General features: G+C 39.1%; 1 protein-coding gene and 1 long non-coding RNA gene across 19 annotated transcripts; both read left to right on the top strand.

Annotated features, from left to right (window-relative positions):
• Window positions 1–15,162: 15,162 nt before the first annotated feature.
• On the top strand, window positions 15,163–31,633 carry Gm29822. Of its 2 annotated transcripts, XR_865497.2 has the most exons (4): window positions 15,163–15,289; window positions 15,799–16,021; window positions 19,031–19,120; window positions 19,725–21,045. It is a non-coding gene; the product is annotated as a predicted gene, 29822 (long non-coding RNA). The 2 variants fall into 2 exon arrangements; XR_373478.2 differs by lacking the exons at window positions 19,031–19,120; window positions 19,725–21,045 and adding an exon at window positions 31,009–31,633.
• An 83,767-nt stretch (window positions 31,634–115,400) lies between these two features.
• Ikzf2 (IKAROS family zinc finger 2) lies at window positions 115,401–271,545 on the top strand. 17 transcript variants are annotated; one of them, XM_017320399.1, is made up of 9 exons: window positions 115,402–115,711; window positions 116,955–117,058; window positions 118,580–118,628; window positions 119,438–119,542; window positions 224,705–224,971; window positions 232,092–232,259; window positions 254,016–254,153; window positions 260,382–260,525; window positions 263,260–271,427. In XM_017320399.1, the coding sequence occupies exons 3-9, from the start codon at window positions 118,595–118,597 to the stop codon at window positions 263,982–263,984; spliced, it is 1,581 nt and encodes a 526-aa protein (XP_017175888.1). In that variant the 5' UTR covers window positions 115,402–115,711; window positions 116,955–117,058; window positions 118,580–118,594; the 3' UTR covers window positions 263,985–271,427. The 17 variants fall into 17 exon arrangements, with proteins under 17 accessions (XP_006496028.1, XP_017175888.1, XP_030109722.1 ...); XM_030253862.1 differs by having other exon boundaries at window positions 116,955–117,952; XM_030253865.1 differs by lacking the exon at window positions 115,402–115,711 and adding an exon at window positions 116,601–116,620 and having other exon boundaries at window positions 116,955–117,952.
• Window positions 271,546–288,358: the final 16,813 nt, after the last annotated feature.

Genomic DNA, 288,358 nt, shown 5'->3' with positions numbered 1-288,358 from the left:
AAAAAGATATAATAGTGTTTTCAAAGGCAATATTATATAAAACTGAATGTAATGATAAATTATTCTTGATATAGTTTCAGTGTGTGTAATCCTAGCAAGAGATCAAAAACCAACAAAACACTGAGCTGTTTCAACAATCAGCATTTTCTTAAAACTGCAGAATCTTAGATTCATAGACTTTTAGACTTAGAAAGTTTAAAAGTGATCTATTTTGTCCCTTTTCTAGATAGACAGCAACCTGATGCACAGATCAATGTGTGAGTTCCTGCTTGAACAAAGAGAAGCAGCACTCAATATACTCTCATCTAACGTTTTCCATATTCTCATTAATATCTACATTCAGTGCTTAACAGAATGATTCTAATGTATGTCAACTATCAAGGATTGCACCAAGACTATACAACAACAACAACAACAACAAACAAATCCTGTTGGTCCAGCATTAAAGCTGAGTGAATTAAATTTACTTCAGCAGGAGAGAGTCTGAGGTTGGCAGTCCTGGTGATATATCATAGGTAGATGTTAGCAAAGAATATCTGGAGATATTTAGAATCTGTGCTCAAGACTTGTAGGCAAGTCTTTGAAGAGGGACTAGTTAGAACTGTCAATGTTAACATCCTAGTTGCTTAGGATTAGGGAGAAGAAAGTCTTAAAGAAAATTCTGGTAAACAAATTAAAGCTGTGCCTAGTAAGGTCTTTGTTTAGGTGAGTAAACTCGTATTCTGATATTCTGACAAGATAGTTATTTGCCCAGTTGAGCAAACTATTTACCCAGGAAAATTGCGTTACAAAATTTTGAAGCAAACAGCCAAGATGTTTGTGGGTTTGAAACCCGATATAAATGTTCTGGCCTCAGATAATGTTGACATAGACTGTCTCTGATTGTTTTCTGAGGTCTCCCGCATCCCTAAGAAAATCACTTAGTCAATTGATGTCTGACTGCTTTGTTTATTAGCAAAATGAAGTGAACATTCTCACTAAACAATCAGAGCATCTTGCATGGTTTATTAGTCAGGAGTTGCTGTAAGAAGGAAAAGGTAGTCTTATCGACTACCCCAAGCCGTGGGGCAGACAATAACCATTTATCTGTGCTGTTTGCATTTGTGAGTCAGCAGAAAGCAGCTGGTGGCTTGGCTCAGCTGGCCTTAATGCTAAAGTACCTGCCAAGAGGCCAGAGGAAGAGTAAAGAACTAGGCCAAGCAATTCAATCTACCAAATCCTTTGAAAGGAAAATGCTTTCCCATTTAGCTTTCAATCAGCCATAGAGATATGAGAAAAGTGTCTACGAGAGAGCAGTTTGAGAAATTAGAAGCCCTGTGGGCAGGCGTGGACAATTATTTAACTATGAATGACTAATAAGGAGAGTGAGGGTCTCCCCCCATCCGTGATTGTATCATTTCCACAAAGGACTTTATGGCCCGTTTGAATTAGGATTTAATAGAAACTTTGGCATAAGACCAATCAAGTAAAACAGAAAGTGTTAAGAGTTCAGTGTCTCATGAGATTTTTTTTTCTTTTGGTGTTAAATCAATGAAATTTACCCAATAAATCTATCAACTTTAAGTGAATCTTGAAGAATTTTACAACTCCCTTTCTGAAATAAAACAGCTCTAATGTCACTTGATTATTCTAGTCTTCCCCAAAGGACCATCACTAGTAGACTGTAACCTTCTTGCTTTATTTCCATGTTCTCGATTGTATTTCCAAAGCTAGAATGGCCTTTTGCTCCCAAGAGAATACACTATGATTTTATTTGATAGCTATGACAAAATCCACAAGTATACTGTTACATATAAACTTCAAAATAACTACTTAAAACTTGAAATAAGGCAATTAGTCATTTGAGTCTAATTTTCAGTGTACAGAATTTAATCATTGTGTTTAAAGGAGATGTTATTGAAACAAATTGCACCATAAAGTCAAAATGTCAGCTCCAAGAGACTGTGTGACAAAGGATCACAGACTTATCAGTGACAACCCAGACCTAAGGCCAGCCTAAGTCCTGAGCTATTATGACAGTTCTTCTAATTAATTAATTAACTAATTAATTAATTAAATGTATGTCTTGCCTGCATGCATAGCTCGTGTGCCCAGTGCCCCACATAAACAGAAGAGAGTATCTGATCCAGTGGGATTGGAGGTACAAGCAGCCATGTGCCACTATGTGGGTGATAGGAATTGAATCTGAGTCCTCTGAAAGAGCAGCCAGTGCTCCTAACTACACTACGGCACCATCTCTCCAGCCCCGGGACTACTTTTTATTTACTTTTACAATGCCAGTAATTTTTACCCTGTATCATGTAAAGGAACAGATAGGAAAACAAGCAATATAACCAAGATTCAAAATTGTATTGCCAGTTTTAACTAGAAATATTTTAAAGAGTCCTTAGTTCTAAAAACATAATAGCATATACTCATGCTATAGATTTCTTCTGTTCACATCTAAATATTGGCTATATTTAAATGTGGTAATTTAAATAGTGTTTCTGGCCATCTCTATATTAAGTATTATTTTTACATATTGTGAATAGCACTGTTAAAGTTCAATAATAATAAAATATGGACTCATAACTGTGAAGGTCAATATTACTGAAAATAAAATGTAGACATGGCTGTTGAGGATTTCAACCTCATACAGTAGTGTCAGGAATGTAAAATGGTACGTACAGCTTCAACCTGAAACAGTATGGCAGTTCCTTAGAAATAGAAACTAGAATAGCATTGATTCAGAAATCTCACTTCTAAGTATTTGTCAAAAAGAAGAAAAAAATTAAGTAACTCTGAGATAGAGCTAATTTCCAATATTCCTTGACATATAATTCATAATGGCTAAGTATGGTGTTAAAACTAAGTTCTAACCAGCGGATAAAAGGCTTGTGAATGTAATGTACATATATGTGTATGTGTGTGTGTAAATACGTATCCTTATGATGATACATAATTCAAGCTTTAAAAAATTCCTGACACTTGAGACAATATGTATATGTAAACTAAACATTAAGCTGCATATCAAAATAGATACAGCATTAATTTGTCAATTATTCTTTAACCTAGGGAAATAGATTTCTCCAAGATTATTGGAGTGTCATCAATAAGTTGCTTTCTAAACTATATCTATACAATTCTCTATGCATTTTATTCCACCTCTACACATTACGAACATAATGTATGTTAAATTTACCTCTATTTAAATAAATATCTGATTATGAGTATATGCTGTGGCAACATTGTCCCCAACATCTTCCTTTCCTACTTATGATTTTGAAAAAGAAGAGAAAAAATTACAGGCATTCTCAATCTCAAGCCAGGAATATTTTTGCTAACTTCCTGCATCCTAGCAACCTCTTGAGACTAGTTTATGCAATGTCTCTATTCTTGCTAAGAGAAATGATTTTCTACAGACTCTTATATAAGTGAGGTTCTTTCTTTCTGTATCATAGTAACTCCTTGGTCTCCCTGTCAATCCAATCCCTTTCAATACCATAACAACTTCCATTCATGCAGTGCCATTACCAGGTAAGGCAGACCTAGAGCTCTGGGCGTTTATAGTTCTTCAGCAATTCAGCCATCAAACCTCAAGGTGCATCCCAGCGCTTGCCCATTTCGTGTCTGAGAGCGCGGTTACACTTCCATTTCCTTGCCAGCTGCTGGAGCTGTGCAACAAAGTCCTAAACTACATAAATCTCTCCGAGCAGCTAAGAATAAAAACATCATCAGTTTATTCCCGTAAATACCAAGCAGGTTTTGGGAAAGGAATGATCTTGACAGAATGCTTAGACTGAGGAAACTTTTCTACTCTGTATAGAAAGTATACACCAACACATGCATGCACATCACACACACATACACAAAAAAGCACAAGAGGGAAAGGAAGGAGGGATGAAGGGAGGGAAAGAGGGAGAGAGAGGGAGAGGGAGGAAGAAAGAGGGGAGAGCATGTATTTCCTTTTCTTTTTTCTTTTCTTTTTTGTTGTTTGTTTGTTTGTTTGTTTGTTTATTTTTGGAGACAGGGTTTCTCTGTGTAGCCCTGGCTGTCCTGGCACTCACTCTGTAGACCAGGCTGGCCTTGAACTCAGAAATCCACCTGCCTCTGCCTCCCAAATGCTAGGATCAAAGGCGTGTGCCACCACTGCCCAACAAGCATGTATTTTCTACACACGTTACTACATGCAATTCACTCCGTCTTCATTCTGTTTTATTCAATGACCAAGCTTCAAATGTTTGAACAATATGCCTCACCAACAGAACATTTCCTTCAAAATACAAATATGGTAGGAATCATAATGATAAAATTACTCCTAACAAAATATATTGTAAAATGCTGCATTTTCTCCACCTCTACAGAAGAAATATATTACAACTTGACTATGATTTTCCCTAAGGATGCCAAGGATCTCACTGGTGATGCTGGATTTAAAGATCGGGTGCATTGGTGCAGCTGCTGTGACTGGAGACCTTGTTCAACTAGAAGCCCAAGAGTAGGATGGAGAAACAGAGAAACCTTTTGCATGTGTGAGGCAACCATAAATACCCGTGGACTGCTGTTCCTCATCTCTCCTAGAAAACGTCCTTAGACTATAACAGTCATTACTTCATAGACTGAATGTAGATTGTGTACCAGCATGGTGTTGTACATGTCACATGATTTTCTCATGGAGTCTCCATTCTACCAGCATGGAAATAGAGATAGAGAAACATTAATAATGTCCCTGTATTATTCATGTAAGCATGTTTGCACTGACTTCCGTTAAAGAGGGATTCTGATGAAATGGGAAGTTTTTTGCAACATAAGCACCTACTATGTGCATGGTGGGTTTAGTTCATAACACCCAAGAAGTGAGAATGACCTCCAGTGCTCAAGGAATGAACGAAGAGATTTTATTTCTGTATTCGATACCACGCTACTCTGCTATGGAAGAAAGTAATTATGTGTGTAACATAGAGAATTCTCAAAAACATTATGCTGTGGGGGAGGGAAAAGACAAAACTCTATATGCTGAAATTCCAAAAGAAGTAAATGGGATAAAAATTATCTTAATCCAGGACAATATATCCTAAGTGATTTAAAGCCTAGGAAATCACGTATTTTTTGTTTTACTTAGGCCTTATTAACTTTAAGGTGTAAATGCTGAATTTATGTAGTTGTGATAGAAATTTTCCAACCATTTTTTTTTTTAAGATGAACTTGCTTCCTTTGACTCAACAAACTCCACTACTTCAGTCTTCCACATCCCTCATCATCTTCTGTGGCAGCAGTTGCAATTTGTGTGCTTATTTTACATTAATAAAATTAATGTTTTAGGGTCCCTCATTTGCATTTCACCACCAGTGCACTGTGAGGATACGTAGGAATGCTTTTAGTGAATGTTGATTTATTTAAGTATTATTTGTGTGTACACGTGTAAGCATATGTACACCGTGAGCACGAGCAGTGCCTACATAGAACAGAAGGTGGTTCTGCATCTCCTGAGGCTGGAGGTACAAGTGACTGTGAACCCTGTGGGTACTGGGACACTGTGGTGGTTTGAATATGCTTGGCCCAGGGAGTGACACTATAAGAACTTGTGGCCTTGTTGGAGTAGGTGTGGCCTTATTGGAGGAAGTGTGTCACTGTGGGCATCAGCTTTTAGACTCTTGTCCTAGCTGCCTGGAAGCCAGTCTTGTCCTCGAAGCCTCCAGATGAAGATGTAGAACTCTCAGCTCCTCCTACACCATGCCTGCCTGGATGCTGCCATGTTCCTACCTTGATGATACTGGACTGAGCCTCTGAACCTGTAAGCCAGCCCCAATTAAATGTTGTCCTTACAAGAGTTGCCTTGGTCATGGCGTCTCTTCACAGCAGTAAAACCCTAACTAAGACCCAAACCTGGTCCTCTGGAAGCTAAGTGTGTATTCTTAACCACTCTCTCTAGATTATCCTCGGGCTGTATTTTTATCTACTGTTGAACTAAGTCATCTGTGTACTCATTCCAAAACGCTCGTTTTTGCTTTGTCAGCTTAGCATCAGTAGCTATGGTTTCCTACATACCTGCGTCCCCTTGCTGACTAAAGATTACACCATCATGTAAGATGGTTCAGGCTTTCCATAGGAAAAGGGAAGTAGAATTATATGTACTCCAAAACTACACTGTTGATAACTCTTGCACAAAAATATAGATCAAACCAATAAAATTGTGAGTGAATGATTTTATTCTTATGTCTGATAATTCAAAATGGTAGTGTGATCCAGACAGAAGCACATGAGACTTTTCTTATGAATGTTGCCTCCCTCTGTTTTATCACTTTTTATGGTAATCATAGGAAGTAGAGATCATTGGAGTATCAGGATGCCACATTACCTACAAACCACTATGGGATAGAAACGTATCTACATGTGAAGCCATGTCTTACTCACTGTAAAATATTAGATCTCTTCACAGCCAAATGATGTGGGTGTGGACTTGTCACAATTAATAGTAAATAAACACCAATTTAAACATGGTAAAGATAACCTAAAGTACTTATTCTGCATATAAAATGTAACTGTAAGAGGGGAGAGAAATTGACCCACAAGTTAAGAGTGCCTGCTGCTTTTACAGAGGACCTAAGTTTGATTCCCAGCACCCATGTTAGTAGGCTCAGAACTCCTGGTCCAGGGGATCCGACACCCTCTTCTCTCTGCCCTGGGCACCAGCACACTTCTCTCTCCAGCTCTAATAACACCTCTCTCTCTCTCTCTCTCTCTTTCTCTCTCTCTCTCTCTCTCTCTCTCTCTCTCTCTCTCTCTCTCAGAAGTAAAAGTAAGAATGAATCTTTTTACAATTAAAGCCAAATTTAATATTTTGAACTAGCAATGAAATGAAAACATCAAAGAATGTGTGGAATGTTAGCAAAACCAAGCACTATAAATAGCTGATTAATAAAAATATTTGTATTTATCAGCTTGTCAAAATTTTAATTCATTATCACATCTTTATCATTCAAAACAATTGTTTACTGCTATGCTTAATTCTATTTCCATAATTCTTCATGCTTTTTTCTTAAAGAAGCCTAAAATTCCTAGCACAATGGATTGTCAAGTAAATAGAAATAAGTCTGGAAAGAGAAGTGCCATATTAAAATGTTGATGTAGCAGGTGTCAGTGGAGGCTAGCAACTTTGCCATCCCAGAAATATTTGGCCATTTCTGGATACATGCGTAGTTGGCATGCTTGGAGAAATTGTCTCTGGCATTTTGGTGGCAGGTGTCAAGGATGCTGCTCCAATAACCAAGACAGCCCACAATGGCTGAGACAGATCCTGCCCAATGCTTCAATAGTGCCAAGGTTGGGAGGTCATGTCCTAGACTAAGAATGTCAGGCAGAAAATGGCATCAGTACTGTATCAGCATTGACAGAGGAAATACCTGTCCTGTCAGGAATAGTGTGAATCAAATTTAAATATGGATCATCCCAGGATTACAGAACTGGGGTGCTGATGAAAGACACCAAAGCAAAACTCAGCTCATCTATGTCCCAGTATTTAGGTCTAAAATGTTTCTCAATTGCTTGGTGAAAAACGACAGTCAGCACTGAGTTAGCTCTGCACTTGTACTACTCGGTGATTTGGAAGTGCTACAACTGTGTCTTTTATATCCCATGGCTCACCTGACTCATTAAAAGGAGGGAAATATTCTTTCTAACATTACTAGAAGGTTTTTAAAGAGAGCCTCCTGCTCCTTCCTTATAAACTCGATTGTATTTTGATAGAACTAGGGTGGTACCTGGGCACAGACCAAACTCCTTTGGATCTCATACTCTCAAATAAGACTTTGACCACTCAAGAATAACATTGCCAGAAAGACAGATATAAATGGAAAAGACAGAAATCCTGGTCAAGTGGTTAACTTTTTCATTTTTTTTAATTTGCTTTTCATCTTCTTTGTCGACTGGGAAAGAATTCTAAACAGGACTGGGATAAAAGGTCAACGGGTCAAAGTAAAAGAATGACGGACATCTTGCTGTAGGACATTCTGGTTCTTGTTCCTTTTCAGGTCAACTCAGTAATGATTGAATAAAGGTTTGTAGAGCAATAAAGACTTCTAAAAAAGGCTGTTGGTACAAATGGAGAAAATAATGGAATTGCAGAGAACAGCAACCACCCCTGGTGCCTTGATACCATGCAGTTAGATAGTAGAAATGGCTGCCTGAAGAATAGAATACAGTCAGATAAACTGAGGCAGGCCCAAAAATATCTCCACAGTCTAGTGATTTAATGTAAAAGTAAATTTTATGCACCAGATATAATTGCTGAATAAGCTCACCTTTTCTAATTTTTTTTTTCTAAACTCTGATTGGCTGGTTGAATTCAGCTGTTCTGGCTCAAAATTCCTTTCTAAGATGACTGACTCAAACTGGCTTCTCTCCTCAGCTCCTCACTGAATTGCTTTAATTAAAAAAAAAAAAAAAAAAAAACCTGCCTCTGAAATCCATGAACTGAACTGCACTGACTGTGCAACCTGAACAGAAATGAACTAAACTGAATTGCACAAATGCAACTGAACTCTGGGGCATTCAACTAAACTGCATCAAGCTACACTGAACTGAACTGCACATGCTGATTTGCCCTCCACTCCTGACTTATTCTATGCTGCTCTTAAGTAGCCTCTCTTCCCTGTCTGTTCTCTTGAGAGTTGGGCATATCCTATTTCTGACTCACTCTGTCAAATCTTTCCCTGATTTGTCACTTTATCTGCCCCTCAATTATACGTCACTTTCAAATACAGCTGCTTCCTTCTATAAACTTACTTTACCTTCATTTTCTGGGATTAAAAGTGTATCCTAAGGGCAAGTCTATATTCCAGACAGAGGGATTAAAAGTGTGTTATTCCAGCCAGACCACACAGACCTAAAAGGTGTTTGGATGTGATCCCTTGCCAGAACAGTGATGTTACTGGATTTTTAAACTTCCTCTACAATTTGAAATAAAGCACAGGAAGAAAATATGGAGAGATATAATCCTGAGATTAGGTTAATTTGTACTAGTTCATTTTAGTTCACTACAATGAAGTAACAGTGCCAGAAACCTTATGAGGAAAGAGATATCTTCAGCTCAGTTTTGGAGATAATACCATGGTTAGATATTCCTGGCAGTTCAGCCTCTGATGAAGACCACTGGACTAGGCCACATAGTAGTTGACACCATCATGGTAGTATTGTTATGTACAAGAAGAGATAACAGGAGATGAGTTTGTGGAAGGGATCATTTTCCTAATTACCTTACACTAGACCTTAACTTTTAAAGGTCCTAGCATCTCTTGTGTTCATACAACCACAAATAAATCTTCCAACAGACAAACCGTCAAAGTAAACACTTAAACTATAACACAATTTCAACCTCAAATGCCTGAAAGAAACCTCAGGAATGTCTGAAGTGGCCTGGAGGTAAAAAGGCCATACTTTCTGCATTTAATTATAGAGTTGACGTTTGACCGATATATTGTGTTATTTATACACTGCTAATACATTTGTCTGTGCTTCTCAACTAATTTTAGCATTGTGTTGGTGAAATTTTTAGTTATAAAACAAATACTACTTTGTAACAAATCTCTTTAGGTAGTAGGTATTGTTAAAAGAAAGGCATGTAAACCAAAAAAGCAACAACAACAAACGAAAAACACAGACTAATGTTTTTGGTGAACTCCTTGGTCCCCAAAGAAGGTAGACGAGAGGATCAATATTTTGCTTTAAAGATAGATTGAGTGGGAAGTCCCTGAAAGATTAAACTTTGAAGAGCCAATTTTCTGGCTTATGATATAGCCATCTGTCCTGTTTAAAACTTCAAAAAGTGATTTTTCTCAGCATCACACTGGCCTATGTAAGACACCATGGGGCAAAGAAAGGAATAAGTCCATCCCGAACTCCAAGAAACACTCGTGGACCATTCCTGCTTGACTTACAGAGCAACACCAACACAGCTACATATTCCAAGCACTGCTGTATACTAAAGACAGAAATCAAGCCGGTCTGTCTTAAACCAAATGGAATTAGGGGATAATTTTGTCTCGATAGCTCTGATTATCATTAAGGGTGACTCATTCAGCACCCAATATTTGGCCTCTAACAACGACTGTAAGTATGGAGAATAACAGCCATTTGCTCCCCATGTAGCAAAACCTACCAGATAGCACAGTGAACAGTGGTGGGCATTTAAACAAAACCATAGGGCCTCTTTGAGTCTCTCTACAAAGCATGTTGTGCCTTATTTTATACCAATTCTGTTTGGATATGCAATTGGGTATTTTAAACAGTTAGCTTCATTTTGAGTTTACCAGTGTATAGGATACAGTGAATAGAAGATGTATGGGGTCGGTCTACTCTTCGTCCTCACTTTAGAGACTAAGATGAAAGGAGTGTTCCACCATGTAAGAAGGACACATGCTCCACTATGTTCATAGCAGCCTTATTTATAATAGCCAGAAGCTGGAGCGAACCAAGATGTCCCTCAACAGATGAATGGATACAGAAAATGTGGTACATTTACACAATGTAGTACTACACAGCTATTAAAAACAATGAATTTATGAAATTCTTAGACAAATGGATGGATCTAGGATATCATCCTGAGTGAGGTAACTCAATCACAAAAGAACACACATGATATGCACTCTCTGATAAGTGGATATTAGCTCAGAAGCTCAGAATCCACTTTAGAAGACGTAGCAAAATACCTATGGAAGGAGTTACAGAGACAAAGTTTGGAGCAGAGCATGAAGGAATGACCATCCGGAGACTGCCCCACTTAGGGATCCATCCCATAAACAACCACCAAACCCAGATGCTATTGCAGATGCCAACAAGAGCCTGTTGACAGGAGCCTGATATAGCTGTCTCCTGAGAGGCTCTGCCAGTGCCTGAAAAATACAGAAGTGGATGCTCACATTCATCCATTGGATGAAGCACAGGGTCCCCAATGAAGGAGCTAGAGAAAGTACCCAGGGAGATGAGGGGGTTTGCAGCCCCATAGGAGGAACAACAATATGAACTAACAAGTACCCCCAGAGCTTGGAACTATACCACCAATCAAAGAAAACACATGGTGGAACTTGTGACTCTAGCTGTATATGTAGCAGAGGAGAGGCCCTAGGTCCTGTGAAGGCTCTATGACCCAGTACAGGGGAATGCCAGATCCAGGAATGGGAGTGGGTGGGTTGGGGATCAGGGATCAGGGGGAGGGGGGAGGGGATAGGGGATTTTCAGAGGGGAAACTAGGAAATGGGATAACATTTGAAATGTAAATAGAGAAAATATCTAATTAAAAAAAAAAAAAAAAGGAGTCCCAGATACCTGGAAGACCATCCCATTCATGTAAACAGGACAGAAATGAATGACAGCTGTCAATTTTCTAAGTTGAGAGAAAGCAAAAGTGCAAGTCTAGCAGATCCAGAGCACTTCCTGTGGGCTGTTCCCAAATTACCTTCTTATCCAGGCAGGGTTTCATCCTCTCCATCCTAGAAAGACAACATCCTAGATCCCCGCCACCGAAAAAGAATAAAAAGTTCTAGCACCACAAACTTCGATAGGACCAAAGCCAAAATCACAAGAAGGGATTTTGATACTTCATTGTTCCCGTGAGAGAACATTAGAGGAACGCCTAGAAATCCATTTGCGCCTGTCAGTATCATCTACCTTTTCAAGCTCCCAATCCATTAAGTCACTAATGGACGAGCCACATCAACACAGACAATAGAGACACTCAGCACGGCTCAAAGTGGCCAACTAAGTTTTTGTTGTTGTTGCTCTCATTGTTGTGTTGTGTGTTTTAGAATCCAACATAGCCGCAAATGGATTTGGGAATGACAAAAGAGCTGGCCCGGAGGTCATTTCAACAATTCGTAATAAAATGTAAACGCGGGTAATCATCCCAGTGAGATCGGAAAGTTGCCTGTGGCAGACGTGGCCACCGCCATGCTACCCACATAAGGCGACAGCAGACGTATAATACATATCAAAATCAAGTACAGAGGCTTATTATCCTAATCACGAAGAGATAGATTTTTCTCAACGTTGTCTATGAAAGACTTTGTTCTCTTACGCCAGCAAAAGCTCTGAAATCATTCAAAAGAAAGTCATTATACAGGAAAGAGCTTAGGCCGCAAGAAGGAGCATTTTATGGCAGAGGTGCGAAAGGAAAGAATGAAACCTAGACTTCATTTCGAATTCATAATGACTTTCAAGATTGATTCTCCGATGGCAGTCTTCTTGCTTTAATTGGGAAAAGAAAAAAGAAAAAGTCTGCATCCTGGAGCCGAGCCCATTCTGACTCAGCGTATTGTTGGAAAATGGCAACAGCGCCATCTACTGTCCAAATAGAGCAACGATCATTTCAAACTGTCTGCCATGAGCCACTACTGACAGAAATCTTAAAATTATTGGTAACCGGTATAGCACCTCTTAAAAATTTTTTAAATGCATACTTTCCACATAGATAAGGGCATCTTTTTCTTTTGCTACAAATTATGTTGTACATGCTATTACTTAAGACCATTCTGAAAATATTACATATATATATATATATATATATATATATATATATATATATATATATATTAAACACATATCATCCTATTCAATAGTAATAAAGATTTCAGGGGTGGTTTTGAACTAATTGCACCCTCCTCCTAAATTTATGTTTCTATTAGTTTCCAGACTGTTTTCTAAATCTAATTAGCAATGAAATTCTCCTTGTTAAATTTGGAGACAACAGCCCAGGAAAAGATAGTAAATGGCGAACATGAATGTGTTTATAATGTGCTTCCTACATTGCTTCCAACCAATGCCAATAACGAGTTTTAAATGATAATTGTTATTCCATTAATGTACTTTATATATCAGCTGTCCTATAGAAGAGATGATGCTCGAAGTCCCTGAATAAATAGACTACATGGCAGCACTCTAATTAAAAGGTACACTTACGATAAATTGCATTTGGTATATAAATCACAAAGCCCTCGTAGACATAACTTGGGCATAGCTACATAAAAATGGAAGGAAATGGACTTGAGGCAAAGACAACATTTTAAAAACATACACTATGCCACCAAGAGTTCTACACATGGTTATTAAGCTAGTGATACACACTCAAACACTGAAAGATTGATAACCATTTTAAAATATTGAGAGTTCATTATGCTCTGCATATTCCATCGTAAGTGCAGGACACTGTGAAGGGCCCAAAGCTCCTATGTGGTGGTTCCAGGAGGAAAAAGCCAGCCGCATGCTTCTGACAACGAGTTTTCCCTTTCTTGTGGATAAGATCGTCAACTACCCTGATGACTAGTGCCCCCCCACCCCACCCCCCCCACCCCACCCCCACACACACTCGTCCTGGGGATGTCTGTACTGGCTGCTTTTGTGTGTCAGTTTGACACAAGCTGGAGTTATCACAGAGAAAGGAGCCTCCCTTGAGGAAATGCCGACATGAGATCCAACTGTAAGGCATTTTCTCAATTAGTGATCAAGGGTGGGAGGGCCTATAGCGGGTGGTGCCATCCCTGGGCTGGGAGTCGGATTCTATAAGAAAGCAAGCTGAGCAAGCCAGGGGAAGCCACCCAGTAAACAGTATCCTTCTATGGTAACATCCTTAGGTAAATATTGCTCAGATCACCTTGCATACTAAATGCTTATCCTTACCGGACACACAGACCCTTCACTTGGACTAAACTCATCATGGTATCTGTATTAGGTGCCTAGGTCTCCATTTTACAGATTGGAAAATTGAGGAATAGGAAAACCGGGCAGCTTACCTAGGATATCCATTCAATATATGCTTGCTGTGTTACCCCATTTAGCTCCTGACCCCAGGGAAATGAACCACCCAACCCCCAGAGCAATGCTTAAGCATTGTTCTCCCGGTCCTCTTTGTCAGTCATGTGACAAGATTAACAGTTGAAGAACTCCTTAGAAGACAGGGTGAATTTATTCTAACTAGAAACGGAGCAACTACCCAGGTGTCACACATGAGAATATCCCTGGCATCCAGCGCCGCATCTCTTGCTTGCTGCCCGAGGAGGCATACATGTTTTCATCATTCCAGACCAGGTCTTTGTGCCTCAGGAATCTTCCCAAGTCAGCGATTTCTTTGATTTTCCCTAATGTTTCTAACCTCGGGCAAAAACATTACTCGGGAATGCAGGAATACTAATAATACAAATTTATTTTTTGTGCATCCTTGCAGGACCCTCCCCCAAGCCTGCAGGTCATAGAAGTTGACGTAAACAAGTGAGCTACCAGCTCCGTGTCTTTCTCATCTCGGTTCTGTTTATATCCTGGTCCCTAGCATCATCTCCCGTGGTGATACATCTGTTCTACGCTACAGTAGAAAGTCCAAGAGTGTCAAAGTTGTTGTTTCCTACCAATTATTTTTTTCCTACTACTAAGAGGATATTCTCAGTGAATGGCCTATGAGAATCCACTTAGATGTCAACTTCTCTAGAGGAAAACCAACACTCCCATTTCCGTAACACAAAAGGCAGACAGGAGACCTAATTCAGTTACTGATCTGTAACTGGCTCCCATCTTATCAGTAACTTGCACCCTGGATTAAAACTAGTTTAAGACATCAGAAAATAACCCAGGGAAGTAAGATCTGTCTTGAAACTAAGACAAAGCAGCCACCGAGATGAACAAAGATGCCCGAGTAGAGAAAGCCCTTGTTTACAGGTGATGACCCCAGAAAAAGTAAGAACAACACTTCTGAGTTTGGGTTTTGATGCTGGAGTAGAAAGAGGCGGTCAGTTCTGGAGCTAGGAGAGAATAGACCTACTACTATGGGCACAGGGCAGCCATGCAAGGAACTCCACCACGCAGAAAGATGGTGCTTAAACAGATAGGTAGCGAGGTGTGACAGCTGTGAAGAGTCACATAATTCATTTCAACAAGATTTGGAGATGAGTGATGGCCTTCAAGAACGGGTGGTCTGGGATTTGTCAGCCCCGGGAGTGACTGAAGTCAATGTTGAAACATTTAACTAAATCTCCAGGTTGCAATGACCAGACAGTGACCCAGGGAAGTCAGAACAACTCTCTGAAGAGCAAGCAGTAAGGTATGCAGGCAAGCAGTGTGTGACAGAGAAGGATTGTCTCGTGAGACCAGCCAGTTGGAACTCGTAGCCCAGGTTGAAAGTCGGGACAAAGTCCAGACACCTAAATCAGCGATGCTCACAGTGTTTGTGGAGTCCTAGCCCAGACGTCAGACTCGTAGCCTGAAGGCAACATCCAGATCCGCTCTCTGTGTGAGGTCCTCCCATCGTACCCACGGTCCCAGAGCTTGGAAGGTCAGTTTCTATTCGCACGATGAGATCGTTGCCACCAGCTGTCACAAAGAAGAAATCCTCACTTAAATCTTCCAATGTCAAAGGAAACTTGTATTACCATAGACTATTAGTCATGAGGACATTCTGATTAAACAGGGCTGATGGTGACAATTTTCCAGTCTCGACTTGAAGGCGCTTGGCTTCTTTAACCTCCCTGATGTACAGACCGGTTTCAGAGTGAACGCAATCCAGGGGCCCACAAATACACATTCCCTCGGGTTGTCTATGATCATAGAAAAAAACACTGTAGAAAGATAAACTCCAGTAAGAGCACAGGCTCAGGGAAGGGCAGCTTTTCATCTCAGGAAGTCGTTGAAGGGTCTCCACAGGGAAGCGTGTAAGGTACTCTCTGATGCGGGCACTCTTGGAGGGCAGGGGCGCAGTGGAGTTGTCCAAGGGCAACCATATTTGTTTGGGGAGTGTTAACACACCAGGTTTAGCTCAAAGGCTTCTCTCTGCTTTGCTCACAGGACCTTCTACAGATGAGTCAATATTGACAGAATACTTGCTCAGTTTATGGGGACCTGGAACCCTCCGGAATTCTCCTCTGCAAAGGGATGGTACTTTGACCCCTACTGTGTGGGAGCACTGGGGCAGAGGAAGAGGAAATAAGCAAGTTTTTCTGCATGTTAGTAACACCCTGGGATTCATTAAACTGCACAGTTTTAAGGCCAGGAGTGCCAGCCTTCCTCGGTAAGCTCTTTGCATTTTTAATCTGGAAGTAAAAAAAAAAGCACTCGTGGTATCTCTTGATGAAATTGCAGTAGTGATTTCTGCATTTGTATACAAAGTCAAAGGTTGAAAATAATTACCTGTTTTAAAATTCAAACCAAGTATAATCTTTAATCCCCTCAAATTCTGAAATTTTTACCATCTGGAAATCTTCTAATGGTTGTTATCTTTGAGCACACTCTCTCTGGGCTTTATATATTGAGGGATGCAATGGAGAATTGTATTAGGCACTGTGGCCCAGTTTGTGTGAGGCAAGACGTTTTGAGTCCCGATCAGCATGGACTTTGGGGTACATAATGGGGAACTCTGTCTCAACCAAAAGTTTAAAAGAGAGACAGAGACAGAGATAGAGACGGAGACGGAGACGGAGAGGGAGAGGGAGAGAGAGAGAGAGAGAGAGAGAGAGAGAGAGAAGGAGAAAAGGAGAAGGAGAAGGAGGAGGAGGAGGAGGAGGAGGAGGAGGAGGAGGAGGAGGAGGAGGAGAAGGAGAAGGAGAAGGAGAAGGAGAAGGAGAAGGAGAAGGAGAAGGAGAAGGAGAAGGAGAAGGAGAAGGAGAAGGAGAAGGAGAAGGAGAAGGAGAAGGAGAAGGAGAAGGAGAAGGAGAAGGAGAAGGAGAAGGAGAAGGAGAAGGAGAAGGAGAAGGAGAAGGAGAAGAAGAAGAAGAAGAAGAAGAAGAAGAAGAAGAAGAAGAAGAAGAAGAAGAAGAAGAAGAAGAAGAAGAAGAAGAAGAAAAAGAAAAGTTTATTCAAGGCCACTCATTGACATGAAAAGAATAACCACTACTTTTGTCTCTGATAAAAATGTCATATTTCATAGAAAATGAATTAGGCATTAGCAGTGGTTTTATTTATGTATTATTAGTGTGTGCGGTGTGATGTGATGTGATGTGTGTGTGTGTGTGTGTGTGTGTGTGTGTGTGTATGTGTGTGTGTGTGTGTGTGTGTTTAAGTTTGTCCAGTCAGGTCTCTCCTTCCATCTAGGGATTAAATACGTCTTCAGACATACATGACAAGTGTTGTACCTCCTTAGCTACTTTTACAGCTCCACTGCATTTCTTAAATTGGACTTCAGACAATTATTATTTACTTCTTTAAAAACATATGTATTGAGTGCTTAGAACAGTAGCAAGCATTTAAAGTGGAGACATTAAAGGATTTCTGTGTAGAAAAATATTTTTTTCTAAAGAAAGCACAATATTGTATTGTGGGCATTGAAAGAAATTTATTTTATTCTTATTGCAAAATTTGGTATTTATTGCCGAGAAATATGTTGATAGCAGCAGCAGAAGCAAATAATTCAACATGTACACATAATTGCCAAATTACTTTATAGCTGTAGTACATTACTGACATTCGCAGATCATTAGCGCCGCCTTGTGGCCATATATAAATATTTCTACCTTAAGGAATTAGTGAACATGAGAGGTTTGAAGTACGTTGTTTTCCTTTTTTGTTTGTTTGTTTATTTGGATTGGGTTTGTTTGTTTTGTTTTTGTTTTTTTTGTTTTTGTTTTTGTTTTTGTTTTTGTTTTTCGAGACAGGATTTCTCTGTGCAGTCCTGGGCTGTCCTGGAACTCACTCTGTAGACCAGGCTGGCCTCAAGTACTTTTTTAAAAAACAGATTATTTGAGATCTAATTCAATTAAAATATTTACTCCTACATAAATACGAGCTACTTCAGGCATGGGTATATGTTTACATATCTATGGATATGTAGAAGACCCTAATGTTTACTGATCTCAAAATGTCATGTACTTCATAGCAATGGTTCATAAAATCTAGAGTAGTCTTGAAAATGTCTGTCACGTGCACCCTCTCTTCTACTGTTTGCAAAATTATAGAGAGAATTTTTTAGCTCCCAATAACCAGGATCCATAAGGAGTAAACATAAGGACAGTTATGTTAAGAACAATAACAACAGTAATACTTTTCCAAGTATGCACAGGGATTTAACCACAGCCCCAGAGTCCGTGCTTGAGAGCTAACAAGCCTGTGGCTGGTGCTTCAGAACGCTGATCCGAAAGCCATATATAAGAATCCTTCCGTTGGAAAATAATGTCTATAATAGAAAGGAAGATGAATCCTCATTACAAGGGAGTGAGTGACAATATATAGACTCTTGTCATTCAGCGGGATTTAGTTCTGATGAGACAGTGACTTGACAGTTACAAGACTGCGGACAGGCAGTCCGCCTCCTGAAAGCTTCCAAAGTATTCTACAGACGCTCTGGACAGACTCATAAAAAATGCACGGAAAATAGAGGTATGTGTGGACTGGGTGTTCTTGGGGGAAACAAAGTCTTTCTTCACATTTGAACCGGTGAGTCAGCTCCTGAGCACATGGGCAGGTGCTGATTTTGAAGGTTCTAGGAAAATTACAGTTTTAAACATTTCAAAATTATCAGGATTTGTACCTTAGATGCTTAAATGCACTATACGAAAATTTTTCATGTGGGAAAGAGAAGCCTTGTGAAAGGAAAGGCTGGTTTTATGGTGAGCAGACACCTGAAAACATTCCACAGTTCTTATTAATAAGGCAGAATGTAATTGAATGTCAACAGATCCCATGATTTATAAAGTGCTTCATGCCCTGTGTATAATGAAAACCCTTGGCAATGGGTCCTGAGAGTTGATGAAACATGATAGTGACTTTGTTTCCAATAACCAACTTGACCTAGAACCTTCTATCATTTTTATAGTAATCAATTTAATCTTATTTTATCCTATGCCTCAAGGGTTCATCTTGAATTAAAAGAGAAAGGTGCACCATTTGAATTTGAGATTTTTCTACCTCCTTCAGTCATATGACATATTTTTGAGACAATAAAACAAGTATCTTGGCAAATATGTAAGAATTTCCTAAGCCTTAATGAATATGAAACCTTGATTATTTGTCTGGTTTTTATAGTTTTCTTTGTCTCCTTGATGTAGGATTTCACATAGCCCAGACTGACTTCACATTTCTTATTTAGTCAAAGGTGGCCTTGAACCATTGGTACTTTGCCAGCCCCTCTGAAGCACTGGGATACAGCATGGGTCACCAAACCTGGCAAATGGAAACTGTAAGAACAAATGTTTAAGGACAGCCTATATTCTTTAAAAAGATATATATCCTTTTTGTCCAAAATCATTTTGGAACTCACTTTGAAGACTACTTTCCAAGCTAATAGCTTGCTCTTTGAATGTCCATGGGCATGATGTCATCCGTGGCTATGACATCGTTTTGCTCCCAGTGGTGGACTTTGGTTCTCTGGATAGTACTGAAAAGTGTCTGCAGCAAAGACAACTGGGTAAACTGTGTTAAGCTGGATAATGAGAAAATTAAAATAAAACTAAATTAAATGGAAAGATCTTGGGGCTGTAATATACCATGCATGGTAGATGGGTGTGCCGAGATAAGTAAACCATAAAGACTATTTTATCCTCGTCTTAAGTCACATCAGAGACACTTTCCAAAACATTTCTTTGATTCTGGCCGTTTGAGATAAAGTCTCTGAGACCCTTGCCTGTAGTGGATACATTGTTAAATTGGCATCATTTTTATATAACAGAATTTCATATTAAAGTGTTATTAAGAACACATGTTTATTGGCTTGAGAAACTTTACTTGAAACTATTATCCTTACAAAATTGTTCACATGATCACGTGGTTCAATTCCTTTACAGAAACTGAACACATCTGTGGCACTAGTGCCTAGTTCGAGAAAGACTTCGAAGCTTGATTAACTTCTGAAGGATAATGCGCAGGACCACATTTAAAACCGAGGATGTGATTCTTAGAGCAACCTCCCCCAAAGCTATTCAATCCATTAAAAAATGTCTTGTACATTAATATTATAACGAACCACGTCTTAGGTAACTGGGTGCTTTAGTACTCTTTTATAAATAATTTGTTGATCATATATCTTGTGAAAGAAAAAGCAAGGAATGAAATAAATACACAATCAGACTCCAAACATGTGTCCATTTAAAATGTAGAGTTTAAGCAGGAGAGAAAATTTTCATAAGTAATTTTGAGACCATTTGAAGGTGTGCATTTTAATCTTGTTAATGTCAAAAGCAGGTTTCCCGAATTTTACTCTCACGTTAGCGTTCTTGCAATCCACCTAAAGAACGTTATTAAAATGCAGGGCCTGGTTCTTCCTAGGTTAGAGGCTTGACATCTGTATTTGCTTATTCTTAGTGCTGATGTTGCCAGTAGAGCTATTCTTTCAAAGAACACAGCATAAATGTTTTCTTGAATACAGGTGTCACCTCATATTTACCCTTCTCTTTTTACATCTTTAAATAATTTCCTGGACATGTTTCTTTACCTGTGAATTATCTGACTCCTCTGTCAGTCGTGTGTATTTCATCAAAATCATTTCCTGGCCCATTGTCTTCCCAGTAGTGGAAGCATTAAATTGGCATTGTTTTGTTATATAATAACTCCCAACACATGCCACTTCCTGTAGGCACTTCAGACGCCTTCTTAGAATGCCCACCCTACTTTTTCAGTTGAGGCAAGTGTACTAAAGTGTAGCACTGATGTCATGAGCCACTGAATGTCCAAAGGTTGCATGAGTGTGTGTGTGTGTGTGTGTGTGTGTGTGTGTGTGTATCTGTTATTTATATCAGCTTAAAAACAAATAAAGCCTAGAGCTACCTAGTGCAGGCACACTCTAACACTGGACATGATCAAATGGATTTTCTGATGAGTTTTGTGGAAACTTCAAATACACCCCATTGTTAAGCTTTCGTCAATTTGAAATCTGTTCATTTTGTGAAAGTTCTGCAAGACTGTGGTAAAATAATTCCAAGAATAAAAAGATTTCATGTGTGGAACAAGATGTCAATGCTCACATTAAAGGTTATAAAGCAATAATAGGACTATTACAGATGCAATTATTACCAGAGAGAAGATCAATACCTTTGAATTAATGGCCAGATTGTCTAATAAAATACAAATTTATTTTATGTAAACTATTGATTCAAAGAACTTCATAATTAGGACAATTAATAACAACATTTAAAAGATGACCAAAAATCTTTAGCATTTTTAATGTCAAATTTTGAAAAAGAAAAAAAGGAATTTTTATCTATGTGATTTATACATGAAAATATTTTGTATTAAATAATTTTCTTAAAATGGAATTTTCCTGCTCTGAATTTCCTGATCTATATAGTCAGAAGGACAGACATAGACAGCATTCAGAAAATCAGTTAATTATTAGTATTTCCAAAGACAAACACATGCATATTTTGCTACCCATGTGATTGAATTGTTTCACAATATCTCAATAATCTGACAGTAATTATTAGTTCTATTCATAGTTATGAAATGCTAGTAACAGTTGAATTTGTCAAAAATCAATATTAAACATGATAGTCTTCATTTTTGGTTCATTCTGAACATGGTATCAAAGGTCTTAGACTTCAAGTTGAAAACAGGTTCTAACTTTGTTCCTATCCCTAAATAGTTTGTGAGTCATTTTCAACAACCAACTAGGTTTTGACTTATAGAATTTGATTTGAGGACAAATCTTTGGTGACAGATAGAAAGCTATTAGTAATGCCTTCCTTAAGTTCAGAGCAAAGTCTTATCTTTGACCTCAAGCTGGATTACTTATCAGGAGTAGAGCCTGAGCCACAGTATTCAGCCAGGATGCTAGATATTCAAGAAATAAAGAGCTCATTTAGCCCTCCAACTCTCTGCTAACACTTGAAACTTTCTTCTAAACACCGTGGACCTAAAATGGCCTGCCTGATTGCCTAGAATCTCTGCTAGCTCTTCTCACCAGAACTCTCTTGAGTTTGAGATTGTTCGACCTGCATGGGCTCCATCTGCTACCTACCTTCTATTTAACTCTGCCTGTTTAACCAATGTTTTGCTGGCTCTTCAGTATCTACCCAACACATAGGATGTGAGAATAAGGAAATTTTCAAAAAAAAAAAAAAAAGGAGGAGGGGGCAGTTGGTTACTCTCATAGTGTTTGGGGCATTACTGCACCAGCATATCTTACAAGCAGATCATTATTGTGCTTTGCAGGATTTGTAGCTGGGTGATATTGATGATATCTACTCTGTTTCTAGGTTGGTAATGTTGAAAGTACCTGCCAGAGCCGTGAGTGCTAATCAGTATGGGTAAAGCCTAGCTGGTCACCAGCTTGACTTCTCTATGTTCAATAACACAAGCAAATGCTGTCCTCGGTTACAGGTTCTTACCTCAGGCTGCGGAGAGCAGCCAACAGCCTTGACAATATATTGCCTGCAATGTTTGGAGGGGCCATAAGACTTCTTTTGACCATGGACCCAGTAAGATGTACAATAAATCCTAATTACAGTGTCCCCTCCCTCTACTCCTCCCAGCTCCTCCCTACCTCCCCTCCCATCCAGTTCCATGGTCTTTCTGTCTCTCATTAGAAAATAAGGGGCTTCTAGAGAAAACAATTGAAGATTAACAAAACAAAATATAATAAGACAAAACAAATGCCGTCACGTCGAAGTTGAACAAGGAAATCCAACAAAAGAAAAAGAACCTCAAGAGACCTTATGAGACTCAGAGACCCACTCATTCACACATTCAGGAATCCCTTAAAAATACTAAACTGAAAGCCTTAATCTATAAGCAGAGGACCTGGTGCAGACGTGTGTAGGCTCTATGCTTGCTGCCTTAGTCTGTGAGTTCACACGAGCTTTGCTCAGTTGATTCACAGGGCCTTGTTCTCCTGGTTCTTCATCCTCTCTGGCTCTTACACTCTTTCCACCTCCTCTTCCACAAAGTTTTCTGAGCTCTGAGGGAAAGGATTTGATGGAAACATCCCAATTAGAGCTGTGTGTTCCAATCTCTCTCTCTCTCTCTCTCTCTCTCTCTCTCTCTCTCTCTCTCTCTCTCTGTCAGTAATTTCTAGCTATGGGTCTCTGTATTTGTCCTCACTGATGCAGAAGAAGCTTTCCTGGTGATGGCTGATTAAGGTATTGATCTATACATATAGCTGAATATCATTAGGAATAATGTATTGGTATGTTATTTTTCTAGACCAGGAGTATTTAGTTTTATCCCAGGTCTCCTGGCTATCTAGTTTCTGATTGTTTGTCACCCAAACTATATCAGGCCAGATATGGGTTCCACCTTGTAAAGTGGGCCTTAAGTCAAATTGGACATTGGTTGGTTACTCCACCTGCTTTGTGCCACCATTGCCCTAGCAGATTTTGAAGGCAGTACAGACCATAAACCAATAGTTGTATGTCTGGTTTGATGGTTGTTTCTCTTCTGGTACCCTGAAATGTACATTCCCATACTAAAGACACTGGAACACTTAGGTGGAGAATCTATGAGACACCAGCTCACCTTTTCCTTCTTCAATGAGGTAATGGAGCCTTGCTTTTAGTGTGTGATGAGCAATCTATTGCCTTGGCAGCGTCCTGTGTTGTTTAGAAGTTTGCATGGGACCACTTTGGCCAATAACTCATTTGGATGTAGCCCAGGCTAGGTACTAGAAGTTTTGCTTGGTAACAAGAGATGGCCAGTTGTGACTCCATCTCCCCCATTATTTGGAATTCCACTAGAATCACTTTATAACTGCTGGAGGGTTTCTTATCCCTTGGTAGATCCTCTTAGCCCCCTGTCCCATCCATGTGTCTAAGTTCTGTGGTCATCTGGATTGTCCATACATAATGGAAAATCTAAAAGTTAGTATCTGCATAGAGAAGAAAATATGCACCATTTGTCTTTTGGAGTCTGGGTTACGTGACTCAGGTTGACTGTTTCCAGCCCTATCCATTTACCTGTAAATTTTAATTTTTTAATAGCTGAATAATAGTTTATTGTATAAACAGACCTCATATTCGTTACCTGTTCATCAATTAATGGAATCAAAGCTGTTTTTATTTTCTGTCTATCATGAATACTACAACAAATGAACATGGATGAGCAAGTATCTTTGTGATAAGATGTAGTCATTTGGGTGTCTGTCCAGGATAAAAGGCCTACACTATGAGATGGACTCTGATAAAGTGGCCAAGAATCTGAGACTAGATGGATCTCAGGCGCAGGGGCAAATATGCAACTACTGTTCTGCTAAAGAAATATATCTACAAAATGACTCCTAATGACATATTTCTATATGCATAGGTCAGTACCTTGCCCAATTCCCATAAGAGAGATACTTTTTTGTGTGCAGTAGATAAGAACTAACATCAGAGCCACAATTGGACAATGTGCAGAGAGTGAGAGACGTAGGAGCACTCGATCCTAAATGAGATGTCTTCATCAGACTCCTGTTCTCAAAGCTCAGGAACCTACAGAGAAGTCTAAAAGATTTTAAGAGACATGTGGATGATTCTAACAGTGTCTTCTAGACACAAAAGGGCTGGGCACATATGACCTCACAGACACTGTGGCAGCATGCACAAGTCCCTCACAGGTTTCAGTCAGAGAAAATCCCAGCATTGAAAGGGGATGTACAGGCAGAGTTCCACCCCTAACCAAGAAGCCATCGATAGTTTCTTTGAAAGGAAAAACAGTTCTCTCCAATGGAGTGTCACTAGGTCCCTCAGTCACAGTCCAGGACAGACCCCATGCCTGGGAGTAGCTGACCACCACCACCATCATCATCACTACCCACATACATACACACACACATACACACATCACACACAAACACTACACATCACACACCACAATACACACACACTACACAACACACACCAAAACAGATACCACACACAACATATATACCACAACATACACAACACACACCAAAACAACATATCACACACACACACCACACATCACACATACACTTCACATACATACACCACAACACACACCACACACATATACATGCACCCACATACACGCCTGTCACACACACAAACACATACACACACACATACACATACATACACATACCCCACTGACACACACGCACACACAGAGACACACACACGCAAACCCTCCAAGTAGTTGGTTTTGCTTTTGTTTTGTTTCAGCATCTTTTGTATTACTGTTTTTTTTTTTTAATTTACTGTTGTTGTAAGACAGAAAACATACATGAAGTTGGGTGTGTAGGCAGGAAGAGCTGGAGGAGCAGCAAGACATGAACAAAACATACTATGTGAATAAAACTTTCATTTAAAAAATAGAAAATAATGAAGTATTTAAAACAGCAGTACCTGAAATGTCAAGGGCTGGGCATTGCAGTCTGAGGGGGACAAACAGTACACTGTGGCTAAGAAGGTCATGTGGGGAAAAACGCAAGATGAATATGGTCCATTTTTCAATACAAAGTTTTCTTATTGCTTCCCTCCCCCACTCTTCCTGCCACCTCCTGCTTTTGGATGGGATAGTACCACATAGCGCAGACTGGCCCCAAGCTCTCTATCTATCCCAGGCTAGCCTCAAATTTGTAAGCTTCCTGCTTCTGCCTCCCAAATGCTGAGCTTACCAGCACACACTTGAAGGTGGCAGCCACCATGCCTCAGGACTCACTTCAGTCTGGCCTCCCAAGGTTCACTGGAGCTTCCTGACATCCTCAAGTCATCCCCTGACCTCCATCTGTCCTGGACACTGTGTGTGCCTGAATTTTGTAGGGGTAAAAGCCATTGTGCAACTAATGTGTGGGGTGGTACACATTGGAACACATGACCTACCTCAGCTCAGCCAAACCCACGTACCTGAGTATGATCATTTCTGTTAACTGAATATTAAAATATTTACCTGAATTTGACCATTCACTTATTTTTAGCCAGCTCGATAGTGTGTCTTGCTAGATAGCTAGATATTGTACTTGCTTTAGTAGAGCTCAAGTTTCTAAGTAAGATCTACAATGGATCACATCTCTTGCAGCTACTTTTCTAAAGAGGCCATTGGAGAAAACCTGCCAGGGACTCCTTGCAAATTAGCCTTTCCGCTTAAGCTGTTAGGTGGCAGTGGCTGTGTTTGCTACCAGATGTGACTAGGCAGAGTCAGGTGACCTCAGTCCCTATGCTGTTTCAGAAGCTTTGTAAGTGTCTGGCCCCTAACACACTGAAATTTACTGTTCGCACCTAAGTTATCTGAGAAGATTAGCATTGCCACTTACAAAATGACATGGAACACATAAGGAAAATGAGGATGTAAGATGGTTTATGGCATTGACTTCAACTAAGCTTTCTTCATTCCTCCCTCCCCCACACTAGAAATAAATTTGGAAAGGCCAATAGATGTTACTTAAATCTAACAATAATGACGTTCTTTTCCTTTCTTTTCGTTTCTTTTCTTTTCTTAAAAAAAAAAAAAAAAGCAGTGTTATTATCTAGGTCAGAGGACAGCTCTGTGGAGTCCGTTTCCCCCCTCTCCTCTTTACATGAGTCCCAGAGATTGGATCCAGGATCAGGCTTCCAAGTCAAATGCTTTCACCTGCTGAGCCTCGTTTGGTCTAGGATTATCAGTTAAAACATTTCTTCACATTGTGGATAGACATGCTGAGTCCCATTAGCACAAAAATGTGATAATAGAAGTAACATGCCTTTAAAATTAATTACGTTACCTGAAAATAACTGGAAATGCTCTCAAACACTGAGCATTATTTTGAAGTGTGTATAACAACAAGCAATTTTGGTGAAACTTCAACGAGTAATTATTGAAAATCTACTATTTTTTTCCCTCATAGCCATTAGCTAATATAACAGTGGCAACAAATTAAAATGAAATACATAAGATTTACAAAACCCCTTTAGAGAGTGTACATAAATATGTTCTATGTTTGCATGTGCACATAAATAAATATTTATTAAAAAGTCAGACTCTCAGATTCATATTCAACATCCATGAACTACAAAAAAAAATTATACAAATAATTTGGTATTTTTGACTGCATAAACATCTGTCATGTCAGTGCCTTGTGCCTCTGCAGCCAGAAGAGGGCATCAGATCCCTTGGAACGGGAGTTACAGAGAGTTGGGAGCCACGTGATTGAGAATTGAACTCAGGTCCTCTCTAATCCAATGGTTCGCAACCTTCCTAATGCTGCATCTCTTTAATACAATTCCTCGTGTGTGGTGACCTCAGCCATAAAATTATTTTGTTGCTACTGCAACATTACTACTGTTATGAATTATGATATAAATATCTGTTTTTCCATGGCCTTAGGTGACCCCTGTGAAAGAGTCATTTGACCTCCCCTCCCTGCGAGAGGTTGAGACCAACAGGTTCATAGCCTCTTAACCCCTGAGCCACTCCCCAGCCACACATAGCCACATTTTCAAATGACCATGCTTTTCACATAACAAAATTTCTCTAATTATAAATATTTTATGGTTTCCTGACACTTACTATTTTATGCAGTATATATGAGCTAAAGGTTTATTATTATTATTATTATTTGTTAGGTTGGTTTTACTTTTTAATGTTTTATATTAGAAATGTTGGGCTGATGACATGATTCAGCTTGTGAAGATGCTAGATGCTTAGTCTGAGGACCTGAGTTTAATCCCTGAGACCAACAAGACACTGTTGCATAAATAATTGTCTCCATGGTGTCAGAAGGAAAAAAAGTCTACTTGTCCTCTGACCTCCAGATGTATGCACGTGTGTGAACACACATGCACAAGACAGAGACACTAAAAATTAAGTTGTAATGTCTATAACAAATTTAGGAATTTTAAACAATGCTCCCTTAAGAGCAGGTCCCAGTGCTGAATATTCACTTATTTTGCAGGATCATATTATTTAAGGCTACACAGTAACAGAGGACCCTACAAACACAAAACTGGGGCTGACGACAGAGCAATAGGCATCAGTCTTTCTTATTTTTCTCTGAAATATGTATTTATTTTAAAATCAAGGTGTCTATCATTAACACTGTTCTAACATAAGCCTTCAGTCAAGTCCCTGTCTGTACACCCATTGTAAGAACCCCACCCTGCATATGCAACTTTATGAGCAGTTGGTATTTATAACGTTCCATTTAATTTCTCAGCCTCGTTTATCTTAGAAGCAAAAGCTCGTCTTCTTCACTGGATAACCCCTTATAATCTGAGGAACAAAGTGAAGCGTTGTCTTCTGTCACGTGACATCTTGGTTTTAAGGAAACTGTACTGTACAGTTTAGAGTCGTCTTCAGAGAAAGAGTCATTTGTTTGACTTCTTGCAGCTCAAGGATGTTGAATGTGAATGAATCTGACAATCTAACTCTGTAATATTGTGTCACTCTTGAATGACCAAGATGGCTGTGCCAATACTCAAGCTGCAGTACCCAGAGTGTCACACTCATATCCTCTAAATCATAAATTGAGCAACAGAGCTGCTTTTGTTCAAAGAATAACTAGGAAAGGGGTAAAGAAGCTGCCTACCCAAAGCCAAATGACATTGTCAAGCAGACCTTTGGACTATACAAATTAATTTCATCACACCATTGTGTTAGAATTTACCTGCTCTAAAAGAAGTCAGAAAGTGACTTCTCTTTCATCTATACACACTGCATCAACATCTTCACCACCATCATCACCACCACCACCACCACCACCACCACCACCATCACTACCCACCACGCATTGCCACCATCACAACCCACCACCTTTGCTACCACCACCACCATCACCACTGTCACCATCACCACCATCATCACCATCACCACCATTAGCAGCACCTTTCTCTCCCCCTCCCCTTCAGTGAAAAATGTGATCAGCTACCCATCCTGTATTTTTAAGTGTTTGGGGTTCTTTTTCACAGAGGATCTCCTATAAGCTGAAATAAATAAGTGTTATCATTTTTTACTAACAGGAGACAGTTGGTGCTGTTTGAAAGTTTGAGGGCTTCTGCATATGAATTTCCTTCTGCTTTGTTTAATCTACCCTTTAAAATTTAAAAGCTCTATGCTTATTGAACTAAGGAACCAGAGTTAATGAAGAAGACAATTAAATTTACCCAAACTTAAATTCCTGTGACTGTACTCAGCTGTATAAATAATTGTCCCCATGGTATCAATCAAGTAGCTGAAATTCCACCCCAATGAGAAGTAAAGTTCATATTCATTGGATGCCGAGGATGCCTTTCTATCCATCTATCTCGCTCTCTATCTGCCAGTCTATCTTCTCCAGATTGATGCACTGTGTTGGGTGCGTTCCTCCTACTTCCACGGAGTCAGGTACTTATAGATAAAGGAATGAAGCTTTTAAAAAAAAATAAAACAAATAAAAATATACTCTTCTATTTCAAATGGAAATATTTACAATGCTAGAAAAGCTGGTTACAGACATATTTTTTATTAAATTTATGTACTGTTGCCTGGAGAATTAATAACGTCCCACCCACAAGACCACTCTCCTGCCTGGTCATTATGGATTTTTCAGAGTTGAATCACATCAGGGTTAACATCAATGAGAAGTAAAAAAGCAATCTTGTCTTAAATACAAAAATTGTTCCCACACAAGTACAAGGGAACAGGCATGAATAACATTTACAATAGTGAATCAATGTATGTGTAAGGACATAGGCTTTTCTTTAGTTTGTGATAACTACTGTACCATTAATCTAAAAGTGCTTCACTATTTCTTTGAACCGTTAGGTAATGACTACAGCTAAGAACAGGATATTGAGAATCCAATTATCTGACGTATTGTTATATGCTATATATGTTTATGTATATGTTATACATTATCTATGTTTATGTATATATTATATGTATGTTGCTTTGGCAGAAAACATAAACCTGAAGGCAACTATAACAGAAAGCCTTCTGTAACATTCCTTACGTTTTTGAGAATCGAACAGGGGTTTCTCATGCTGTCTCTCCTAAGTTTATTGAAATTCAAAGCAATAAATTAAAGTAAACCCTTGCATTTGTGTCTAACTTCTGAGTAATTAACTCAAGAAGAGACTGACACATGTGCTGCTAATCTTTCATGCTGTGATTAAGAGAGAAATAAAGACATCCATCAAACTGGATTACTTCTTCATTAAGGAGCCTCGGAAACTCGTTTTAACTGTATCAGAACCTCCCATTTTGTAGGTTTAAGTGAGACATTGCACCCTCCCTGTTAAAGAAGAGACTGCTAAAATATAATCAGCACTGGAAAGGGGCTACAATCCATTCAAAATTTCTTTACTAGTTAAATAAGATCGCTGAAAGAACGCAAAAGGACATTGTATGTTTGTTGGTGCCTTCTCACCGTACGCACATAAAAACAGAATTAGGAGGCCCAACTGGATCCTTGCTTCCATTATAAAATGTGCTTACATGATTGCATCTGGTCTCTGGAACTTCTTTATTTGAGAAAATAAAGTGGGAACACGGGTACCTTCTCCATGTGAAAATGAACTGTTCTGTCCCAGCCAAAACAAAACAAAAACAAAAACAAAACAAAACAGACAAACAAAAAAGATACTTCCTATCTTTCCCTTGTGTGTGCATTCCTCTTCCACATGGGAACAAGATCTCTACAGCACCTAATTATTTCAAACAGAAAAGATCAGACAGAAATGATTCATATACTCTATCATGTTTCCTCCTTAGTTCCTCGGATGACCCTCATAATACAAACTTGGAGTTGGGTGACTCAACAGGTCTAGGGGCTACCAGAATAACACAAATGATTTGAAACAAAACTGTTTTTAAAGCCAAAGTTATTATTATCGGAAATCCATTCTCTACTGGTTCCGTGATCTATGAGAGAAGTGAAGTGGAGAAATTAGGATAAATCGAGGTTGGACATTTTAAGGGTATAAAGACCTTTTGTTGGATATCTCAAAATGCTGCTGTAAGCCAACAATCCACATGGATCCACTGAGTTTCCGCTGAAGAAATGACTCACTGAAAAACTATCAACTTAATGATTTAAAACAGAAATACATGACCACAATCATAATAGATTCAACTAGCAAAAGTACCTTCCGGTTTAATTATAATTACTTTCATAATTAGCTGTGCAAAAGAAAAATTCAATTTCATTAACATTTATGTTTCTTTTTCTTCCACTCTGTTTTATAGGTAAGGATTCATGGGATTTTTATTCATCTTGATAAATCTTCAAGTTGGGCTCTGAACAAACAGGCTCAGATGCCAGGACTCTCGGTGACTCAGCTGAGAGTGCAGAGCTTTGGCGACAAATGGTTGAATGCCATGCTCTACATAAATTGGACAAGCAATTATTTACCACACAACACTGAGCAAAGTATCATGTCATTACACTGAAAGTGGCATGTGTGTATTGAACAGAATTTGGAAATTAATAAAGAATGTTTGCATTAACTACAGTTGCTGAATTAAATGTCAGCATTGATCAAAAATCTGAAACAATGGAAATTGTTCTATAACAGCTGAAAAGTCTTTGTTTGAAATGAATTTATAAAAGTAGATACTTCGGTCATGCTAAATATTAAGGCAAATTATAAATTCGTTGTTTTTGTATTCTCCTTCTCATAGTACCTAATATTTTATAAAACTGAAACATATGTAGTAAATAATAGTATCTATTATTCCACCAGAAACTTGTATTTTAAAACAATGTGCGAGAAGATTTTAATGACAGCCATATGGAATGGTGAGAATGTATTTTTAACATCTAAACATGCCTTCTAATTTTTTGACAATAAAGATACATTGGTTGTGTTAAGAAAGCCTGGTGTTATTTAATACTAAGCATTTCATTCTGACCTTTATTTAATCATATAAGTCTCAGTTTCTCCCATCTTTTGAATAATATATCTCCAATGAAATAGCCACATAAGTATCTAGGCATGGTGGTGCACACTTTTATTTCCATCAATTAGGAGGAAGAGTCAGTAGGATCTCTGTGAGTTCATGGCTAGCCTGGTTTACATATGGAGGTTGAGGATAGCTAAGAATATATGAACAGACCCTGTCAAAAAAAAAAAAAAAAAAAAACTTCATAGGAGAACAAAAAACAATATAATTTTCCACAAGCATGGAAAATAAAGACAATAAAGAAGCCATGTGAGCTCTTGAAGGAATCCCTTTGAAATGCATTATCAATAAAATCTATCGAGAAAGAGTGGTCGTTCGTATGGAGACTCTGTCCATACTCTGCTTCTCCCTGTTGTCAAAACTATTAACACAGAGATGAGTGACCCCGGGGCTATAAACCCTTGGTCATATACTGTTCGCTGATCTCCTGCGGAGAATGGCAAAATGCAACCGATTCCTGCATTGTCTCTTCCTGTTCGAAGACAACTTAGAAAATGTTCCCTGTTACCCAATAGTAGCTGTAGTGCACAAGGAAATATTGCAGGAAGTAGGGAAGGTTAGAAGAATCAGTTACCAACACTGACTCTGAAGGAGAGAAACTCGGGGCAAGCAGAACACACAAAGGCGCTCCAGGTCAAAAGCAGAAGTGGGGACCAGAGCTGCCTCTCCACGAAGAAAAGAAAAAACAGAACTTTCTTCTCTTGCCTGGAGCCTCGATTATTATTAAAACAAAGCTGAAGTAGGAATAACTGTATCTCTTTCAGGGCAACAGCAAAGTTCAGCAACATATTTAGCCTAAAATCCCACTTACACGAAGTCACAAAAATGGGAACCCTCATTGAGAATAATGAAATCTATAGTTCTACCGAAAAACTCCAAAGATAAAATTACTCAAATGGGAGCTTCGGTCAACAATATATTGAGAGAATGTGCTTCAATTTCACGTTTTCAAACTAATGATGGTTTGTGGATTTAGTGACTCTAGAGACAGAGTTCTCATTACCCTTTCAGTAGCTTTCCAAAGCTTATGATTTATAATATTATAGTTTGTTAATAAGAAGGCAAACAGTAGACAAGTAAAACCAACAACATATTAGAAGTACCCCAGTGAGATTTAACATTGCTTTCGCAGATATTGCTGGTAGATTTGATTTGTCTCATTATTAGCTACTTGATAAGATTAATACCTCTAACTACACTAATTTTTCAATATTGTATTTTGCCCATAATTTGAAATTTAAAGAGTATTTTAATGGGAAACGTGTCCCTATGTTGTTAAGAGTTTAGTGCTACTTTGTATTAGAAAGACTTTACTTGCTTTCCTCTTGAAGTTTCTACTTTTAGTGGAATTTCCACTTAAATTCTATTTGATAAAAGAAAAAAAAATCAATATTCTCAACCAAGAACAACATCCCTTACATTATTAGGAGTCAGAGTACTGCTATGTCCCCTGCCAGCTGCAAAGAAGGTAGGATCTACCAACTGAAGTCATTTATATTTGAAACAAGGTAATCTTTTGCTGATAACTGAACAATGCAAGCATAGTCTGTAATTTATGCAATTATGTCACTAATAAGTATTTTCTATCTTCTACAGAACACCGTGCTTGCCTCCTGTAGCAATCGGCAAGTTGTAAAGACTGAAAGGCCCTCTCCATACGACAAGTAGAAAAGACAACTAATCTGATTTCTGCCCCACCCAGCCTTTGATTTGATACTTGATATTAATTGTTTTTAACTGTGTGAATGTTATGTTATTTAGTGTGTCTAAACCACAAATGGCTCCTGGCAAGACCTCATACCATTAGAACAAGATTAACAGAAGAGAATTCAAAAACACTCATGGGGATTGTTTGTAGTGCTTTTTTTTTTTCTTTTTCCTCTTTCATTTTTGGAGGAGGGTGTGCTCTGTGGGACAGAAGACAGTTTAAAGCGACATTACAGCCCTGGATGAACAAAGAAGCCACTGACCGCAGCTGATGAGCGTGCTCTGGTGAGCAGAGGTTTGCAAGGCTCCTCAGCGGAGGGGAGGTTTCTAACGGTCTCCTGCTGACTTCAAATGTGTTCACAGCCTACACGCAGCAGCCACAGTGGAAACTTACCAGTGTGATAATAATCACTTTGACTGAGACTGTGGTGCGGACCCTCTTCCCCCAACCAGAAATCCCCCAACTAAAGGCGTCACCCCCTGAGGAGACACGAAGATGTAAAGACGCAAAAACAGGTGTGCTTTCCTCTGACATTCAGAAAAAGTGGGTATGTTAGGTCGTTTGCTCTCATATGCTCAAGAGTGCAAAAATTAGCAGGAATGAGCACAGAGCTCTGTGAGCTTTATGCATCCATGTGGAAGTATCTTAAAGCACGCATTGAGGTCATTTTGAAGTACAGTCTTGGAATAGGGCCCAAGTGGAAATTCATAGCCATTACCTCAGAAACAAGAAGTCTGGGATAGAGCTAGAACCCTTTTTTTGCTCGTGTTACCATCAGCGCACACACACACACACACACACACACACACACACACGCTTTGAAAACCTCTTCTTATAATTACTTTGGACAATTTCACCAGGTGAAGATGAACTGTGCTCTTGTGTTGTAGAAATGACGTACATGACAAAATGTCCTCTAGGATCAGCATCTCAAGCAAGGTCAGGTCACACAAGTAATCAAGTCGTTTTTAATTAAATTCAATGTTTTTATCTCTTTATAGAGCACAGAATACTCAGCCCTGTCTTGGCCATGTTTTCCACAACAGCCCGCTGAGGTCGGCATAACACTTAAAATGGTGTGGCGCTATAAGGTGTCCTTATATTACTTGAATTTACAAAGAATATGTAAGTAAATCAGAAAATATCCAAGTCATAGAAGATACTGAATATCACAAGTGTAGTTTTTCTGTATTTAACCAAGAGTCAAGTTCTTTGCAGTAAGGAAAACTCACAGGACATTCGGGAGGAAAGAACACAAGAGAAACTCTATTTCCCACACAGGCAGAGCGGGAGGTTCCCCCTATGGAGGTATATGCATTATTCATTCTTTTTCATGTCCTTATCTTGTGTACCAGTCAGAAGACTGGCAAACAAAAATCCTAAGAAATCAATAGCACGTTCTCTCTACAACTGGAACTGCTGCTGCCAGAAAAAGGTTAACCTTCCCTTCAGAATTAGAACCTCTGTGAATGCAAAGAAGGACAGCTTAATGAGAAACACATTTACATTGCCTGGAGATGGTTTTCAGTATGTTTTCCCCCAGAGCAGGTTATAGTTAACAGAGGACAGAGGATAAAGCCATGGCACATACAAGCATGATATGTGTTTAGATTTAATTTTCCACAAGTAACTAAAATATCCTGATTATGGCATATGGGAATCAAGTATAATAGTAATAATAATAAATAATAATAATGATGATAATAATAACAGATGGATAGATACTAGATAGTTAGATGATAGATACATAGATGATATATAAATAGATACATAAAGGAAGATCGATAGATAATAGATTAGATCCATCCATAGATAGATAGATAGATAGATAGATAGATAGACAGACAGACAGATAGTAGACAGACAAACAATAGATAAAACCTGGGAATGTCACTCAGCATGCTTACTTGGGATACCCAAGGCACTGGCTTACTCTCCAGATTAGAAAAAGTTACAAATAAAAGAGCTGGTAGCAGAATGACTTAAAAATCTCTACCATAATTCCAAAATTAAGAATTCAGACTACTTGCCTCAATTTAATTATCTTATGTGACAGTCAGTTTGTGCCCTTACATCATATTGATTGAATTTGTGGCAGTTCCAGCCTTGTGCTGCTAAGGCACAGCAAAGTGGCTGTTTTCTAGAGTGGATGTTTTACAATAATCTTTAATTTATATACATGACATTGTGATAAGGAACCAAAATTATCCATAGGAATGTACACTCTAACTAAGCAGTTGAATGTCATTTTTTGTTTATAATCACAAAGAAACCTGAAATTTTCCATCACTGAATGCTTTTCTTACTAAAACGGTATGATAACATGAACTCTACTGTACTTATTCCTATTATTTACTTCAATAGTACTCAGGAGTATACAGACGCCACACCCTCACCAAAATTCCTCCAAGCAGGAGGGGAAGAGTTAAATCTATATGTACATATGAAAACGGAGGCATGCACATATTAATAAGTTAACAGGAGTCTGCAGCTAGGCCAGGAATAGAATCCAGGTTACATATTTTTAGACAAGTGCTTCTTTAATTTTCACACACAATATGATACTTACCCATATGTTTTAAAAGGACACAGCTTTCAGCAACCGGAGTAGTAAGGAAGCAAATTTGAATAACCCTAGAACAGAATACAAATCTTCATGGCACCAGTGTAAGGGACTTGCAGTCTTCTCCTCACACTACTCTGGCATTCCTGAATTTCCTCTCCTCCCTAAGCTCCCTTCTCCACTTCCTCTTCTTCTAAGGAAACTTCTAGCTCTCCAGGACATAACAGCAATGATACCAGCTGCCATCACGGTCCAGATACCCTGGTAAGCACTTGACACAAACTGTGTGTCATGTGAGGTTTGCAACAATTCTATACAAGAAATGTTATGCCCAATGTATAGATAAAGAAACTGAGGCTTTTAGATTTAGCAAATGAAAACATGAGTTCTTTCAATGTTTCCCTGGGGGTATTGAACAAGCTTATATTGCAGCTTTTATTGTTTGTGTTAGGTTTTACTCCAAGTTCCTCAACAACAACAAAAAAGCAGGGGGAGAAGGTAACTAAGTGGTGACCATTGGTTTCCCTTCCGATGCACAAGCTAGGGGGTCTGAGAGTCAGTTGTATTTAAAAAGCCTTTACTTTGGGATTAAATACAACCTCAGTTATTTATTACTTATTTAAGTCTCTTGTTGCTATTCTCTCTTCTTTGAGGATGGTCTTAGTAATCACTCTCTCACAGGCATTTTGCAAGGATAAAAAGAGTAAACAATTCATGGAAATATTCAGTTTTCCACGTGGCACATTATAACTGTGTTAACAAATGCCACCCATGGACAATCTGAAAATCTGTTTGACATCCTGGACAGAACCAAGGGTCTAGGGAAAAAACTCAGAGAGCAACCCTTGCTCACTCAAATGTCCTAAAATAGCATAACAATACTTAACACAAAAGATTTGCTGCCCATATTATGGGGGGGGGGGCTAAATTGTCTCTACCTCTAATTCATCAGTATCTATTATTATATTTTCTGGATTTAAAAAAATGTATCAATATTTTTAATTTTGAAAACTACCCTGAAAAAAAAAAAAAAGATGCTAGCAGTACAGATAGGAAACAGTCACATGAATTTGTTAACCCCTCTGAGTAGATTACGATTCGAGGCGAGAGCATGAAGCCAGCGCTAGAGACCGGGACCCTGGCCACAGATTGCACACCTTCCCACCTTTATGACAATGTTTCTCACAGTGCTTTGTGCTTTATGATTTGACTCCCGTCATTCTACTACCCAGAGAGCATCTATAAAACATGCCTTACTGCTCCCCACTCCCAGTCTCTGAGCGCCTTGGAGGTCTTTGTAACATTAGATAGGCAGCATCTAGGCTGTGTCTTTCATGAGCGTAAAGGAGGCTCTGATGTCTTATTACCTGGCAGGACCTCTGCCTCGGAGTCAGAGCAGGACGAGCTCCACAGCTGATCACTCCATTTGCTACCCTGGGTTCCTTATGTCAAGTCAGCACATTACTGATGTCCTTTGAGTATTAAAACTTGAAAAACAGGGACCATAAAATTTGATATCACTCATTAAATTAAATGTAAAATGAAAATCTTACATAAATAAAATTTAGTGCTCACTCTTTGTAATGTGAAGGGTAATATATTCAAAAATAGCGTGTTTTTAATACTATGAAAAGATTTCAACATTAATAAGTCAGGCTTCTTGTATCTGCACCCTATGAACATCACTGTACAAATTCTTCAGGAACAAGCTCCGCGGATCTGTAAGTTAATCCAAGTTTTCAGGCTCTTATACTATTTCAAACAATGTGTGCAAGTATTTCAACTGTACCTTTGCTTTCTTATAAAGTCTCACACATGTGGAAACCTACAGAGAAAGAACCAGAAAACCTCTCTCTCTCTCTCTCTCTCTCTCTCTCTCTCTCTCTCTCTCTCTCTCTCTCTCTCTCTCTGTGTGTGTGTGTGTGTGTGTGTGTGTGTGTGTGTGTGTGTGTGTGTGTGTGTGTGTGTTGCTCATTCAAGTTTGGTTGGTTGGTTGATTTTGTTTTGTTTTTAGAAAGAGTCTTATTTTGTATCCCAAGCTGACTTCATATTCCTTATCCTTCCGCCTCGGCTTCCTGGGCGCTGGAGCGATGGCGATACACCTACACACTAGGCTGTACCATATTCTTATGAGACTCCCTGGGTTTAGGCACACTTTCCTCCTTAAGCTAAGAAGTATGTCTCCACCTTCAGTGGCCTCCATAATGTGTTTATTTTATGGTACTGGGTAAGTATCATCATATTCAATGTATAAAAGGTGTACCAAGAATGAAAAGTAACATTAAGATTCAATTCCATGCTAGGTTCAGTGGGTTTTTACCCTATATTGCAATCAACTGCACACACACACATTTTCAAGCATATTTTGTAATAGGAGCTTTGGATGTGAAATATATTTGGAGTGATTGCAATGTTTCGATTTCATTTTTCATAATTAATTAATTCATATTATCTTACAGAGTTATATGTCCATGATGGATCTGGGTTAAATGTTCCTTTAGGGAAAAGAAAAGGTACACTGTAGGCAGTATCATTGAGCATTCATCAATAGGGGAATTTGAGTTCCTTCAGTGATGGATTCTCAAACATACTTGCTCATATCTAGAGGGTCAGATTTCATTCCATAGTCTCAACACTCAAGCACAAACGTGTGACTGTCCCCTTAAGGTTGTAGTAATCATAATTGCTTCTTGATTTCAATTCACTGCACTAAAATCTGCCAGTATGATCCTAAGAGTCACTAAAATCAACTGCCTGATATTGTGTGTGAAACTAACCCAACACAGAGACACTTCCACTTGCTCTCACATGGCTGATGTCAAAACATTTTTCTCCGTCTGTTGCTACCCCACCGGGCTGCCTCTGACAAATTTTCAGTTCTGGGCATGCTTTTCCGAAGTTTTAATAGGCAAGACTCTGCCTACTATTATACGAAATGTCAATGCGTGCTTCACGTAGCTTGCCCTGAAGCATTAAGGGACAGCTTGTGTTCCTCTGGGATTCCAAAACCTCATGGATTCACTGTTCTTCATCTAGAACACAGATCAGGCATCTCTGCAGCCCTATTTCCTCCTACTGCTATCATGGTTTACCCTTAGACAGAAGCGACCTTCATTTACTGACATACCATGCTCAAGGCTATTCCAGGTTAACTCTCAAAATTCCAATAACTGAGCCCCCTGAGTCAGGAGTTCCAGTCCTTGGACCACTTCCTACTAAATAGCATCTTTCAGGAACAAGCTTCAAAAGTTCACTTATTAATAGCCTTGGCCAAAGAACGTGCATCTCAGAGATTAATTCTGCCTCTGTAGAAACTCTGTTCCTTATTTTAAATTTTGTGTTAATCTTAACATTTTTCTCTCATCACAGTTCATTTTCGATTTAGCAGCTCTGGCACTACCCTGACAAGCAAGATCATCATAATATTTAAGCAAGTGACCTTTCTTCTTATGTCTTACCAATTTAAAATCTAGTCTTGTCAATAATTTTTCTAGGAGGTTCCACCAACTTCTCACAGTAGTTTGTTCTTTTAGTACAGTTATTATCTCCTGACCAGTATGTAGACTGTAGGGACAGCCTGTAGGGACAGTTTACCTGGTAACTTTACTTTTTTACTGCCTGAGACCACCAGTGAGCAAAACCAGATTTGTAAAACTCTATGCTTTCTAGAGAGATTTTCAGATGAATATGTCCTGGTTCAGCTTCATCCTTTGCACCAGATGAATATATTCTATCCCTCTCTCTATGAACAAGGCTTCCCTAATACTTTCCTATGCTGAGTAGTATTGTCTTTGAGCACTCCATTTATGCCAGGAAACTATGTTTAAATGCACTCCATCACCACAGCCATCCCATGAGGTTAGGTATTATCGTCATCCACGCCCTCCAGATGAAATACTCCAAACACGAAGATAGCAAACCTCCCCTAGAGCCCAAGAAAGCCAACCTAGAGTTCAGCCAAGTGATTGCAGTCATGTCCTGCCTTGCCTGGTTTCTAATTCCCTTCAGTTTCATCAAAACAAAACAAAACAAAGAACAAACAAGCAAACAAAAACTCTGGACATTCTACAGATCTTTTGGGAGGAACTACATCTTCTCAGCACATAACATGGCCTCACCCTTCTTAGTAAAAGATTGGTTTATCTTAAACTGAGGATTCTCATACCTTTCCTGAGATACTCCATTAGTGACTTCCCTCATCCAGAGCATCCTGGGTCACACTTGCTCCTCATGTCTCACGTTCATTCCAGCTTGTTTATTAATCATTTTCCAATTACTCTGGCCACTAGGTAATGAGGGAGAGGGGACAGGAGGAGAAGAGGGGGAGAGAGAGAGATACAGAGAGAGAGAGATAGAAGCCAGATTAATTTAATGCATGCCCCTTGAAAGTATATTACATTTTGACAAATATCAAGAGGAGCGTGTCCCTTTATCCTTATTGCTTGTCTAACTGGAAACATTGAGAGAAGAAGCAGAGGAGCGTGTCCCTTTATCCTTATTGCTTGTCTAACTGGAAACATTGAGAGAAGGAGCGCTTCTAAGGTCAAGGTGGGAAATGACTTTGGAATTCATTGAATTCAGTGCCTCCTTTAATCTCTCATAGGAGAAATGTCCTACATACACCGAACGGCCAGCTAGTTAAGATTATTTTTAGTAATGCTTTTGTAGACGATCAGTGGTTTCGATCAAAACTCTTCAAGATTACTTACATTAACTTCAGCACTTTCTGACCATTATTTTCGTGAGTTTAATATTTAGTAAATTTAAATATACCTCTTTTAACAGTTTGTGCTTCTAGGATGTAGCTGTTTCAAGTACACACACATACACACACACTTGTGTCACATACACACATCTCATGAACACTCATATGTGCATCACACATGTACACAGATACATCACACAGGTGCAAACACACACAAACATATCACACACACACATGCACCAAAACCTGCATACACACATGTTCACATCACATACACACACAGCATACACCATCACACATATAACACATATACCCCAAATAATGTGTATGCGGGCACACACACACACACACACACACACACACACACACACACACACATGGATGCACACATTTAGGTACAGAATTGATAAAAGGCAAGACATGTGGCAGGAAAATATCTTTTAATTAGGCAACACATTCTGGCAAACACATGTGACAGTAGCATATACAAAACACAGAATTTCTGATGAATAAAACTTTCTTCTTTCTCTTTTTGGGCAGAAAGACAATAAGATCAACAGTGCACAGGTTCTAAAATTGTTCTCAACTGTAGATACGTGTCTGTGTAGAAGGAGAAGCACATGGCTCCTTTAGTTTTCCTTTCTCACTCCTTACAGTGATGATACATCCCTCTCATCCTGGTAACACTGTCTTTGATAAAGGCATACAGCAGCCTTCTGTGGTCCCTTATTTTGCTAATTTACCTCAATGCTATTTTGCTAATTACCCTGGATAAAACGTGCACTGTTTCAAGTCAAATCATGGGCTTAATGAAAGTCCCAAGTACTATAAAGAAAATGTTTTCAAAACCTAGAGTTTGTTGATAAAAATCAGCATGAGTAGGGTAAACTAGAAGTCCTGGAAGATAGAGAAATCTATTTTCCAGAATTTAAAATTCTGGAAAATCTACAGCATTTGAAATGTGTGATAGCTGTAATTATAACCAAACCCATATCCTCTCCTACATCTGTTATTCATATTAAAATCAGAACTCAAAGAGAACGTGGAAAGAAATTTCTATTGTGCATTATAAGCTTCAATTGTGAGATTATGTATTTGCGGACAGGAGCTGGTAGAATGGAGGGACACTCATATCATGAAAAACTGATGATCTCAGACAAAAGGGTCAGTTTCTTGTCTGTTCTTCGACCTTTTAAAAATAATAAACCACCTTCCTAACAAGAGTTTACTCCACAGAAGCATCTTAATATGCTGTGATGACAGATTGCTACTGCCTCAATGGGGGCTCACCCTCTTGAGGAAGAGGTGGGGGACATGAACCACGTACAGTTAACATGTCTGGCTTTAAATACAAGCACAGGTACATTTCAGAAAGTGAATATGTTAATTTTCAAATAAAATTACAAGGAGTGTCATTATAATTGGTGTGGCTGCACAGACATTGTCAGAAAGCAGGGAGGAGGAGCCGGGATCACAAATTGGAGTGTGTATGCTCTGTTAATGTGCATTTTAAATACCTGCCACAAACACAGACCTGTGAAACGGAGACGGTGTCCATTGTTTCTCATCTTTTATGATTTGTGTTCTATTTTCATATTCACTCATGCCTTACCTCCATTGCAAAAAAATAGAAATGAGACCAATTCTAGAATAAATAGAAGACTTTGGAGATGGATCAATGGGTCCTTGGCACACAAGAAAGGACTGGAGGTCAGTTCCCAACACACATGTACTAAAACATTAATAGAGGACGTGGAAAAAACGTGAACGTGCGCTTAACATGAATGCAGGGTAGAGGCCACCAGCTCGCAGGACATTCTATTTGTATTTTCAGCAGCTTGTGACTGTTGTCTTCCATGAGTTGTGCTCATGGCCTAAAGACAAGCCCTTAGTAATGGGAAACAGTAACAAAAGCATTTTTTAAAATGCCCAAATGTTTCAGGCACATAGGATAAGTCCCTGTCCTAGAATTATCTTGCAGTTTTGCCTCTGATGGCATAATTTCTAAAAGAAAGGATCAGATACCTCAGACAGAAGACTGGTCAGCATTGTTTAGAGCTGGAATGCCTCCAACTCATCATCTAAATTTGAAATTAAAAATCGCACCCTTCCAGAAGTTTTATCTTTTTACATCGGAAGCAATATTTCTTTTCTAGCGCCATCCTCATTAGCATGCGTAGGGTAGAGTCTTCACCAGTAACTGAGGCTTTGGGTATTTGGTTTCATTTTCTTGTCCGGTTCCAGACCACACAGGCAGTCTCCTGACATCTTTCAGACGCACTTCCTTCTAACCCAAAGTGAGCGAGCCTTGGTAAAGTCAGCCATAGGGAGGAGCTCCATAGCAACTGCAAAGGGGGCCTCTGCATAGACGCGCAGTTCTAGAGGAATTATGCTTGTTATTCACGGTAATGCAACGGACTCGCAGTAAAATTATCTTCTGCCGCCGGTAGGAGAAATGAGTAATTCAAAGAGCCTGAGGTTGTTTCTTAAGCTCCCCTTGTGCCAATTGAGTTGTATTATTTTGCAACCTTTGCTTCTGTCTTTTGAAAGCAAAGATTCAGAGCCTAAAGTGACACTAACCTTGGTTAGTAAAGTGATTTAAATGACTGTGGTCTTCAAACTGAAAAAATAAAAAGAAAGAGAGCTAGAATAATTTTGTCACTAAATTTTGTAATTTTCCTTTCCACACTTGAAGTAATTTTAGCCCTTTAAGAAAGCCCGCCGAGTTACTATAGAAGACATTGCCAGTACAGGCACTGCAATATCAGTCACCCTTACAGTTCATAGAAAGAAAATCAAATTCTATTTTAGTGAAGTTTTCATAACAGCCTTTTGGTAATAATGTTGAAGAATCATGATATATTTAAGAGATATTAATTCCAGTGATAGTCATTTATCTTTGATGTCAGAGACAGACAAAGGCTTGGGGAATAGAAGATTTACAATGACATATTATAGACTCACTTTCTAGATCTTAGAATTTTTTTTTTATTCTTCCTCTCAAACGACAGATAATGAAGCTTTATCAACTTCCTTTTATTAAAGCTAAAAATATACCCCTTAATAGGATCATAAACATTTAATGAAACTTACAGCTGTATTGAATCTTAAAATTAGGTGAGAATGGCCAGTAGTTCATAGAAAAGTAAATCAGCATAATTCATACAGTATAATTCATATAAGTTTACAACCCTGCTTATTTTAATTCAATACATCCCTGGGTCTGACCTCTCTCCTGACGTCCAGACTCACATTACAAACTTCCAAAATGAACCTGCTATCCAAAAGAGAGTCCATTTTCTTTCTAAGCACGTCTGAGACAGGTAGGTCAGCATAATAAGCTTAAATTTAAGAAGCTGGAAGAGGATGCTAGACACTTTCTCCATTTCTGCCTACTGTTTTCTGAGGATAATGTAAAAATTATTAATATCTCTCAGTCGTAAGTTGGAGTCCCCAGAAAGATGCGAACTCAAGTAAGTGTGGCTTACAGAAGTCCATTGCAGGACAGGGAAAGCAAGGGGACGGTGGCACAACCATCTATGAGCAACCGTAGTCGCTTTGAGGGTAACTTTGGCTCTATCCCAAAGAACAGAACTGACAGTAGGTCTATTCTGCTAGGCAATGTTGGGGACATATGTAAATCCTCTACTCTGTCAGTGGTTTGGTAGAAGTTGACCATGAAGGGTATTAGTCCTTGTGATCCTTCTTACAAAGTGGAACCAGGTGGGTTATAGACACTCCAGAACAATTTTCCAGTAAGGAGACAGAAATTGTAAGAAGGAAGCCTCTGGAAGGAGCCAAGGTGTGCAGAGATGAACACCTTGTGTAGGAGTGAACTGGGCTTCTGCCTAGTCTTCACTCAGGTCAGTTTTTAAAAGTAATGCTTAGACAGGTAACGATTCTTACTCTTTTTCTATTTAATTCCTCTTACACTATTCTTTGTTCCTTCTCCATGCATCTTGAAATTGGCAGAGATCAGTTGCTGGCAGTAAGGTACAACCAGATGTGTCACAGATGCAGTTCCTTATTGGACTATGCTTCACACCTTAATCAAATGTGGTGTACTCTTCTGGGCAGTTCAGAATTCTAATAGCTTACTGTAACATCTTCATATTTAGAATTTGATGTAGGCTTATATAACAAAGAATGCAAAATAACCGTGGTCCTCCAGACCAGCAGGGGCAGCAGAGAGCATAGCTGTTTTCAAGAACCTGGTCTCTCACCACTGTAAGAAGGCTGCTCCAGTGGCATCCATCACCCCTTCCTTCCAAGGAACAGGCATTCAAGGCACAAAGATGAAACAAGGGGCTTAAGCATGACATAGCTGCTCATCTTGTATTTATAGTAGAGGATCCAGCTACTCATATTTATGGTGGATCTGAAAATTCCCTCACAGAAACATTCAGAGTACTAGGTGATTCTAAATTCAGACAAGAGGATAAGATTAATCATTGTAAATCCATCCTTTGTCAACTTGACATCTATCCAAATACATCATGTTTTAAATGTCTTTTATTTTTTTAATTAAAATATAATTACATCTTTACCCTTTGCCTTTCCTTCCTCCAAACCTTCTTATACACCATCTCCTGCTCTCTCTCTCAAATTCATGGCATATATATATATATATACACACACACACACACACACACACACACACACACACACACATATATATGGAGGACACCAAGCAAACAACACCTTCCAGATACAAGACTGATAAGCATTTGAACTCAGAAACTGTGACAACCTGCACCCAGCCTGCAAGGTCTGTGCCCGATGGGGTCCCAGGGCTGAGAGCAAAATAGACACAAGCCCCTATCCTTAAGCCAGAAGTTATCTCCAATTGATAACAGCTTAAAATGGAAAATCAGTTTCCTCCAATAGAGTTTCACTGGGCATAGAAACCACATATAAGAGCAGTAGATGGCTAACACAAAGTTTACTCAGTGGTATTTTGGGAGGGATTTTTGGTTTGGTTTGGTTTGGTGTGGTTTGGTTTTGGTGTTTGGATTTTGTTTTGGGTCATTTGTCTCATAATGCTACTTCTGGGCATTTTCTTTTCTTTTGTTAATTATAAAAATGAAATAATGGACTGATTGATTAATTATAAAACAAAAGAAATAAAACCCATTCACTCTGTAGTAGAAGAGGGGTAGAAAGACTATAAAGCCATAGAAACTGAGTTTCTGTGCTTTTGTTTTATTTCCTAAAAACATGAAATAAAGCCACATCAACATGGTTGCTTAAATATAAATAGACATGCTAACATGAAAGAGGGGAAATCTCATAAGGGTCTCCACCCTAGGCAAAGAACTCTAGGCAACTGAGGAATGCTGAGAACAGGAAAAATACTCTTCCTTGGGGACAGCCCTAAACACAACACTCACACCTTGGTCTTCAAAGAATCAATACCATACCAACATGTGAATGCACTTAGCACATCTGTAAGGGTATCCAAAGTCTGTACAGTTCTGACATTGTTCAAAAGCTCATCGTTGGGCTAGAAATATCACTCCATGGTAGAGTGGTTGGCCAGCACATGCGGACCCCTATATTCCCCCAGTATTGACGAAACAAAAACAACACAAAGCAAAGCAAAACAAAACAAGTAAGCAGAAAGCCAGAAAATAAGCAACTTTTCAGACTGGACAGATGCCCCAACAGTTGAGAGAAAGTACTGTTCTTGCAGAAGACCAGAGTTCAGTTCCCAGCACCTTTTTGAGCAGCCTACTGCCACGTGCAACACCTGTCTCTGAATTCTGTAGGTACCAGCATTCACATAAATCACTCACACATAGACACACATATGTGCTCATTAAAGTCCAATGTCCAAAGTATCAATACAACATGTGTGTGTGTGTGTATGAGATTGGATGTGTGTAAGGGGGTAGTTTATATGTGTTTGTCTAGGGGTATAGGCCCATGTGTGCACATTTAGAGGTCAGAAGTCAACATTACATGTCTTCCTCAATCACTCTTCACATTATTTTTAAGACAGGCTTTGTTACTAACCTTGGAGTTTCACTGATTATTTTTTTTATACTGGCTGAGGAATCCTTTGGGATTTTCTCATCTCTGCCTCTTAGCTCTGAGATGACAAATATGTACCTCTGTACCAGCTGTTTATATAAATGATGGTGACTCAAACTCAGGGCCTCCTGCTTGTATCCACAGGCACTTCCGTCCCTGAACCATTTCCTCAGCCCTTAAGACAGACTCTTAATTGCGATCTTCTATAAAATCAAAATACAAATTACATACTTCAAAACATACCACGGCCCAAAATAAACATTTCCATTCCAAAGGAAAAGGTGGAGTTGGGGGATGGCAAAGCAGATGGGGCCAAAGAAAGGCCAAAGCCTAGCAGGGATAACTCTAGACCCTACTGCTCTGTGTCCACACAGAGGGGTTGTGGTAACATCACCTGAGCCCCATCCCTCTAGTTCTGGTACATGCAACACATGTGGCCAAGCTCTTCAAGTTCAACTTCCCTATGTGCCTGAAGTTTTCCTTCAGGTCTTCGTTATGGACTTTCACAGCACCGTGGAATAACTTTTCAGGGTCTTCTTGTAGGAATCTGACCCTGTCACACATAGCCTGGCACTGGCAGTTTTCTGGAACCTTAGTGCAAGCATCTTTGATAACATAGCTCTAAGATATTGTCTGATTTAGAAACCAGCACCCCATGGATTTTGTTGCCAAGTTCTGCAACCCACTTCTACCATATCTACTGAATCTCGAGACTTGGAAGCCAAGTATGGGCAATCACTTCCTTAGATGGCTGCTTTTGAGGCAGGAATTCCTTTTTTTTTTTTTTCTTTCTGAATTTAAAATTTTTTATTGTTGGAAAAGACACGTGATGAAGTTTGCCATTTTAACCATTTTTAGGTATGGTTTGAGTCTGAAATGTACCCACAAGCTCATGTGTTGAAGTTATTATTATTATTGTTATTATTATTACTATTATTATTTTAATCTTTTTTTCACAGTCCAGTCATTATCCTCCTCCTGGTCCACCCTCCGACAGTTCCTCATCCCATTCCTCCTTCCCTGTCTCTAAGAAAATGACCCTACCCCCACAACTCTCCCCCCTCCACACCCCACATCATCCCATCCCACCCTGCCAGGCGCCCCCACTCCCTAGGGCCTCAATTCCCTCGAGCATAAGGTGCATCTTCTCTCACTGAGACCATACCAGGCAGCCCTCTGCTCTATATATGTTGGGGCCTTATATCAGCTAGTGTATGCTGCCCAATGAGTGGTTCAGTGTCTGAGAGATCTCAGGGCTTCCAGTTAGTTGAGACTGCAGGTCTTCCTATGGGGTCACCCTCTTCCTCAACTTCTTCCAAACTTTCCCTAATTCAACCACAGGGTTCCCCGACTTCAGTCCATTGGTTGGGTGTAAGTATCTGCTTCTGTCTCAGTCAGCTGCTTGTTGGGTCTCTCAGAGGACAGACATGCTAGGCTCCTGTCTGTAAGCACACCATAGTATCAGTAATAGTGTCAGGCCTTGGAGCCTCCCCTTGAGATGGATCCCAAATTGGACTGGGACTCCTTTCCCTCAGTCTCTTCTCCAATTTTGTCCCTGCAGTTCTTTTAGACAGGAACAATTCTGGGTTAGTGTTTTTGATTGTGGAATGGCAACCCCATCCCTCCACTTGATGACCTATCTTTCTACTGGAGGTAGACTCTACAAATTCCCTTTCTCCACTATTGGGCATTTCATCTAAGGAATTCCTTTAAAGATAGTTTCATACTTTCTCCTTTTTAGTAAATAAGTTGTCTTCTTCAAGAGCTGGAGCCTTTGATGGGTGTGGCTCTGCCTTTGGGACACTTTTTCTATTGTCTTAGTGATGTGCACACAGTTTCTCTTGAGAAGCACTTATCTCTTTAATAAATCTAGCTGCTCTCTCTGCATCAATCTTGACTATCTTCTTAAACTTGCCACTCACAAATGTTTTCTCTCCAAAGTGCACATTTAGATCTTTCTTCCATCTCTAGCTATAAAGCTAAGAACAGTCTAGAGTTCCTGTCCATTAGAGGGTCCAAGCCAAATTCAGAGTAGGTCTTCTCTTACTTAACTTTCTGGAAACTTCCTCACAGAGCCCAAAGGTATGTCTCCTGAGTGGTTCTAAATCCAGTCAGATTAACAATGCAGATTAACCATTACAGTTTCTTTGGCTGATTTCAGAATACCAAGTCAATTCCCTACGCAAAGACACATGGTTTACCCAAGCTGACCAGTTCAAGCATATTCCTGTTTAAAGTGCTTCATCCAGTCATGTATCACTAAAATGGAAATTTCAATAAAGGTGTCATCTCATAGGATCATGAGCTCAGAGTAAACTTTAAGGCTATTGTGTTAATGATGGGTACTCTACAGGCTCCCTCTGAGTCCGCATCAATATCTTTTATCCAACACCATATATATACATATATATATATATATATATATATATATATATATATATATATATACATATATTCCACATATGTATGTCATATGTATGTCCTGTAATACCTATGCTGTACCTATATCTATGTCTATCTATGGGTAATTGAGAAATAATCTCACAGAAAGATTACACCATGTACTATAGGTGTCAAAAACTGCTCAAAATAGATTACATTGATAGTATATGAAGAAAAACATCTAATGATTAAACATCACTCTGTAACTTAAAAATAATCTTCTATACAGTGGAAACACTGCAGCATATTATTCTGTCCACATCCTGGTGTTGTGAGGAGCTATCCATTGCATTGGTGGATCTGCTTTCTCATGGCAACTCCTTCATGTAGCCTCTATAAAGGTTTCTACAAATTTTGGAGGACCATCTTTAAGTGTGTGTATGGGAGTTCTAATTTGAGTTCTTCAAGGGACTCAGTGCAGACTTGAACATTCTATTTTACTACACATATGAACTTAACATGTGCTCTGACTCTTCACACTCAGAGAATACAAAAATGACTGAATATGGAGTTGGCCTTCATGAAGAAACAGCTTTTTCAGGAGACACTAGAGTTTTCTTCCTGTGAAATGTAAATAGAAAGAAAAAAAACCTAACTTTGTAGGGCTCACTGCAAGACAGTTCAGTGGTTAAAGGCACTTCCTTCCACGTAGTGGAAAGAAAGAACTAACTCCCACAAACTGTCTCCAGACCACACAAACATATACACATAATAAATAAGTATAATTCTTTAACAGGAAATAACCTGACTGACCAGAAAGCTCCCTCCCCACTGGCTAGCTTTCATAGTACCACAAGGTGCCTTGCAGGCTACCAGGAGAAGAAAGTCATCAATAACAGTAAGCCCTAAGAACTCTAATAATGACCAGGGACAGTATGTTTTCTTGAGAGTTAATGGGAATATATGGGTATCCTAAACTGGATTCAGTGGAATGAATATATATATACACATATTCATTATATATATTCATTATATATATATATATATATATATATATATATATATATATGTTCATGGGGCAGAAGGTACAGAGGAAGGTACAGAGAGAATGGAAGGATGGATGGGTGAACCTGGAAGGAGTTAGAAGAAGGAGAAGAAACTGAATATGATCAATATCCATCAGAGTGTATATGTAATTTTCCAACAATTAATTTTAAAATGTTATAATTTTTTTAAAAAGAAAATAACTTTAGATCAAGATCCTGTTGGGAGGTAGCAATTAAAGTAATAGGTGCACCAATATTTTTTATGGGAAGATAACATGTTCTAGGAGAGGTAGTTCCATCTTGCTTCTTGGAATGTGGAAACTCTACTTGACCTCGGAACTAATCTTAGTGGGAAACAATCAGTTATTAAAAAAAAAAAAAAAAAAAAAAAGATTAGCACTGTAGTTTCTGGTGACTCACTTAGCAGTTGGACTTGCCTAAACTGGTTCTGGCTGTGCCCTTCCCTGCATCAGACAGCAAAATCAAAGCTGCTCTTGATTTTTAATATACGTTCTAAACCTGCTATTTGTTTCTAGTTACTGAGATAGATTTGTATTCTTTCGTTTCTAATTTTGTCCAAGAACATCATCTACATACTCATAATTCAGACACCCTCAGGTTAGGTATAAGCACTCTATTGGCACTTTATATAATTAATTATGTAAGATGAACCAAAAGAAACTCTTCACAAGGATCCTGAAAAAAAATCCATTAAAAACATTCCTTCTATTTCACTATATTTCCATAATTTTGTTAAAAGTCTCACTTATCTTGCTTAAATTATTTACTCCCTGTCCAATGCAAATAACCTTTAAAAGCCCATGTTAAGCTAGGACAAGTTGTGAACAACTGAGTTTATTGCGTCATTTTTCATTGTACAGCGCACTAAGATACATCTTAGGTCAGTAGAGAAAGAGATTAATAGGATAACAAACTGTCTGAGGATGAGTTGCATTCCACTGACCTTTTGCTACTGGAAGAATGGTGTCACGTAAACCTTCACAGACCCGAAATAGTAATGTAGAGTCTTACCTACAGAAGAACAAAAGGAAAAAGAAAAAAACCCTAACCAACTGCCATTTTAGTCTACCATACCAGTGATGGGGTGACTTGATGAGATTGTATTTCTCATAGTCTGGAGTCTGTAAGGTTCAAGATTACATGATCATAGACCCAACATCTGCTGAGGGCTCTTTCTAACCTTCAGCTGATGGTTTTCTCATTGCCCTACACATGGAGGGAGGGAGAGACAATATGTATTCTCCTGTTTCTTCCTAAATGACATTAGGGCTCGCTATCATGACCTACCTGCTTTCTGTCAAAGATCTAATGCTTATATCACACTGGAGTACACGATTGAGTATATGTGTTTAGTGTGGAGTGAGTAATCATTCTGGCCTTACTGGCTTTTGTCCCTGGGTCAACTAGAATCTCATCTAAGTCACATAAAAAAAAATCAGAATTATGTAAAGTACTTGAAAGTACATCAAAACTCTGCATTGATCTGCATGCTTAAAGCATCTGAGATAGTTTCTCAGAGTCACTTGAATAGAACTTTGACAGCGTTTCACAGCTTCAAAACACTCAGAGGCCTGTGTGAATAGTGGAGAACCTAGCCTAAAGCCTACAACTTTTTGTTTTGTGTATCATCGTGTAACAAACTTATACATCACTAACTCATTCTAGTTATGTTCTGCTTCTAACACTCATTATTTAATTCAGCCCACTTCTAGAGTTTTGTTGTTCTATTGTTGACCTTTTTATTAACAGATGGTTTATTTTATATCATTAATTTGTTTATTTGCTCATCACTTTCTATGTAAGCTCATTTTTTCCAACCTCTTCTTCTTGTCACTAGAATATATAGAATACTGAAGAGTTAAAGGTGCTTCATTAAGAACACAGCCTAGTAGTATGAAAAAGTTACTAATTTTTAAAGCTATATAGCCACTGAAATTCTGTTCTAATTATTACCATTTATGATATTCTTTCTCCTCTGAAAGATCATTTGGAATTCAGGATTTTAGTTAGCTAAGGCAGAAAACTCTCCTCCTTACTTATTTTGTAAGTTAATTACATTATTGCCAGGAAGTTCATTCAATATATCAATTTCTTATTATAAGTAAATATTTCTTCTCAACCTAGTAAATAGATTATTTCATACAAATATTCTATCTGCACTTGAAAGAGTGTGTATTTTTCTGTTTGTTTTGAGCGATTGCATTGACTAATAGATCAAAGTTTTAAGTGTTTTCTTCACATTCTCTTCACTATCTCTTTTTAATTTGTTTGACATTATTCCCTTTCAAGGGAAGTCTGTAGTTGTTGAATTCCGATATATTCTTGTAAATCTTCCTATTTTTATTAATTGATATCATATTGGTTCATGTCAACAGACTAAGATGTGTTTCAAGTGTTTGGTATGTTGCATTATGATTTTATATGCTACTAAACAATATTTTAATATGATCCCTGTGCCATGTTATGTTTGATAAATATCATGTGATATCTCATTTTCAATTCATCTTTTGTGAACACTCTGTTAAGTATCTGGGACTTAAAAAGTATGAAATCTGTGAATCTTTTCCCTTTATCTTTGAATCTTTTCAATTTTTTCCCTTTGAATCTTTTCAATTTCTGAAAAGGATACATGGTGGATTTAGTTTTTTTTGTCTGCATATTATTCAAATTTTGTTTGCCACACCCTGCCGTCACTTTTTTCCCCATGTTTTTGTCTTCTGAATATATGATTTCCCCCTTCTTTTTCCAGGTAAGTGGCTTAGAAGTTTATTTATATTTAAAATTTTTCATTTGGTTTGGTTGGTAATGAGTAAAGTATTATGTAAGTGCAGCTTAACTACATAGTTTATATTCTTCTAAATGATAGGCTATCAGGCAACTCTGTGTGTATTCAATGTCAGTTCTTCCATCTGTACTGACACAGAACAATCACTAGCTATACATTTAATAGGTAAATCCGAGGAGCATTTGTGAAAATGCCTAATACACTACTAACTTCATACACATACACAGATAGGTAAATGAAGAGATATGTACAAAATATTTCTCCAAATAAGTCTCTGAAACTGGTAACAGTGGTTGTCATTCAAGGAAAGAAATATGTAGAGAGAAATAGGTAGAAAATTCTTTTCTCTAAATACCTGAATACAATATGCACAGGTGCAATATGAACATGTAATGCCTTAAAATATCCACATATATGTGTAATATGAACATGTACACGTGATGCTTTATATTAATCAGCACCTCTTATGCGAAAATAACCAAGGAACTTAAAATGATTTAAGCCCATGACAAGAGTGGAGACAGAATGAATATTTACTAAACAATAATCAAATCTATTACACCTAAGGATTTTTTTATCTATCTGTTTCTTTGAAATGTTCCCTAAATGAGTCTCCGTTTAAGTGAGTATTTACTTTGATCTGCTAAGTCCTCCCTGATCTCTTTGCCAATCACAGCTCCTTACATTCCATTTGCTTTACTTAGTTCGCTCTTCCTCTTAATAAAATAAATATTTTAGTACATAATTCTTCCTGTGAGAGTCCTGGAGTAGCAAACTCTCACTGTCTGTACCTTGAAATGTGCTGAGAAGGACAACTTGGCTAGTTATACAGAAGAAGTGGCTGGAGATTAGATGTAATAATTGACTGAGTAGTTAACTATATCAAAATATGAAATCACATCCCTGCAAAGTATTTTACCCAACAGCTAGAATTGTGGAAGAAACCGACTCCATAAGAAAGAAAGAGCCAATTTGGCTACCCTCAGACAAATCTGAGAATTGAAATGGCAAAACCTGCTATCAGAATCACTTGTCAGCTTTCCAATCTAAGAAGACAGCCGTATACCTGCTTGATTAGCTCAAGGCATCATCATTGAGCCAGTTGTCTGGCAAAATAAATCCTATGTACCACAATTAACCTATAGTTAATGTTATTTACTCTACATTCAAAACAAGTATCAAATCGATTATGCATCAAGAGAAAGTATAAAATTCCCACACACCTAATATGCTTTCCTTATCTATAAAGACAACTTTCTGAAAAATGGGCATTCTAATGATGCAGAATAGTGGATTGGAAAGCTACAGTGAACCAGGCTAAAGACTAATACCATGTACCTGTCATAAAGTCTTAATTCACTGTATACTCTTAAATGAGTGAATTAAAAGCTTAGGGACTAGGGTCCACTGAAATATATCCTGATTGACAAAAAAAAAAAAAAAAAAAAAATGGTTGAGGGCAAAAATCCATGAATTCTCTTGGTAATATAAAAGAGATAAAAGTTTAGGGAGATAAGAATGTCAAAGTAAATATATGATATGTATGTTTTTCCATCTACCTTTGTATTGTGTCTCATTTGAGACCTTCAAGCACATTCCTTTAACACACTGAGGGGCCACTGGCATCTTTGAATGGCTAGCTCTGCAAAGTCTGACCTCCAAAAGCTGGGGAAAGGGATGAAAAATGCCATCATTGAAAGAGACTTGCAATGGCCCTTAAGTGGCAGTCTCCCTGTTAGTTACCCAGAACTGGTAACTAAGCCCAAACAGTCAGGGAAAAAGAGTCTGAAGTAATCTTACTCTCTAAATATAGTAGCAAGTAATTGAGTAAATCATAGAATCTCGAGATAAAAAGGCAGCTGGACTGGCAATCCTCTCCCACTAACTGCCATCAGCTGTACTTTCCTTCCCTGTCTCTATAAACAGAGAGCCAGGCAGAGTGAGGTAATTTTTAATCCACCCTCCTCTCCTTGCTGGAGCTAGGAGAAGGCAGTGAGGTGGGCTGGACTCTTCCCTTTCTAAAGACCAATAAGTAAAAGCGTGATCACTTATAAAAACATGGAAGCACCTGTCAGAGTGGAAAGTAACATATTCTCTACTTTAATCACTGGACTCTTTGGTTTTCCCTGAGCCAACTACACACAAGAAAAAAAAAATGTAGCTGAAAAAACTGATGAATGGACAAACACAAGAAGAAATGTCTTCATCAGCTCTGTCATCATTTGTCATTAGTGAGGTTTGTCTAGATATCCAGTGATTCAAGAACTACAAATAGAAGGTAGCCAGGGCTGGATGATCTTACTGGCCTTTACAAAATCACACTGAGGAAAAAAACAGTGAAGAGTAGCCCTGGAGGACAGTAGTGGCAGCTGAAGAGCACAGTCTTAGTACAAAGAGTGCCATAGAAACAAAATCTTTGCCCAATGCTGCTACAGCATGGCAAAGTGTTAGCTGTAAGCTGAAAAAACTTACTAAAAAAAAAAATGCATTTATTCATTATGTGTATGCATGTGTGTATGGCCTTGCATACTCACATAGGTAAGGGGGCATGTCTGTATGAGTATGCATCAACATAGGCATATGTGTGCATGTGGAGGCCTGAACCTGACATTAGGAACCTTCTTATATCAGCCTTCACTGTCTTTACTGAAGCAAGTTCTCTGAACTCAGAACATGTGGTTTAGACTGATCGTACTGGCCATCCTGTTCTGGAAAGTTCTTGTGTTTTAACTCCAGATCTCTGGGATGATAGCCACCCCAAACACCCACTTTTACAAGTGTGCTAGATATCCAAACTTAGGTCCTCATGCTGTGAGGCAAGGGCTTCACTGGCTGATCAACCTCCCGAAGCCCCAAGGAAAGCTTTTGAAACGGTTGTTTTATACTCAGCTCAAAACAGTGAATGAGTTAATTCAGTAAATAATTCATAAACACTGTAGCGCTGAAAGTGGGCGAGAGAAAGAAGAGGAGATAAGGAAGGCCACCAGCTGTCAGCTTCCCATAGCTTTGAGAACATTAGTCTGATCAAGGGGAAGGGAGTGTCCAAGAAGGAAGAAGCTGATAAGATGGTGGGTTGAAAAGACTTTAAACTTTTGAGGGAGACTGGAATTTCCAAGTGAGAATGTTCTGGAGGTCACTGGAAGTGCATGAAAGAAAGTAAGAAGGAGCCAAGGGTGATTGCTCTGGTAGGCTGGCTGTTAAAGCTACCATCATCACCATCAACTCTTCTACATAAACAACCATGCATTCTCATGGCACAGCACTCGCTCAGACGTCTCATTGATTCATAATAAAAGCTGCCTTTTGTCTTCTTTGAACACAACAGAAACTTTACATTCATGTATTTGCCTAAATTTATTTTTACTATTTCATTAATGAGACAAACTTACATTTAACGATCATTTCCACTTAAAAAATAAATAAATAAATAAATAAATAAATAAATAAATAAATAAATAAAGCAAGCATGCCTCTCTTTTCAGGAAAGCCAAAGTCTGTTGAAAGTTTTTTGTCACTTAGTAACTCTGGCTTTGCTATTCAACCAACCCGACTTGGTCCTTCCTGGCCAGATGAGTCTCTGTCACGATACCATGAGAGAAGTTAAACTTCTAAACTTAAGAGATGTGAGGAGGGCTTTACAAGACTGGGGGAGGAATGAACAAGAGCCTAATTTCCTAAGTACGCAATCTTTCTCAGCCACACACACTCACACAAAGTTACAAATTTGACTTCTCAGTTGAACAATTTGAGGCATATAAACCAAAATGATCAGGCTGTTCATCCAATGGGGTGAGTGTGTATATATGCCTGCTCATGGTGTTTAATAAAGCACAACTTGATATGAATAAAGAGTAAAATCTACCTTTAATCTGAGAGCAAGGGTGCCCCCGACCTCCTCCCCACAACACTATATGACATTTGGCAGCTCATTATCACACTTCACAGAATCTCATGTCAGCATGTCAGATTTCTCTAAATTTTGACAGAATTAAAGTAGTGCCATTTGATATAATTGATATTGTACAGTTAATCAGTTGGTGGCTCCATCACACACAGTCACATTCTCAAAAGGCTTAATTACTGAACTGTGAAGATTTTCTGCCATCTGGAAGTTCCTTCCCAAAGTTCTGTTCCTGAATTTTATGTAGGGTTCACAAAAATAACTTGGTCCATTTAGAAATCATGCCCTCGATTTGGAAATTAAAATTGTTATTTTTGGAGTCTCGCTTGGCCTAGAGATCACAGAAACCTTATGGAAAATAAATGTGCAATGGCAGAGGAGACAAGAAGGAAATAAATGAATCGATTTCAGACTTTAGTTCTGCCGCTTGCTCATCTTGTGACCTTGGTTAGGATGCTACGAAGCTCTGTGCCTCGGTTTCTTCTTCTATAAAATAAGGATATGAACATCACCAACACTCCTTGGGATGAGAATAATGATTAAATGTTTAAACTATTGAGAGGCCTTTAGACACATCACAGACCTAGTGCAAGTACTCATTATGATTACTGTAACGATTTGAAAGTTAGTTTAACCTCAGAACTAGTCTCATATAGAGAGAAATTTTCTCTTCAAAAGCTGATTTGGGGGAAGCAGCTCCCTAATATGATATGAAAATTGTATATGCATGCACTGAAGTTGAGTCTCTTAGAAAGCACTAAAGAGACATAAAATAGTGGGTAACTTAAAGGCCATCCAACTGAAAAATCATAAAGAAACCTGATACCAACAAACCTGATGGTTATCTACAGAATATTCAATCCAATGAACACAGAATATACACGCTTCTTAGCAGAGTGAAGTCCTTTGTCTGAAATAAATCCCAATGCATACCACAAAGCAAGTCTTAGCAAATACAATAAAAGAGAGCATTCATTGTGTATTATGAGTTAGTGCAAGAATAAAACTAGAAATGAATAGCAAAAAAAAATCCTCCAAAAAAGTACACAAATATTGAAAGATTTGAACAATACACTCATAAGTGAACGATAGGCTATTGAACTAAACAAGGAAAACACCAAGATTGCTCTAACTAAATGCAAATGATAGCACAATTTTTCAAAACTTTTGGAACATAAATAAGACAGCTAGAAAAGGATATTTTGTAACTACAAAGCCTTATACTTTTTCATAAAAAAAGCTCTTAATACTCACTTATTCCCAAAATTCAGGAGGCAGAGTCAGGTAGATTTCTGTGATTTTGAGGCCTGCCTGACCTATCAGAATTAAATGAAGATGATTTATTTCTTTTTTCCATAATAAACACTAAAGTTTAAGCAGTAACCAAAAGTCTACCCATAAAGAAAAGTCCAGGGTCAGATGGAATGACTGCTGGATTTTAACCAACCCTTTAAAAAATAACCTTCAGCAATACACCTAGAGCTATTCCACAAATATAAAGAGAAGACACACTATCAACTTTATTCTACAAATCAGTAGTACATTAATACCAAAACCATCTACAGAATGGGAGAAAAACTATAGTCCAATTTCCTTTTTGAACATAGATTTAAAAGTTTCAATAAAATGTTTAAGAAGTGAATTGGAGAGCACATTAAGATGCTATGAAATGTCTAATCGCTACCCCTGAGCTGCAAAATCAACTCAACATATGCAAATCAATAAAGATACATTAATGTCAAAATTCCTTAGGAAATTAGAAGTAGAAGAAATGTAATCTCAATGTCTAAGTAAGGACATAGAACATATAACAAGTGTACAGCTAACCTTACACTAAGTGATGAAAAGCTGAAGTATTTCCTCTACTGTACTGGCTAGTTGTGTGTCAATTTGACACAAGCTGGAGTTATCACAGACAAAGGAGCTTTCAGTTGGGGAAATGCCTCCATGATATCCAGCTGTAAGGCATTTTCTCAATTAGTGATCAAGGGGGAAAGGCCCCTTGTGGGTGGTACCATCTCTGGGCTGGTAGTCTTGGGTTCTATAAGAAAACAAACTGACTATTATAAATAAGACTGCTATGAACATAGTAGAGCATGTGTCCTTCTTACCGGTTGGAACATCTTCTGGATATATGCCCAGGAGGGATATTGCAGGATCCTCTGGTAGTACTATGTCCAATTTTATAAGGAACTGCCAGACTGATTTCCAGAGTGGTTGTACAAGCTTGCAATCCCACCAACAATGGAGGAGTGTTCCTCTTTCTCCACATCCTCACCAGCATCTGCTATCACCTGAATTTTTGATCTTAGCCATTCTGACTGGTGTGAGGTAGAATCTCAGGGTTGTTTTGATTTGCATTTCCCTGATGATTAAGGAGGCTGAACGTTTTTTCAGGTGCTTCTCAGCCATTCAGTATTCCTCAGGTGAGAATTCTTTGTTTAGCTCTGAGCCCCATTTTTAATGGGGTTATTTGATTTTCTGGAGTCCACCTTCTTGAGTTCTTTATATATATTGGATATAAGTCCCCTATCTGATTTAGGATAGGTAAAGATCCTTTCCCAATCTGTTGGTGGCCTTTTTGTCTTATTGATGGTGTCTTTTTGCCTTACAGAAGCTTTGCAATTTTATGAGGTGTAATTCTGATAGGCCTGCTTTTATATGTTACTTGACCTTTTTCCCTTACTGCTTTTAATATTCTATCTTTATTTAGTGCATTTGTTGTTCTGATTATTATGTGTCGGGAGGAATTTCTTTTCTGGTCCAGTCTCTTTGGAGTTCTGTAGGCTTCTTGTATGTTCATGGGCATCTCTTTCTTTAGGTTTGGGAAGTTTTCTTCTATAATTTTGTTGAAGATATTTGCTGGCCTTTTAAGTTGAAAATCTTCATTCCCATCTACTCCTATTACCCGTAGGTTTGATCTTCTCATTGTGTCCTGGATTTCCTGGATGTTTTGAGTTTGATTGTTTTGCGTTTTGCATTTCCTTTGATTGTTGTGACAATGTTCTCTATGGAATCTTCTGCACCTGAGATTCTCTCTTCCATCTCTTGTAATCTGTTGCTGATGCTGGCATCTATGGTTCCAGATTTCTTTCCTAGGGTTTCTATCTTCAGCGTTGCCTTACTTTGGGTTTTCTTTATTGTGTCTACTTCCCTTTTTAGGTCTAGTATGGTTTTGTTCATTTCTATCACCTGTTTGGATGTGTTTTCCTGTTTTTCTTTAAGGACTTCTACCTGTTTGGTTGTGTTTTCCTGTTTTTCTTTAAGGACTTGTAACTCTTTAGCAGTGTTCTCCTGTATTTCTTTAAGTGAGTTATTAAAATCCTTCTTGATGTCCACTACCATCATCATGAAATATGCTTTTAAATCTGGGTCTAGCTTTTTGGTTGTGTTGGGGTGCCCAGGACTGGCTGAGGTGAGAGTGCTGCGTCCTGATGATGGTGACTGGTCTTGTTTTCTGTTAGTAAGATTCCTACATTTGCCTTTTGCCATCTGGTAATCTCTGGAGTTCGTTGTTATAGTTGTCTCTGGTTAGAGCTTGTTCCTCAGGTGATTCTGTTAGCCTCTATCAGCAGACATGGGTGACTAGTTCTCTCCTGAGTTTCAGTGGTTAGAGCTTTCCTCTTGCAGGGAAGGTGCTCAGATATCTGGCCTTCGGACCTGCCTCCTGGCAGAAGATGAAGGCCCGAAACCGGGCCTGTTCCAGAAGCTGTTAGCTTTGGTAGTCCACACTCTCACCTGAGCAGACTAGTCTCGGTGGGATCCGTGAACCAAGATGGCTCCCCAAGGTGCTCAGGCGGGCAGATACCTCTCCTCTGTCAGGGAAGGTGCCCAGATGTCTGGAGCCCGAATGGGGGTCTGCCTCAGAAGCTCTGTGGTTTCTGCCTGTCCCAGAAGCTGTTAACTTCTGCAGTCCACACTCTCACCTGTGCAGACTAGTCTTGGCAGGATCCAGGAACCAAGATGGCTCCCCCAGGTGCTCAGGTGAGCAGACACCTCTCCTCTGGCAGGGAAGGTGCCCAGATGTCTGGAGCCTGAAACGGGGTCTGCCTCAGAAGCTGTCCTCTAGGGACCTTGGGGGTGTCTGGCGAATCTGCACCCAAGGTGACCCTGTGCTGGTGCTGATTGGAAGGGATTTGTGACCTTGGTCAGGCCAGATTTTCTGCTTCCCTAATGCTGTCTCAGGTTCTGCCCAATTGGATTGGAGCAGAAGTTGTGTTCTACTCACCAGAGGTCCTAAGATCATGTGGAGAGTCCTCTAGGAACCTTGGGGGTGTCTGCCAACTCTGCACATTCAGCACTCTATCTTTCTATCGCAACCTCCTAAGTGCTCATACTACAGTTATCCATCACGTTATTGGGCTTCTGTTTCTGGCTTTTCTTTTTAGAGATACATGACCTCTTATGTGGAGCCCCATCATTCATTTCCCAAATCCTGAATTATCATCCAACACTGTTATCCATATATGAGTGATAACATACTACACTATGTGCTTTCCTGAGCCTGGTGACCTCACTTAGAATAACATTTTTCAGTTCCATCCATTTTTCCTGCAAATTCCATGACTTTATTTTACTTTTTACAGGTGAGTAAGTACAATTCCTCTCTGCATATTCCTACATTTTCATTGTTCTTTCACTGGTTGATTAACATCTAGGGTAAGAGCACTTCTCTTTTTTAATTTTTAAAATAAATTTAGTAGTGTGTGTGTGTGTGTGTGTGTGTGTGTGTGTGTGTGTGTCTGTGTGTGTGTGTGTGTGTGCCTGTCCACACTTTGCCTTGCCTGTTCATCTATGCTCAACTTGTGTGCATGGTGCTCACTGAGACTAGAAGATGCATCAGATCCCCTAAAACTGAAGTTACAGATGGTTGTGAGCTGCCATGTGCCTATAGGGAATTGAACCCTGGTAGAACAGACAGTGCTCTTAACCACTGAGCCATCTCTCCAGTCCCCTGAGAGCACTTCTTTAAAACCACTTGATATCTCCGTTGGTATATTTTGTCTTTCAGATTTCTCTGTGGTAATCAATTTTGCACATGCTATGATCAGATCTTGGCTCACAAACCTATGATAAGCTTCTGTCTTCTGTTTCAGGAATTCTCTACTGAATTTAAGGCATTGTCAGGGAATTGCTTGGTGTTCACAAGAAGGTGAACTATTAACCAATGAGAATTAAATATCTCTCTCTCTCTCTCTCTCTCTCTCTCTCTCTCTTTCCCTCCTTCCCTCCCTCCCTCCCTCCCTCTCTCCCTCCCTCCCTCCATCTATCTGTCTCTCTCAGTTTTTCTTGAGTTTCTACTTCTTCAGACACAGGGCACACATGTGAGCCTTCATTTTAGTCTCTGCTTTCTGGGGAAACAGAGATGATAGATGATTCCAGGTACAACACAGGGGTGTCAGCTCTGCCAACATGAGACTAGAACTGGGCTATTGAGTAGTTAGACATTAATAAGGACCATGCCCAACCCCACACTAGTGGTAAACGTTCTTCTTAAATCATATCACAATTCTCAAAGCTTTCTCTTTGAGTTGATTTAAATGGGGTGAATGGAAAAAGTGAGACTTTGGAGTGTCATAGTAGTAACTTAGTTATTAGGATTGTATGGAGTTGGCTGTACACTTGCATGCTGCTAATGTCAGGGTGGGAATTTTGGATGAGAAAAATGATATCTCATCATAGCTAGGGCTCAGGACTGTAGTGTACATTATGAAGCTGCAGGTTCAATCACCAGCAGCATAAAAAGCCAGGTATGGCCTTGTGTGCAATCCAAGCATTCAGGGGGTCTGATCAGGAGGAATGGGATGTCAAAATCATGTTTGGCTAAGTATAAGTTCAAGGTCAGCTGTGGAGGCCTGGGTTTCCTGAGATCTTGCATTAACAATAAAATGTTAGGGAAAATAGTAATTAATTGTTAAGGCAGGAAAATAGGAAACTCTGACAGCCTTCTGGTGAAACAGAATCTGATCACAACCAACCAAAGGCACATTTAACCGAAAGTTAGTCTTAAAAGTGTATGTACACGCTGGGCAGTGGTGGTGCACGCCTTTAATCCCAGCACTTGGGAGGCAGAGGCAGGTGGATTTCTGAGTTCAAGGCCAGCCTGGTCTACAGAGTGAGTTCCAGAACAGCCAGGGCTACACAGAAAAACCCTGTCTACAAAAACAAAAACAAAAACAAAAACAAAAACAAACAAACAAACAAAAAGTGTATGTACAATTGTCAAATGGGAGAGCTTTTATGAGCCAATAAAGAATACTATTGCAGATCTTTTGGCTCAGACAAGACCTAAAGACCGAAATTTGTGCTTGATGGTTGAAATGAAGACATTTGGGTAGATAGACCCGAGCCCTCGCCTTCAGAGGCCTCTGTTTTGGGAAACTGGCTATTTTGGCAGAAAGGCACTCTCTTTCTCTGCGTGGAGGCCTTGCAAGGGTCTCCCCTGTGATTGGTATCTTGCAAAATGCACAAGAAGTCTTTGAAACAGCTCACTGCCTCTGGGCCAAGGATAGGTCCAGATCTTTGAAGAATTAAAATCTTTGAAAGAACTAAGCACAAAAGAGTTAACCTGGCTAAAAACTTACTCACAGTGCCCTGAAAAACTTGTAAAAATTGATCATACAGGTGGACATGAGCTGGTTGGTATAAATACCTCTTAGCGTGTAAAGTATTTGATGTAAGATTTCTTATCTGCAACTCAGGATACCATCTCCAGTCAAAAAGTATAGATAGTGTTTAGTACTCTACAGGGATGGCTCCTTCAGACTTGGCTTAGAACAAATAGGAAGACTTCAAAAACCAGAATATCCTTGGGACAATGTTGAGAAAATAGGCTGAAGAGTGATGTAGGTGGGAAAGGGATCTGTGAGTGTAGAGACAGTGCGGAGTGATTCTATTGTCTAGAAGTGACCACAGCATCATTTTCTTGCCATGAGCTATTCTAGACTTAGGATGCTCCTATCAAAAGGTAAAGTCTGGCTGTTCTTCTACTGAACCCAGGCTGTACCAGTAGGTGTTTGTATGAAAGGAATGCAGCTGAGCTGACTGTACAGGCATTGTGAGGTGAAGTTACCAGTTAATCTACTGAAGAAAAAAAAAAGGCATAGTATGCTAATTAGACCTAGTGAGTGGCAGTTGCTAAATACCCCGTATCTTTAGAAAAAAAAAATGACAGGAGTCAAAGGTTGGATAAAAATTCCACATAAATACATGGGCTGACTACATTCCATTCTCTAGACACAATAGGGAAACTTAAAAGTAATGCTAAGCCACATGACCCAGACACTTCATGTTACAGTGTTCCCTCTTTACATGGCACAGGCCCCTTAACGTTGGGGGGGGGGGGGGAGCAATGGCTTTTCTGTAGTTCCTCTCGTAAAGAGGGAAAGTGATGGAGCCTGCTCCAATTACCAGGACAAAAATGGACCCTGCAACACAACAGGGCTCAGAGGTGATGTAAATGATGGTGATGGAGGAAAATCCTTCCAGTAGGAAGACTGTTCGTTGGACATTTGGTGTTCAGTTCAACTAGATTGATCTAATCACTGCTACAACTGAGCTGCTAAGTAGCCGATAGTAAACAGCAGAGATCAGCACAGCACAGCACAGCACAGCACAGCACAGCCACGAGGGACAGGACAGTCAGTTTGGGGCTGGTTTACAGCACTAGATTCCTCTTTTTCTGGGGAGTGTGTGTTGGCTGTGAAGGAGGGGAGCATGAATTGCTAGCTGGTAGCAAAGGCAGAAGACATTAAGGTTTAATTTTACCCTAAGGATCTGTGTGCACGGATATTGCTGAGATTTTTCTTTGGTTTTATTTTGTTCCACACTGCTTTGTCTTGCACTCGTTTTGTCTGTCTTTGGAGAAGTTGTCCTTTACATTTTTCTCTTTCAAGGGAGAAAGGACCGCAACTTGTTCTGGGGTGGGAAAAACAACCTGCGGAGAGATGCACCTGAGAGAAGTCACCAGCAAATCTAAATGTTGCAAAAGGTGGGTGTTATTGAATGTTTTCCAGGCGGCTCTTCAGATCCTCTCAGCTTCGTATCCAGGCACTTGAAGGCCATCAATCAGCCATCAGACAAGTGCAAATAGACAACACTTTATGCCACATCCACACAGATGGCCCTTAAACATGTACTTGAGACACCGGGCAGGGGAATGGGGAGAGTTACAAGTACACTTGGAAATGGGTGTACTTTTGCCCGATGGACGACTAGCCCAGGTACATAAATGCTTCATATGGCTTCCCAGAAGGTTCTATAGTAACTAGGAACTATAATTTTCATCAAACTGATAATACATCCAGTTTTGACCTTCTTACCTTCCTCCCATCTCCCCAGCTCTCCATTCTTACTTCCTGGGATAAGACTCCAGTTGAGGGCTTATCCATAAACCTAGGTTTCAAGGTCTGTTAGAGGGTGATACCGGCTATTGCACTAGGCATATTCACAGATTTATAATTCCTTGGGAGAATAGATCAGGAAATGGTAAGTCAAAACAGATGGTCTCGTTGTGTAGCCCAGCCTCTTCTAGATCTTGGAACTCTCCTGCATCAGATATTAAGATTACAGTTCTATACCCTCTTTCTTGGATGACTGGAGGTACATTTTTAAACAAGGTATGTATTGTTGGAAGTATTTTCCAAGGCCAGGTGGTTATGGCACACACCTTCAATCCCAGCATTCAGGATCCGTGTGGGAGGGCAGAGGCTAAGACATTTGGGTCTCTGAGTTCAAGGTCAGCCTGGTCTACAAAGTGGTTTTCAGGGCTAGACACACACACACACACACACACACACACACACACACACACACTACACACATACACACTCACACACACACACAGTGTCTCAACAAACAAACAAAAAAAAAAGAGGAGGGAAGGAGGGGAAAAAGAAGGGAGGGAGGGAGGGGGGAGGAGGGAGGGAGAAAGAAGGAAAGGAAGAAGGAAGGAAGGAAGGAAGGAAGGAAGGAAGGAAGGAAGGAAGGAAGGCAAGAAGAAAAGAAGGAAAGGAAAGGAAAGGAAAGGAAAGGAAAGGAAAGGAAAGGAAAGGAAAGGAAAGGAAAGGAAAGGAATTATTTTTTCTAGGAAGATTTTCCAATTCATCATTATGGATTCACTCTCATTAGAAATATATAAATCATCTATTTTCCCTCATGCTTACTGCTGTTCAGCAGCATTTTCTTATTGATTTATACTTGGAAATGTACTTTTTTTCAAATTTTGGATTTTCCATATTCTAGGTTTCTACATAAAAATAAGCATGACAATTAAACATGAATGTTATTTAGTAAGTATATGCTAATTATTCATTTGTTTATATTTACAGAAATTTGTATATTTTGTCATCGTTATAATCATTTCATGTAATTTCATGTATAGTTATGAAAAACCTCATTCTCTCTTCCATAGTGAGTACCTCTTTCCAATATTCTATTTCCCTTTGAATTTTGCTCATATTTTTAACTTACTAAAGCTTTTTAATTTTAAAATTTTTTATGTGATGTGCTCTTTGAAACTTTCCTACATGTACACAATATATTTAGTTTGCATCCATGATCCTAATCTCTCGCCTCATTCTACAAATTCTTGTCATATTCCCTTCCTCCTACTAGATATGTTCAGTGTTATCTTTATGTATTTGCATGTGGCCATGAGTATCTTCTCAAAGCACTAAGGTCTTCACAATCTATACTACAGGGTCACTGTCAGCCAACTCTTAAGATAAGGAGAATGGTTGGGGAGTGGTGTTGCACACCTTTAATTTCAGCACTTGGAGGTAGAGGCAGGCAGATCTCTGTGAGTTGGAGGCCAGTCTGGTCTACAAGGCAAGTTCCAGGACAACCAGGGCCACACAAAGAAAACCCGTGTGTAAAAAAAAAAAAAACTTAATTAATTAATTAATTAATTAATGGATGATTCCCAGTTACCAGAATCTAGCCTGATAAAGGCCAATTAATATATGTTGGTAGCTAGAAGAAATAACTCTTAGTTTCCCACTTTAAAAACAGGAATACTTTTTCTATCAAATAATCTTCTATAATAATGAAAGCAGATAAATATCTGAGAGGGCTTGGAAAACTGTTTACACAGAACAGAAAGTTTTCTGTGAAGCAGTAATGATCTAAGCAGATATCCCCAAATAATCAACATAACCACCCAGTGAATTTGAATTAACCCTGTGATCCTTAAGAAGAATCCTGAGTTTTAAAATTTTTACAATTTTTTTCCACCAGCTCTTAGAAAAGTGCTTATGATAGATGATCATAGTGATTTTTCTTTAACCTTTATATTTGTGACTTTCTGGAGTTCAGAAAACTTTCCTTTGATAAAAGGTTGTACGTGCTCAAATTTTTACAAAGTAGTTTCATTCAATTATCTCAGCAGAAAAATCATGATTTTTGGAGTATACAAATTATGTGGGTATTAATATACACTTCAGAATCTTTTTAAAGGGCAAGCACAAGCTGGGAATAGTGGTTCAAGCCTTTAATTCTAATATTCAGGAGGTAGAGGCAGTCAGATCTCTTTGAGTTTGAAACTAGCCTAATCTATAGAAAGTTCTAGGCCAGACAGAAACATACAGTGAGAACCTGTCTAAAGAAGTTGGACAAAATGGTTCACACCTTTAATCCCAGCACTCAAGAGGGAGAGGCGGATAGGTCTCTGTTAGTTTGAGACCAGCTTGGTCTACATAGAAAGTTCCAGGACCACCAAGGTGACATAGAGAGAAACTGTCTCAAAAGCAAACAATAAAGAGCCCCAATAAAATATAGCTAAAGGGACAACTTTTTATCTTAAATGGCATATACATCAATTGAAGTTTCTGTTAGGTTTGGCTCACAGCACCATGAATTAAGACAACACCTTCCTCCCAGAGAAGTTCTGTTGGGTGTTTGGTAAAGGAAAGGCTAGTCAGAGGTTGCCTCAAAAAACTTCCAAGTACTAAATATTCTTGGCACTTACCAGTTCTCAGCCGAAACCCTTTCTCAATTGCTGTTTTCATCTCTCAGATTCTGACACTCAACTTTCCTAGTACCTGTATCCTTTCCCACAGTTACCTGCCCAGCCCTGTCTTGTTGCACTCTTACTGCCAGACTCTTCATCCAACAGATCCAACGTCAAACTTGAAGATGTGGATTCATCTTGGCATATCCCTATTGTGTAAAGAAAAACAAGCAAGGCAGGATCATAGGCATCTAATTCGTAGTTAAAACCCACTAATCCTTCCTGTCTTGTTGACAGACCTTTTCAACACCAAAAGAAGAAGTCATACGTGTTGATGTTTAAATAGACATGTGATCGATAAATAAAAATTATATTTATTTATACCAGTGGGTTTAGGTTGGGAGAATCAACAAAACAGTCTAACTACCGAATCCATAAAGGGTAACCTTTGAAATGTACTTTCACCTTGTTAGGAAGCAGGAAGGTAAAAAGTATGATGGACAAGAATGAAATCTAACATCAATTATTAGAGATTGTCAATGAGAAATTTCTTACACACAGATACACACATATACACACACACACACACACACACACACACACACACATTGCACATGTCAGGGACTTATTTCATCTTTTAAAACACATCCATAAAAACTGTATGTGTGTTTGTAAAGTACTAAAGAAAAAAATTAAGGTAGCATTTTATGCTGCAAGCAAACACTCCAGATATTGTGGGAAAAAATTACAACTTAAAAAACTCGTAACAGATATGCCATTGATATTGGAAATCTACTATACCTGGTTTTCACATTAGGAACACTCCTTTATTTTAAAGACATGCTTTATAAACAGTTTCTAGTTTGGTAGCAGGATGCCTCTGTTTGTCATGCAGCTATGCTTCTGAGAGATGCTCAGGGAATATCAAGGACCTTCTTAGATGAAAGACTTCATTTCATCAATCATTCTACAAGCAAACTTCTAAATCTGTCTCCCAAGTCTTTAAACTCATGGAATTTTTTTCTTTCTTTCTTTCTTTTTTTTTTTTTTTTTTCTGTTTTTCGGACCTCTTGATTAAGCAAAAAGATTTTATCTATTTACATTTCCTGGGTTTCTGCTGTTTTTAAATACAGTCTCCTGTATATATATTGTATTTTTGCATTCCTGTAAATGGCCATTTTTGAAACAAAACAGCTTGCTTTTTTAATTAGCAAAATATTGTACGTTCAGTATAAATAATGCAACCATATCTAACATATAACATATGTCCTTCTATTTTTGCTTTGTATAGAAGTGAGAACCTGTTTCGCTCACTTCATATTCATCTTAAAGATTCTATGTCATATCAAAAAAGCTTATCTGCTTACTGTATTTTCTTTAAAATAAAAAAAAAAATGTACTGCCATGTGTAACTGACCTCTTAATTGACTTCTTTCATTATCTAAATCTATCCTAGAAAAATAGTCAGAAAACAGAAAATAAGTTTGATATTAGTAAATAAGGGATTCAATAAGCCAATTAAGATACGATTCTTTAAAACCATAATGAAATTGCTTCTATGCTGAAACCTGGAATTTGAGGTATATTATATGTTTGTTTCCAGACCATGGCCATACAGATTTTTCTCCAAAATAAACTGGACCTTAATTAAAAAAAATAAAAATAACCCAAGATATAAGATACAATTTGATAAACGCATAAAACTCAAGAAGAACGAAGACCAAAGTGTGGACACTGTGCCCCTTCTTAGAATTGGGAGCAAATCACCCATGGAAAGAGTTACAGAGATAAAGTTTGGAGCTGTGACGAAAGCATGGACCATCTAAAGACTGCAATATCCAGGGATCCATCCCATAATCAGCTTCCAAACGCTGACACCATTGCACACACTAGCAAGATTTTGCTGAAAGGACCCAGATATAGCTGTCTCTTGTGAGACAATGCTGGGGCCTAGCAAACACAGAAGTGGATGCTCACAGTCAGCTATTAGATGGATCACAGGGCCCCCAATGGAGGAGCTAGAGAAAGTACCCAAGGAGCTAAAGGGATCTGCAACCCTATAGGTGGAACAACATTATGAACTAACCAGTACCCCAGAGCTCTTGACTCTAGCTGCATATGTATCAAAAGATGGCCCAGTAGGCCATCACTGGAAAGAGAGGCCCATTGGACTTGCAAACTTTATATGCCCCAGTACAGGGGAACGCCAGGGCCAAAAAGTGGGAGTGGGTGGGTACGGGAGTGGGGGGAGGTGTATTGGGGATTTTTGGATAGCATTGGAAATATAAATGAGGAAAATACCTAATAAAAAAATTAATTCTAAAAAAAATAAAAAAATAAAAAAATAAAGATACTATTCTTAAAAACAGAATGTTCTCTGTTCATTAAGAATTTGTTGAAAATGATTTCACATGCATTTTGCTCACTTGTTGCTGTCTCTGTCTCTCTCTGTCTCTCTGTGTCTCTCTCTGTCTCTGTCTCTCTGTCTCTGTCTCTCTCTCTGTCTCTCTGTCTCTCTGTCTCTCTCTCTCTCTCTCTCTGCCTCTCTCTCTCTGCCTCTCTCTCTCTCTCTCTCTCTCTCTCTCTCTCTCTCTCTCTCTTTCTGTGTGAGGAGGTAGGGGGTAGGGGTATGTGTGCTTGTGTGTGCTTGGGTATGGGAGCTTCTTGAGTGTTGTTCCTAGATCACTGTCTGTTAGGTTAAGGGGTGTCCCTAGACCTCTCTGTCCCAGGGCTCGGGCCACTGGTGGAGGTGGGACATGGGAGTTTTAAATGTGCTTAACCCGTGCCAGCACCGGGCGGGTGTCGGGCTATATGAAACTGTTGGGCACTACTCTGGGGGTTGGGGAGCACAGTCCCCTGGTACTGACAGAGTTGGCTCTGGGGTCCCCGGGACTTTGCGGAGGCCAGAACTGCCTGGTTCTCAGGCTCTTGGGCACCCAAGAGCCGATTGATGGCGCAGAAGAGCTGAGTGGGGGGCCTACGGGCTACCAGCTCCGGCAGAAGGGGAAAAGAGGGGAGCTCCAGCTGGCGCCTGCAAGGAGGAGAGTCCTTGACTTGCTAGGAGGCAGATGGCTTGGCTTGGTGGAAGCCATGGCTGAGAGGCCGCCTGCGGGCGATGAAGACCTGCTCTATTGCTCCCCATGGTGGATCTGTATGAAAAGAGACAGTCCATGGTTTTAAGGCATTTATTGTCGTGGTGGAGAGTGGCGATGAGTAAAGCCATACCCCCTTTCTCAGGTCAGCCTGAGGTTAAATACCTTTTGCAGGGAGGAGTGTCTGGGAAGAGGAATTTATTGGCTAAGCCTCCAGGCCTTTAGGGACCTCATTAAAATGGAGGTCTGTCTTGAGGCTACATGACCTGTGGTCACATGCTTTACCTGTGGAGGGGTTTGAGGCGTTGCCTTTATGTGACTGATGGCCACAAACCTATGGAGAGCTTTGGCCTTGAGCCAGGAGCCTGATGTCCAGGAGCATGGCAAAACACCTACCATCCCTTGCAAGGTTTTCCCCTGCAGGGTCTTCAGGGTTTCAAACCTTAGTTCAACCAGAAACCAGGATGCCTTTCACAGTCCTACAACTGTCTACTTTGATTTTCTAGACAGGGTTTTTCACTGGCCTAAAGATCACAAAGAAGTCTAGACGATCTGCCCATAAGCCCCAGATGCGCCTTTCTTGCCTCATTCTTACACCCAAAATACCCCACCAATTTTATATGTTCTAGGATGGCTGGCCCTTATGCTTGTAAAGCAAGCATTTCACCGACTCAATCAGCACCCAACCCTTGACTATTTCTTTATGACAAAAATATATTAATATGTTATGAACAACCTGGGTTTGTCTTGGTCGTTGTTCTTATATGTGAACTCTCTTATCACCCATGCTAAAATTTATAAAATTTTTTTAAAGAAATCAAGTAGAAGGTGCTATATTTACTGCTTTATTTGAATATACTTTGTTTCTAATGAAATTAATGACATTTCTATCTTTCAAATAATACATAAAAAGTAGTGCCTGCTATGGATTAAATTTATCCCCCACTATTACGTTGAATACCTGATCCTATTGTAGCTAAATTTGAAGACAAAACCTTCACAGGGAAACTTAAGGTTAAATGAGGCTATCTGGTTTAGGCCCTAATCAAATATGACTGATTTCTTTAGATGAAGCGAAGAATCATTAAGGATGCTCTCCTATGGGGAAATGGCTGCATGAAGATGTGGCACAAACCAGGGTCGTGCGATCTGCTGTAACTTCACCTACAATTTCTAGACCTAGGAAGTGAGAATAGATTCCTGCTCATTGAATATTCAATTTTTGTGGCGTTAGTTTTAACAGAATAATATACTTCTTCACCTCAGGATCATGATGCTAAATTATCAAGACCTAAATTGTCTTGCTACTTCATAATTTCATTATTTTCTACTCAAGTCTTTTATTTTAAGTTTCAAATTAGAATTCGATTTTCATTTATTTATTTATTTATTTATTTATTTATTTATTTATTTATTTATTTGCAAATTCTAGTGGACAAAAAATCCAATCCACCTACTTGAAAAATTCCCACGGATTTTACACTTGGGTTTATTTCTGGGGCTCTTCTATTGAAGGGCTCTTCTATTTTTTGCCTGTTTATTCTGAGATCAGAAGCACAGAGACCAGGACAATTTCTATAGTTACACCTTAATCAAACAATCTCTCACATCGTAGGCAAATTGAATTACCATTACTTGTTTCCCAGAAAGTTTCTGGAAATTTCTAAACATCTAGCCTTCCAAATAGAAAAAACAAAAACAAAACAAAACAAAACAAAACAAAACAAAAAAACCCAAACAACAACAACCAACTTAAGTTCTCATGACAAAGCCAGTGGAATTTGTGTACTATGCTTGCCAGTGGATTTGTAGAGAACTCAAAAGTCCTTATAGAATTCGTTGTCATAGCAAGAACATCCAGTCTCTCTCCACTCAGTCTCATACTCCTTCCTGTCCTTCATCAGTTGGCTTCCTGTTTTATCCTCACACAGATTCTATATATGTTTTTGTTAAATGTATTCTTAGCACCCTTTGTAGTGGGGCTGGGCTCCTCCTTGGAAGGGGGGAGGGGCAAGATGCCCTGCTGTGTTAGTTTGAGTCTGAAACTTAACCTCTCTCCTCAGATTGGTCTTGGGTTTTTTGTTTTGGTTTGGTTTTTATTTTTTTTATTTAATTATTTTTTTAAGTAAAAAACCTGTCATCCTTAAAGAACTTTGATGGGTTTCCTGGCTGTTTTGTTCCTGAGAATTCTATGGCTTAAATGCAGAACCAGAAATCTTGAAATGAGAGGTTTCTCCCTGCTTCCCAACATCCACCTTGTCACTGTTTCTCAATAGCAGCAAACGTGACCTGGGTAAGCTTTAGTCGCTTAGCAACAAATGGGACTAGCTCCTCCCCTCCCCATTCTTCTAGAAATAAAGCCTTAAGCCTCAGGGCCCTGGAGGGAAACATCATTTTGAACTCACAGTAAAGAACCCCTTTCCCTTAATCTGCCTTTGCTTATTTTTTCAACAGCCTCTTCCCCTGTACTGCATTCCAAAGGCAGGTAAAAGGGTGGATTTATAAAAGGATCTCTCATCACACATAGCGGGTGGGTGTGGAGAGACTTGTAATGGAAGGTGTCCCAGAGAAGACAGGGTACCAAGAATCCCCAGCTAATTCAGACTTCAGGATAACATCCCTAGAGAAGACTATTGCTGTCAGCCAGTGCTCTCAGAGGAGGGACCAGGAGCCAGGCGGTTTCCTGCATTAAAGACTCATTTCCCTATCTATTTCCCATCTGGCACTCTGTAGTGAGCATGGACCCCTGTGTCCCTTTTTTTGCTGTCCTCTATTAAGGTTACAAGAAGCTACCCGCTTACTCAAGTACCACTCTCCTCTTCAGGCTCCTGTTTCATTGTCCACATACAAAAATTGCATCTGACTCTCCTCCAAAGCCTTTTCACCCATGACACTGAGCAGAGGCCACCGTGTTGATTCTGGTCAGTGCTCCATGCTTGCAAAGGTTAGCTGAAGCCAAGGATGAGCTAGGCAGATGATGAAGTGATTTACACCTTTGTCTGGGACACTACCGCAAACAGCGATTGTGACTGGACAACAGCAATTAGTTTTTCTTGCACTGTTGTCCTCCGCTGTGAATTTTTCCTGTCGTTTATTTCTGAGTGTCTTTTACTTACCTTACAGACTGCCTTGTGACCCAATTTAAGGATTTGTCTGTAGATAAATGAGTTTAGTCCTGTTTTTATTTAGATTTAATAATAGACATGTTTGATTTAATAATTTAGGCTAAATACATTAAAGTACATTAATAAGTGCCATCAGCACTTACAGAATAAGGTCTGTTCGATGTTGTCATAAGTCTTTTGCACATAAACGACATGTTATCAATTGATGCTCCTGCATGGACTGTCATCCCTATTTTGGAGATAAGGAACCTGAGGCACGAATAGATTAAGAAATTTGCCCAGCATTACACATGTAGAGATCTGGGAAGTAGGTTAACTGACTTCAGAAGGCCAACATATCACTCTTCTTCTTACCTTCTGTTGTCTCCACTGTGTTGTTGTTGGCCATTTTTACTTACTCTTTGTCCTGTGACAAAAACTCTTTACTACCTTCTCTGGTCTACACACACTGCCAAAGTTAAGATCTCCCCTAGGAAGATTCCCTTCCTTCACCTGGCTCACAGAAAACAACAGAGAGCCTGGGCGCCACATTCCAGAGATGCCAGCAGGGCCTTGGAATGCAGCTGAACCGCTTGGAAAAGAGGCCTAAAGGCAAGGCCATTTCTCAGGGCCTATCTGCCTCACCCACTCTTCTTTCTCAGACAGCAACTGCCACTCATCCGACGTCTCCTATTTCCCAGAGACTAATATTTTCTCTAAAGATGACATCGTCTTTTATTTGGGTCCTAAGCACCACTACATTGGGGAGGAATCGCTATGACATTTGAGATTCGTGTTTAAAAACCAATCCCCAAAGACAGCATAACTTTTCCCTGTGTGCCACCTGACCCAGCCCCACACTTTGTCACACTTTTCTTGCCATAGTCAGTGCTTTAATATGATCTGAGCTCCTCTTTCATTTGAATGGAAGAGCAACTGTCCTGTACCGTCAAAATTCTGTAATTATTCCTCTTCATCATATTATGAAGGTTCTTTTATTTATCTCATTTACATGAGGAAAATAATTCATCTCTCCATTATCACCTTTAAACTATGAAGAATACGTAACCAGGGAAACTGTTATTTCAGGACATGGGCTCCACTTAACCAGGACGCCTAAAACGTAACTCTGAAGAGAAATAACGGTAATATTAATATTTTATACAATAAAATCATTGAGTATATTTATATATTGTAAATTAATATTTATTTAGCAGGAACCTAAATGTCTTTATAAATGGCATGTATTTATCAAAAAGTCCCGCTGAGACCAGGAAAAACATTAAAAGAACATTACCATGCTATATGGCACAAAGTTCTCCAGTTTCTCGTTTGTAGTTTGTATTCTGGGATGTAGCAATGAATTAGATTCTGGATGTCTGACAGAATTTCACTGACTCCAGTCAAAGTCAATGGAAGTTCTCCATGAGTCAGACTGTGTTCCTGAAGTTACTTAAACTTGAGTATGAATTTGGACTAATAGAAAGAAGAGAATTGACTAAACTCAGGTATTTTATAATTAATGTTTAAGCCAAAACATATTCCAGAAAGTTTAATTATAGAAGTTATGCCATGGGCTAGAGAGATGGCTCAGCGATTAAGAGCACTGACTGCTCTTCCAAAGGTCCAGAGTTCAATTCCCAGCAACCATATAGTGGCTCACAACCATCCGTAATGAGATCTGACTCCCTCTTCTGGAGTGTCTGAAGACAGCTACAGTGTACTTACATATAATAAATAAATAAATAAATAAATAAATAAATAAATAAATAAATAAATAAGAAGTTATGCCAAAGTAAGAAAAAATAAATTAAAAATTAACACACATATGATAAACTCACTTAAGGCATTGTATATTTTAAAGAAAATGGTATACATAAAATGGAATGTTGTTTTGTTATGGAGGTAATTTAAGTATGGGAGACACTTATTCTGCAGGTATTACCAATTACATCATTCTTGGAGTTCTACTGAGAAAAGTATAGTGTAATGGCTACTTTTCTGTTAATGTGGTAAAACACTGGTGATGAAGGAAACTTGTAGAAGAGGTTTATTTGGGCTTACAGCTTCAGCGAGTTAGAGTCCATTATGGTGGGACATAGGCACAGCAGCAATGGTGGTTGGAGCAGGAAGCTGAGAGTTTACTTCTTACACTTCAAGCCCAAGGCAAAGACAGTAAACAGTCAGCCTTTAAACTATCAAAGCCCACCCATAGTACCATACTCCCTCCAACAAAGCTATACTTCCTAAGCCTCCCAAAACATCAGTGTCAACTGGGCAAGAATGATTCAAATATACAAGACTACAGGGGATAGTTCTCATTCAAAGCACACATGTTTGTATGTGGGTGTATGTATGTATATATAAAAGAAAATAATATATGTGTGTGCCTGTACATGTGTGTGTTTCATTAATGTTTCCAAAGTAACACAAGGAAAATGTCTTCATTATGGAAATATAACAGCAAAGCACAACAAATGTCACATCCACGAAAGCTCCTAAAACAGACTCTTTTCTCATTACTAAAGGCCTCTTATGAGTTATACATCTGGTTTTGCAAAGATCAATTATGAAAACCATTAAGATTACTTTTTTTTTTTTTTTGCAGAAACTTCTCATCACACGTCTGGGAATTTGATAAGCTTTTCATGAGTGGGACACCTAATGCGGTTTTATTCTATGTACATTACCCCCAAATAGCACCATGTCTCTCCAGAAAGATCCTAGACTGTGGACACTGGACGATGCACAGGACAGGAGGCCTGCTCTCCACAGGTAGAGAGGAGGGTCACAAGGTTTGTCAGTCCATAAAAAAGAAAGGATTTGGGCCAGAAAGAACACAGAGAGCACAGAAAGACATCTTATTTTTAAAAGGGAGAAATTATGACTGACATAGTGCTAAAACGGAACGGTTCTGGTTTTAATGTAAAATAGATATTTCATTGCTTTTTAGTTATACTTCATACATCCTCCAGAGGGGAAAAAATACTTAAAGATGACAGCATATGGCTGAAAGCTGACCTTGGGCCCTCAGTAAGAGGGCAATTAACTCTGCTCAGTGTGGAGTTGTGATCCCAGGATTCTTACATTCACTGCCTCACTAATCTGATGTGGGGCTATTTAGGATATAATATTTCTACAGTGAATTATTTCTATAATAAATTATTTTTATGGTTCCTTTATTACAACTGAGATGACTTTAAGGTGGAGGTATAATTGGTAGTAGAATGAGCTTTTTTTTTTTTTTACCATATTTTGGAGAAGATTTTTAAAAATTTTTTGTTTTATTCGTCTCAACCATAAGGAGTCAATCTGTTGATTCTTCTTATTTAATTGTATTTCCAAGAAAAAAATTTAAAATGTGACTATTATTTTTTTTAGTGGAACCTAATAAATTCTCCTGAAAATCCAGCTGCTGGTACATTCTCATCCAGGCAGCTATATACAGTATGCCATCTTCCCAATTCAATCAAAAGAAATTTCAAGTTAATTGAGAATAATCTGTATTTACTCCAAGAAGCATAGGTAGGAGGAGACACTTTCTAACTTTCATGGCTGTGACTGATATTGGCCATGATCTAAGGAAGCAGGTACTAATGGCACACGATTTCACATTTGAGACAAAGACCATGAAAGACAGCGTGGAGTGGTTAAACTAAATGTAAATAACCCACCCAGGTTGGGGTTGAGGAGGAAAGCCACTTCTGGTTAATAAGCTGCAATGTCAAAGGGCCAACAGGTGGTACAGAAGAAAGAGTAGGGACTCTGTGGCACACTTGTGTTGCTGGCTGAGCAGAGGAAACTTTAACAAAGGAATAGATTCCGCACCCAAAGGGGGTCGGGGGGTGGCTAACAGCTCTTCTTCACACACACTCCTTTTTAGAAAGAGCCACATGTTAAAAATTTCTTAACACAGTCCCATCTATACTCACGCTGAAGTATCCTAATTGTTTCTCTAAATTTAAAACTATTTACACGAGTAATGGAAAATGCTATACAACACCCCCAAGCACTTGTTTGAATTCCACCCTATCACAGCTAGCTTCCTATTTTGTGACAGAGCAAGACAGTACAGAGGCTCCTCCATCTTGCATCCTTGCCCAGGCCATTTCGGTTTTAACTAAAATGTGATCTTCTTGATGGAGAATCCCATGGGGAATTACGAAACTCTATTCTAGGAACCCAAGGTCAAGATGTCCCAGTTAACTTATCTTAGCTCCTGTTAAGCTTCCTGCTTGTGCAAACCTCCCCTCCAGCTAACTGCTTATCTTAGCTTCTGTTTAACTACTTGTTTGTGTTAAGTCTAGCTCTGCAGCTGCCAAGCTAGAAGCCAGGAGACGATTTTGGTTTTCAAAATCTCTTGTGCTGGACACTCTGGGCTACACATAAGTCCAGAATAGCCGAATATAGTCCCAGCCAGGCTGGAGTAAGGACTTTCACTTGGCTATAAACTGTAGGTGTGGTCGCCTCTCATGGGCTTCCCATAACAATTAGACAGTTCCACGTGGGTATTTCCAAACAGTGGATTCTTGATGTTCCCACTTTGAAATTCAGTCTCATTGTTTTGTCACCCAGTTAATGACTCCATCCCTTGCAGTTCCTTAAGTGAAAACTATGATGTCATTCTTGAAACTTGATTTGCCTGCCCTTGATTCCAAGAGGAAGATCTGTGTGCCTTGTGTTCAGATCCACTCAGGTAACATGACTCCTCAGCTTACCCAGCTTTCTAATTCTAGTGCTTCCTCTGCTTCAGGTGAGTTCTTGTCGCTTTTAACTGTCTCCAGGCTTCTGTTCTGGTTTTTTTTTCTAGATTTTTTTTTCTGCATGGAAATGCGGCAATTGTTTTGGGTAATAACATTTGTAAGCACAGAATAACTGAGAAACTTTAATAAGCAAGATGATTATAGTAAAATAGAAAGACCTCTTCAACGTTCTTCTACTCTGGCTCTGCACTGTCCTCTTCTGTTTCTGTAATACAGAACACATCAACCTCATCACAGGCTCTAAACTCCTTTATTGTCATCTAATCCAACATGGTGACTTTGTTCTCTTGTTAATGGTTCATCTCATATCTCTACAACAAATGCCCAGTGGGTCAGCTGTGTTTTTTCATTGCTAACGTCTTGGGCATACCGTTGTTGTTAAAAGGGGGAAAAAGATGACTGAGAAAAATAGCCAGGCTCACCATTCTACCATCCATGTTCGTACATACGTACACACACACACACACACACACACACACACACACACACACAGAGAGAGAGAGAGAGAGAGAGAGAGAGAGAGAGAGGCAGAGACAGAGACAGAGACAGAGAGACAGAGAGAGACAGAGAGAGAACCACAGTTAAATAAAAGAGTGAGAGAGAGCATGAACTTAAAAGAAGTGAGGATTTGGAGGGAACAATAGGAAGAGCAAAATTATATAATTACAAATTGTTTTTTTAAAAAATATAAAATAAATAGAGGTTGAGGTTGAGGGGTATGGATATAGTGCAACCAATAGAGAATTGATAAGGTTTCCCATGAAAAACAAAAATAGGACTGCCATATGGTGCAGCTTTACTGCTTCTGAGCACACACCCATTGGACTCCACAGAGATACCCGCTCTTGTCACAGCAGCGTGGGAATGGTATGTCTAGATGCTGGTTAACTGATACTGAAAACGTGCTCCATATAAATGGTGGGACTTGATTCAAGCCTAAAATAATCCTTTTTTCAGGAAAATAGATGGAACTGGAAAACATATTAAATGTACTGTCTTGAAAAGGCAGATACCAGGGGGCTGGAGAGATGGCTCAGTGGTTAAGAGATGATGGCACAACTGGCTCTTCCAGAGGTCCTGAGTTCAATTCCCAGAAATCATATTGTGCCTCACAACTATCTGTAGTGGATCCAATGCCCTCTTCTGTGTCTGAAGATAGTTATAGTGTACTCATATACTAGAGAGATAGATCTAGATAGATCTACATAGATAGATAGATAGATAGATAGATAGATAGATAGATAGATAGGCAGGTGCCGCAAGTTCTCTCTCATGTGAAGATAGGTAAATCTGAAGTTGCAGGGGTAAATAATGGGTAAAGGCAAGGAAGTTAGAAAAATTCCATGGGAAGAGGAAAAAGAAGCTTCAGAAACTTCAGCATTAAGGTGGGAGGGGCATATCTGGGTGGGGATGGTGGGAGGGGCATATCTGGGTGGGGATGGTGGGAGGGGCATATCTGGGTGGGGATGGTGGGAGGTACAGCTGGAAAAGGGAAGGGACAAGAGTAGTATAGGGACTGAGAAGGACGTGTGATTAAAATGGAGTGTTAGGAAATGCCTTAAGGTTTTACCATCACTTTGTAAGCTGATTTTTTCAAACTTCGTATTTTAACAAGTGGATGAACAAGCAGACGGCTAAGGTTTAAATTTAATTATCCAGCCTCAGAACTCTGACTTTTGCCACTAAATTCGTTGACTCGTAGAATTCAGGCAGCTCATGAAATGGCTCGGGAGTCAGAACAAGGAGTTTCAGCTCTGCTGTCGGAGTGAGAAGTTGTTGAAATGTCTTATGTAGAAGAATGGTACAACTAGATTCATATTTAAGAAAGATGCTTTTGACAGCAAACTGAAGATTGCTTTTAAAGATGGGAAGCCTTAGTCCGATCTACAGTATCTCACTGATAGATGCTGATAGTTGAAACCAGACATGAATACAGGGTAGATTCTTTAGGACTCTTAACTTGAGTGGAGGGTAGGTGGAGTAAGATATTAAGGATGATTCACGAGTACCTATGTACAATGGGTACCAGCAGGTTTAGGGAAAGGAATACTTCAGTGAATTTAGATATCAATGTGATTTACCACAAAGCCAGTTGGATATCTTCAATGTAGGGATGTAGCCTTGGGGGTTATATGCTGGAGTTTCTTAGTAGCTAGATTAGCATTGGAGCTGTTGAAGAAAAGATTCTCCAAGCAGACCACAAAGATTAGTGATCAAACAGAATCCAGGATAGAATCATGAAGAAAAACATGCAAGAAGCAGCTTGTAAATGAAAGTATGAGAAAACCGTTAGTAGGTCTAAGGAGAATTTATTGTCAGTTGCCTAGAAAGAACTGAAACAGCCTACCAAAGTGCCTAATATATTCTCAAGAAGTAGTAGTCACCGAGAGATACTGAATCAAATTACATCATCATTCAAAAAAGCTAAAGTGTAAAGCCATCAGAGCAGTAGATAGACAAGCTGGAAAGACATAATGGGTTGATCAATACCATGTCATGCTTGGTATTAAATATGGTATATGATAAATTAGCAATAACGGATAGCAAGGTGCTGGGAAATGTCAAGGAGAGGAATGATGACAGATGAAATAAAGGGAAATGAAATATCTCGTGAGGCTAATAGCTTATACACCCATTTCCCCTCAACATCCCCAGGTTATTCAAAACATACCTCTACAGTTTTGCAACGCACCGACATCTCTAGATACTGTGTAGATGGGGTCAACATAGGTAAAAAGAGCTTCTTTGTAGCTAATCTGGTTTTCCATCACAATTCAGCCATGTTTTGGCTAGGTATTATGATATAAATAAGGAAAAAGTAATTTTAAGGTCAAAGTCCATTTTCTTTGGCTGGTTCTGAGAAGGTATGCAAGGTCTTTGAGATTGATGTTTGGTTCATTGCAAACAGTATTTGTTTTCAATATAATTTATACCATAGGGTACTTGGGACTAAAGCAGACATGAAAATATTTAGAAGTGCACACTTGTGGAAATCATGGCATACTTTTATGTGTGTCACATGTTACCAATAGCTTGACCCTATAATGTGTGTAGGAGTAGATTATCGCTCACTCTTGTTATAGTTTCATAAATGCAGAAGCTGAGACACAGAGTTTGCATGTTTTCCTGGTTCACTGGAAGATCCTGAAATTCTCTCTTCCTGATTCAAACCTAATTCACGTTCCTTTCAGCCGTTCCTCCTCCAATATTTCATTATGCTGGCCAATCACTTACTAATGTTCATTTTGTGGTTAAAAACTAAACCAAGAGGCTGCTCCATCGTTTTATGTGACACTATATTAATATTTTTATATTTACAGTTGGAGTGAATCTCCATTATCCTGTTTTCTGAACTGAACAATCACACAGAAACTAAACTCAATAATGAAGCACTTACGTATAGATTTTAATATGAAATAAATATAAAAATGTGATCAATATTTAATCTCTTACAAATAATGGGCTTATTTCCATTTCCTGGTGAGAAAAACCTCTGGAGACCCAATCAGCGGACATCGCTGATGACTGGGAAAGGAACACAGTTTGGTCAAGTGTCTCCAAAGCACGTCCTGAATGCCCCCCCCCCGAATGTTTTTACCAAGATTATTTAAAGCACATGCTGCCCACTTGTGTTCTCCTCTACAGTCTTCTGCAATTTCGTAGTCTTTGATGGGCATTTTTATTGACCAATAGACATTGAGGATAGGACTTTCTAAAATTTTTATTTATTTACTTTATTTTTAACACTTTATATTAAACATCGGCGTTAAGTATCGTTTACATTTTAATTTCAAATAAAGCACAATGTCTTTACATGTTAACAGTTCAGTGAACAGACAGTAATGTGACACACAGCTGATAAAATCAACTAATGCGCTGGATATAAAGAGTTAACTAGAGTCTCTCATGCCTAAGCCAAGTAACTGGGTTACAAATTTGACTTTTTTTTTTTTTTTAATGATTGAATCTCTGTAATTCAAATGAAGGATAACTGAGTGTAGAGTAAACAACCTTTAGGTCTTTTCTTCACAGAGCAAAGTGTGTGGAGATGGCAGAGTCTTGCATGCACATTCAGGAAACAGAGCAGGTTTGAGTGTTTCTCAGAAATTGACAACAGAAGTCTTTGACCAAATCCAACCTTTGTGTGCTAGTGGAAACAGGGCTTGCTTGATGCATGAAGTGGGTTTAGTGGCTTTTTAACTTTCTAAACTAAGGTTTGGTTCAACACTTAAGTACAGGGAGGTCTGGAAGGAGATGAACGTGATGTTGGAACTATCCCATATTCAGGACGTAACGAAAAACATGGGAACGAAAGCATGCTATAAATTCCAAGATGGTAGCACATGCTCGGATGCACGCTGTGCTTTCTTCCAAGTAAAAATAAAAGTGAAGGGTGTGAATAAAATCTGAAAATAATGCAAATAAGACTGAAGGCTCTGCTCACCAGACTACGATATTATATTCTAGTGTTGAAAAATGTTATTTGGAGAAATGAAACAAAGTACACCCCTGTGGATCTTTCTGTTACATCTGTCACAATAGTATGGGAGTATACAATTACTTGCAATAAAAATCTCAACTAAAATGTGTCATATACTTTAAAATTAATTTTGTTAAATGGTAAGTTAAAGTAAAAAATCATTAATTTTTTTAAAAAAACTATTTCTAAGGTGATCAGTCCATACTCATCCCTACCCTCCAACCATATGGCCACGCATCATTTTGTTTAAGCTATAATAGTTAGTGAGAGACAAATGGAAGCACTATGTTAAAAAAAAGACCTAGTTGATTTTACCAATATTTGTTAAGATTGTGTATTGTGGTCACACGATCAGGCTTTGAGATCAATAAAATATAACCTTAAACCCAATCTTACTAGACATACAAGGATGAGACATTTCTTAACATTTCTCTAAGGTTTGGCTTCTCATCTTTAAATGGAGATCGTAGCACTATAGGATAGGGGTTTGTGGTTATATGTCTCTGTTTTGTACATAGGCTCTCATGTGGCAACAATCTCCCTCTGTAGATAATGTTGAACTTGAACTCTCTATCTTCCTGCTTCTACCTCCCAAGTGATGACATTATAGGCATGGACATCACACTTGACCTTACTGTTGTTTGTCTGTTTCCCCATTTGAGTGAGGACTGAACCCAGGTTTCTAGGCAAATGCTCTACTACTGAACTAAATTTCAAACCCCTTTACTGTTTGTTTGTACTTTTGTTATTACTATGTTAGACTTCTCAAAAACATTTATTAATTACTCAACAGTTATTATATGTTAGTAATATGAAATTCACAATATAAAAGTCTGTTGCATAACATTGGAAATGTAAATGAGGAAAATACCTAATTAAAAAAAAAAGTCTGTTGCTTTAATGGAATGCTATAATAGGTACCTACCTAGAGACTGAAAAGGACTCTCTGGGGTGGTGCACAGTAACCCCCTTGTAGGTTAATCATTGTTATGTGAAATATCACCTTATAGAAATTGTAACAAGTAGCTTGCAAAGACCCAAGTCCTGTGATATTAATGCCTTCCAGCCGGGAGTGGTGGCACACGCCTTTAATCCCAGCACTTGGGAGGCAGAGCCAGGCAGATTTCTGAGTTCGAGGCCAGCCTAGTCTACAAAGTGAGTTCCAGGATAGCCAGGGCTATACAGAGAAACCCTGTCTTGAAAAACCAAAATAAAAAAAAAATTAATTAAAAAAAACCAAAACAATGCCTTCCAGTGAGAACAGATTTTTTTTCTTTTGTATATAGGGTGTGTGTGTGTGTGTGTGTGTGTGTGTGTGTGATGCACATATGTGCATGAGTTGACATTCATATGTGTTCATGTACATGTGGAGGACCAAAATTGACACCAGCTGTCTTCTTGGGTCTTTCTCCGCTTTTATTTTGTTGAAGTAGAGTCTTTCACTTGAAAGCCAAGCTTACCAATTGGCTCGTCTACCTAGTCGATTTGTTTGAGGATATCCTGCCTCTTGAGTAATTGGGATTGCAGGTGGCAGCTATACCTGCCAAGCTATTACATGAATTCTGGGAATCTAAACTCTGGCCCTCACAATTGAGGCGACCACATTTATACACTGAGCAATCCTTCAGTCTGAGAAGCATTTTTTAAGCCATTATAAATTGCTGCCAGAATATGCCAAGTAATGAAAATCCTTCATGGAGATAATTGCTCACCACTGTCCAAAAGAATGAGCATCACCATTACCTCTGCCAACAAGCTTTTTTACCTTGAATTTGTCCTTGGTCTTCAATCTCAATGCCACAGTATACATAGAGCATCATTTAGATGCTGTAGCATCCAATTAGAAATGCTTTCCCATGTGCTGTGGAAAAGCTCTTGTTCGCTTCTTCGATCATTGCGTAGGACACAGATGTTTAAAAATAGGGCACTTAGGGTGGTGAGTTTATGTGTCAGTCTGAGATGGGAGATGCCCATACCAGGAAAGTCGCTCCTGAGTTTATGTGAATAGGTGTTTCTCCAAGAGGTTAACAATTAAGTAAGGAAGCAAATTCACTCTCAGAGCACAAAGGACTGGATTTCCTCTTCTTGGCATGTGTGACGATTTGAATGAGACTGGTATCTAGGGGCCCATGTGTTTCAATACTTGGTTGACAGTTAGGGGAGATGACTGGGAAGAATTATTAGATATGGTCTTGTGGGAGAAGGTGTGGCCTTGCTGGATAAAGTGTATCGCTGCAGTGAGATTTAAGGTTTCAAATGTCCTTACCAGGCTCTATCCTCTTCTGCTACAGAATATCTGAGCTTAGGAACACCAGACCTCCTATGACTTGGCCCTCTGACTCTGTAGCTTAAATTATACCTCTTCGTACCCCAGTCCTCAGCCTTAAGAGATTGTTTTCCACTTTTTTGTGTTTTACTTTTCCACACAGACAGGTGAATGGAATATCTCCTCTGTTTTAGGGTTTGTGCAACCTAATGCTGCAACCCTTTAGTACAGCCCCTCATGGTGTGGTGACCCCCAGCAATAAAAGTATTATCACTGCTACTTTATAACTGTAATTTTGCTATTGTTATGAATCATAGTGTGAATATCTAATATACAGGATATCTGATGTGACCCTTGTGAAAGGGTCGTTTGACCCCAATGGGGCCTCTAACCATAGGTTGAGAACCACTACCTTGTAATGAGCTTATTTCTTTGATCTATTGAATTAAAACTAAATAAATGTTGTTTCAAGTACCAAAAGATAAAGAACTCAACTATTTTAAAATTTATTTCAAAGCTGTTTCAATTACACAAACTACATTTTAAAAATCATTTCAATTTTTTCCCTATAGATATAAAACTTTTATAAAATTAAAAGTTTATTTTTTAAAATCATATTGGGGCAATTTCTGGCAAGAAAGAACAAAAATAAATCACAGATATAATTTTCCTTGCATTTCAATTCTTCTCTTTCCTGTGAAGCTAGTGGCTAGGAAGATGAAATACTATATTACAGACAGAATTTAAGAGATGTCTTCTTTTCTTTTAAAGATCTCTTGCTTGATTTGTCAAGAATCAATCAGATTGAAAAGTAAAAATCATTCTAACCTCATCTCAGATAAAGGAAAGACTTAAGTGGACTGACATGATGCATTGTCTGTCATTTATACCCATCAGGCTGACATCCTGTCAATATCATTCAGCATGAAACTGAACTTTGACAGCAGTTTGATGATGAGCCATGTATACAGAGTGAGGGAACATCTGATGTGGGGGACGGATCTGAAGCAGAGCTCCAAGTAGGACTGGGACTAAGCTGATGTCGGTCCACAGGGTGAGAGTTAAAATCATATTGGGGCAAACTTTATGCTAGGTGTGAGGTTTCACCTGCCTGGTCTAGGATGCTTACTGGGAACTAGCATGGCCTCCTCACTATGCTGACCAAGAGTGGTACAAGGCTGTGAAGATGCTGTGTGTACACACAAAGGTCTGCAGAAAACACTCTTAGGCCTAATGGCAGAAATCATTAGAATCTGTATGCATACTTACGTTAATCTAAAAATAAATACATGTAAATCTCTCAATAGTGAACAGGAAGTGGATCCTGATACCCTCATTAGAACTGTTGTTACCATTGTGTGTGCTTTTCAGTAGAGACAAAAATAGTTTTCATATATTTAGTAGGCACCCTTTTGCCCCAAACAAGTGTTGTCAGTCTCTTTCCTTGGGAAGGGCTTCTCTCTCTCTCTCTCTCTCTCTCTCTCTCTCTCTCTCTCTCTCTCTCTCTCTCTCATCTATCTATCTATCTATCTATCTATCTATCTATCTATCTATCTATCTATCTTCTCTCATATACTACATCCTGACCACAGTTTTTCCCCACCCCCAATCTACTGCCTCCTCTGATATTTTTTTCCTGTAGCAACACTTAAAATAGATAAATCTGCTAATCCTGTGGTACTCTGCAATGCTAGGAGTAAGAGCCCCACCAAGTCCATGTGTTAAAGACTTTTGCTTTGAAGGTTGGTTCTATTGGGAGAAGGTTGAACCCATGAGAGATGCATCCCAGTAGATGGTCTTTAGGCCAATGAGGCATGCCCTCAGAGGGGTTTATGGGATCTTAATCCATTTCTCTTAATCAATTTTGCTTCCTGACCATGTGGTAAGCACCCTAATGGACTTGCTGCCTCAACACAGCTGAGAGCCCTGGGTGAACTGATATATAGGGATAACCTGGGCTACGGGTCAGAATAAAATGTTTATCATTCTAAACCAATTTCTCAACTACATTGTTATTGTGATGGAAAGATGATTATAACACAGGACTACCTAGCTCATTTCATAGTAAGCTTTATTTATTTATTTATTTATTTATTTATTTATAAGACTGAATTTTGCTATATAGGCCTCGCTGGCCTGGATCACACAATATAGACTTGCTGTATAATCTTCTGAATTTGTGTCAATTCTCCTGTTGAAAATGACCTTTTAAATAAAATAGATGTCTTAGTAATAAAATGATTTGATTTTTTTTTTACCCACATACGTTATGTTCCATTGCCAGTTTGTGCGGTGAGAAGGCACCATTAGAGACTCTGTGGATAGAAGGCACCATTAGAGACTCTTTGCTCTTACACAATAATAATCTGAGCTCTCTGTGAAAGGAAGGTCCCTAGCAGAGGCTTGGCAGGGTACCTTTCTTTGTTCCCATTTTTACTCCCTTAAAGCTCACATGGATGTGACTAAGTCATTCTACACACATGCCAGGTAACTTGTATTGGTCCCTCCATACCTACCCCTTGACCCTCCTGTTTCCTCCTCATCTGGGAGCGAGCTTGCCCTCAAGGGTTTCATTCGTGGGGTGGCTTGCTGTCAGCTGCTGTGGTATTTTGTGTTAATCCTGGTCACACAACCAAACAGATCTCTGCAGAGAAAGATAAATAATCCTTCCCTCCATGGTAGAGGTCAAGTTTTAACAAGGCGTGAAAGAGTAATTACCTTTCTAAAGAGTCACACCAAGGAGGGTGTCTCTTGAAAGGAGGATTTTGCAAAGGTATCTATTATCACACACTTTTTTGAAATAGTTGGAACAGTATAAATAAATTTTATCATTTTCTTTGTTTCTTTCCTTGTTTTGGGGCAGGGTTTTTTTTTTTTTTTTTTTTTTTATTGCTGGCCTCAAACTCTGGCTCTAAGTCCAGGGTGTCTAGGGTGTATTTGTTTTGGGTTTCTCTTATCTGCTGAATACTGTACTCCTGGGAATGTTTCATGGACATGTAACCTGCATCATGAAAAGTAACAACAACAACAACAACAACAAAAAGTATGTTCGAAGACAAGGAAACACACGTCTTAACTCTTTCAATCACACAAGTTCTCTGCTTTTTTATTAAACAAGGATTTTGCCTTTTATTTTGTCTTATAATCTGCAAATTACATAGATGGCCCTAGGCCTGATGGCCTATGTTGTCTACTATGTGTAATACAATAAAAACTTGTATTCAGAAAGGGGGGTATAGGGTATACATGTCAGAGAATGACCTAGAAAAATATTAAATCCTTTTGGTGGAAATTTTACTCCCAATTTGGCATACTGTCTTACCTATCTGATTTACTTAAAGAATCCCAGTGAACTTGTGATGCTTGGATGCTTTCACCAAGGTTTTTTTTTTTTTTTTTTCTTTCAATTTTTAAAATTACGTGTATTTATTTACTGGGGAAGGGCTTATGCCATGTTGTTTTTGTGTAGATCAGAGAACAATTTGAGGGAATTTATATTTTCTCTTCTACCACGTGGGTCATGGGATTGAACTCATATTCTCAGGCTTGGTAGCACCTTTAGCTCCTCAGCCACCCCTCTGGCTTGACAGTGTCGCTGCCTCCTCTTCTTCCTTCTCTTCTTCTTCCTCCTCCTCCTCTTCTTCTTCGTTATCATCTTTCTTCTCCTCCTCTTCCTGCTCCTCCTTTTTGCCCTGAGTCATAGTTTCTTTGACAGTGCAGTTTCTTAAGCGTTTCCACAGTAAGGACTGCATCTGTTTGCTTCTATATCCTTCTCAGAGGCAAGGTACTGGACAGTTACTGAATTTGCTTTACTCTCTGTTTCCAGTCCGCTTGCTTTTCCTTTGATTTAGTGGCAGACACCTCAAGGCTATCTGGAACAACATGCCAGGGTGGAAAACTATCCCCCTTATTTGGATATTCTGGTGTTTGCTGAGGAGTCAAAGGGTTGGAGAGATCTTACTAGTTCATGTCACTCAAAGCCTTTTTCTTTTTTCTTTTCTTTTTTTTTTTTAATTTTTATTCTGGATATGAAATCAACCAGCATTTCAACCATACAAGATCCTTAATACCTGAACTCTCTACCTCCATGCTCCTGGGGGTGCATCTCTTTCTTGCTCATACTGTGGTCAACCCCCTCCCTATTGTTCTGACCTTTCCCAACTACATCCCCCAGAATGACAAAGTCGGTAGCTGTGTGGCTTACCTTTCACATTGTCACACAGCAGCTCCACTGAAGTTGCAGAGGCACAGGACAACTTTACAGACCTCCAGCTTCCTAGGACTGGACCTCATGTCCTGCTGGCTGGGTGTTAAACCAATGCCATTTATTTGGTGTGTCTATGGGCTGTGTGTGTTATAATTATAGCGAATCTCAGAGTGCCAATGTATGTATTGATCAAGACAGAATAGCTGCTGTAACTAAACACTAAAATCACAGTGGCTCAATATATAAAAGTGTATTTTTACCCACGTAGCAAAATGCAGTGAGCTAATGATGCCCAGTCTACAGCTTTGTGATGGAAAGATGCAGGCTCCTTCTATCTTGAATTTTGTTTTTTGTTTGTTGGTTGGTTGATTTATTTTTTACACACACACACACACACACACACACACACACACACACACATCTTAATTTAAAACCTTCTCTACAAACAATGAAGAGGTCTGTTTGGAAGTTCAGTTTATTGTAATACTTTGGACTGACACGTGTCATTGTTAAAAACCCCAAACAACGAGAGACACAGCTGAATGAAAACGTGTTCATTTTTTCTGCACTGAAAGGCTTGTGATTTTCAATCACAAAGTTAGGCTCAGAGTTTGTTAACAAGTTACTTTTAAGCTTACATTTCCATCTTCCCCAATCTCAACTAGTAGCTCTCTCGGAGTAATATTGACCACTTTGATACTGATATGTAGCTTTTAATCCTACTGAAATATTTTAACCACGTTAGAAATTGTGTTATTAAATGATCTAACAACCAGGATATGAATCTTGGCTTTTTTAAAATGAGAAATTTAGCTAGGCAGTGGTGGTACACACCTTAAATCTCTGGACTTGGGATAGAGAGGCAGTTGAATCCTGTGGATGACTAAATTAATTAATTACTCTTGAATTAAAAGAGAGACTTTTCATTCACAGAAACAGTTTTTCAGGGCAGAGTCATACTCCGTATTCTGTAGCCACTCTTAGGGTTGGGTACAGACTATAGTTAGGTTCTCTACAATGGAACTGGACAAAATGCAGGCAGACTTTCCATGCCCGGTCAGCAGAAACCTCCTCTAGGATTTTAACTCCTTAGTTCTTTATTTGACAGGCATATATACAAGAATCAGGAAAGGATTCCCCTCCCCAAAGGAGTTATTGAACAACAATTTAAAAAATACCTGTGTATCAGGAAGTGCTTTCAACAATATATTAGCTACTGATATTTGGCAAGGGGGTGGGTGGTTGGCCAAATTCTAATTTCACACAAACAAAAGAAACTTCCCCACTCAATCAACTTTTAAGAACTTATCATGAGGTGGAGGTAGTGACACAAGGCAAGGCAAGTCAGAGATAATAACCTGACTTTGGAGACCCCATGGGCTTAAGGGATATATCAGGTTTGTGAAGATTTTCATGGTATGAATCATTGGCCATCACCAGTTGATTATGGAAGCCAAGTGTGAGGCATCTGCTGAGTGTGCAATTTAATAGCTGCACTTTTAGTATGTGGTAGCCCAGGCTAGCTGGAGGGAAGATTTTTCCTTGAGTCCTGTATGTCCTTGAAAAGCCTTTAGTAATAGCTCACAGGCCCCCTTCATCCCATAGCCTCACTTCTAAAAGAAAACATTGTTTATTCTCCCCAGCCCACAGTATGCATCATGGTTATACATTTATTTCCTAAGTTATTTCTTCAGTGTGTAGTGTTTTCCTAAGATTTTCTTTGTCAGTCTCACTGAGCTTGTCTCTCTGAGAATGCTTAGAACTGAACAGAAGAAAGGGATAGAAATGTAGGAAACACAGCCAGTCACCTATTATTCTGATCACTTGAGACTCTGTCCAGTTGGTTTCTGACCTACCTTCTGGTACCACCAGAAGAAAATACCCTATTTCTAGGCTGAGTCTTATGTGCATGTAGAGTTCTTTGGCGGATAACCTCTGACGTTTCCATCTATATTTTGAGACTACCTTTCACTGTCCTAAGCTCACCAAGTAAGTGAGGCTGCTTGGCCAGCAGATCCTTGGGATCTGCCTGTGTGTGGACTGAGCTCATGCCTTTGTGCTCCTGTGTCAAGCCCTTTACTGACTGAACCATCACCCAGCCCCTAAGTCTTTCTCCACTTTGTCTCTGCTCCAGACAGTGGGACCTTCGCAACACAACCATCCCCACTTCCCTCTTACTTTGTCTGACATTTTGGCATTTGCCACTGTGTTGGTTAGTTTCATTGTCAACTTGACAGATGCTAACATTCACACCAGTGTGACATGTAGCCAGTCTTGCGGGACTATTTTCTAGATTAGTGGTTGATGTGGAAGGATCAGTGCCATTCCTAGGAAGGTGGCCCTAGCTTATATAGTAAAGCAAACAGATCAAGCCCATAAGCAGTGTTCCTCAGTGGGTTTGGCGTCAGTTCCAGCCTCCATGTTTCTTTCTTGTCTTGCCTGTCCTTGCTCCCTGAGTTCAGATGGTAAATATAAGCTGAAATAGATCCTTTTCTTCTTAAATTGCTTTTTCCTTCCCATGTTGGTTTTTCATTCCCTTTAGAACAACAATGGAAACCAAACTAAGACATTCTCCCTCCCTTCCTAAATCCCCAACTTCTGTGTAGACACAGTTCCTTGACACTGACTCTTTGTCTTTGGTACTTGTACCCATCCTCTCATTCCTAACTTCTGACCTATATTATGACTGACAGTTCTATGTATTGACTGTGAACGTAGCTGACATAGGCTTTATACCTAGATCCAAAATCTTCGCCTAATGGCCAGCTACTGCTCTATATCCACCATCCCAGCGACCTGCCTCTGAGCCTTCTCTTTCCAGGTTTTCTTAATCCAAGACAGAATAGCTTGGCTTAGCTAACCAGCTTTCCTGAACTAACCATGTTTTATATCCAACACAGACACTGTTGAAAAGAAAATGAACAGCTTAAAAAAAAAAGATGAGGATTCAATGGACAGTTTTCTAGTAAGGCTAGTGTTTAAGAATTAAGCTCAAAGAAGGAGAGGCAAGGTCATGGATCTTGGGGTCATGTCATTATGACTTATTTCATTTGTTTGCCCCAATATAGTGCTGTGCACATGAGAAGCGCTCAGTAAGAGCTTGTTTATGGGTTGCTTCTTTATTATATCTAAAAATTCATATTTTTGAGCTGGAGAGATGGCTCTGTAGTTAAGAAAACTGGCTTCTCTCCCAGGGGATTTGGATTCAATTCCCAACACCCACAAGGTAGCTCTCACCATCATTTGTAACTCCAGTTCCAAAGGATCCAAGACTCCTCTCCTGGGCTCTGTAGGCATCAGGCATGCACATGATATAAAGGTAAAACATATATACATATAAAATTTAAATAATTAATAATTAAAATAAAAACTCATAATCTTAACAAATCTTAAGGTAGTCAGTCTTGCCACGCATTCTCCCTCACTCCCAGCTACCTTTTGCAGTTGTGGCTTGCTGTCCAAATGGTGATGTTTCAAGTCCCTCTCTGCCACGTTTCATCAAGGAGTGACAACTCTGAAGTGGCTGAGGGAATGTAGTGCCTATTCATAAAAATGTTTCAAGTAAAGGACTTCAAGTTCCTTCCAGCTCTTATTCAAACCCCTGCTGTTATCTCCAGCAGAACATAAAACATCACAGTCCCCTATTGAACCAGCACTGGCCAAGCCACACGACAGGACATTGAGGTGAAGTAAAGTTTGTCACCTCAGAACTTCTTTACTCAAGTATTCTGCTTGTTTTTCCCCCATTTCTCTCAAGACTTTGCATAATTAGAACTCACAGTTGCATGCATGTTAAGAGAATTAAATGCAATGGGCTAAAGCTTCCGTACCTTGAAGGTGTGGACCCCATGCGGTGGACACAGATCTCTGAGAAGTTGACACTTACAATTTAAAAATGGAACAGTTAGCTCCTGCAAGCATCTTAATAAATTTGATCATTTAAAAAAAAAAGTTAAGCTGGTTGCCATGGAAATGATTATGATGTCACAGAGCATGATGACTTCTCATAATCTATAAGCAGCAAGAGCAGATGTGCTTGTAAGAAACAAAGATCTTGTTTCCATACAAATGTTTCTCAAAATAAAACACAATGGAAGAAAAATACCCAGAGCACATAATGTGAAGAAAAAGAATTGCTTCTAAATAGAATGTTTTACAAAGTTTCCCATAAAGCCTCAGCTGTTCCTCCAAGCATAACCAGCTTGAACATGGATAGCAGACCTGAAATTACAGTATTCACAAAATTAGCATTCAGCCTGCATAATCTCTCCTTTCAAAGGCTTCATGCATACTTTATGTGTGCACAATCATAGAAGCAGGTAATGAGAGCGACTCTGATTCCCCCTTTGTTATTATTGTACTTAGCTGGATAAGACTTAATAAAAAATGCTTTGTTAAAAATAAGTCTAAGCAATAATTTATTAATTCTGTTGAAAAGATCTTTTGGCTCTGATATGGATCATGCCAAATGCTTTCTCTAAAACACATCTACCCATAGATACGGAACGCCATTTCTTTTAGTAGAGAATCAAAACTTAGGGACAAAATGTAATGGTTTGTTATTACACACAGCAGTTAATTCACTTTAATTACTAGAGTTTTCAAAAATGATAATCAAAGTCTATGAGCATCAGCTTCTGAAATACAATTGATGTGATTAAATATATCAAATGAATGTATTGTTTCAAAATATATTAAAGCATTTCCATTACATCTCTTTATATCTTGATGGTCATGGAAACTCTGTTAAATTAATTCACTCAAATCTCTCTTTTCTCTCTCAATATCTTCAAATGTTTCTTAGAAATAACCAAACTTTATATAATAAAATGAGTTAATTATAATAACATACTCCATCTTTGCAATAAAAACATCCAGTATGTCTAACTTGTGGCATGAGTGTGCCAATAAAATTTCAAGCTCTCCTATAACTAAATGAAAGCTATAAATAGTAGAAAAGAGATGAATCGGCTATATTGATAGTTTCCCTTAAAGGAAAACTCCCATAGAATACTTTTTTTATTTTTAAATGGCAACAAGTAAGATTAGAACCAAGACATATTACGTTTGAGTTCTGAATTGCTATTAGAAATCTATATGCTTTACTTTCAATTAAGCGTTTCGATTAATTTCATTCATTGAGAAGCACAAAGTACTGGAATAATTTACGTTGAAAGCAAAATGAAGAAAGGGTAAGAACTAGAAGCTTACTGTGTTTTCCAGGCTGTCTTAAAAGAAATTGAGACTAGTCAACAGGTGTGTCTGACCGCTTAACTTCAATCCTAGTTTTAGTTCAGTGACCATATCGAAGTCAGATACTATTTTAAGACATAACCTCACTTTTTAAAAAGCATACAACATGATTCCCATATCCTAAATGGACAGTAATATTTGAGTTATATACTGTGAATTAAAACATTCCAATTGGTCATAACTTCTGAAAAAGCGGACTCAGAAATGCAACAAATAGGATGTTTAAAAATACTAGAAAGATTAAGGAGAAACTAAACTCATGATTGTTAGGAGTGCAGAAGGCAGAATTGGCTGGGCTCTTATAAGCTAAGTGCAAAGGACCTCATAGGAAATAAAATAGGCTTCTGAATTTAGATAAAGAGAGGAGAAACTGCGTCAAATAAGTTGTGAACTTCACAGTATTGGAATATTGTGTTGTGTATACGAAGAGTACTGTGTCTATGAGAACTCTGATTAATAAAGGTAGTACAAAATCTGTATTAAGCACTCCATTCTAAGGAGGGGAAGGGAAGGGAAGGGAAGGGAAGGGAAGGGAAGGGAAGGGAAGGGAAGGGAAGGGAAGGGAAGGGAAGGGAAGGGAAGGGAAGGGAGGAAGGAAGGGAGAAAGGAAGCCACAATAAAGACAAACCATCTTTCTCTACAATGGCTCTTAGAGTACAAAAAGAACACTCTAAACATGAAAAGATATATTTTATTGTCAGATAAGGGGCAACACTCTTGATGTGGATAGCAAGTTAGTGAGCTAATTAAGTGCACATTTGTAATGTCCAATATCAGAGTAGTCCAGCTGCAGAAACAAAAATGAGTGGTTAGATGAGTTAGAGGAGGGGAAGCTGCCAGAGAGCGGAAAGCCAGGGTGAGCAGCTATGAGGCTGGTCTCTGGATACTGTCTGTTTCTTTTTTCCTTTATTTTTTCTTTTCTTATCTCTTTTCTTTTTTCTTTCCTCATTTTATTTTCCTTTCTTACTTTTGTCCCTTCCTTCCCTTCCTCCCTCATTTCTTCTCTCTCTCTCTCTCTCTCTCTCTCTCTCTCTCTCTCTCTCTTTCTTTCTTTCTTTCTCTCTTTGTCTCTCTTTCTCTGTCTCTCTCTGTCTCTCTCATATCTATGCTTTGACTTCATCTAAAACACCTTTGACAAACTTAGCTACTTTAAAGATTCCTAATAAGGACAAACAAAGAAAAAACAGTTTTTACTCTAGGGTAATGACAACTTATTTGATGAATTGTCCTAAACTGGATCCGTTCATTTTACCACATGAGGCTTTGCTAAGCCAGGACCTGACTGAAGTCCAAATTAAAACAAATCGAAAAACAAAGCAAAGCAAAACAAAACAAAACAAAACAAAACACAAAACACAAAAAACAACAACAAAAACCCTAAGAAAACAAAACCCCAAAACTACATGTGACATATTTTATCAGTAATGCTGCATTTTGAAGATGAACTGCCACAAAAAGAAGGGGTGGTGCCCTGCTCCATGGAGAAGAAAATGTGTTTTTCATCTTTCCAAGTTATCTTTTAAAAATTACCTTAGCTAATTTGAGAAAAAAGAAGACAAATATTGGTAAGAAAATCTATAGAAAAATAAGGTACAAAGCAAAGATCAGCTTTTATGTTACCACCATCACAAACTCTAATATTGGCCTGGAGAGATGGCTCAGTGGTTACGAACACTGTTTGTTCTTTCAGAGGTCCTGAGTTCAATTCCCATCAACCACATGGTGGCTCACAACCATCTATAATGGGATCTGATGCACTCTTTTGGTGTCTGAGGAGAGTGACAGTGTACTCACAGGCATCAAACAAACAAACAAACAAACAAATAAACCTAAAATACAAACAACCAAAAACCAAACCAAACCAAACAAAACAAAAACAAAAACCAAAGCTATAATATCTTCAAATTATACTGATTTAAGAAGGCCATTTGCCAAAGTTCTAATCAGGCTGCTTGCTGCTTACTTTAAGAAAACAACAACAAAACAACAATGATAAAAAACATAAAACTCACCAAGGCACAACATTACCTGGACCTTGAAAGATACAATGTCACCTCATGTCATACTTTCCCAAAACACGCGGTGAGGTAACTTCACTTACTTATATGTATTTGTAACGATGAAGAAGTAAGATTAAGAAACATGTTCCACTGTGAAATAACCCAGTAGATAACTGAGTTTGATCCTCTCCTTCCACCAGTGATATCATTGTCATTCTACCCTAAGTCAAATTGAATTTGGAGCGCTAAGATAAAGGGGAACACACACACACACACCACTCTCTCAAGTGTGTGAATTTATTATTACTGATGCTATAATTCTAAAAGCTTTCTAATTCACTTTTTAATAATAAGAATTTTTTGATAATTTACCTCTTTGATTCTTCATTCCTTTCATTTGTGTGTGTGTTTATATTCATTTTGGTATTATCTGAATTTACTATGATTTAATTTTTTTAGAGCATATTTGTGGGTGAATCAGTCAACAACTTCAAAGACTAGCCATAAATCAGTCTTGTACAATTCAATCAAAGAACCACTAACAGTCATTTAAAATGAGTTATGGCTAAAGTGTGTATCTTTTTTTTAATAAAATGCACATTCATTCATTCACTCACTCACTCACTTATTCATTCACTGCTCAGGGACAGTAGCCATGAGGCTCCTCTCACAGGATGTCAATGAGGTCTTTGGCATCTAGGACTTTTCTTTATAAAATTAGAACTTGCAGATACAACTCCTCTTCCTGTATCTTATATTGAAGTTACTGTTATGCTCAAAATGATGTCTTTTCTAATTTTGTACATTTGCCACATGTAAGCAAACGATAGGTATTATTTCCTATGTTTTAGATTAATTAAATTTTAATCTAAAAATCCTTTTAAAATTGGTTCAATTTACTCAACTCTATATACACATAAATATTTTAAAAATATGTACATAAATATATACAAACAAAATCACATGCTCCTCTGTCTCATGGAATGGCTTAGGTTTCCATATTTTACAGCAATCAGTTTTACATCTCAGTTATTATTTGCAGATTTAAGACCTCACAGATATTCTATGTAATGCTGTTTTACATATAATATATATCATATATTTGTTTTACATATATATGTATATGTATATATATACATAGGTATGTATATATATAGAGAGAGGTGCATAGTAGATATGTATGTATATATTGATATATGTTGTGTATATAGATCTGATATAGTATCAAATATATACAGTATGAACTACTAAATTACATCTGTGTACTGTGATACACAGTAATGGTACACCTAACTTTATTTATTTAGTCTCTTGGCTTTAAACTCTTATTTTTTACTCCCATATACTCCATGGAAAATAAAACTGTGTTTATAATTTTTATGAGAACCAGAAGATACATATATCTTCAAAATAAAAGTTTATTTCTAAATTATTTTTATTCTGTGTTGATATATTTTTTCTTTATTTTATTTAATTTAATTTCACATTGTGGCTATAAATCAATAAATATAGAACCCACTGATAGGTTTAGCTAGGCAACAGAAGAAAATGCTATTCTTTATGTATAATTTTCACACTGCTGTAACACTTCACTTTTTCTTTTGATATTTCAGTAGGAATGAGTGGGAACCTGGGACAGAAGGATAGAACAGTTTAGAAAGTTTTCAGACAATGAAAGATGCAACTATGTAGCTATCATGTTGTCAGGAATATATTAAACATGTGGTTGCTTAGTAACAGATAACATGCATATGAACTATGGTTTCTTGGCTGATGTCTTATTGTGAGATAATACTAAGAAGAAACAGGATATGGATTTTTAAGTAAGCAAGTCACAGTTTGAAGTGATGCTACAAGCTTATATGAAAGGATTCTTATGCCCAGCACTTTTGTAAACTGAATTTTTAAAAATAAACAGGTATTTTAATGTATGTGTGTATCTCTTAACTGGAATTTTAAATATAAGTACATATTTTTGTCTTATGTGCCATGGTTATGGAACAATGGCTGTGGTTCACACAGTGACTTTACTTTCATTTCCATATGTTACAGTATGGAAACATCTCAGTTACGTTAGAGAGTATTATTCTCATGACCTCATTGACTGGAAGATCTATGGTAATGCTGCCATGGGTTTCTCTATGTTTAACAGAAATGGATTATTTCTTTTAAAAGAAAACCATGAGTCTGATGTGGTGCCTCGCGCCTTTAATCCCAGTCAGTACTCAGAAAACAGAGGCAGGTGAATTTCTCTGAGTTCCTGGCCAACCTGGTCTACAGAGTGAGTTCCAGGACAGCCATGGGTGTTACCTGTTGGGAGCCGCGCCCACATTCGCCGTTACAAGATGGCGCTGACAGCTGTGTTCTAAGTGGTAAACAAATAATCTGCGCATGTGCCAAGGGTATCTTATGACTACTTGTGCTCTGCCTTCCCCGTGACGTCAACTCGGCCGATGGGCTGCAGCCAATCAGGGAGTGACACGTCCGAGGCGAAGGAGAATGCTCCTTAAGAGGGACGGGGTTTCGTTTTTCTCTCTCTCTTGCTTTTCTCTCTCTCTTGCTTTTCTCTCTCTCTTGCTCTTTCGCTCTCTTGCTTTTCTCTCTCTCTTGCTTCTTGCTCTCTTGCTTCTTGCACTCTGTTCCTGAAGATGTAAGAATAAAGCTTTGCCGCAGAAGATTCTGGTCTGTGGTGTTCTTCCTGGCCGGTCGTGAGAACGCGTCTAATAACAATTGGTGCCGAATTCCGGGACGAGAAAAAAACTCGGGACTGGCGCAAGGAGGATCCCTCATTCCGGAACCAGAACTGCGGATCACGTTTATAAAGGTTCCCGTAACACAGACTGTTGAGAAGGATTCAACTGCCGAATTCAGAACTCATCAGCTGGGGAACGACGGTGATAAAGTGTTCCCATAAAACAGACTGTTGAGAAGGATTCAACTGCCGAATTCAGAACTCATCAGCTGGGGAACGACGGTGATAAAGGTTCCCGTAAAGCAGACTGTTAAGAAGGATTCAACTGTATGAATTCAGAACTTTTCAGCTGGGGAACGAGAGTACCAGTGAGTACAGCTTCACGAGGTAAGCCTGGCCTTGAACTTTCTAACGAAATTCAAGACAGTCTATCAGAAGTAAAGTGGAAAATGTTTGGCCTTGAATTTTTTCTAATGTTAGGAGCCCTTTTGTTCCTTTTCACATGTTATCAAGTGATTAAGATAGGGCTGAAAATTCTAGAGGAAATTCAGGACAAGCTATCAGAAGTAAAGCGGGGAGAGAGAATAGGAACAAAGAGGAAATATGGTACACAAAATAAGTATACAGGCCTTTCCAAGGGTCTTGAACCCGAGGAAAAGTTTAGGTCAGGTAAGAATACCTGGAGAGAGATTAGAAGAAAAAGAGGAAAAAGGGAAAAGAAGAAAGATCAATTAGCGGAGGTCTCTAGGAGAAGGAGCCTGTGCTCTGAAGAAACAGACTGGGAGAAAAAAGCGGCTCATTATGAAAGAAAAGGATACCAGCCGCCAAGTAAAGTGCTAACTAGTCATTTAAGGAAAAAGCCAAAAGCGGCTGGCGAAGGCCAGTTTGCTAATTGGCCTCAGGGCAATCGGCTACCAGGTGCACTCCCGCCCTATGCGGAGTCCCCGCCCTGCGTAGTGCGTCAGCAATGCGCAGAGAGGCAGTGCGCAGAGAGGCAGTGCGCAGACTCATTCATTCCCCGAGAGGAACAAAGGAAAATAGAACAGGCATTTCCAGTCTTTGAAGGAGCCGAGGGTGGGCGTGTCCACGCTCCGGTAGAATATGTGCAGATTAAAGAAATTGCTGAGTCGGTTCGTAAATACGGAACCAATGCTAATTTTACCTTGGTGCAGTTAGACAGGCTCGCTGGCATGGCACTAACTCCTGCTGACTGGCAAACGGTTGTAAAAGCCGCTCTCCCTAGTATGGGCAAATACATGGAATGGAAAGCGCTTTGGCACGAAGCTGCACAAGCGCAGGACCGAGCAAACGCTGCTGCTTTAACTCCAGAGCAGAGAGATTGGACTTTTGACTTGTTAACGGGTCAGAGAGCTTATTCTGCTAAACCTGATAAGAGGTATCAATGGAAGGTCTTACCACAGGGGATGTCCAATAGTCCTACAATGTGCCAGCTTTATGTGCAAAAAGCTCTTTTGCCAGTGAGGGAACAATTCCCCTCTTTAATTTTGCTCCTTTACATGGATGACATCCTCCTGTGCCATAAAGACCTTACCATGCTACAAAAAGGCATATCCTTTTCTACTTAAAACTTTAAGTCAGTGGGGTTTACAGATAGCCACAGAAAAGGTCCAAATTTCTGATACAGGACAATTCTTGGGCTCTGTGGTGTCCCCAGATAAGATTGTGCCCCAAAAGGTAGAGATAAGAAGAGATCACCTCCATACCTTAAATGATTTTCAAAAGCTGTTGGGAGATATTAATTGGCTCAGACCTTTTTTAAAGATTCCTTCCGCTGAGTTAAGGCCTTTGTTTGGTATTTTAGAAGGAGATCCTCATATCTCCTCCCCTAGGACTCTTACTCTAGCTGCTAACCAGGCCTTACAAAAGGTGGAAAAGGCCTTACAGAATGCACAATTACAACGTATTGAGGATTCGCAACCTTTCAGTTTGTGTGTCTTTAAGACAGCACAATTGCCAACTGCAGTTTTGTGGCAGAATGGGCCATTGTTGTGGATCCATCCAAACGTATCCCCAGCTAAAATAATAGATTGGTATCCTGATGCAATTGCACAGCTTGCCCTTAAAGGCCTAAAAGCAGCAATCACCCACTTTGGGCAAAGTCCATATCTTTTAATTGTACCTTATACCGCTGCACAGGTTCAAACCTTGGCAGCCGCATCTAATGATTGGGCAGTTTTAGTTACCTCCTTTTCAGGAAAAATAGATAACCATTATCCAAAACATCCAATCTTACAGTTTGCCCAAAATCAATCTGTTGTGTTTCCACAAATAACAGTAAGAAACCCACTTAAAAATGGGATTGTGGTATATACTGATGGATCAAAAACTGGCATAGGTGCCTATGTGGCTAATGGTAAAGTGGTATCCAAACAATATAATGAAAATTCACCGCAAGTGGTAGAATGTTTAGTGGTCTTAGAAGTTTTAAAAACCTTTTTAGAACCCCTTAATATTGTGTCAGATTCCTGTTATGTGGTAAATGCAGTAAATCTTTTAGAAGTGGCTGGAGTGATTAAGCCTTCCAGTAGAGTTGCCAATATTTTTCAGCAGATACAATTAGTTTTGTTATCTAGAAGATCTCCTGTTTATATTACTCATGTTAGAGCCCATTCAGGCCTACCTGGCCCCATGGCTCTGGGAAATGATTTGGCAGATAAGGCCACTAAAGTGGTGGCTGCTGCCCTATCATCCCCGGTAGAGGCTGCAAGAAATTTTCATAACAATTTTCATGTGACGGCTGAAACATTACGCAGTCGTTTCTCCTTGACAAGAAAAGAAGCCCGTGACATTGTTACTCAATGTCAAAGCTGCTGTGAGTTCTTGCCAGTTCCTCATGTGGGAATTAACCCACGCGGTATTCGACCTCTACAGGTCTGGCAAATGGATGTTACACATGTTTCTTCATTTGGAAAACTTCAATATCTCCATGTGTCCATTGACACATGTTCTGGCATCATGTTTGCTTCTCCGTTAACCGGAGAAAAAGCCTCACATGTGATTCAACATTGTCTTGAGGCATGGAGTGCTTGGGGGAAACCCAGACTCCTTAAGACTGATAATGGACCAGCTTATACGTCTCAAAAATTCCAGCAGTTCTGCCGTCAGATGGACGTAACCCACCTGACTGGACTTCCATACAACCCTCAAGGACAGGGTATTGTTGAGCGTGCGCATCGCACCCTCAAAGCCTATCTTATAAAACAGAAGAGGGGAACTTTTGAGGAGACTGTACCCCGAGCACCAAGAGTGTCGGTGTCTTTGGCACTCTTTACACTCAATTTTTTAAATATTGATGCTCATGGCCATACTGCGGCTGAACGTCATTGTACAGAGCCAGATAGGCCCAATGAGATGGTTAAATGGAAAAATGTCCTTGATAATAAATGGTATGGCCCGGATCCTATTTTGATAAGATCCAGGGGAGCTATCTGTGTTTTCCCACAGAATGAAAACAACCCATTTTGGATACCAGAAAGACTCACCCGAAAAATCCAGACTGACCAAGGGAATACTAATGTCCCTCGTCTTGGTGATGTCCAGGGCGTCAATAATAAAAAGAGAGCAGCGTTGGGGGATAATGTCGACATTTCCACTCCCAATGACGGTGATGTATAATGCTCAAGTATTCTCCTGCTTTTTTACCACTAACTAGGAACTGGGTTTGGCCTTAATTCAGACAGCCTTGGCTCTGTCTGGACAGGTCCAGACGACTGACACCATTAACACTTTGTCAGCCTCAGTGACTACAGTCATAGATGAACAGGCCTCAGCTAATGTCAAGATACAGAGAGGTCTCATGCTGGTTAATCAACTCATAGATCTTGTCCAGATACAACTAAATGTATTATGACAAATAACTCAGCAGGGATGTGAACAAAAGTTTCCGGGATTGTGTGTTATTTCCATTCAGTATGTTAAATTTACTAGGGCAGCTAAATTGTCAAAAAGTCTTTTTCAGTATATGTTACAGAATTGGATGGCTGAATTTGAACAGATCCTTCGGGAATTGAGACTTCAGGTCAACTCCACGCGCTTGGACCTGTCCCTGACCAAAGGATTACCCAATTGGATCTCCTCAGCATTTTCTTTCTTTAAAAAATGGGTGGGATTAATATTATTTGGAGATACACTTTGCTGTGGATTAGTGTTGCTTCTTTGATTGGTCTGTAAGCTTAAGGCCCAAATTAGGAGAGACAAGGTGGTTATTGCCCAGGCGCTTGCAGGACTAAAACATGGAGCTCCCCCTGATATATGGTTATCTATGCTTAGGCAATAGGTCGCTGGCCACTCAGCTCTTATATCCCATGAGGCCAGACTCATTGCACGGGATAGAGTGAGTGTGCTTCAGCAGCCCGAGAGAGTTGCAAGGCTAAGCACTGCAATGGAAAGGCTCTGCGGCATATATGAGCCTATTCTAGGGAGACATGTCATCTTTCATGAAGGTTCAGTGTCCTAGTTCCCTTCCCCCAGGCAAAACGACACGGGAGCAGGTCAGGGTTGCTCTGGGTAAAAGCCTGTAAGCCTAAGAGCTAATCCTGTACATGGCTCCTTTACCTACACACTGGGGATTTGACCTCTATCTCCACTCTCATTAATATGGGTGGCCTATTTGCTCTTATTAAAAGGATAGGGGGAGATGTTGGGAGCCGCGCCCACATTCGCCGTTACAAGATGGCGCTGACAGCTGTGTTCTAAGTGGTAAACAAATAATCTGCGCATGTGCCAAGGGTATCTTATGACTACTTGTGCTCTGCCTTCCCCGTGACGTCAACTCGGCCGATGGGCTGCAGCCAATCAGGGAGTGACACGTCCGAGGCGAAGGAGAATGCTCCTTAAGAGGGACGGGGTTTCGTTTTTCTCTCTCTCTTGCTTTTCTCTCTCTCTTGCTTTTCTCTCTCTCTTGCTCTTTCGCTCTCTTGCTTTTCTCTCTCTCTTGCTTCTTGCTCTCTTGCTTCTTGCACTCTGTTCCTGAAGATGTAAGAATAAAGCTTTGCCGCAGAAGATTCTGGTCTGTGGTGTTCTTCCTGGCCGGTCGTGAGAACGCGTCTAATAACAGTTACCACAAAGAAAGCCTGTCAAATATCTGTGACTACCTGAAGGAGATTCTCAGGAAATCAAGTCTCTATGGCAGGAGGCAGGGAGCTCACGAAGCATCCATGAGTTCTGTAGGAGATCATCACAAGATTGGAAGAGACAAACGGCTGGTGGTTTTGAGACGACACTAGGGTACCATGCCTTACCTATGCTGGGTGCTTAGTCGCCCATGCTCTTAAACATAAGCTCAGCAAATTTCGTTGGTTCCCCAAGCTCTACTTGGATTGAATCCTTTCTTTGGTCTGTCCATGCTTTCCTTCTGCAGTGAACAGATGTCTCTTAACAACACTCTGGAGAAGTTGCACATTATGAGTGCTTGATAGATTGGACTTAAAATTGCCTACAGATGGGACTAGAACCATAAGAGGAATTTTGTGTTTAACAATGGCAGCAATTTCTACTTGCATTTCTCTATTTTCATGTGATTTAAGCACTACCTTCCTTTTGTCATTAGCTCTTAGTATACAATCTAGAGACTTGAGGAATGAACCGAAGTCCTCATTTGATCCAGAGGTTTTCAATTGCCTCATTTTTCTTACTCTAATTTTAAAATTAGTAATGGAGTTGAAATGGTAGAGAAAGCCAAATCTTGCCTAAATTTAGAACAAAGAATATTTAACATGTAAGTACCAGGGTGAAGCCAGCGTTTGGAGGTTATATACCAATCAGTGACTGCCACATGGTGAGGGTGATTGGTGGAAATGTGTATTCTGGGGTTATGTATATGGTTATGAAGATCTCTGAACTGATTCTGGTTTCTTGTAGTACAGTAACTGCTGTAGCTGTAACCATGAAGTGAAGATTTAAATAATACTGAGCATGTTTAACCTCAGGAAGCTTGGTTATCCATCTGACTCCAGATTGGAGTAAGGAGAGAGAGAAAGAGAGAGAGAGAGAGAGAGAGAGAGAGAGAGAGAGAGAGAGACCAACCAGTGACTGCCACATGGTGAGGGTGATTGGTGGAAATGTGTATTGCCTGCTCAGGTCAAGTCATCCTTCTGAAATCTTGGTTGCCACACTGCCTGTCTCTCCCCTGTCATGAAAGTCCACTTCTTCTGTACCCCCTACACATTCTTAGGATGGCTCCAAAGAGAAACAAAACAAAAAGGATCTGCATCTTTGCATTCTTCCACAAGAACTTTATTTCCTAAGTGAAACAGATCTTTTTTGAGCTGCCAGCTCCATTTTCACTAGGTGGAGCAGGTTCCTTCACATAACAATCGAGTTAGTTTTATATTGTATTAGTCATTATGGTAAGACTATATAGCTATACATTGAAACCATTCATTGAAAAGTAACCATCTCCCATGATTCATCTCCCTCTGGATTAGAGTATACAATCAGTTTGTCTTAAAATTTTAGATAATTTTGGGAGCTATTTGCTTCCATGAAAGACCCAGAGACCCTGATGTTATTATCCTACTACCCTTTCCCCAAACATCCTTCTTACTATTATAATGGCCTCATTCTTACCAACCTCTACACATTCCTGTTCAGTAAACATCTCCTGATCAGACTAAGATTATGGCTAATACAACTCTTAGTTCCCTTCCCTTCCCTTCCCTTCCCTTCCCTTCCCTTCCCTTCCCTTCCCTTCCCTTCCCTTCCCTTCCCTTCCCTTCCCCTCCCCTCCCCTCCCCTCCCCTCCCCTCCCCTCCCCTCCCCTCCTCCCTTTTCTCTTCTTCTCCTCTTCCTCTTCCTTCTCCTTCTCTTCTTTTTCCTAATGTCTTGTTTTCTATCAGAAATGTCAACTCATTGTTCGTGGCCTTATTCAACCCTATATTTTATTGCCATTCCCTTACATGAGAGCTCATCAGGGCCTGCCTGCCTAGTCTGTGATTGTTTCTGGTTCTGTCCTCTCCCTATTCTGCATCTGTTGGCATCTCTTATGTAGCTTATTCTTTGCCACATTACTCCAATATTCTTCTTTGAATCAAACTGAAGTTTTTTGATTCAATGTCTTCTAGTAAGACAATATCTAGAAGAACTATTACTTTTCAATATGTAGTTCATTATTTTCCAGATTATACCTGTTTGGTGAGCTCAGAGGCAACTATTCTTTGTGTCAGCTTTAGCAAGGTCTTTAACTATAATGTTTTCTGTAACTTTTTAAACTCCTCATATTCTCTCAATGGCTGTTCCATTTATTCATAGTAAAAAAGAATTGATGGTGTCTTAAAACTTTCCCAATTTACCATTATGAAAATTAATAAGCTAACTTGTATGTTTGCTTATTCTTTTCATGCCCAAGAGGCATGTTTTCTTACCCGACACTAATCAGGCCATCTGTGTAACAGAGTCTATTCTGTCCTTGCCCAACAGATTCTCCTTTTGATCAATCTTCTGCTACCTTCATTGAATCCCTTCACTGCTGTCAATACTTTTACATCAGTATTAGGAAAGGATGAAGTGTTACTTTAAAAGAAAAAAAAAATTATCCGACTAATCAACCAATCACATGTTCCTTTAGCCTTGCATGATCTTCTAGTGAATTCTTTATCTGTTATGTTGAAGCCAATCAGTTTTGTTGTTTGAACTCATGACCTCCATCCCCTCCCTTCGTATACTCTCCTTAGGCACTACCTTGTCTGCAATTATCATAATTAATTCCAGCGTTTCATTCTAGTTCTATCTCCTTTCCAATTTTAAACTTTGCTGGGTTCTCCTCTTACACTTTGAAGAACTCTATTAGGACAGGCTCTCTCAGAAATACTGTGATTTTCATGAATCTCCTTCTCTAGAGTGAGTTAGTGGAGGGCGAAGGATCCATTGAAGTTCTAAAGTAGGTAACAGGATGAGGCCATCACCTTAAGGGGTACCTTGGAATGTCATAGTCTTTGTGTGATCCAAGGTCAAGGATTTGGGTGACAATAACTCAAATTGAAAGTCACATTACTCCACTCTTCTCAGAAAGCAGAACTATAAATTTTCAAACTCATACAAAATGGATTTAAAAATACCATAAACATCATTTATTTATAGAGAAATAAATGGTTTTCAAGTATGTTCTATCCTCATCGAAGAATCATATAGAAAGTCAAATTATCCAGTAATTCTACTATTGGCCTTAGACTCTATAATGAGTTTGTGTAATGGCAACAGGGCTTACAGCCTGCAATGTCCAACTCCATAGCAGGAACTCTGAAACCACTGTTTCCACAGACTTGAAAGGGATACCTCTCTTTCACTCATATGATGCTGTTAAGATTTTTGTCTAAATAGTCAACAGTTTTATGTAACAGACTCATTCCCTAACATAAATATTTGGAAATTAAATTGTATAAAACAACCTTAAGAACATATAAATATAATTATATTATTTATTTCTTGATTACATCCAGATATTTGAGTAGCTCTTCTGTATCAAAACAGGCAATACTATAGGTTTTAAATTTTAGCTAAGTTCCTCCATAGCCACTAATAAACATCTTTGTGCTTAAATAAAGTCTCAATTTATTCTTAATTAAAAATACATCCTGCTATAAGAAAGCCTATAGGCTACATTGTTTTAAATGTAGCGTTATTGAGAAAAAAAATCTATATGCAGAATTTGTAGAAACTTATTTTACTTGTTTGGTTTTTTTGAAACAAGATCTTGCTTTGTAGCCCTGAATGGCATAGAGCAAGCTAGCCTCAAGTTAATTGTCTTGCCTTTATCTGCTTTGTTGAAAGGAATGTAAGCACTGGGGATGGAGCTCAGTTGGGAGAGTTTGTAAAGCCCTGATCCAGTTCCCAGGACTGTGTAATACTGGACATAGGGCACACATTTGCAACTCCAGTACTCAGGAGGGATGGCAGGAGGATCAGAAGTTCAAGAGCATCCTCACCTATATCAAGGTGAGTTCAAGGCTAGCCTTAGATACATAAGATTGTATATCAAAAAAATTTTTTTTTTTTTTATTTTGAGACAGGGTTTCTCTGTGTAGCCCTGGCTGTCCTGGAACTCACTTTGTAGACTAGGCTAGTCTCGAACTCAGAAATCTGCCTGCCTCTGCCTCCCGACTGCTGGGATTAAAGGCGTGAGCCACCATAGCCCGGCTGTAGCTACATTTCATTATGCCTGTGTTCATTCTATTTGTAAAGCAAATGGGAGATAAAATTCTAATCTTACAAACTTTGCTTATAGACCCTAAATTAACAAGTGTTTTCATTAAAATAGACAATTTGCGTATCCTGAGAAATCGGCTAATAGTTCCATAACAATTTAAAATCTCAATGTTTATCACATATGCCATCCATTCACCATTTGCACATGTGGGTGCGAGCCAAGAGCAGGGAGAAATAGCATCCACACATTTCTCGGAACAGCGAATCTGAAATGATCTCCTTTGAAATGAACTGTACAGAAGTGCTGCCGGCCCAGAATTTAAAGTTTCATTCTTGTGTTTATCGTCGTTAGTTTAACTCGTGATGACGTGGTTATGGCTTTACTTTATTCCCAGTGGATCTTTGATGCCATTCAGAAGAGTGGTTGGCGATGAACCTCACTGTAGTAACACAGCACAAACATTAGGTTCCATCTCATATGGAGATCCCACAGGGGTTGCCAGAGTTCTGCTTTGACTGCACAGTCTTAGGATGCTCTGGGCCATTTCTCTGGACAGTTACTCAAAGCACAAGATGAAAACAAACAAACAAACAAACAAACAAACAAAACAAGTTTTTTTTTTTTTACAAAAATGTAGGAGATATAGGCATGATCAGTTCAAGTATAGGTGTTTTAGAATTAATCTGAAGCTGTGGAGCTTGGGAAAACTCTATTAAATCTCCAAGCTTTAACTTCCTATGGGAAATAAGGAATATAACTACATTTAGAATGATAGTGGGTTTTAAATGAGATGATACACAAAACGTGCTTTCTTTACCTTGGTACCTGGCATAAAGTAAACGCCTATAATAATGATGGTATATGTGGCCTTTCTAGTTAAACTGATACTCCAGATTTTTGGGACAGGTTGCATTATAAGTCTAGGGTGCTAACCACCATGCCAGTGTACCCCCATAATCCCAGCACTTGAGATGCAGGGGCTGGAGACTCCCTGGCAATTTCAGGTCAGATTGGTCTAAGGGAGTGAGTTCTAAGACAAATGGTACTATATAACAAAACCCAGTCTCATGAATAAAATGCTAAAGATTCTGCATAATGTTTTTATTTCTCAACAATATTCCATTTAAAACAAATCAGTCTACCATGTATAGAAGTTTCTGGATCACAGTTAATAGAACCTTTAGTGATAGTCTACCAAGTTTCCCCCAGGTGTCTAGTTTACTGGGATTTCCCCAGGTGTCTAGCACATTACCATGGCATCAAATGTGAACAACGTTTTGAAGGTTCAGCCTAGCTGCTGGGGAAAGGTACTGATGGTGTAATTCTCCCTGTCTATATCATATCTTACGACCCACAGTTCAGAATGGAGCACTAACTCCTCTATTAAGCTAACCTTTCTCTAAACCACAGTCTTGAAGATTAGGCGGAGATGACATTTGACTTTACTACCAGTAGGTGACCTTTCCTTGGGTAAGATACCCCTTTCACAGTATACATTGCTATGTAGAACTGGCAAACAACAAATGACTCCCCAGTTATATCCCCCCATGGCTCTTAACTTGCTGAGGTTGTGGCCATCTGACTACTAAAAAGGGAAGATCGAAGCCCTGGGTCACTGCCGGCAATACATTCCTGTGTTCCCTTTCGATTAAGTGAGATTAAGGGAGCGATTAGACTGCACCACTGTGAACCAAGTTGGTTTGGAAGTTGTTGAAGCTCCTCCCAGTCACAGGACAGGGACTTCCACGGGCTTTTCACACATCTAAAAGACAGGATGGGTGGTTAGTGATAAGGGCTTGGTTATCAGATGCTTCTTCGGAGATGACACCTCTCAGCCACAATCCAGCCTTTGCTATACTGAATACAGTCTGGCTCCTTGTACTTTCCCCTCCAAATTTCACAATTAAAAGATCATTTTGGGTTTTCCATCCCATTCCTGCCAAACTAAAGTTTCCCACTCCTTGAATTTAGTTGCTAAATATATTCTGGACTATTGAGGATAAGGTTTTTTTTGCTGTTGTTTTGTTTTGTTTTGTTTTTCACCTATGTCTAAAAAAATCAGTGTTTATGCTCACTAGACTCTTTTTCCATTTTATTGCTATCCCCTATTTCTGAGATACATTCCCAGACAATTGGTGTACTTGTCATCTTGTGCCAATACTATATCGGGCATCTCAACAAGTTTGCTGTAGTTTTTATGTGCCAACATCTTGGGTTTCTTAGAATTACTTTCCAATGACTCTTAGATAGGGTTGCTTTTGCACAGTACCACTTATTGTAGCTTGAAGCTCTAATTTTGTACAAATAGAAGGCTCTAATTTTTTTTTCAAACGCAGAACACATTTGCCTTTTTAAAGCAATTATGAAGGGTTATAATGACATCTTTAAAAATACATGCTTCCATTTGTATTCAGAAACCGGTGAAGTCCTCACCTTCTTTGTCTGTCTCTCACTTCATAACTCTCATCTGCGATGGTCTTAGTCCCTCCTCTGCTGTAGGACAGGAACATGCTCCCTAGTAGAAAACTGTTTAGAAGTGTAGATTCATCATGTTCTCTTTTCTAGGGATGTGGGTATTTGAACAAGAGTCTTATCTCTAACTGCAAAGTAATACTCTTTAAAGAGTGTTAAAAGGACAGTGTTCAAGATAGAGAGGGTGGGAACACGGACTTCTGATTTAGACCTCACAGGTCAAGCAACCAGACCATAGACTCTTCGTATCCCTGGAGAGGCAAAGCTGGCAGAGAGCAATGTGCTGCTCTAACATGGGATCTTAGAATGTTGCCCCAGAATCCTGGGAAGCCAGAAACAAAATCAGAGTCTCGATGAAAACATTCTAATTCTGGCTTCCCACTTGTTCAGTGTGTAGCTAAGTGGAGAGATAGAAACACCATCGTCTCTTCTCCCACTTAAAAAGATAATATTAACTGCAGCCATCTATGTGTACAGTGTTAAATTCTGTTTCCCTAAAGGCCATATTCTAACATGTACTCTATAGGACTAATTGCATCAAGGATCACGAAACCATCAAAAATGTATATATATAGTTTTTTTAAAAAAATCTTTATTATTACATAAGAATTACAGTTTGTCCTCCTACTACACAAACATACTGAAAATAAAACCAAAACTTAAAAATGTAGATTTAATTCCCTGAGCAAAACAAGATAAAAATGAGATCTCTATCTAAGTTTCTTTAAAGGGAATTGTTTTTAAAGCTAAAACAATTAACACAAACCGTTCAGGGGAGAAAAAAATCTTACTTTATTATGTGTCTTTTAGCCACAGTGCCTTGTAAAGTTTTCATTTTGCTAATTAAACTTAGTGGTTGTAAAATTAAATGGGCTGCACTCGCTAGTCACCTGGTTTCCTGCATTGTCATCGAGAAATAATTTGTTCTGAAGTTGAGGCACCATGAAAGTGCATTTTAATCGAGACTACCTTTATACAGTAATTTGCATTTTTTTATGCTTTTAGCTCCCTTTACAATTGATATTTTTCAATAAATTTGATAATATCTAGGAAAACACCAACAGCCTTTGTATGGATAAGCTAGAACTAACACACTAAGGACACCTGTATCATGACTTACAAGCTAAGGGCTGACCCAATTCATTAGGGAGTCAGAATTTGTCATCGCTATTTTTGTTCCTTGACAATAGCTTAACACATGGAAGGAGCATATGTGTTTTTCCATTTACACAACCATTCAGTAAGTGTTTATTGTCCGTTTAGTGCCAAACAGTGTGCTGGGTCTGAGAAGATAATGAACTATATAAGACATCATCTCTGCCTTTTACACGAGTAAACTCTAGCCAGGCAGTGGTAGCACACATCTTAAATCGCAGCATTGGGGAGGCCTAGGCAGGTGAATCTCAGAAGCCAGCCTGATCTTCAGTGGGTTCCAGCATAGCCAGGGGTACACAGAGAAACCCTGTCTTGAAAAACCAAATCAGACAAATAAGAAAGACAAAACAAACAAAGAAAAACCAAGAGTAAATTCTATTCGGAGAGCTAGGTTTTCTTTTTAAAACCAACATGTGAGCAGAATACCTACAACCATGTTGCATTGGAAATATGTCAGGTCCTGGAACAATGGTGGGAAGGATCAGCTTCCATAGTTTGAACAGAGAGAGTGAGAAGGAGACAGCAATCAGAGCAATGCTTTGCTCTGATGGTATACCTGTCCCCAAAGTGAAGATTTAACCTTCCAGCAAGATAAGGAGAACTAGACTCTCCTGGTGCTATCTTTTCTTGCACAGTTCAAGCATATAACTGCCTAACAAATTGCATACAGAGTAGCTATGGCTAAGGGCATAAGTAAATCCATTCTTTAACCACTACCAAAATATCGTGAAGGGAAATCTTGGCCAACGTGAATTGCTACGGTTTATATGTGGTCACTTTCTCATGAATGCATTAGATTGTGAGTCCAGGTGCCAAGGTCAGACTTCAGAAATATTAAACTGAACTACCCAATTTAGCTTGTAAACACATTCATGACTTCTTCAGAAAACCTGAATTCATTGTAGTCTCTGAATGAGAAAGGAACATGGGATGTTTTTTAAAAAAAATCTAATTCCCACTCTTCAGAATGCCCTCCTAAAATTTGGGCTTCATGAGTTCCTGCCTAAATAGCTCTCTCTTGGGGGACGACTGTGTCTGCTAATAAACTGTCCGAAGGTTTAACCACTAGGGGGAGAGGGTGTGCCTCTGGTGGCTAGGGAACCAATGGCAGCAAATCGGTACACGGATAAGCTAGGAGAGATCTAGATCAAGCAGTGGTCAGCTAGGTGCAAGGACCACATCAAGTGTGGTAGTTTGGTAACTTAGGATGGCTTCTCCAGATCTCACAATGAATCTTCTTCTGCAGACGGATTCTGTGGCTTTTAACTAGGAAGACTTTAGTACTGAATGTTTAAGTCTTTCCCAAGGACCACCATGACTTTGCAGATACGCTGACACTTTTCAAGTGGGAAGGAACACTCTGAGAACTTCTTTCACACTTCATAGTATGTCACCTTTTCTATACTGTAGCGTCACACGCGCCAGCTTTCTGAATTTGCTGTCTGTTGAATTGATTAGAAAGACTCGACTCCTAGATTCTCTTTAGTTTGACCTTTCCAAATCTAACGTTAAGTGTGTGTGTGGGGGGGGGGGGCGGGGGCGGGGATTTTATTCAGAGAGCTGAGGAGTAGGTAAAAATGTTAGTTTTAACAATGTCACAGATATTGCAACTTTAAAGAAAATCATCAGGAAATTATTGAAAACCCGAGCACAAGTGGTTTACTCCCAATGAAATGATTATTTGCTTTAAATCATCATTTTCTATAATTAAAAAAAATGAACTGAACCTATAAGAACAAATTGCTTAGTAACTACAATAGATATAATAAGGTTGTAAAAAGTGAAAATAGATACACTGGACATTATTAGTGTATTCATTGTATACCACTGTGAACCTTTGCTCACACCAGAATCTAAACACAAGGCAGAGCGGTGCTTAAGGTGAAAGTTGATTTTATTTTCAATGTGTCATATGGCTTGCTTCCATGGAAAAGGGGGAAGGGAGAAAACTCTCAGCAACTATTTCTGGGATTCTTTAAAGGAGTGGGAGGCACAGCGCCTGCTCCTCTTTCAGCATTGATTTTCAACACAATATGCGATACGGTTTCTCAGAAATGTTGTTTGGCACTCCTGATAATTTCATGTGATTTCAAACTTAAACCACTCAGACTACACAGTTCAGTATTTTCAGCTCCTTTCATTTTCCTTTTCCCTTTAATTATAGAATTCTTTATTCCCCTTTCTGTGGTCAAGAAAGATAGTAAATGCTGCTATTTGTAGATTGAAAATGCATTTATTTTCTCAGGACGATTCCTATGCTCTTCGCCCAACAAATGTAAACGTCGTGATTGGCATAAGGCTAGGCTACACTTCCAGGCTAACAACTTTTTCGAACCTCACGGTTCCTTTGACTCGGGTGGATGTGGCACACGCCGGGACAGGGGTGGATATAAACAGCAAGTAAACACTCTAATTTTAAACTTGCACTGGGAAGCACTTTCACAATGGGGACAGTGGCGCTCGCTCCGTGTCTCCCAGGGCACTCGCAAGGGTCCCTCTGTCCGGCTCAGTGTCCCAGATCCTCCGGGTGCCGGGAGCCGGGAATCCGGGGAGGTACCGGGCCAGAGAGAGAACTTCCCGCGGCCGACATGAGCCGGGGGAGCCCGAGATCGTCCCTCCCGCGCGGCCAGCGGAGAACGTGAGCAGCGGGGCGCGGGGAGAGGGGCGGAGCCGGCGCGGGGGGCGCGCGGGGCGCGGAGGAGGCGCGGAGGAGGCGCGGAGCCGCGCGGCACTTGTCCTGTAATCGATTGCCGAGCGCGCCGAACGAGCGGCCGAGCGCGCAGACACGCGCCCCCGCCCCTCCCGCCCGCGCGCTCGCCCGCTCGCTCGCTCGCTCACCCGCCCGCCCGCTCCCGGCTCTCACGGACCCGGGCGCTCGCTGACGACCCCCCCCCCAACCCCCTCCGCGCGCGCGCGGCCGCCACCGCCGCCGCCGCTGCCCGCCCTCCGCCCGCGGGCGTCTGCGCGAGCCCGGCCGGCGGGGGAGATGTGCTCGGGCTCCGCCGGATCGGTTTCTCGGGGTTTGACCAGCTGTCCCGGGCTAACCCTGCTCCTCGCTGAAGATGGAGGAAGTAAAAACAGGATTACCCTTAGCTACAGATCCACTGCCTTAGTTTCCACCACCAACTGCAGTGCACAAACACACGTTAGGCACAGGAAAGAAAGAAAGAGAGAGAGGGAGAGGACACACTAACAGTAAACACAAACAAAAGGGTGATGGGATTATTTTACTGCATGCACTGCTGAGGTAAATCTCCGCTTGGCTTTTTGCGTGGGGAAGAACAGCTCTTGTTTTATTTGTCTTCTGATTCATAGATTATCTATCAATTTGTGTATGGTTTGCAAAGGGGTTGGGGAGGGGGAGTGTTTTCAAAGTTAAGTGTAATGATATGGAATCTTGTTTAACAGTGTGGTGTGATCGAATGACTTGTTGCTGTTAACCAGGGATAATAATAATATAGACGCTTTTCTTTGGGGAGGGATGGGTTGTGGCTCTGATTAGGGAAATGATCTCTGTTAAGGACGCTCAGGGAATTTCGTTGAAGATGATGTCCTTTGCCTTAATGTATCGTCCCCTCCTTGTAATCTGCTTCTGGGATGTTAATGGACTAATCAGTTCTCATCTTTATAGCTGTCATGGATTTGGACTTGTTTTTGCTTTGTTTTAACTTGAATTCCAAGAAGAAAGATTGGATAACCTGGCATAGATTGCAGCTGTCTGGATAGAGGCTATTATACTGTTGAGATTGAAAACAAAACAAAACAAAAATAATAATAAAAATCTGGTGTGACACATGTATAACAGCAACAGTTAAATCGCTTTGACAGGTTCTGGTATGGACGAAGGAGATGGAATGAAGATTTAATTTCTTTTTCTTTTTCTTTTTTTCCTATTTTGCCAGAGGCCACAAAACAGTCCTGTGAAGTTGGCCTAGGTTCCTTGCTGGGTTCTGCCTGACTGTCCCTCCCCTCGTACCCCCCCTCCCCTTTTTCTTTCAGTTTTCTTGTCTTAGCTTTTGGTCGATTCTTAAGGAACCGGTGGATCAAGTTTTTTCTCTTCTCGTTAATCGCATTGCTGTAGCACTGACCTCTCTCTCTTTCTCTCCCTCCCTCCCTGTCTTTTTTTTTTTTTTTTTTTTTTTCCTCTTTCCTGAAAGTACGTGGTGCCATTCCTGAGTGACTTTTCCTACTAGACCATCCCAAAGGGACGAGGGGGCGGGGGCGGGGGAGGAGGAGGACGAGGAGGAGGAGAAGGAGGAGGAGGAGGAGGAGGTTGGGGGGGAGTGTTCCTTCTCTCTCATTTCTTGGTTTTGTTTATCAGCCGATCTGTTTGCTGGATTCGGTCTTGGAATGACCCACCTGTAAAGTGCTTTCCCTCCTCCTCGGCTTCAACTCTGCAGGGGGCTTTGCCTGGAGGGGGCAGGGAGGGAAGGGGGGGGGGACACAAAAAACTTCTTTCTTTCTTTCTTTCTTTCTCCGTTTCTCTTCAGCCCGACATTGTCACCTCCTCCTTGAGGGGTTAGAAGAAGCTGGGAGCTCCCGACAGAGCTGGAAATGGTGATGACTGTTTTTTAATCAGAGGACAATTTCTTTTGTATGTACATTTTGTTTCTCTTTCTCCTTTTTCTTCCTTTTTCTTCCTTTTCCTTCACTGAGGGTTTAATAACCCTTTCACTGTTGGCGCAGACTTCTTTTGCTTCTAACTGACGCTTCTTTTTAGTATGTGTGTTAAATGTGTACATTTTTAAAGAGATAGACTCATTTGTAAGCTCTCGGTAGAAACTGCTCCCCTTTAAAACTTTCCGGGTCCCTTTCTTTCAAACCTTACGTAACCTAATTGAAAGAATTTGATAAGAGTAGAGCAGGTCGGAATTTAACTGCTATGTAGTGACTGGGAATTTGATCTGATTATTCCATAAAGAAAGAAAGAAAAGTTTTTGGGGGGCGGGAGGGGGGTAGGGAGGCTGGTGGTGAAGGGGAGGGGAGGGAGAAGGGAAGTGGTTTTGGAGACAAGAAGTGAAGCTGCCTGTTTTCCAGTAAGTAATGGAGAAATTCCAGGAGCTAGGGCTAAATATACTTGGCGATCAATACAGAAATGGCTCATTGTGAATAATTTAGCTGCTGGTGCTTTGAGAGTTTTGAAACTAAAGGCAAAAAGGACCTGGGCCAAAGGGGGGAAAAATAAGTAAAAATCTTTTTCAGGACTTGTCAATTCTGTAACTTTTTCCCTCAAAGAATACAGTTAGATTATCGATCTTCTTATGATGTGAATCAAAGCTAGGGGGTGTTGTCTCATGCAATTTACTTTTGTTTCTGGGGATACAAAAGTATTTGTGTTATTGATGCATGAAAATCATTCCTCACACTTGGGGAGAGGAAAATCCTCCCCTCCCCTCGTGCACAGCCAAAAGTTTCTGACTTGTTGGAACTCCGAATGTCTCAAGTAGGCTTGGCATTGTCTCCGGCCATAGTCTGGCAGGAAATTAGGGTACGTGGAACAGGTGCTCACACAGGATTTGGGGTGGGCTAAAACGTCAGTACAAGCCAGAGTTGGCCAACTGCCGCAAAAGTCTTTGGGATACAGTCTAGTACTAAGTAGTTTTGTTTTGTTTTGTTTTCTTATGTTTTGTTTGTTCTCTGTGCCCCCCCCCCCCCCCCATTAGAACATGATGAACCAACTTGCAACAATTGTGAATAGAGCTGTCTGTATACTAGGGAAGTACTCAAACTGCAGGGCGATTGTGGGAAGTAGTGAGTGGTAAAATACTTAGATAGCAGTTACAGTTGGCAAATTGGAGATTACCCTCTCCTATTTTTTCCCCCAATAAACCGGGTAAATTTTGACGAGAGAGAGTCGTTCTTCTCTTGCTACAGCCCATCTCACAGGACACTTAGCGTCCCTATGTCCCTATCCTATCTCCAGCAGGAATCAGATCATTTGCAGAGAGTTCAATGACTTGCAAATGAGCACGCACAGTACACTGTAGTATGTTTCTCAGGCACAGGTTGCAGGAGCAACATGCACTACCTGCTTGGGGCTTGAAATAAGTGAAGAATTTAATGGCAGATACAGGGAGGAATCCTTGGGTAAAGGTTGCAATCTTTTGTGTTCCAGCACTGCACTTTGACTATGGAAACAGACGCAATTGATGGCTATATAACATGTGAGTATTCCTTTTCATTAATTTGCTGTGGGCAATCAAGTGAGCTTCTTGCTCCCTGTGTGTGAGTCCCTGAGCCATGGGTCTTTAGTACGTGTTCTCCAGCTTTATTTGCTCTTCACCATTTCCCCTTGCAACAGATACGAGGAAGTATTACCAGGAGCAAACTAAGAAGGGGGCATAGAAATCTACTTTTTTCAGAAAGGACATTATTTAAGGCTTGTAGCCAGCAGATCTTTAGTTTCTTATTTGACTGGTTTCCCTGTTTAATTTAAATTTAGAATACCCCAGGTTATAGATATTTCTTCTACTGGGGGGTGGGGGTGGGGAGAAATGTACTAAAGATTTACTGCTAGGTAACCTGATTTTCCCAGACATATAATAGGAAGGAATTGGCTTCTTAAGTTCACCTTTCTTAAAAAAGCAAGCTCATTTGAACCATCCAGCAAACGTTTTAAAAAATATTTACTTTAAAGTACTTTATATTGATTAAATTAGATTATTAGAAAAACCTTGCTGTTTCTACTACAACTATTTTGGACCTCAGATGGTCTCTATTGTCATTGACCTGTAAGAATGCTATGATAATAAAGTTTGTTCACTTTTCTATTATAGGCTGTGTGTGTGTGTGTTTTCTCTACATTTCATTCATTTACTATGTATTTTATTTCCTTGTAGTTTCTCTTTAAAAAAAAAAAGCATGTTTCTTGAGCATTCGGTTCTGAGTGCCCTCTGAATATGAGGCAGTCTGAGTAATTACATGTTACGTGACAATGAACAGAAACCAAAAGAATGTATTTTTTTGAAAGCAGGTGACAATGAGCTTTCACCCGAAGGGGAACACGCCAATATGGCCATTGACCTCACCTCAAGCACACCCAATGGACAGCACGCCTCGCCAAGTCACATGACAAGCAGTAAGTCTTCATTTTGTGATGATTATTACTTTTTTAAATTCTCAAGTGAGAGGTTTGGATTTGTCAGGTCTGTGGGGTCTGCTCACTCTGGGACGGAGGTACTGCTGTAGCTTTTGCTAAGAAAAGAACAACACAGATTTATTTCCGTTCATTCTAGTATCATAAAACATGAGCCTACTTACTAGTCTGAACTGTCCCAAGGTGGCGTTTGCTAGCTGGTGCCTACCTGTACCGGGTAAGAGATGTTATTAGAATTTACTGATTATTGTTTTCAATTCAAGGGTCACATCTAGATTTGATGTTTGGTTAAAAAAAAATAGAGAAATGTAGCTTTACCAAAGGACTCTTCAGGGTTATTAAAAAAAAGAAAATGAAGTAGAAGAAATAAGAGCTAGACCATCAGTGGTAAAATTGAAGTGTTACTCGCTTGCTCAGAAAGCAAGAAAAAAAAACAATGTAAAACTTTCTCCTTTAGAGGATTGGAAGCGAAATGTCATTGAAAATTTGAGGAACTCATTTGCATCTATTTCTATATATCATTTTGTTTAACATTGTCCAGAAGGGGGAAAAAAAGATTCTCAGAAGGATGCTTTTGGGTTTGCAGGAGTGGCAGTTTGAGTCTTCAGTGTTTCTGACATGGAGTGTCCTAAACAATGTTGAGTGTGATAGAAAGGCGTGCTGTCAGTGTGGAGGACAAGATGCGTTTATTTGTTAAGTCTGTCTTTTAATGAAACTGTCTTATCAGATCAGTTAATTCAGTGCAAGTGGTTTGCCACTCTTAGCTCAAGCTTGAGGTGTCGTCTCCTCTGCACTTTGGATATATGTTGTGGTCTTAAATAGGAAGGTCATGGTTTATGTTAAGTTTAGTTTAATTTACAACTTATCTTTTTGGGTGATGAAGGAGACTTCTTTGAAGGTTTAACAACTGGGGCAAACCAAATAAGCTACTTAACTACAAGCATATTCTTAAGTCAGTTCTGGTTATCGGAGAGAACTTCTTTCCTGGTCTTTCTTCTAGCCTGACTTAGGTTATTGTAAAGTTAGAAACTTTATAATGAGTGAAGACTTCTGAATTCTAAGCACAAGTATATAAGTTACCCTTGGGTACACTTTGCATGTCTTCACAAACCTCAGGTGATTTTAGCCATTGGCTTGAAATTCTGATTGAGCTATTTGACTTGACTTCATTTAAAAGTTTTCTTTCTTTTTATGAATGAGGAAAACGTATTCAGGACATTTCATTCTTGAAGGCGGCCTCTGTGATGTAGAAAGGAAAAAATCCTGGTGGTGTTGAGTGATTCATGCTGAATTATATTGTTTAACTCTTGTAATGGATTTGTAGCACTTTGGTTTTTTTGCTTATTGATTTGAGAAAAGTTATATTACTGTAATAGTATATAGAGATTTTTTTCACTTTAATATTTAATATTATTAGTACTTTGGTAGACTATGGTTTCATTTGTTAGAAACAACTTTTTCAGAAAAATGTCTAATGGGTTAAGTTAGATTTACATTGAGCTTTCTATGGTATTCTACTTACTCTTTACCTACTGTTAAAAACATAAAGTATGTAAAATATAGAGTAGCTGTTTATTGGACTAGCCTGTCCTTTCTAGTCACAACCAGAAAATTAGCAAAAAAAAAAAAAAAAAGGTTCTTGCTCACTTAGTTGGCATTTTGTGATCTGCTTTTATTTAATTGCTTCAATCAAAAAGGCATTTCCCTTCTCTTTAAAATAAACATTGCAAAGTACAGAAATGGTTAATGTGAACAGATAAGCTGCTTTTTTTTTCTTTGCTCCCACACTGGGACTTTCTCACCCAAGAACAGTAAACTGAAGTTTAGTAATTTTGTGGGTTTTGTTTTGTTTTGTTTTAATTTTCTAGCCTGTGGCAATCCCATGCTCGTACAGTTTTTGGCTGAGTGCTGCAGTGTTTTCCGAGTTGCTGGTTAAATATTTTGGCTCTCACTTCAGAGCTGTCTGGTGCATCCTTTCTGCAGCCTCTATTTACGGTATCTAGGTTACCCACTTAGGTGTTAGATGTGGGAGATACCCAGGTTTCCTCTCTGGTAGATCTAGGAGAACCATCAGTATTTTAGATTGCCAAAGCAAACCGAGTCTGAGAAAGACTCTTGTCTGTTAATTAGAATAGAGGCCTAGAGTCGGTCACTTTGAAACTTGGAATAAATGTTTGAAACTTGGAATAAATTTTGTATTTGGGGCCAGCACCGCTTGCTTGTTTATCCATTAACATATGCTGTTGCCTTTAATACATGGAAATAACATGTTCTCTGCATTAAAAGAATATATGCAGATATATTTCTTACGAGGCTGTTTCTTTCATGGAAGGAATTAAAAGTTTGGATTAGAAGTATTAAAGCTAGAGGTCAGTGGGAAAACTTTTCTGATTGGGTAAAAAAGTGCCTATAGCCGGAAAGAAGCACTTATGTGTAACTCCAGTAAGGCATGATAACCCACTTACTCTGCCTTCAGGAAACGGGTCAGCATGACTGTAAGGTGCCAGTCATCAGTGTAGTGGATTTGGTGACTATTCTAAGTTGAAGAGCATCTATACACTGACTGCCATCTATAGCATAAAAAGAATGACAGCAGCCATCACCACTTGACATTACAAGAATAGAGCCGGAGTAACTTGGGAGAGAAGGAAGAGGGATACAATACCTGACAGTTTTGGGTTTTAAATTCACGAATAAGATAACCTTCAAGGAAGTAGCAGATATTAGTGATCCTAACATCTCATAATGATTGCTTCCTGTGTTTTTAGAGTGATTTTTTTCATAGAACCCTTTAGACTCTTTCTTCCGGAATATGGATCTCTTTGATAAGAGGATGGGCGTCGTTGCCTGAGATCATTAGTGTCCATGTTGAGTTCGCTGATGTCAGGGATGACAGTGCGTGCCTTGATGGCTCTTGGAAACATACAGAGTTAAGGGACTTTAGAAACAGAATCTGGAAGCTAAGGATCTGAGATAGACAACTCAGACAGAATGGTATAAAAATAATCTGTATTGTGTTCTGGCCTGTGAGATGAAACTTACCTCACGATTCAGTCTGTTTCTGGGTTAGCTTATTCCCAATTCTTGGAGTCCTGCTTCACTATCAGTTCCCAGACACTCTATACTTATAGCTGATTGTTTTTAACATTTAGTTTTTTTTTTTTTAAATCACACTATCTCACTAATTAATGTGTATGTGTGCATACATGCCACCGTGTGGATGGCAAAGCCACAGACAAAGCCAGCTCCTGCCTTCCACTGTGTGGATTGTGGGTATCGAACTAAGGCTTCCAGGCTTGGCAGCAAACCTTTCTGCCCAATGGATCATCTCAGTGGTCTTTGAACATTTTTTTTAAGGTGCTAAATTCATAATTTATTTTACACCTCTTTTTTTTTGGCCATACATGAATTTTCTTAGCAGGTTATAACGTAAATGATGGGAAACTACCCCATGACTTTAAAGTTTCTATGACTTTAAAGCTCCAGGAGGAGTGGCCATCCAGTCAGTGCTGTTGATGATCAGCCAGCTTGATGGCCAGGTGGCATGTATGGAATCGGAAGAAGTAGTAATTCTTGTTTTACAAGGCTCTCACCAATCATCAGATCAGGGAATCTAGTTTAGTCTTCTCATGGTGTTTTACATTCCTCCTTTTCATAGATTGTTTCCGTTTTTAGAACACAGCAAGGCAGACGTGTAGTATGAGGTTCTAGTTCTCACATGTGCAAACTGAGGCTGGAAGAAATCAATTGACCCCTGATGTCGCCGAAGAAAGACAAAATTCTCACAGTTGGGATGTTATCTTGTGGGTTGATTAGCTAACTGTTGTCTCTGTAGTATCACTCTGGGATGGTGTCTGCTGTGTCCCAATGTGGTGTTTTAGTGACAAGAAAACCCCTGAGAATTTCAGAAGTCGTGGAGAATTGGTGTGAAGGTGGAGCAGTGTCAATATTCCTGTCAAGCTGTCCTGCAATGGGATTTGTACAACAGAGCTCATTGTAGGATCCTTGACTTTCCGAGTTTCTTCTGCCGCTTAGTTTGGCAGTCACCCTCGGTTGGATTTTCATAGGGCACACCCTAATGTAACACCAGATTAGTTTGATGTAAAGCATAGCTCTTTTTGGACTCATAGCAGTGATGTTCATGTGTGTGTGTGTGTGTGTGTGTGTGTGTGTGTGTGTCTGTATGCATGGATGTATTTCTCTATATGTATGTATGTTTGTGTACATGTATGTATTTGTATGCATATGTGTATGTGTAGGCGGCTGCATGTGTGTCTGTGTATGTTTGTATGTGTGTATTTGTGTGTGTATGTGTGCACGTAGCTGAATAGGTGTATGTTTGTGTGTATTGGTGTGTGTATATGTGCAGGCACTGCAGTGTGTCTATGTATGTATGTATGCATGTTTGTATGTGTATGTGTGTATGTCTCTCTCTCTCTGTGCATATATATATATATATATATATATATATATATATGTGTGTGTGTGTATGTATATATAGGCATTTAGTTCTCATTTGCTAGAACTTGAAAACCACAACCAAGCACCCTGATTTCCCAGCTGTCAGAGTTAAGTGCCATGACTATATCAAAAGCAGAGGAAAAAGTGAAAAGTTTAAACAGAAAGCAAGCATGAGCATTGGCTCTCAGGTCATTAACAGCAAGACCGCTGCATCGCTTCCTCTGTCCTTCATCCAACGTGGCTCCTCCATTTAGGCTGGTAGAAGTGAGAGGCAAACAAGACAACTTTCTGTCGAGATGTTATATTTCTGTGTTGCACTCCCTCCCTCCTGGTGGAAGTCCTTTCTACAGCTTTTTAAATGTGATACAATTGATTAAGTTCACCGGGAACCTTCCTGAGAGCCACCACCCAGGAAGCCCCTGGATCCAATGCTTCTCTTTCCTTTGACATGTTGATAAATTTTGAATACTGATATATTTTGATCTTATACTATGGAAACTAAGTATCACAGTCCAAAAATTAAGCAGAGTACACTGCTGATTTTATTTTTTTTTACTTTTTATTACATATATATATATGTATATATGTATATGTATATATATATATATATATATATATATATATATATGTAATAAATCTGATAGCACTTTCTTCTTGTGAATAGAGACTCAGAATATCTCCACTTTGAAATGATAAGAAATATTTAGGGAATACTTGTGAACTTCGTTTTCTTTACAACTCTTATCACTGTTGGAGGAAGTCGGCTTGCCAGTGTTATTGAGGGCACACCAGCCTCTCAGATGCTGGGCTAAATGTTTTCCATACCGTTTGCTCAGCCTCTACTGTACCTCTTTGAGGACGGGAAAGAATGTCTCCATTTGAGAGCCTAAAGCTGAGCATCATAAGGTGTGTGAGTATGTGAGTAGCCTCTGACTTAATATGCTAGAATTTCTGCTTTCTTAGTAACTTACTACCCCCCTCCCCCATACACACACACCTTACATATGAAGCATGGCATTTTACTTGACACCTATTGCTTTCAGTTGCTCACCTGTAATTTGAGGGTCACTGAAACTGACCCCACCGGACTGTTGTGAAGTTTAAATGAAGTAAGATATGAGAACTATTCAGCAGAGCTACCAACATATGGTCAAATCTGATGCATGATCACAGAGGCTATTGCCTAGGAAAGTCCAGTTAATTAATTAATTCATTAGTTAATGAATTAATTTTCATATAGGAATGGCTCACAAGAGAAAGGGGTTGTCTTCTGATCCGGATCTGTTTGAAATCTGGATCTATTGCTCTGGCTGTTTACTGCATGGGGCCATGGAACTGAGTATTTCTGATAATTTAGTATAAAAATAGAAGAAGGATATCAACTGTTCCTTAGTGCATCTATGAAGCATTTAGCTAAAAAGCCATAGAGTTGACTTACATATTGGATTTTTCTTTTACTGGTTCCTACACTCATAAGTAATGGTTTTTCATTTTGGTGTATCTATTTAAGTTATCGTTTGTGCCTCAAAGACACCAGTCACTAAGAGCAAAGAGAAAAAGCCCTAATGGAATTTTCTATCCACGCTGACGAACTGTCCTTTTCTAGAGCTCCCATCGACAGCTTAATCTCATTTAATGCTTCTGAATTCGGGATGATAAATTCTGTTTTAAACCTATAATTTTCATTATATTCATGAGTGTGTCTGTTTGGGGATAACTTTACACAAGTCCAGGTGCCTGTAGAGGACCGAAGGGAGTGTCTGGTCCCCTGGAGCTGAAATGATTATGCAGTAATGGGTTCTGGGAACCAAATTCAGATCCTCTTGAAGAGCAATGTCCGTTCTTAACCCCTGAGCCATCCCCTCTGTCCCAGAGCGCCACAAAATTGTATCTCATAATCACTCTGCAGGCCACATTATATGTTTTTGGTGTGATAGTTTAGTTGTTTTCAGTCAGTTTAAAATATGTTTGTTAGTCTTATACATTTGGAATTTTGCTTTATTTTTCTAGTTGGTTTGCCTGCTGGTCTCTCCAAAGTGAGATGAACAGAGAGGTAGACTGTATTCCTTCTGTAGGAACGATGCTCAGATGGAACACAGAGAAAGGTACTCTCAGTATCATATTGTGGGAAGCAGAGTCTTGATTATAGGAGGCTAGAAGTCATATGATTTCAGAGAGAATTTTCTAGAGAGAGGCTCTGTGAGCTGACATGTAATAAGTATAAAGGAGTTAGGGGGGAAGTGAAAGACTCTCATTAAATGGCGACTCCCAGTGAGGAGAAACACCTTGGGCATTCTGGGAAACGGAACAAGCAGGTTGGCATTTCTGGAGTGTAAAGCGGCTCCGAATTCTGTAGGAATCTGAAGTCAGAGATGGCTCTGGAGACTTAATCAAGGCAGGACACTGGAATATCTTGTGTGACAGGAAACCTGGCTTTAACTTTTTAGTGGAGCCCAGGGTGCTAACAAAGCAGGCGACTTGAGGTTTTTGATTGACGTGGTTTTAGTGGCTGTAACGTGAGGAATGTAGGCTGTGGATGGGCAGTTGGGGACACCTTGACCAGGCTTCTGTGGTGACTAAGTGACAAGCCAGGAGAGCTGGTGGTAGTGGGATGAAGATGAAGAGAAGGGTGGGGTAGCGTTTTAAAGTGGCCAGGGCGTTAACAGTGGAGGTAAGGAAGATCCTTAAGGAGTTGAGGATGGCCCTTAAGTTCCTGGTTAGAGTGGGGTGCATTCTGCCAGTCAGAAGAGACGGGATACTCAGAGCTAAGTGACTGGGAAAAACTTAGAATTTGGGAGCTGATAGTACTGGGACAGGCTTGACTGAAGTAGAAGTCTTCATTGGTCATTGCTCTGCCTCTTCATTTCCATTACTTTGCCCCTGTATTACTTTAACACTAGTTTAGTGTTTCTTAAAAATCCATCCATCAATAACTGTTAGAATGTTGATCAGTGACCTCATTCCCTCAATTATACCAATAAGTAAAAATTTAAATGAATAAGCACATAGTTTGGCAGACTGTTTGCTTAGCAGAATCCCTACCCCTCTTTTTTATTTATTTATTTATTTATTTATTTATTTATATTTCTTATTTTCAGAAGTTGAGTTAACCTGTGTGATTGAGTCACTGGTTTTTTTAAATAAAATATTGCAGCCCTTTTCTTCGAAATTTTTTGTGGTCTATTTAGTATTTTAAGTTTATATATATATATATATATATATATATATGCCACAAGCCTAATAAGTATCACAAATTCAAATGTTTATCCTCTAGTAAATTGCATTTAGTTTGTAAACCGTATCTCACTTAGCAACCGTGTAGCTGATAGTACGTGACTAATTGCTAGCTAAGTACCTGTTAGTTCTGCTGCATAGTCAAACAATTTTAGCATTCTAGTCCAGATTATTTTTCAGAACTTTGAGATCCATATGTGAATATTATATGTATTATTTATTTAAAAACCTATAATATTACTACAGAATAATGTGTTACAACTTATTCTTTCTTTATTTTTTTGTTTAAAAACATGTATTAGAGAATTTGATCTAAAATTGTAATTTTCTACAATGCCATTAAATTTCAAATGAGTGTTAATGACAAAACATCTGAGATTTCCTTTATGTATGAACTTCAGCAGTCTCTAAAATACATGTTTACTTGGCCTAACAAACATTTATTGAGCACTTACTTTATGTACTACATGGCTGCTGTCAAGGAATGGGAACCCTGAGGTGTTCTGAACAGACCATCTTTAAGGGGTCAGGTGATTGCCATTGCATTCCATAACACTGGGTCCCCTAGTTTTGTGAACTGACCTGCATGAGTAATGAGCAAAGGTCACTTGCTGAGAGGTACAGAATCAAGTATTTACTGCTATAGTGTATTCAACCCCACAATAGAGATAGTGCTGTCTATGGAGTTGAAGTTCTTTGATCCAGTGTCTTCCCCTTACAGTGTTAGTGGCTTTAGACTCCCCAGCTCTGATTTCAGCCCAAAGCCCAGTAATAATAATGATGATAATAATAATAATAATAATAATAATAATAATAATAATAATAATAATAATAATATTCTCCCTCCTCTTCCTTTTCTTCTCCTACCTTCCTCAGCTAAGTCAGCCAAATTCCATTTATTACCTACATTAATACATGTAATCAAGCTATAAACAATCCTTGCTGGCCTAGGATCTATTCATTTTCTTAAATGTGATTTATATCTGTCTTAAATTTATTAAATGTTGGTTATATAGCTCACCTCTATGAAGGCAATCTTACATCACCTACAAAGGATTCCTCAACTCTTATTGTCATAAATTTCATCTCAGATTCGCAGAACCGTTGACAGGTGATGTGGTCAGCAGTTTGAGAGGCTTGAATGCCGCGTTAGAGCTCTGATACCTGGAAAAGTCGCCTTTAGTGAGCTCAAGATTGAAAGCACAAAACCATGGCATTAGTTCCCTGTTTTTAAATAAAATATTGCATCCCTTCTCTTTGAAACTTTTGTGGTATGTTTAGTATTATAAGTTATATATATATATATATTTTTTTTTAAATCTCATTTTAAGTGACACAATCTGACCATTGCAAATGAGATTCTTTCTCAAAATTATTTAATACTTCATGTTAGCTATTATAAAAGATATTGTAAGTACTGAGTGTAAATTAAAGAGTATTTTAAAGGAGTGTTTATATTATTAGGCTACCCCAGAGAAACAAGTCTGAGATTTCTCCTGTTATCATTGAGGACCATGGTCATATTCTGTCTGTCTAGTTCCCACATGCAGTATACCATGTAGGAGGCCAGAGAATATTTATTGAATAAAAAGAAAACCCATTTAAGCTCATCATATGGTCTATATATTTAAATGAGGTGCTTTTGACCAAGCTGAATGAAGTTGGAATTTTAATTTCTTAGATGTTAAATAACTTGCAAATCCTAATTTACCCACCTCTTCCTAAGTCTGTGTTTATTTTATAATATCTCTTGTCATTTTCCCACCTGACGATCTGTTGGGATCTACAGCTCTCTTTATGTTTTCTTCCATGCTCAGTTTCAGCAGGGCCTGAGATAACGATGCTTTAAGTGCTGCCCTGAGGCATCACTGCTGCTGGTCCTATTGCTCTGTCTTTACGCAGAACATTTAGAGTTTACGGATTGCATTCTATATGTAATTTTAAAGGCAGCTCTCTGTCACTTACTTAAATCTGTTTTTAGTAGCATATACAAGATGAAATGCTTCAATTAACTTTTCTTGTGCTCTGAAGATATTTTGAAGAGCATGTAATTAATCAGTGAAAAGTCACGTTCTAATAAATTAACATTCATGGTGTCGACACCCTTGACATTCTTGTCATTACTCTCTTATTATCATTGAAGCTGTAGATCTCCTTACACCTGACTGTATCAACTCTGCCTACTTCTTACTAAATGTAAGGCTTGGCAATGTTTTGAAGTGCTGGGGGTACTACGGTGTTCTCTTCCAGATGAATTAACGTGAAACATCTCCAGTTGAGTTCTAAAGAGGCACCAATTTCTTCCTTCCTTCCCTTCCTTCCTTCCTTCCTTCCTTCCTTCCTTCCTTCCTTTCTCCCTTCCTTCCTTCCTTCCTTCCATCCTTCCTTCCTTTCTTCCTTTCTTCCTTTCCCTATTCTGTTTAGAAATTTTCTACTGTGACCATTCTTGTAAAGTTTCATATTACTTTTGTTTTTTAAAATGTACACATTTCACTGCATGATAGTTATATGCAGAAATAAATTTTTCCTTATAAGCTGCCTTATACGTGATCTTTTAATTAGACTTGCCCAAATCTTTATCTTTTAGATGGTAGGATGTTACTTAAGTTCTAGTACATTGGTTACTGTTGAGGTTGAAAAGTGAACTGAAAATTTATTTAATTACTGATTATAAAAGATTCATCCATCCATTTCTTTTACAAAAAGTGGAAAAGCTGAGATCACTTCTTTGTCATTGGAAGTTGGAAAGTAGGCCCCTTAATAGAATTTGTAGCTGTTAACTAACAGACAGGCAGCACCTAATCACTTAGGATTCTGCTTCAAAATTACACACAGCAAAACTCGCTGCAAATATGTTATTTTGAAGTATAAGGTGAATTCTCTTGCAATGGTAAACTTTCACAAAGTATGTGAAAACTGTAGTTGACTCTGCTTTTATAGACGGAGACCTAGAAAAAGAATACTGGCATTTGTTGTGAATCTAAATTCTCAAAAGTGTGATCTCTACTCTGTTCATCTGTCTCAGATCTGGGACTCAATGACTGTACAGGTTCGGGATCCGGGGAACACAGCAAATTAAGAAGTAGATGCCCGTGCATCTCAGTCATGTGAAACCACAGGTTATTTTTGCACGAGTGACCACAGTGAAGCTAATTCTGTTCGTGTTTTAATGAACTTCAGTGGTTTTAGTGTGAGTAAAAATCAAGAAATCAAATCCCATTAGTTAATTAGACAACAAATCACATTCCATTTTACACAAGATAAAGCTCGTTATATTTTAAGACATAGATATGAACATGTGCATAAAACTACAACCAAGATAAAACTTTGTGTTTTGTATGCGGTTTTACAATTTGTAAGTGCAGGCAGATCTTTTGTTTGTTTTTAATTCTAAAGCAGTTTATATTCTTTGGATATCTTATAAAGAACAAATACATTTGTTTCTTGTGCAAATAAAATAACAATAAATGAATTTAGGTAGGCATCTTTCAAAGAAATAATGTGTGGAGCTGTTCTGGAAGAGATTTGATTACACCTGGGATTTCCAGAGCTTAACCCCGAGAGATAGTGACATTATACCCTCTGAAAATGGTCAAGTGCTGCTGAGGGTAAATACTGAAATCTGGGGGAACTTCTGCATGCAAATATTATCCTCATTTTTACTGAATCCTATTTTAGTTATCTGTAAAGTTTTGTTTTGTTTTGAGATTTTGAGTTTTGTTCTGTTTTACAACAGGGTGTCTCTGTGTAGCATTGGATATCATAGAACTCTCTCTGTAGACCAGGCTGGCCTTGAACTCACAGAGATTTGCGTGCCTCTGCCTCCCAGTTGTTGGGATTAAAGGTGTGTGCCTTGCCCTCTGGCTGTGTAGCATATTTTTTGTAATGACCATACTGAAGTTGAATTTACAGATAATGTGTTTTATTCCCAAATGTGGATGATATTCATTCATAGGTTAAGATGGTATGAATGTAACAATGCACATGGAGATGCTAAAATGATTTCATGCAAAAAAACCAAAACCAACCAAACAAAAACAAACAAACAAACAAAAAACCAAGGGAGTCATTGTAGCAGATAATGGGAAGAGAAATTGAGTAGGAGTTAAAATTTGCACAGAAATTTTCTGCTCCATTTTCTATAGGATGGGCAATCTTGCTTTCTCTTAATAGACATCTTACTCTCTTTTGTGTGCCCATCAGTGTACGACTCTGTTGAGGGTTGCTTCGTTTTTTTTTTTAAACTTTGTTTGTCTACTTTCATTTCTGTGCATATGGGCATATGTGAGACCAGCAGTCAGTATAGGTGTCTTCCTCTGTTGCTCTCTACAGTGCTGTTATGAGATCAGACTCTCACTGAGACCAGTGCTCACCAATTTGGCTAGACCAACTGCCCAGTGAACCCATGCCATCTGTTTGTCTCTGGGTCTTCCAGAGCTAGGGATGCAGGTGCATGCCACCACAACTGGGTCTTTTAAAAAGTGGGTTCTAGGGATCTGAACTCAGGTCCTCATGCCTGTGCAGTTTATCCTCTTAGCCTTCTCCCCAGACCAAGTATTGCTGTTTTTGTTTTTTTCAATGTGAATATGTTTTGACAGAATGGTTTTAGTGAGATGACTGTGGTATACTGTTAATGGAGTAGGACCAGTAAAATATGGGGGTGGGAGAGAGAGAGAGAGAGAGAGAGAGAGAGACAGAGAGAGAGAGAGAGAGAGAGAGAGAGACAGAGAGAGAGAGAGACAGAGAGAGACAGAGAGAACACAGAGGTAATGGGGTAGGGCCAGTGAAATAAGGAAAAGAGAAAGAACGAGAGGGGGTGGAGGTGTCAAATAATAGAACAATCAAAAGCAGTTCAAGGATCAAAATAACAAATTCGTAAGTGAGGAAAAAAAGCCACTCTAGTGGAATTGGAAAATAAGAGCTAGCAGAGAGTTAACAGGCAAATGAAAAAGAATCCTCTAGTTCCTTTTCCCTCAGAAAATGTAAACAATGGAAAATCAGACTTTATCAGTCAATCAAGGAAACTTCTTCCCTGAGTGAGAAATCTGCCATAAAGGATGGTTCCCACTGAAGGTGATGGATAAACACTAGATTCAGACCACTGGCTTCAGCGGATACCCGGAAGCCGGAGGGTGGATGGTTGGGGAAACTGGTGTCTTAAGTGTTTGAGCCTAGAAGCACTGGCTGGTAAAGCAGCATCAAAGGCGAGGGCCGGGGTTGTGATGGAGCTCAGTTGGTGCAGTGCTTGTCTGGTGTGCACAAGGCCCTGCATTCTGTGTCCAGCAGCAGAGAAACCAGGTATGGGAGCATGCGGTTGTCTGTGATACCAGCACTCAGAAAGGAAAGTCAAGATCAAGACTACAAGGTCATCCTTTGCTACATAGCTAGGTGGAAGTCAGCCCAAGCTAAGAGTGTGTGTGTGTGTGTGTGTGTGTGTGTGTGCGCGCTCGAGCAAGTATAGCTAGCGATGCCTACAACAGATTAGCTAAGAAACTGGTACTGTGTCCAAAGGCCACCTTGGACTCATTGATTGGCTTTATGTTTTCCATAATGTGTTAATACTGTACTTTGTATATGAGATATCCTAACTAGTATATTCTAAGATGACCAAGGATGCCTTAAATATTGGTCTTGTTACTAAGCTGCAATTTTCCTTCAGTGCAGTGGGAAAAGGCCTTTGTGAGACATGGGCCTGACAGAAACTGTAAGGTCTTTCTTTGTCCCTCCCATTCTGGAAGGTGACAAGGATGAAGGCACTTGATATTCATTCAAAATAGGAAATGGGTTTTTGCATCCAGGTGTGTTTCTGACCTGTCATTACCTCCTGAAGTGTCTCCTACACAGGTTCTGAGCAAAAAGATTCTCTGTAGCTCATACACTTCCATCAAGGTTTCAGAACCCCAATGTCGACTTTTACCCACTGAAACATTTTTCTGAAATTAACCCTGTGTTAATTCTTCAATAAAACTTTATGAGTCATGAGATGAAATTTATGTGTAAAGAGTAGGTTTATGGAGCTCATAAATAATAAGTTGGGTATGGCGGGTCAGGTCTGTAATTCAAGGATTAGTAGGCAGAGATAGGTGAATCTCTATGAGTTTGAGGCCTGCCTGGTCTACAAAGTGAATTCTAGGGTAGCCAAGGCTACCCTGTTGAAAAAAATAAGTAAACAAACAAAGTCAAGGAATGTGCTTAACATGCTCAAGGAAATGATTTCTAAGAAGTACTAAGAGTAGCCAGGCAGTTGTGGTGCAGGCCTTTAATCCTACACTTGGGAGACAGAGGCAGGTGGATCTCTGAGTTTGAGGCCAGCCTGGTTTACAGAGTGAGTTCCAGAATAGCCAAGGCTACACAGAGAAACCCTACCTTGAAGAACCAAACCAATAGATAGATAGATAGATAGATAGATAGATAGATAGATAGATAGATAGATAGATAGATAGATAGATCAGCCTATTTAGAATAATTATTTTATTTGTAAGATATACTTTGCAAAATAATTTCACATCCTGAATGACTAAAGTTAATCCCCATATTTAGTCAATCTCAGAAGAGACTAAACTTTTTGCTGGTATTTAAATAGCATGTTATTTGTTACTGAAAAACAATTCACTTTATTTTTAAAAATTACAGAATTGCATGGGTTTTCCTCTTTCTCTTCCCCTGATTTTTACTATGTCGAAGAGCCCTTGGGATCTTACCCTGACTTGCAAAATGCAGGCTTTACCTGGTCACGGTAGTATTCAACATTAGGAATGATCAGTGCATGTTTGCTGGAGTGATGACTGGCATATAGTAAGCTAAACAGAATGATAGTTATTAATGAACTGTTTATAAGATTTGTATGTTGAGAAAAGCTGAGGCAAATGCTAACTAAGAAGGACCCTATGCCTCTGTTAAATTTATATTACTGTGTTATTACAGGCTCTTTTAAGAAAGAAACGATTTTACTCTTTGATTTTCATTGACATCATTTTTTTTAAACGTAGTCTAAATCATTATCTAAGAACTTAACAAGAGACCTGCATCTCTCACTAGATATTTTGCTCTTCATATGTATGGGTGTTTTCAGGTAAAAAAAAAATCTCACAAATATTATTTGAAATTAAACATGTACTCAGATATAAAGCCGTTATTAATGCTGTTGTATTCAAATCAATTACTGAAGCAATGAAAACGAAATTACCTAATTAAAGCAAATCACAAACAAACCTTCGATGTTTGTGTGGGGAATAATTGAAGTGGTAATTACGCAGTAGTAATGCATTTCTTTTAAGGATGGCAACCCAGAAGCTCTGTTTGGGGACAGGGCAGAGCTGTATGACTTATGGACCTTCCTACTTAGCCTTGTCCAGAGTGAGGTACTCTTCTTTGCCCTTTTTCTTCTTCTTTAATGTGAACTTGATGGCTTACATGCTGAGATGAGTCAGTGAGCAGGCTCCTGAGGTGGGTTCTAACATTTCGAGAGTCGCTATACTGATCGTCTTGTATGCCCTTCATTATACCTCCTCTCTGTCCCATATCGCCGAACTTTGAGTCAGACTGCATTCTCTCTTATTCTTCAGAGGAATCAAGGATAAAACAGAATGTCTCTACCCCAGATTTCATAACAGAATATATATGAAAAGTTTTTTCACGTGTAGACATTAACTAGCCTTTGGTCAGTTTTCTAGGTGGACACATGATTGCTTTGCCTACCTTTTTTTTTTTTTTTTTTTTTTAGCAGAGTTGTCTCTAAAAGTTGGGAAGAGTTTATCTTTCTCTTCTCTCTCATTACTTGATGACTGGGCCCCAGCTTATCTTGCTGGGAGGCCGGAAACTGCTTGAAGGCAGGGAAAATGACTATTTATGTCTGATTTGTGTAACCCGAATGCCGCAGACAGAGTGAAGCTTTAAAGTTGCGTTGCACAGTGCTTTTTGGTCTTGATTTACTAGTTTGTAAACTAGGACAAGATGATGCTTATCTCTTCTGGTTGTAGGGATCCATACAGGAACCTTAGAAAGCTTTTCTTACAGTGCCTAATGCATTTCAAAAACTCGGTTTGTTGTTGTGTTTGTTTGTTTGTTTGTTTTAATGAGTTCCCCATTTACACAAAAGTTGGCCAATATAATGCCCAATGTAGTCTCTAGGTAAAGAAAGCTCTTTATGAACTTTGGGATACATAGGAAGCTAATCTGTGTGGATTGACTAAGTGAATTAAACCCCTATCCTAATTAGTCTAGTGTCTCCTGATCACATAGCCATGGGCTTGGACCTTTCAATTATGTTATCTGTGGAGGACACCAGAGATCACATCCTCCAATTTTAAAATGGATGCTGAGTGAGCTCCAGCTTAGACTTTAGCTTACTCTCTTCTCCAAGCAGAATACTCAGTTGGAGTAAAAGCTTGCTCAGGGTGTGGGGGAGTTTATGTGGCTTCAAAAACAAAAAGCAAAAAACCAAAAAAAAACAAAAAAGTTTCTAACTGGCAGCATCACTACTGTTTAGAGATGACTGCAGGGGTGTTTGGTGGACGACATCCAGATGCTAACACCCTAGCTAAAGGGTGGAACAAACTTGCACCCTCCAGACAGTTTTGTTATATATGGGTAAGAAGCATGATTTAAGAGGCAGACATGCTTAAAGTTGGAGTTGTAAAGTCACTTTTATTAGTCTTCTTGCTAATGATGTTTCCGATCTCTCGGATCCAAGTGCTTTCAAACAAAAACTGGCCTGTAACACTATTGGTAACACTATTGGTTTTATTTAATTTTATCCCGAATTTAGAGCTGAAAGATCCTTGAGAAACTTAGGACTCCAACGGTTCTTTCTGGAACTGTCGAACTGCTCTGTCAATACTGGAGGGGAGGCCAGACTTCAGTTCTCCCCTGCAAGTGTGGTAATTATCATATCTGCCCATGATGTCGTTATTATAGTAGGACCTGGGATGAGAGACACAGCCTCCCCAGAAGGTTTCCCCCTCCGTTTAATCTTTTTCTTGAAATATTGTTTAAATGTGTCGAAACAATGCCCAAGTGGTTTGTCAGTGAGCAACCCTTACCTAGTCTGTCAAGATCCCCCGAGCTGAAAGGTGTAAGGCAGTGGGCTCATTAGTTTAGAGAACATCCAACTGTCATTGTATCTTAGCAAAGCATCTTTTCATTGTGTTCATGTAGTGTGTGTGTGTGTGTGTGTGTGTGTGTGTGTGTGTGTGTGTGTGTGTGTATGAACATGCAGGCACACATGAGGTGGTCATTGAACAACTTTCAGGAACAAGTTTCCCTTCTTTCCTGCAATCTCTTCCCTGCCATCCTGTGGGTCCTAGGATGAGCTCGGGTCTTCTAGGCTACTTGGTAGTGAGCATCCACACCCAGCCATCTCCCCATCTACCCACCCCAGGCCATTTCTCAACATGAAATCTTTTCTTCCCAAAGCTTTTTTTTTTCCTCCCTTAACGTTACAACAAAATTGTATGCTATTTGCAAGCTTATAAAATGTAATTTGGTTGGCACAAAGATCTGTGAATTAAGTCTTTAATATTTAACCAGAACATTACATAGGAAAGCAGCAGGTTTAATCCTAACTGAAGGTTCAGGCTTGAGTTTGTAAATCTGTAGTAGCAATTTAACGGTAATGAGTCCTATGCATTTACAGGTTGAAGAGAACCTTTTGCACTAATCAATGTGTAGTTTCCGGTTGGTTTTTTTCCCCTTTTCTTTATTTTGTGAGGGTTTGGGTCAGTATAAAATACTTTTAATGTGCAGCCAAAGTTTGTTTTAAATTGCATTTTAAAAATTGGGTGGCTCCTGGTGACCTTAACTTGCTCCAGTGGACATTTCTAGTCCAATGGTGACATATCCCTGGTTAAACTAAATGGGTCACAAAACCAACCCAAAAATTATGACCCTGGGGAAAAATAGGTCTAGTGGGAGGTGAGTGTTAGTGGAGGCAGAAAGGAGATAAGAGAGAGGGGGAGGAGAATAAGCAGAATATATTATATAGTTGTATAAATTGTCCAACAGCAAATTCAATTAAAAAGTGGTTCAGTTTTAAGGACAAAATCAAGCAACTGCGTGGCCCTTAAGGATGATTGGAGGTCACCGGCCCCACCTGCTTTCTTTTCATTGTTAAACTTACAGCTATTTGAAATTTTGATGTGTTTTCAGGATGATCACATGTCTGAATGGTCACAGCTCTGGAGACTGTTGCTATTAATTGTGCTTAGCGTCTTATTGCAAAGTACTTACTGCTTTAAAAGCCCTCATGCTTTGAATGTGGTGGGCTCAGTTCTTTGCTGTCCGTGAGGCCCCAGCTTAGCCGTGAATATCGGTTACTGAGTTTCCTTTTCGGCTGTGTTTGCATTTTCTGCATTGTTGTCTATTGAGGTAAAGTAAGTGACCCTGGGAGTTAGCATCAGCCAGGAGAAGCTCTCGGTAATAGCGTGAGATATGTCATCTTCTCTAAGGGAAGAAAACGGGGAATCGCCCCCTTCTGCAGATGTCTGGTAGTAGATGGAATAGAGAATCTATTATTTCCCTTCATTTTCAGACAGGCAGTCTGTCTCCACTCAGCAGATCCTCTTCACTCATGATGTCTATAGAGGCTTCAGATAGATTTGACAACAACAATCTCTAGGGCCATTGTTTTCTCCAAACTTTCCAGTCTTGTGGATTGGTCCTATGGAGATTCTCAACTAGTTCCTGAATGGTTTTACCATATCCTGTCCTATAACTTAAGTTCACAATCATTTAAGCCTAAAATGCTGAGGCCGTTTATAACTGGTCTTCTGACTTCCTTCTGCCTTCCTCATTGCCAATAATCTCTAAAGTCCAGAGAGCTGGACTTCCTAAGCCAGAATCAGGCCGCAGCTCCATTTCTGTGAATGGTGTAAGAACTTTGCATTGAAGCAGAATAAATGCAAGTCAGTTCTCAAAGTCTGTAAGGTCCCCTTTCTATTCATTCTTTCCTGCTTTCTATCTCTTGATGAGACAAATTAATTCCCCTCTCAACACTTGCTGTGACTTCACTGAAGATGTCTTTCTTTGTTAACTCATTTCTTTAGTTGCCTCTTGACTGAAGCTCAGTAGTAATATAAGCCCTTCCTAGATATTTGTTAATATTTCCCAATTTGATTCACTTCACACTGTCTGAAATAATTGAATTTATGTCTTTTTTTTTCTCCCAGTACTTACTTGAGGACCATTATCAGTCTTGTTTACTGTGGTAGCCTCAATACAGTAGATAATAAACATGGTCTCGTGGATTAGTTGGCTTGCTCTCTTGTCCCTTCAGTGAAAAGAATTCTCTGTGAAGCAAGCATGATATTTTATACAATGGTGTCCACTCCAAAGCCTGCACTGTATTGATCTGTATACAGGACCAAGATCATATGGGAGAGACACGGTGGTAAAATGCCTTGTCTTGTGGCTTTAACAGCCTGTTGCTTTCTCCCATCCCATTTACCTGTGTGTTTGCTTTATTTATAACACAGAGTGGGTACTTGGATGCTCTGGACCACATCAGGCGACAAAGAATATATTTATTTTTCTGAATTGATTGCTATAATATTTAGAATATGCTTATGTGTTAAAAAGCAAACAAAAAGCCAAGTTTACTCTCTCTAAATTTCACCCTCACAAATCTGTTTTTTCACAAACCCATTTTGTTAATTTTACAATGGTATTTAGCTTTCCTATTTGATTTTATATTATACTTAATAGTATTTTAATTATTATGGTTGATTATCATTGTAATTTAATGGTCTTATAGTACTTAGGAAAGTAAATGCTTTATAACAACAATCAAATCTCATTTCTTTAGTTCCTAGAATGTTTGGAAATACACTTTAAAAAAAAGTTAGTTAATTCTATGAGAAATACCCCATTACACTTTAGGAAATCGAATGTATATAACTCAAAGTTTTGATTAGAACATGAAAACATGCATATTATAGACTCTAAACTACCATATTTGGGTTGGATTACCTATTTTCATTATGTGACCATTGCCCATCCTGGCTCAAATAAGGTGTTCAGAATGGGATTAGCTGTCTGTCAGGAGGTGGTGGTATACGAGGATTAAGACACTAATTGTTTAGTACTTTTACACATTGTTATCTAGTGATTAAGGAATGCTGGGTGGAACCAGCGTGATGGGATTTTCTTTTGGAAAGTTGTGCCTTTCTTGTGATGGTGCCCCCTGGGTATCTAATAAGAGTGATAGAGAACAGTTTAGTGTTAAACAGAGACCTACCTTTGTATCGTGGTTATTTACAAAGCTTCTGATGCAGATCTTGAGAGAGGCTTTGACACTATGTGAAGCCCAGCTCTTGTCAGTGTCCCATGGACCCTGTCGCCACAACCTGCCAGTAATGAAAGGCCTTTAATAAGAATAACTGTCTTCTGCCTGCTTATTTACAGTTTTCATAGCTAATGAATTAAAAGAGAAGACCACAATGATCGTTGATCGTTCACTCTCTAGTAGCGATTTACAGATGGTAGGTGCAGTGGCTCTTACACGCAGGGTCCTGTAATAGCTTTTGATGTAAGGAGCTGTTCACCAGTCCGTATTGTGGTTGGAACCAGAGAAACAGAAAATTGGTCATTTCCCGGCAGAGAGCAGTAAGTTTCAATTCAGTAAAAATGCTGTATGTACTGTGATAGGTTTATAATTATTACCCAAAGATTGATGGTTTTTTTTTTTTTTTTTTTTTTTTTTCTTTTTTGGGTGAGTGTAAATTTTGTGCAGCGGTAATCCATTAAGAAATCAATAATCAGGCCACTCTGATGTGTGGTTCCTATTCACCGTTATAAATGTGTTCTAGAAGCTGAACCTAATGTTTTGGTTTTGCTAGGTTTGTGCGAGTGTTTCATGTTTGTGTGTGTATGTGTGCACACGTGCGTGCACACTCGTGTGTGTGTGTGTGTGTGCATGTGCGTGCGTGTGTGTGTGTGTGTGTGTGTGTGTGTGTGTGTGTGTGTGTGTGTGAAATCATGTTTGGCAGGAGAAATAAAGAAAAATATATGTGTATTTGTCTTTATTCTTATTTTTTTATGTGGTGTATGCATGTGTTCATGTGTGTGCACATGTGTGTGTGCACATACCTTCATGTACTTGTGCATGTCAGAGTATGACATCAGGTACCCTTCTTTTTACTATTTGAGATAGTCTCTTACCAGACATGGAGCTCACTGATAGGTCCAGGCTGGCTGTCCAGCAAGCCGTGGGGATCTCTGTCCCTCTCAGCACTGGGATTATAGGTACCGGGCTTTGAATCTAGCTGTTTCTCTGGATGCTGGGAATCTGAAGTCAGTCCCACACTTATGAAGCTGTCATTTTACCAACTGAGCCCCCATCCCAGGCCATCTTATTGTTCTCTTTTGAGCGAATGTTCCCAAATGGCACATTTGCTTAAAATTTGCGTGTTTCCCTAACTTTTTAGAAAAGTTCCCTGGAACTCTTTGAGATGGTTCTGTCCCTTTTGCTGCAACGTTGCTTTGTTGTTTAGTATTGGGAATAGTATTTATGTGCTTTAATTAAATCATTGTTTCTCTAATCTGGAAGTAATTTATTGCCACATCTGCATGATTGGGGAAGTTGAAGATGCATGCTTTTTAAATTAAAATTCTAACCTTAAAGCTATGATCTCACAACAAACAAATGTAAGGTTTACTTATAGCCAGTACTTTTTAAGCACTAAGTTGGATGTCAGGGGAGGAAGTCAGGCATAATGCAGAACTGGCGCTACTCTCAAAAGAGCTTGCATTTCACCAAGAACCAACAGACATGTGGGAAAAGGGAATGGATGGAAAGGCAGCTGCTCCGTTGCCTTCTCTGTAGCTAGAATTTCGGAGTTACCATGTAACAGTCATGGGCACGATAAGGTGCTTGGTGAGCTTCGTCCCACAGGATAGTGCAAGATTCTACAGAGTTTGTGGCTCAAGAGCAATCCATTTAAGTAGAGATTATAAATCAAAATGTTGTAAGAGCCGATTATTCAGTTAAAACAGTGAAGAGAGATGGAAAGCAAGAGGCGAAGCCTGTCCATTTTTTTGCAGCACCAATGCTTAAGTATCCATCGTATCTTTTTTTTTTTTTTTTTTTTTTTTTGAGAGAGGGTTTCTCTGTGCAGCCCTGGCTGTCCTGGAACTCACACTGTAGACCAAGCTGGCCTCGAACTCAGAAATCCACCTGCCTCTCTTTCCCAAGTGCTGGGATTAAAGACATGAGTCACCACTGCTCGGCCCATCCGTATCTTTTAGCGTGTACTGTCGCATTCACCGTCTACACATATTTCTCCTTTCCCAGTGACAGTGCTAACAGGATTATGTGGTGTGCATCGACCCATGGCTTGATAGTTTTTATTTGGATTTTTTCATATTTGCCCTTCATTCTTGTTCTCACATATCAGCTATGTAGTGGAGGTGGACTGGCCTGTCCTTCACCGGTAGGCTTCTTTGTTATTTATCTGATCTTTGCTGATGAACATATAGGTTGTTTCTAGCTTTCAGAGGGTATATCTGTGTCTGCCCTTGTCAGTGGGTGTCCTATGCACCATAGGACAACATAACTCAGTTTTTTCAGGATGGATGTCCTGGAAGTGACCATTTTAGTAGAGAAAGCATAGAAAATTGTCTTTTAAAAATATTAGTGTACATCATCCCTAACATTGCATGAGATTCTGGGATTGGTGTTTTATTTTGTTTTTTCACTTTGACAACAGTCTGTCTTCTCAGTTTTGGGGTATCTAAAAGGGAGAAAATGGTATGTGTGTATATTTAATGTTTTTGAAGTTGGCAAAAGTCTTTAATTTTTGCCCCAGACAAACACTTCTGCTTAATCATTTAGGACACATTATACTTTAAAACACTATTAAGAAATAGCAAAAGAGAAAACATTTTTGGGAGGGGTAATCCCCCTGTGTGGACTTGATTTCATTTGAAAGTGTCTCAGGGCTGCTGGAGTCTGCATCGTGACATTTGTTGAGTTGTCTAGAAACCCACAGGCTAAGCCTAGCACACAGGAAAGCTGAACTCCAGCTTTGTCCTTTATGGCTTCCTCATGTGGGGAACCTTGAGTCTGGTTCGTTGTGTGACATGTTTTTTACATGAGCAAATATGCATGGAAGTGTGTTGTAGCATTTGGCTTTCTCTGAGACTCTCCCAAGGGGAACAATGGTTCTCAAATGGTTGAGAACTCTGCGTACAGGCACAAATTTGCTCTTGAACATGAAGAGAATCCTGAGGTAGGGAAATCCTGTGTGTCCTGCCCCTATCTCAGAGTGCCAGGCTCATGGAATGATTGACAAGCCCCCTTTTGCTCTGTGCCCGTAAAATCCCATTTTAAAATATCAGATTGTCCAAGTTCGCTTCTGGAATATAACTCTCTCTCTCTCTCTCTCTCTCTCTCTCTCTGTGTGTGTGTGTGTGTATGTGTGTGTCTGTGTGTTACATCTCTGCTGAAAATAACCCTTGAGTCAAACACTTGGACAGGGCCCCAAAGGTCATTTAGAACAACTTCCTAAACAAAACAGTAATGTCCTTGACAGCTCTCGTGACAGGTGGGCTCTGCAGTGTGACTTCTCTCTTGCAGTACTGGCTGAGGGTGGCATGAGCTTTGTAGGTTGATCAGCTGTGATTCCTAGAAAGCCCTTCCTTATGACCAGCCCTCCTCTGCCTCCCAGAATGCAACTGTTCCTTTTCACTATGCATTCCCCTTCTAATTATCAAGAGGAGCATTAAATTGCTTGTCTGTATGTTTGTTTGTTTGTTGCGTTAGTGCTGTGAATCAGGTTTTCTTGTAGATTTTTTTTTACAGATTTTTGTTTTAACTTTTATGATCAAAAATCTATATTAATTACGTCTAAGGAATAATAACGCTTTAGACATGCTTTATGTTCATATTTTTGTCTCTTGCCACCTTTGTCCATATGCTTGCAAATAAATCATGCTGGTATGCTAAAAAGCAGAAGTAAGATAGATCTTGAATGCTTTTTCTCTAATTTATATCTTATGTATGTCACCTGTATGCATTTTAAACCTAAAGCTTTTAAATCGTTGACTTGGCAATTCAAATTCATTTATATTTAAAGTGATATTTTGTTTGAAACGAATACATGTTTTGGAGACAAATATCCTCTGGTTTCCATTTATAATGTAGCACAAAGGTGTATGTATACATGGTAGTTTGGATACTAATTCTGTTGTCCTAAAATGAAATACTTTGTGACATAAAAATAATACAAGATGGGATGGGGAAACAGGGTAGTAGTGGTGCATGCCAGCAATCCGGAGGCAGAGGCAGGCGGATCTCTGAATTTGGGGTTAGACCAGTTTACAGAGTGAGTTTCAGGACTGTCAGGGCTACAAAGAAATCCTGTCTCAAAAGACAAGTCCCCCCCCCCCCAACCCCCGTTCCCCCCCACCCCCCCCCCCTACCAAACGAAGGGAGAGAAATATGGAGACATGCTACAAAGCTCATGAAATCATCTCTGAAGGCTTCATTCAGCATAGTTTGTGGATACTGGCTACAGTTTTCCAGGCCGACATTTCTTAGGAGAGATTTCCAGGTGAAAACCGATAATACCAAATTTCTAAAAGTGCTTCCAGTCCCTGGCCTTTATTCCTGTGAGGATACTGGCAGTGTCTGAATTGGCTTACAACTCTGTCTTCCTCTCTTGCCTGAGTGGCAGTTTTCCTGGTCCCTTACTGGATTTACTGTTGTAATTCCATATAGAATTGTGCTGGGACCCAGCACAGATTTTAGTGCGCTCACCTTCGCAGTCTAAATCATTGTTGGGATGCTGACTCACTCGCATTTACCAGGGAAATTAGCTGGCTCTGTCTATGTGAACATTTCAGGAGGAGCTGGCCCTAACTGCAGATACCATCTTCCAGGTCACCAGTGGCAAATTGTTTTTGTTTGTTTGTTTTTTGATTAGCCAGGCTAAATTTTGTTAGGTATATTTTTGCTTTAGTTTGGAGAATTATTTTCTTTGGAGATTGACTGGCTGGGAAATTATTAGCTACTCATGTAAGGGGTACCATTAGCCCATTTAGTTACACCGTGACAGACTCGTTAAGGATGCATGTGTAAAGTCAGATGGTATCCTGGAGACCTCCCGTCACAAAGAAATTATGGAATTTGGGGAAAACAGTTATCCTCACAGCCAAAGCATTTAACAGTAATTATGTCACCAAGGCCCCGTTTGCCAGCCTTGCTGGATCATGAGAACTGTCCAGGATGGCTTTTAAAGCCAAGCTTTCCAGACCTCACCCCAGGTGCTCTGAATCAGAATCCTCTAGGGAGGTGCCCGCCGGTGACTCAGATCTAAATCACCAGGAGGGCAGGCTTGGGAAACTTCATCAAGCAGATTGATATGTGGGGAATGGGAGCGAAACTGATTGGGGCAGTAGCTGGAGGCTCCAGCCTGCATCAGCCAGTGGCCCTGGCTTTGCAGCAGGAGATGGTGGAACATGACAAGACTCTGTTTTTAAAGTTCAATATTAGAGGTGTCATATGTCTTTCGTAAGAAAAAAATAAATATTTAAAATATAAGTGTATATCGCCCGTGTAATTTTTTTGTAATAATAATAAAAAAACCCTTTTTCCTCCCCTCCACACTTCCTATACCTGTTTTTCATTTTTTCTTTTTCTATCTTTTTGTTTGAAGTGTTATAATAATATGTATAATATTTTCCCACTGAATTTAATGAGACTGAGGTTTTTTTTGTTTTTTTCCTCTCCACTTCTGAGTTGTATTCCTTCAGCTTGTTGATGCAAAATATATACATGTTTCTGTTTCGGCAAGGGGCGGGAGTGGGGTGGAAGTGGTGGTGGGGCGCTTGTACATCTGTTGACACTTCACAAGTAATCAGTTTAGATTTCAGCAGCTGATTAGAGTGCCCTCCACCAAGCTGAGAGCCAACCCTTGAGAATGATACCAGGCACCATTCCACTTAGATTTCTGTGCAACAAATGCAATAATGGCCAATTTAGGCCAGTTCCAAGGTTACAAAACCCCTGCTTTTTTTTCTTTTTCCTTTATTGGATTGTATAGAAGTATTAAAAACATTTAGTGGCCTGTAGTCCACAAATCATACAACATAAGTGATCGGAACCTGCACATGGAAGCCCTTCATTCATACCCACGCTACAGATGTTCGAAAGAATGCTGCTAGAGTCTAGGAATATCCTCTGCAAGCTGCTGCAGTTTCAGGGACTCAAGCTTCCACATTGAATTACGGGTAAGAAATATACCCGCCGGTGTCAGCGTGGCACCCAAGTCCTGATTAGCCTAAGATAGGAAGTCATAGCCCCGCGACCTGCAGCCAAAAGGAAAGCAGAGCCGTGCGTTTTAAATACGCCTGTGCAAACACTCACCCAGCTGACCTTCTCGCTCTCCAGCAGTCCTGAGGACAGGGCGGTTAGAGCCTGTGGAATACACTTAGAAAACACCATGTAGACCAAAGGCCCCGCAGGGTGGTGACTACACATGCTGTTTAGCAAGTGCTTTTGAATCACGTAAAAACAAATGCTGCGCAGAGGCGAGGGAAGTATAAATTTTTCCGTTAAGGAGAAAGGGATTTTGCAGGATGAGCTTGTAAATTAGAAAATTTAAATATTTGAATATTTTAGGTGTGGGTTTGAGACACGCAGGCAGGTATAATGGCTTGCAAATGATATCCATATAATTAAAGCACAAGATCACACTGACTGCTTAGGAAGAACTGGAGGGTGTCTACCTTCTAGTTAAATTCTTAGAATTACCATTTTCCTTCTATAATCTTTTCATCGTTTTCTATAATAAAATCTGTTTGCTATCTCCTTCCTGCAAACGTTAATGACTCCCTTTGCCTGTGACATGAAGTCTGATACACTCCTTTGTGTTTTAGTCTATGCTCCTTGTTAAACAACCCAGCCTGTCTTTTTATTGTTATCTCCTGAATTGGCCCTATTCTCTGCTTCCAGCCAGACACTTGCCATGTCCCCAACATAATGTATGTCCTTTCATTTTGCCTTAATGTTGCACAAACCTTCTTTCCCTGAATCTCTGCCCTCCTCCCCCCCCCCCCCGTACACTCCCAGTACTTCTTTGAAACATCAGTCATTCCCATTATCTTGTAGCACCAAGCATAGACAGTTTCCATTATGGTATTTGGCATATTGTATTGTTATTGTTTTATGGGTTTGCCTCCTGGGGTGGACTTTGAGATCCTCCAGGGAAGAGACTGCAGCCTTTTTCCTTCTCTGACCTGTTGTCTTCCTGCCTATGTACCTCATACAGAGCGATTGCAGTCTACTCTAGTGTCTTATGGACAGCTGACAAGGGGAGGGCTAGGGGCAGGGACCTGAGGTAGGGACTATTTAGGGAAAGAGTTGGAGTGACTTCCTTAACTGGGGGGTGGGGGGCAGCGGCAGTAGAGGGATGGGGGAGGGAGAGGGTGGAGAAAAGAAAAGGGTGAGACCCAGGCTCTTGTAGCATAGCTATCTTCAACAGCAAATCCTTTCTCCAAACAAATAGCTATGCCATTACTAAGGTCAAACAGGTAAGGTTTCTTCTTCCCAGGTTGAGCCGCTCCTTCCTTCCCTGGATACCTTCCTAAGTGCATGACACTCATGAAATCATTAATGGTTTTTTTTCCTGCTTCGTAATCCCAGAGAAGGTGAATTCTGGTCTGATTTTACCTGCTCTTGGGGCAACAGGATACAGTAGAGTCCCATATCTGTCGATAAGCTTTAGACCCCAATCACAATTCAGGTCCACCTTACAGTCAGTGCTTAAGCGCTTCGTTCATGTTTGCTCTTCTAATTTGGAGCTAACCAAGATGGATGTGTCTGGAGCCCTACCTCAGGTAGGGTAGAGTATTAATAAGCAAATTCCTCCGGACTTCCTTATATGTGTCATCCGTAACAGAATAACAGTGCTACACCCTTTCTTCTTTGTCCTTCTCATGTTTCTTCTCTCCCACACTTTCATCTGTCCTGTTTGTGCTGGCTCATGGCTTTCGTCTTCTAATGAAACTTCCTCTGGCTGAACTTAGGGAAATGTGTTTCAGCTTAGTCATTTGCCCTTTTGTCAAGCTGACCTATTTCAAAAAAGAAAGAAAGAAAGAAAGAAAGAAAGAAAGAAAGAAAGAAAGAAAGAAAGAAAGAAGGAAGGAAGGAAGGAAGGAAGGAAGGAAGGAAGGAAGGAAGGAAGGGAGGGAGAAATGTGGTGGGATAAGTAGTTTGAAAGCAGGGAGAGTATGCCAAGTTGCCCTAGCTGAGGTTCTGGAGTGCCAGCCTTACCCTAGCTAAGGTTGTTATGTGTTCTATAGATTGGCCTGGCTCTGATGAAATCTGTGGCTTGTCTTTGGGCCCCCTTTAACATTCTGTTTATCTTTCTTATCCTGTTCTTTATAAACCCACTTCCCCTTAGGCTAGAGAAGTGGCTCAGCTGCTAGGAGCACTTGCTGCTCTTCTAGGGAACCGAATTTGGTTTGCAGCACACACATTTAGCTGCTCACAACCACCTGTAACTCCTTCTCCAGGGGATCCAGCACTCTCTCCTGGCCTCTGTGGACAACAAGTGGCACGCATACATACATAGACACAAACTATATACATAAATAACAACAAAATAAATCTTTTTGTTATCTCTCTGCCTATCTATCTATCTATCTATCTATCTATCTATCTATCTATCTATCTCTTTGTATGTATGTATGAAATGATCCCACTATGTATTCTAGATTTCCTGGAACTCATTCTGTAGACTGGGCTGGCCTTGAACTCAAACCTGCCTGCATCTCCCTCAAGAGTTTTGGGATTAAAGGCCTGTGCCACTACACCTGGTTTAAAATGAGTCTACAATCAACAACAAAAGCCATTCCTCTGTGATACGTGTATGCTCTTTGCAATCCTGTGGGCCCTGCCTTCTTTGTCTAGGATTGCATAATGCTGATAGGAGTCTTCACCATCCTTAGTTCAATTCAAAACCTGTCTGGAAGGACTAGGCACTCTTGTCTCACCTTTCTATCTTGTCTTTGAGCAATTTGAGGCAGCTAATCCAGGCCGAGGACTTTAGAGAGTGGCATAGCTTAATGGATCACTGCTGCTCTATGGTGTGTGTGTGTGTGTGTGTGTGTGTGTGTGTGTGTGTGTGTGTGTGTGTGTGTGTGTTTCTGTGTCTAGAGGTGTCTCTAGCACTTCCAACTCAAACCACAGTAGTAAATCTCAAGTAATAGGAACTTCAGGTAACACATTATGCTGGAAGGCTTGAAGGATATTTCATAGCAATGAGCAATGTATGAAAGATTACTTTCTTCCCCGACCAAAGGCAGTACCAGATCTGAGTTCAGGTTATAAAGGTGTCAAATAAGCGAGCTCTGAAACAATAATTTTGACCTTGTAATCCGATTAACAGCTGCTTTTCTCTGCTTGTTTTGCTAGTGCTTTTTACTTTTGGTTTTAATACAAAGACCCTTTAGCTTTAGTTTCCTATAAATGCAGAACAGACTTCTTCAAATTCTGTATAAATATAACTGAACATCACACAACTATGTAGTTGACACTGTCAGGAGGCCACCTCAGCCTGATAAGCAGTGCTCAGTCCTCTGTACTGTTAAAGATGTGTGCTTGTTAAGCAATTGTCAGTGGTTAAGATTCACTCTCTAAGTCCACAGCTTCTAAACATCCTTAAAGTCAATAGGCCACAGGTATAAAAACAGTATGATTGTGAAAAGGTATACCAGAGCTTTCTGCAGGCAGACAGTGTGCCTGCTGTAGGTAGGTGGAAAGAGCCGGCTGTTGGAAGACAGGAGAACAATGTAGTCAGGTCCTTCATGTACCACAGCTTGCCTCTTAGTTTACTTAGAGGCTGCTCTTCTACTGTAGTCACCTATGTTTCCATTCTGCCTTGACTGTGGTGACATAAGAGTTGCAGACTGCTATGGTTTCCTGGCATCTCCTAAATGCTTTTGTGTTCAAACCTTAACATGTCAATTCAGGTGCTGATGGTGTTTGTTGGTGGAGCCTTCTCCGAGACAAGTTGGGTTACATGAGTTCCTGAGGGTGGGACCCCCATGAAGGGGTTAGTAATTAATTTCCCAAGATAACTAAGATCAGAGCTCTCAAGATGCTCTCCGTGTTCTGAGCATGTGATGTCTTCCGGCATACTGAGCTGAAGTTAGCTCTCTTCCTATGCTTTTGTGTGGTGTCCTAGCCTCCAAACTATGAGAACTATGTCTCTTGTTTTGCTAAATTTCCTGGACTCAAAGATTATGCTTTCGTAGCATAAAGTGGACTTAGACAAACGGTGCATTGAGTGGAAAGGATAAAAGCCTAGTTTCTCTCATTAATTTAAAAATGGAGAGAATGAAGGACAATTTTTTTCATTTAAAGTATTCTAGAAGTAAATGGTTTTATTTCCCCAAATAATCACTGGACTGGCTTAACTCATGTAGAAAAAGCAAAATTACACAAATTAGTACTGTTTTCTTAGAAATTTGAGAAGTGCATTTTTCTCCATTCACAGTCATAAATGAGGGACAGAGTTAAGGTACCTAGAATTCTGGTCATAGCTGGGGGTGGTGATAGCCACCTTGAATTTTAGCATACTTCTTAGCAGAGGCAGGCAAATCTTTGTGAATTTGAGGACAGCCTGTTCTACATAGTGAGTTCTAAGCCAACTAGGGTGACATAGTTAAGCCCTGCCTTGAAAGGAAAAATAATAATTCTGGTCATGGTGGTGGAGCAGTCATTTACCAATAGTTGTCGGGCTCAGAGTGACACACAGATAGTATTAAAGTGAGGAAATTGGTAGGAAGGGTGACGAACTAAGTAAGTGACAATGAGCAGTGAGATGCTCTGGGATACTGCTATCTCCATGTAGGGTGACTGGAATACAGCCATGCACTGTACATTCTAAAAAAACTAGAGTGATGGAATTTTAATGTTTTTATCCATAAAAGCAAAAATACTTTTGAGGGGATAGCTATGTTTACATACAACTTATATGGATGCAAAATGTCACAGTATCCATTAGTTGTATATTTTCCTCATTAATATAATCGATATTATGACAAAGCCAATGAATAAATGTCATGATAGGTGGTTGACAACTGTTGGAGACCCTGGGAGAGCCAAAGCCTTCACTCTTGTAGCTATGTACTAATGCGTTTTTCATTGCTATAATAAAGTAGTTGAGGCTGAGTAACAGAGAGAGGAAAAGAGTTTGTTTACCACACAGTTTTAGAGATTCAGGCAACTGGCTTCATATCTGGTGATGGCCTCAGGTGCTACAGCTCATGGTGGATAATATCAAGGTGTGTGAGTAGGAAAAGTCGAAGGGAGAGATCATATGGTGAGATAGGAAGCCAGAGACTAGGGAGGGGTCAGTCTTGCTCTTTTACAATTCTCCCAGGAGAGCGAAGCAGTGTTTCATGAGAACTCCCTCAATAGCTTCTGAGAGGCTCACCCCCCATGACTCCCATAACATCATTTTTCCCACCATACCCACCTCTTCAGGGTTCGATTGTCTTTGTCATTGGCACATCAGGGCCACACTTTCTACATAAACTCTTGGTGCTAAGTCAAAGTTAACCCCTAGTAGCGTGACTAGAAACTATCATTTTTTTCCTCGTGCGCAAATACAGGTACTTACCAGCTCTGTGATCTTGACAAGTTGTTCTATGGAACATGAAAAGCTTCTCTTGGGACTGTTGGAAGATTTGATTGACATTAGGCACTAAAGCTGGTAACAGAGGTTGGGACACAGAGTTGTGTCATACACTAGTTGTTGCAGTAAATGTCAAGGTGTTTGTTTGCCAACTGCAGGAAGCATATAGCAACACTAAGGTCGCACTGGGTTGTGGATGTCCTGTTGTAGTCATTGCTTATCTACTTGTTCACTGGGGCTTAGCCTTTCCATGGAATAAATTTATTTCATAATCAAGCACAGATTCCCAAGATGCTTAAAACTTTAACGATTATTCATTCTCCATACATCCTTTTGATTTTGAGCCATTTTCTCTTTGGCATTTTTACCTTAAAGATATTGAGCAGAAAGTATTAGGTACATCAGCTACATGAGGGGTTTATAATATCGGCTTATTTTCTTGGACTTGTGATTATTGGGTGAAAATTGTGATTTTTAAAAATGAGTTATATTTAAATTTTTTATATTATTTGTGTGTGTGCGTGACACGTATGCCACTCTTTGAATGTATGCATGTGGCAGTCAGAGGCAACTATCCAGAGTCAGTTCTCCCCTTCCACTGATGCTTTGAGGCTTCTCTTCTGCCTCCCCGCCCCCATTTTATTCTAGGAGTGCTGGGATTATGGGGGCATGCATGCCATCCCATCAGACTTCTTACGTGAGTTCCGGAGATCTAACTCTGCTCATCAACAACTGTGTGGCATATACTTTTTATCCTCTGAGCTACCTCACTGGCCCCTAGCTTGGATATTAATGATATAGACATTATCGTAAGTGGGATGAAGTTATGTTGTTAAGGGAATAACATTGATTTTACAAGCAACAAGTATCACTAGGAAGGCTGAAGCAAGAGGATAGCCTCAAGTTCAGTGCCAGCCTGAGTCACATAGTGAGTTTCAGGATAGCCTGGGCTACGGAGAGAGACCTGCAAAGTGAAATCCCCATGAAGTATTTTCTGAATCAGGCAAGTTGTAAACACTTTGCACATCATTTCCTCAACTGCTCCAAGAATGTCTGTTTAGGTTATTTTTTATTTCCATGTAAACACAAGAGTGCAAGGTGTAATTAATAGAAATTATTCATGGTATAATTAAAATTTCTTAACATTAGACATTTCAAGCCTTATTTTGCTGCTAAGTATGTAAATAATATAGTTTTAAACAGCTACAGTGTTGTTGTTGTTAATTTTGATATGTGATAATCAGCCTAGTAGCAGATACTTTTTGTGCACCAAAAGGAGAACTTAACATTTAATATATTGATAATGTGAAGTTGTTCTGTCAGTGCTGTTTTATGAACTAGAAAGACAGTAACTATGATCTAGTGTTCCTTCGAGTTCAGCGAGGCCCAGTCAATCACTTATATTTTTGAGTGTTTTACTTTGTTTTGTATAAGACTTATGTATTTGTTTTTCCATGAAAATACTTCGGCTTTCTTGATTGCTGACATTTGTCAGTTGTAATTTTAAAAGGACTTTTGAGTTGTATTGACAAATAGCCTTGGAGCAAAAATCATTACCCGTGACTGGCAATGGGATGGCTGTGCTGAGATCCACATGTTTTGAGTCATATGGCGCCTTCGTCTTTTCCCTTAAGTTATTTTTAAGGCAGAAGATTAGAGTGATGGATCAGTTTCAGGGTGTGAACACCAGTCTCTGATTATAATTCAGGAGATATGTGGATCTGAAGTTGATGGGCAAGCTGCCTGCTTAGCCAAGGAAGCTTCCATTATGTCAAGAACCTGGACTGATTAGTTGCTATCATTTGGAGAGGCCTCAGTATGAAAGCAGGCATTTCCCTAGGGTGGCAGAGAACAGGGAGACTCCACCTTCAGGTTTAATTCGCTCGTCGTTTCAAGCCAATGACATTGTGTCTGAATTCAGCCTTCTTAAGAGGGTTCAAAGAGCTTTATTTTCTCCTCACTGACTCCCTTCTTCCAATTTCACATCGGGACCATGTCAAATATAAGGCACCAAAATATGTAAGTTTAGTTTTTACACCAACTCATTGGGTACAACTTTGGTGAGCTGACTGCAGAGCCTTTGAGTGAAATTAGGTTAAGATCTATATAGCAGCATGAACGCTGGCTTACTGTGTCTGATTATCCAGCTGTCTCATAGTTGCCATGCTCCCGACTCAGCTGTGAATTTGCCTTCGTTGAGCCAGATGTGAAACTGCTCTTTTGCAACTTTTAAGGCTTTACCATGAATTTGCATTAACGTTGGAACTCTTTCTCTGACAGGTTTATGCTTTTGTTTCTTAATGGGTCCATGGGTCAGCCAGTTGTACTGAGTCGGATGTTACAAAGTGTCTTTGAGTATTTTTTTAATAGAACTTTAGGGAGAATTCTTTTTTTTTTTTTTTTTTTTTTAATCTGACAAGTGTCTAACAGAACATACAGCTCAGTGGCTATGATCACTCCTACATTTCTCAGTTCTACCCAACAATGAAGGAGTGGCAGAAAGGAGTGAGGGCCAGAGCAAGGGCCAAGGGAGAGTCAGGTTTTCCTTAATACATTATTTAATTCAAACTATGCTATTAGAGTAACATTTTAGATTCTATCAGATGAAAATTATTGGAGTATCTTTAAAATAAGCAAACAGAATCCCCTTATGTCTAAAACTTGCCATGGTCTCTCTTTTTCTGACTTTCTGTTTCTGGTAGACACAACTTTTATTTTAGAGCAGCGATTCTCAACCTGTGGGTCATGACCCCTCCAGGGGGTCGCATATCCGATATCCTGCATATCAGATATTTACATTACTATTCATAGAGTAGCAAAATTACAGTTATGAAGTAACAACAAAAAAAATCTTATGTCCATGGGTTGCCACAACAGGAGGAGCTGTATTCAAAGGTCGCAGCTTTAGGACTGAGAATCATTGCTTTGGAGGAAGGCTAAATATCTCTGAGAAAGAAAGCACTTTTCTCTTCCAAGAAACTGTCCTTTGCAGACAGGAGTAGTGAAAACACACCGTAGAGTTTCATTCAGCTGGTATTTAGATTCTGAGATTTGGAGTTGGGTTTTGGAGAAATTCCTGATGACACCCAAGGGCAGAGAGTGCTCCCAGTTGTCTTAGGCCGGTGTGGTATTCCAGGTGTGTTAGGAGGAGGTGCCATCTTGGGTGCAGTGAGATAGGTGCTTTGTCAACTTTGCTGCAACTCCGTGTCCTCGTGATAAGTATAAAAATACCCATTTACGTTTATTTCTGTCAAGCTTGTGTACCTTTGCCTCTCCTTGCCCAGTACGTGCCAAGTGCAAAACTATAATCCCAGTCAGGGTTAAATACATGCTAAAACAAACAAACCTCTCTTTTCCCCCCAAAACGCTCCCACAAAAAGGGAAATACATTTGTTCAATATCAGTAGATGTGTTAAACAAATCGAAACAAAACCAGACTTCTCATTTCCAAAGTGAATTCTCCTTGAACATGGCTTAATTTTTATAGAAAGAGGTCTGTGCATTGTGACCGATTTCTTCTCAAGACTGTACCTGGAATTAAAGTAGTAAGCCTGCTTGCCAAAGGCAGCTTACACATCAACACGGTTTGATATATATTTAATGGGTGAATGCCAGCGAAGTGGGATTGCAGTAAAAATGTGTGTAATAAAACTTAGTCTTGTCCTGTCTAAGTTTCACCTTAGGTTAGAGCAGGGAAGTAGGAAGTTAGAGGAGCGCCCTTTTCTCCAGGCTGGACTGGAGGCTTCTATATCCTTAAATAGCATAGATTATGAATCTGCTCCCACCATTTCCCCTACAGATCTGGAGGTCTTCTTGCTGAAGATAGGAGCATGCTTGGGTATGATAGTCTGGGTAGACACAGGAGAAACAAACAAACAAACAACACCCACCTCATTTTCTATTAACATGGGTGGGCCTTGATTACTAAGGCCTGGTACACTTATTCACTCTCTACTCTACGCTTGTCTCTCATCTTCCCTTGGATTCTCTAGGTATTGTGTTAGCTTGTAAATTTGGAGAAGTGAAGCTTACTTCTACCTCCTATGAGGCTTGTTGACCAACTCAATGTCACCAGCCTCTTCAGTCAGCACTTCAGGTGATGGATATTGAGTTCATGGATTCCAGGAATTGGGTACTGACTCCCTTATGCTGACCTTAATGGCACTCTCTTCCACTACTACACTAAAGGGAGTAGGAGAAAACAGACAGAGACCAACACGGCTCCAGCAGAGCACATCCCAGAAGCCTAGCAGACAACTGTTTACTTATCAAGTTCACAGACTTGAAATCTGGAGTATTAAAGCTATCCATCATATACCAGAGAGCATTGGCTACTACCATGGAAGAGTTAACAAACACACTGTGTAGTTAAACTATCTGCAGTGTTTTAAGACGAGCTGCTAAGTTTTAATTTCTTAGTTACGTTCATTAGAGGTTTTCAAGAAAGCCTTAAGATAAACTGCTTGTACTTGTGTGTAAGGGAGGAGAGAGAAAGACTTGCTGTTTATTTAATCCAGCAAGTATTAATTCCTTAGAAGGAAGGCATATCCCAAGGCTAGTTTCTTTTTTAATTAGGTATTTATTTCATTTACATTTCCAATGCTATCCCAAAAGTCCCCATCACCATCCCCCACCCACTCCCCCACCCACCCACTCCCACTTCTTAGCCCTGGCGTTCCCCTGTACTGAGGCATATAAAGTTTGCACGATCAATGGGCCTCACTTTCCACTGATGGCTGACTAGGCCATCTTCTAATACATATGCAGCTAGAGACACGAACTCCAGGGGGGTATTGGTTAGTTCATATTGTTGTTCCACTTATAGGGTTGCAGATCCCTTTAGCTCCTTGGGTACTTTAACTCCTCCACTGGGGGCCCTGTGATCCATCCAATAGCTGACTGTGAGCATCCACTTCTGTCTTTGCTAGGCCCTGGCATAGTCTCATAAGAGACAGCTATATCTGGGTCCTTTCAGCAAAATCTTGCTAGTGTATACAATGGTGTCAGCGTTTGGAAGCTGATTATGGGATGGATCCCCGGATATGGCAGTTTCTAGATGGTCCATCCTTTCGTCTCAGTTCCAAACTTTGTCTCTGTAACTCCTTCATGGGTGTTTTGTTCCCCAAGCCTAGTTTTAAAACAGACATTTAGATGTTATTGGCATGGTGGCAATTATTTTTATTAGATTATAAATAACTTATTTTTTAATAATTTGTTTCCTTATATTTGAGGGATGCTGGTTTCTGCTTAGCAACTGCAGACACAAATGATCCTTTTTTTTTTTAAAGAAACTCAACGTAATTAAATATATTCTAAAACACAAGTTGTCTGCATGATTTCACTAAGAGATCTATGAGGTAAATGTTAGAATTGCCTTTTGTCTTTCTTTCTGTATGCATACGTACAGATATATTTGTTCTTTGACAATTTATTTATGTATTTATTCCATGTGCCTTGATCATATCCACTTCCATTTCACCATTTTCTTTCTTTCTTTTTTTTTTTTTTTTTTGACGGTCTCATTGTGTAGCTTGGGCTGGCCTCCAATCTATGATCCTTGTGATGGAATTTTATGTGTTCGCCACACCTCTTGGCTTTCCTTCATTCTATAAATTAAAAGTTGGGTTCACTTAAAGGCCGAACAGGCAAAGCTATCCAGGCATCACAGCTCAAGCTTGTAACCCTAACACTACAAGCTGAGGCAGGGGCTTCAGGAGGTCTTCTGGCATACATAGTGGAATTCTGCCTTAAATAATCAGAGAGAGGCAAGGTGCACAAAGGAGGTAAAGCAGTGTGTTTGAATTCTAGCCTATCTTGCTCTCAGGCCTTTGTCCACAGCTAATAGGACAATATTTCTGTAACAGAAAATGAGTACTGGTTATCAGTTCAAAAATCAATATAGTCTATAGGAGTCAGTAGTTTAGTAAAATAACATGGGATGGAGTGGGATATGAAAGTTATGTAGTAGTTTTTTCTTTTTTTTTTAGGATACTCCTCTCATAAATATTTGGAAAAATATTTAGACACACAGACATGTATGTCTGTACTGCTTTGCAATAAAAACATAATTTTATTGTTTAACTGTTAAAGTCACTACACTATTAGTAGTTCACAGCTTAAAATCTTCTGAAAATAGTAGGCAATCAGTAATCCTGAGCTGAGCTGATGCGTTGTTAAATAGAGAACAAACAGAAAATAGAAACTTCAGACATAGTATTTGGATGAAATTTCCCTACAGATTCAATGTTAATCCCTGTATCTAACTAACAGGGCACAATCAGCTAATTTATACTGGTTCCCAAAATACTGGTTCAGAACCTTGCCCCCAAACCTTTCTAGGAGATACTAGTTTCTTGCTTTCATGTTGCCTTCTCTTATTCTAATATTGTCAAATATCACTACTTAAATATCAGTGACAAATACAACATAGTCATTAATGTAGATTTCCCTGAGGTAACATTGTATTATTGACAGATGGGGTTTATTTTAACAATGTGATGATGGTTCCTTTATGGGAAGTCTGCTAGTATATGTTGTATTAAAAAGGAGAAAAATCACAATTGTGTTAAGAAACATAAAAAAAAAAATCCTAACAAAATTTCCTGTTTTCAGTAAAGTATGAAGAAAGGGAGACTTTTCTGTCACAATCAAATGTACTTACAGTCTATCCAAAGGCTGCTATGAATTATGGGAGAGTGTACAGATGTACTCAATAATACCAGAAACAAGACCAGTGATGTACACGGTCTCACTTCCCTTAAGTACTGCTCTGGAAGAAATTGTTAAATCAGTTAGAATGGAAATAGGTATAAAAAATAGAACAGTAGTGGTTTTAAAAAAAATGTCTCACAAACGGCAAAGTGCTTTACCCATAAACATCAAATAAACAGCTGACTGGCAGGTCCTGAATAAAACACCCCATAGAACGGAAACCCTAAATTAAATACGTCTCATGAAAAAATTTGTTTTGTTTGTGTTAAAGTTCAGGTGAAAGCATTCTTAAGACTTGTAAGACGTATTATATTAGATGGGTCAACATGCCAGCATCCATATTCCATAATGAACTGCAGGATGCACTCTGAATTGGAGGAAATGGAAATGAAAAATAACTTGTTTGATGAGTAATCTCCATAATGTGTCCCATTTTCAAGTAATTAAGAAGATAACTAAGGGAAATTTGGACAATTTCTACTAAAACACAACTCAGAGAACTACAGAACTGGCCCTTTCTGTAAAGAGTGATTTAGCTTTACTCCAAATAAGAGAAGCCACACATTGGCATCCAGAGTGAGCAAAGCCCCGGTTTTATCGTATGGGATTCTCTGTTGACAAAGATGCAGGCCACCAGGGATTCTCATGGGATTTTGATAGGAGTCTAAACTGATGTATATGTAAGTTGGAACAAACACATATAAGCTTAGGCATTACATATACTAGTTAAATGTTAGTTGTACAAATTTATTCATTGTTTTTGTACTTAAGAGAAGACGAGAAAGCGTTTGCAGGCAATGTTCGTTAGTAGGGGACTGGAGAGACAAATTAAGCAATTAACGTTAGGACATCATTGCTAGGCATACATAAAGAGAAGATTCTTACAAGGATGAAAAAAAACTTTCCCAAATAAATTCCTTAGTCAAAAAGGAGCTCAAAGTAACGGGGCAGAAAATCGTAGGCTTGTGCAAAGGAGAAGGGAAACATTTACCTGAAGGTGTACAAAACATGTGGAGATAAGGACCTGAAATTGCTCAGCTCTAACCTCAGTAAGTCATTTTCAAAGTCAAAAGAGAAAAGAACAAAGAAGGAAGCGTGATTGGCAGTACATACAGCAAGAGCGCACCCCTCAGCTCCTTGCCATTGCCAGCGGTGGAAGGATCTGCTGGGATACATCTCTGTGTCCCAGCACTCACAGCCACTCGACATTTGTGTGGTATCAAACTATTCATTGATAGCTTTCTCTCTTTACTGCATTCAGTGATTCCGATTGCATTGGATGTCTCGTTTTCTTACATTTGCATGCAACAAGCATTTGCTATCTGTGTATAAGCGATGCTCTTTAAACATAATCTGTTGGAAGGCTTGGGATACAGCTCAGTGCTGCAGGATGTGCCTGAAGCATGTGAGGCTATAGGTTCAAATACTAGTGCAATTACTAAAGAAGACAGGAGCACACCTATGCCCAGCTTGCAATCCCAGCACTTGAGAGGCCAGGGAACAAAGACTTCTCAGATTTGAGGCCAGTCTCAGTCATAGTGTGAGACCATGTCTAGGAGATAAAAATCCAAAGCCAATTACAGCACCACCATAATACCTCACCAGTTGTAGAGAATCAAGACAGATCTTCACTTTAGGAAAAATGAGAAAGAAGAGAAAAGAAAAATGAGGCCCTTTTATGCAGTGTGCATCTTTGGAATCTAGAGAGCTAGACATCTTTATGCCTATTACAACACGTCTGATCCATCTTGAAAACGGTGTTGTTGAAATGTTATGCTACAGTGATAGTAGTAGCTTATGTTAATTAGCATCATGGTGCAGCTGATAAGTGTGACTAGAGATTCCGGACTTCATGTGAGAACGCTGAATGTCTGTTCAGATATGGAAAACAGGGGCTGCCATAGAAGTTTTTGGTGTGTGAGCAGTTCCTCAAAACTGGAGTGTGTGCAGACATACCTAACATAGTGTCTTGGACATAATCAAAACCTAGTACCAGCATTTATCATTTATTTTATTAACTGTGATCTGTGCTCCTCTCATTGGAAGATGGATGTTAACAAGCCAGTATGCAGTTTGTTACAGCTTACGTTTTGTTTTCTTGAATAGAGGTGTTGTTTACAAAATTTTCACTGCTATGCTTTTATGTTTGCTGATATTCTCATTTACGAAAGCTTGTAGTTTCATCTGTTAAAATCCCTTTAAATAACATATCCAGAGTGTTTAATAGAACAACTGACTATTACACTGAAGCACTCAGTCATCTAAACAATGCATAGCCATCAAATGGAATTAAAAAAAAGTATTAAAAACCATGTTCTGGCCGGGCGTGGTGGTGCACGCCTTTAATCCCAGCACTCGGGAGGCAGAGGCCAGCCTGGTCTACAAAGTGAGTTCCAGGACAGCCAGGGCTACACAGAGAAACCCTGTCTCAAAAAAAAAAAAAAAAACAAAAAACAAAAATCAAAACCAAAACCAAAAAGTAGTGGAAGAATTTTCCAGAGTATATACATTTGAAAAGTTGTGCAAGTCTATATCAAATGATTTCAAATTTTTAAAATAAAAGGCTGGCATATAAATGTGTATGTTATCCAAAGGAGGAGATGTGTATCACTGTTCATTTCATGTTCAGGTTCTTAGTGTTTTGGGTTTTTTGTTGTTGTTGTTTGGTTGTTTTTTTGTTTTTTGTTTTGTTTTTTTTAACCTCTATTGCCATTATTACTACATTTTACAGTGAAACAGCCACTGCCTCCTTAACAAGGAAAAATATAGTATACATGCAAGTGTTTGCCGAGACTGCATTCAGGATGAAGGGTGTAAATATAGGAGCGCCTTTGAAAGAAAAACACTCCTCCACTCTATTAGCCTAGTGGAATCTTATTCCAGAAGAGTAGAAGTTGGCACCTGCGAGCACCCTTGGAACGTGTTCCTATTGAGGGGGGATTATTTTGGTAAAGTAACATTATCACTGTACCCTGAATGCCTCGGCAGTGGAATCAGATCTCAGGTCACATGAGTTCAGTAGCTCAGCATGTAGCTCAGTGCCCTGAAATTGTGGGCCACAAGTAGAGTTTCTCAGAACCTCTGATCCCAAGGGCTTTTCATGCACATAACCTCGTGTTCATAACTACAGGGAATTTGAGGATGGCCAGGTTGTAGCATGGTATACTAATGTAAGCAAAGTTATTTTGTACAGGTACAGAAGAGAGAGTTAAACACGTGTGAGGGCCAACCACGACCCTGTTCAGTACACATCATCTGCTATTGTCTCCATCATATCCCTTACCAGGTGATATGGAGGAACCACCAGACAAACCATTTTGGGTAACTGAAATTTGAGAGAGAGATGGAGAGAAACAGAGACAGACTCAGGAAACATTAAGGAATTTCCCCCAAGTTATTCAGTCCAAAACTTCAAATCCTTTGACCAGGTGGTCCAGAAATTCATTGCTTTCTTCCAGAATGTATGTTAATTCTCTAAAATCATTATCAACAAGCCTCCACGACTTTGTGATATCTTTCAAGGACTGTCCATATTCTGTCTCTTCATTTAAGATGACACATCTAGATTATCACACACACACACACACACACACACGAGTAGCACATGATGACAGATTTACATTTTTGACAACTACCAGATTTAAACCAAGTTTTACATACTCATTCTGGTAAGTTCCATCCCAGGTTCTCATACCATTGAGCAAATCTGCAGTTTTTGCAGGGAAAGAAACATCTAGAAACAATTTTTAGAAGCTAGTGGAAAGTAGACAACTATGTGTGGGCACAGGTACTTAAAGCAGCAGCAGAGCTTGTCAGGGCATCTGCGGTCCTGGTCTCCACTGTCACAGCTGTAAAGGTAGGAGACTGTAGACTGAACATTCTTGATATGAATGTAATAAATCTTACTATTACACTTTTCTTTAAGTGTTGTTAATCTTCTCCAGGAAGGGTTCCAAAGCTTCTTCCCAGGACCACTCCTGGCTTGTCTGGTACCATTTGATGACCCTCATCTTCATCCAGAGTGATTTAGTGTGGCCAGTGAAGACAAATGGGACTATTGGCAAATGGGAGAGGCCTTCTCGCCCCAGCCTCTAATACCTGATCAATGTAATCTAAAACCTAATGATTTTTTCTCCCTTATCAACTTCATGATAAACCTTCTCTCTATCATTTGAACATTTTCTTGATGAGTGACATAATTTGAATGGAAAATTGTAACAGTTATCTTAGCTAATAGAGTTTGAAGACTCTTTTGTTCCTGTGTGCAAGCATTACATATTAATCATATCCATGCCTTCATGTGTTCATAGTACTAAATGTGAGAGATAAAAGAATGAAACTGCTCTAGTTTATTTTTAGAGTTTTTCAGGTAGAGAAGAGCTTTTAGATATTGGGTATCAAAAACAGGAAAACAGGATGAATGTACAGCTCAAGGTTGTCTAATTGTGAGTAACTCCCCCAGACCAGGTCCCAGAAAGAGAATCTACCAGGAGGAAATATTTTCCTTACAGCATGGTAACTAGACCGTGCTTGCATTTTTCTTTTAAAAAGGAAGACTCTCCCGAGCACACAAATAGTAGGTCTTCTTGTTCTATGTATTTTTTTCAAACCACAGAAGAAATAAAAGGTTTTCGATTAATTTTCCCAAATATTTACATAATAATCTCTCTATTACTTTAAGTAATTATAGTTGGGATATTTTTACAGATAAGTAGTCACTCAGTAGGTTAAGTAAATTTATATCCTAAAAGGAAAAACACCTTATCCTTATTGCTATATTTCTGTTTATTAGAATATATTATTAAAGAGATTTTAGGAGATTACTCTCGGTTACCTTTGGCCTTGAGATCTCGTTATTTAAAGTAGACAAAAAGTTAAAAGAACAGAAGAGCCATTGATGAGAAATCCTCAGCTCTGAGAGCCAGTGTGATAGTGAGATTCGTTTCTGAAAGTGCTCTGAGAAGTAGGAGCTACAGGGTAGGCTGCTTGGGAGGCATGGCCTGAACTAAGTATCTGTCGAGCAAGAGTTGTAGCTGATGGTTGTTGTTGTTGCTGTTTAAAATATTTCAGATCTCCAGGGCTTGATAGGAGGTGTAGATGACTCTACTTGCATCTTGATTTGCTCACAATTTTCTCAGTAAGTTTTGTAGAAAAAGATGCTAATATACATATGTATATATACACACATAGACACATGTTCTGCATTTATTTAAGAGTTCCAAATGGAAGAATTTCATCAAGAAATTTGGGCATGTTTGAGTGTAGCCTAGGTAGTAGGATATATCTCTCTATATGTCATATAGAGATGGAAGTAGGAGCAAATGTCAGGAATTATGGTGCCATTAAAATATGTACATGTATATATGTATGTATGTATATGTATGTGTGTATATATGATACATGTGTATGCATATGATGTATATGTATGTGTATATGTATATGTGTATGTATACAATATATATGCATGTGTATATGTACATGCCTGTACTTGTGGGTAGTATGTATTGTGTACATGTGTATGTATAGAGATAGGGGGAGAAAATTGGGGAAGGATAGAGCTATGTTGTGCATCCTTTGCTCTTGTGGTATTCTTCCACCTCCTCAGACTCTCTGGGGGGTTTTCACTCACAATGATGTCAGGTTAGGTTCTTCTGGGAGCAGGTGGAAAGGAAAACAGCAAGGGAGAAGAGGACTGGATCTTGAGGGGATGCCTGGGAGGAAGGCAACCTGGGGAATTGGTTTCTATGGGAAGCTCATGGGAGAGAGCTTGGCAGTAGAAGTCAAATCTTTTGGGAGGTTCAGGGAAATATAAGGTGCTTAGTTAGGGTTTCTACGCTGTGACAAAACACCATGACCAAGAGCAACTTTGGAAGGAGAGGCTTTATTCCATCTTAAACTTTTGGTCACAATCCCTCACCTAGGGAAATCAGAGCAGGGGCACGGGGAAGGAGCCTGGAAGCAGGAACTGTGGCACGGGCCATGGAGGAACAATTCTTACTGGCTTGCTCATTTACACAAGCCTGAACCACCTACCCAGGGTGGCACTGTCCATACTGGCTGAGCCATCTCCCAGTCATTAATCTAATCATCAATTTAAAAAAATGCCCCCAGACCTGCCTACAGGCCAATTTCATGATGACTTTTTCTCTACTGAGTCTCTTTCCAAATGATTCTCATTTATGTCAAGTTGACATGCAACTAACTAACTAACACAGAGGGTCAGGAATTGGATTCTTTAAAGGGTTGCTGTTAATTGAAACAAGGAGAGAGCAAAAGAGGAAGAAAACATCTTCGGGATGCTCTCCCAACAAAGCCAGTGAGGGGAAAATTCCAAGACAGAACGAGAGAAGAGGGATACTATTTCTTCAACCACCCTTGTTTATGTCTGCAGGTAGGACCTGGTGTTTGATGGGCTACGTCATGCAGGCGTGACTGTGTGTGTAGCTGTAGAAATCTGTTTGTGTTTGGGGATGTGATTCGGGTTGATTTTCACCTTTTCCTCAGTCTTCTCTGAGTATGGGAATGACTGAGGGCTTTAGTGCTGTCTGAGTGTTGCACGCTATGTGGATCTTTCAAGGCGTGACCTTATCAAAGCTGACATCTACATGCAAAGGAAAATGCAGGGCAAGCTTGTTCTAGTTGACATTCCCGTCACCAGACCGTAGCTGTGTGGAACAATGGATACATTACCTGAATTCACTGGGCACGAACATAGTCCCTGTTTCCAGGTATGCCCTATCAATGTTTCAAGCAATACCCAGTACTGTGAGTCCTGTCCACTGAAAGAAACCCGGCCACCAAATGAAGCAAAACTCTCAGACACCTCCTCCTCATTCTCTTCCTTTCGTTTTCATTCTTTATAAGTATTTGGGGGAAGGCTCTGGTTTGTACAGTTAGAAAATGTGGAAAAACAAGATTACAAAGTCAGGTGGAAGAATGAAACTTTTTCCCCCACTCAGTAAAATGATACTTTTGGCTCCAGGCCAGGAACACAGGAGAATTAAGGATGGTGCAGGCTGGACTAGTCTGTTAAGGAATGGGTTTAGGATGCCTTGTCTCTGCCCAGTGGTTTCCTGATGCAGTCTGACTTTTAACCCTTTGTTGGTTGGAAATAGTGCTCCACTAAGCCTGTGGTTTTAACCACAGCCAACGGAGCTGTTTAAAACACTTGCTGCATAGTCTAAGAAGAGAGCTCACGGGTTCTGTTCTGATTGGAACCAGTGGCTCCCTGAGGGTTTCTCATAACCTCCAGGTATGATAGTTAACTCTTGTCTTCCTTGCCATTTTCTCTTGTTTGCCAAAACCATTATATGGATACAGCACACAATTCTACCCGGAAGCCATCCCGCTGATCATGCTATTAAGTAATTGTAATCACTCAATATATTTCAAAAACATTCTATTATTAGCAATATTCAGAGTAATTTGAACACCTCCTTATATCATCGATCATGATGTTTATAGCTAAGACCGAATTTTATGAGAATTTTGAGCTTTGTGAATCTCTCCAATAACTGTTTGAAGATATAATGTCTTCAACACATTCACGGACACCTAAACGTTACTCATTTGTGATATAGGTTACCTTCATATATTGCATTGCTATCTCTCCTAATTACTCAAAGTTTACAAAGCAAATGCCTCTTCAAAGTCCATTACATAGTTTTGTATCAAGAAGATGTTTTCTCCTATGGGATGGAAGAATGAGAAAGATCTAGGTTTCACGTACTCTTTAATGGAGCCTGCCCGGCTGCAGATGGACTTCCTTAGCACAAAGTTAAACTCTGTGTGGGATTCTAAGCACTTCATAAAGCAGGCCGTGGTGGTACATGCCTTTAATTCCAGCACTTGGGAAGTAAAGGCAGGAGGATGAGAAGTCCAGGGCCATCATCAACTATATAATGAAGCCATCCTGGGCTACATCAGACTCCACCTCAAAACACACAGCCCCTGACCTGCCCTTCACACAAACTAAAACCAAAACCAAAAATAAATCAATAAATTAAAAAGGCCTGATCATTTATCACTAGTCATCATAAACTTACTCATCTTTCAAGGTGCTGAACTTTTATTAATTGTTTCTCTTTCAGTATGTTGAGTTGGTAAAGTCAGTTATTTTGTAAGCATCAATAAAATATTTTATTAACCTTCTATAACTGTTTATTACAAACGATCAGTCCAGAGTTTGGAGACAGTCAGCCTGTCCTAGACTCCAATCTAAGTGTTACCATTGGCTGTGCTATTCAAGAGATTTCTGTCTGTTCCTCACTGTTTATACAGATGAATAATTAGCTCCTGGGTGACCGTGTATGAATGAATTGATATCTCATGGCTTTGGGTGTCTCTATATGGTAAGGAGGTTTAGATTTGCTAAGACTGTTAGGATGAAGTGGACTCTTACTTCATTTAGGCAGCTATCATCATAATCACCCTCAATACGAGCTAGAGTCCCAAGTTAGTTCCTTGAATTGATGCTGTCTTACATCTCTTCTAGATCCACTCATGCTGGTCCCACAATATTGTCTGGATAAAAATAACTGTGTGTTTCGCAAATTCTATCTCATATCTTGAGTATTCTAAGTTTCTGGGCTAATATCCACTTATGAGTGAGTACATATCATGTGAGTTCTTTTGTGATTGAGTTACCTCACTCAGGATGATGCCCTCCAGGTCCATCCATTTGCCTAGGAATTTCATAAATTCATTCTTTTTAATAGCTGAGTAGTACTCCATTGTGTAAATATACCAGATTTTCTGTATCCATTCCTATGTTGAGGGACATCTGAGTTCTTTCCAGCTTCTGGCTATTATAAATAAGTTTGCTATGAACATAGTGGAGCATGCACCCTTCTTACCACTTGGAACATCTTCTGGATATATGCCCAGGAGAGGTATTGTGGGATCCTCCAGTAGTACTATGTCCAATTTTATGAGAAACCGCCAGACTGATTTCCAGAGTGGTTGTACAAGCTTGCAATCCCACCAACAATGGAGGAGCGTTCCTCTTTCTTCACATCCTCACCAGCATCTGCTGTGACCTGAATTTTTGATCTTAGCCATTCTGACTGGTGTGAGATGGAATTTCAGGGTTGCTTTGATTTGCATTTCCCTGATGATTAAAGAGGCTGAACATTTTTTCAGGTGCTTCTCAGCCATTCAGTATTCCCCAGGTGAGAATTCTTTGTTTAGCTCTGAGCCCCATTTTTTAATGGGTTTATTTGATTTTCTGGAGTCCACCTTCTTGAGTTCTTTATATATATTGGATATTAGTCCCCTATCTGATTTAGGATAGGTAAAGATCCTTTAATATGTTGGTGGTCTTTTTGTCTTATTGACGGTGTCTTTTGTCTTACAGAAGCTTTGCAATTTTATGAGGTCCCATTTGTTGATTCTCAATCTTACAGCACAAGCCATTGCTATTCTATTCAGGAATGTTTCCCCTGTGCCCATATCTTCGAGGCTTTTCCCCACTTTCTCCTCTATAAGTTTCAGTGTCTCTGGTTTTATGTGGAGTTCCTTAATCGGGAAGAATGAAGACCAAAGTGTGGATACTTTGCCCCTTCTTGGAATTGGGAGCAAGGCACCCATGGAAGGAGCTACAGAGACAGCATTTGGAGCTGAGAAGAAAGGATGGACCATCTAGAGACTGCCATACCCAGGGATCCATCCCATAATCAGCCTCCAAACGCTGTCACCATTGCATACACTAGCAAGATTTTGCTGAAAGGACCCAGATATAGCTGTCTCTTGTGAGACTATGCCAGGGCCTAGCAAACACAGAAATGGATGCTCACAGTCAGCTATTGGATGGATCACTGGGCCCCCAATGGAGGAGCTGAAGGAAGTACCCAGGGAACTGGGGGGGGGGGGGATCTGCAACCCTATAGGTGGAACAACAATATGAACTAACCAGTACCCCCCCAGAAGCTGCATATGTATCAGAAGATGTCCTGGTTGGCCATCAGTGGAAAGAGAGGCCTATTGGTCATGCAGACTTTATATGCCTCAGTACAGGGGAAAGCCAGGGTCAAGAAGTGGGAGTGGGTGGGTGGGGGAGTGGGTGGAGGAGGGTGTAGGGGACTTTTGGGATAGCATTGGAAATGTAAATGAAATAAATACCTAATAAAAAAATAACTGTGTGTGGAGGGTGGGAGGCAGTGTCTTCCACTTGCTTCTTTTTAGATGTTCCAAGTGCCTTTTGTGCCCACTTGTGAGCTGGGCGTATTACAAGGCAAATGTAGTATTTGATTATTTAGTTGTGTCAACAGCATATGCTTCTATAGAGTGACTCTAATCAACATCCTCTCTTTCACTATTGTATTTTTCATAATTTCTCTTATTTTATGTAGATTTTTAATGCATTCTAACTATTCTGATGAAGTTATCAACACCCTGTAACTGTGATACACACGCACACACACACATCCACACACACACACACACAATTTCCATTTAAGTTTTCATATTGCTTGTACATTGTACATTGGGAACAAACAAGTTGGAGTGTACAAACAAACTTTCGTTGCTGGCTGGTGAACTGCTTCATCATTCCTATATATTTTTGCATGACCTCTAATGAACAAGGGCTGTCTGCCTATTCATTCAGCACTGAAAAGTCTCCCTTTGGTTTTTCCACTTTCTCTTTGTGTATCAAGAACTCCCTACCTTTGCTCCAGCTGGATAAAAGTTGGGCAAACAGATACCTTGACAACTGCCAACAACACCATGCATGACCTTCCTGGGTACAGAAAGTAGTTGGTATTTCTAAGAGTAGGTTTCTGTCCCCGGCAAAAAGACTCAACCCACAAAGTTCAATGGAAAAATAATGTAGTAGAATTAAAAATTTAAACTAATGTGGATTAAGATACCTATATTATATGTACTCTTTCCTGGTCTTATCAAAAATAGTGAAAAAGTCTAGGCAGCAAATTAAAGTCGATAGCCTGCAAATTGCTTCCTGTTGGCTCACGTGGCAACACTGGTCTACAGGCCAGTTTTGAATACTAGTAACCTGTCACGGATCAGCTATCTGAAGTGGCAGGCTTATTTGTTAAGAGAGGAATGACATTATTACATGTACTTCAGAGAGATCTGAAGTGAGAATAAAGGGGTAAGAATGTTCCTTTGTACTTTAGGTGTGAATGTCCAATCATTTGCACTACTAATTCGATGACCACAGCTACTATCCTTAGCGTCTTGGATCAAACATGGAACAAGCTGTACTGTGTTTCATGTATGATGGGGCAAGGAGGCTGATTAAAAATACTCTGAGAGACATAAGCTTATTACCCAGTATCTGGCTGCGGCCTTAAGTCTCCGGAGACTTGAAGGTTTTTCACTTGTGGACATTAAACATTTGAATCCTTGCTTTAAAAACAAAACAAAAATTTGGATCCTGACACAGAATTTTTATTATTAGAAACTTTAGAATTAGAACTTTAGAAACTTCTGAATAGTTGAAGAAAACCACAGGATAAAGAAAAATCATATCTCTTTTTCCTGGTGTGTTCTTCAGGTGGATTGGAAATGAGAGTCCATTTAGACTCTGTTGTGTTTTGTTTACTATCTGAGGTAAAGAAAGTCTTAGTGTAACATCTAAAAGAAGAAAACCGTCTTTCAAGTTGGAGAAATGATAATATTTCTTTCTGGGTTAGAGAGTGCCCCTTGCCTCCTTTCCAACCTCAGTCACTCTAATGTAATTTCAGTGAAACCAATGTGTTTTCAGAGTAACCAATAAAAATATTTTTATGTTTTCTTAAATGTTTTTAAGTCAGGCTTGAAGGTAAGACATGACTTACCTATAACAAACCAAACTTAATTACAATTATATATCTGTCCATTTTAAGGTTTTCGTTTTGTTTTGTTTTGTGCTACAGTCTCTTACATATAGGGAATATAGAAGATTTTTTGTTTGTTTTATTACTGGCTTGTATGTGCAAATGTGTGCACATGTGTACATGCATACATATATATGTGTACATTTATGTATAGGTTGATCGGAATAGGGTTCAACTCTATTGGTAGGGTCTGTTGCTCATTTGCATTAAAACCAGAACTAATACAGTATTATGTTGAAACCATTATGGAATATAACACTGAATAAAAATTTTGTTTTGCAAATAAAATTTTAAATCTAAATTTTAATATATATTATGAACTTTGATATTTTATAATATCATTTCTTCTCTTTATATAGGTATCCCCTTCACATTCTTTTCATACAACCGAAGTTAGTAACAATTTGCCACATATCCCAAGTTTATTGTTATCTGAATACGTATGAAGTTACTTTATTGCTTGTGCTTTGTAGTTATTCTGTAATGTCATGTATTTTAAATTGCAACATAGTTGCTTCATTAAACAGCTTTATATGACAGTGCATTAAATAAGTATTTTTGAAGGAGGCAATGTAGTATATGGGCTGTCTGGCTGCCATTTTCTTTATCTGTTTAGTATTGAGATGTGGTTAAATAAATTTCACTTCTAAGAGATTTTAATTTATTATTTACTTGTATCTATTGTTCCTGGTATCAAGTGTACTTTTTAAACTTTAGTTTCCTATGTGTATATGTGTCTGCATGAGTGTCTGAACATGGACCAGTTACATGCAGATGAAGGAGCCATGAAGGTCAGAACAGAGAGTTAGTAATGGAGTTAGGGATGTTTGTGGGCCACTATGTCAGCACCAGGGATTGATCAGGACAGGCCTTCTATTACAGATATAACTATTTCTAATTGCTAAGCCATATTTCCAGTCCTTCAAGTATTCTTTGTAGCAAGAGTCTCATGCTACAGTCTATGGACTAGGACATGTTTGATTACAGCCTGTCTTGACATAAAGACATTGAGGAAAAGTGTAGAGCTTTCATGCAGTATGACATAATAATAAAAATTGAAGGCTTAGGGCAAGAATTGGTCAATTTTTCACGTTTATTGTATTATACAAATGTATTTGTGATGAATTTAAGATGTAAAAGATTGGACTTTCCCCATACATCACTTGAAGAGTGCTATTTTAAAATACGTAAGAGTGAGTTGTGCTCATTGTCATTTGGCTTAAATTCTACACGTGAAATACATACATATTTAAAGCAAATCATATTGCTGGCCTATGTGCAGGTAACAATATAGTTTGTGTGAAAAAAGCCAAAATACAGAAAGACCTTTCCCGAGCTTGTAGCACAGCCTCTGCTCCTCTGCTCATACATGCACTTAATAGTAACGGATAGTGGATGCTCACAATATGTATGTATAGCAGGGTTTGGTCTTTTAAGTCTCAGTTAATCCTATAAAAGCAAAATAGTCGATTCCACATATTACCCTCATACTAAAGGTGTGGAACTAACAGTGAAAAAGGTTTAAATTAAGGTTCTGGTGGTCATGCAGCGAATGAGCAAAGCAAACGTGAAGCCATCCTCCTACTATGATTAGACTTCTGTGCTAACTGCCTTTCCACGAGCACGCCATATCCCATACCACATGAAGATGCTGTTTGGGAAAATAAAGCTTTTCTTGTTTTAATTAAAAGAAAAGTACTTATTTATTTTTAAAATGTAATGTTGTAATTCAACTTCCATGTAAAAATCTGGTGTTACATATTCTTAATTAGTTGGTATTTGTTTGTTTGTTTGTTTGTTTGTTTGGAGCAAAATATTTTGAAGCTCTTTTATGAAGCTAGCTTAATTCTAAGTTGATCATGCTGTGAGTAATGATTGACCTCAAAGGTCCCAAATGACCATCTTAGGGTATTAGTTATAGGTTCTAAACAGAAACTGATAGATTCAGTATTAACTGATTGAGCCAAATATAAGCCTCTGCAGGTTTATACTTTAGTCTGTTCACAACTGCTTTCTGTATACAAATTCCCAGGGACTGTCTGTTCCACATTTTATTTAACAAATCTTTGGATATGTGTTTTGATGATTTCCACCTGTTTATAAATATGGTTACTGCAAGTAACAAAGTAACTACAAGTTTTAGTGTGCTAATCAAATTACTTCCTTGTGATAAATTCAGCAAAGTAGACGTATATGGTTAAATCATTGTAAAGATTTTGGTATTTTAAAATTACCCTTTAGAGTTTTCGTGTCGATTAGTAGTCTCTCTGGGAATCTGTGTGAGTGTCTGCTTTCACACACATGCTGACTTTACTTGTGCTATTTTTTACATAGAGTGAAGGATCTTAGGAGTTTGTGATATTTAAATTTCAGATATTCCTTAGGGGATTGTAATTGTATTAGGACATACTTATGAAACTGGAAACTGATAGGGGAGGCTGTTCCCTTCTTAGATTCGTCAAAGGAGCGAAGTAGTTGCCAAGTGTATGTCTGCCTTCAGAGAACATATGCAACTCTGGTTAGTTCTTGTCAGTCATTCTGTGATGACATCTCTGGCTTCCAGATGGGAAAGCTGGTGAGTTCAGAGATGAAGTAACTTGGTTTAGTCAGATAGTAAAGCCGGGAACTTAACCGTCTCACCAAACTCTTGTGTATCACATGCAGTTATCTTGCTTTGCACGTTTTTCCTAGCACTTGGGGACGAAGTTGGGGATTTGTTAATTTGTCTGTTAGGGAGGGAGATGGCAGTTTTTGATGTGTGTGTGTGTGTTTTAGTAACAGGAGAAAAGAGATTACATAATGTTTGGTGCCCGTGTGGGTTTTGCTATTTTTTAATGTACCATGCTCTGACATCAGGACCTGGTGAGAGGTTACAGAGGAGAGGTGAAGCATTTGCAAACCTGCAGTGTTGGGTATGTTGGCATCCTCTTCAGACACAGGTTGAGCCTGATCTTATAGGATGCTAACTCAGATTTTTAAGGTGGATGTGTTCAAATGATAGAGACACAGTGCTACACTATTTAAGGTGGAGAACATTCTCCTGACAGTTAGGAGAGAGGTCCTTTCTGATTGGTATCTTTGTTCTTTCTGTGGATGTGATACTTGCCTTCCAGAGAACACGCATAACATGCACACAGTACTTGAGGCATGTTCTCCTCTAACTTCTTTAGTTGTCTCTACAAAGAAAAGAGAGATAAAAGAAGGCAAAGGGGGGTTAATGGTAGACAGGTGGGTGTATGGTCTGCTATTAAATATGCTGTTAGAGCCTCATCAGTGGGCAGGGAAAGTCACTGTACAATATGTCCTCCATTGGTAAAATTATATCATTTCATTACTAATATTTCATTGGGTTTCTATTTTGTTTGTCTTTGTTTGATAAATTATGCTGCTGCTGTGGTCTTCTGCCTAATTGACTCTGAGCTGAGTTTAAACATTGAGAATAAAGACAGGCAGCAGGAGAAGAGGTAACCGACTCCAGGCTTCTCTGCTGCCCTTCAGGGGACTGGAGAATGGAGGAACAAGTGCCTGCATGTGTTAGATTTTGTTAGTTGGATCCAGCTCCAGCAAAGAGACACCCGAGGTCACGGCAACACCTTGGAAGGCTGGGAAGCGGGAAATAGAGATCGAGCAGCTGAGCCAATCCCCAGACAAACAGGTTTTAACCAGGACAAGAGTGAGAGCATGCTTGCCTTGGAAGCTCTTCGCCCATCACCTCAGGCGGTGGTTCTGTTTGTATTTGTTTTTCTGATGTTTGCTCATTTTTATGGAGACTCGTTTCCCCTTCTCTATGATAGAAGATAATTACTAATTGTTACTTTGCTCTTTGATGGTGTTATTGTTTCTTCTGTGTGAGAATGAAAGAGAAGTTTAGAAATTAAGGTAGCCTGTTAGGAGGACCATGGCTGTAGTGAAGGCTATGATTGTTGACTGTCAGAATTTTGTGTAAGGATAAATGCTAATTAAGAGTGGCATGTTCCTCAGAAATGGCTTTAACTATGTTTAGATTTCGTAGTATTACACACTTAAATGTTCTGTGACACAGGAATCAAAGTTTCTTGAGATTCATAACAACAAGAAATCCTGTATTCTAGTCTCTGGACCTGTGGGTCATGACCCCCTTAGCAAATGTTTACATTCTGATTTGTAACAGTGGCAAAATTACAGTTATGAAGCATTATAAGTAAATGAACACAAGGAATCATAACATGAAGAACTGTATTAAAGGGTCACAGCATTAGGGAGATGGAGTATTCCTGTCCCAGGGTTCATTTTGTACAATTTTTAGTTATTCCATTTCCCTGTACCATACAAATATAGTGATATTCAATTGGAAACATGAGGAGGATCCCTAGGGATGCTTAAAATCAATGTTCTGGCCTTACCTCATACCAATATTTGAAAGATCCTTTCAGGTTAGACTTGTACATTTGTTCCAATTTGTAATTTGTTTGAATAATTATGATGTATTTTCAGTACCCAGAACCTTAGAAGGATATAGCTGGGCTTATTTCTGGGATCATGTTGGGTTCACTAGCCCTGACTAACTCTTCTAATCATCCTTGCAAGGTCCGTTGATTTTTCTCAATATTGAAATGGTAAAACATCTTTAAAATGAACATGTACTTAGATAATACTCAATCATTAATAGAATATAAATGTGTTTGGCAATGGATATTGTAAATTTGTGACTATGTCATATTATACCAACATTTAATTAAAAATAAATATTTATCCTTAAGTACATACTGATAGACAGTGAGTGTTATTGATTGACCTCTGGATGCTATGGCTGCACAGATGTTTTCTGTAATTCATTTGCCTCCTCTAGGAAAGAAATCTTACTTCTTTTCATTGTGAACAAAGGAGTCAGAACTGAAAAAGTTTGCTAACTAATTGAACTTGACTGCCATAGAATCTCCAGACTGTAACCTTAAGAGTCACCTGAATAGCTCATCTGTACATAAACACCATATGAACATGCTGGCATTCTAGAAAAGTGTAAAATTAGGGGTTGAGAGATGGTGTCACCATTATGGGGACATATTGCTCTTCCAGAGGATCTGTTTGTTTCCCTGTGCCCACATTGGGTGAATCTGACACCACTCTAGCCTAGGTGGCTACTGTACTTGCATGCACACACTTTCCCTACATACACATGAGTTTTAAATTTTAACCTTTAAAAATGCAGTATTAGGAAAGAGTCATGGACTTTAAATTGTAAAAGTAAGCAGAGAAAAATAGTCCTGCAAAAAGGATCTATTAAGTAATATATTACAGGGCTACATATTAATGCTTGTTTAAATCTCTTAGTTTGTGTATATTTTATTTATTTGGTAATTATGGCAAAGAGTATATATTTGATATTCTGGATATCTTTATTCATTAGTAAAAATATTTAAAATATCATATGCTGGTCTTTCATTGTCTAAGGGGGTATGCTTTGAGATCCTAGAAGAAACTGGAACCAGGAGCAGTATGGGACAGTGTGTATATGTTTTTCTTACATGTACTAATATGTTTACTTGTGAGTCAGATAGCATAAGAGGCTAACAGCAATCAATTAAAAAAAATAGAATAATTATAGCAGTATGTAATAAAAGCTATCAGAATGTTCTTTCACAGTATCTTACAGTGCATCCAGCTTTTGGGTTGAAGGAAGCACCTTACAGATTCTGTTTAGCCAAGCAGATAGATCACTAGCACCACTACTGATGTGCTTTCGGCACTGTGATGCAAAAACCAAAGATTACTGGGACACAGGTACTGCAGCAGTACGGCATGCTGTAATAAATATGACAGTAAGCAAGCAGTTCAGAAGACTCACGTCCTGGGAGGTATGGAGCAGGACAGGGTGAGATTTAACCATACTGCTCAGAACCATTTACAGTTTAAAACTTAGAGTTTCTTTACTTATGGAATTTTCCATTTAGTATTTCACAATATGGTCTACTGGTGTAAAATCACTATGATATTAGCAGTAAGCGCCCAGATTAGGAAATGCAACAGTATCAGTTTTCTATATGAATATGATTGTAACCATTGCATGATTTTGAGAACTACCATTGTCAGATGGGATGTTGAGAATGATTTGTCAGTTGTATTAAAAGGCACAGTGAGCTGATTGTTTTATGAGAGCCTGCCATCCAACTGGAGGCTATTGCATTTTCAACATGCTATCTTTTTGGTTTTAGATATAAAGACAAAGTTAGTTTTGTTTTCCAATGACTAATAAGGTAGTATTTTCATAAAGTATTTTAATTGCGGGAGTTAATGAAGCACACAACAAACTCATCTTTGCAATGCCTCAAAAGATAAATAATAAATGTTCCCCTCTATTTGTGATCCGCAAAATGCACAAAAGATACACCATGTTTCAAACACACATGATATTTTAAAAATTACTCCGCTGAGATTATCTTACAACAATAATGTGTTGATTTTATAACATGACACTTTACTAATAGACTTGATTATTTTTAGGCATTAATGATATTAATGGAAATTAATGGCTTGTTTTAGATAGAAATTCTATAAATTAGTAGATGTGTATTTTTGGATGTAATGAGATTTCTCTTAATTCTCTGATCTTAAGAAACTAATAAATAATACAGACAAAGGCTTATGCTAGCCCGATATTAAAATAGTCACAACTAGTTGCTTCTTTTCTTTTCTTTTTTTAATTTTTTTCTCCTTGTTTTTCTTTTAATTAGGTATTTTCTTCATTTACATTTCCAATGCTATCCCAAAAGTCCCCCATACCCTCCCCCCCACTCCTCTATCCACCCACTCCCACTTCTTGGCCCTGGCGTTCCCCTATATTGGGGCATATAAAGTTTGCAAGACCAGTGGGCCTCTCTTTCTAATGATAGCCGAATAGGCCATCTTCTGCTGCATATGCAGCTAGAGACAAAAGCTCTGGGGGGTACTGGTTAGTTCATATTGTTGTTCCACCTATAGGGTTGCAGATTTCTTTAGCTCCTTGGGTGCTTTCTCTAGCTCCTCCACTGGGGGCCCTGTGATTCATCCAATAGCTGACTGTGAGCATCCACTTCTGTGTTTGCTAGGCCCTGGCATAGTCTCACAAGAGACAGCTATATCTGGGTCCTTTCAGCAAAATCTTGCTAGTGTATGCAATGGTGTCATCGTTTGGAGGCTAATTATGGGATGGATCCCCTGGTGTGGCAGTCTCTAGATGGTCCATCCTTTCCTCTCAGCTCCAAATTTTGTCTCTATAACTCCTTCCATGGGTGTTTTGTTTCCAATTCTAAGAAGGGGCAAAGTGTCCATACTTTGGTCTTCGTTCTTCTTCAGTTTCATGTGTTTTGTAAATTGTATATGGTATCGTGGGTATTCTAAGTTTCTGGGCTAATATCCACTTATGAGTGAGTACATATCATTTGAGTTCTTTTGTGATTGGGTTACCTCACTCAGGATGATGCACTCCAGGTCCATCTATTTGCCTAGGAATTTCAAAATTCATTCTTTTTAATAGTTGAGAAGTACTCCATTGTGTAAATATACCACATTTTCTCTATCCATTCCTCTATTGATGGACATCTGTGTTCTTTCCAGCTTCTGGCTACTATAAATAAGGCTGCTATGAACATAGTGGAGCATGTGTTTTTCTTACTAGTTGGAACATCTTCTGCATATATGCCCAGGAGAGGTATTGTGGGATCCTCCAGTATTACTATGTCCAGTTTTCTCAGGAACCACGAGACTGATTTCCAGAGTAGTTATACAAGCTTGCGGCCCCCAAAACAATGGAGGAGTGTTCCTCTTTCTCCACATCCTTGCCAGCATCTACTGTCACTTGAATTTTTGATCTTAGCCCGTCTGACTGGTGTGAGGTGGAATCTCAGGGTTCCTTTGATTTTCATTTCCCTGATGATTGAGGATGCTGAACATTTTTTCAGGTGCTTATCAGCCATTCGGTATTCTTAGAGTGAGAATTCTTTGTTTAGCTCTGAGCCCCATTTTTAATGGGGTTATTTGATTTTCTGGAGTCTACCTTCTTGAGTTCTTTATATATATTGGATATTAGTCCCCTATCCGATTTGGGATAGGTAAAGATCCTTTCCCAATCTGTTGGTGGCCTTTTTGTCTTATTGACGGTGTCTTTTGCTTTGCAGAAGCTTTGCAATTTTATGAGGTCCCATTTATTGATTCTTGATCTTACAGCACAAGCCATTGCTGTTCTATTCAGGAATTTTTCCCCTGTACCCATATCTTCGAGGCTTTTCCCTACTTTCTCCTCTATAAATTTCAGTGTCTCTGGTTTTATGTGGAGTTCCTTGATCCACTTAGGTTTGACCTTAGTACAAGGAGATGTGAATGGATCAATTCGCATTCTTCTACATGATAACCATCAGTTGTGCCAGCACCATTTGTTGAAAATGCTGTCTTTTTTTCCACTGGATGGTTTTAGCTCCCTTGTCAAAGATCAAGTGACTATAGGTGTGTGAGTTCATTTCTGGGTCTTCAATTTTATTCCATTGGTCTACTTGTCTGTCACTATACCTGTACCATGCAGTTTTTATCACAATTGCTCTGTAGTACAACTTTAGGTCAGGCATGGTGATTCCATTAGAGGTTCTTTTATCCTTGAGAAGAGTTTTTGCTATCCTAGGTTTTTTGTTATTTCAGATGAAATTGCAGATTACCCTTTCTAATTCATTGAAGAATTGAGTTGGGATTTTGATGGGGATTGCATTGAATCTGTAGATTGTTTTTTGGCAAGATAGCCATTTTTACTATATTGATCTTGCCAATCCATGAGCATGGGAGATCTTTACATCTTCTGAGATCTTCTTTAATTTCTTTTTTTTATTACTTATTTTCCTCAATTACATTTCCAATGCTATCCAAAAAGTCCCCCATACCCACCCCCCCACACTTCCCTACCCACCCATTCCCATTTTTTTGGCCCTGGCGTTCCACTGTACTGGGGCATATAAAGTTTGTGTGTCCAATGGGCCCCTCTTTCCAGTGATGGCCGACTAGGCCATCTTTTGATACACATGCAGTTAGAGTCCAGAGCTCCGGGGTACTGGTTAGTTCATAATGTTGTTCCACCTATAGGATTGCAGATCCCTTTAGCTCCTTGGGTATTTTCTCTAGCTCCTCCATTGAGAGCCCTGTGATCCATTCTTCAGAGACTTGAAGTTCTTATCATACAGATCTTTCACTTCCTTAGTTAGAGTCACGCCAAGGTATTTTATATTATTTGTGACTATTGTGAAGGGTGTTGTTTCTCTAATTTCTTTCTCAGCCTGCTTATCCTTTGTGTAGAGAAAGGCTATTGATTTGTTTGAGTTAATTTTATATCTCGCTACTTCACAGAAGCTGTTTATCAGGTTTAGGAGTTCTCTGGTGGAATTTTTGGGGTCACTTTTATATACTATCATATCATCTGCAAATAGTGATGTTTTTATTTCTTACTTTCCAATTTGTATCCCCTTGATCTCCTTTTGTTTTCAAATTGCTCTGGCTAGGACTTCAAGTAAAATGTTGAATAGGTAGGGAGAAACTGGGGAGCCTTGTCTAGTCCCTGATTTTAGTGAGATTGCTTCCAGCTTCTCACCATTTACTTTGATGTTGGCTACAATATTTTTGTATCTGTTGAGGCCTGTTTTGTGACCAATTATATGGTCAGTTTTGGAGAAGGTACCATAAGGTGCTGAGAAGAAGGTGTATCCTTTTGTTTTAGGATAAAATGTTCTATAGATATCTGTTCAATCCATTTGTTTCATAACTTCTGTTAGTTTCACTGTGTCCCTGTTATTTTTTGTTTCCATGATTTGTCCATTGATGAAAGTGGTGTGTTGAAGTCTCCAACTATTATTGTGTGAGGTGCAATGTGTGCTTTGAGCTTTACTAAAGTTTCTTTAATGAATGTGGCTACCCTTGCATTTGGAGCATAGCTATTCAGAATTGAGAGTTCCTCTTGGAAGATTTTACCTTTGATGTGCATGAAGTTTCCCTCCTTGTCTTTTTTGATAACTTTGGGTTGGAAATCGATTTTATTAGATATTAGAATGGCTACCCCAGCTTGTTTCTTCAGACCATTTGCTTGGAAAATAGTTTTCCAGCCTTTCATTCTGAGGTGGTGTCTGTCTTTTTCCCTGAGATGGGTTTCCTGTAAGCAGCAGAATGTTGGGTCCTGTTTGTGTAGCCAGTCTGTTAGTCTATGTCTTTTTATTGGGGAATTGAGTCCATTGATATTAAGAGATATTAAGGAAAAGTAATTGTTGCTTCCTATTATTTTTGTTGTTAGAGTTGGCATTCTGTTCTTGTGGCTGTCTTCTTTTAGTTTTGTTGAGGGATTATCTTCTTGTTTTTTCTAGGGCGTGGTTCCTGTCCTTGTATTGGTTTTTTTCTGTTATTATCCTTTGAAGGGCTGGATTCGTTGAAAGTTAATGTGTTTATTTGGTTTTGTTGTTGAATACTTTGGTTTCTCCATCTATGGTAATTGAAAGTTTGGCTGGGTATACTAGCCTTGGTTGGCATTTGTGTTCTCTTAGTGTCTGTATAACATCTGTCCAGGATCTTCTGGCTTTCATAGTCTCTAGTGAAAAATCTGGTGTAATTCTGATAGGCCTGCCTTTATATGTTATTTGACCTTTTTCCCTTACTGCTTTTAATATTCTTTCTTTCTTTAGTGCATTTGCTGTTCTGATTGTTATGTGTCTGGAGGAATTTCTTTTCTGGTCCAGTCTATTTGGAGTTCTGTAGGCTTCTTGTATGTTCATGGGTATCTCTTTCTTTAGGTTTGGGAAGTTTTCTTCTAATAATTTTGTTGAAGATATTTGCTGGCCCTTTAAGTTGAAAATCTTCATTCTCCTCTACTTGTATTATCCTTAATTTTGGTCTTCTCATTGTGTCCTGGATTTTCTGGATGTTTTGAGTTAGGATCTTTTTGCATTTTGCATTTTATTTGATTGTTGTGACAATGTTCTCTATGGAATCTTCTGCATCTGAGAGTCTCTCTTCCATCTCTTGTATTTTTTGCTGTCCCTTGCATCTATGGTTCCAAATTTCTTTCCTAGGGTTTCTTTCTCCAGCGTTGCTTCACTTTGGGTTTTCTTTATTGTGTCTACTTCCCTTTTTAGGTCTAGTATGGTTTTGTTCATTTCCATCACCTGTTTTGATGTGTTTTCCTGTTTTTCTGTAAGGACTTCTACCTGTTTGGTTGTGTTTTCCTGTTTTTCTTTAAGGACTTGTAACTCTTCAGCAGTGTTGTCCTGTATTTCTTTAAGTGAGTTATTAAAATCCTTCTTGAAGTCCTCTACCATCATCATGAGATATGCTTTTAAATCCAGGTCTAGCTTTTCGGGTGTGTTGGGGTGCCCAGGACTGGCTGAGGTGGGAGTCCTGAATTCTGATGATGGTGAGTTGTCTTGGTTTCTGTTAGTAAGATTCTTGTGTTTGCCTTTTGCCATCTGGTAATCTCTGGAGTTAGTTGTTTTAGTTGTCTCTGGTTAGAGCTCATTCCTCTAGTGATTCTGTTGGCCTCTACCAGCAGACCTGGGAGACTAGCTCACTCCTCTGGGTTTCAGTGGTCAGAGCACTTTCTGCAGCCAAGCTTTCCTCTTTCAGGGAAGGTGCACAGATATCTGGCCTTCGGACCTGCCTCCTGGCAGAAGATAAAGGCCCGAAACAGGGCCTGTCCCAGAAGCTGTTAGCTTCTGTAGTCTACACTCTCACCTGCACAGACTAGTCTCAGAGGGATCCAGCAACCAAGATGGCTCCCCCAGGTGCTCTGGCAAAGCCCTTCAGGATGTCTGGAGCCTGAAACGGGGTCTGCTTCAGAATCTGTCCTCTAGGGACCTTGGGGGTGTCTGCCGACTCTGTGCCCAAGGTGACCTGGTGCTCAGGCTAATCGGAAGGGATTTGTTACTCTGGTCAGGCCAGGTTTTTTTCTTCCCTAATGTTGTCTCAGGTCCCGTGTGATCTGATTGGAACAGAAATTGTGTTCCACTCACCAGAGGTCCTAATATTGCATGGAGAGTCCTTTAGGGACCTTGGGGGTGTCCGCCAACTCCGCGCCCAAGGTGACCAAGTTGCTTATTTTCATTTGCTTCCAATGCGTTTATTACATCCTTTTACAGTGGTAACTACCATTGATGGTGAGGTGTGTTTCAGACACACACACACACACACACACACACACACACACACACACACACACACAAATTGATCCTGCTTTAAAATCTAATCTGTTATTCCATGTTCTGTTACTGTGGAATTAAACCATTAGTAACGAGAGTTACTGTTGAACAGTGTGTATTGATTCCTGATCTTGTTGTTGTTTGTGGTGTTTTCTGAAAATATTATGCTTGTTCTGGAACTTTTTAATTTATTCTCCACGACATCTTGGGTTTATTTATCTTTCTCTTGATATTGAAGTATTCCTTCTGATGTTCTTTGTAGAAATGATTTAGTGGTCATTACATTCCTTTAATCTGTTTTTATCATGGGAAATTTATCTTTCTGCTTTAATTTTAATATGTAGTTTTTTGTTTTTTGGTTTTTTTTTTTTTTTTTGAGTGTAATTGTCTGGGTCCACAGCTTTCATCGTCCAGGTTAAAGAAGTTCATCTTTCAAGGCCCTGATGGTTTTAAAAATTTTGTCAAAAATCTGCTTTGATTCTGAGGGCCTGTCTTCATAAATTACTTGGCCCTTCTCTCTTGCAACTTTTAATGCCTTTCTTTATCATTTTTTAATGTTTTTAATATTTTAACTATATTGTGTTGTGATGAGTTACTTTTCTGGTCTTGTGTATTTGGAGTTTTGTAGGCCCATTAAAACCAGATGAGCATCTCATTCTCTAGATGTGAACTATCTTACTTTCTTCTATGCTTTTACTAAAAATATTTTTCGGCCATTGTTATGATATCTGTCTTTTCTTGATATTCTGTAGCACAAATTATTTATTGTTGATTTTAACTGAGTGGTTACCCTGTCTTCCTTGTCTTTTTGCCCCAATTCTCTTATCTAAATGATCCATTCTGTCGATAAGATTTTGGAGTGAGATTTTTCACTTGGTTTATTATTTTATTTTCAACACCTTTCATTTTTATGTCTTCTTTGAGGTGTTTGAAAATACAATCATCCCTTTGAACTGTCTGAAAGTTCTTTCAGTTCATTTTCAATGAGTGTCATTAATATAGGATTAGTAATTTCTGGAGGATACATGGTACCTTGATTTTTCTTGTCATTTCTGTTCTTGAACTGGTACTAATGCATTTAACATAGTGTTGTTTGTTTGTGTGAACTTCTTTCTTTCTCTCTCTCTCTCTCTTTCTCTCTCTCTCTCTCTCTTTCTTCTCTCCCTTCTTTTCCCCTTCTATCCGTTCCCTTCCCTGTCTCTCTTTTTTTTTTTAACTTCCCCTTTCCCTTCCAGCAGAAGCATTTACAATATTCAGGATAAGAACAAGTATCAATAACGTAGAAACACCCATTTTCCTGTGTGGGGCTGTTGCAGGAAGTTTGGACCTAAGCAAGTGAAGCCAGCATCTCCCTGTTGAGGGATGCCATGCAGGCTATGCTCCTGGAACTGCTGTTGAGATGAATGCAGAAGACTGTGGTTGGCCAGTGCCTAGAATGTGGTTCCTAGGGTGTCAAGGGATCCTAAGCAGGAGAAAATGGTGTCTCTACTTATGTCAGGAAGCCATGGGGGCAGGAATCCTCTATAGGAAGTTCACAGGTGGCATAGGCACACCTCAGACAAAGGCCGATGAATAAATACTATAACTAAAAGATTAATAGAAATAATTTGGGAGAGACAATAAATATTTACCTTATTCCTTAAGGTAAACTAGGCTTTAGAATATTTTAGAGGAATAAATTGTATCTATAGCGATACACACACACACACACACACACACACACACACATATACATATACATACATACATGTATATACACATATTTTTTTAATAAATACAATCTTAACTTTGTTTGAAAAGAAACAACAGAGAGATATAGTGTATTAATTATGTTTTTTTTTCTTGTGGCCAAAACACCTTTTATCAGGTGTTTAATAAAATAAATAAATTTTTAAATATTTATTTATAAACTTTATTGGTTCTATGTCATGCTTTCAGGATCTCCATTATGTTAATTTGGTGCTGTGTGCTTGACACATATCATGGCTAGAATGTGTCACACAGGAAAGGACTTCATTACATGACTGACTAGGCAGAAGATAGTGACAAGATATAATTAAAGATAATATATCCTGGAGGATCTACTATTAGTGACCCACCTCTTCCATGTAGGCCCCACCTCTAGAAGTTTCCAGAACCTCCCCAAATAGCACCACTCATTGGACACCAGGCTTTCAGAATATAGTCCTTTGGGGGCCATTTCAGATTCAAACCATAACACATGCTAAAATGTGAAGAGTACGGGTGTGCTTGGGTGCCAGCTTGCAGAGATTGCTATATGCCAATTTTGAATAATGAGATGTTCTTACACTGATAATCATGAAGAAAAGTGGAGCAAGGAACCAAAACAAGATTTACACATTCTTAGAGCCATGACTGGGGAGGGGCAGGCTTGGTTTTCAATTCGAGATTCTGAAGATTTGAAGACATTCCTTGAGCCAAACTTTTCTGTCTGGCTTACAGTTGCTGTCATGTGCACTCTGCATCCAATTCAAGGTATGGTAGTCTCTGGCTCACACCGTAGATCACACACCTTCAGCAGACCGGCACAACAGTTTTCTTTTAGCTCTTCATGTCATGAACTTTTAAGAGGACTTCTTGTGTTAGTGTAATTTTCCTTGGATTCTTATATTGAGCGGTTACTATTACCAGTGATGGGTTGCTTAGCGCTTTCAACTACTATTAAGGAAAGATAAAATAAAGTGTTCTATTTTTTTTTTTAAAGAAAGCTCTAGGTTTTCAACATGTAGATTATAACCCTTTCGTGGGGGGGGGGGGTCAGTCAAACAACCTTTTCATAGAGGTTGCTAAATAGTATCAGAAGACACAGAGATTGACATTGCAATTCATAACAGCAGCAACACTACAGTTATGAAGTAGCAACAAATCATTTTATGGTTGAAGTCACCACAAAATGAGCAACTGTATTAAACTGTATTAAACAGCTTTAGGAAGGTCGAGGACCACTATTCTAAGTGAATCTGAAAATGATATTTCAGTTGTGTATAATCATTTGTGTAACCTTTCCGTCATCTAATGGAAAAAAATTTTTTAGATGCTCTAGAAACCCTACATCAGAATCCCCTCACAGATTTGCTTCTTCTGATGTATATGTAGTAGCTTATTTTGCTTTAGAACTAATGACAGTAAAATGTGCTTCTTGGCATGAACTGAAAGATTCATTTGCTCAAGAGCCTTTTATTATATTTTTTATCATCAGAGTCTTCAGAGATACTAAAGCAATTTCACAAATATGATAATTTTTATGGAAACATTGTTGGTTTTTAAATTATTTACCCAAAGGAGCCTACTATATACATCTTGGATTGAGGTACTCTTTTAAGTTGAATGTTGGTGAATCGAAGAGATAATTCCTCAGTTAAGAGCAGCAAGTTGTCTTTCCAGAACAGGTGTTCAATTCCCAAGATCAAGTGGCTCACAACTACCTGTACCTCCATCTCCAGGGGACCTGATATCCTTCTGATCTCTGGGGGACCCTACACACACATATAGGCACACACACACACACACACAGAGAGAGATGCACAGAGCTATATATAAATAAATATAAATCTTTATAAGATAAAACAAATCTTGAGTTTTTAATGATTTACTCTGTGCAGTATTATATAACATACCAATTTTTAATTATGATGTGTTCTGATAAATTTTAGTTTATTTATCTATGAGAGTTCAATTCATTCTTCCAGACAGTATTCATTTTTATATTCACTAATAGAAAGCCCTTATACCACCATCACATCTATACTGACATATAGCACAGTTGTAAAGTCATAGACTTACCTTGTTTTTAAGAATGTTAACAGAACTTGAAACTCAGCAATAGAAAGATGTAATTCTCAGATGACCCTTCACTCAAATGTCTACTCCTTCTCAAATATCTTGTTTCTATGGTTGATAACTGTTTTTCCTAAATGGCTCACCAGGCTCAAACTTCTGGAATTACAGAGTTTTTCATTTTCTTTGCTTGTTATAGAGACTGTCTCGTGCCAGTTCTTAACCCTCTTTCCCTTCCCCACTCCTTTAAACATTCTTTGGATTTGATCTTTGTTCTTCCTATCGGTTCTTGTTCATCTAACTTTTTTGTAATACCAGAGCTGATAGTGACCCAGTACTTACAAGTGTAATGTATATTTACTTAAATATTTACATTTTTGTATTAATTTTGAGTCTTCAAAACCATTAAATCCCCATGCCCCATCCCCCACCCAGCTCGAAATGCCATCAGAAACCGGGCAGGGTAGCATAGCTCTTGCATCTCTATCTCGTGGAATAGGGTCTGAAAAAAGGTTCAACCTCTTTCAGGAAGGAGTTGTATCAAACTTTTCTTGTAAATCTCTGAAGAACTACAGATTTTCATCTTTAGTATAATGAGAAAAGGTTTAAAGAAGTTTGCACAATGAAGAATATGAAGAGGAGAGAGAGGGTTTTAGATTTAGGAAGGCTATTTCCCATCACTTCAGTAGCTTTCTTAGCTAGGCTTATATAGAACAGGGTTTCCTAAAGCAGAACACTATCTGACTTCATGAATAAAGGCTTCCATTGCTTGGAAATGCAGTTAGGTTTTACAGTGTCAAGCTGGTCCCTGGAACTAAATCAGCGTGCATACATACCCAGCATCTTTTGGGAGTGGAAGAACAAATTCCTGGTCTCTCTCTGTTAGGTTCAGAGCTATATGACACTGATTACATTCCAGTCTCAGTCAAGGATATGGGGATTCCTGAAGTAATATTACCTTCAAAACAGAATCAGGGAACCCAGACTGGGAAGAACTTTCAGAAGAAGAACTGTATCGCTCCTGGTCCTGATGCTGGAAAGGCATAATAATGCTGGTCTAGACGGGTCCAGATTGTCCTTCAAAGGGCAGTAGATCATGGTAAAGGAAACAGAGATAGAGGACCCTTTACTGAGAAGGTCACCAAGGGAAATTGTGTCATCAAACTTCTGTGGCTTCAGGGAGATAGGATGGGACCTTTGCAGAGGCTGCTAGAATTGTGGACTCATAAAAGATCTCTAGCTTTGGGAATAACAAAATGCCAGCATTTCCTACCCACCTCTCTGGTGTGTTATGTAGATTTCACTTGTACATGCTTACTTATCTGAAATATGGTTGTGAAATTGTAAGACAATCATCTTTGGTGTTCTGACATCCTCCTTTTACTCTGAAATACTTTCAAAAACAGTGATAACAGGGAAGTTTCTTGTTCAGGCTGCATCTCTTTTGAAGCTCCAGAGACCTCTAGTCTGAAGGCCTGTGTTAATTTCCTGCAGCTACTGTAACAAGCCTGCACCATGCCTGTCATAGGTTCTCATAATTTTCTGCCTATGCTTTCTGTCTTGTAAAATCATCTCTCTAATCTTTAGCTTCTTATTCGTATAGTATTTTCTGTACATTTCTGGGCCCAGCCTTACATTTTTTGTGAACACATCAGCCCTAATAAAGGTGGGATCTTTCCCATTCCAACATGGTCTTATCCTACCTTGATTGATTGTATCTGCAATTTTTCTAAAACCCTAATTTTGAGCTTGGTATACTATCTTGGTGACAAGAGGATGACATCATCAAGTTCATTGTATAATTCTATGGATGGCCAAAGCATCAAAGTGTGATTGCCAAAGTAAATGAGCCTCGGGCTAGCCGCCCTAAAAGGACATGATTGTTTAGTGTACATTAGAAAGCAAAGAAGAAGAAGGAGAAGGAGAAGGAGGAGAAGGAGGAGAAGGAGGAGAAGGAGGAAAATAAGAAGAAGAAGGAGGAGGAGGAGGAAGAGAAGAAGAAAGGATTTCCTTTCCTCCCTATAGGCTAAACCTATATTCTGCCAGGCAGTGACTTCCAATAGGACACGGGAACATTATAGAGCATAATCTAGTAGTTGCTGTTCTCTTACAGGACTGAGACATGGACCTTCTCCTTCCCTGTACTGTTTCTAATAACCGAGATGTCCTTAAGACCTGTCCATTTTTTGACTTTTTTTTTTTTTTTCATTTTTTGACTGTGGTTTTAATTTCTCCCCTGGATTCCAGGTTTCTTCCTCTTTAGCCTGGGAAACCCATTCTGAAACTCAAAGCTAGCGTTCATATGCAGGATGCCATGTGTGGATATGGCCGGCGGCTGCTGCTGCTGCTTCTTCTTCTTCTTCTTCTTCTCCTTCTAGATTTTGTTTGTTATAGTTAAGTGCACTGTAGCTGTCTTCAGACACACTAGAAGATGACATCAGATCTCATTACAGATGGTTGTGAGCCTCCATGTGGTTGTTGGGATTTGAACTCAGGACCTTCAGAAGAGCAGTCAGTGCTCTTTACCACTGAGCCATCACTCCAACCCCAGTTACAGATTTCTTAAAAGGAACCCTGACCCCAGCCTTCTGCCAAACTGTTTCATATGGGCTTGTACTTCAAGTACTAGGACATGCCTCTTGACTAGTTTCTGATCATATCTTTATTCTGGAGTTCACGTCTTATAAAACAGTTCTATCATTGCAGATCCTCAATTTTATACTCTAAGCATTTGATCTTAAGCAAACAGTCTGAAGAACAACAAATGGTAGACAGCATTTTCTTTCCTGTACTTAGGATTAGTTACCCCTAGTTTAGATGCCTCCTCTTCCTTCCCTTAAAGAATAAAGCTGGCCATGCAAATAGGTGCTTACCAACAGCCCAGGGCTAATGAGTGGAGATTAAGTTGGGGGGATCCAGATGTGTCAGCCAAGTTTTCTAATATTTATACAAAGGATTAGACATATTGATGGAATTGTTACTAGTAACTAAGAACTTTGTGCCTTTGGTGTATTTGAGAAGCAGCAAGCTCGTTAGTGTGGTATTAGTGGCTTGAAGGAGGGAGTGGCCTTACAGTAGAGGATGTCCTGTGTTTCTAAAGGCCTAAGCCCAGGACTTGAGAGAGTGGACAGACAGAACTGTCTTGCCAGCCCGGCAGTATATGAGAAGGACTGCAGGAATATGAAGATGATCCAAGAGATCCAGTTGGATCAGAGGTGTGGGGAGGGTTTGCCTGTATGTGTAGGTATGTGCACATGAATACAAGTGCTCATGGAGGCCCAAGGAGGTAGCTTTTGAGCCTCAGTTGGTTACACCTGGTATAGGTGCTGAGCACTAATCATGAGTCCTCTGGAAGAGCTGTAAGCACTCCTAACTGCCGACCCATCACTCTGGCCCCACGCCCAGCTTCTTCTTAGACTGTGCAACTGAATATAGGCTTCTTGAGAAATTTAGAAACTGGGTTGGAGAGATGGATCAGATGTTCAATCATGAGGACCAGAAGTTAGACCCTAACAACCATGTAATAAGTCAGGTGTCCCAAAACACTTTTGACTCCAGCTCTAGGAGATTTTTTATACACACATAGTTGACACACAATCACGCACGCACTCACACACACACACACACTTTTCAAAAACAGTCCTTAAATATGTAATAATGAAAAACTAGTTTAAAGTCAAATGTGTAATGCATCCAGAGCATGTCTGGCAGCCCTCCATAGCGGGGCATGACATGACCCAACTGCAGCCTTCCTGCTGAACAGGCAGCATGCCCACTTCACTGTACAGTGCTAATGAATGCTACCTGAAACACTTTAGCTCAGCTTCAAGGATATAGCATGTTAAGGATCACATTGTCTGTACATACTATGTATTCGGCTCCTGAAGAAACAAGAGTTTACAGAAAACAAAGGCTTAATAGTTTTGTCCAACGTGTATTAAATTGACCCACCTTTGGATTGCGCTGTTAGCTGTTTGATTTAAAAAGTTGCTTATTAAGTTGAAGATGGAAGTTCCATTAAATCGTGCCCTTTGGATTTTGTTTCAGGATTAGGACAACCTTTCTATTACTTTATCTAATGGTCTAGTCACATTTTGCCCATTCTGTACTCCATATTTATATGAAGCAGTATTCTCAGCATTGCTGATTATAAAATCTAAATATCAATGTTTTGGTTACTTTTCTATTGCTGTGATAAAACACCATGATCAAGACATCTTAAAAAAGAAAACATTTAACTGGGCTTACAGTTTCAGAGGTTTGGGGTCCATGATGACAGAATATGGCAGTGGGAACATCTGAAGGTTCACATCTGAACTGGCAGGCAGGAGACTTCGAGGCACACTAGGAATTGTTTCAGTCTTTTGAAACCTCAAGGACTACCAGATGTAGATAACACCTCTAATCCTTCCCAAACAGTTCTACCAACTTGGGACTAGTAGAGTCAAATATATGAGCTTTGGGAGACTATGCTCATTCAAACCACCAAAGTGGGTCAACTATGAAAACATGGAAGATGCTCTATGTTTTAAAGCATCACATTCAGCCAAGACTTTGTCCTTTATGTAAAACCGCGTAATAATCACATCCACTTCATTGGTATACACATTGGCTTTTATTTTTTAAAAAAGGTAAAATTATCCTTATACCAAAATTGTTTTGAAGTAACTCTATTTTATTTTCACTAAATGTTTAATTAATTTCACATGACTATATATCTGTGTTAATGTCAACATTTCTCTATCAAATGAGGCAGTCACAGAGTAGAAAAATTAAGTCATCAGTCTTCAGCATGGTGGTATTGGATTAGAAGTGAGGAGAAAAGGGGGCATCCACAAGGGCTTCTGGGTTTTTGCTTCAATAAAAACTCATGGGCCTTCTTGAGTGGAGAGGAGTAGACTTGGAGATTGACAGGGAGAGTTCTATTGGAAACAGGTGAACGTAAAGATTCATTTCTAGAAGTCATGCAGATGAACATGTCTTCATCAAAGACATGTGTCTGAGCCAAAGGATTACGGAGTCAGATTGCTCTCGCTCAGGGTGGCCATTGTGAAACTCCTAGGTGTATGGTGGAGACCAGGGCTGCCAGGAGGTTTTACGACTTGGCATCCTCATGTGCAAGTCACCAAATATTCCTTGTTTTCACTGGGTTGTTTTGAAGATTAAAGCCGGATCATGTTGGTGAATCCCTGACAGTGCTTGACATGCAATTAGCACCCAATAAATATCTTTAATTGTTTTTAATTATTGTTGTTGTTGGCAAAAGGAGTAGGATTTTTAAGCTGAGATTAAATGTTTTGGAATGTGATTAGGATTTGCACTGATAATATCTTACTTGAATTGTATTGTTGTCCTTCATGGAAGTATTATAACCCACAAATTTGAATTCTGTAAGTATATGGGGGCTTATGATTTATCAGTATGTTTACTATTGTGAGGTAGTGGTCATGGCCTCTTAAATAGGATCTACCATACTGTATGCAAACCAAAGTTCCCAAGGAAGTAATGAGTCAAAATGCAATCGACAGATCACCTTTGGATTGCCAGTTTCTTGCTCCACTTGGGTTGATCTTTAGGTTGAGTTCCACAACCTTTGATTTGGCTCAGGTTTTCCGCCGATGAGACTTTCCCTTACCCTTGACCTTAAATGTTAAAATTACTGATTTCAAGTGGATTCATATTCTAGAATTTTTATTTTGTCTTCTTTTTTTCTGTAGAGTCAGTGTATGCTGTAGGATTTTGAGACTCCCCTTATTGCATTAACAGATTCTTAGGGCGCAAAGGCCAGATCACTTAAGAAAACCACAGTCTGTTTGGCAATAGTGGTGAACCTGGAGCAAAGCCAGCCACAGCCAGTATAAAGTTAGATTCCATTCCATCAGCATAATAGTTAATAATAGTCGGCTGATAGGGATGAGGAGTGTGCCTTCTCCCCCTCCTCCCATTCCTCACTAACCTCTCCACCTAATATACCATTCCTTTCCCCATTCCTAGAATTCTTTGCTTGAGCCCAGCTAGGGGATGCTGAGCTAGTGGCTGCTGTGTAAATGCCATAGTGGGGTCTTTCTGAAAGAACTGATAGCCCTGGTGGTGACTACTTAAAAAGCGAGTCATCTCCAGATGTCTTTAGGGATATAGAAAAAAGAGTCCTCTATTCATGTTTGTGTGCGAATAAAACCAAAATCCCGTCACTCTCCTGCTTTATCCCAGGTCATCAGAATCACTCTACTTTCTTCTAGCCAGATAGGAAAGATAGAATTATTTTAATGAGCTTAGTCGTAGTAAAAGTAAATCAGTTTCATTTGTGGTGTCTAGCCCCTAAGCGCACCCGAACTAGTCAAACATTTACAGCATTCCAGGAATTCTTTCCCTGAATTCTACAGGCTCGAATTTGGAGTTGCATTTAAACAGTGAGAAATATTGCTGGATGTGAGATCCACTAGTGTAGTATTGATGGGAAAATCCAACATCATTTTCCTGCATCTAAGCACTTCTTGGTGGGACCATGTCCTAGTAGGCAGCAGCCTCACATTGTGTAACTGTTGACGATAGCATTTTGGTGCTACCTGTAGTTTAGGGTAGCAATTGTCCTTTACCCTACATCTCACCACTACAGAAACACTTGCTAACTTCTAATCACTTGCTTCTCAAATTTAAGAGCTTGGCCAGAGTGATGCCGGAAAGTCTGCATTTTCCAGTGAGTAACGTCCATCTCTTCTGGGGATCTTGACACCCCCCTATCATTAACAAGTCCTCAGATTCCTTTAGAGAATGGAGCAAGGAGACCAGCCCCCCCCCAAATGTATAGTAAAGCATAACCAGGTTGTACCCGAGGATAAGTTATTTCTCAATAGAGTGCATTGTGCTGGCTGCCAAGCGAACCCAACATCTTCTTGCCTCCTTCCTTCTACAGATTATATTGTGGTTTCAGGTGTTGTTCTCAGGTCAGTTTCCCTGGTCATTAATGCTGCAACACCTCTGCTGAGTAGATATCTACTCTCTGGTTCTTTTATTACACCACTGTGTAACCAGCACTGGAGACTCAAGGGCTGAAGCTGTTTGTAAATAAAACTTTAAAAATAGTTCCTGGGACAAGGATGTGGAGAATCAAGTCCTACGTTTTATTTTCCAACAAAGCTTCGCTTAAGTGGAATCACAATGAACTAAGTCATTGTGATTCTTACTATATTAATCTCAGAACCATTCAGTCTCTATGATTCCAGGGGTATTACTCACCCTGCTAGTCAATGACAGCATGTGTCCAATCTATGTAATATCAAAAGTAATCTAACAGCATATAGTTGCTGCCTCTAGCATACTTTTAATAACAGCAAGTTCTTACCGTTTGGTTTGAAAATGATTACCATTATTTTCTAAGAAATTTTAGGCCCAAAAAAGGATGATTTGAGAAAGAATTCAGTTTAATTCAGTAAATGTTCTCTGAGCATTGTTGTGTGCTAGCCTCTGAGTTAAGTATTTAGAATGCAGAATGGATGAACTTGTCCCTGGGTCACAGTGTACAGTAGAATAGAGACAGTTGGATCATTTCATGCCCCTTACAATTGGAGTGTAGAGCCGCTCTTCTGTTAAAAGCCATTAGTTTTGCCAGAATTGGCCAGAAAGGGTTATTATCCTAGGAAATCACATTGGGTCTGAACCTTGAATGATGGGAGCTGGGAAATGAGGACAAACGGAGGCATCCAACACAAAGGAGCCACGCACAAGCAGACTGGGAGCAGTGTATGCTGGGGAAATGGAATTGCTTCAAGGTGGCAAAATATCACTTGTTTGTGGGTCAATGTTATTCTTGTCAAAGAAGGCCATATATGACATATATAAATGACCTTCGGATTATGATGAGGCTTTGGAGTCAAATTTGTAAGCAAGTTAGAAAATTCTTACAGAAGATAGATTTGGGTTTTGTTTTGTTTTTTTCAGAGGTGTGTGTGTGTGTGTGTGTGTGTGTGTGTGTGTGTGTGTGTGTGTGTTCAGGCGTGCACATGCCTGTGCATGCGTGTACACATGCATTGTCCATAGATACCAGAAGAGGGTATGAGATCCTGTAGAGCTGTTGTCATAGGCATTCCTGAGCTTCCTGAACTAGGCTGTGGGATGATTCGGGTCCTCTCAAAGAGCAGTATATGCTCTCTCCTGAACAGAACTGCTTCTCTGTACATCATGTAAGACTAAGAGAACGTTTCACATGAGTGAAGAGTATTTCCTGAGCTTGAAGGACTCATGTCTTTGTTTGTTTTTGTTGTTTTGGGGAAGTGTGTTATATCACTTGAAGATTCGTCTAATCACAGGATACATGGTGCTCTGTGTTAGGGCGTTAGTTGTCTTATGTAACCTGGTATCTGTCAGTACAGACCTTTAAATGTATGTCAAGGCCACAACTTTTCTCCAGCATATTGTCACTTTTGAGTAGCATAGGATGACTTTTAAAATCGTCTATTTTCTCATTGTTTTGAAGGTATTTTGTACTTTGACTTTGGTGCTTTTATAAGATCTAATATGTGTTTATTTCCGTGTCCCACATAAAGTAATTGTAAGTGATTTTCTAACTTTGACAAAGGCAGTGGGTGAGGATTGTTGTGAGAAAACTCTAGCCTGGCAGAATCCTTTATAGCAGGAAAGGGGTGAAGCTGGAGTTAGGTGTCTCTGTGGGCTAGACTCTAAGTAAAGACACTTCTTGGAACTATTTCATGTGTGTCACTCTTTAACGTATCCTTCTCTGGGAAGCAGTGGTTATGTCTGGAATTTCCCAGATCAAAGAAATATTCTAGGATGGGGAAACTGAAGCTGGCTAACACACTCCATTATGGACCGTTGCCAAATATCAGAGCTGGGCTTTGAAATGAAGGGTGAGGGTTCCCCCTTAGGTGCTGGCTTCTCTATAGCATGGATGGGTGTGCATCTCTCACCGGTATTTAAAAGGCAAGGCTTCGCTCATTCCAGCATCTGCGTTTGTACCTCTGAACTCACACGAGCTGAAATTCTATCACCTTAATAGTCAGTATTCACAACATAAGCCAGGTCTTAGTTTGGGGGTGTTTTTCTATTGCCATAGGTTTTAGTGAGTTTATTTTTGCTTTTGTTTTTGTTTCCCATACACTTGTTGCATTTTAACAAAAGGTTTTGAGAGATCCTTTTCTTAGAGCAGAGGTAGAAAATTGCAACTCTATAGGCAGAAGCAAGTACAAAGTAAACATAAAATGTGGTCCTAAATATGTGATTACCTGCAATGCCAAGCTGATCCTTTGGGATTTTACTTTGCAAGCCCATTTTGGAACGGCAAAAAAGGAAAACTTGAACTGTCAAATGTTGTAAAAATCTCCCAGCTTTTATGGATGCTATAGTTAATCAGCTGAAAGCCCCAAGTGAATCGATTATTACCAAATTTATGAGGGAGTCCTTTGGTACTCACTCAGGGCTTACCTGACTTACCCGCTGAGTTACCCACATTCTCATGATTCACCAAAAAAAAGGTATTTCTAACTTCATAAGATATGGTCTGAGTATTTCTTTCCTTCTATGGACAGGGCTTTGAGTGACTGTAATGGCGAGGTGTCTGTGCACGTGTGTTCAGATCCCAACCCTGTGGCAATCCTCTTAGAACTGCCTGAATGGAGGACTGGTCTCATTGCCAGCGGCAGCAGACTTTATAATGATGGTCTTCTATTGCGACCAACCTCGTCCTGTCACCATTGCTGGCTGACATTGTGCCACACACCCCGTAAAAAGGACACTGGTAAATAAAAAAGACAGAATACCTGACAGGTTCCTACCTTTGTATGAATGCTCGTCTGTTTAAGTAGCTGTTTTATTTCCTTAATTCGGCTGTAAACTCTTGAGTACAAAGCTCGTTCCCTCTCATTGCTTTTATTCTGCAGAGACATCACAATTGTTTTATACAGCAAACCTTTAGTATGTATTTTTTTTATTGCTACTGGATTTTATAATCAGTTGTTTCAACATACAGTGTGTAACGCTGAATAGGGCAGAACTGTGGAGAATGTAAGTATGTGGTTTGTACAACATAATTCACTTTGACTTTAACCTCATCACGGGTTCCACAAATCTTCACAGCCTTTTATAGTACAGGCAATTTCTTATAAAATATACCTTGTTTTAGTTCCTGAGAAGATATGGTTAATTCCCTGCCCGTCATTTTACCCTTGCAGCTGAATAGCCATACAGACTCACCCATGACCCTAACTGGGGAGGGTATTAGGATCTATGAGATGGGATCCAGTGTCACAGTAGATTTATCTGTGGTGATGTCCCCAGCCTCTCCTTCATATCTCACTTCCTCCAGCTCTGAATAGGTGCACACTCACAGGGGTCTGGTTTTCTTGCCCCATAAGAACTTCCTCATCATCCTGAGTGAGGTAACCCAATCACAAAAGAACTCACATGATATGTACTCACTCATAAGTGGATATTAGCCCAGAAACTTAGGATATCCAAGATACAAGATACAATTTGGAAAACACATGAAACTGAAGAAGAACGAAGACCAAAGTGTGAACACTTTGACCCTTCTTAGAATTGGGAACAAAATACCCATGGAAGGAGTTACAGAGACAAAGTTTGGAGCTGAGACCAAAGGATGGACCATCTAGAGACTGCTATACCCGGTAATGCATCCCATAATCAGCCTCCAAACGCTGACACCATTTCATACACTAGCAAATATTTGCTGATAGGACCCAGATATAGCTGTCTCTTGTGAGGCTATGCTGGGGCGTAGCAAACACAGAGTGGATGCTCACAGCTATTGGATGGATCACAGGGCCCCCAATGGAGGAGCTAAAGAAAGTACCCAAGGAACTAAAGGGGTCTGCAACCCTATAGGTGGAACAACAATATGAACTAACCAGTACCCCCCGGAGCTCGTGTCTCTAGCTGCATATGTATCAGAAGATGGCCTAGTCGGCCATCAGTGGAAAGAGCGGCCCATTGGACTTGCAAACTTTATATGCCTCAGTACAGGGGAATGCCAGGGCCAAGAAGTGGGAGTGGGGAGGGAGGGGAGGGGGGGAGGGTTTGGGGGACTTATGTGGTAGCATTGGAAATGTAAATGAAGAAAATACCTAATTAATTAAAAAAAAAGACCTTCCTCACCACCAGCTGTGGGATTGATTCCTCCCCACTCCTTTGCATTTATATTTTTTATTCTCCCTGCCCAGCTTACCTGTCAAATCCCTTTTCATGTTGGAAGGTGAGGTTTATCTCTCTTTGGTAACTCTTTTTAAGCCCTCCAAAACTCCTCAGGCATTCTCTGTTCTGTCTCTGTCCACAATTCAAGTAAGGCCCTCATTGTGCTGTATTTCACAATCGGTTGACTTCAGTCTGAATTGGATGGAGAGCTATTTGCACATTTGTAAATGTTTTAAGATATGAACGGCTTGTGTTACTCAGCTTTGGAGCATTGCAGATCGGCTGCCCTGCACCTACTGGACTTTAATGAAAACTCACGTTGGCAACTCACATACATTTCTTAGTGGTTGTCCCTCCCTCCCTCCCTCCCTTTCCCCTTCTCTCTCTCCTTTATACATTTCCTTTCACATGTGGTTAATAACTAATATTCGTATACCGTTAACATCATTGACTTGCTAAGAGAACAGCTATTGTAAATGCCCCTGAACCCCCCATTTGCACTCCTTTTGAGCCTTACCTGCCCATCTATCAAGGTTTTAAAGTTTGTCTGGCTTGACAAATAGTGGCCAGATAATAAAATATTGATCTTTATTGGTTTCACTAAAAGCAAATCCAACCCAACACTTTATAAAGGGATATTTAATCAGGGAACTAATTTAACAAAAAGTAGCCGGGCGTTGGTGACGCACGCCTTTGATCCCAGCAGTCCGGAGGCAGAGGCAGGTGGATTTCTGAGTTTGAGGCCAGCCTGGTCTACAGAGTGACTTCCAGGGTAGCCAGAGCTACACAGAGAAACCCTGTCTTGGAAAAACAAACAAACAAACAAACAAACAAACAAACAAAAAACAAGAAAAACCAACTGCACCAAACAGTGTGTTTATTAAAAGGATTATAGAACGAATTGAACAAGTTACCACGTACACATATGTATTTCAACTGTCAAGACTGTAATTGGGAAGTTAAATTAATGATGTTTGCTATTATATTGTTTAATCATCATGAAAACATTTCTTGTCATGGGTAACCCAAATACTTCATCTTGTATTACAGTTTTGAAAATTAATGTTGTTCCTCTGAAATTATTCTAGGGAAAGTGAAACATTACTTGATATAAGGAACTATTAGCAAGCACCTGCAAGCTTTTGGGGAATTTCCATATGCATTCTGTCGGAAATGTCCACCATTAGGGTTTTCCCATACTGCTTCTTCCCATTGGTTCAAGTTCTTTTCTTCCTTTTGATTTTTTTCCATTGCAAGCATTTTATAAGTGTTTGTTTTCTAATTTATAATTACTGTCCTTTCCTAACTCCTGCCCCAAGGATGATTGCGCGCTCAGCTAACTTGCTATTCTGTTTTTCCCCCTCTTAATAAAGAATACTTGATTTGGTAGAACTGGCAAATGAACCACTGTGGCTCGATCACTCACCATTGACAGTTATCAATTCATAGGCAAATCTTTTTCCTTGTTGTAGATGAAGCCATTACTCTTCCAGATTGCTTTAAAACGAACCTCCAACTTCTTTATAAGTTTATAATACTACCCTTCTCCTAAAATGTCACACTATCTCTGCCTATGTGTGTCTGTTTTAGCCACTTCCCTGTTCATAGAAGATCGTGTTTGGTGCATAAGTCTTTTGCTTCTGAGTAAGGTTTTTCTATTGTTCTGTCTGATTTTCTAACTGAAAGTCATAGAAACTGGTATTGGACATACATAGATTCTAAGTATTAATCACATTCTTTGCTGAAATTGCTTATCAGATTAGGTAACTGGGCTCTTGAAAAGCTTTTGGCAGTCTTCCAAACAGTGGGAGAGACGGTGGGGAGCTGACAGGAAAGCATACACAGAGCATTGCTCCTTTAGGGTTCGTCTTAGGATGGATAAGCTGGGTGTCAGATTGGAGGGCTGGAGAACTTATGGGCAGTAATTAGATGTCTCATGGTGCTTGCACTTTAGAGCCAGTGGAAATGGGAAAGAGAGGGGCAGAGGACAAACTGTCCGTTTTATACTTTTACTGACTGGTAAGTATTTTATCCAATTATAATGGACAATACCAGCTTGCTCTTAGTGTAATGGAAGAAATTTATGCTGGTGGTCTATGATGGCATCTGTCTGTTCCTCAGAGCAACAACAACAGAAGTGTGGTGGAGTGGTCCTCTCTATCTGTGCTTTCACTCTTTGGTGTTGGTTAACTACCATCAAAATTAGTTTGAAATTGCGTCCCATTCTGAAGACTCCTAAAACCTGCTTCATCTCACCCTGGGACTCAAATCAATCCTTTTCCAGCATATTCTTGCTGGAGAACTCCCTGCCCATTAGTCATTTAGCAGCTGTCTGGACTGTCAGGTAGACTGTCATAGTGTCACGGTGCTTATATTTTCGTAACCCTCATTTTACCTAATAATGGCCCCAAAGCACAGTAGAGACAGCATAAAGGAACTACTGGGCAAGAAGCATGGATGGGGAGGTTTCTGTGTTACTGTATGGAAAGCTGCATAGTGGATGGGCGGATTAATATATAGAGAGAGTTTGGTGCTATTTAGTTTAAGGCAGAGGCTTTCAGATATGGAACCTGGAAATAAGAGAGAACTACTACTGTATTTGAAGGTTTTTTTCCCCCAGGTAGAATTAATCTTAAGATGATAGGCCACTCCTTCCATTCTATCCTGATATAATACACAGTGGTATCCATCATCCAATGCGTTGTTCGCCAGAGATCTGATGACAGAAAATGTAAAGAACACCATTGATCTTGACCACAATTGATTGAAATGAGAGAAAGGAACACATTATTAGGGCAGGAAATCCATGAGTTCTGATGGTATAATGAGCTCTACATCTGGCGATGCACCTAGGACAGAAAATTGAGAACTGAGAATCAAACTTCACTTTATTTTACCAGAATTTAAAATTACCTTTCTAGACTGACTTTTCAAAGTGCTGAAGAGCAGTGGTTGTGGGATGTGGGGGTGGGACGGCTTAGCCCTGGCTCTCTAACTACTGATCACATGATTTTGTGGAAGTCATTTGAGTTTTCTGGGATTTGGCTCCTTTAGGTGCTGAATATAGACAAAAAACACAGCGGCCACACATTGTTTTATTGATATGTAATATGATACAAGATTTGGGACTACTTAGTAAACCGTATATACAATTATCCAACTTACATTTTCATATAAATTCATAGGCAAAATCATGTTCTCTTTAAGACACATCTTTTGTTGTTAGAAAGCATAACAACAGTTATGCAATAAATAACTAATAAAATGTCATATAAGAGGAGAAATGTCCATTACTCTAGCTACCATTATTAGCACATACTAACTACACACATTAGTGGGTTTCTCTCTGATGCTTTCATGCAGACAGATAGTATGGTCATCTCCATGTCCCTTTGTCTCTTCTCCCCCCTTTAACACAGCATCTATTTTGTAAAGCAAATGGATGATATTGGCATTTCCAACAGGTGAATTGGTATCTACACTTTGTGTCCTTCCTAATTTCAGCCATTTGGTTTTTACTCTTCTAAAATGTGTGGGTCTTATTAAATGTAACTCCACATACCCATGACAGTTTCAAAACATACATGAATAGTCTGCTTAAAGTTTTGAGGACATAGCATATCTACATTTAAATTTATTGGTTGGATCTTAATGGATGTTTAAATTTGAAAAGAAGTGTAAGAAATTAGATTTCAGATAGAAGTTTCTTAAGTAGGGTAAACATATAAGCATATATGTGAGATCAGGTGCCCAGGACACATATACATATATTTTTTAAATGAATACACAAAATCAGAAATGTCAGTTTAAAAAAATCACACTAGTTTAGATGTTAAAGTTTCCAGTTTTAGCTGCTCAGGTTCTTTCCTTTTTTTTGTTTTTTTGTCAAGTTCACACTCTGTGACACAGGCTAGATTCAAATTCTCATTATCCCACTTCATCACATATAGGATTGCAAGCATATAACACCATGTCTAACTCACTCATTTATCTCTCTCTCCTTCTCCTCTCCCAGCCCCGACTTATTTTGTTTGCTACATTAATTAATGATAAGAGATAATTAAGGACAGTAGTTTAATATAAATTCTTAGTGAAAATTTTGACTGTTTAAGAAATAAGTATTTATCTCTGTAGCTCCGTCCATGGGTGTTTTGTTCCCAATTCTAAGAAGGGGCAAAGTTTGGAGCTGAGACTAAAGGATGGGCTATCTAGAGACTGCCATAGCCGGAGATCCATCCCATAATCTGCCTCCAAACGTTGACACCATTGCATACACTAGCAAGATTTTGCTGAAAGGACCCAGATGTAGCTGTCTCTTGTGAGACTATGCTGGGGCCTAGCAAACACAGAAGTGGATGCTCACAGTCAGCTATTGGATGGATCACAGGGCCCCCAATGGAGGAGTTAGAGAAAGTATCCAAGGAGCTAAAGGGATCTGCAACCCTATAGGTGGAACAACAATATGAACTAACCAGTCCCCCCACCCTCCCCACCCCCGGAGCTCGTGTCTCTAGCTGCATATGTAGCAGAAGATGGCCTAGTTGGCCATCATTGGAAAGAGAGGCCCATTGGTCTTGCAAACTTTATATGCCTCAGTACAGGGGAACGCCAGGGCCAAGAAGTGGGAGTGGGTGGGTAAGGGAGTGGTGGGGGAGAGGGTATGGGGGACTTTTGGGATAGTATTGGAAATGTAAATGAAGAAAATACCTAATTAAAAAAACATATTTCTAGCTGATGAGGAAATAAAAGTGTTCATGTTGCTATTTTAAAAAAGTATTTATAGTACCCAAAACAAACAAACAAACAAACAAACAAACATTAGCACTCTACTTGAGCTACAGAAGGCTTCATGGGATATGTATGCATTTCAGGGAGTCACTTTAAGAACCATTTACATAAACAAACAATAAATTAGCACCTCTGATTTTTTTCTTCTTCATTTTTTATATACACTTGCTTTCAAAATCCTGGAAGTTGAGAATTTGGTTGCTAGGAGATTAATAAGTCTTTCTGCACAGTCATAAGTGTCATGTAGATAAGGTGTATATTTTTAACGTTAAGCAGGCTACCTAAAGATGTTCTATGATTCTTTTGCTTCATTTTTTCCATTGTAAAAATGTTCTGTTCTTCTGCTCTTTAAAAACAAATTTCTCTGGCCCAAGTTTTACATTAGCTGTACACCTACTGACAGTCTAAGTTTATGTATGTTGAGTTCTTTTTTTTTTTTTTTTTTTTTACTTTCTTTTTTTTTTCCATTTTTTATTAGGTATTTAACTCATTTACATTTCCAATGCTATACCAAAAGTCCCCCATATCCACCCACCCCCACTCCCCTGCCCACCCACTCCCCCTTTTTGGCCCTGGTGTTCCCCTGTACTGGGGCATATAAAGTTTGCGTGTCCAGTGGGCCTCTCTTTCCAGTGATGGCCGACTAGGCCATCTTTTGATATATATGCAGCTAGAGTCAAGAGCTCCGGGGTACTGGTGAGTTCATAATGTTGTTCCACCTATGGGAGTGAATTGTAGAATCAGGCTGTAGAAAAGGACGTCAGTCAGGCTTCCCCTAGTTGTTTGTAAACAGTTGACAATACCAATGGCATAGTGCTGGCTGTAAGGGAATGAGACTATCTCATTTATTTCAATGTATGTATTAAATATTCAACTCAAAAGTATAATAACTATTAAATGCATTTGACTTTTGACTTGAAAGTTACTTCATACCAACATTTAACTTTAAGAAATGATGGAGTGTGAGTGCTGAGGTGATATATTCTTTATATATAACAATCTCAGATTTGAACACACCTAATTCTCACAGGAAGATTATATTCCTAATACATTTGTAATAATGTGTCCCAAAAAGATCTGATTCATTTGTATCTTGTTTTATCATACAGTTGGACATTTATTATTATTATTATTATCATTGAAAATGAGTTTGTAAAACATTGCCAACATTTCAGAATCACCAGTATTTCACTAAAACATGGTCAATGTTTTGAAATAAGTGGAATATATATGAATATATTTTTCCATAAAGTGAAAGTCTATCTGATATGGTAGCTTTGTCACTGGGAAAATGTTAAGTACTTTAACAGACTTGTATGAGGTTCAATTCAGTCCTTTTAAAATGTTGTTATTTGTATTCATGATTGCTTTAAAAAACCCTGTTTATGGGCCTAGAGAGAAGAGAGATGACTCAGTGGTTAAGGTGCCTGCTGACCTGAGTTCACGGGCCCCGGACACCCACAGTAACTATGCATCGATAATCCCTATGCTCCTATGGGAAGCCAGGAGACATACAGGAAAGTCCCCAGAATTCCATAGGCCTGCTAGCCAGGTGCACACACTGACCGTCTAAAACAAGGTGCTCTGAGAGAACCAGCACCGTGGTTGTCCTCTGACCTCCATTCCTAACTTCTCCACCAACGTACTGCACGGTAAACAACTTGGCTTTTAGAAATGAGTTGGAATGTTATAATCAGTGACTTGAACATATGTATGCACCTGTAGCCTTTGAAATCTTCATAAGGAATACGGCACCGTTTGCCTTCATCTTTGCCCGTGACCCAAATGTGAAAAACACCCAGCTCAGTAGCTCTATTATTGCTCATTGCTTACAACTGTATCAGTGCCTGCGTCACATCAAGACACACGTGATTTGGAATAGCTGCATCTGCACTTTTTTTTTTCACCTCGAAACAGCTGATCTAAATATGCGTTGTGTTTAATATAAATCTCCTTATGGTTATTACAGGGCTATGTAAATATTTTCAGTAAGGGTACAAGTTTCATTTTAAAGGAGAGTTATCTACTACCTGAAAAATGCAGAATTTGTTGGGAGATTGCAAGTGTCAGTTTGTATCCAGATAACTTGAGGAACAAACTGCCATCTTAGAAATCTTTGACAGTTCACCCATGTGGAGTCTCACATGTCTCATTGTGTCCTACATTTCCTACTGACTATCTACACATATTCGGCACTCACACTTACTTCCTGGGTAATTTGAAGAGTGTGTCCACCAATAGCCGAATCTTATGTGTTTAGCTGACTGACTAACGAGTATATCCATAAACACCCCCCACACACATACACACAGGGCTTTTTTTCACTAGTATACAATAACTTGCAGGAAAAGTTCTCCATATTTAGCATTTCCTATTTCGTGTGAGTGAGTGGAAGTGGGCCATATTGAAATGCAGATGAGGACCCAGTAAGACCAACAAGATATAACTGAGCAGAGTCAGAACTGAGCAAAGGAAAGGCTCAGGGGTGGCGTGCTTGTCCAGGGTGTGCAGTAACAACCCCATCAGGATCCATACAGGTCTGTTTAACTGCTACAAGTGTTAGTGTGGCAGTGCACACCTGCAGTCCCAACTCTCAGGTGTGCAAGCAAAGATCACAAATCCAAGGCTATTCTGAGTAATGTAGCCAATTCCAGGCTAGCCGGCACTGCACAATGGCTTTCTATCTCAAAGGAAACAGACATTTGGAAACATCTTAATTACACTAAATGAACAAGGTGACATACTTAAAAATAAAAGACTTCAACATTCTTCTTTATGTGAGATTTATGTTGGTGACATCGTGTAGTGTCATTGATAGCAAAGGAACAATTTCTGTCTGTAATATTTTAGATTTTTTTCTCTCTTTTTGGAACATACATGGTACCAATGTGAAATCATTAAAAGTGGGTTTTAAGAAATCAGTTTCTGTCACTAAGATCGAGACCTACCTACTGTTCTAAATGTTTAAACTTAATGTGTGTGTGCATTTGAATGTGTAAATGCATATGTGTGAGTGTGTGTGTGAATTGGTATGTGAGAATCTATGTGTGAGAGTGTGGACATGAGTGTATATGAATGCATGTGTTTATGAGTGTGAGTGTCTGTCTTTTAGAGGATAATACTACTTCTACCTTCAAGTGGGTTCTGTGGATTAAACTCACTGCATAGACTTGTCTGGCAAGTGCCAATGTGCTGGCTCACTGACCCCGAGTGTTTACTTTTAATGAGCATGTTAAAAACGTAATAAAATTCTCTCACCATATTAACAGTACATTAAAAGTCTTGTTCAGGGAACCTTTTGCAGTGTACATTTGCAGGGGACGTTTTCGTCCAAACTGAAATAGTGCTAAAGACCTTGGTATCCTGATACTCTAGCAAACAGTGGCAAATATTGAAGTCAGAGTAGAATCCAGTTTTTCAGTGAAATTTAGCATCTATCTAATGTCATAGAGCTTTATCGGTTTATAAGTGCATGCTTGCAAAAGAAAAAAGTCTGCAGGCATGGGAAAGCACACCGGTAAATTGAAGTTAGAAATGCACTCAACTTTGCTACATAATAACATCCTACACTGAATATTAGTATTTACATATGATCATGGTAAACCTGCCATAATAATTATTTTCTTTGATTTAATTTTTTATTCAGTTGCCCCGGAAAGGCAAAACATGATGAACACATATGTGTGCTATGTTCTGGTTTTTCAGTTGCGTGATGGAAGTGTCTGGAAAACTCTGTTCTGACATATTACTGTTTAGTTCTCTGTCCCTAAGGAGAACTCTAGATCAGAGCTCTAGATCAGGGCTCTGGACTTTTGTAGCAAAATCGAGAAAAATATTGTAACTTTCATAAGCTTGTAGGAATGTAAAAATCCATGCAGAGGTTCCAAGACTGTGATTATAGAAACTGGAACAAATCAGTGCAGTTTTCTACCACCTCAATATTAGGTTAAAATTTGCTTTTTTTTCAACTTGTGTATTTTAGAAGAAAGGGTTCATGTCATTCTGGATTTCCTTAATTTAGGTTGGCTGCCAGCTCTTCTAGACCTCTGGTATTCTTTTCAGCGATTTCACTTTCCTGATTTGCATTCTGTACAGTTCAGGGTGAGCTTCTGTTTGGAAAAGTTAAGGCATACACTGGTTTTCTACTGCTTTTCTTAGAGTGTAGACTCAAACCATGAGTGTAATGTGCAATTTGTTGCCCATTAAGTATGTGACTGATTCTGTCCTAGTGTAGGACATTGTCATGATTATGAGAAAATGTGTGACTCTTTGCATGACTCTTTCCTAGAAGTGTTTTTTGTTTATCTCCCAAAGTACTTTTGGGAATAATTATTGGAGTTAGTTTATTTCCATTATCTCAGTGGCAAATAAAGATCCTAATACTGAAGTCTGTTTTGACTTGTCAAATTCCATCAGTAACTCACAAATAGACTTGGTCATCCTCCAGTCTAGTTAGTCTCTTGCCTGGCTATTATTGATATCATTCTTAGTTTTTGGTACCATCGTGAGTATTGGTTTCCTCTGTAAACTCTTACTTTTGATCTTTCCTAAGCAATGGAAAACAGCATTTTTCACTCCCTCAGCTAAGATGCTACACTAGAAGATTCTAGATTTTTAAGTGTTTATATCTTTTCCTTTACACTTCCTGACCTTTTATGCCCAGGATAACACTGTCCTGTATTGCATGATAAGTATTCTGTGTTAATCCCTTCTGACTTCTACATTAGTAAGTGAATTTTTAAGATGAGGAATTGATTGGACATAGTTTGCGGATATAGCATGAGTTTAAACAGTAAAAATTAGAGGTCAGGACATAATTGGGTCTACAAATGAATGAGCTTCAGCAACTTAAATTCCCTGTTCCTATACCATTTGAGTTGGATTGTGGTATTCTAGACCATACTTGAAATTTATTGGATTACTATTTTTTTTAACAGTTTTCGATAAAGCCTTGAAATAAGAAAACTGGTAACTAGAAAGCCTGGTCCTTGCTTTAAAAGGCGACTCACGTGGGAAAGAGAGGTAAATAAATACACCTCTTCACGTGATCAGCTCGGAAGTCGATAATTAAACACACAATTGGTCTTTTGCCCTTCTCTAATTTAGAATAAGGTACGTGGCAACATTTATTAGACAGGTTCACTACCCAAAGACTGAAAAGGATGATAATGATGATAAAGGCTGTGATGTGTAGACTGTCTCTCCGCACTACTTATCTTAGCTAGTTTCGACTCAGTATACTGCCCAGTAGCAAAAGAAGTTTAAAAGAGAAGTAGCTGACTGGCAACCCTCAGGACGATCACCAGAGGAAGTCAAAAGGGGGCAAAAAGATCTGAAGCTGACTCTTCCCTTGACCAATTAGTGGCCGGGATTTCTGAGTTACTTATTTCTTCTTCTCCATCATTAGATGGTTTGATTGGGAGAAGAGAAGAGATTTTAATTTTACTCTTGTCATCTGGTACAAGAATTCACTGTTTCAGAATGGAAGTGACAGGTGAATTTCATTAAGATGGATAATAGGCAGCCCCGTACAAACTTGCAACTAATATCAGCGAGAAGAAATTTTAACCAAGCTATTACTTTTTGACCAATGTTCTATTACTTGTCTTGACAACCTTGTATTTAATGATGGAGGATATAATAGGCTGAGGGGCTTTCATTTTAGGTTTTCATTTTATCCTCTGTGTGTGTGTGTGTGTGTGTGCGCGCGCGTGTGCCTGCCTGCAGTTTTTAAGGTCTAGATTGTTCTTCTTTCCTGGTGGAAATAAAGTTGAGAATTGTAATGCATATTTGCGATGGACGCAGTTTAGGAATTATTAGTGGGAGTTGCCAGCTGATGCTGACACGTGTATTTTTAACAGGAAGTATTCTGCTCTATGTGTTTGTTTGTAAAACCTGCGATCCTCATCAATGAACTACTGATGGAGCGAAGGTCTTCCTGAGGTCTGGTTGGGCTCAGAGTCCTCAGTTGCAGGAATTGGTGCATGTCATGGAGCCCTCTTGCCCTGTTCTGGGCCTTTATTCTGATTCCTTCTGCTCAGACTCTTGCCGAGCTGTGGAGTCCCATATCTCCATTTGGCACAGGCAACTTATGGAGGCAAGACTACGTGTTTAATTATTGCAATACTTTGGGTGCATAGCAGAGTATATGAAGCAAAGGTTGTGAACCATCAACCTCTATGTATGGGACTAGTATTATCCTTTGCCAGTATTATTACATTTGCCTGGTGTAAAAGGCAGCTTTAAAGCTTCCCGTTGCATTTGGTTCCTTTTCTCTGCAGATTTTTGCATTGTTCTATGATGTCACATTCCATGCATTTGCGTTTTAGTGAGGAGCTATGTTTTAATGTTTCACATTGGAATTTATTCTTTAATAGTCCACTATTATTAATTAGTAAATATTTGTTCATCTAGTTCCTCTTAAAACGTGAATGATGCCATCAATGGAGAGTGGAATGTTGAATTCCCATATTGTAGATGATGGCAATCATCCGGTTCCTTTTGTATTAATGGAAAGCATTTTGGGGGTGTTTGACTGGCTCACAGACATTGGTATATAGTTTTGTGAAATTGTTCTGGCCCTTAACTTCATTTTCCACCAAATGAAGGCAGTAGCTATCAGAAAGGCTGAGACAGTAGTTACAAATAGCCATTGGTACAGACCACCCACCTAAATGGGCCTTTGTAGGATGTTAGCATTCCTTCATCCTACTTATTCATCCCTCCCTTTGAGGGCTGCTTTTTCTGAAAGAGAATGAAGCGCTATTGCTCCAGTGATGCTGGCTTTAACTGTAAAGGGCCTGATTCTTTTGTTTTCAGTAATAAAAATTTGAGACTTTCCTGGATCCTTTTCCTACTCCCAGACTTTGTGATTTGTTTTGCTGTTTGTTTGTTTGTTTGTTTGTTTGTTTGTTCTAGAGCCTTTACTCTCCAGGGAGTACTGTGTCCTTTTCAGGGAACTGGTTGCCTTGTTTGGATTCTCTGTTTTCTTGTTCACACTGTGTCTCTAAGGAGTGTCTAGAGCAGTGATTCTCAACCTGTGTGTGGGTAGCGGCCCTTTTGGGGGTTGACTGATCTTCTCACAGGGGTCACCAAGACCATCTACATATCAAACTTTTATGTTACTATTCACACAGTAGCAAATTTACAGGTATGACGTAGCAACCATTAAAATGATTTTATGGTTGGAGGTCACCACAATGTGAGGAATTGTATTAAAGCGTCGCAGCTTTAGGAAGCTTGAGATTCACTGGTCTAGAATGTGGACATGGCCAGGGAATACATCCTCTCCCTGTGCATACTCAGTATTTGATATAAATCATAGTAAAATGGTTTGTTTGTTTGTTTGTTTGTTTGTTTGTTTGTTTTTGAGGCATGATCTTCTATATCCCAGATTGACCTCACATTTGGTGCATAGCTGAAGATAACCTTGAACTTCTGATCCTCCCATCTCTACCTCTGATCCTCCCGTCTCTACTTCTCCACTGCTGGAATTATAAATGTGCACCCATAACACCCATTTTCTAATAGTAAGAATTTTAATACAATAAGAAGAAAGCTAAGTTGTCTATCCTCGGGGTCTGTGTTTCTGGTTTAGATTGTGCCATTTAAGCTTGACCTGATCTTTTGGAAATAGTCACAAATAAAAGGCCAGTGATTTCCATATTGTTTTAAAAAGCTAATCAGATTTTTCTCTATTCTTTTTCACGTTGTAGTTTTGTGATTTCGATGTCGTTTGGATCATTATGAAAGTTAATTTACTGGCTGGAAAAGTAGCTCAGAAACTAAGAGCACTTGCCAGTCTTCCAGGGGACCTGGTTTCCGGAAAAGAAGTAAAATACCTCTAGCTCCAACTCTGGCCTCCAGAGGCCCCAGGCCTGGATGTGGTACACATACATACATAGAGGCAAATACTCATGCACATAAAAACTTAAAAAGAAACGAATAAATCTTTCAAATAAAGTTAGTTCAAACATTTACAGAGGTTTTTCCCTTTTTCTCTGATTATAAAAGTTGAACCAAACATTTGATAATAAATCTAATATTGAAATGTATGTTACTTGTTGTTGTTTGTTGGGCATAGCTGATTATGGTTTTAGTACCAGGATTCTGTGAGATCAAAGCTACATGTAAGTTTTAGGCCATTCAGGGCAGTAAGAAAAAAAGTACTTGTTGGTGTGTGTTTGTGTGTGTAGGGCATGTGTGTGTGTGGGGGTGTTAATACATATATACATGCATGTATTTTTAAATTGTATTGTTCAGTGAAAGGAAAGATACCTTGCCATTAGGTAAAGACATGCAATCTTTTAAAACTACATAGAAAGGGGATGATGCGGTTAAGTTAGGAGAAAGCTGGAAGAAGATGAGGAGGAGGGCAACCCTGTAGGAGGACCAGCAATCTCAATTAACCTGGGCCCCCGAGATCTCTCAGATACTGAAACACCAACCAGGCATCATACACCGGCTGATATGAAGCCCCCAACACACATATAGTAGAAGACAGCCAGGTCTGGGTTTAGTCAGAGAAGATGCACCTAACCCTCAAGAGACTGGAGGCTGCAAGGAGTTTAGAGGTCTGGTCAGGTGGTGGGGCATCCACATGGAGACAGAGGGGCGGGGAGGAAGTATGGGATGTGGGACAGTTGGAGGGTGGACTGGGAGGGAATAAAATCTGGAGTTTAAAATAAAAAAAAAAAGAAAAGGCAAAAGGCATTGTAAAGGGAGAATATATATTTCATACAGTAATATTTTCTGATAGTTAATTTATCTGTCCATATTTATTGACAGAAATATTTCAGTATCTACTAAATTACTCAGAGGGTACACTATTGTTTATATATGGGTTATATCTGTATATCTATAAATAGATATTTAGGTAAATATATGAATAAAGTTATAGGCTTTTCAGTTAAAAAAACAGAAAGAGAGTGATATTGGAGAAAAATTAAAACAATTGAAGTGATAGTGTCAGATTAAGGAAGGAAAATAGTTTGCTTGTGCCAGATATATGGTGTTCCCTCTCTTCTGGTGGCAGTTTCTGTGGTTTGTTTAAGTTTTAATGTGTCCCAGAAGGTGTTGCTATACCGTGAAGGTGTTAGGCTGTGCTGTAATGAAACAGGGGCTGAAATGGAAGGCTCATAAAATATCTTATCATTTGGGCCTGCCCGGAGAAACCTAGCTGAAATTTCTGAGTGGTCAGCTTGACATTTTAAAGCAATGAGAAGTTGTGTCATTATTTCTGGGCTACCGCGGTAGTTAGAGGAAAGGATTTAAAGTTCACTGCAGTAATTGCTGACAGCTTGCCTGGACTGAGAGGTGCTTTTAGTAAGCATATGCAGCCTTTGGAGAAGGCAGCCTGCTAGGGACCTGAAAGGGAACGGTGGACTTTGTAAGATGAGAGGGACAAAAACGTAGATTGAAGCATTTTCATGCCCCTGCAATAATTACATTCATTTTGTAGGTGGAAGGGAAATGAAATGGCTTTTAATGGCTCTTCCCGTGTTTATGGTCTTGGAGCGAAGAACAATGTCAGGCTTCCGAAATGCCCCTATATATTTTCTGTAACTAAAAATACAAAACCTGGTGGCCAGGTTGTCACAGGGAGCCAGGCAGGTAGTGTCACTGGACTTGGCACGGGCTCCCATGAAGTGCTTAAAGCGGTGATCCCTGCTGTAAAAGCATTCCCCTCCCTGGAAACCTGCAATTTGCCTCAGTCCCAGATGGGGAGGAAGCTCACAAACAGCCCCAAGCCATGCATAATGGCAGGGCTCACATCCTGACTGAGTCCGTGGTGAGGAAAGGAGAAATCCAAGAGTCCTGAGTGTTTGAGTTGAGATTTCTCTGCTTTTAGTGAAGGTTGCAGCTTTCTCCTCTGCTGTTAAGTTGCATTTGTTCTGTTTGTTTTGCTCCGCCCTTCTCCCCTCCTGGATGCTGTCCAATAGTCAGCCGAGAGCAACATGTGAGGGTGGCATTTTAATAACACTGCAGTCTCTTCTGCTTCAGCACTGCACTTTTATTGCGTAATAAAGAACATCCCATCACACCCGAGCCAGCCAGGTTCCCAGTGTGTATAACATGCGTACATGTACATGCATTTATACTTAATTTGTTCTGTCCATGACCTTCAGAAATATAGTAAGAGACAGAATTAAGAGTGTTGTGTTTCAGCCAGAAGTTTAATTGCATCATCTAAAAGTTGTACCTTTATCCAAAATCTAAACCTAAGAATGTGTTTTTATGGATAAGTTCATGTTGCCATATCAAATGACAATAGCTACTAATTTCATAACCTGTTATTTATATGAAATTTTAAGTAGTCTGATATATTTTGGAAATATAAACTTTACAGAGTAGTGGGATCTCAAGAACCCAGGCTTTTGTAGGGTGACTTCCGACATAAGTAGGTAGCATTTCCTCTATCTCTCAGATATTAGGTCTGGCCTCTTTGAAGGTAGCCTGTGTCACTATAGGTAACACGGATCAGACCTTCACTGCTAAATCACAAATTAATAAAAGGTATAATAAAATACAGTGTGTACAGATATTACTCTCTCTATTACCCAGACAGAAAGCAGCATGCATTGTGCATGAAGTATTATTAGGGGGATAAAGTACTCTCTTACATTTGATGAGCACCTAGCTTACATTTACGAGCTGTACAGCATTTATATTTGCTTCAACTTTATGAGGAGTGCTTTACCTTAGCACTTAGAACTATATCCTCACATCAGTGTCCCAGGAACTACAGGTATCAGCTTCAGACAATAGACTAGAGGGTGAATTGGGAATAGAGACAACTCATGCGCAGTCAAAACTTCCAGTGACAAACAAAGGAATACATGCTTAAAGTGGCTACAGTTCAGATGTGTCTTTCACTCATGAATCTGTTTCTTGATGATTTATTCCTTATAGATTGAACAATTGTACTGTCACTCACATTTAAGATTGGATGCAGCATAATATATACGTACATATATACATATATATATACATGCATACATACATATACATGCATACATACACACACACATACATACATACATGCATACATAGGTACATATACTTCAGCAGAGAACATGCCAGACATTGACCTGCAATGTTATTAAGCCTAGTAATTATTTGTAAGATAATGTGATGTTTCATATGCTCACGCATGGTGTGGTTTTTAAGTTGGGCCAAATTGTTCCATCTCCTTTTAATTTATACCATCTTTATTATGTAAACATTTAAAGTACTATCTTTAGCATTTTTGAAGTATGTAGTGCCCTATAATACCTATAATCACTTCCCCGTGTACACTAGCATGCTGTAGCTTTCTATTCCTGTTGGTCCATAACATGTACGCATGGACAGACAGCTCCCCATCTTCCCCTCCCTCCTCCTTCACGACTCTGCTAACCACACTTGATGAGGTCAGTTGTGTTAGAGTCCATGTATGAGTAACATCGTGCGGTGTTTGTCTTTCTGTGTCTGGCTTGCTTCACTTACTATAATGATTCCCTAGCTACATCCATTATATAAATGACAGGATTTCATTTCATTCTTTTACACATGAAGAATAGTCTGTGGCAAATCTCCCAAATTTTCTTAACCTATTCATTAGGTGATTGACACCCAGCATTCCTCTGTATCTTGGCACTTGTTACCAGTGTTGCCATGAACATGGGTGTGTAGCTGTTTCCTAGGCAGAGTAATCCATTTCCTTAGACTATATACCAAGTAGTAAGATGGTCAATTCGTATAAGAATACATTTTTAATGTTCTGAGGAACTTCATACCATTTGCCACAAAGTCTATCCTAATTCCAACGACAGCACCCGGGGGTCTCTAATCCATTTCCTTCCTTCCCCCTTGTTATCTTTTGCCTCTTTGGTAACCAGTGTTCCTACTACACTGGGTGATAGCTCATTTGTTTCTGATTTGCACTTCCTGATCAGTAATGATGGTGAACCCTTCTTCCATATACACCTGCTGGACATGTGTATGTCTACTACATATTAAATGTCTACTTAATTCCTGTGTTTATATTTTGTGTGGGCACATAGAGGGCATGGAGGTAGCTCTCACATGTCCTTACCACCTTATTTTCTGAGAAAAGGTCTCTCGTTGGACCTAGAACCCACCAAAACTGGGGTTGCAGACATTCATCAACACAATCAACCTTTCCCATGGTTCTGGAATCCGACGTCAGGTTCCCAGGATTCCACAGAAAACACTTTACAACCTGATTCATCTCCTCAGTCCCCTGAGCTATGTTAAATGTACAGTTTGCAGATGATCTTCCACTCCACTCCATTCCATTGTGTCTTTAGATGCTTTCACTTTGCAGTTCAGAAGCTTTTCAGTTTGGGAAAACCATACTTGCTTGATTTGGTTTTATTTCCTGTGACTTTAGGGTCTTCCCTCCAAACTCCATGCTGTGTCTAACGCCCTCCAGCCTTCCCCTTAGGTTTGTCTCTTAGGCATTACCCAATGGCAAGTCTTGGATTTCAGTCAGTTCTTAGTGTTTTTGCTTAATTTTGGTTAGTGTTCAAAACTGACATGAAACTGGGTAAATCAGCTGGAATGCGGGTCATCGTTTGACTCTCCACTTTGCCCCGCTCTTCCGTGCCAGTTTTTAACAGCATTACCACGCTTTTTACACACAAAACCTCTGTAGTGCAGCTTCAAGTGTGATAATGTAATGCTTTGCTTCCTGTAGCCCATTTGCTCTAGCAATTTGGGAGTTTTGTGACTCTGTTTTATTTTTTTTCTTCTTCTTCAATTCTTTTAAAACTATATTTATTTATTCTCTGTGAAGTGTGTGCATGTGTGTGTGTGCTTGTGTGTGTTTGTGTGCTGTTGGCATGTGTGAGGTCAGAGCATCAGAGTGGGACTTTCAGTAGGGTCAGCTTTCTTCTTCCACTCATGGGGTGCAGGAATCAGACTTGAACATACTGGCGTGACAGCAAGCACTTTTCCTCCTGGAGCCGTCTCACCAGCTCTAAAGCCTTTCAGTGGGGTTTTATTATTTTCCTCGAAGAGCTCTTTTGCTTCGCTGGCTAAATTTACTTGTACGAATTTTGTTTATTTATTTATTCTTTTTATCAATATTGCCATTGGTGTAGCTTCTTGATTTCTATTCCGCACAACTGGCATATGACAATACTGCTTTCTGCTGTGTGTGTGTGTGTGTGTGTGTGTGTGTGTGTGTATATATATATATATATGTATATGTATATATATATATATATATATATATATGTGTGTGTGTGTATGTATATATATGTGTATATATATGTATATATATGTATATATATGCTATATTATAGAAAGTGTTCACTCATTAAGATTAGGAAATAAGATATGTTTGTAGTGACGCTAATATTTTGAAGAAAATCCACATTTGGCACAGATTTACAAAAAAATTTACTTGGTGATTGTCCTTAATCATCACCCCCCCCCCTTTCAGACTAGCCCAAGTGTTTTATTTCCTGCCTATTTCTAACTAACAGTCCCCTGCACCTTGGGACCACGTGTAGACTTTTAATTTGACTCAAATATTAAAGTATCTGTAGAATACCAGAGAAAGACTCCCCTGCCTTTTTATATATTATATATAAAAGAGCCTAAACTTGTCTGTGAAGGATGTCATTGGCTTTTCATAGAGGTTACGTTGAACCTGTAGTGAACTTCAGCAGTGTGGCCCCTTAAATAGTATCCACTTTTCTCATCCGAGTGCACGGTTTCTTTTCAACTTGTGTGTGTGTGTGACCTATAATTTCTTTATAATTCTCAGTATATAAATTCTTTACTGTCTTAGTCAGGATTTCTATTCCTGCACAAACATCATGACCAAGAAGCAAGTTGGGGAGGAAAGGGTTTATTTGGCTTACATTTCCATACTGCTGTTGATCACCAAAGGATGCAGGACTGGAACTCAAGCAGGTCAGAAAGCAGGAGCTGATGCAGAGGCCATGGAGGGATGTTCTTTTTTGGCTTGCTCAGCCTGCTCTCTTATAAAACCCAAGACTACCAGCCCAGAGATGGTCCCACCCACAAGGGGCCTTTCCCCCTTGATCACTAATTGAGAAAATGCCTTACAGTTGGATCTCATGGAGGCATTTCCTCAACTGAAGCTCCTTTCTCTGTGATAACTCCAGCTGTGTCAAGTTGACACAAAACTAGCCAGTACATTTACCCTTTTGTCAAGCTTATTCCTCAGAAATTTCTGTATGAGTTATACATGGGATTTCTGTCTTTATTTCTATTTCCCATAATTGGTTACTGTTTTGCTTGTTTGGTTATTTCTGTATGCTGATTTTTGTATCCTACATCTTCACTGACTTACCTTGTAATAGTTATTTTTTTAATGAAGTCCTTATGATGTTTCTCTGTATAAAAGACCATGTCATCTACAAGTAGTGACAATTTGGCTTCCTCCTTACCAGTGAAAATGCTTTCTTTCTTTCTTTTTTCTGACTGTTCTAGCTAGCACTTTTAGTATTGTGTTGAATATATTGGGTCAAAGTAGGGATCTTTTTCTTATTCCTGGTCTTTAAGAACAAGCCTTTGACTTTTTTCTTTCAGCCGTATGTTAGCTATTGGCTTACTATTTATGGCCTTTATGCATACCAGCTTGTAAATATTGTCATAAATGCTACCATAGAGCCTTTTAACCTTCATTTAATAATGGTACTCAGTCTATCTGATGGTATACTTTTATGGTATGTTTTTGTTCAGACTTACTAAGAAGCAACATAGCTTTGTGTTTATGTATACTATTATGCTAAATACTCTCAATATGGTATCATAAGACTTATTAAACAAGAAAATCAAGATTTGAGTTTAAAAAGTCCTATGGCTAATAAGTGAGTGAACTTGGCCTTAAACTCCAAGATCTAGCCCAAGATCTTAATCTTTGCTTACTCTACTTGACTACATGGCTCCAAGTCTTATGGTTTTGTGGCGAGAATATGATCCCCCTCTGTACATACAGTAGGAAAGGGGGGATTTGGTAGGTGACTTAACATTCACATCTCAGTAGTTTAAAATCTAATCTCCCCTTTCCATTATTTCCTGTGTTGCTTTGTAACTTTTTACTTTTAATACAGATGTTCTGTATGCCTGAACAGTATGTTCACTCAGTAGGAATGGAAGCTAGTCATGAAGGTTGTAAAGAGAACTGCCTCTGCCATTTTGTGGAAAATCAAAATGGACTTAGAAAAACTGAGATATGTGTGATAGATGCCAGGTTACCTCCTCTTCATCACAGGTCTATTCTTGGTTGTTACTTGGTGGGTTTTATGAACTCTGCATGTATCATTGACGAACTTGCATCGCCTGTACCACATGTGTAATCTTCATATGGTGCAGACAAATCAGTGGGTGTTTATAAGGATCTTCTAGCCTTGATCTCCACATGTGTGAGACACGGGTGGTTAAACAGCTTTGGCTTTCCTTGTCTCCTTGTAGACTGTTAAGCCTCTGAAGAGTCAGGGCTTTGAATATTTGCTCTGTTGCAGTGGCCCTATAAAAGAACCCCCTGCTCCATTCCTTATCACTTTCTCCTGCGTGACAATGCTGCCTTTTGACCTGGTTAAGTGTCCTTAGTGGCCTCCAGTCATCCTGTCATGGTTCCCTTTGGGAGCCTGCCCACTGGGCTGGATAGTAATGATTTCCTTTCTTACCTAAGTTAGGTTAAGAATTTTTGTTCTCCCCTTATTAAAATTATTTCCCAATGTAATTTGTTTTGTAAGCTTCCCATAGTTATGTTAAATACATGATTGCCAAACACCAGTTCAATTACTCTTACATGAGATGAAATCCATGCTCAGAAATTTTGGCAGGACAAGCTAATCGTTTTTCCAAACAGACTCTCACACAATTTTCTCTTTACCTTGGACTGACAAAGTAATTACTCATATTAGACATTGAATTATACATTTACACACTGTGCTGTTATCATTTCTTAATGTTGGCATTCCTTTTGTGTTAACTAATAACTAGCCATTGCCCTGTAAGTGCTGAGCAGGAGATACAGCGAGAATTTGGTCATCAGTGAGAGCTGGGTCCCAGCCTCAATTTCTGAATATCTGTGCAATTAAAAAATGTTATTTTGAGCTGGGCGTGGTGGCACACACCTTCAATCCCAGCACTCCGGAGGCAGAGGCAGGTGGATTTCTGAGTTCGAGGCCAGCCTGGTCTACAAAATGAGTTCCAGAGCTATACAGAGAAACCCTGTCTCGAAAAACCAAAAAAAAAAAAAAAAAAAAAAGAAAGAAAAAGAAAAAGAAAAAGGAAAAAATGTTATTTTGCCCATATTTTCGCCAATAATATAAAGATAGAAGTAGACTTTAGTGACTATTAAATCTTTTAGTAAAGTGTGAATTCGCTCCTGTCCTATGGTGATGTTATATTGAAGATATTTTGTGCTCAAAACCTATCTGTATGTGAAGATTCTCAGGTGCGGTTAACTTTTTGCAACTTTTCAGTAATATAAGAAGTAAAGTAAGATGCTCGAGTCAGCAGCAACTGCTCAACAAAATGGATAGGAAGTGGCTAGTGTGTCAGAGGTTCACCACTCTTTGAAGATCGTAATGTTGGGCATTGTAGAGTTAAAATTTATGTGTTAATGAAATAGCCACCATGTTAGGCCAACATTAGTTTCACAGAAAGAGAACTTTGTAGACTGAAAACTTTGCTAAAAATGGTGATGAGAGATTTGGCTTCAGTGATGCACCTAGTCGGATGGGGGGAGGCTGGGGAGGTGGTGTCACTTACAAGGTGCCTAAAGTATTGTTATAGGGACCTGAGTGTGAAGCTCCAGCACCCATGTAAATATTCACAGAAGCCAGGTTAGGGGGAACTTATCTGTAACCCCAGTGCTAGTGAGGGTGGGGGTGAAAACAGGTGAGGCATGGAGCTCTTTAACCAGTCAGCAGAGGCAAAGGAGTGAGGTTGAGGATCAGAACCTTGTCTCAAAAATAAGGTGGAAACTGATTAAAGAATCCACCCAACTTGGACACCTCCACACAAATACATAGATAAGCACACATTAGCACAATCATGTGTGCGCGCGCACACACACACCTTACACATACTCTCTCTGTCACACACATACACATACACACTGTCTCTTTCTGTCACACACACACACACACACACACACACACACACACACACACACACACACGATATGATGAACAGCCTCAGACTGCTGCCCACAAACAGCTCAGCTGCTGTTTGGGGACACTGGTGTCTGTACTTTCCTGACCCTTTATAGAATAAATACTTTAAGGATTTCATCAGAGAGCTATTTTGCAAGATTTACCCATCGTGTATCCACAGTGAAGAGGAATAAAGTTTTTATTCCCTTGACAGTTCACCAAGGAGTTGCATATACTGTAAGATAACCCTGGTTCATTTGGTTTGGCCTGTTGGTAGATTTTTAGCTATTATGTGTACTTTAAACACACACACACCAACACCACCACCACCACCACCACCACACCAAAACTGAAATTTTAAATTTGTTTTTAAAAAACACAAGTCACCAATTTAACAGAAAATAATCCAGAGAACTCTATCCTGTCTACTATATGATTAATTCATACAAGCTTGCAAATGAAAGCACAAGTCCCTTGTATTATTTCTCAGTCCAGGAAGCTTAACTAATGTGTGTGTGGGTTTGCAGAATCAGGTCATACTAGTAATAAAGTTTTACGTTGTAGAAAGTTTATATAAACAAAATATGTCCAAAGGAAATTCTCCTTAACCATCTATTATTTCCTTCAGTAAGTTTGTTGTGTAAGTAAATTGTATTATTGACATATTCACTGCATTTAGGCAAGAATTCCTTTGTGTCCTCTTTCTATGTGCATACTGTCTTGTTAATGTGAGTTTCTTATTAAGTTAATGGGATTTGTTTTACTTTTAATCATCAATGTCCAATAAATGTTAAATAAAACAGCAGCTAATATTTTAACACATCCTTCTCTTTCTTGGTGAGAAGGTCATGTTAGAGACCTAAACTGGCTCTTTGTATATGCTCAGCAAGCACTTTTTTGAGTTGTACTCCTGACTTTGATTCTATTACTTCATTATCATTATTATTATATACTCTTATTTAAAACAATTTTTATATTGAAAATATTTGAATTAAAAATATTTAAATATTTTTGATCATATTCTTCCCCTCCCTCACGTCTTCCAGATTCTATCCCTGTCTTACTCACCCGAATTTAAGTTTTTTTCTCAAAACATAGGTGAAAAATCAATTTGTAAGAAAGCTCTGTGTTTGTTTCTTGCTGTTGAGGGAGATGGTGAGAGCATAACACTCAGACGTGGAGACATTTAACTCTGTAGTTCTCTCTCATCAATGGTTCCACTTTTGTTTTAGCATAACTCTGGAGGAAAGCAAAATTGCATTGCTACATACATCCAATTGAATTACTCTCTTAACAGCTGTGAAACTAGTACTTATGCTATTTTGCTATTTTCCACATGCTACTGAGTGTATATGTATATGTGTGTGTTACAATAACGTGTTTACCTGTATGTAAATTTTCAATCAGCATTTTTTCCTTAATGCCTCACCCATGAATAGAAGGCAAGGGCAGTGTGGCTCTCTACTCCCTGCTCCGTTTCTGGACACGTGTGGAGAGGGTGCTGGAGCTTCTGAGTGTAGGTAGCTTAGATAGCTCACCATGCTTACCGAAGACACTAATAGAAGATTATTTGTCCAAAAAGTCATTTTTCCCTGAAGAATTCCTTTATAGCCTTGATATACACACTTTGGAAGATCTCATCAGATTTACATATAAAAAGAAATTAGCTTCAGCCTTATATAGAATAAGATGAACCTTTATATGAAAATAACTTTCTAAACTACATTATAAAAGTAATCCATATACTAAAAGTTAGAACACCAATTTCAAAAATCTGAAAACTAAAATAGGCTTATATTTTTATTCAAACACTGATAATCAACTCTTTATATTAATGTGAAAATTTGAACTTACACTTTTCCCTAATACTTACATTTTAACATTAAATACTTAAAATATTATAGGTACTCTGTCATATATAGGAATACCTTATACTGGCAATAAATTATACCATAGTATTTTGGAGTTAGGTAGAACTTCTGCTTAGTATTAGGATTTAATTTGTTGCTTCTTATGAGACAGAATTTCAACCTAACTTTAGACACAGGCATTGGAATTTGTGTTATTATGTGATTTTTTTTCATGTGGGCTACCGTTTTTGGTGAAGTTCAATCTATGACATGTATATTGAAATGTGTTACATTTTACCAGTTAATCTGTAAGGAAAGCAGTGGGGCACAAAGTTACACAGGATTAGTGGATCTCTTACAGCATCAGCATCAGAAAAACCCACTACAATAATGTTATCATTTTGCTGTCTCAGTTACAGAAAAAATAAACATTTCCCCAGTATTTGCATCCTGCTTTTGCTTCTAGAAAGAACAGATCCTCATGAGTATATTTTAATCTGACAATCCCTCGTTTTTTTTCTTTTCTTTTTATTATTTAAATTAATTTATTTTTTGCACTCCATATTTTATTCTCCCATCCTGATCTACTCTCCAACTGTTCCACATCTCATACCTCCTCCCCACTCCCCTCTCTCCACTTGGATTTGCCCACCTCCCACCCCACCCGACCTCTAAACTTCCTGGGGCGTCCAGTCTCTTGAGGGTTAGGTGCATCATCTCTGAATGCATGATACTACAGACCTGGTAGTCCTCTACTGTATGTGTGTTGGGGGCCTCAAATCAGCTAGTGTATGCTGTCTGTTTGAGGTCCAGTGTTTGAGAGATCTCTGGGGTCCAGATTCATTGGTCCTACTACAGGATCGCCCTTTTCCTCAGCTTCTTTCAGCCTTCCCTAATTCAACAACAGAGTTCAGCTGCTTCTGTCCGTTGGTTGGGTGCAAATATCTCCATCTGACACTTTCAACTGCTTGTTTGGTCTTTTGGAGGGCAGTCATGCTAGGTCCCTTTTTGTGAGCGTTCCACAGCCTCAGTAACAGTGTCAGGCCTTGTGACCTCCCCTTGAGCTGGATCCCACTTTGGGCTTGTCACTGGACCTTCTTTTCCTCAGGCTCCTCTCCATTTCCATCCCTGTAATTCTTTCAGACAGGAACAATTATGGGTCAGAAATGTGACTGTGGGATGGCAACCCTGCCCTCACTTGATGTCCAAGTCTTCCTGCTGGAGGTGGGCTCTATAAGTTCCCGCTCCCTACTGTCAGGCATTTCATATAAGGTTTGATTCCCTTTTGATTCCTGAGAATCACTCACCTCCCAGGTCTCTGGTGCATTCTAGAGGGTCCCCCCAACCTTCCATTTCCTGAGGTTTCCTGTTTCCATTCTTTCTGCTGGCACTCAGGGCTTCAGTCCTTTTCCCTCACCCAACACCAGAGCAAGCTGCCCTCTCCCTCCACTCCCTCTTCCCATCCACTTACATGGTATGTACTCACTAATAAGTAGATATTAGCCAAAAAAGAAAAAAAGTACAGAATACCCAAGATACAGTCCACAGAACTCAAAAAGGTCAACAAGTTGAAGTGCTCAAGTGAGGATGCCTCAGTCCCACTTGGGAGAGAGAAAAAAACAATCAGTCTCTTTTTTTTAAATGGCATTTTTATCCATGTCCATTGTTGCTTTGGGGTGTCCTCATTTTAATGTGCTCCCGTTAAGAAAAAAGATAATCTGCTGTTTAAAATCACGTCGTATTTTGCATAATTCTAGCCTGTTTTAATATTTGAGAGGTCGATACTTCTATGCTAAATATCTGCACATATACTCATACGTGCTTCTTGAGTTCTGAAGAGGAACTCTGGCAAGCTTTATGCTGGTTAAACACTGATAGTCAAACACTAGCCAACTCATGAGTAAAATGGTGAGCCGAAACATTTGAAAAGTACATCAGCAGCACAGGACTAAGTTCCTGGGTCAATGCTGGGGATAAGTGTTCCTAATAGAGTTTTCCTCCCCAGGTTTAAAATGGTCACATATACATAGTGAGGTGTCTCGCAGAGAGTTCTAAAGTTCGAGCAGAAGCAATGCTACTGTCCAGCATTCCCAATATGCTCCCCATAAGACTACTGTCCAGCATTCGCAGCATGCTCTCTGGTTGACGACAGTGCGTCTTATGTTTTTGGTTGTGGGTTCTTCTTGTAGGTGTGCAATCATGTTTTAGGTATTGGACATTTTTGTTTTCCTGACTTCCACATTAAAAAACATTTCAACTCAGTGAGAAAAGTTTGAAAACCTGATAGGAAAAAAAAAAAAGTGGGCAAAGGATGTTGCTAAGCGTTTCAACTTATGGGAGTGAACGTCTCTCACAATTTTAAATGCATGTGAAAATACAAGACTTTTCACACTGATCCTTCTAGGTGGATATCTGTAAATGTAATAGCAACAAAGATGGAGAGATCATAAATCTCTTTGCTGACGACAGTCTGGTTACATAATTTATATTACATTGTAAATGGATCCAGATAGGCCTCTAAATGTGAACATTATGATTGTGATTCCTTTTGAGAAGGAGACCCAGAGATTTTGAGGGTTGGCTAAAAATGACTTCCTTTTCACACTCAATCCTTTATATTGTTTTGTCTTACTTCACAATGGCATAGAAACTGTAATGTGGAGCTGGATTGGCGGAATAAAACACAGTGATTTTAGTAACGCCTGAGACTACATCCCTCTTGAATATCTCCCAAATATTACAAGGTCTTTGGCATGCTTGGGTCATAGTGTTGAGTAAAACGTTCTCTTCTCTCAACACCCACTAGAATCATATCAGTTTCTACATTGCTAGATTCAGTAAGGGTGACTGTCCTTTTGAGGATTTTAGAGTAGTTTACATCATGGCAGTTCATTGATCGTCACCAAAATCTTACAAAGTAATTGTAGAGCTACATTGCCCAACAAAAAAGCGAGAAGCAGGTTTCCTGAGCTCACTAATTTAATGCTCAGATCAACCCTGAAAAGTGGAGACTATCATCTCCATTTAAAGGAGGACAAGAGAAATGTTAACTTCTTTAAGATGGCTGGCAATTTAAGAATGCATCTTCACTCTTACCAAACTGTCCTGCCCAAGCCTTGTTCAGCAATATGAAGTCATTGCTACTTTTCAAATGCACGATATAAGATTCATATGTTAAGTAATTGGTTTGGGGTTATACTATTGGCACTCTGTAGCAAACACCCTCTGAAGAGAGAGCTCTGAGAGCGGAACAGAGCCAGCCATTTTGATGGCATCCTGCTCCGATAAGCATTAGTGACAAATGACAGGATATGTAACTTCTTCAAGAAACTAACTGTGGTAATAATAAGAACACATTTTCTTTTTATGAACTCACTTCCTCTATCCAGGTAGCAGTGAACTAATTTGTAGGTTAGCTTCAGTGGATTCTTACGAAAATTTCAAGCTCAAAGGACAAACACCTGATTTTAACTTAAAGCCTGCCTCTGTTTTGTAAAAGGACTAAGCAGTTTAGACGGAGGGTTGTGTTAACAGAATTCCAGCTTTTCTGTAGGATGATCCAAAAACAGCAAACAAAAGGCATCAAATTTCTTAACAGTCGCAAGTGTGTACACGAATGCTATGCCATTCCTGTCGTTAGCTGCTCTTTGGTTTACAGAGATCAGTGTTAGCACATTTCGGTTGACAGCCTCGCATGCTCCATAGAGGACTACTTTTGTTGCATGTTAGGCAACAATAGCAGGGTCATTTAAGTTGGCAAAGTCTAGGTACTTTACCCCACACTGATATGGCTCTCAGCTGAATGTTTGTGTTCAGTCTGACTCGGAGACATTTGCCTTGACCGTGCGCCTTCCTATGTGACAGACATTTGTGGGATTAAGATCTTGGGTTGTTTCTCTTGCTCTGTGCAGAAGCAGGTTGACACAGGTACTCCGAGATGTGAAGCAGAGAATGCGAAATAAATATGATTGTTAAATTAAGACGAGGCATGGCTTAGCGGGTTAAGCAATACTTAACCTTGTGTTGTCCGCACATGCTTTTCATTCTTATTAACTTTAAAAATGCAAACTTAAAAACATGTAAGACTTAGTTAATGACCTGCAGAAAGGCCACAGAGCTGAGTGAAACAAATGAGCTTGTGAAGAAGTGAAGGGCCCTTTGTTCACCAAGAGTACTCCTGAGCTGTCGTCCCTCTCACCAAAGGCTCGCACACCAGAAGAGCATTGAACACAGTACGGATTGACTTAGCGTATCATTTCCATCCATTCCGCAGAGTGACAGTGGACGGAAAAGAAGTGGAGGTTACAGAGAATAACAAGTGTTTTTAAATTCCTTTTAAATCACAGCAAATTCTGTAAAGCTGGAAATGCAGAGTGATGAAGAGTGTGACAGGCAGCCCCTGAGCCGTGAGGATGAGATCAGGGGCCACGATGAGGGGAGCAGCCTAGAAGAACCCCTAATTGAGAGCAGCGAGGTGGCCGACAACAGGAAAGTCCAGGACCTTCAAGGCGAGGGAGGAATCCGGCTTCCGAATGGTAAACTGAAATGTGACGTCTGTGGCATGGTTTGCATTGGGCCCAATGTGCTTATGGTACATAAAAGGAGTCACACTGGTAAGCAGCTGAACGCGTAACCTGATGACTGCCTGTGGTGTCTGATGTTGATATTACCTGACACCTATTCTCTTTCCTTTTTATTCAGGGGTGGCAATGGGAAGTGACCTTTGACTTCAGAATTCTCCTAGTAAGAGATTGTTGGGAAGCAGAAAGTAGCCTGGGTCTTGACTTCCAGCCTCAAATCTGAATAGCATGTCAGGAAAGAAGTTTGGGATTCCGTTTCCACAGTTCTTAATATAGCAATAATATGATAAAGGTTCAAAAGGTATAGGAGAGCTTCATTGGATAGTTCAACCATTTTATGAGTATATACATATTTGACCATCCCATGGGCAGGTAGCAGCATTGCTATTCTTATACTACAGAAAAGGACTCACACTTTTTTTATAGGGAAGAACCATTTCCATTTTAGTCCACTTCCTGGATTCTTATTTCTGATCAGTCTTTGCCTACCTAAGGTCTCTGGAGCAGACAGGTACTTTCTCTAGTTCAAGGATGTAACTATCTTGTAGTGTTTAGTTTTAACTCTGGAAAAAGATGGGTAGGGTTAGACATGTCAAAGGGTGGAATGTATGTAGACAGAAACATGGAATTGTGGAATTCGGTGAGGGAAAAGCCTGTGGATAATTTAATACAAGCTTTTAGGCATTGAGAGATACAAGGAGGAAAGAGTATTATAGAGACCTACTCAGAGCTTTTGATAGAAGGAAGGAGGGACAGCAAGGGAAGGATGGAAGGAAAGAGTTGGTAAAAGCAACACAATTAAATTGTGTGTGTGTGTTTTAAAGCTTGATATTAATCTTTTACAAAGTTTAAAGTTTAGCAGGACATGGTGACACACACCTGTAATTCCATAGTGCTTAGCAAGTGGAGGCAGGTGGATCAGCATTGAAGGCCATCCTAACTTACATAAAATTGAGGCCAGCCTATGCTATATTGAGACTGTCCACAAATCAAACAGCAACAAAATCTTTGAAGCTAGGTGTGGTGGTATATACCTTTAGCCCCAGCACTTGGGAGGCAGATGCAGGAGGAACTTTGTGAATTCAAGACCAACCTGGTATACAAAGTGAGTTCCAGGCTAGCCAAGGCTACGTAGTGAGGCCCTTTTGAAACAAAAAAAGATAAAGTCAAAGGAATATATCTATGAATAAACCATGGCATTGTTTGCTAGCAAAATATTTAAAATTAATATTCTCTATTTAAAATGTGATTTCATTTTGAAAAAAGGAGAAATCATGTGAAATTTCTATTTTTAAAGTTGACTTCAAAATAATCAACTTAAAACTGTATCCTAAAATGTGTTCTATAATAAATCATTTAAATTTTTTTAGACCCCTCATGGCACATTGAAGAAAAATCAAGTGATCTGCCATGTATCTGTTGTCTAGCAAAAGTCACCAGTGGGACTGGAGTCCTGATACTCTTGATTGCTGGATTAGTTTAGTTTGAACACACAGTTGGGCTACTATTATGCAACAACTTATTATTATAAAGTGTGATCATAAACTAAGGCTGATGTCTTTTAAATGACAGTCGAATTTTCACATTCAGATTAATGTAATCATAGCATCCACTTTCCAGTATATTTATTTTTCTAACCATAACAAATAGAATTTTTGCTTTTTGTTTTGTTATAAATTTTATTTTTAATGAATGTGATATTTTAAAATGTTTATATCACCAATGAATTTTTCTTTAATATTTTAAATTTCTTGGGAAAAGTTAGCAAGAATAAAGGAGTGGACTATAAAACTAATCTAGTCTTACTCCATGCTCACGAAATAATACCGGCTTGGAAAAGGAGCTTACAAAGCTACATTTATTATTTTAGAGTGTGTGCCCTGAAGAACATAAAATATTCATTTAAGTGAGTAATTTTCTTCATTTGGAATATTAAAACAGTTCATTTACTTTGCCGTTGAATTTTGTGTACTGATAATTTTAAGGCTGAAGCTTATATGAAATACTGGTTTGGGAAGATTTTTAATAAATCTTTCCTGCTTTTAGTAAAGAAAATCAAAGAACATGAGAACCCTTTCTTGAAGACTTTAATTTGTATTTTATTGTATCTGTTGTAAAATTCACTGATTTTTAGATAAAATAGTTCAATGCCTACTTCTCTTTCCATTTCATATTTGCTACAAAAGTGGAATGGAATTACTTAAATACTGAAAATGATGTAATTGGCATAAGGGTTGAGTATAAATAGCTACACAGATCTCGTAGGTCCTAAACTATGAGTCTCACTAGTAAAGGCAAGGGAAATAAACGGAGCAACCATTTGAAGTTCACTCAACAACACAAATTCCTTTGCCTTACCGAACTATTTTTAAAAACTAGAAAGCCTTCAGATCTGGGAAGCTTTTGTTAATTTCAGTTAATATTCACAGAGAAGCCTTGCGTACTGTGACATTCTTTTAGGAGTGGGATCTTAAATTAGGCCTTAACTGTACATTTCTGATTACTAGACAGGTCCCAGTTGATTGTCATATTTTCAACTCCACTGTAATATGTTTGGTAACAGGCTTATTTGTGTTTCTTTAAGCTAGGTATAGAAAGGTGTATTAGTTAGGGTTTTATTGCTGTGAAGAGACACCATGACCAAAGCAACTCTTAGAAAGAAAACCATTTCATTGGGGGATAGCCTACAGTTTCAGAGGTTTAGTCCATTTTCATCATGGTAAGAATCATGACAGCATGCTGCTGGAGAAAGAGCTGAGACTTCTACATCTTCATCTGAAGGCAGCCAGACTGACACATTAGACCTAGCCTGAGCATCTGAGACCTCAGTGTGGCACATTTTCTCCAACAAGGCCACACCTACTAGTAGTGTTATTCCCTATGAGCCAAGCAGCCAATCTTATGATTCTATGGGAACTGTTCCTATTCAAAACAGCACAGAAGGTATCATTACAATCGAGTTGTTTTCTATATAATATTAGGATATACTGTCTTCATTTTAGAGCTTCCTACTCTTAAAAACATTATTTGTAGCTAAACAAAAGCCACCATTTTAAGTCCTTTGGGAGGCCCTTGGGAAGCTTGTTTTGAGTGTTTTTAGCTCATAAATTATCTAATATACTGTTGACTGTGAAAAAAAACATATGAACCCAACCAATTTCTTCCAATTACATGGGGTATTAGATGTAAGGCACCTTTCTTCTTTCTTTTTAGTACTTTACTAAAGGGCAAAATCTAGTGTCTTTTAATTGCTTGCTGTTATCTCTTTGCCATTGCTACGCTAGTAAGTAATCAGGTAATATTTTCATCAGATACTCCAGGCATTCTTCACTGGGAATATGGGGTCAGGGAAAAAAGGGGTAGTAACTCATTGGATGTGAAATGAATGTATGAGAAAATTATAAATATAGATAAGCCTTACCTTTGCTCCCCATTGAGAAATAGGTTTCTTGTCCTTTGACTAAGCACCCAGTATCCTGTTTTGTAAACTAAAGCATTTTCCAGCCATTGTTGGTTCCAAGGCTCTCTAACATTTGTTATTGGTTTTATAACTCAACACAGGACCACCTTCTTGATTTTGAGTCACAAAAGCCAACTGGTCCCAATAATTTTTATTTCATTTAAATGCTCAAACACTTTTTAAATGTGTATGAAATGATTTACATTATTGAAATGCCATTTCTCCACAATAAAAAATGATGTGTAAACTAATTCAGGCAATCAGTAGATTGGTGGGCTGGCATTTAAAGAAGGATACCAGCTTAGCCTAATGGAGCTCTCCTGTAATCCCAGGAAGCAGAAGCAGGAAAGACCAGGAGCTTGAGGCCAGCCTCTGTTACAGAACAAGTTCAAGGCCAGCCTGAGCATCTAGAAGCCATGAAACACAAACAGAACCCACAATCAACTTTACAATGGACATAACGAATACCATGCCCACACCTCAATTAAATGTCTTTATTGTCAGTCCTGTTTTCTGCACCCACCACTGGGAAGATCGGTGGTCACAAATGCAGTTAGCTAGTTTGTTTTTTAATTGACTTGCTCTGTAGTATTAGAAATATAAGGAAGAAATCTGTGGGCATGTTAAAACATTTGTTTCCATCTGTATATGAAGAACTTAATACTTTATATAAAACATAAACTCACTCAAAAAGAGCCATCTGATTATCCATTTGGTTTAAAGATCAAATTAAAATAATTCAAATATATTTTATAAAGTTCTCATGGCATTATACAATTGTTTTGTATTTATATAGAGAAAACTTTTTACCTAAATCCAAGGTAATTATATCTGTATTTCCACAGTGTCTAACCTGGGAAATTTCCTATAACACTAAATATCAAGATCCTAATATTTTACAAAATGTTTAAATTGAGTTGATTTAATTTTTATTTTTTCCTAAATAGCTATGAACACACACACACACACACACACACACACACACACACTGTATTGGAGTATTCCTACAATTTAAATATGTATACAAAGACAAAGTTAATCTGTTTTTTTCTCTTCTCCAATAGTAGTGTTGTGGATACTGTAACTGGAATTACAGCTTCAGTGTTGAATGCAGTAACACAGTGTATTGTCAGAATGCAAGTTAGTTCATTTTAGTCAAGGCATGAAGCATAGTTAAGCAGATTCCGTAGTAAAATGAGTAAAGCCTGAAACTGACAACTGTCAAGTAGAGAACATTGACAGAGACCTAATAGTAACTCACGTTTCCCAAAGATATATCTGTCTGGAATTGTGAGAGCCTTTTCTGTAATCAGAAAAGAGCTACAGTTTAAACCACATCTTGCCTTGTTCTTTACAGCTCATGCCTGTGGACAGACAAAGGCCTCCATGTCCAATCAGCAACAGAGCCATATTCCCAGATGCACCTAGTGACCCTTTCATTGCTAACTGACCCACATCTCTAGTCTCATAAAACTTGATTTTAAAAATCCTTCAAAACGGGGATTCCCTTAGTATTACTTTCTTTTCAGACGAGCATTATTTTAAATACTGAATTAGCTACTTTAGTGTAGGGATTAAAACTATCAACTCAAAGATTATAAATGTTTTAAAGATGGTATATCAGCTTGCTGCAAAAGCAAACATGATTTCAGATTTTGTTTTCAACAGAACTACTAATTTAGTTTCTTTTCAACATTATTGGGCCCTGATTTGTCACTTTCCTAGGGAAAGCTTGAGAGTCCAAGAGCTACCCCGCACAGTGGAAGTGAAAAGTACAATTTATATTAGCTCTTCTTTTTCTTTTCTTCTTTTTTTTACAGAGCTACTTTGTTGAAGCTTCCCTGTCTTTCCGTTTTTTAAAATTCCATGTCAGGGTGGAGAATAGATAATTATGATTTTTAAAGGTACACTCTGTTATTTTCCTGGAGACAAAAAATTCAAAGAATCAAAGCTACGCTGTATATGTATATAAAATTTAAAAGGATCTTAACAACTTTGGTTTAAAAGCCAACCATAGCAGCGTTTACCCATAAACAAGTACTTGGACATTCTTAGGCTGGGTTCAAGGCCAACTAAATCTACACAGCAAGCCTTGACTCAACAAGCCAAACAGAACATTTGATCAGAATTAGATTTTTAAGACAGGGTCTTACTATGTAGCCCTGACTGGCCTTGAACTCTTGGAGAGCCCTCCAGCTCTGCCTCCCAAATGCTGGAATTAAAATCATGTACCCCCACTCCCAGCTGGAGTTAGATTTCAAAACTACGTTGTAAGGCTTCTTCTAGGTGTTTTAGACTTAAGCAAATCAAACTAGTTAAATAAAATTCATTGTAAGGTAACTTTAATATGATGATTTTTTTAAGTGTTATTATCTTTTTAAGGACTTTTTTTAGGTTAGCTCTAACAGCTCCACATCTTTAAGGGGGAAAAGGCCCTATATGCAAGCATTTCGTGTGTACATCATTAACTTTCACAAAGGGAGCATGCTGTAGAATCCTGTATATACTTGATTTTACCTGGTTTTCATTTCTGTAGGTTTTGTAACAAAACTGTATGACAGACTGTGCAGTGGCTGCTGTTAGAAAGTGACCAAAGCTTATCTGGTTTTGCCAACTATCTTTTTTTAATAGAGGAACGTTGTGCCTCCATTATGTAATGGGCCAAATATATTCCGAGGTATATCTCACATTAATATAAAGATACATAAACATGGCAATCCAGAGGAAAAAATTATGAAAACTGCAAATACCACTTATCATGTAACAAATACAGAAAAGGATCCTGTAAGCTATATATTTTGGTTTGTCTCCTAACTTTGAGCTTTATGATGAGATATTGTTACCATATGTTCATATGTCAGTTTATCATTTATTTTATCTATGATTAGTGAAAGGAATATGACGAATAAAAGTATTTTCTTCATGATTTAATAATGTTATCCATTTGATCTTGTTAGTTTTACTGACTTCTTGCCTATATGATTTTTTTTTTTATATAAACTTTGGTCATTTCAGTGACTGCCAGTTGAGGGCAATAGTCAAAGCTGATAGAACAGGCTTATATAGTTTTAAATTGTTTCATTTATAGAGAAACATGAGAAAAGATTCCTATTATTTGTTTTTACAAAAATAATGTACGGAAAATATTTGTAAAGTTGGTGATATTTTTTAGATTTTTCTCAGATTTACCAAAAGTTTCATTGTTAATGGCCAAGAGAACAGGATATTGTCTCTGTTTGGAGGTTTCATTGATGAACTTTGAAGCCTTATGTGTTGTTTCTGCTGGGTTTGGATCCTCTTGCTGACCAGGTTCAGTTCTCACTGTCAGTATCATCAGATACTTTGCTCTTGATGACTTCCGGTTCTTCATCCCTAAATTTAAATGGTTACTTCCTCCATATTAACGCGACTGTGAGGATTAAAGTACTGCATGGAAGGCATAGTCAGTTCAATGGTGACAGCTAACTGCACAGTTACCATTCCCTGCTTTTATTACTACTCTTGGTCAATGCCAGACTACTGTCAAGTTTGAGCAAATGACTTCTTGACCTGAAGTTTGAGACATTAGTATTAGCAGAGAGATCTTCTAGGAGACAGAAGCATTGTGAACCTAGGAAATTGTCTGTGGTTAACTGTGAAGGGCAAATCCTTCCCTTATAATAACCAGTTTGGTCTTTCCCACTCTGTCTGCAGGTGAGCGGCCCTTCCACTGTAACCAGTGCGGAGCTTCTTTTACCCAGAAGGGCAACCTTCTGAGACACATAAAGTTACACTCTGGAGAGAAGCCCTTCAAATGTCCTTTCTGTAGCTATGCTTGTAGAAGAAGGGACGCTCTCACAGGACACCTCAGGACCCATTCTGGTAAGTGTCACCAAGTCCAAGCGGAAGTCCAGAAAGTATTGCAGCATTACATTAAGTACCATGTAGCTTTGGCAGAGAGAGCTATGCATGCGTGTCTATTGGTATTGGTAGCATCTGAAGGATGTACAATGGTCTTCATAGATCAATGGGCTTAAAAAGAGGCCCTGCCGTGGAAGAGTGTCTTGTAATAGAACATGATTTTCTTTAACTTTTAAGGTTCATAATCAGCAACACAGTAACTATGTTAAATCCAGGGTTACTGGAAACTAGTGCGTGTCACACTTACTTTCTGACGGTTCCAGAAAATGTGAAAGTTGTAGAGCTTCTTAATTGATTCAGTAGTGCTCAGGGTAGATCCCAGTGAGAATCAAATATGGTGCTTTTTAAACTGAAAAGTGCTCTACTCATTAGAAAATGGGCTGTTGGGGGAATTTATATTTCATTTTAAACTCTCCTTGTTTTGTTAGCTTTCCAACTATAGTCTTGGGAAAGGTCTGAACATTTTATCTGCTTCATAAATGATTTAATGATCTAAAGTGTTTAATGCGCTAAGAAAACTCTAGAATATCAATACATAAATCAGGAAGAAGAATTATAAATCTGAATGAACCTGGGTTGATTTCAGCACGAATTACCATTTCTGGGACATTAAAGGTAGAAAATTACCATAAAATATTCTCTATATGCTTTGTCTAGGAGGACATGTTAAATTTTAGTTTTAATATGAAGATCTGAGAAGGTGATATTCTCATGTGTACTGACATGGTAGTTACATAATGCTGTGGAATGTGTGGGAATGCTTGAGCCTATTAGTCCTCCTTACATCTTCTTGCTATCCTTAAGGATGAACTTAATTTTTTTTTTAGAATTAATTTTTTTATTAGGTATTTTCCTCATTTACATTTCCAATGCTACCCAAAAAGTCCCCAATACACTCCTCCCCCACTCCCCTACCCACCCACTCCCACTTTTTGGCCCTGGCGTTCCCCTGTACTGGGGCATATAAAGTTTGCAAGTCCAATGGGCCTCTCTTTCCAGTGATGGCCGACTAGGCCATCTTTTGATACATATGCAGCTAGAGTCAAGAGCTCTGGGGTACTGGTTAGTTCATAATGTTTTTCCACCTATAGGGTTGCAGATCCCTTTAGATCCTTGGGTACTTTCTCTAGCTCCTCCATTGGGGGCCCTGTGATCCATCCAATAGTTGACTGTGAGCATCCACTTCTGTGTTTGCTAGGCCCCGGTGTAGTCTCACAAGAGACAGCTATATCTGGGTCCTTTCAGCAAAATCTTGCTAGTGTATGCAATGGTGTCAGCGTTTGGAAGCTGATTATGGGATGGATCCCTGGATATGGCAGTCTTTAGATGGTCCAAGGATGAACTTAATTTTTAAGATAAATATGAATTATAAAAAGCAATATTAATCATTAACTGTTAAATTTGGGACAACCATGAGAGTTAAATTAATGTGCATATGAAAACAAAATATTTTAAGAATATATTGTATTTTCTTTCCTAACTGAAAAATAATTCACTTGTCATATATTTTTGAAAATTACACTACTCTAGTTATCACTTAACAGTGGTATATTTTACTATGAAAATATGATAAGTTGAGGCATATTTTTAAGAGATGTGGATATACAGCTTCCTGTATATTCTAACTCATTGAAGTGTTACTGAACTAAGGACTTTGCACCTCATAAGAGTTCATGACTATGCTGTTTCACCTTGGCTGCATACAATAATTGTAAACATCTTAACTTTAGTCTTAGATGCATATATAAAGGATAGCTTAGGCCATGTGCTGCACCCATACGACACACTCAGCCATGCCTCTATGGCAGCCATGCAAGAGCCTTCCCCGTGATGGGCCATTTTACTACTCCACTTAGCCCGCTGATTCTGGATGATGGAACATGCGGAATGTGAACAGATTCTGTAGGTTTGAATCTATTATATTTCTTTCCATCAAAAAAGGTTTTTGTTGAGACGGTGTGACCAGGGATATCACAGAAACTGGTCAGGTGTTCTGCTAAATTCACTTAAGAAGCAGCTTAGGAAGGAATGACATATCCTCCTTAAGCATCTTTTAGTTCCTATGAGGATGAGTCTACCCCTCCTCTGTGTTGTAAGGAGTCTGGGATGACCAACAGGAAACTACTGGCAGGTTGACCACTGGAACACCAGGTACTCAGCATTAAAAACTCTGAGCTCAGCAGTAGTAGCAGCTGCATCAGTTACAGGGGAGAGTGAGTACATGTAGCTCATAGCTTCAGTCCTTGCTTCTGTTAGCAAATGAAAACAGGTCCAATGAGGAGACACTAGGGTATTAAGGTAGACACTTTGACGGATGTCCTAAGAAGCTTTGTTCTTGTTCCTTGGGGCCTTCTGCATAGTGAATTCACTTAAGAATTGTAGGATGCCATATTACCATATTTTGTTTCAATTCTGACGGTTACATCTGTATGACTCTCCCAGGACCTCTATCACCAGTCTGTTTGATGGCTATATAGTCATGCGATGTGTCATTTCCTTAGACTATCTCTTCTTCCTTGCACAGTATACAATCAAAAGGACTTGGTAAAATTCGGGCAGCTGAGGAATCTCTTTTCCATTATGTCAAGACTGGCTTCTCGAAAGTGGACCTGAAAACACAATTGTCACCAAGTGTTATGCAATTCATCTACAAGCTAAACCCACATTTCCTTCTCTATTAGCTTTATTGATAACCTGCCATGAGGTGATTGATGTAGGTTATAGGGGACATATTGTGTAGCAGCAGTTACCATGGACACCTGAACCACTTGTTCATGAAGCATCTTTTGTTCTCCAACTACATGGTCCAAGTTCATTGAACAGTGAAATACCATTATATCCATTTTCTGTTACGATATGATTTTTCAGACAATACCTAGTTCATAGGGTGTGGTGTGAGCTAACATAATTAGCATTACTAACAAATTAAGAGCTGCTTTTTAAATAGAGAATAGCTATTGGTCAAAGATCTTGATAATAAAACCATTAGAACTTGTCAATCTGAACCTCACCTGACAAGGATGTCATAGAGCACCTCCTTTCACCACTGACTTTTTCCGGAAATAATTGTTGTGTGCTAGATCTTAAAAAGCCAAGTCTGTAGAGTTTTCATTGCGAGAGTGTATTGCAGCCCCCCTTTTGCATCAGGTTCCCCTCAAAACTGGCAGCCTAGCTTTCTTGGAGCACCTGTCAAAGCAGCATATTCATGTGTTGCTTCTACCACTCCCAGTATCAAGAAACCACCAAGGATTGTAAAACTGCAGGTAACAAAGCCGGGCGTGGTGGCGCACGCCCTTAATCCCAGCACTCAGCAGGCAGAGGCAGGCAGATTTCTGAGTTCAAGGCCAGCCTGGTCTACAAAGTGAGTTCCAGGACAGCCTGTCTCGAAACACCAAAAAAAAAAAAAAAAAAAAAAAAGAAAGAAAGACAGAAAGAAAGAAAGAAAGAAAGAAAGAAAAAGAAAAAAGAAAACTGCAGGTAACAGAAATCAAGGCATAGAAGTTCTATAGCCGTTGGCCCACTGGACCAGTGCAGTGTCCTTAGGCTCTAGAGGAGTTTATCAACAAACAGTCCTCTAGCCTTATCTTAGGACTTATCTTGGATCTTTGCTTCTTCCTGGTCACCAAGTCCAGCTGCTGAGGTGTCATGCGCACTAGTAGCTTGTCTCATGGTCGATGGAGATAAAAATTTCTCCATCCTCTCCTTATTCTGAGAATTAACAAGGTAAGCTTGTGAAAGTCTGCTGTCCCTGCAGTGAGAGGGCACACTGCTTCTGAGTGGAACTGTTGATAAGAGCTGTTTTACAAAGAAATCAAGTTGGCTCCACACCCAAGGGCAGTGGCTATGGCAAAGACTTTAGTGTGAATGATATTGGATTTGAGTGTTTTAGTGTGATTGAAGGTTACACTCAGTCCACAGACCCCACTATGTGTTGGTCTACACAATTTAATAGGTCTATGACATGATTTTCTATTCACAGTCTTTCCATTTTTTGTCAGGTTCCCAGACGTCTATATTCACCCACAGATACATGGCTTTTTCCCTGTCAGTGCCCCATGACCAAGAATTAGTAGTTTGAGTATTACTCATTTTATACAGCAGTGCAATTCCAGAGACCTACAAATCAGACTTTGGGAGTAGCCCTCAGCCTTATTTGCTCTAGGTTTAGGTAAACCGTGGTCCTTTAAAGCAGATAAACTCTCTGATTCCACCTTTGGTGTATTGGAGCATTGAAGGCTTTTCTTTTATCTTTTCATTTTCTGTGTCCCTTAGAGCCATTAAAATGCCCTTGTCACAGGGAAGATTTCCTCTCTCTACCCATTACTATACATGTATTAGCATGTAGATGTCGTAGTCTCCCAAGTGTTGCCCTAGCCACACTTCATTCTATGCTCACAGCAGTAACAGAAGATCCGATTTCTATTTTAACCGATTGTACAGTGGTAAGTCATTTTTCTACCCCTAACTCTTGCTCTGCTCTAAGGATCCTAACTGTAAAACAATGCAGCACTCAATGGATGCTTAGATGTAAGGGAAACCAATACAGTTTGTGCTACACTGAGGCATTGAGAGAACTATTGCTGGATGCCATACCTGCACTAGCCTGCATGGTAAGGGACTAAGGAGATGGGGGAAGAAAGGAGCAAGGACTGTAGCTGACCCAGAGTGGAGGGAAGTACCCCTGCCAACCTGTGACATCGCACGTACAATCTGCCTCTTTACCATCCCCTGATATCTTGTGCCTTAACTTGACTAACTGTAACCAAAAGTGAGGGCAAGGAAGTCTTTTGAAAAAGAAGAAATGAGCTTTCTGCAGAAACAGCTCCGAGCAAAGCCGAGGAAAGGGCCGTGGAAACCGAAGAGGTGAAATAACACCTAAGAACTGGTGCTTTACAGTGACTTCCCATCTCATTTCTGGTTTGATGGATATTATCCTTGAATAGGAACATAGGAAGAACGTCTTCTGCCCTCCTCTCTGGGTAACAACAGCCCATAGTTCTACCATATTTAATGATCACATTGGATATTAGTGCCACGGATCTGCTGCCTGTGTTATAGATTAGAAACTTTTCTATATCGATTTCAGTTAATAGTTGGTAGCAATAGGCCCAGTACTGGTGAGCATTATCCAGTGGCAGGCCCAAAGTGGGATCCAGCTCAAGGGGAGGCTCTAAGGCCTGACACTATTACTGAAGCTATGGAGCACTCACAAAAAGGGACCTAGCATGACCGCACTCCAGAAGACCCAACAAGCAGCTGAAAAAGTCAGATGCAGATATTTGCACCCAACCAATGGACTGAAGCAACTGACCCCTGTTGTTGAATTAGAGAAAGGCTGAAAGAAGCTGAGGAGAAGGGTGACCCTATAGGAGGACCAATTAAGCTGGACCCCCGAGATCTCCCAAACACTGGACCACCAAACAGACAGCATACACCAGCTGATATGAGGCTCCCAACACATACACACACACAGTAGAGGACTTATGGGTCTGTGTTCATTCAGAGATGATGCACCTAACCCTGAAGGGAATGAAGGCCCCAGGGAGTTTAGAGGTGAGGTGGGGTTGGGGATGGGGGCGTCCACATGGAGGCAGGGAGTGGGGAGGAGGTGTGGGATGTGGAGCAGTTGGAAGGTGGACTGGAAGTGGGGAATAAAATATGGAGTATAAAATAAATAAATTTTCAAAAAGATTTTTAAAAAAGGAAACATAAAAATTGTCTGGAATACATAGAGAGTCGGTAGTACTGTGTGTGTGTGTAAAGCCTTGTATGATGAATATATAATCTACTTTTCAATATGATGTCCACATGTTTTAAAGGGTACAACATAATCACAGGTTAAGCACTGGCTCAATAGTGAGGACTTATAAGTAATACCTAGCATTTATGGGCAATCATGCCACAGTCCTATACTAAGCACTCAATGGATTATTTAATTAAAACACTTTGGTCTCACATCAGGAAGTGATATTCATATCAGCAAGTCTAGTAATGCAGAAAATGCTTTTAATGAAAAAGCCTATGCATTAAAACACAAATATTTTGTGTGTGTGTGTGTGTGTGTGTGTGTGTGTGTGTGTGTGTGTACTTAATGTTGTGTCTTTAGGTAGAAAGCCAGGCCCTTTTCTTTCAGGGTGGAGCTTAAGTTTAGTTTCTTTAACTTAAACCACACCTATAATCCCTCACCTATAATTTTATTTTTTTAATTTTTTTAAGGAGTTTACAAATCTTTGTGGAGCAATCAGACCTCTGTTAAACGTTTGATAACTTTTCAGTAACCTGTATCTTTGCCCACCATTCAATTTGTTAAAAATATTTTTATTGGGTCATCTTTTGTATCTTTCCCAAGTACTGAAATTCTCTGTAATAAAATTTTTTTTCTTTTTGTAATGATTGGAAATTGAATATATGAAGGGTTATATGATTATAATTACAGGCGTATAGCTGACATGTATAGGTTATGGTGCACTCATCCTTAGCTTTTGGGGTGTGTGTGTGTGTGTGGGGGGTGATATGTTACTCTGATGACCCATGACATGGCAGGCATGTGTGTGTCAGAAGAACCTCGGGGACTGACTCTCACCTTTGACCTTGCTCAAGACAGGGTCTCTGTTCTGCTCCTTACAGCTGCATGTGCCAGGCCAGCCAGCTGGCTCAGAAGTCAGTCTGCATCGCACTGATGGAGCACTAAGATTATAAATGTGCAGTACTGTGCCAGTCTTTCTGGATTCTACGGACTCGGGTCCTAATGTTTGCACAGTGAGCACTTTAACCATTGAACCTTCTCCCCAGTGCCCATATTTAACTCTTAAAAGGATAGTACCATTCATTTACTCATCACTGTGTCAACAGAGAAACTAAAGAGACAGTGATAGGTGTTTAGCTAAGAGAATATCTTACTGTTATTTCTATCATGCAGGGGAGGAAGCTGAGGCAAAGGGAGAATTTAAATCAAGGCAGCCAGACTCCAAAGTTTGTGCCTTTTGTATGATGTAAGGAACTGCCCAGTACAATGCTTTTAAGTCACTACCTATGACAAAGGAAAGAAAGGGGATGGTGCCTGTAAGATAGTAAGTTGGGAATTTGGGCCTAAGTATGTGGTTGCTGTCAGTATGTCAAATATGTCACTCTGTCAGGTTACTTCATTCATCTTCTCAGGCTCCCAGGGCTGCTCTTAGTCCAGATGCTGAGTGTGAGGTGTTAGCTTCCCAGCCCAGCCCATGACCTAGCCTGAAAGAGCACTCCCGGGTCTTCCAAAGTTGGGTTTTTAGCTTATCCAGTTTATTTGAACTTTTAAAGTGGTCATGTAGCAAATATTAAATAAAGGTTTCCATATTGCCCGCCTTGTTTTTCTAGCCCCCTGCTCCCCAGACCTGAAGGATCATTTACTCATAGACATTCAAATGCTATGACTAGAATGAAGGAAAGGGCTGGCGAGGTGGCTCAGTGGTTAAAGGCACTTGTTGCTCTCCTGGAGGACCCAAGTTCAAATCCCTGAGTCCTAGTCTCAGGGAATCGACTCTATCTTAATGGCTTCTGAACGCACTGCATGTACACAGAGCACAGTCGTACATGCAGACAAAACACTCATACACATAGTTTCTTTTCAGCAAAAGAAAAAGAAAGATTAAAAATAAAAGGGAGCAAAGAAGAACTGCCATGCGTATCCCATTAGCTAAAGATCAAGGACAAGTTTTCAGTGCATTGCGAACTGAGTTACACTTTGAAAAATATGTTCCAGATTTATATTATGTGAAGTTGTAGAAGAATTGAAGATGCTGGCCCTGTCTTAAGCTCTTGCTCTCAAGAACTCTTTGAGATTTACCATATAGCCATCCTTATGTAAATACCATATATGCATGTATGTATATACATATGTGTCTGTGTATGTGTGTGTGTATAATTATATTGTAGCATAATTTTTATTGGATTATTATCAAGTCATGTTCCAGTACTCCTACTTCAAAACTAATTCCTTTTGTGCTTAGATTTTCAGTTTACAAATTATTGTAACTCTTTTCTTTATAGATACTAAATGACATGTTCTTGATTCTACATTTTGTCCTTCTAGGTATTACAGCCAGTGCGTTATGGAAATAGTATTGCAGTTAAATCCTTACTAAATAAAAATATCTGTTATTTTTCACCTGTTATTTTTCAAAATATAAGAACTAATATTGTATATGTATTTTATAGTTAATACTTCAACATTCTTGTATATATATCCACACATAGGCATACAGATTATCTTAATTTATAACTACATAAATAAATAAAAATAAAAAGGGAAATGCAAAAGTTTTTAAATAAATGATAAGCATGTGTGTGTATGTATGTGTGTGTGTGTGTTTACAAAGCATATTTTATAAGTCATAAAGTGAAAAAAATTATAAGAATTCCCTCCATAAAGTGAAAAAATTATAAGAATGCATTAAACATTAATATTTTATGCCATATGAAAGATTTAGTATTGGATCTGGAGAGATAGACCAGTGGTTAACAGCACTGGCTGTTCTTGCAGAGGACCCAGGTTCAATGCCCAGTACCCACATGGTGGCTCTCAACTGTCTACAACTCCAGATGTGGGGATCCAAAGCCCTTTTCTGTTCTTTGTGAGCACTGAGAGTGCTTGCTGTGCATAAAATAAGGGTAGGCAAAATACTCATTTATATAAAATAAATTTTAAAAATTAGCTTTGACCATAGGCTGGTTTTAGATTTTTATTACTATGAGAGAGATTGCGAAAACAATAGAATCACTTAAAACATTTGCAAAGTAGACTGCTAATGCTCAAGGAAATTTAGTTACTGTCTAGTAAAATCTAAATATAACCCAAAATACGCCTTGACATACCATTAGGTCAGATACTGAGTTACGTTTCAAATATGTATGTTAGAAATTAAAAAGCAGATCATCAAAGGCATTATCCTAATTCAGGGTTTGACCCTCATTTTAATAATGAAATCAACTCATGTCTACAGCAACACTTTTTCATTAAATTCTAAGAAAAATATTGACATTCACTTTGACATTGTTTAGCATATCGTTTTCTTTGTACATACCTCTTAAAGTCAATGCATTGTAAAATTACCTTGCCTTACTGTGTCCTCATCATAACCTACCCATACTATAGCAATTGGAAGGCCCTTCCACTGATAAAATCACGTGACTTGTGGCAAATAAGCCTAAATAAATACTGTATTGATTTCTAAATACTCTAAAAATGTTGGAGTTTTTTTTTTTTTACAATGCTTTATGACCTCCCAATATTTGACATTTTTTTTAGCTCAAGAGATTTGTTATTTATGTCTAATTGTCAGTTTAAAGCAATTTTGTCCTATAAAAGGGAACCAAACCAGATGTGCCACACAAATGCCCATCTGTTAAAGTATCTTCCTCCCTATTGTACATTTGAAAAAAATTCAAAGAAGAGAGAGCTGTCTTGATTACTCATATCCTTGTTATTTTAAGGGCTGTGTGATACACACACACACACACACACACACACACACACAAATCAGAATCATCAGATGCCCGTGTGTTTTCCAATGATTTAAATAAAATGATTTAAAAATAGCAAATAGTGCAATGATTGTTACAACCCAATTTCCCAGTGAAAACTATCTCATTTATATAAGTTGTATAATTACACCTTTATTATAAGAGATCCCTCTAGAATTCAATCTTGTGGCTTACACATCCTTTGAATATATTTGCACATTTTTCTCTCTATTGGGCTGGTAAAGGAATCCATGGGGATTATAAAGGTATAGGCTTCTTGCCCTCAGAGAATTGGATAAAACATTTGGCCTTTTTCACTTACAGTTCTCAAAATTTCTGACGTATTAATCTGGCTTGCATGGAAAGGTCAACCTTTGTCTATATTGCTAAAGATATAATGTCAATTGCTCTAATTATAACCCTCATATGAAACAGTGTATTGACTATGTCAAATACAACTCATTCTGTTTTTCTCTCTTCTGTAGGTGTGTGTGTGTGAGTGTGTGTGTGTGTGTGTGTGTGTGTGTGTGTGTGTGTGTAAATATACGTATGCACTGGGACCTGAGGTCACTGCTTAGGATCAACTGGCTAGGCAGCGTGTCCAGGGCATTCACTTGTTTCTTCCATCACACCAGTCCGCAGCATTGTGCTTACAGACATGCACTGCCATTCCTGGCTTATTACAGGGATACCAGGGATCTGAGCTCAGATCCTATTGCTTCTGAGTACTTTGCCAACGGAGCCGGTTTCAGCCCAAAAGACTTCATTCTTTAAAGCTCAGATCCAGTGGTCAATAAGATAATCACACTAGATTATAGGATGCCAACTAGTACAACTCGTATTTATGGTGACAGTGTGTTTTAAAGGTAGTATTAATTGTCCTGCAGGTTTCCTATGAACAGCACTGTTTGAAACTGATCTTAGGCCAGCACCTGGCCTATTTTCTAGGTCATCTCCCAAGTGTGAACTTTCCCCACCCTCGCCCCCTCCTTTCCTTTCTGGGGGTGGTTGATAGAACTGGATCACACTGATAATCACACCAACAGTATCAGTTGCACACATACTTTGCATAACCGTGGAGTTCCTGAGTCCACCCATCCAGCCCTGATAATGACACCCCAGTGTCTCTGCCCTCTGCACAGAGGAGAGGGGATACTATTCTGTTGCTTTTCCCTGACAGAAGGTTGTGACCACCAGATAAAAGCGACTTTGGCTCGCCCCAGCTACTATGACAATCTGTCAAAGTTGACCAAAACAAACTCCTCTTTTCCCACCTATGGTAATAACCACTACTATCTACTTCACCTCCTACTTCTTTATACAACAAATCCTAACTTTATCAGCACATGCAACCCTGTCTTACAGGTAGAAGTGGTTGTGCTACTTTGAACCTTCCTGTACATTTCTAGAAAAACAATATTCATGAGAAGTTTCTTTAGTGGTACATTTTCATCTCATGGAGCTAATTTTGTTTCACTTTAGTGTAAACGCATTTGTTATGTCAGCTTGGACCCCTTCCTTCCCATTCTTTCTCTGGTCTTATAAGCTCTAGAGAAACTGGAAGGACTCATGGATCACTGTGCCATTGTTCAGAAAACTCTGCAGATGTTGATCTAGTTCCAGGGATTGCTAGCAGTCTCAAGCTTCTGTGGATGCTGGCACGGACACTCTTAACCCTAACTAGGTCTGCTTTCACATCTTCCCAGCAACACCAAATCTTCATGCAGGATTCGGGCAGAAGTAGAGAGGCTCCACACCAGTCTCAACTCATGAAACAACATAGCGGGGCATTATTTGGGACTGTTTATTGATTGATTGATTTTTGTAACTAACCTCCATTCTTTATGTTCCTTACTTGAACATAGTAGTCAAACATATAGTCTTCATCTATAGCCATTTCTGTCTTGGGAGAAAAAGCAAGCAAATAAACACACAGTGTAGAGTTCACTTTCACTATGTAAATGTTTAGAAAGTGACTAAAATTTTATTCATGGCATAAATCATCAGTCAGTGATATCCCGGTAAAGTGCAATATGGTTAACCTAGGACTCATATAGGGTCTGCCTTAAGACTAGAATTTGAATGTGTGTGAGCGTGAGCATGTGCACACGCGTGTGCACACACACACACAGACTTTTATACTTTATATAATGACTTAAATGAAATCAACTTATCTGCTTTCAGACAAATGCTGTTTGGACATCTATGTTTTCCGAGTGCATTGCTTTCTTGTAAAGTCGGTTATTATAGTACTTCAGCATGAGACAAGAAAAAAAAAAACAGTTTAAGAATAGAAATTACATGGGCCATGGATTCAACTCACTTGGTATAGAATGTAAGATTTCTGGAACCCATATAAACAGTTAGGTGTGATAGCATGGGCAGGAGTATTCTTGGGGCTCATCACGCATCCTGTCCTGATGAGTGAGTTCTGCATCCCACTGGGAGACCCTGTCTTAAAAGACAACATAGATGTTCCCTAAGGAGCAGCACGTGAGTTGTGTCCTGGGTTTTGAGAGGACATGTGCACACACTGTGCCCACATGAAGAAAAATAGAAGTTGCATCAAAGGAAAAGTTTATATGATATTTGTTAAATCTAGAAAGTTCCGAATTGGGTTTCTATTGTTGTTCCTTCAATGTATGCTTCACATATGTATAATAATGAGAAGTATCACCCCTGTCTCCTTCCTTCTTAGATTTCACTATAGCCCCTTCCTGTGGTTTTGTATCCTTTTATACCTTCGCAGTTTCTCTAGCTCCTTTTCTTACCTTCACAAATCAGAGAAGCAATTTATAATACAGCTATGACGAAAATATGTACACCCTCTAAACTCCTTATGGTTAATAATGGTAAGAGAGTCTGACACTTTATGTGTGTCTATTTCAAACAGCTGTAACATTTGAGATATCTAAATGTGTGTATCTGGTTTTTGCTTAGGGGATTCATTGAGAAATCAAAAATAAACAATAAAATAAGACATTTTTCATAATAATGAGGAATACTGATACCCGAGTTCCTCGAGCACTTTACAGTGTGCAGATCAGTTCATTTTGCTTCCCAATTTAGGCATTCAGTGCAAGGATTCTTGGGGACATTGTCACTTGAACAAAGCAATATAAAAGTAGATATCAAAAAGCTGGACTTTTCTGAAAATAATCCTGCATGAGTCTACTTCTATTGGATTATGTCAATTCTTCTTTACAGTGGACAGAAAAGGAAAACGTAGGAATGTTCTTTATCTTCCAGAGGTCTAATTTGTTTAGTTTCAAGGCACCACTTAGAGTTGCTTCGCTTGTTTCCTACTTTGTATTATTGCTGTCTTCAATTTTTGTGGTTTGCGATTTGGTTTTGTTTGGTGGTACAGGGTATTGGAGCTAGAGTCTCGTGCATGCTGGGCAATTGGTTCACCTACGCCTCAAACCCCAGCTCATGCATCACCTGCCCTTGTAGGTGTAATTTCCCCTGCTGATTTTGTCTTTTGAAAGTCTTTCAGCTGAATTTGGAAGATGATGTTATTAACATTATTATCAATGGAAATGTTGGCATGATAAGAGTTAGGTTTATAATGCAGGTACGATGTCTGCCTTGTTATCCATCATATCCATCATGCATAAAAGATGCACATAACACACATTTTTGGAGCGATGAAGGAAGCACAATTCTTAAACTTCATCAGGTCATACACCAGAAAAATAAAGTACATCACTGAGAGTGCCCTGGGTGTGTTCATTATTAGACATTTTCCTAAAACCTAACAAAAGTGTGTTTGCAGCAATTGGAAGAAGCATTGGCTTATATAAATGTTCTTTCTCTGCCCCCTCTCTGGTTATAAGGACTCTAAACACACACACACACACACACACACACACACACACACACACATGAGTCAGCCTAATTTAAATATACCTCTCATATACCTACTTTAAACACTTAACATTCTTCTCTCCAGTCCACAACCACACTAATAAAGAGAGGCAAGTTATTTATGATAAATTTTGACTGACATCTAACTATACTGTCATGATTTAATATAACAGGGGTTCTCTGAGAAAAACATAGTTCACTTTTTAGGTATAAACCTGTTTCCTTTCTAAGACTCTTGATCAGTGTATTCAAAAATGTCTAAAGTCATCAATACTTGTACAGATTTAGGGTTTTGGGGGGGTGGGGAGATGTGAGCATTTCTAAAGCATTCTGTGTCGGGCAATATTTTAAAGAGTGTGTCAGTTAAAATAAATTATAGAAGGGAAAGATATCAAGTTTCTGACCATGTGAAAATAAAAGTCCAAAATCTCAAAAAAAAATGTTTGTTAGCTATTTATTACAAATGGATTGAAGTGTGACTAGCAGTTATACACACAGGCTGAGTAAGTTGTTGAGAAAGCTATAGTGCTGAGACATAGTTAATAGGTAAGTAAAGGGAATAAATAATTTTTTAAATAGCATACAAATAGCTGGAATTATTTAATTATTGCTCACGTTCATGAATGCAAATTAAAAAGAAAAACCATTTCTATTGTCCAGCATGGAAGTTTCGAGGCTTTCTTGGTTCGCTTTGTGTCTCTATTGTCTTTGTAACTTTCAGGCTAATATAATTATCTAACAGGTTATTACATGGTCAGGCCCCTAGGAACATTTCCAATTTTGTGATAGCATGTAAAATGAGAAAAGAAGCAAGGTCTTCATCTCATTATTAAATAGTCCTGGTACATAGAAGTGTGACTGTATGCCTTAGTGGGCACAACTCAGTTCCCAAACCCAGGAACTGTGTGGACCACAGCCATGCAATTCCTATTCCATAGTGATGTGTACAGAGGACTCTTTATACTAAAGCAATGCCCGAAGCCACACTTCCAAAAAACCTTGTCAATGAATGGATGGAGTGTGATAAACATGGGCCATACTGAGCAAGTAGATCACATTGTCTCTTGTCGGATGGTATATTATTGTGTTTCTCTGTAACAGAATCTCTTATATGGGCTTCCTGAGCAACTTCCTTTAGCACCTTAGTGGAAAATATACTATTTTAGAAACAACATACTCTGTCAGTGTCAGTGTGGGAAAAGGCTTGTCTGATAGACTACTAGGGTGAGTGTAAATTTTCAAAAGCTTCTTTTGGTGTGTTGTGTGGTGATAAAGGCGTGAAACCTTAAATTTGGAGACTAGAGAGATAGACCCGTGTGTGAAGTGTTAGCTGCACAAGCGGGGGAATCTGAGTTCAGATTTTCCACTCCTCCATCTGAACTTTACACAAAGGCAAACACCAGGCATTGACCTTAGGGCCTCCACATGCACAGTCATAACAAATACACTTGGCGCATGCACACACGTGTGCACGCACACACACAATCACACATGCAATGCACAGGAAACCTAAAGGTGTTCATGCCCATACAATACAACAGATTACTAATCCAAACAAAGTATAACAAGTTGAACTCTGTTAGTAATAATCTTCCTTTCGGTTAATTTATAACTCTACAAGTAATTATCAAGTTGTCTTCCATCTCCATTCCAATTATCAAGAATACTTCTATTCCTAAAAGTATTCATAAGTGGATTTATTCAATTTTCCTAAAAGAACATAAATATAATATCTAATTAATGCCTTCTCTCTCCCGATTGTGTCCATCTTTGAGATGGTAAATGTATTTTCTGCATTATAAATGTGTTTCTTTGTGTGTTTCTATCTGTGTAGAAATATTTACATCGGTATAAAGAGTGAGAAATTTACCAATGTATTAGTAGATTCTAATGTGTTTTATACACTCACTAGAAAAACTATTAAACTGAACTATTTGAAGAAAATATAAGTGAAGCAGACTTGGTTCACTTGGCATGCCTTCATGCCACCCCATAAACCTACCAGTGACATTCCTGCTTCAGAGCCCTTTATGGGGCTTTGTTTTTGGCCTGTTCTTATTTTCAGATCAGGTTAAGGGAGTTCTAATCCACAGGGACAGCTAATTAGTTCTGATTCCTTATCAAGACGGACAGGGAAAACCCTTCAACTGTAGGCCAATTCATTCCTTTACCTTATTTCACCTCGTTTTCTAAATCCCCAATTTCCTATTTATTCCTTAGGTTAAGAATTTTTATTTACAGCTCTAACAAGTTATGTCAGTGAGTCTGTTATTAGAGGATTTTTTTTCTAGAAGGACCGTATGTTAAAGGAAAGAGCAGTAATAACTTTTGAAGCAGTTATAAATGCTGGCCATATTGGCTTCTCTCTAAGAATCTTTGGTGTCGTAACTTATCTTCTTAGAATTATACTTAGGAGAAACTTTGTGCCAATTACCTGAACTGCATTGGTACTAAAATGTACAGAATGGGCCTGACTTCTGGGTATTTATTTGCATGTCTTCTCAGTATTCGTCACTTAAACCTGCAACTTTTGCTTCCAACCATGCTGAATGTTGGAGCCATATTTGCCTTCCCATCATAATCCTCTAGAATATCACAAAGTCTATTAACCGACTTTTCCATAGAACAATAGGCACTGTAGGACTTTGATGCCCGAGTAACAAAAAACAAAGATGTCAAGGACTATAAATTGTTCCAGCTGACTTTTGGGAGGCAGTTTCCATGCAATCTCTCACCCAGAGAACCCAACTAGTTCCAGGCAGTTGAGCTGAACACAGAGGCAGAGAACAGAGCAGGAGGCTGCAAAGAAAGAGGTATTACATTTGCATGTGGTCCTCTTGACCTTTAGGCTGCCTGGTGATCAGTTTTTCTGAAGTTCAGAAAATAACAACCAGAAAGCACTCACCAAAGTGGAAAGATCTTGCTTTCTGTAGCATCGTGAAAGGGTCTAGCCTGCCATTTTAGTATGCTCTGGGCCTTCTATAGACCATAAAAGCAAACTTCAAAAGGTCAAGATTGATTCTAAACAGTGTAGCTATATAAGGGAACATATCAACATTTTAAAGAAAGGCAACACAATCTAAAATCCACTAATTCAAAATTCACAATATAATTCTGCTTCCTTCTTAAACAATATAGAAACAACAAGTTAAAACCAAGTATATATTAAGAAAGAAAATAAGGACCAGGACAAAAATAAGTAAGTAGAAAACAGAAAGGAAGGAGAGAAAGCCAACGAATGCAAAAGCTGATTTTATGAAAGGAGCATTCTAAAAAAGAGCTGAGATCAAGCCACGCTAAAGAGAGGAATGCATATATGACCGACCACACAGAGAATGAAAGTACGATTTCTGTCTAAGCCATAGATTCACTGGAAGCAAATACAGAAGTAGTATAAAGAGTTTTATATCAGTGCATTCAGGTAAGTGACAAAAATTCTGCTTTTCAAGGAATTTGTCAAACTTCACTCATGAAAGGCCAGATGCTTTGGCTAACCTTTGTTTACTTAGGAAATTGAAAGAGGAATTTAAAACCTTCCCAAACCAAAAACTACACATGATGTCACTGGGAAGTTCACGATTGTTTGAAGAAAAGCAGTGTACGTAAGGAAAACATATGGAGAAATCAACTCTACCAGAGGAGAAAGATGGTAGCATTTGTTATCCATATCTGTGAGTTCAATAAGTGCAATTACACAGCACCGATGCAGTTAAGCTGAGGTCAGTCTGCCAGCCAGGCATAGCTATGACCAAAGCTGAAGAATGGGTAGCAGCAAATCTCGTGAGTATAGATGCAAATTTCTCTAATAAAAATCCAACACACAATTCTTGAGTAAAAATTCAAAAATTTCTAGTTAGAACACTTAAGATCTACACTCTGAGCAACTTTAAAAAATGCGTTATAAACTATAGCCATCACACTCTACAGTAGTTCTTGTGAGCTAGATTCTAGAAATATAAGAAAGAGATAACATATCATTCAAATAGGATTTAGTACAACAGTTTTCAAGTTGGTTTGACAATAGCTACTAATCCATTTATAGAATTCTTTCAGTTAGCTTATAAATAAAGACCATGGTAAATCTCGATTTTCTGATTTATGAACAGAGATAATAGAATGGAATATAATCTAAAAATAGACTACAGTAAGTGGGCAGTTGATTTTCTTCATCAGAATGGATATAATTTTCTATCAGTGACATCAATAAAGCAGTAAATATCTCTACTCTACTTTCAAAATGTGTTCTCTCTCTTTCTCTCTCTCCCTCTCTCTCTCTCTCTGGTTATGACTCTTTTTGTTAAAAGTCACAGACTCTTTAATAACATGTATATCACCACATATTTACATTACATGCTGTGTACGTATGTGTGAACTTTTCATAAATATTATGTATGATGCACATACATTTTAAGAGTTAAAGAGCGTGCACCAAACTCTAAAGACATGTGATTGATATTTCAGAAATACCCCAAATCAAAGACAAATAGATGTTAAGAGCTTTGCAGTAAGCAGGCTATATATAAAATCACATTTATATCAAGTATTTAAAAGAATCTAAAATTATTACTTCAGTGGAACAAAGCCTTCAAAATGTAAGGGGAAATTATTTCCAGAGCAGAAATCCTATACTGAAGATAGAGAGAGAAACACATTAGATTTAGGAAATCAGGGAGGCCAGTCAGAAAAAGTGACCAGTGCCAAGCCTATAATTACATAATAATCTAAAAACTCCGTGGGTTCTGGCGATTTGGGAATATGCCTGATTGTGAGAAGGCAAGAAGGGAGGGACACACTGCATAGACCTGAGAACGGATTGGGATCAGAATGTTTAGAATCATTATTATCATGTGTGGAAGGAAAATCTGGTGAGGAGAGAGAGGGAATACTGGGCACAAGACCACAAAAAGGGGTTTTAAATGCAGTTGTTAACTAGGAAAAATTAAAAGTTGTACAAGAACTGAAATGGAATTGGTTTCAGCCATATAATATACTTTGATTGATATCACCATTAATAATGGACATTTCCATTTTTACACTATTAATTTGAACTTTTCTTGCAATTTGAAATCAAAGGAGGCTTGAGAGGATGTTTATAGGTGGGGTGAAATACTTACCAAAAGGTAATGTATCATCTCTCACCCTAATGGATAATGACAAACATATATACATTATTTAGAAATAGGATATAATTACTTTCTAGTTCGAATCACTTTTGTTGGAAAACTTCTTTGGGAGTCATGAATAGACTGTAGGGGCCAGACAGGAAGGGCATAGTGTATTTCATTAACAGCTCTTAGTTTTATTTATTTGTTTTTCTTTACATATATTTCTTCTTTACATGTATAACTGGTAAAAATAAAAATAATCATTAATAAAAATAACAAAATAAACATGCTGGAGAGGTGACTCGGTGGTTAAGAGCATTTGCTGTTCTTCCAGAGGACCCAAGTTTGGCTCTCAATACCCAAATGGAGACTCAACCACCACCTGTAATAGATGTTCCTACTTCAGACATATCTTCCCATTCCATCTTATACTAAAGATTCTATATATTATACTAGCACTCTGTTCCTTTACCTTGCAAAACCCAACACAGCCTGTAGTATATTGTTAGTAACTTGAGTCTAGGTTTTTACCAAACTGTAATAATAAATATGAGATCCATGAGAATTTGTTCTCCACTCTACAAGTCCGTTTCAGCACTGGATTGGTGCCTACTGTTTCTTTTGATAAATATGTATTCCATAAATGAGAGCTGTGAAAGAAGGTGTACAATATTTCCAAAGCAACTATCCTTGAAAATAGAATAGTATTATAGTATGGAACTTCAGAATCCAATATGTCACTCAATATTTGTTTAATTGCTATAAAATGGAAATAAAGATGTGATGAAATTGAGGAGGTTATACTTCTGAAACTCAAGTCTAAGAGTTAATTTTTTTACATCCCTATTGATGTTACTGACAACAGGATTGGATGAAGAGGAAGGACCAGTATTTTATAAAATGGGAGAAGAATTAAAACATGTGAGATAGGCTTCAAAAACGGGGGGGGGGGGGGAAATAGGAAATGAGTTGACGTCAGTAAAAAGTTGTGACAGTTAATGTCGATTGTCCACTTGACCGAATGGGGAGTGATCCCATCTTGAGGGGTCATCTACAGTAGGTCAGCCTCTGAGCATGGCTTAAAGGAATACATTAATGGCGTTCATTGAGGTGGGAAGAACTATGCTAAAATGCTGCAGCATCACTCCCTGGGTTTGGACCCTTGAATGCATAAAAAGGAGAAAGAATGGTGAACACTGGTGGTCACTGCTTTCTGCTTCCTGATTTGGAGACCATGTGATCTCCCACGGCTTTAACCAGGCTGGACCGTGAGCTGAAATAAACTCTTTCTGCCATTGAGTTGCTTGTGTCTAGACATTTCATCACAGCAACAGGAAAAGAAACTCAGACAAAAGTATACTTGTCTTTCCTTATTCTTTTACCTGTATAGAGTAAATTGGGAGGTTTCAGGTGCTAGAAACATAGCATAGAACCTTATTTCAGTTAGGTTGGCATTATATTTAGGATGCTTAGAGTAACCTGGAGAAAGTATGTTGAAAAACACATAGGATATCCTATGATCCAGCGTACCAGAACTACCAGTAGGGACGGTGGGAGGCAACTGAACTGTTTCACAGTGGACTATACTTGCAATGTCAAGTGTGTGACGAGTATTAATTGATTAGACCTATTCAGTATAATGTCATCCGTTTCTATGGTAATTGAAAAGGAGAATATCATTAGGTAGTGCTACATCTTGCAATATGCTTACATGTAGATACATACTGCTTAAACTATTTTTGTCTAAAAATAGTTTCTTATCTGTTAATACTCTCGCAGTAGATTATGCCCTACACCTATGTTAACAGCTACTTCCCAGAAATAGAACCATGAGTACCTAGTTTTCAAAAGTAGAAGTTTTTCTCCAGTATTTTGAAACCTTGCCTTAGATCGCTTTTGTCAAAAAAGAAACTTTATTCAATTTATGTTTTCTAATGATTTGTTTTAATAAATGTGTACAGTAAAATCCATGGTTTAGGCTTGACTTTGTTGTTTTTCTAATCAGCCATGCAAAGGTTAGGCAATTGTGAGCACTTCTGCTTGTCAGAGTACTACAGTTTCTCTCGTGACCAGTGTCATCACCTGGGTGTGTAAGGAATAAGGTATAAGACAGTGAGGCTCTTACTATGAAAAATGAGGCTTCTGTTTGTTCTCCAGGCAAAACTAAGAGTTCCCTCAGGGAGTCAAATGAGGTTAACTGGCCTCATTCAAACTGTCCTTCAGAGCTGAGGGCTCTGGCACCAGCCACTTAGCGGTGTCTGTTATTCAGGACCCTTGTCAAACCAAGAATCAAAGTGCTCATGACAGCCATATGGATGATCCTGTCCTAAAACATCTCTGAGCCCACAAGGTTATTTTTCTTCCTCTTCTACAAGTTTCTCGAAGTCATTCCCCATAAATATCACAGTGTATATTTTAGTAGCTGTAGGGAAATAATGGCTTCCTGCCTATTAGGAAAAGTTCTTTTCCATAGTATGAGATGCTGTGGAAGACAACATGATCATAGTAACTAACTATGCTTCAGTGGTTCTTGGTAATAATCCAGTTCAGAGCACCTTGGAGAGTAATTCTTGCTATCACAAAGGCAGGGTCTGCACAGAAGAGTAAAGACACTTGTTGCAAAGTTTTCCTGTGAGAACAGTTACTATCCAGTACAAAGAAAAGAGAAACTCTCTCGCTACTTAATCGATAATATTTTCAATGCTTAGATTCTTTTTGAATTTTTTTTTGGTATCTATGAATAATCTCTTTTTTTTTTCTTTTAAACAGTGACATTTCAAGATGTTCCATTTTTAGTTTTTCTTCAGAAAAATTCTCAGCTCTTACTAAAACTCATGTATGCACAAGCTTGCACACACGCGCATACACACGCACATCTTTCCATGTATGCAGGATAGCCCCGATGTGTCTTTTTCATGAGTGAAACCTGGCATAGTTGTATAAATGTCAATGTGTTAAGAATCACATAATGTAAAACTTGATCGTCAGTCACCATGGATGAGAAGAAAGAGAACACAGTCAGACCATGACTTGATTCAGTATTTCCCCTACTCTTGGAGGTGGAATCATCCTACCTTCTTGCTATCTTCTCATTTTGCTAGACAATTTATGGTTTTTGCCCAAATTGGAGTGTGGAGGTGGAAGAGACTGTCTGAAGAGCATATAAATGTTTCTTCCAAACTATCAGAAGCTAGCAGTTCATTTGCTGAGGAGCAGAGCACACTAACCTTGACTCTCTTCACAGTGGGTAAACCTCACAAGTGTAACTACTGTGGCCGAAGCTACAAGCAGCGCAGCTCACTGGAGGAACACAAGGAACGCTGTCACAACTATCTCCAGAATGTCAGCATGGAGGCTGCCGGGCAGGTCATGAGTCACCATGGTGGGTAAAAAGCGCGTTTGTGGCCTTTGTTCCCTCCTCTTTTGCTTTCTATAGTCCTTCTCGTGGGTTAGACCATTCCATCTCCCTTTCTATGTGAAGACAAAACCTGACTGTGTTTCCCACAGTTTTCAACCGCGTTTACTGTGTCTGGGATTATCTTCCTCAGCAGTTGACATGAGCTGTTTTGGAACACACTGCGAACAAGATGATTGAGTTTCCGTGGCACTCCCAAATCAGTTCTGATAGCATGTGTTTGAATTAACACAGTAGTGACAGCCAGCGTTAAAGCTGTATTAAATGCCACAGGAAAGTACTGCTTAGTTATCTCTTGAATTTCTCCATGGAAATAGTTCAGTGTGAGTCTCTGAGTTTCCTGTGAAAGCGCAGAGGGTATTAACACTATAGATTTTCTCAGAGCCACACCATCAGGGATACAACCTGAAATTTTGCTCCATGATCTATTTGGGAAATTAATAATTTTGCTTTAGACATATATAAGAAACAACCTAGATCGAGATTTGACCCTTCAGCTTCCCCCTAAAACATATGCTGTCAGAGAAACATCTTGATCCTAACAATACACTCCAGCAGTGTGGAAGGTGGTCCTGATGGTGAGGCAGTGCCTACAAAGTTCATTCAGCCAATGAACCTTAAAAAAAAAAAAAAGAGGAGTGAACTCAAGCTCTTCAAATTCTTGCTGTCTTTCTTATCTCACTCCTTATACCAATTGATTTGATACAAATGAAAACAGAAGTCCTGCCTTAATAGGTATATTTGTGGGGTTTTTTTTTATTTAAAAAAGATTAACCAATACTAAATGTTATAATATGCCTCAATCACTTTAAACATATAAATTATTCATTGACTAAGATATAGATAAGTCAGGGATCATTTATGGGATGTTTCAGTTTATTTTAAATGTATTTTAAAAGTGTATAAAAGTGTATTCTGTGTAAGTGTGCTTATAATGCAGTTAGTGATTTTGTGGTTTTAATTTGAAGTTTTAAATATTTTTGTTATTGTAAATAGTCTGAGTCCTTGCATAAGGAATAGCTTCTGTCAGATAATCTAATCTAGTTATATTAATTGTTGTGAATTTATCATATATGTTCATATTATTATCACTGATAGCTAACATTTTCATAGACCTATCCATGTTGAACTGTGGATTTGGTACTGCAAGCTTTCATTACCTGGGTGAATGTGGACAGCATAGGACTTGTATGTTATACAACTGTGGGCCTTAGGGTTTTATAAATATGGTCTCACTGTGTTGTGTTTGAATATGTTGGTCATAGATATACTATGAGAATTAAATGTAATAGGTTATATAATAAATGTCTCCTAAGCAGCTGTTTTTGCTATTTGATTTCAGGGCGTTAATACTAAGAATGAGTAAGTGGGCCACTCCCTTTAAGGTTTTCACTGTTTAACTCTGGACATTGCATCTGCCTACTCAGAACATTGCTTTGTTTTAAATCAGTGGTTCTTATCCTTTCTACTGCTGTGACCCTTTAACATGCTTACTTGTGTCGTGGTGATCCCCAGCCATAAAAACTTTTTTGCTGCTACTTCATTACTGTAATTTTTCTACTGTTATGAATTGAAATATAAGTACTTTGGGGAATAAAAAATTGCCAAAGGAATTATAATCCACAGGTTAAGAACTGCTGATTTAAATTGTTGGTTTTAGGGCCAACTGGCAGCAGAGGACAAAAAGAAGCTTAACGCTATGCCAAAGCTCTCCAAAGATGCTTCAAAGTATCCTTACGAGGTTTTCCATGGGATGTTTCCCTATTGCAATTCTGGCCTTCAATTCGAGGACATGTGCAAATTCTAATAATGTATTTTTTATTCGTTCATTTATAGAACTCTTGGCTATATGTATACCCAAATAGAAGTCAGAGTTTCCCTTAACTTCATATTGTTGTAAAGAAGATATGAATATATAATTTTAATTAATATTCTCTATTGGCACACAGACTTACTATAGAATTAGTGTTATATATTGTAGAGAGAGAAAGATGTGTCTTCTAAATGACTGGAGCTTTGGTCCTGTCCTTGTTTCCCAGATTGTTTAGCTCTTCTCAAGTACAGTCTCTTCACAGGGTTGTGATGAACCTAGAACCCAGTGGGGATGAGCTTGAAAAAGATAAGCCAGGGCACTGGGCCCAACAGGGTCAGGCCAGGGAGGAATGACAATGATGGTAGATGTTATATTATAGGCTTTAACAACTGTTCTTAAATATTAGACAGTGTGTCAACCACACTCAAACCCAACTACACTTCAACCACAGTGTTAACACCACTTCACTTTTCTGGGGTCATAGTAATATTTTTTGCATTCCTCCTCTGTGCATATTTAGTAGGGAACTGTATTGAGTTTGTGGGTAGCTGGTGAGAGATACCCTATGGAAGAATAGCAAGGGTGAAATGCTGCCACAGTTGTAAAGTTCTCATCTACATAGCTTGTCCTGAACCTCAGAAACTTGGCTTGATTCCCTTCCTCTCTCCCTGTCCTCTTATCTGCTCCTCACTTTCTGTTAGTGGTATGAGTGAAGGTTTTTATCACTCTGGCTGCCTTCACCTCCATGTCTGACACAGTTTCTTTTCCTAGCCTCTGTTTTCCAAAACTTGTTTGTTGCCCACATTGGCTCTTCCTGGGGAGAGGGTAAAGGAGGCAGGTATTCTCCACTTCAACCAGAAAAGACGATCAAAGACTTGCGATGGAACTTTCTGAAAATAGAGAGGCAAAAGATCACACCTTATATACCAATATTATAGTAGTGCACAATCCATGTTAGAAATAACAACATGAACAGAAGCAAGCTTTGTAGTGATGGTGTCTGTGAAGTTCTCTAGCAGACACTTAGTTGATGGGGAAGTTGAGGGAAGCTTCAATCATGCAGAGTGTGAGACCTGAGGATGAGAGGTGAGAGGTGAGAGGAAGCCTATATCTCCGACAGCTAACTGACTGTATATTCCACACATATATTCCATAGAGAAGAGTCTGAGGAGTATCAAAGATCATTAGCAAACACTTAAGTTAAATAAAGGAGTGAGAGGTGGAAGGCTGCAGCCGGGAGGCAAAACCACTGTACGCTGCTCTAGTCTGTGACTGTCATGGTTCAATCGATAAGGAGTTGCTGGGTGATAAAAGTCAGTGTCACCAATGTCGAGTAAGGTTTGATGTCTGCCCGGGGGCAGAAGATAGTATGGGCAGAGACTGGCCACATACTATGCCAATGAGAGGATGACAAGACACTATCAGGCCAAGGCAGTAGGGCAAAACACTGCAGGCACCTTCAGGAAGGAAAGTGAACTCTGTTCTTAGGATTTAAAAATTTGATGGTATATTCGGATAAAAGAAGCAGTCTTGGGAATACTTTCATGGATCTGCCTTTATGGCCTGTTTATCCATGTGGCATATGACATGAAAGCAGAAGTACACTCTTATCCTCGGTGTTCAAACTGAGTCAAAGCACAGTCTGAGTTATGGACTGCGCAAACAAGTGAAGCTATTGCCAGAAGTACATACGCCTTTGGTCTAGATGAATGTCTTATCATGTGATTGATAAAATGAAACACAAAATATCTAGAAATGAGTTTTGCATTGTAAACAGTATAGGTCCCAAAATATTGTGTTATGTTGCATCCCCATTTATAAAAGCAAAAATGTCAGATTATATGATTAAGGAAAAACATGACAGGTCTTTTCCCTATGAGCTTACAAGGCTGTTAAGCTGCCTTATAAGATGTCAGTGTTGAAAATATATATATATATACAAAAATTATAACAAGGCCAAGGCATTCCATAAATCCAAACATCCCAGTATTAGCATTCTATAATGGCTAGTGATGCACAGAAAAAATTACTGCAGATCTCTACATCTTTGATTCCCTGCCTGTAAAATGAAGAACACCTGTTTCCTGAGACACATGGAAAGTATTACATAGATTATTTAATGTAAAGCCTTGAAAAAGTACTTACTATCAAGTTTCTGTCCGTTATTATTATTGCCAGTGTGGCAGAAAGTTTGTCTTTTGGTCTGAGGAGCTGTTGTGAAGTAGAACATAGACCAAACTCAGTCATAATCATTTTCAGTTCACATGAGCTTCATTGAACTTGAGACAAGCCATCTGAGTTGAGGTGGATGTGGTGGGGGACGGTCCCCACCCAGGTTTCATTCTGACTGTTAAGAGTATGCAGATATGAAAATCCAGTGTAATACCTAAAGCAAAGTTGCCATGCTTCAGGACTACTCATCTCAGAACTGATTAGCATAGTCAATTTGGGGGGCAAACCCCATCCGCTAGTCTTGCTGCCCTTTCGGCAAATTTTTACAATTTTTTTTCCTGCCATTATTTTTCACAGGTTCACTTTGAACTTTCGTAGGTTGTTTTTTGGGGGGCTTTTTTGTAACATACTCTTAGTATATAGCCCAAGCTAACCTACAACTTATAACAATTCTCCTGCCTCAGCTTCCCAAGTGCTGCAGGTATAGGCATGACATACAATGTCCAGCGAGGAGTTATTTTAATAAGTGCTTGTGGATTTACTACTGAAAACACACATGACCATGTTGGCTATTATCTGCCTCCCACTGCCTGTTTGCTCACCATATCAACTCCACCATTTCATCCTCCTGCCTCCTGGCCTCCTTAGATGAGTTCTGGGGTTACCTTGGCATTATTTTTTAATATTTTGCTTCAAAATTATTTTGATTTTCTTCTGTTATGTTACAGTTGTGAAAAGATGATATAGAATGCCTTATATAATGCTTTGGGAGGAATTTTCCTCTCAATAATATCATAAATTGTATCAATCTAGAAAAAGGACCGTATTACTAGATCTCACCTTGATTTTTCTTTTCTAAACTGACATCCAGCTGTTAGAGAATTTCTTATTATTCAGAGCCCGAGGGTATCTTATTAAATGTAGGTCAAACATTAACTTCTTCTGGTCAAGCCACTAGATTACCCAAGCGTTTACTATTGATTTAGTTATTTTAAAAATGGCTGAATAAAGAAACGTTTTGATGAATTTTCTTATTTCAGCATCAGCAACGTGTATTGCTGTACAGGTACTCCATGTATTGGTACTTGGTAGGTTATGTTCATCACCAGCATCCCCTTGTAGGCTAGAATGCATTGGGTTTCGCACAGTAGGTCTGTCCTCAACAAACAAAAGGATCTAGGAGAATCACTTTACTGTGCTGAATAAGGAAAGAGCACCTAAGAGATGGACCCATCAGTCTTCACTATGAGAACTAATGTAAACGCCTCATCTGATCTATGTGAGATGTTGCCCTGTCCTTAGTTAAATATCCTGGATCTGGATTCTTCCTCAAAAGCATCTTTTATGAGTCACTTGTCTACTGTAGCAATGTCAACACTGAAGCCAACAGCAGTGGAGGCAGCCAGGATTCGTGAAGTCCATCAACTGAATTAGGGCAGTAGTTCAGAAGCCAAAGGGCCAGTTTGAAAATGGATTGCTTTATCCCGCTGTTCTTAGAAATAAATTACAACTTTAGAGCATCTACAGTTTACTATGCACCGATAAGTGCAGAACCAGACCTCACACATCAGGGCTCCCGGGCAGGTAGTTATGATGCCATTAAGGCTAGGACCTCATCAAGTAGCAAACCCAGCTGCAGGAAAACTCGTAGGGGAAGAGTCATCAAATATCCTGCTGCTCTTAAGCCTTTCTCCAAATCAAGGGGGCATGTATAAGTTATGTTAGAAAAATAAAGTCAACAGTCTTGGTGATAGTGCAGTCTAGAGTATTATCAATTTTTATCTACACTAACCATACTTCAGAGAAGTAAAATGAGTAGTCAGATGAACATGTTTATCACCAGTAGTGGCAACACTTTATATCACTGATCTGAGAGATTCATAAAAATAAACTGTGTGTGGGAGAGGGTGTGCGTCTGCATGTGTGCATATGTGTGTGTGTTTCTGTGTATATGTGCATGTGTGTATGTGTGTGTGAGTATGTGTCAGTGTGCTGTACGTGTGTGTGTGTGTGTGTGTGTGTGTGTGGCTCACACACATGCCATGTCTATGTAATATTAAAGAATATTCTTTAGTACTGTGCTTCTTACCTCCTTTCATTTGAATAGACAAATTTATTTTGGGAAACAAGTATCAGAACAGCATACTTACCTCCGTAACCCCAAATGTTGAAGAAATCACCAAGTTGCCTTTTTATATGATTTCCTGTAGTACCGCCTATGGAAGATTGTAAGGAACAAGAGCCTATCATGGACAACAATATTTCTCTGGTGCCTTTTGAGAGACCTGCTGTCATAGAGAAGCTCACGGCAAATATGGGAAAGCGCAAAAGCTCCACTCCTCAGAAGTTTGTGGGTAAGCAGAGCAGATGGATGAGTTGATCCTGCAGAGGTGAAAGACAAGGGTCCATGTGTTAGACCTCCATGTACATCACACACACGCGCACACACACACACACAGCCCTAGGTGTATGGGAAAGTATTAGAAGAAGACTGTGAGATAGTAAACACTGTATCAACGTGGTGTATAAACAGGAACATAAAGGAAATCATATGCGAAAGCTAGCGTGTTCTTTTAACTCTAACTGCCTAAGACATGAGATCAACATGACTGCTCACATTTGTGATATCTTTTTATTTCTATTAGTGTCAGCTTTTTGACAGTTTTACTTCTAATATTAAGTCTCTGAGCATTTGATCTAGAATTCAGAGGCATTTTAATTGTTCCCAAACTTTGCTTTCAAAAAATAAAGTAGCAGTGTCCATCGGAAATAGTTTCAGATGGATCTGTACTTTGTGTATTTGTGTATTTTGTGTATTTGTGTATTGTGCATTTTGGGGTTTCACTCTTCTTTTTCATCCAGCCTATGATTTTTGAGCTGAAAAGATGAAATATGTATTTCAACTTCATTTTTCATTTCCGATGCTCTCTGGCATGCCCAGTGTTGGCATCACTCTGTCCATGTGCTGCACGCTGTGGAGCATCTCTAAGGACAGAGGATCTTAGATTTTTTTAAAATAATGTATGAATGCTAAAATGGAATTGTTAGAGAACTGTTGAGTGGAATTGTTAGAAAACTGTTGTTCCTTGTGTATGGGATATAGTTTTCCTTGTAGTGACATGCCTAAAAGGAAGAGGAAACTGTTAAAACAGGTCCTCCTTGTAATACCAGGGAACATGGTAGGAGACCCTTGTTGGGCAGTGGCTGGCAAACAGCCTTTTCCTTGGCTATTCAAGGGCTATGAGAGTCCTGTTGCTTCAGTAAAACCTTTGAGAAGGCTGCTTTTGAACTTCTTTCTTTCCTTCTTTCTTTCTTTCTTTCTTTCTTTCTTTCTTTCTTTCTTCCTTCCTTCCTTCCTTCCTTCCTTCCTTCCTTCCTTCCTTCCTTCCTTCCTTCTTCCTTTCTTATTTTTTGTTTTGGATATTTTTATCTTTTATTTATTTATTTACACTTCAGAGTTTATCTCCCCCTCTGTCCACCCTCCAACTGGTTCACATCCCATACCTCCTCCCCACCTCCTGTCTCCAGAAGGATGTCCCCACCACCCATCCCTGACTCCACCAGACCTTTAAACTCCCTGGGACCTCCAGTTTCTTGGGGGTTAAGGACATCTTCTCTGACTAAACCCAGACCCAGTGGTCCTCTGCTGTATATGTGTTGGGGGCCTCACATCACCTGGTGTATGCTGCCTGGTTGGTGGTCCAGAGTTTGAGAGATCTCAGGGGTCCAGGTTTATTGAGACTGCTGGTTCTCTTACAGGGTTACCATCCTCATCACTTCTTCCAGCCTTTTCCTAATTCAACCACAGGGCTCAGCATCTCTGTCCGTTGCTTGGGTACAAATATCAGCATCTGACTCTATCAGCTCCTTGTTGGGAGAAGGTTGCTTTTGAATTTTAAGAATTAGCAAATTGCTGTCCAGCCGAAGGGTTTTAGTGATGAGAGCTCATGGAACAACGCTGATGAATGAATGATGGAGGCTTTGTGGGAGGCCAGTTCAGCGCCCTAGATAGTACTCAGTGAGTGTGACTTCATAGCAGCTTCCCATTCTCTTCCTTTTACAATTACCTATGAAAAGAAGGGGGCAGTTCATTTATTTGATTTATCTTGTATTGTGTTGAGATTTTTTTTAAGACCATGTCTCATATTACCTGTAGTCAAATTCACTACTCTGCCAAATAGGAATATTGCTTTTTTTCTTCCTGTTTGAAACTCTCAAAATGCTTCATGGTTAGTGTTTAAAACTTGTGTTGAAATAAAACACTGGGGAAAAATTATAGTAAATGTTAAAGAAAAAGTCAATATGCTTCAAACAAGAAAAAGCCTGGAGACTAACAACAGACATTCAGAGTATCACCTTCACACATCTGGATACATCTGGTATAAAAGTGAAAAGTGGCCACTTCTAAGAAACAAAACTTCATGAACAAGTCTTTTTAAGAGTAATTCCTCATATATTTTAAGTAGCCTTTAATTCCTTTAATTTTTATCAGTTGATACAATTTCAAACTAATTTAGTAATGACCATTTACATTCTAATACTTGACATATATTGACTCTATAGCTTTTCTTTTCTAAAGGTAGTAACTAAATCAATCAAGTTAACCCAGCTCAGGAGTGAAGCACCATAGGCTATAACCGCATCCCTTCTGATCTTAGGATATCTGTAGCTCATGTACTGTGTTTGAGATAGGCAGAAACGTGCATAGACTGATTTCTTTTCACCCGGCATTTATTCTTTCTCCTCTAATTCTGAGCCTCACACAATTGGAAGTTTCAATAGAAACTAGTAATAAGATAAAAAGCAGACCCTTGGGGCTGGAAGCATTTCTAGGGTGGCATTAGAACAAGGGCAAATGCTTCTTACAAATCCCCTTTGTGTGGTCACATACCTGAGCATCTCCACAGAACTAAAGGGCCCAGACACTTGACCTAAAGAGTAAAACAGCACAGCTTAGTGAGATGTAGTGTTCAGTTAACTTCTCATACCTTTCAATGTTTTTAACCCCATCACTAATTTTGTTGTATTTTCTTCTTTCTTTTTTCTTTTCCTTTCTTTTTTTTTTTTCTTTTTTTTTTTTAATGTTAGGGGAAAAGCTTATGCGATTCAGCTACCCAGATATTCATTTTGATATGAACTTAACATATGAGAAGGAGGCTGAGCTGATGCAGTCTCATATGATGGACCAAGCCATCAACAATGCAATCACCTACCTTGGAGCTGAGGCCCTTCACCCTCTGATGCAGCATGCACCAAGCACAATCGCTGAGGTGGCCCCAGTTATAAGCTCAGCTTATTCTCAGGTCTATCATCCAAACAGGATAGAAAGACCCATTAGCAGGGAAACATCTGATAGTCACGAAAACAACATGGATGGCCCCATCTCTCTCATCAGACCAAAGAGTCGACCCCAGGAAAGAGAGGCCTCGCCCAGCAATAGCTGCCTCGATTCTACTGACTCAGAAAGTAGCCATGATGACCGCCAGTCCTACCAAGGAAACCCTGCCTTAAATCCCAAGAGGAAACAAAGCCCAGCTTACATGAAGGAGGATGTCAAGGCTTTGGATGCTACCAAGGCCCCCAAGGGCTCTCTGAAGGACATCTATAAGGTTTTCAATGGAGAAGGAGAACAGATAAGGGCCTTCAAGTGTGAGCACTGCCGAGTCCTTTTTCTAGACCATGTCATGTACACCATTCACATGGGTTGCCATGGCTACCGGGACCCACTGGAATGCAACATCTGTGGCTACAGAAGCCAGGACCGCTACGAATTTTCATCACACATTGTTCGAGGGGAGCACACATTCCACTAGGCCTTTTCATTCCAAAGGGGACCCCTATGAAGAACTGCACATGAAGAAATACTGCACTTACAGTCCCACCTTCCCTCGGATGGCGACATGCTGTCTTCTGGATGCTGTCACTGTCTATAATTCTTATTTTGTGGACAAAATGTCATTTGCTCTGCCTAACTACAATGAGGAAGAAACAAAAGAAAAGGGATGGGATGTTCAATGATAACTTGGCTTGTTTATTTCGTGAGCATTTAAAGCAGTTCATTGCAGCCATGCATCCTTGTTAAGGCCTATCATAATTTAGGAGATCATTCAGTTCATAGAGGTTCATCCAAGAGATTCTGATCTGCCATTCATATTCAGGATTGTGATAGAAGGCAGGAAAGTTGAGAGTTTTCTGGGTAGGATGCTTGGCAATTTAAAATGGTCTAAGTCATTTTACTCTCAAAGAAGTTTCAAAATGTAAACCGATTTTATTTTCTGTTCGTTAGAGATCATGGAACACAAAAACAATGTTATTTTCCATAACTACTAGGATGAGTTGAATTGTTGTGGGTTCTGTGTTTACCTCCCCTACGGAATTTATAATTGAGTATGTTTTACACTGTATCATATAGCAAAAATTTTAAACTACAGGTAGTCAAGGGCCGCTACGATACATCTGAGGTCCTTTGATCTTATTTTTCTAAACTTGGCGCACTGTTTTTCCATAGTTTTGATGACTGGCATTTTATAGACACCCTGGCAGCCTTACTTTTAACACCTGTAACAAATAGTATTTTTTATGTAGTTTTCAGAATAACATATGGTCTCAAGAGTGGGTAAGAGGCAGTCAGTAATTTCCAGGAAGAATTCTGCTTTTCACAATTTGAGATTTTTTTTTAAGCTGTAATATGATGGCAGCTTAGTATACATGTTTGCTTCTAAAGGTGTGTTTACGATCGTCACTTTATCAGCATTCAATCAGTGTTAACAAGTCAGCAGAAAAGTGTAATTAGGCGAACAGTAGGGGGAATTCCCACTCTAAGAACCCTTTTCTGGTATTTCTCTTCAAGCTGTGACCACTCAGTGTTCTGTCCACAGTCCATTCCTCTTTGACTCTTGGAATAGAAGGTCTTAAAAAGCCTTGCTAGCAGTTGCTTCTTTTAAAATCTTGGAGCAACTGTTAATTGGACCTGAAAGTGGTAACTTGAACCCTGGAAGGTCTTTTATTTACTAGGGCTATTTATTCCACTATTTCTTCAGTAATAAGAGTTACTACCTTTGCTGGAGACAAAAGGGAACTTCTTTGTTACCTGAATAACATAGTGCAGGTCAAACAAACAAGCAAAAAGTTTTCTTTCAGCCTTCCCGGAGTTGAGAATGTGACCATCTTTAGGAGAAGGTCCCGCACTTTAAAAATAAAAACAAAAAATCCAACTCTAGAGTTCCTTATCAGAAATGAATCTCAACCCCTTAGTCAAGAATTTTCTGTCGTCTCTTAATTTGCACGTGAGAAATACTTCCATATCTCATGCTCAGGTTTTAATCTGATCTTTGTGAGTTCTCAATTGTTTTTTTTTTTTTTTTTCTTTTTCTTTTCTGAACTTGACTTGCATTTGTGGGTAGGATTGGAGCACACTGTTATCAAGGCATTCGGGGGAATCAACTTGGCAGACATAACTTGCTGCTTGTGTTTGAGGAAAACAAACCTGACCATAACTGGATTATTTGACAGTCATTTGTAAATGCTGAGAGGTCTGCTGTGTGGTAACACATCGCTGCTCCAACAGTCCCTTGAGTGACATGCCCAAACCATGTCACTGCACTTTGCCTTGGGAAGTACCACGACTGGAGAAGTACCCACGGATGAGCAGTGTGCTCCGAACTCGCTTTGCAGGTTTCTGTCTGATCATTTAAGGAACTTCTTAGCTCTTCCATAGCCAGAGCGAGGTAGTTCTGACTTGCCTCTTTTACTAATCCTTATCTTAGTTCTTTCTGGAGAAATATCCAACTGGTTCCTTAACATGTAAGAGAATGCACCAAACCAGAGCTATATCAAATGCCAATTGTTGGTTTTGTTTTTTTTTTTTTGGCGGGGGGGGGGGGGGGGGTTGTATCCCTTGGTACATTTTAAAAACATAGCTTCCTCGGGGATGAAACATCTCATCATGCCTTCCCTATCCCCACTTACCCTACACACTCTGGAATCACAGTGAAAAGGATATTTATTTCTGAATGAGGTAAATAAGTTTAAGGCTCCTGACTTCTTTGTTTTAACTGCAACTTGAGGAAGCATCTGGATGTCTGTCAGTGTGTCCCTTTCGGCTCTTTGTGAACACCTGCAGGCATCTGCTATCTCTTCCTTCTCTCTGCTAGCACCTGCTCTATTAACAATCATGTACCTACCTGCCCTGGGATGACACTGAATTTAGGTGTACTGGAAGAGTTGTGTCCTTCCCCTACGAAGGTGGTACCGATGTGCTCTGCCTTTCTGATCCCATTTTATTGGAAAACCTGATGTACTCAAAGGCGTGAACTATAAGGGTAGATTGGCTGTACATATGCACTTAGCCTTTTCTTTCTTTTTCAGCTGCATGGCACAAGATACAGAAAAAAAAGTAGATAGCTCTGCTGTGACAGGGACAAATGGGGACAAGCTGAATTCAAGATTTGTGGGTTACGATAAACTTTGTGGACATAGTGCTGTCTGAGGGACCCTCAATGACTGTATTTGCCTCTTTTTCACCAAAGAGAATAGGAGACATGGTAGCACCTAAAAATAGGTATGAAGGCCAGATACCAAATAAATCAAATTTACATAACCGTTACAAGACCAGTTTATTTAGGTGACATTTTACAGTTGAGAGAGAATTTGAGGGGCACGAAAATGGGTTATCCTCTGTGTTTTCCAGTTTGTCAGGAATTTATCAGATGGCTCTGCCCTAATTTTGCCCAGATTTTTTTTTTTTTATCACCAGTTCCTTCTGGAGAAACATGCTGCGTCTCTATAGTAGTGATTGATTGCTTGTTATAAAGGCTTTTTAGAACAGTGAGAGCCGCCAGCCCAATGAGCGGTAGAGGGAAGTGTGAAACACTGTCATTCAAACATTCCGTTAATAATTCTCTGGATAAAATGGGGATGTGAGGGCCAACCATTAAGATTTAGAATGAAGTTGGCTGCCTGGCTGGCATACATACAGGTCAGTGTTTGAATGCAGTACAGTTTGCATGCACATGCATATTGCACATTCTTTTAATGAAAATTCACAGAAAAGAAGCAATTAGCATTGCCAGTTGTATTACAAAAGCTTAGAGTTAGAAGTACAGTACAGTTACTACGCCAGCAGTTGGGTCTAATTCAGCAGGTTGTATTAAGAAAGCCCCATGTTGTCAGTGTGTCTTTAAGGCTAATGGCAATTTAAATCACAAATCTCCATTGTCTGCATCCAGAAAAACAAACAAAGCAAGGCAAAAAACAATGAAACAATGAAAAGATATTGAGTTGACTGGAGAATATTTGAAGAAATATAGATTTTTTTTGTGAGAGGAAGAAGTTGCAGGAAGTAATTTAGCAACCTTGGCTTGTGTTTGTGCTTCTCTGACCCAGTTGCACACCTCACAAGTTTGGTCTTTCCAAACCTTCATCTTCTCTCCTAAATGACAAGTTAGGGTAGAAAGATTCATGGAAGAGGCTGGAGAGGACAAGGAGAGCTGTCTGCCCCTAGATTCAGGACTGCGCCTTACACTGTCCAAGTCACCTGCCACATACTGTCTTAGCCTTGAAATTGTAGATTGGTGGTGATCGTCAGTTGTACTTCATGTTATTTTAATAACTACTGTCTGTATAATTATTCTACAGCAAAAGCTCCCCCAAATCCAAAAGGGGAAAAAAGTGAGGGATGAATTGAAACTTTGTATATATAAAAGTTATTTTATAAATGTTTTAGTCTTCCAGTTTCTGCAAAATAATTAAAATATACAGTAACTGGTCTCTTAAACCCTGAACTTAATGTATTAAATACTTATAAAATTTTATATTGGTGCCTTTTAAAAATGCATTGAGAGTGTTGGTTAGCTCTTTAGCTCTACCACACTTTTACTGTGTATTTTTTAAGAAAAAAAAAAATCACATAAAATCTAAGTACTCTCTAATTCACCTTTGTGTTCTTAGAAGAAGAAGAAAAAAACTGCTAAAAGAATTTCCAGACTTTTAGCTGAGCTGGCAAAAGTGACAAAAAAAAAAAAAAAAAAAACAAACTTTGAAACCAGATTTTAATCTTTTTAGCTTGATGATATTTCTGGACATTATTCTATGGTAGAGGCAAAATAGAAGGTAGACTCACATATCAGCAATGAATTGGATTATGCTATATGTTTTGATTTCTTCTTGAGGAAGAATATGTTTTGCATCACACAGGGGTTTCTTTGTATAATTTGGAGTCAGTAATTACAGTATTGCTTTGCTTTGTTTTAAATACCCGACTGATGTTACTCTAGTCTTGGGTCTTCTGTCTCTTCTGTCTTCTAACCTGTGGTTGTTTTGTGAAATGGCGTGGGAATGCAGATCATTGTCTCCTCTTGAACAAGACAAAGCTCAGCACACTAGTCCCGTGACTGGTCTCCAAAATGTCATCTCAGATGTGTAGTCTGGGGTCGTCTGTCACTTCTAAGGGGTGTCTTCAACTATGACAGCTTTTTAAAAACGAGCTGCTGGCTGGGTAAAGCAGACATCATATGACCAAGAAGCTGTGATACGCTAGTGTTTCCTTCTGTCATCGTGTTGTACTCTTAGGCCAAATAATGACACCTTGACTGTTTTTACATTTACTACAGAAACCTAAACTTTTGGAATTTTCAAAGGTTTTTATGTAATGTTCTATTTCACAGCGGTTTCCTTTTCTCTTGCTGTACTGAGTCTGTGAGTATTTTTTTTTTCAGATGCACTCTTGGAAATAAGTTCTGAATTCTGTTTATGGCGTTTCTCTCGCTTGACACTCCGTGTATAGATGTTCTGTATAAGTTTGTTATGAATCCACCTTTCTCATGTATGGACAGTGAGAAGTACATGAACAACTAGTTTCCTAAGATGACTTTTATATTATGAATTAATATGAAATTTACAGGTCATGTGCACCTTAAGTGCAGAATCAAAACTTCCTATAGGTCCACATAAGCAGTTCTCAGTGAACCGGGCCTTCAGTTTACCTCAAGTGACATGTAGTAAGGAAAGCCCGGGAACATGGAGGTCACTCTCTGCAGCACAGTGCACTTAGTAGCATGTTGCTGAATCTCAGTTACAGAAAATGGATATTTAAAGGAACACACTGGAAGGATGCAAGGGATTGAGGGACTGCTGATATTTTCGTTGTTGCTGTTGCTTTGTGCTTTTCAAAAAGTTGTTCAAATTATGGAACTGTGATCTAAAAACGGTTTGACAGTGGAGCACCAGAGAGGATGTCCACCACTCACTTGCCCTTCGGTACGACTAAGCTCTGAGTTTGCGTCTTCAACTCTACCTTCCTCTCCCCTCCTCATCCCTACTCTGTCTGTGGCCCTCCTCTCGGTGTCATTTCCTCTTGGTGGCTCTCTTGACACTCCTACTAGTTAGGAGGTCAACTCTGAACTTCTGACTCATTAAATCTTAATTTTTGTCTCAGTGGTTTTAGTTAGCTGTGTAGTCTGCTGGCGTATTTTTATACCCACGTGTAGTTTTATATTTTTAAAGCGTGGTTGAGTTGACATGGTGCACTCCGTAGTCCTTATTTTGCTTCACTCTCAAGTAGGAGGCACCTAACGTGACTCCAGAAATTCTGTAATCAGAGTATCCGTCTGGCTCCTTTGTGCTTGGATTTTGATTTGTTTGGCTTTCTTCTTAAATACAAATCATACAAGAGTAGACTTTCCCCCCACCATAGAGGATAAAAATGTAAAGCAAAGAGTCTTAACTTTCTCCCAACCGGGGGGCGGGGCGAGTGCTGTCCCACTTCTGCAGTGATGTTCCAGGCTCAGAGGGGTCTCCAGACCCCAGGCTTGCCTGTCATCGGGTCTCTTCGACCCTGTTATTTGCAGCTTTGGGATGGTTTCTTTTGCTATGGAGTTTAACAGCTCTTCTTTTTTCCATAAAAGTGCAATACCCCTCTTGAAGTCTTAAAAACTATGGTAATTTTCTTCTTTTCTTTCTCTGACATTTGTCTCATTAGCCAATGATGAAAAGAAATCTTTGGAAATTCTAACATGTCATAGGACATAGGCAAATATGGAAACCACTCTGCTATGAAAAGTTGAAAAAAAAAACGTATTAACAAACGACTCCTCTGACTTTCTAGAAACTTCGTTTAGACTAAATTTTCTTTGAAATCATGAATGAAAGTTTATCCTGAGGCTGAAATATAATTTTTCTCCCACTCTTGTCTAATGCTCTTAAGTTAAATAACTAATATTTAATGTTTTCATTTCTCTCATTTTGGAAAATAAATATCAAAGCACTTAGGTCAGGTTTAAATCAATATTACCTGTTGGAAAAAAATTTTTTTACATATTTAAAGCAGACCTGTTTCAATGCAGATGGAGAAGTATCTTTTGTATTATTCATATTTATATGTAGTGTGTTCTTTTCTTTTTTTAATACCTGTGTTTCTGTAGTAAGACTGCTGTAATGTAAATACACGTTTTATTAAAAAGTAACATTTCTTTGGCATTTCTTTTGATGGCACATACTGTATTTTTACAGTATATGTCTTGGCTACTTAACTTTTTTTTCTTTAATAATACCAAAGGTAATTAGACTATTTTAAGGACTAATTGCTTGACAGTTTCTAGACTACTTTGATTTTTTTAGAAGAAAAAAGAAAAAAGGATAAAAAAAAGTCAAACCAGTGAACCTCATTTTTTCAAACTAATAATTTGGGGAAATAAAAACTATTGTTTAAAAAGAAATATATATAAATATATATATAAATATCTGTAAAATTAAAATCCCAGACCTTGTATGTCAGGTTTGCTCAGTGTAATGTAGGGTTTTTTTTTGTTTTGTTTTTGTTTTTGTTTTTAAAGGCTCAAATACCTCAGAAAATGGGGTTTACTATGGAAATACTGCGACAGTCTCTGCAGCTGTGTGAGCTGTCATTCTGCTGCATACTGATTGGGAGACCTCCACTAAACAGTTTTATCACTGCAGACTAAAATGTGGGACTTGTATTTTCTTTGTTTTTAATGCACACACGTGCATGCTCTGTGCGTGTATGTGGGTACCGTGTATATGTGTGTGAGTGTTGTATATGCATGTGTGAATGTGTGTGTGTGTGCGTGCTTGTGTGTGTGTGTGCGTGCTTGTGTGTGTGTGTGTGTGTGTGTGTGTGTGTACAACTGAAGAAGCTGCAAAAACTTTGTAATACTTTGTGAAAGGGTTATATTATAAAGGTTTGTACTGTCTGAGTGCACAGCTACTGGAATAAACTTAGCCAATCTCAGGAACAAGCATATAATTTGTCCAAGATTTATTTCTTCTCAGAAGTGTAAGTGCAGTTTTTAATTCTGTATATTATTTAATATTTTACCAATAAAATAAACTTCTGACAGAAATTATTTGGTACAAAAACTTTTTGTTGAAAATTCTGTACACAACTACATCTCTCCAGTCACTGAAGACTAAACTGTTGAATAGTTCCAGCTGGCTTGGTCATCACCAGTGTGTGTGTGTGTGTGTGTGTGTGTGTGTGTGTGTGTGTGTGAGTGTTTGTGTGTCCTGTCCTAGAGTTGCAATGTGTGTGATCTCGCCTTAATCATTAGCTACTGCCCAGCACTTTGTTGTGTCTACTGTGGCAGATAACTAGACATCACATGTTTTTATCAAGGGTAACATCTCTATGATTCAACTAATTCTCATACAATTCTGTTGCTACCTTTAAGCCTAATTTGAGATCTTTCTCTATCAAAGTCTCCCTTCTTCTATGGAAGACGTCAGACATAAAGGAAAGTGTAGGGTAGCTGGCCCCAGCTTACCACTGAGGAACACAAGTGATTCAAGTATTGGTCAATAATCATAAGTCAGCATTTCTTAGTAGTCAGAACAGAATTAAAAAAAAAAACATGGAGTAAAATACAGGATTGGACTGCATTTGACTGCCAGCTCTGCCTCCCATAGCCCTACCTCTATGAGTGTGAAGGGCTAATGCCTCAGATTCCATAAGGATTGTATCTTTTCCACAAGAAGATTGTTCTATTACAAAGATATTCCCAACCACAAATCTAAAAGGGCCTGGATAACTGGAAATCTATTTTACTTAGCTTTATCTAGCTGCTTAGCTCTTGTGCCAATTTATAAAGTCCCACACACTTTTGAGATAGCTATTAAATTTTCATCGGTACATATTTACAGAATCTCTGGGTATTTGCAATAGTTCTCAATAAATTCACTTCCATATGTCACACAGAATGAGAGATAGCACAAATTCAAATGAACATGTATAATCTCAACAAAGCATCATTCAAAATATGAGCCTGTAGCTGGAGGCAGGTGAATGAGAAATACTAAGCAGAATAAACCAAATTACTTCTAGGACTAAGGTTACAAAGGGCCTTTCTAGATCAGAAATATCAGGCTGGTTTATCTATTAAGAGCCAAGTTTTTAAAAACAACAAATAATTGAACATCCCTTATGCTCTTACATTTTATACAAATCCAGTCAGAAGTAGGTTAAGTTGTTGATATGCTAAGACTTTTATCAGCATCCTCAAGCCAAAGGCCCAGTCTTGAGGGACCAGTCATTTGGTGAAGCAATTTCATTTAGTGTTCTAAACAATGCCCTTTCCTGTTGCTTGTGCCCTAAATGGCAACAAAACCCCATATCTTGTCAGTAGCCTTACAGGAAGTTCCCAGTGTACTTTGTTTTATCTTAATTTGACAGGTAGGCTTCTATGATGCCTAAGGAAGGTATTTCCCTAAACTATCTGACAGGCAAAAGAATATAAAGTCATTTGAAAACACACACACACACCCATATAAAATTGGATAAAGGCAGGAAAAATCCAAAGAGATGCTCACTCTAAGAAAGGTAAACACGGCAGCATCTTTTCCTCCTCTGGTGATTTACACTCCTGGGTAGTATCCCCCCATCAAACCAATTGCTTTTAACTTCAACTTTACCAGGCAAAATACAAGCCCCTCAAAATATTAAAAAAAAAAAAAAAACAGATAGTGCCCAAACTGGTGTTGAGATGTTTATTCTGAAAACCCTTAGAAGAGCTGTTTGAACAACTGAAATGTTGATGAAGATGAGGATATTTCAATTCTCCAGGAAGATCCACAGGTAAAGCGGAACTAAGGTAAGGGTGTCTGGGCTGGGCTCTGGGGCAGCTGAGACGAGCCTATAGTAAAGAAGGCTTGTTTTACATTGTGCATTTCATTTAACAGTCGATGTGGGAGTTAGAATCAGCTAGCTCTACCAAGAATGCTGAGCGAATCCCTAAATGTTGAAGTAGAATTGGCAACACTGCCATATAATAAAATACCAATGACCTAGACTAAGTATTGGTTTGGGGCATAAAAGCTTAAAGGATTGTCATTCCTGAAGACTTTTTTACGATACCAATTCTAATAGTCCCATGAGCAATGGTAATTCAGGATATGAGGTAGTGAAGGTGGTAGGTACACACCTTGGAAATGGGATATGCCCAACAGGAAGTGAGTGGCTATCTTGCTTTTTATTCCTTTCCTGTTTTTCACTTCGTTCCCGCCTTATCTTTTTATATTGTGTTTTTCCTGTATTTATTTTCTGTCTTCTTCTTTGTTTCTCTACAACAGACCTGTTTTTCTCTTTCCCATTTCTTCTGTAGAGTCTGTTGTATCATTTGTTGACTACTCCCACATGACCCTGTCACAATTTTGATTAACTACTCTGAAGTACAGTCTATTTGAACGTGAGTGATTTAGTGCAACTAGAATATGTGTGGCTTCTAACCAGATCCTTTTTCGGTAAGTGCTTTACAAATGAACACAGTTATCACTGGCTAAGTTCCTTTCACATTTCTTGTGCAAAGTAGATACTGTCTGGTCCTTAACTTCCATTTTATTTTCAAGGAAACAGAGTCCTCTTAAATTATGGTTGGTTTGTTTGTTTGTTCATTTTGTAAACATCCAAAATCAGTCAAAAAGCTAAATACCAACAGAAATATTTTAGCATTTTTCTCCTTCTGATTCTTAGAATGATCCCAATTGAACTTGCTGGCATAGGCAACGCAGAGGGCAAGGAGAGGCACTGAGGAATACAGGGCTAAGGTGTAAGGCAAGAAATAATCTGAAGTTAAGATTTTTACTAGTGAAAATTTTAGCAGACCTTTCACTTAATTTTAATTAGTGTGGGTTTCATGTTTTTCTTTTTTACTCTCTTCAAATTTTCCTTCACAGTTAATAAAATTATTTATCACTCTGTTCCTATCCTTGCACTCATTTTGTTTATTTTTTTATTACAGAATGTAAATTTCAGTGTTTATGCTTGGATTCTTACTCCTTTCCATTTAAAACCTTGAACCTGACCTATTAAGAATATATAAATTCAGCTAGATGGGGGTGACACACATCTTTAATCCCAGCTCTTGAGAGACAGAAGTAGTCAAATCTTTGTGAGTTCAAAGCCAGCCTAGCCTATAGAGCAAGTTACAGAATGGTCAAGGCTACACAGAGGGACCCTGTTTCAAAACAAACAAACAAACAAAACAAAACAGAATATATGAATTCATCAGAAGCTATGGCCAGCCTGTGCTCATTCCTCACAGGAGTTCACACAAAACCTCTCTACAAAGCTAACATCTTTCTGTGAGTTGTAAAGTGGAAAATATACCAGCATTCACCTCTATCTGCTTGCATCTTGAAATGAGTGATATATTTATCATGTAATTCAGTCTCCTGTTATCTCTTCCTAGGAATGAGACATCGCATCTACTGCCACTTGGACGTTCACGGCTTTGATCTGGAAATTGCTTCAGTCTTCCAGTATGGTTGCTGGAGCCATGCCTATCACCGTGTCCTCCTAGTCTTTTACAATCTAAGTAAGTCCTCATTTTTTGTTCTTCAGTGAGTCTATTCTTTACCTTGCCTCTTTCTTCCTTTCTTTCTTTCTCTCTTTCTTTCTTTCTTTCTTTCTTTCTTTCTTTCTTTCTTTCTTTCTCTCTTCCTTTGCTTTTTTCTTTGCCGCCTCCCTACACTGTTTACTATTTATTAATTTATATCAGATTGTAGTCTGCATGCATATTACTTTCATTTGCTAATACTCAAAGGGAAGGGGAAAACTGGGACACATCATGAGTCATGTTTTTCCATATGCTGGGCCAACTTGCCTTTTGATCATCCCGGCAAATGGTAGCTTGGTTATACCACAACACCAATATATTTTCCAAGCTCCATGCATACGCCCAGGGTTTTCTGCTTTCTTCTCTAATGTTTTGACAAGCCTGATTACAGCTTAGAAAAGGATATATTCATCATATAGCAAGCACGAAAAGAAAAAAATAATCTTCTAGATATATAAAGGTAAATGATCTCCCCCCCTGCCCCGCCCCAGAAGAATTCAGGTCACTTTCCTGATAGAGAATGGATTATTGCTCAATTCTTTTTAAATAAACATGAGCTCTTCAGAAACATATGTTGTTCTTCTGTTTAGCTGAGGTTCTAAAGTGTGCATGCAATACATTGTTTGAACTTTAGCAAGCTAGAAAACAAACATATAAAATACATTATAGTAATGTATTTCACTTTGTAAAATATATTCAATATCTGCATGAAAGACTCGATACATTCTGTATGATATGCCTTGGTTTTAATAAATGTTCATTTTTGCTAAAGTATTTTAATTCTTGCTACTTTATACTGTTTCTTAACTTCTTTATCAAGAACACTAAAGACATTATATTGATAGAATGTGGTAACATTCACAATCTATAGAAATTCTCTGACACATATCCTTTGGATTATCTTAATGCTGTAGTTTATTTTTCTTTTTTCTTATGAGCGATATGTCTTATGAATATGAGGCCATTTGGCCATGGATACACTACATTATAATCCTATTATATATTACTTGGATTAAACTATGGTATAAGTATCCTGTGCAAATAAAGGCATTTAAGAAACATCAGATATGAAGATAATGAAGGAAACTTATTTTTCTTTCTCAAATTATGTGTTACATATTAATATTACTATACCCAGTTATCCACATTGTAAATATGTTCATAACCCAAGTATGGCAATTAATTACCATAAACAAGTTCCTAAGTAGTTCTGGGCAATAGTAGTATCCCATGGCACTTTTTGGCCAATTGGAGTATCATATACCATCAATGGCAGACTGTCACTCTGCTGATGGACAGTGAGCATCACCCATAATTCACCAGTGCAGGGCTAAAGTATAACTATCATCATTTGTGTGCTTGCCAGTTCATTTAAAATATGTAGATGGTTCAGTGGCTTCTGTTTACCTGATGTTTGTTCAGCAGTTCTCTGTGGGCTAAGGTTTAAATTATCCTTGTATTTCTCAGAAGTAAATCATTTTTTTCTTATTTTTAAGTCTGACTTATTTTTACTGTTTTACAGACCATGTAAATAAATAATGCAGTTGTTTATGAGAATTAGCCTAATACCTCTTTTTCTCCTCTAAAATTGCTTATGTCTATGAGATCTGAATTAATTCCACTTATCTAGACTATTACTGCCAAAATCCATAATAAAACTAGTCTGTAGAAAAAAAGGAAAGCTACATCATTGACTTTCTGAATGACATTAAGAATGAATAACTTGTCATAATGTACCAAGCAGGCCTTATGTATATGTAGCAAAATCTAATAGTGACACAACAAGGTCTTTTGGTACTATACTGTAAGCAAAGTGTACCCATGATGGGTGTAAATGAGAAAATCACCCTTCCTTAATCAGATGGACTGATAATGAACAGAGAGTATCTAGATATGAAAATACACACCTTATAAAATCTGAACTTTATTCTAAATTCAGTCTACTTGTAATTTTAACCCACCTTTAAACCTAAGTTCGCGATGAAGGAAATTCAATACCATCATCCTCTGAAGGCGCCGGAGTGTTGCTTTTGAAGAACCTCAAACAGGTTACTTGGTAAATAATTCCAGAAGGACTTAAAAAGGATGAAAAATTAATAGGGAGTGGTATATTTGCATCTTTATTCTGGGACTCCAGCCTTTAGAACATCATTTGTTGTGGGATTTTCAGAAATGTTAATATGTACCCTTGAAGAATTCCGAGCAAGTAACTGTAGAGCTGGCCTGTAGGGTAAAGGCTTTAAGGGACTAGAATGTTGAGGTGATTTCATTCCCATCACTAAATTGTCATCCACGTGGAGAGTTGAAAACATCAACTCTGCCCCCTTCTTCCTCTACTCTTTTTCCTTTCTGCACGATCACTTCCTATTCCTGAAAACCATCTACCATGTTCATGGCTCAAGGGAAAATGGGAGGCAGGAGAAATGCCTCTTCTGGGTTCAAATGGAGAGAGATCTTGTGCGTGCCCTGACTTGAACGACACTGCAACAGGATCCTTCTGCACATGTTTATTGGGAGAGCTTGATTGCAGAGGTGAAGAGACCCCCAAGCCCAGAACTGGTGCTGCTTATATAGGCCTAGGAGAGGCGTGTCTCACACCCGGATTGGTTATGCATGGGTTATGCTTACCACCTCATTTGCATGCCTACATCTGATTGGTTAACTTCTCTCTCATCTGATTGGTTAACTTCTCTCTCATCTGATTGGTTAATTTTGGTTAATTCTCAAAACCTCATCTTGGCCAAAAAAAACTTTACTACCTATGTATGCGTGGTGGCCAGTGGAAGCCAGCGCCACCCTGCAACGGCACATGTGGCTTCCCACAAGAGGAGGATGGAGTGGGACAAAGGAGAGTCAGAAAACACGGGGAGAAACATGAAGGGTTGCTTTTAGAGAACTGGATACTTACTAAAGTTTGGAAATGGGAAGGAAAAAATTATAGCAAGAGGTAAAACCCAAGAGAAGAGTCCTGCCAGGTAGGAGGGCTCAGAGCACCTGAATTTTTATCAATAGAAACAGGGACTCATGAAAGAGGTTTGGGAGTAACTGACTTGATTTACAAAACTGCCTGAGGTTCCATGCGAAATCAGATTGGAGGGGTTGCCAGCCTGGAAGTCAAAGCTCCTGCAATAAGTCTATGGGAAGGCAGCGGCTTGTATTCTGGGAGTGGTATGGAAATGGATAAGGATGGTTAGATTCTGGAGATACTTAGGAGGTAGAATGTGCTGGACTGGTTTGTGCTGGGTTGCATGTAGGCAGTGTGGGAATGCAGTTAATTCAGGATAGAGCTCTGGTTTCTGTCTGGGAAGGGTAGATTCATGGTGGTGTTATTTAGAGTCATCCAAAACCACAGAAAAGGAAGGAGGTTAAGCTTGCTGGAACAAAGCTGAAGAACTAATCAAACATACTAAGAGGGAAAGGGCCGTGAGATATCCAAGAGGAGATATGCAGTAGATGCCAATTTAGGACCAGGAGAGAGTACAGAGAGAGACAAAGAGACAGAGACAGAGAAAGAAAGATACAGACATTAAAATCAAACATTTAGTTAGGTTATATACCAAGACTGCACAAAAAATGAAAAGGTTAAAGTAAGATTCATTTAGTTCAAGTATAAGATTTGTACAAATGTGCTATAACAGAAAACACTCTCAAGAAAAGCCATCAGTGAAGAGACACAGGCTTCCTGGGCTTTTATGGTAGAGGGAATCTGAGTAGCAGGGATACCTCAGGGGGCATGGTGCTGAAGAGAAGATCTGAAGTATGTAGTTGGGAAGATGTGAGAAAGACAGTTAGGAGTAATTTCAAGTGAAATGTACCTGCATTTTCAGGCCCTTTGATTCTGATTGTGTCTACAAAATACAGTGGAGAGCAGATCCAGTGAGCAAAGCCTCTCTGGTACAAAGCACTGCTTTGGTCCAGAAAGTCTGACACAACTCAACAGGGCCTGAGGGAGTCCAGCCATGGGGCCCTCTTCTAACATGAGTACTTGAGTGTTTGTCTCTGAGCGGTAGGGTAGCTAGCATTCAGTAGCATCCTCCAGAATGCAGTACGTGTCCTGCTAACTCATTTGAATAGTCCCTGCATTGCTGCTTTCCTTTGTAGCTTCCTAGAGATCATCTCCACTTACAGAGCTAACAACAGAGGTCCTTGTCTTGGGGCTTTCGATGGATTTATGTAAGGTTTATCTTCAGAGCTAACTACATAGAACAAGCCTGTATTTCCACATGGAATTTCAGACAGTTTCATTTACATGCCTCTCTGGGACCACATTTTAACTGCAATAGAACACTAACCTTCTGTTATCCTAAATGCTTTAAGTTAAATTAAGGAAACCTTCTTCTATATTATTATATAGGTATTCAGTTAATCACACATTATTACATTAATGGGATTCCTGAATATATATGGTGCCCAGGTAAATTCTTACCGCTTTCCTTAGCCACCCTAAGGAGGGAATCTTGCAAACATGATTTTTTAAAAATCCTTTAATATAAAATCATAATATAAAGCAGATTCTCTTTTTTAGTGCCAAGATATCTACAATCCTAAAAGAGAACAAGTTGTATTATACAGCATAATAAAAGATTCTACAATATTATACCACTTGAAATTTTGAAATTCATTCTTATATAGATACTGAGAATATTTTACATGGACCTTGGTCCCACCCAAAAGTTCATTCTGAATGAATTTCAAGATTTCAAATCGTCTCTTCAGTAGATGAGAAATAGCTTTGGACAAGACTTCTGAGTGAGACTTGGTGTACTCGTGAGTTGGTGATGACCCTTTGGCCCGCAGTGTTGAGTTGAGGAAATGAGATACACAGCCCAAATAAAAACAACCCAACAATTTCACATTTGTCTTAGTCAACATGTTAAAAAAAATTTTAAGTGAGTGACACGCATGTAACATATTTTCTTATTTCAAGATGTCTAAATTATTCCAACCCATAAGTGCATAAATAAATACTTACTAGCAAACTAATTGATGCTATTGTTTTTCAAAGATTTATCTTTGAAACCTGGTATGTATTTTATAATTAAAGCACATCTCAGTTTGGAGCTATGTCAGTTCACAGTTACATTTTCCTGGTTCACTAGCAGCAATGTTTCCTATCCTAACAATTATACTGAACTCCACATGCACTCCTGTATTATAATCATGGCCAAACTATCTAATGAATAAATAATTTCACAGCAATCACTATAGTGATATCCAGATTTGCTTTTCAAAGCAATGCTATACATTACTGTCAATTCTATTTTCTATACAGAATAACTAGCAGCTTAAAAACATTTTAGGTCTTGCCTATAGCTACCTACCAACTTAACATGTGAAAGGCTGAGTCTCAAACAGAAATACACACAAGTATATTCAAATGAGTTTCACAATTCTTTTATGCTTTTGTGTGATTTTTGCATGTGTGATTTTTTTCAATAAGCATAGTTAGTTTGTTTAGAGGAAAGGTAAAGTGGTTTGAAAGTTGGAAAACCAAGACACCACTGGTCTATGTCACTTGTGGAATAATAAGATAATTTGTAAATACCAAAAAAGAAAAAAAAATAAAAGGAAAAAAGGAAGAACGTGACTGTTACAGAAGAGTGAGGTGACGGGAGTGACCTTATATGACATTTCCCAATAGAACAAGGCAGTGGATTAAGGTAGAAAGAGTAGTATATATCATGGATTTCTCTTAGTGAGGTGGTGTAGGGCATGTGGAACCTTGTTACCAGACAGGCATCAGAAATGATAGGATCGAAGGAGCTCAAACCCTGGGAACCTCAGAACTGAGCCGGGCAGGAGTGGAGCCATTCCCTCCCTGCCTCTCCCTGCTCTGGAACACATAACCACAAAACCCTACAGAGGAACCAAGGGCACTGTGTCACTGAGCATAAATACCTGGAATTCTTCTAATGATGTATCAGATAGCCTGGAGCCTTTAGCTGCTAAGTTTTCCTACTTGGGTTTTCCTTCCTGCAAAAGGTAGTTAATCCCTGGGTCACCCCCAATAAAGTGTATGCATTCATATCCACTATCAAATATACTGGTATTAACAAGCAAGGAGTGTTGCAGAGAGTTGCTTGGATGCAGGGAAGACCTTCATCTTTTAAAAGCCTTGCCTAAACTCCCAAGGAGGGCCCTCTCTCTTCCAGCCCCTCTAGTATCCTCGGTCTTTGCTCCTCTTCAGACTGGGTTCCTCTCCTCTGCGCTTGCCTCCCCTCTCTGCCTAGCACACAGCCTGAGATCCCAAACCTCAGCATTTGGTCCAGGCCCTGCTGTTTCCCCTTCCAGTCCATCTCAGGAGAACAAGGACGGTTAACACCCCACCCCTCATTCAAACTTCTTTCTGCCTCCGGAGTGCCATGTGCCAGATGGGTTCCAAAAAGTTGTTCAATCTATGGTATTGAAGATTGGAAGAAAGTGAGCAACACTTTTTTAAAAATCAGCCAATTTATTTGGGTCTGACTTTTCTAAACCAAGAGGGCTTACATTAGATGGCAAGCCAAGAGAATGAATAAATGATATATTATTCTGGGAAGAACTAAGATGGGCAGGTGAAGATTGATTTGGATGAAATGAAAGAGGAATATGAGAGCCACAGCTATGGAGTGGGTAGCCCAGAAGTAATTACTAATAATCCCTCCGGGGATTCTATGGCATGAACGTTCCAATGACACTCTACAACACTGAACTTGCTCACTTTATTTGTATCAGTTTCTTCATTTCTTTCCTACATTTTTTTTTAAATTTTATATATCAATTGTGTAGGGGCACACTTGCTTTGTGGTGTGTGTGTGTGTGTGTGTGTGTGTGCGCGCGCGCGCACGTGTGTGTGTGTGTGTGAACAACTTGTGAGCCTTGTTTCTCTCCTCCATGTGCATTTCAAAAATTGAACACCCCCTCTCCCCCCCATTAGGCTTGGTAGAAAGTGCCTTTACTCACTGACTCATGTTACTGGCCCAGTCCTTTAATCTTATTGTCCCTTCAACCTGCAAATAAGATCCCCGTTTCTGAACATTGAACTATAATTTCTCTACCATTCAAAATACCATTTGGGGGGAAAAAAACTTATTCTAGGAAGTATTCCCAAACCACAAATAGACCCGGCAGTATCCACTAGAAACTAGAAGAATTGCATGGGTAATGTACACACGTGTGCTACTTCTATGAGCTAGAGAATGCCATAGATCCCATCTCTAGTCTCTATTCTTGTTTATTTTCTGACCTTTTCCCCACTTCAGCTTCCACACACTCTTCTGTATTGTTAGGTTTGCTTCATTTTCCCTAAGCATTGACCCTAGCCCTTCTTGCTTGCTGTTTAGCCCTGTCCATAAGGGGAAAAATATCATGCAAAGTGAACATAAATACACACAAGGAGCTGCTGAAAAAGAAAGGACTAAGGCAAGGAAGCACTTTTCTCCATGTCCTTCAAAAGAGTTCATCGCCCTAGCTGACTGAAGGAGACTGTGTAGTTGAAAGAGAACACAAGCTTTAATGTTCACAAAGCAGGGGACTAAGAGGGATTTGCTTTGCTAATACTACCTGTGACATTTCTTCTTTAGGGTCTTAGTTCCTTCACTTACACTAGTGACAAGAATGAGACGGGATGGTTTCATGTATTTTTTTTAATTTATCAATAATTTGGGGAAAATGAAATAACATATAATATATATTAAACATAAAATATAAAGGAATAATTGCTTTCCTTCACAAAGTGTGCCATAGGTTAAAAGGAAATAAAATGTTAGAGTATTTCAAAATAGCATGTTGGTTGTAACTAGTGCATATGATTAAGATAATAGCAGGGAAGTATTAGTTGACCATAGAGTGTAAAATCTCTCAGGACAGCCAGGTTCTATTAAGCTGGTGAGCTCTGAGCTGCAAGGAAAGGGCAGTGGATGAGAGGAAAGTATTCTGGATTTCTACTGGTGTATTCCTTCCCTCCTCATCCCCAAGGCATGCACACTTCTCCATGTCCGCAGTGCCTGTAGTCCATGAGGAGAAGACAGTTCAGTGCACAGACATTCTCTCCGCACAGCTCAACTCAACTGACTTGGCAATTTAGCCAATACTATCAATTTCCTTTGGAAAAAAAAACTGATGAATATTCTGAGCAGAAAGAAAATCCTAGCCAGTAGGCCATGCTCCAGTAAGCCTACACACCGCTGTCATTGGTTCAGTTGCATCCCTGCCAAGAATTAGTTGTGTTGATTCCCAAACTGGTGTCGCCAAGTGACTTATTGTAACCATGCAATATAATAATACAGCACTTACATAATCCAGTGAAATAGAATGTAAAAGGAATTAGTTGGGCTTTTTGTTTGGGATTTTGTTTGTTTGTTTGTTTTAAGTAAGTTGACGATTTTGGAAAAAAGTCAAGAAAATAAATTGCTTAAAAAATTCTACTAATTGGACATACAGTGGGACATCCCTCCCCACAATTCCACATTCAGACTGGTGTGTCAATGGTTTATTTTCACTCTACATAGAGAAGTAGAAACAAGAGGTGCCTTATAACGAAGAAAGACTGCATGGGTCATCAATATCCAAATTAATGACCATTGACCTAAATCAAAGAGCTGGTGAATAACTGCATTTGAGTTTCCAAGTTAATGTAAATGATTAAGTAATTGGTTCTCTAATTAGTGCTCCTATTAGATTCTAGCTGTTTTATGCTTCTCCTCATAGGACAAGAAGGCTTCTGGTAAAAAGAACTATGGTATGTTATGATGCACACATTAGAAATCTATGGTAGAAGGATATGATCCCTCTTAAAGGGTAGGAATTCTGAAGTAAAAAGGCAAGACAAGGAGCCAGGGAAAGCCAAGTATTTAGTTCAAGCAAAACATGGACAAAAAGTGAGACAAGGATATATAGAAGAAATGTGGGTAGCCTGGACCTCTATGATAACAGAATTGGAGATGTATGATGGGCTTTAAATACATACCCTGTCATCCAACAGGATACAACTGTAGTCCAAATGTAGGGCCAGCCAGCAGATTGGGATGGAGCAGATATTTCTCACTTTCTGGTTTAAGAAATGAGATGTGCAGTGCTGTTTATGCAAACAACCACTCTAGTGAAAAATCAGAAGGCAAGGAGAAGATAATGAATTCTTACATGGACACACAGTGCTTGTGACCCAAGACCTATTAAGAAGAAATGTCCTGTGAGCACCTGTGCATAGTGCATATTGAGTTCAGTAAAGAAGAAAAACAAGCTGGGAGATAGCTCAGTCGGTTGACGTATTTAAGCATAAAAAAAAAAAAAAAAAAAAAAAAACTGGGATGATGGCACACACTGATAATCCCAGCACTAGGAAGAGGGAGACAGGCAGATCCCTGGAGCTCGAGGGCTAGCGAGCCTAGCCAAGTGGGTAGGCACCAGGCTATTGAGAAACTGGCTCTGATAACAAAGTGGACAGCTCCTAAGGAACAACACCTGGGGGTGTCCTCTGGCCTACACATGCATCTGTGCACATGCCCACACAAATGTGCTTACATCCACCAACACGAACAAGATAGAAAAAGAGGAAGAGGAGGAGGACAAGGAGGAAACAGCATCAGACATATACAGTTGTTGAAAGTGTAGAGCAGAGCTCCTAAGGAGGTTAACAAAACTTAAAGAGAAGAAAGGACAGTTACCTAGGAGGAGACAGGAAGTGTTAGGGAAGAGATCAGAAGGGAAGGAAACCAAGATTAGGAGCAATAACAGAGCATCGAAAGAGTTAAGAGGAAGGGGCTGTTCTAAGTGTTCTTTGCTGTTGAATCGAAGCCACCCAGTAGCTTGCACAGTACATAGGTTGTATATAGGTGTCTCCAGTTGAGGTCACAGTTTGGGAAGTGTCTAGCAGAACCTAAGCCACCAACATTGGGATGAAGACTGAGGGAGGAGTGCCAGAGAGAAGTGGGAAGTGCCACTGTTTCCCTGTTTGAAGAATCGTTTGCAAAGTGGAGTGGAGAATGGAAAGAGCCTAAAACAGATGAGAGGAGCAGATCTGAGTGCTTTGCCCGTCCAAGGTAGATGGGGATGAAGTCTGGACCAGAAGGTACACCACGCACTACTGTGAACACAATAGAGATTACTCCACATAAAGGAAGCTAGCTGGACAAGATGCAATCAGCACATGGGAAATAGTAAAGGAAATATTTAACAGTTTCTCAAAGCTTCCACGCAGGTGTATCACCGCAATTTGCTAGTAGAAATATGGCAATCAAATTTACGTAAGACCTAGGGAGAAGAATATTCAAGGTCACTCCTTTACTAATGTCATCCTTGCCTTTCTCAAGCGATATTTTCTAGCAGAAGGGAAAAGGAGGAGTTGAAGCCTAAGCTCTAACATTTCACTTAACTCCAGATTTAACTGAGAGTGGGGATTACATATGAACATCATCTCTCCTGTCTACTGACATTGGGAAAGGAGACTGAGGACCATGGAGTTGCAGGACACCACTACCAACAGAGATGGTAAAGACAAAAGGATGTTTGGGGTGAGCAACTAAATTCAAAACCTGTTTGACTGTAAGCAAGGTATCATCTACAAAGTCTTAATAATTTGTTTTAGTTTAGATTTTATTTTTTGAAGCACGTTCTCTCTGTTTTATAGCCATGGCTGTCCTGGAACTCATGATGTAGACCAGGCTCACTTTGAACTCACGGAGATTTGACTGACTGTCACCCTAGGGCTAGCATTAACGTGTATATCACCCATGCCCCACAGTTTGGAAGTTTTTGCTATGCCAAACAGCCCAAGAAAAGCAAACAATATCCCTCGCTTCTTTTCAATAACTTTGCATCCTAAATATCTTTATCCCCACTTTGGAGACAATAAAACTAGAGTTTTGAGAATTAAGCCAGTTCCTAAGTTCAATAAGATTTCAAATCACACATCAGTTTCAAAAGCCAGTATCAGTCTTCATTTCCCAAACAGAGAGTGGCTTCCACCTTAGTCCTTGGCTTGTGTGAGGTTCATATGAATGGAGATTATAGACATGGGAAGGAAGTTAGCTACGGAAAGAAGTAAGAAGCTCAGTGTTACAATATTTTTTTTTGAAACCTGGAGAATAACTCTGAGAATGTCTAATAGAATTGTGTATATATGAGGAAACTTTAGGAGAAATATTTGGGGGGAGTAAAGATTTGTGAAGCATTAGCATTAAAATAGTGATTAAAGTCCTAGGAATCATGAGATTTTACAGGGAGCCTGCAACATGAGGAGAGAACCACACGGTGAGCTAAGAAACTCCAGCGTGAAAAAGGAGGTCAAAGAAAAGTGTCAGCTAGGGAGAAAGGGAAGATACAAGATAGAGGGAAGTGTCTGAAGATGATGTTACACCACAAAAGGACAGAGTTCCAAGAGCAGGCTGTGATAAAGCTCCATCAGCTGCTGTGGAGTGGTCAAAGGAGATAAAAACCATGCAAGAGATTAAGAATAACTGTGAGAAAACGTCGATTACAGCGCCCAGGATTGTCTAGCCCAGGTCTAGCATTCTGTACTGTATGGAAAAGTCCAGACCTTCAAGACTGTCACTACATGCACAAAGATGTTAGTTTCATTCTTAAAAAAAAAAAAAAAAAAAATGGATGCTGTTAACAGTGTTGTTATGACAACAGCCATATCACAGAAGTCAGGAAAACAATCTCTGTATCCAGGCATCCTTTGTTGGATCTTAGGTTCGCTGCCTCCTGGCCTTGTAAGCATGGGCAAGTAGCTTAAAAACCTTGTGTCTTGGTTTCTTAATCTGAAAACTGGGAGCAGTAAAAATAGTAGGGTGTTGAGGACTCAGTGAGTCTTACTCTAGTTAACAGAATAACTATGGCTATGTGTTCCTAACTGTTCTTAGCAATTGCTAAGAGCAGGTGAGGGTTTGTTACACTGACACTGCTCAATGCATAAAAAAAAAAAAGATTGACTGAGTACTAAGATTGTAGATACTACATATCCATGGGGGAAAATGTAGGTAAATATATTTACAATGAAGAAAGATAGTGATAGGTTATAAAAAAAATTATAAACCATATGAATAAAATGACCCTACAGGTGATTGAATAATGTGTCCCAGGTATTGGAGATGTGTGTGTGTGTAATTATTAGGAAACAATATGTATCAATATTGTATCCAAGTGGTTGGATTATGGATTTATTTTAATTTTAATAATTACAAATTACACACATACACACACCTCCTATACCACACACCAAAAGAAAAACAAAAACCCACGTTATTTTTATGATACAGAAAAAATATAGAATACAGGCACAATCCAAGCATGGAACTGTAAGCAATTACAAACTGAAGGCCTAAATGCTGATACACACCATCGCAGGAGCTCACACATAGAGCATGTGCTGTCTTCTGGATGCTTCCAACCCAGGAAGATTGCTGTTAACCATTAAGATGCTGAAGTGTAGCTCTCACAGTGGATGGCTTCTGGGGGCTGGGAAGGACACAGTTTTCTTTAAGGGGCTGGCCATTGGGTATATAGGCAACATAAAATGCACTTGATGGTCGTTTGTTTGTTTGTTTGTTGTTTGGGGTTTGTTTGTTTGTTTGTTTGTTTTGAGGGGAGGTAGGTCGTGAGGGAAGAGAGTGAACTTGGGAGGAATTGGAAGCGAGTGTAATCCAGGTGCAGTATATGAAATTTTGAAATAATGAATCAAAATGTTATTTGAAGAAAAATATCTTCAAAACTATTAAAATTCCTGCTGCACCACAGATCAACAGACTAGCCTAGCACGGGAGGTTAGAGGAGAATACATACATACATACATACATACATACATACATACATACATACATGAAAAACATTCTGGAGAAAGAAGTATCCTGGCAGAGCCTTCTGGACATTGCTGCTGGGCTCAAAAAAGCACCCAACTGCCTTGGGAATTGCCTGAGAATCACAAAGAAAGTGAACTCAGATGCCAGCTAGTCTAAAAAAGCAAAATAAGGAGGGTCATACGGTCTGGAGACGGCCTCTTCCCACACATCATTTATACATACTTGGTATTGTGTCTAATCTAAAACCTCTTGGTTGAATTTTCTTCTAAATATAGATTATAAACACTAATCCAGGAGTGGATAGCACTCATCTGGTAATACTTCCCATGTGCTAATCTTCTCCAATGATCAATTAAATCTACTTGAATGATGGATGGCTTCAGAAATGAAAATCCACGACAATGAAAAAAATCATTTTAACTTGCTGCAAATGATGGTAAAAACTGATTTATAGCTGGAATTTCATTTTGAATTTATGTTTCTGTTTAGACAGAAATGCTGAGTAGTTCAGAATAAAATCCCAAAGAATTATGTTATCTTTGCTACCAAGTGGCTATTTTAGAC

This window comes from Mus musculus, chromosome 1, assembly GCF_000001635.26.
Source record: "Mus musculus strain C57BL/6J chromosome 1, GRCm38.p6 C57BL/6J".
Lineage (NCBI taxonomy): Eukaryota > Metazoa > Chordata > Mammalia > Rodentia > Muridae > Mus > Mus musculus.
Note: the sequence above shows the minus strand (reverse complement) of the source record. Positions and strands in the feature narration are given on the sequence as shown.

Excerpts from the sequence above, each read along its gene's own strand:
- Ikzf2 (XM_011238504.2), top strand. The coding sequence starts at position 117,899 with ATGTCTCAAGTAGGCTTGGCATTGTCTCCGGCCATAGTCTGGCAGGAA. Across the intron at positions 119,543-224,704 it reads GCCAAGTCACATGACAAGCA|CAAATTCTGTAAAGCTGGAA; the intron begins GTAAGTCTTCAT and ends TTTAAATCACAG. Across the intron at positions 254,154-260,381 it reads GCAGGTCATGAGTCACCATG|TACCGCCTATGGAAGATTGT; the intron begins GTGGGTAAAAAG and ends GATTTCCTGTAG.